At 38.9% G+C, this 267380-nt stretch overlaps 7 protein-coding genes across 13 annotated transcripts in view; 4 read left to right on the top strand and 3 right to left on the bottom strand.

Moving 5' to 3' along the window:
- The first annotated feature begins 3987 nt into the window (after positions 1-3987).
- LOC134535085 (piwi-like protein Siwi) lies at positions 3988-26955 on the top strand. The gene is made up of 15 exons (XM_063373947.1): positions 3988-4056; positions 4336-4461; positions 5691-5902; positions 6130-6315; positions 6396-6566; positions 6971-7126; positions 7213-7464; positions 7871-8033; positions 12017-12158; positions 12389-12671; positions 13168-13336; positions 18166-18287; positions 20767-20912; positions 20997-21144; positions 21325-26955. Exons 1-15 carry the CDS (start codon positions 4035-4037, stop codon positions 21439-21441), a joined length of 2415 nt encoding a protein of 804 aa, XP_063230017.1. The 5' UTR covers positions 3988-4034; the 3' UTR covers positions 21442-26955.
- A 2976-nt stretch (positions 26956-29931) lies between these two features.
- LOC134535087 (carboxypeptidase D-like) lies at positions 29932-60836 on the bottom strand. 3 transcript variants are annotated; one of them, XM_063373950.1, is made up of 10 exons: positions 60674-60831; positions 49901-50112; positions 47211-47341; positions 42274-42410; positions 41564-41751; positions 39752-39856; positions 37609-37794; positions 34636-34751; positions 32685-32864; positions 29932-31076 (listed from the first exon to the last, which is right to left on the bottom strand). In XM_063373950.1, exons 2-10 carry the CDS (start codon positions 50097-50099, stop codon positions 30765-30767), a joined length of 1554 nt encoding a protein of 517 aa, XP_063230020.1. In that variant the 5' UTR covers positions 50100-50112; positions 60674-60831; the 3' UTR covers positions 29932-30764. The 3 variants fall into 3 exon arrangements, with proteins under 3 accessions (XP_063230020.1, XP_063230021.1, XP_063230022.1); XM_063373951.1 differs by having other exon boundaries at positions 39776-39856; XM_063373952.1 differs by lacking the exon at positions 39752-39856 and having other exon boundaries at positions 60674-60836.
- An 8461-nt stretch (positions 60837-69297) lies between these two features.
- Positions 69298-80629, bottom strand: LOC134535086 (uncharacterized). Of its 2 annotated transcripts, none has more exons than XM_063373948.1 (8): positions 80419-80629; positions 78967-79327; positions 77134-77278; positions 76886-77045; positions 76038-76191; positions 75032-75169; positions 73748-74014; positions 69298-70577 (listed from the first exon to the last, which is right to left on the bottom strand). In XM_063373948.1, the coding sequence occupies exons 1-8, from the start codon at positions 80539-80541 to the stop codon at positions 70075-70077; spliced, it is 1851 nt and encodes a 616-aa protein (XP_063230018.1). In that variant the 5' UTR covers positions 80542-80629; the 3' UTR covers positions 69298-70074. The 2 variants fall into 2 exon arrangements, with proteins under 2 accessions (XP_063230018.1, XP_063230019.1); XM_063373949.1 differs by having other exon boundaries at positions 69751-70154.
- Positions 80630-81430: 801 nt separating this feature from the next.
- On the top strand, positions 81431-110349 carry LOC134535082 (uncharacterized). Of its 3 annotated transcripts, XR_010075574.1 has the most exons (14): positions 81431-81626; positions 85026-85152; positions 87095-87192; positions 88958-89095; positions 90707-90828; positions 92751-92822; positions 93506-93648; positions 94031-94377; positions 96352-96480; positions 96691-96756; positions 99104-99166; positions 99440-99511; positions 100884-101005; positions 109978-110349. XR_010075574.1 is itself a non-coding variant. In XM_063373942.1 (13 exons), exons 1-13 carry the CDS (start codon positions 81591-81593, stop codon positions 100908-100910), a joined length of 1440 nt encoding a protein of 479 aa, XP_063230012.1. In that variant the 5' UTR covers positions 81432-81590; the 3' UTR covers positions 100911-102333. The 3 variants fall into 3 exon arrangements, 2 of the variants coding, with proteins under 2 accessions (XP_063230013.1, XP_063230012.1); XM_063373942.1 differs by lacking the exon at positions 109978-110349 and having other exon boundaries at positions 81432-81626; positions 100884-102333; XM_063373943.1 differs by lacking the exons at positions 92751-92822; positions 109978-110349 and having other exon boundaries at positions 100884-102333.
- On the bottom strand, positions 102159-221793 carry LOC134535081 (intermembrane lipid transfer protein Vps13). Of its 2 annotated transcripts, XM_063373940.1 has the most exons (59): positions 219851-221793; positions 219642-219728; positions 219265-219462; positions 217047-217258; positions 212198-212336; positions 210291-210410; positions 208733-208859; positions 206779-207013; positions 204644-204770; positions 203362-203608; positions 200514-200774; positions 198171-198323; positions 195419-195596; positions 193243-193429; positions 192210-192301; positions 190239-190404; positions 189668-189924; positions 188241-188511; positions 185486-185706; positions 184068-184226; positions 182425-182559; positions 180389-180561; positions 179492-179651; positions 178764-178914; positions 177797-177945; positions 176071-176359; positions 173483-173799; positions 171185-171307; positions 170596-170698; positions 169124-169270; positions 167285-167478; positions 166046-166183; positions 163951-164061; positions 162987-163169; positions 161633-161788; positions 160808-160969; positions 158988-159145; positions 155632-155749; positions 152478-152702; positions 150317-150532; positions 146137-146184; positions 141532-141735; positions 139079-139363; positions 137745-137893; positions 136452-136563; positions 135321-135556; positions 134175-134340; positions 132288-132504; positions 131299-131474; positions 130120-130239; positions 124022-124152; positions 122874-123069; positions 122220-122337; positions 121680-121801; positions 119755-119924; positions 113332-113446; positions 110882-111022; positions 110042-110203; positions 102159-108141 (listed from the first exon to the last, which is right to left on the bottom strand). In XM_063373940.1, exons 1-59 carry the CDS (start codon positions 219948-219950, stop codon positions 108103-108105), a joined length of 9852 nt encoding a protein of 3283 aa, XP_063230010.1. In that variant the 5' UTR covers positions 219951-221793; the 3' UTR covers positions 102159-108102. The 2 variants fall into 2 exon arrangements, with proteins under 2 accessions (XP_063230010.1, XP_063230011.1); XM_063373941.1 differs by lacking the exon at positions 146137-146184.
- On the top strand, positions 220074-222819 carry LOC134535083 (crossover junction endonuclease MUS81). Its single transcript, XM_063373944.1, has one exon. It carries the CDS (start codon positions 220535-220537, stop codon positions 222287-222289), a length of 1755 nt encoding a protein of 584 aa, XP_063230014.1. The 5' UTR covers positions 220074-220534; the 3' UTR covers positions 222290-222819.
- A 19650-nt stretch (positions 222820-242469) lies between these two features.
- LOC134535077 (cytochrome P450 4C1-like) overlaps positions 242470-267380 on the top strand; it is a 56050-nt gene continuing 31139 nt past the window's right edge. Inside the window, exons 1-2 of the mRNA XM_063373932.1 lie at positions 242470-242537; positions 264357-264562. Coding sequence (XP_063230002.1) covers positions 264379-264562 — 184 coding nt within the window. The 5' untranslated portion in view covers positions 242470-242537; positions 264357-264378. The remainder of the gene's footprint in view (positions 242538-264356; positions 264563-267380) is intronic.

Here is a 267380-nt window from a genome sequence, read left to right as displayed (position 1 = left end):
ACAAAAGAATGTTCACATTTTAAAAGCTCTCGACAACTTTAATAAACAAAACCTAATACTGGCTGCAACTACTGCAAGCAGACTCACTCTAACCACAGTGACCTTCAGTATGATAATGTGCTAAATAACCAATAATGACAGTAGAGATGATACCTTTTTGCAGTAGGGTGGGTTAGTTGATCATGTATTATGTCTGCATACCTTTTCCTTTAATTTGTTACACAATTATGTTTATAAGGAAAATGTGTTTTTTGGTAAGGTGTGTGACAAATTTTTGTATTGTATGTTTTTAACCACTTTAAAAAGCATGTTTGCATTATAATTGTATTCAAAAGGGTAGAACCAAATGTCGTTTGCCAGCTGCAATTAATCCAGCAGAAGCTACAAGTGTTGGGTTCAGCGGCAGTTTTCACACTGACTGCACCCAAAGGAACAATACTACTGCTCTGTACATACTCAATGTTGAATTATTGTTTTAGAGAGTTCCACTAACTGTCTAAGTGGCTCACTTTTATTTTGAGCTACCCTAATCATTCTGGTCCAAACTCTTGTGTTAACTTTACCTGCACCCATCCATATTTCTGTGCTTCACCTGAAATTATTTTTCATAACTGGCCAGACTATCTACTTTCTCTGTTGTCACTGGCAATTCAGAACCATACAATTATATATTTGTTAGTCTTATCTCTTGTACTTTGTGTTGGGCTATTAAAAATATAATATTCTAGGGAAAAAAGCCAAGAAAATTTTTTGAGGAAGGAATATTCAAAAATAAGTTCCTGTTGTCAAGCACTACATTACATATTTCTGCAGAAACTGTCAAATAATTGTATTTATCTGCCACCATCTTAAGTTTGTTCAGTATTTCAGAGAACATTTTTTACTCAAAAATAATATTTTTTTCTGATTTTTAAACATAACCCATCCCTTGTGATTCATTTCTTGTTGGATATCATTGCTTGTATGGAAACTGTTATAACAATGGGGTCATAGTATTCTCTATTTTTTGTTTGCATTATCTTTCAAGGTGTAAAACATTTTGCTTCAGCAGTTAATAGCTTTTGAAACGTCCATGGATATCATGAAAAGTTACTACAGTGTGGGCAGTAGTTCACCAAGGAGAAAGTACTAACATTTGCATTGCATTACTAAAACAAGTGTAAAATAAACATTTTGCTAAAAATCCTACTGGAAGTAAACAAAGTTAAAGGCCTTAATAAGGTGAAGAATTTCCAAGTACTTTAGTTACTTTGTGCTGAAGTGCTTCATTAAAACATAAGGCGTGAAGGTATCATTAGTGCGTGTTTTGACTAAGGTGAAGTACATTCATAGTTTATTTCTTCTGCTCTTCCAAACGTTAGATGTTTACATAACCTATACATAATCCATACTGATTCTGGATGGGTATATTTTAATTTCCAGGTATTTGAGAGAAGATTTGGTGAGTATATTATTAGTAATTTTATCTCAGGCACAAGAAGACTGCATTTTTAAAAATTATACTTTCTTTTTTTTAGCTGTTCCATAATTTTTGAACAGGAAGGAGGAAGTTCACTGCCCAATCACAGTACAGCTCTAAGAAAGCAAACAATCGCATCACATTTCACTACCAAAAAACTTCAAGAAGGTTTTGCATGTTTCACACACTTTATTATATAATCCCTCTTACTGTGTGTCTCTAATAAAGTGATAAACACTGGAAATGCAAGAGTTAAACTTTTCCATCATAAGAATACATAGAGGAAGCAGCGGAATGTCTGCTACCCTGATGACCTAAAAGTTTGGAGATAAATTATTCAGAATTAAGGTTTCTAAAAAATACAAGCAAAGCTGATTCAGATAATGGTAGTGAGAGTCTGTTAGTTTTAAAATAAAGGATGAAAAATGAAATTACAGGTTCAGGAACAAACGTGTTCTAGAATCGTATAATCTGAGATGCTGTGGAAAGTTAGGTTTGCGTGCTACTGCAAAGCATTTTTCGCTGGAAACAAAAAAAAAAAAAAGACGAAGTCCTGGTGGTCTATAACTCTCCCTTCCAAAAATTAAAAGAAGAAATAATAACCATTAGAAAATAACAGTAGTTTAGCTATATAAATTACAAATATAGGAAACATTATTGTAATCCTTAGTGGCCAACATTAGTGTTTTTCCTCCATACTACATCCCTCATACTCCGAAACGGCAGAAATTATGTTCTCTAGTATATTCTTGTGTTTCATGCCAGTTTGCACATGTGTGTCTTTCTTACAAACTTGACGTGTGTATCATGTATTTATTGACAATACTAATACTGTATGTATGTATTTATGACTGGTCTTAATGTAATTCTACAATTGACCTAAGAAGAATGTGTTAAAAAAAAAATTACTAAAACAAAACTAAATATAAAATGTCCGGTTTTTTTTTCCTCAAGAAAAATCATGTATGTGTAAACCATGGAGTAAACCTACCAAAATTCTACTATTCCCTAATATTTTAGTGCGATAAAAAATTATCATATTAAAATTCCTAAAATTACATTATAAAAATGCTTACTTGTAATAAATTTTATTCACAAAATGCGTGGCTACTGCCTTAATGACTTTATTGTGGATTTTGGTTTCCTGCGCTGGTCAGATGTTTGCAATGGCGTACTAGTGTAGTTACACACCAGACTGCTGACATACCCTCCCACCCCTCATAGTAAGTCACTGCACACACGACACGTGGGTGGATGTTAGGGGTTTGTAAAGTGTGCTGTTGGCCGGCAGCAGTGATGTCTGAACCCGGCCGAGCGAGGGGGCGAGCCCGGGGCAGGGGCCGCCAGTCGCAGACCCCGGGACCCTCCCAGTCCCAGCAGCAGCAGCAGCAGCAGCAGCAGCAGCAGCAGCAGCAGCAGCCGCCCCAGAGGCCCCACGGCCTGCAGCAGGGAGCTGCCCCGCCACAGGCCCCGCCGGTACGTGGCCCCCTAGAGCATCCTGCTTGTGCTCCACCAGTAGACCAGCTTGAAGGACAAGCGTTGACCTAAAACATCCTATGAGGCGATACTTCTGCTTTTGCTCCACCAGTAGACCAGCTCGAAGGACAAGCGCGGACCTAGAATGTCCTATGAGGCGATAATCCTGCTTGTGCTCCACCAGTAGACCAGCTCGAAGGACAAGCGCCGTAATAGAGCGTCCTTGTGGCTAGTTAGAAAAAGGCTTTACTGAATAAGTTAACATCAACAATTTTCTACAAAAATATTTTAGCTATTGAGACGTGGTCAAAACAGCAAATTTTTAATTCCTTGTCTACCGATTAAAGTACTGTGGCCATTTATCCGTGTTACGCTCCTGCACGTTATAATTTAATCTCATTTTTCTATTTTTTTTGACTTGGTTTACAACTTGACTTCCCCAGTCGGTGCTGGTGCCTCAGTGCTTCATGACTTCGGGGTCATTAGGGCGGTTTTTGCATTTGAGCCTGTTATCAGATTCATTTAATTAACATTACTGAAAAAAAAATATTAAGAAACTTATGTACACAACTAAAAGTAATAATGTTCCACTCTTAAAAAAATATAAGCCACTAAGCAGAGCACACACAAAGAGCAATGAACCTCCACAAAAAAAAAAAAAAAAACACACACCCACACACCCCACACACCCCACACACCCCACACACCCCACACACCCCACACACCCCACACACCCCACACACCCCACACACCCCACACACCCCACACACCCCACACACCCCACACACCCCACACCCCCCACACCCCTACCTTTACTGTGATGATACCAAAGTCTAAGTGAAAAAAAAATAAAGCAATTAGTTTTGACTGACTTTGCTACTGTGTGCTCCATCTTCACCAGTTACATCATCCCGCGGTGTTGCCGTGTGTGTGTTTGGGAGCGGTGTTCGCGCCGGGGCTGGTGAGTGCTGGGTTGAGCGGGACCGTGCAGGGCCAGTGTGAGGGCAGCAGCTGTGGTGGCCGGCAGGGGAGGGGTCCCGGGCGGGCGGCCCATAGCGGCTGGCAGCACGAGGGCGCCGGGGACTGCGTCGCTGTGCGCATGCAGAAGATGCAAGTGTCAGGTGCGTGCTGATCTGCCCGGTCTTACCTCCTGTTGACTGCTCGGGGAAACAACTACATAGTTCGTTCCCTTTCGCAGTGACTTTTTTCAAACCGAATGTACAGTACAAAAACTGCTATGATTCAGATTAAACAGACAGTACATGAACCACATACATCATTACTTTATAAAATGCTATTAAGATTTAAGAAAATGTTCAGGCTTTACGGACGTGTCTCTGAGAAGAGTGTAAGTAAAGATTAATGCCAGTTATGAATTGTTTGGTCATCTTGTCGGGCAGGTGCTGACGAGGCTGGCCGCAGCAGTGTCGCTGCGTCGGTGGGGTGTGGCTTCACCCGCGGCAGGCGGCTGCTGGCCCCAGAGGCCGTCATCCGGACCAGGCCCGACAACCTCAACTCCAAACTGGGTAGGTTGCGACGGACATTCGAAGGTCTGTTGATGGGAGAGGGTATCCCCAGTCAAAACACTTCAAAACACTTGAAATAATAACTGCCTCTTCTTTTTCTGAGAAACATGATACTTGTTATTCATAGTTACGTACAATATGTTGTGCTTCTTTGCCGCTTTGCGAAAAGATAGTCCATTATCTACCACATCTTTCAAGGCATCTTCAATTTGCTGTTCAATAAAATTTCCATAGGTCCGACTCCCTGGTTTTCTGATGTAAATCCTTCCCATTTTGTTGTTTAGGAGACTGTATGGCCTACTCAGATTTGACAGATTTGCGTCAGAACTGCATGATCTCCGGTAGGATCAGCTCGGTGCTAACAGGTTTTATGAGCATAGGCGATGCTTAAAGCTCCATTTTGAATTGTTTGATACCGATTTGGAGTCTTATTCTGGGAATCTTTGTAAGCCTGGCACAAACCACAGAAATGTAAACCCTCTAGTAAAGAAGATATTCTTGGTTCCCTCTAGAATAAGAGAATGGATGTTTCAATGAATGAAGGCTATATGCCTCGTCGACATCAATATCATTAGACACACGGGAGTAAAGCGATGTGGATCGAGCAGTGAAGGAATAGGTAAGTAGTTGGTGGAAACTGGAGAACTCAGAGGAAACCAATCAGCTCACAGCAGGGTCCACAATGGTTCTCATTTGTGAAGAATCAAGACCGGATTTCCTGAAAATCCAACCCGGATTGCCTGGCGGGATGTGAGTGTTCTGATCACTCAACTGAAATATTGTCACAGGTTTTCCTTCAGCTATAATAAAAATTAAAAAAAAAATTTATTCTATTTTTACTAAACTATGATGACATAAAAAAGTTTTACCTAGTTGTGTTAAAGCACATAAATTGTTTATACGTATTTTAAGTTAAATAGTATGTCTTGAACTGTATTTAATTTGGACACTTTTTAATGATAAGAGTGTCATTTTACATACTTTCTTTATGTTCATAGCAGATGAGCATGTATACATTAATGACAGCTTTAAGTTTACTTTAGTTATACGCCTTAATTAGATGTTGTTTATGTGTAATAATGGACAATTTATGTTTTTCGAAAATACAATGATACACCCGGTATGTACAAAGTGGTTGGCTTTGCTTTCTCTTGGATTTAACAGATATGATTCTACGGGCCGAACAAAGTTCTTCATTCCCGTTAATCTAACAACCAGTTTGTCCGCAGGCACGTCAGGTCAGCCGATACGTCTGACCGCCAACTACTTCATGCTGGAGACCAGACCTGATTGGGTGTTGTATCAGTACCGCGTGGATTTCTCTCCGGACGAAGATCTCACCGTCATCCGCAAGGGCCTGCTCAGAGACCACAAGGCAAAGTTCGGGGGCTACTTGTTCGACGGCACCATGCTGTTCACCACACTGCGACTCAACCCTGACGTGAGTGACTCGAAACACACTGCCGTGTGCTGCTTGTGTATCAGAGTGCATGATGGTGCTGCCGCTGTGTTTGTGTACAAGAGTGCTTGATGGTGCTGCCTGCTCTGTTTGTGTAGAAGAGTGCTTGATGGTGCTGCCTGCTCTGTTTGTGTATCAGAGTGCTTGATGGTGCTGCCTGCTCTGCTTGTGTAGAAGAGTGCTTGATGGTGCTGCCTGCTCTGTTTCAGCCCATGGAGGTGTTCTCCAAGAGGGAAGGCACGGATGCCCAGGTGCGCATCACCATCCGCCTGGTGGGGGAAGTGGACAGCACGGACTACCAGTACCTGCAGGTGTTCAACATCCTGATGAGGAAGTGTCTGCGTGCCCTCAAGCTGCAGCTGGTGGGGCGTAACTACTTCGACGCCCAGGCCAAGGTGAAGCCCCGTGCAGCGTGCGTGAGTGGCTCGTGCGTGGCGTGGTGCGTGATGTAGGAGTGGTCATGTGTGGCCGGCAGGTGGCGGTGAACGAGTACAAGCTGGAGCTGTGGCCGGGATACGTGACCAGCATCCGGCAGCACGAGCAGAGCATCCTGATGTGCGCGGAGATCACGCACAAGGTCATGCGGCAGGACACGGCCCTGGGCCTGCTGCAGGAGTGCCTCGCCAGGAGCAACCGCGAGTACAAGGTGCGGCCCGGGAGCCTCCGCAACATTTCCGTGTTGTTTGGTTACTGCTAGCGATGGGCCGAACAATGCCTCGAATACATTCAAATCCTTAATAATAATATTAGTCATAATAGAGGTAATATAAAAATTAACAAATGTTCTTTGAAGTTTACGAAGTAATTTTTTTTCTTTTTCCCTATTATGTTTTTATATTCCCCTCTATATTTTACTTTAACCCTTTAATTGCCATATTATAACACATGGTTTCTACCAAATTTGCTTAACATAAAAGTAGGAGTGGCATTATGATCACAAACTTGTATCTTGCTGCTTAAATATGTAAATTTAAATGCGATGGAAAGGCTTATTTAAAAAATCACGCTGCCTTGCAATTGCGTCACATGAGCCACTGCATCTGATTGCAGGAACTATTCATGAAAGCCATCACGGGCAGCATCGTGCTGACGGACTACAACAACCGCACGTACCGGATAGACGATGTGGACTGGCAGGCCACCCCCGCCACGCCCTTCGAGTACGGCCAGGGACAGCAGATAACCTTCATGGACTACTACAAGCAGGTGAGGTTTGCTCAGCTCCTCACGTCACAGCGTGTGGTGAGCCGCGGGCAGTCTGTGGGTTACACCTCCTTGCGTGCGTGTTGCAGAAGTACAACATCAGGATCACAGAGCCCACCCAGCCGCTGCTGGTGTCGCGCGCCAAGATGCGCGAGCGCCGCGCGGGCATGAGCGAGACCATCCAGCTGGTGCCGGAGCTGTGCCGCCTGACGGGGCTCACGGACGACATGCGCGGCAACTTCCACCTGATGAGGGCGCTGGCGGAGCACACGCGCATCGGCCCCGAGGCGCGCATCGAGAAGCTGCTGGTGTTCAGCCGCCGCCTGCTCAACGAGGAGAGCGTGAGTGCAAGGAGAACCCTTCCTTTTGCTTTTGCATGAGGAAATGACATTATTTGTACTATCTGGAATCGTAACTGGAAAATGTTCCACTGCAGCTGCTCCTGAGCGGGTTAAAGCATGCGTACAGAAGCAAAGAGCTGCCCACACTGTCTCTGCTTCGGTTTTACTAGCACTAACAAGGAAAGTGGATAGCTCTCTTTCTTGATGTGTCTCTCCTTGGATACTATAATATGTATGCTGTGAACTGGGGCTAGTTGCAGACTGAGTTGAATCATATCTTTGATTGCACAAAGCTCTTGGAATCATGAGAGCGGAACTAAAATCATTACGTGATTATTTCCCCTAAATTTTGATGCCCTAAAAAGAAGGGTATCCTCTGTTATCAATGTTGATACATGTTGTGCAGGTGCGCAGCGACTTCAAGGAGTGGAACATGACCCTGTCGAACCGACTGGTGGAGTTCAACGGCCGAGTGCTGCCCCCGGAGCGCATCATCCTGGGCAAGGACCGCGGCCAGGATGTCAAGTGCGAGGTGGGGCAGGACGCGGACTGGACCCGGAACCTCAGGAGTGAGTTGCGCTCGTTTCTCTCTCCGTAGAGCTCGTTGATGCTCGTGCAATTGTTTAAACTGGTTTTTGTACATAATTGTGATGAGATTCGTTTGTAAGGACGCCCAACCACGCTTTGTTCATTTTAGTTTTTTATGATTTTGTTTTAGAGGTGGGTGAGAAGCGTGTTTTGTAGTATTTATATGATACTGATACAAGGTTTAAGAGCAAATCAAAAATCTAATCACATTTACAATTACCTATGATTGTTGTGCAAATTTAATATATTTTCAACTCACTACCAAACTCTTCAGAAACCTTCAGCATTGAAATGCTGACTTTACTATTAAAACAAACTCTTCAAAAACAAATTTGTATGCAACCAAAAAATATTTATATATTACTGAAAGAAACACACAGGTATTGTTCAAAAGTATTTACATCATACTATCATACCTTTATACATACTAATACTTTTATATGTCTAACTGGAAGAGAGAGAAAAGATAACCATTATTTGTCTGTTTACAAAAACCAACATAAGCATTTGACCACAATTAACTTCATTCTGTTCTTTGTTCTTTCGTATGGTTGAATAAACTTAAAAATTTATACTATTAGTCATAAAATAAAGAAAAAAAGAGAGAGACACACTGAAGCAAGAGCTGTATTCCAGAAAAAATCTAACAAATATTGCAGGTACACTCAGGAGTTTTTTTAGCTCAATATTGTTAAATTTTCCCCCGAGATGATCAAGCCTGTTAATTTTTGAGTCCAGCTGAATTTAGTAACAATAAAAGTCCAGTGATCATTTATTTTTTGGAGTGTGCAAATCTTATGAATATCGAAGTTGAATCAAAGACTAATTTTCTTCCACTTCGCAACAATTACAATTTTTTTTTTTTTTTTTTATAATTCAGATGTTAGTAAAGAGTAGAAACAGTAAAGGCCTTGACGTCCCTCGGCTTGAGGCCCCAGGTTCCCTGCTTGCGAGACTGTCCAGTTATGCCGTACTGCTCTGTGGGGTGTGGATCCAGGCCAACGTGGCCGGGACCGGGAACTGCGGGACCTGGAGGGAGGAGTTAGGTGGAGAGGAAAATTGGTAAACTGTTCCAATAACGATTCGGTGTTGACGATTTCACGAGCCTCTTTTATTAACGATTTATATCCTGCCGCAGCCTGGCGGAACCGCCGCGGAACAAGCTCCCTTCCCGCGACGACCCAGACTCTCGTAACACCGTACGGCCCGTTATGACGTCCTGGCACAGATTGAGAATGGTTATACGTAATACTGATCCCGTTTAAGGTTGCACCGTGAAGGAGCGCTGTGCGCGCGCGCCCTGTTACGTAACGTTTCGTACGACGATAGAAGTTCTGAGTCCCGTAATTGCATGTCCGCGGTCTAGAACACTCTGCTGGTAACATCACTCGACGACTCGTAAATTCAGTAACGCGGCGAATGACTCGCGGAGGCAGCTTGACTGCCGTATCAACTCGTGAACCGAAAACGAAAGGTTGGCCACGTGCTCTGGGTACGCGCCTCGCGAGCAGCGCGGAGCGGCGTACACGACTGTCCTCGTTCCAGCCCTGAACACGACTGGCTCTCCCCGCCCGCTGCGGGGAGGGGAAATCGGCCGGCGTGGGAGAGATCCGGTCCCGCGGCGTGCCAGGCTGCAATTACATACTAGCATACTTGAGGAAACACAGAATATTCACAGCTAAACGAAACATTAATCACAACAAGTTTACAGAGTTAATAAATTATAATACAATATTTACATACTCGTTGAGGCCCGTGACCATTTGGAAAATATACAAAAACACAGAATTATCTCTTGCACAAAAAGGCTCATTAGCCCGCTAGGGCGCACGCGGGTGCGTCCCTGGCCGTCGCACTTCACTGGGGAAACAAGGGAGGATGTTGATGAGGCATAACGGCCTGAAGGAGCCGAGGAGACACTTGGGTCGACGTCAGCCTAATATAAAAAAAATTTCATTTTCTGTTCAGAACAAATAAATCTAATCTATTAAGCATTTCTGTGTTTGAAAATTGTATTGATTTAGAAATTTAAAATTAAATTGTGGTATAAACTTCATACTAAATAAATTACTTTCTTTAGATATAATGCCTAAAAGGTTACATATTTGTCATTAAAGTTAATTTTTGTATTGATAAAGATCATTAGTTCCATTATTTTAATGGCGTTTTGATGTGTTGTGGTGCGTGAACTTGTATTGCGGTGTATCTGTGTTATTTTGGTGTTATCTGGGCCCACTGTGTAATCATGTCGCTACCCATCGCTAGAGCCCATGAAAAATGGTAAATAAAACTGCCTGATTTCGGTAAATAAACTATAGGATTTCGATGCTATATTTCGGTAAAAAAAAAAGTATTTCGGTGTTATATTTCGGTAAAAAAAATTTTTTTTGTTAAATGAGTGCATTTGTTCTACTAATTATTTAATTTGATGATACACACACAAAGCAGTACATGATACTTAATACAGCAATCACTAGATTCCTGCGTAAGCCTTAAGAGAAGTGGAAATGTTATCTAGTAGATTATATACACATTACTTAAATTTTACATCACAAATAGTGTCTAGAATTTTACAGTCTGTGTTTATGTATTTAAACATTTTGAGTATTAAATTGGCCTATGCTATGTTCCTTCACAAAACTTTATAGAATTAATTTTTTCCTGTCAGGAGAATTGGCCTTTTTGGCCAAATAGTTTGGTAAACATGTAAGAAAGGGTTCCCTAAAAAAATTATTTAATTACAATTATTATAGTACTTACATGAAAAATTTCAGGCTCAAAAGTATTTTTTTTTTTAAATTTACTATAATTTTGTTTTACTACACATTTTCCGGCCTCTTTCCCATCAAATTGTGTTTATTAGGACGTTAGAACCGTAACACATTTCCTTGAATTACCTTTCGTGTATTCATTTAACCATTCCCTCATAGCTGGGTGATCTAGATTCACTAGGGTAATATTTGCAGAAACAAATGAACAAACTGTATCGTTTGCAAATTTGACTTTAATTTCCTTTGCTCGTTTATGGAGAACAATATTATCGTCGAGTGTCACTTGCCTTTGACTCCACAACCTGATGGTGATGTTTGACTTTTTTTCTTCTCTAAATGAGATGCTCGCTGTTTGCAGTGTTTTTCACAAGTATCTTTCCTTTTCCAATCTACTACCGTATTGCAAAATTTACACATCATTATCCGCTTTCCTTTATTAAAAACAATGAATCCTTCATGCTCGTATTCTTTAGCTCGTTCTAACACTGATACAACCTTAGGCATTGTGAAGTATCAAGTAAACTTCAAACAAAACAAACCGCATCTACCTATTTTCGTTCACATTTAACTATTTACATGGAACGTAGGATCTTTTCAAACCTCATTTGGTCATTTCACATGACCGGCATAATGCGACGTTAAAATCCCATAACCTCTCTGTTATTATTTACAAGCAATGCAACAACGGAACAGAGATGAGTATCTCTGCAACGGAAACGAATATGGCCAAACATCTAACTTCATCCACATCCCGCTAGGAACGCTGATAAATGGTTGCCGCTTTCAGGCCGAGTGTTTGGTATTTATTTTGCTTCAACTTATCTATGGCGCTTCTCATAATAAAGATGGCTTACTATGTTTTTGTTTACTAAACGAATACGTTTTGCGGCAAAAGTATTATTGTGAAACTTAATATTCATATCGCGTTAAAATTCTGACATTTCGCCGATATTTCGTGAAATAACAAGAATATCGCGAATAGTAATGAATTTGGCGGCATCGCCAGTTATTTCGTGAAAAGGAAATGCTGTAAAATCAAAATAGGCGTTTGGAAACACATTTGTAAGTGCTTAGAATGTAGTTCGAAAATCGTTAGTAAAATTTTACGATTTGATCATTAACGAAATTCGAGTACCCCTACCCATCGCACGTCGGGCAGAGCAGAGAGGGCTGACCCTGGTGTGTGACCGCAGGCAACTCCATGTGCGCCATGGTGGAGCTGAGCAACTGGGTGCTGGTGGCTCCGAGCAAGTTCCGTCGGGACGCCCAGGGCTTCGCCCAGACCCTGCAGAAGGCAGCCGCCGGGATGCGCTTCATGGTCGCCACCCCCCAGATGTGAGTGGTGTGCCGCACTACGCTTTTCCTTCTTGATAGCCACTGCACGTGTTTAGTACCGTTCTACCTGAATACAATGCGATGGTTTTTTTTTTACCAAAACCGCTAAAGTAAGAGTCACGTTATAGTTGCAAACTTGTATCTTGCTGCTGGAAGTATGAATTACAGGTACGGGAACAGTTAAGGCACGACGCTACAAATGGCAGTATCCACCCTGGGTGTGTTTGCAGCTACGACCTGGACGACTACCGGACGGCCTCGTACACACAGGCGCTGGACCAGATCACGGCCAGCAAGCGCCCGCAGATCATCATGGTGGTGGTGCCCAACAACCGCGTGGACCTGTACGGGGCCATCAAGAAGAAGTGTGCGGTGGAGCGAGCCATCCCCACGCAGGTGATCCTGGCCAAGAACCTGGCCAGCAAGGGAGTCATGTCCATCGCGACCAAGGTGGCCATCCAGCTCAACTGCAAGATCGGCGGCTTCCCCTGGACCGTCGAGATACCCCTCAACGTGAGCATACCTACCCTTATATACCCTTCCGTGTGAGCATGGGACACTTACACCGCCAAGATTCCCCTGGACTGTGGAGATACCCTTCAACTTCAACGTGACCATATCTACCGTGTACCGCCTGCGTAACCTTCAATACCCCTCAGTAGAAGCGTATAGTAACACCTGTACTGGAACAACGATTATACGTGTGCTCAGGGTTACATGGATTTGCTTCAGTAGGTGTATCCGTATTAATTTTATCAGATCTTTCATTATCATAAAACAAAATAATTCAATTGGATTACAAGAATATTTAAATGACAAGTTCGTTAGTCATTCAAAAGCTAAATGGCAAAATTGATGCATGTTGGGTTTATTGTCGGTTATATGAAGTCACATTTCACTGAACAAAGTGCAAATTCAAATCGGTTTATTGAAGTGACTGGAATAATTGAATTTCAAAGCTAGTTATCTATCCTCCCTGCAGTTGCCTGACAGTGGTTGTGTGGTGCAGGGCCTGATGGTGATTGGCTACGACGTGTGCCACGACACGGGCTCCAAGGGCAAGAGCTACGGGGCGCTGGTGGCCTCCCTCGACAAGACCTTCGGCAGGTACTTCTCCACGGTGTCGGCCCACACCAGCGGGGAGGAGCTGTCCGCCCACCTGGCCGTCAACATCACAAGTCAGTGCCCCATGTTCAGTTCTGCTGTAGCCTGTAGATGCCAGTGGCATGTTATTTTCGAGATTATTCTTAAAATTTTGCTTGAAGACATATTAAATATATTTAAATAAACTACTGCAACGAGCAGTGAATGTTACCAGGATCCAACTTTACAAGGTAAGATGTAAGCTTAGATGGTCACTAACTAACCAATGGGTTTGAAGCAAAGTTTATGCTTCGGAAACTTGATCTGGTGCTTGTGTCCATGAGCTGGAGGGTCTGGGGCAGCTTTGGCGGTTACTAATACAGTATTTACCCGCAGAATCTTTCAGTCAACAACTGTCTGTGTTTTGTTTGAAACTGATGGATGCTACAATAGGCATATTCATATCTGTTAGTGCATTAAGAAGTGGATGGTTTTTTTTTTAATCAGCTGAGTAAAGTAATTATAACTTTTAACACACGCCCATTTTTTCACATTTTTAATTTTTTTTTCTTATATTCTTTTCAGAAGTTCAATTGAACAGGTTCAGTTTCCATTTTCTGTTGCTTGTTGAAAAGTATGTAGTCAGTTTAGCACCAGTTTTAATAAAGAGTAATTTTTCCATGGATAGTGTTACATTTAGACACCTGCGAGTACTCGAAATTCGAGTTTCGAGTCGAGTTTTTTAGTAATACTCGAACTCGAGCTCGTGGCTTTTCAACAACTCGAAATTCGAGCGAGCTTTTCTTGCACTCTACCTATAGAAAAAAAAAGACTCTCATTATAAGGGAATAAAAGTCTTACAACACTATTATCCTTTACTTTATAATGTAACATGATCGACCGTATACATGAACACATCATTTTTACGTACCCGGGATTTACGAATTTCCGTGATGAATTTTTTTTACTTCTATAATTTTCCGCATAGTTTTAATGTATCACTTTCCTGCTTTATGCGGAAGTATTTCCCGCTTTATGCGGAAACATTTCCCGCATTTTACTGTAAAAAGCGTTTAAATTGTCCGGGGTCTCATCATTTACGCCATAAAATGTGTGATATAAAGTCCCGTTTAAAATTTTTATGAAAGTTCCTGCCAGTAATGGCGCACGTAAATATAAATATGAAGAAAAGACAAATGAACAACAACTTACGAAGAAATATGGATGATGTACCATAACTACAGTACAATTCCAATAGTTATCTTAAGATAATTACCATAAAAAGAACTAAAGATTCTTTGTGGATACCATAACTACTGCAGAAGCATGATAGTTACCACATTTGCACTATAGTTGCCGTAATAACCGAGATGTGTATTTACCGTGATGGTAATGTATTTATTTAGGACATATTAAAAAAAAAAGGATGTTAAATCTTGATATGTACGGTTGGCACATGTTGCTAAGAAATAATGCGATCTGAAAGAATGCAGTACTACTACGAAAAGTGAAAAGGGTACTCGTGGATTTTTAGGTTATGGCAGTCTCTTTCGTTTTTCAGTAATATCGGCCGAAAATTAACAAGAGTATTGGAAGTTGGCAGAAATGCCGATTCAACTAAATATTGGCAAAATCGGCTTCTTCAGTACAGCTGCTCTACATTTAATGACATGAGTAAACATATTTCAGACTACAGGACATTGAAAAAGACTTTAATTTCCATGTAGGTTTATTGTGCGTAAGTTTTTTTTGCAAGTGTAAATTGAATTAAGTAAAATGCTTCTATTTTTATTACTTTAAATTGATTAAACTTAATGACAAGTTACAGATATTTGACACTAATTTTGAGGTTAAACAATTTGGTAAATATGTAGAGTAACGGTATATGCGAAAAAAAATGCTAAAAATCCGAAAATACTTTTATTCTATGCTCTTTCACTTCCTCTTTTCAAATCAACCGGCGGAGATAAGAAATTCCAAATACTTTAGGAGATATAGAATTTTTTAATTTTGCAATACAACACCTGTACAACCATTAGACCGACGCCATTTTTGTTATTTTGCCGTGTGTTCGTGAATGCGTAATAAATAAAATGGTCGATTAGGTCAGGTCAGTTACATTATTAATACTTTCAAACTAAGCGGACATAAAAAATAATGTGAATTAATTTCAATGGTTCTTTAGTTTTAAAGTATTTATAATGTAACTGACCTGACCTAACAAACCCGGACAATATCCAAATAAAAAATAAGACTTTAAAATTAGAAACGTTAAAAACCCACCTAAGTTGGAGGCGGGTACATTTCCTTTGCCATTAGAAGGAAATGATGTAGTCGTTCACCTACGTCGCGATACCTCCGACGGATTAATAAATAAATAAATAATCACGTATTGGTTCATTTGAATACTGGCCAATCACGGAACTGTCACGTGACAAAATTGTCCAATAAGAAACATAATAGATACTCGTAAACCAGAAACAATGGTGATCGCCGCATGAATACCCAGGTATTGTGATGAAAATTAAAAAATTTGATAATCCTAAAGTATTTGGAATTTCTTATCTCCGCCGGTTGATTCGAAAAGAGGAAGTGAAAGAGCATAGAATAAAAGTATTTTCGGAATTTTAGCATTTTTTTTCCGCATATACCGCGACTCTACATATTTACCAACAATTTTACTAAAGCATTCCAGCCACACAGGTTGCCAGCGAGAGATGCTTCTCATCTGCTGTAAACACCATCTCCAATCGTAGAGCTAATTTAACTCCTGAACGTGCAGAACAAATTATTTTTCTGCATGATAGATTGAAGAACAGAATTTAATACTCTATGACAATCTCTCTCAGAATTTTTGTGCCGAAAAGTGGAAATGTTGAAACAATGTGAATGTACTTTTCAAACAACATGATTTTATGTGTTCAGTTAGTTGAAGCTCAGTAAGGACTCCAGAAAAATTGACAAGGATGAAATTATTCCAAAGTTATGTTACATTTACACAAACATATACGTACTTGTAAACTGTGGTTATGTTAGTTGGATGATATCAGTTACTAATGAACCAATGGAAACAGGTTAGATTCAATGGAAAACATGTTTTTTTTCCTAGCAGTGCAAATTATAAAAGCACTCTGTAAATAGTTACCCAAAATTAATAAGCCCACTTCATTTTAATACTTTATTCAAACATTATACCTACTAAGTTTATGGTAAAAATAATTTCCCAAAAGTGTAACTGTATCACAAAAGCTCAAGCTTCGAGAACTTTTAAGTAGGCTCGCTCGAGCTTGGCTCAAAGTAAAATTCTTAGGCTCGCAGACCTCTAATGTAGGTCTATCTATTTAGTAGGCTAACAATGATAATGGTTTCTTTTTTTATTTCCATATTTTTCTCAAAAGTTCTCACATTTTATTACTCCATCACAGTAAATTTATGTGCAATAAACTGAAAAAAAAAAAAAAACTCGAACTCGACTCGATACTCGCGAGTATTTTAGCAAACTCGCTCGAGCTCGACTCGAAGTGAAAATCTTCTGCTCGCAGAAGCCTAGTTACATTGTACGTAGTTAAACGAGGATGGTAATTATGTAATTTACACAAATTTCATTAAAGGGCTTCCAATTAGTATTGATACATGGCAAACAATATATATGTATATATATATTTATTTCTTAAAAGTTTTTTTTTTTTTAAGTTATAGAGTTTCCATTTATAGTGAAAAAATTTTCATTTCTTCTACAAACTTTATACTTCCCAACCGTAGACGAGCATGGTTGGTTTAATCCCAACCGTCCCCCCCCCCCCCTTCCCGCCAAAAAAAGGCTCAAACTTATGAACAACCAATTCATCATTTGAATAGTTAAAAGTCCACTGTAAGTTTTTTTTTAAAATATAACTGGGTTATCTTTATCTTTGTGCTGACCAATGACTTAGGTGTTGTCAGTGGATAAAGGGAAATAGCGTAGGTATGTGAAATGGTTCGCGAGGAAGAGGAAGGTAACGAGGGAAGTGAGTACGTGGAAGGGGCAGGAGACGAAGGAGGCGGAAGAGTACAAGTAAGAACCTGGGATGGGCAAGCAGGTCCAGAGGGTGGTGAGTGAGGGTAAGGGTAAGGAGTAAGAGTAAGGAGTAAGGTCCCTGCAAGGGACAGGGAGGAGGGTAAGGGAGAAGGCATACTCCATGTCTGTCAGGTACGGGAGCCAGACAAAGTGCAGCGCAGAGCAGCTAGGTGGAGGACAAGAGAAGGGCAGGAGGGGGGAAATGCATAGTCCGCCCGAGATGATTAAGGAGCTAGGGCGGGAAGCATTACAGAGGAGGAGGGTGGAAAGGTTAGTCAGACTGTATAAGGTGATAAAGGGAGATGGTGGACTGGGATACACAGAGGTGGGTATAAAGGGCGGAGAGATCACGGATGAAAAGGGGTAATGTTCAATGACTTCAAAAAGCACTATTTGTATATTTCTCATTTATTGTTTGTGCTTGGAACTTGGACATGTCACAGTGTTTTTTTTCTTCTTTTTCTTTTGTGCAGTGTTGTAGTTTGGATGCGGATGAAACTTTCTCCTAGCTTGAGTGTCCAACAAAAGACAGTAAAATGTAAGATGGCTGTCTAGACACAATTCGGTGCTGGGTGCTGCTGTGCTTGACCAATTTCCGGGTGAATTTTTTAACTTCCGTTGTCACGGAACAGGGTAGGAACGCTTTTCTCCGCAGGACAGGAAGGGAGAGGAATGGGTTGGATGAAGAGATGGTAGGGGTGAAAGATGCAAAGGATCTGAGGAGAATGCTAAGGAAGGATGGGGGAAGTGAGTGAAAAGGGAGGTCTCCTGTGAAAACCCAATGCAAGCGTAATAATCAATTCAATTCCTAACACTTTAAAAAATGTTTTATTATAACAGAAGGTTCACCTACTTATTTGTTCACAGAGGCCCTTCACAAGTACAAGGCCGTGAATCAAGCTTTGCCATCGCGTATTGTCATCTACAGAGATGGAGTTGGGGAAGGTCAGCTCCCGTATGTCGCCCGCAATGAAGTGAACATCCTCCGGGTTAGTATGATAGCACTCATTTATTCATTGTGAATTTTTTTTGAACCTTGTATAGAAGGTGTAACAATTTGGTTTGGTTAAAGTTAGGTTAAACAAGGTGAACTCAGATTTGTTTTTAAAATGTGTTTAGAGTTATTAGCATTCATGTATATTATTTTTGGTCAAATTAAGCTTGAAGTTAATTTTATTCCTGTATCTAATATCTGTTTTTGGTCAAGATATTCATATGAAACTGCTAAAAACCAACCTGGAAACAGTGAACATCCCACCTACCAGATATACTGATCCAAAAATAAACAAACCATTTACAAACCACTTTTATGCCATAAACAGACCAAAGTTGCTGAAAATAAATTTAAAAAGCTATTTCTAAATACATATTTGTAACTGTATAGTTTGTAATATATTAAATTGTTTTTCTTAAATACTAAACAAGATGATCATTTAGTAGTATTGAATGTCTAAAAAAAAAAAAAATATTAAATTTAAGTGTCCTCAAATGTAGGATATCAAATATCAAAAAAAGTTTAAAAAACTGTAACCTGACTACGAAAAAATCACTAAAAGGTAAGAAACAAGGTAGGTGCTGTTTGATATCATCGTCTTATTGAGTAAAACAAGTCATTTGATATGTTAGATATTCCTATTTATTTAGTTATATTGAAATTCTCTTGTCACTTCCACAGTAATAACATTATGATTCATTTCAAATTCAAAAGTCATGCATTGTCAACTACAAAAAGCAAGCATTTTTAATTTTATACACAAGCAACCATTTTAGTTTGATATACAAGAATGGTAAATTAAAATATAATGTTATTATATCAAACTGATAGAAAATTTTAATTATAAAAGATTGATCTTACTTAATAAGACTATAATAGTAATCAACACCTAACTTGTTTCTTACCTTTTGGTGTTTCTCCCGTAGTCGTGTTACAGTTTTGAAAAAAAAATTCAATGGGCAGCCAAAAATCTTTTAAATTAAATAATAGGCTCACTAAGCATATATAGTTTTCTGTTATCACAAAGCACAAAGCCTTTTTAAAAATGATATCAATATTGTGTCCATTTTTAATATATTTTTTTAGATAAAATGTTAGAATCAGATAAAATTTCAGTAAACGTAATACAGCTGGGCAGTTAATTCCAATTGCTGCCATAGAGTAGGTTTGTTAGAACAAAGTGGCACTAAATAATTCACAGAGCAACTAACAGCATGGATGAGGAAGTGAGGAAATGTGGTATGAGGATCAGCACTGAAAAGAGTGAAGTGATTATCATGACGAGGAACAGAAATGGAGTAAGGAGATGCATGGAATTAGATGGTGTTGAGTTGAAGTGGGTGGAAACCTTAAAGTATTTAGGAAGGGTTGTTGGAGGGAGGGGGCAAAAAAAACAAGGTGGATACAGTAAGGAGAGGACAACAGGCGAGTGAGAGAGTTCGTATGGAAGAGGGAGGCACAGACGAGTGTTATACAGTACCTACTGTGTGTCCATAGTCACTTAAGGAACAGAGACTTGGACTGTAGATAAGAAATATGCTGGGAGGATCAGAGCAACAGGCATGAAGTTAAGTTACGAGGCGTGACAGGATCATGGTATGAGATACTGCAAGCAAGAGCAGGAGCACAGGACTAGAATGAGATGTGAGATCATTGATAAGGCAAGAACGAGATGGTATGGCCATGTGCAGAGAATGGGAGAAGAGAGGATGCCCAGGAAAATGATGGAGCTAAAGTACACAGGAAGAAGACCCCAAGGAAGACCGAGGAGGAGGTGGGAAGATCAGGTAATTAAAGGAGTGGGAGAGAGGAGAAGACTGGAACAGAGTGAAGAAGGAGATGAATGGTGGAAGGACAGAGGGAGACGGAAGCAGTTTACTTTGCTGACCTGGTCGCAGACTGGAAGCAGCTGAGGATGATGATGATAATGATGTAATATGTATATGGGTGATGCCTTGCTGTTTCTTACGGGCACATTTATATACAGTACACTCCCGATTATCCGCGAAATTAAGTGGCAGGGCCACCGCGGATAGTGAAAATCGAGGATGATCCGCAAAGAGCCGAAAACGGGAAATAAAAAAAGGAAACATTAATTTCAACTTAAAAATCTAAAAAATGTATGTACAATAAACGTTACAATTAACAGTAAAAAATATTTAATGATGCTTAAATTTTTGTATTTTACAATTTTACTGAATAATTACGCATCTCAGCCTACTGCGCGAGTTCCGAGAAGGCCTGTGGCATTTTACTGTATACTGCACACAATACACTCGTCAGTAGAGTTAAAATTTGCTCACGTGGAATTAAATACAGATTTACATATTTGCTGTATTTTTTCGTAGCATGCGCAGATAATAGGGAGTTTACTGTATTTACAAAAAAAAATTTTTTGAAGGGCTTGTGCATTCAGCTGTGTCACGTTTGTCTGAAAACAAAAGCTACTAGTGAGTAATGACGTGCTTGTGCAGAAGCACCTGGCCAGCGTGTACGGAGACACCCCCGTGATGCTGTGCGTGATCGTGGTCACCAAGAGGATCAACACGCGCCTGTTCTCCAGGGGGGGCAACCCCCCGCCGGGCACCGTGGCCGACGATGTGGTCACCAACCCGGAGAAGTGAGTGTTCAGGTCACGTCCCCCCCGGCCGGTGGGCTGCCGGTGCGAGAGAGACGGAGAGAGGTGACGTGTGTGGTGTCGCAGGTACGACTTCTTCCTGGTGTCCCAGTCGGTGCGCCAGGGCACGGTCAGCCCCACCTCCTACAACGTCATCTTCGACACCCTGGGGCTGCCCCCGGACCGCCTGCAGCGGCTCACCTACAAGTTCTGCCACCTGTACTTCAACTGGAGCGTGAGTGTCGTCAGCACCGTTCCTCTGACGTGATTAGAACTGATGGATGGCATTTGAGAAACAACAATGTTTCTGTGACAGCTGCTAGATAGTATATGATCCGAGGAACGGTTATGGTTGTTAATGCGATGCGTGTGTGGAAGTGTTTGTGTTTGAGGGCGACGGGTGTGCTGTGCGCAGGGCACCGTGCGAGTGCCGGCGCCGTGCCAGTACGCCCACAAGCTGGCGTTCCTGGTGGGACAGGCGCTGCACCGCCCGCCCCACTCCCAGCTCGAGGACTTCCTCTACTTCTTGTGAGTGTTCTGAAGACTGGTCCAGTTCCCATGCACATTACCACTTCGACACTGATGTTAATGGTAGCTTTGGAAATAATTTTTCATAATTGACTGTTTCTCATTGTGAACTTTGTAAAAACTAGCAAAAAAAAGTGGATGGGGGCAGCTTATGTACAATACTTTGTGCAGATTATTTTTTTTTCTTCACTCATGTTAGTGGTTTTTACAAATGATACTCTACAAGGGCAAAGATTTTGTGGTATTGTTTTGAGGATCTGGTGGTTCAAGAAATTTAAATTTTTAGTAGTAATGCAAATTTGTGCATTTATTATTACTTACATTGTTTGTAGTTTAAAATAAGTGCATGATTTGTGTTTAGCATTTTTTTAACTGTAAAATACTTAAGGGATTTTACATTGCAGAAAAGTTGTAAAAATGGTTGTATATCTGTGAAGAATGTTGTGTACTTAAGTTTAGTAAAAAAATTTTTTTATTAATATTATAGTTAGCACCACTAGTTGCTGACCTAAAATAATGTATGTAATTTGTACTGTCTACTCACAAGTCTGTTAAAACATATTTGCACTTAAAATTGTATGCCTTAAAAATTTCCAACTAGATTCTTTTTTTTTTTAATTTCGTAATACCTATTATTCAAGTAAAAATCCATTGCAGCTTAAATATCAAAATTTTTCATGTGTAAAACGGGAGTAGCCACTCTGAGTTTCAAATAAGTTGCATGATAGTGCCTGCCTTTTCCCAGTGCTGCATTTCTGTTGTAAAAAACATTGTTCACAAATAAGTTGCCTAAACGCGAGAATTTCCTTATATTAATTTTAAAAGGTATCCTAAAAAGTTGTATTATAAGTACGTAGTGTGTTTTGGTCTTTACTTTCTTGTAAGGAATCGCCTGCTATGGATTGTCTATGTTTGGAAATGTGTATGTAAACTTCAAATTGTACAAATTTTTAAAATTTTTTTAATATTCTGAAATAACGACAATTTGTAATAACAAATATATTTTTTTCACAGTCAATAAATAACTAAAAACATTTTTAAAAAATAATAAAAAAACCAGTTTGGTGGAGTGGAAGGTCACTTGTTGAACACTAGTGATGCTGATGCTACGTCGTGCAGTGATCACCACATGGTGTGTCGTACCCAAGAAATTTCGCCTCGTGCTAAACAGTTGAATGAAGCCCCTACTACCGCCAGTGTTTTTGTGTGTGGGGTTAAAAAATTTTTTCCCCTTCAAGAACATAGTTGAACAAAACTAGCCATATCCACAATATTAAAATAGTTTTATTAAACTTTCCTTTACCTTCAGATCTGTATGTCTAAACACAAAAAAAAATGTCTTTTCAGAACCATCCATATCTTAAATGCAATCTCTCTCAATTAGAGCTGGGCCGATCACCTATTTTGCCGATCATGCCGATGCCGATCATCTGTTGCCGATCTTGCCGATCTTCTGAGCCGATTAGAGCCTTTCAAGTACCTCTGATTACACGTTGCTTTTGACGGATCACTATAAACGGTGAAATATTCCCAGACAAAACTACTTTTCATTGACATGATTACTTAAAAATCACGACATAATAAATTTCACGGACTAGCGATTATACAGGTAAGCCCGGAAGGTCTTGTCAAGCTTCTCAGACACCAGCGTGCAGCTGGGTTAAGGCCAAGGTCATGTGACGTAACATCTCCCAAGGCTTACTGCGCCTTGGCAGCAGATGGATAAAAATAGTACTCCCCATTATTTGTGTTCATTGGGACCCGCCGATGCCCGGATAATTGAAATTCTGTAAAAATAAATAAATAAATAAACCCGGATAATCGGTTAACGGTAAGGGCCGCCTTCGAATTGTTGTCTCGGCTTAAAAAATTACGGCATTGCCTAGCCATTAGTTCACGGTCATTTACAACAGCCGAAGAGAGAAAGATAAGATCGTGCTGACCTTGTACACATAAATTTTGGGTAGCTCCCCACCCCCCTCCTCCCCATCGACCAGCCGAATGCCAGCCAGACACGTCACTCGCCAGGCGCCTGCCGTGCGTTGGCGGGCGGAAAGTAACTCAGCAGCACGTGAAACAACATTCAAACAAACGGGAGACGGGAAGCAGAAGTCAGGACATCCCCCTCAAGTTTAAAGAGTGACAAATGTGACAGCTGAAAAGGGGGGGGGGGGGGGGGGTGACACAAAGGGTCGGTACAAACAGCGTTGCAGAGTTTGGCGGCCCACGCGATGGCTTGCAGTGTTTGCCGGCCGCCGGCCAGCGTGACGTTAATTTTAAGCGCTGACAATTTTAGCTTCTCTTTTTTTTCTGCACTTTTAAATCGTCCCGGATTATCCGATTCCCGTATTAGCGCGTCACAGGTTCTACTGTGGGAAACAAAACTCTACATCAACCAGGTTTTTATACAAAAAAAAAGTTAAGCTCTATTTCCCGCTAAACAGTATAAGAATATTAATTTCGCTAAACAAAACTTTCAATAGGCCATATTTAGCGAGAAAAAACTAAATAGATGAATTCCCGAAGAGTAGTTGTTTACTAACCACGAGACTACTAGCGCCATTAATCCTACGAATTCCGTCGCGTGACGCGCGTCACTCTAATCTCTGGCGTCATATAACCAACCTAAACAACAGTCGCCACTCGCCATTCCGGTAATATTAACCGTAAATGGTAAACAAATACATAGTTTTCGGTTCGTAAATGATAAATAACTTTACAAATAGTATAATGGAAAATTATTTTACCGAAAGTACCGTAAATATACGTGGAAATTGATACTTAGGTATGTAACTGTTCAATGTTTATAAAACTTACGGTATTTGTTTACTTTATTGGTATTTTTTTTTTTTCGTGTGTGGTTAGTTTTAAATTATTGAATCCTATCATTTTTCGATGAGTAATCAAATTTTCTTCCCGAAAAGTACTGTAAACAAACATGGAAAGTTGTTAGGTATAGGTAATTATTCAATGTTATAAGTTTGCATTAGGAGACCAATGATTGGCTCAAATAATCGGCTACGTTTTGCCGATCATTATGATCGGCAAAATTAACAAAATCGGCCGATTATTACGATCGGGGATCGGCATCGGCCCAGCTCTACTCTCAATGGCTATGTATATCTTTGATTTTTTTTTGCTCAAATCTTCATTTCAACAAAAAAAATCACTTCCAAAACTTTTTATAGCTGTAGTTTTCTATGGAAACTATCTTTATCCTGACTAATTTCAGCTTTAAAACAAGAATCAATTGTGAGAATTATTTTGTTTGCAAAAACAGGTTTTCAATAATAACAGTAGGTAACAAACGATACAATTACTGTTACTTATTTGTACAAAAGTTATGGATTTTTTTTTCTTTCCTATTTCCGTGGATAAGGACGGTTTTGTAATTCATGGATATGTATATACATATTAGTGATGAGATGGTCCCGGTTCTCGGTTCCGTCGTCGGTTCTCGGCAAATTAACTGGTGCAGAGAACCATTAGGATAATCCAGATACCGGTAAAATGCTGTTGTATATTTCCGGTGACCAGAACGCACACGCCTTTCCAACTTTACTTAAGCCAATGGATGGATGCTATCAGCCCCCCCCCCCCCCCCCCCTTTTCCCTTTCTGTGTCACATGAAAGTAAATGAGTGATTGTTGTAGACCGGCGAAATGGAAAGAAACGCAAGAGGTAAACAGAAGAGCTCTTTGTGCAGAGATCCCAATTCTTTTTTTTCTGTCCTTAGTTTCACTAGGACATAGGGAAGATCATTTCAGCTGAAGGTAGACCTATAAAAAAAAACACTGGCTCAGTATACTTTTAAAATTCATCTTATAAATCAACTAGCATGATTTAAAATTGTATGATTAACTGAACGTATTTGCAGCCAATTTTACGGCCCTACGTTACTTAACAAAATATGTATTGTTGATGATAACAGATCTCTATTAGGTAATTAGGGGATTACATCACTCACCCATCATAATACTTACATAACTTGCAACTTTCTGTGAGTTGTTGCCACTACCAAATTAGTTTTTATCATTTGTTTATTATAATTTACTTCATCTAGTGAACAAATGTTAAAAAAATTTTTCAAGCCATTTTTTTTTATACTGAGGAGCCGAAAGTTACTGACAGTGAAAAAAAAGCCAATATGTATTTCTAGCCATCACTGCACCACAGGATCTAGTGAGACATAAAGCAACTACTGTGCTACCTAGGGGGTAGCTGACTTGTTTGTGGTCAGAGTACGGTAAAGGGGGGTACTGAGAAACCATATCAAACAAATAAACATACTACATATTTACCCAGACATAATGTATCTTTTGTTTGACCGGGAATTGCGTGAAGGTTAACCCAGAACCGAGAACCGACACATCACTTTATTTTTTTAAGTATGTGTATAAATATGTGAAGTTCGGTGTTTCTATAACCATACATGAACCAAAGTTGTCACAAAAGTTTGTATATTTAGTTGTGTGTGTTGTTATAAGTTTATTTTGTCAAAACACTTAATGTGTAATTCTACGCTGTTTGTTGATGCTTAGAGGCAGTATAGTTATTGTCACCTGAATAGTAACAATTTTGTTGTGACCATTATGATAATCCTTACATCGAGCACAAATAATGGGGTTTCCTTTGCTGCGGAGTTGACCTGCAGACAGAAAACATTTGTTTTTAAATAGTTAATATATTTAATTAATCATTTCATTGCAATTACACATTATAGCACAGAGCTGACGAAGGTAGAGGCAGAGTTCGTTTGGAAACGTTTATAAATCTTAAGTTTACCATGATAGAAGGACGAATTGACGTATGTCTGAATACTAAGTTTTGCAATATGCTCACATCAAGTTAATAGTTATTGCCACAATATCTTTGAACAAACGAGTCCACCTGGTCAAAATTTAGGGTAACAGACTGCAAGGACAGAGAAGAAGAAAAAAAGTGAGTGAATCTTTCAGTACTTGTCAGTTATGTGTAAACATCTATCTTCGGTAACGAGGAAAATTTGTGTGTTCTCATGTTGTTCATGTCGCAAATAAACTTATTATACAAAACTCGTACACAAAATTTAACGTACAATTATTAAAAAAAAAAATTCTGAACGTGATACAAAAAGTATTCAATTTAGGAAAAAACCAGTAAAACTTTTTGCTCTTTTTAAAACCTAACCATAATTTTGTTTTAACAAGATGCTGCTATTGATTTCTCAGGGCTAGCTGAACATATGAGTACTGAGGGCATGCTGAAAATATGACATCTCGCTTTCTAAACTGGAATTATCATTGCCTTCATTTTTGAGATTATACTTCTTTAGAGATGTTGAGGGTGAAATTTTAGTATGCACCAGAAATGCAATGTAATAAGCACACATTACTCACTGAAATTTAACAGGTTGAAAGTCCAATGCACATGCAGAAACTGTTATAACCACGAGTTGAAGTCGTCAAGGCAGACCCAAGTATGGCAACATGCACCCGTGCATGTTCTGGGAACATGGAGGGATGCACTATGCTTATTGGTGTGCCAAATAAAACTTTATGGAAATGAAACTACAGCAAAACCCCTTATTTGCACTTTTCATGGGGACAAAGTAAAAAAGTGTAAAAAGCGGGAAAGTGTAAATAAAGGGAAAAGTATAAAAAGGAGTACAGTTTACCTTATTTAGAATTTTTTTCCTTTTGTTTAATAGCACATACTACAATGCAGGTACAAACACACTAACAACAAATTTTACTTTAGTATTTAATCAATTATTAATTTACCACATTTGACAAAAATAAAAAAAGAATGAAAGCCAAAATGTTTTTCTGATTACTTCCTAAAAAATAAATTTGAAATTTTCTTCTGCTTGCTTTTTTGGCTGTTCAAGGAGATTATTTGCCTCTCCAAATTATAAATACAGTTGCAACCGGCAGGGTTTATAACAAATACGGGCTACATACACATTGCTCACAGTAAAAAAATTTTTAAGAAAAGGCCGCAAATTGATGAATGTTTACCGTCAATAGCGCGCCAAACGCGGAGAAAGGTCATTGTACTGGGTCAGCTGCTGTAACGACGCGGCGGCGCATGCGCACTCTATGCTCCGCCCAGACTCATGACGCCATCAGCCGCCAACCAATAGATGCGAGCTTAGCGGAAAAAAATATAAGCTCCACCTCCCGTGTACCAATTTTATCCAGTTCTAATACCAGTTTATTGGTATACGCACCAGTTTTCTCGCTGCCGTGACATGTTCAAGTTTATGTTTATATTATCATGATGTCTTGGTACCAATAATTAATTATTTACGATCCCCAGAAATAAATGGTTAGTTTAAAAAATATGGCGTCAACTGTACAATACTTCCCAAATTATAAAAGACGTATAAAACAGTTACCAAGACACCGCTCATTTTATCTTGTGAAGTTTATGTCTCGTACCAGTATTTCGGCTAAGTTGTGACATAAATACAGTATCAGAACTTACAAGCAGCCATGTTTGTACATTCATGAGTTTACGTTTTTCCCTCGTGCATTTTAGATTGTCTCCTGCTATAATTACTCGTACTTTTACACGCCTAGGCTTAAATTATTACATGTTTAGAAATAAAAGCAACTTTTCATGTTATAAAATATGTATATTTTGCTATTTAAAATGTTCATTGCCTACTAGCTCCACGGTATTTTCTGGTTGTTTATGGTTGTTACGTGACGTAAATAGCGGGATTGATTCGATTTTTGAGACGTAATTCGCGGGAAAGTATTGTATTGGACTATATGGGAACCAAACGGGACCTGAAGAATATAGTGCAAATAACGGGAAAACGTAAATAACGGTAACGTAAATAAGGGGTTTCGCTGTATTCTGAAATACATTTTTTAACTTGAATAGTCATTATAAGGTATAATAGCAACTTTAAAAATACCTATAATTTATTAGCCAGGAAAATTGTGCTTGTGATGAATATGGTGACAAAGATAGGCAGGTATTCAACATTGTGTTGGTTCTTTAAAGCATTAATAACATGGTAATATCTTTCAGGTAATTTTCAAACTAAAAGTTGCAGTCCAATAGAATCCTGGTTTGATATCTATTTTCAACAAGGATTTATATTAAAATACTGCCGATCTTGTTGCAATTCATTAAATTTTTAATACTATCTATTTAGTTTTTGCACATTTTAGATGTTAAAACTTCTATGGCATTGCTAAAATATTAACCTGAAACCTTTTGAAACACATAACACTGTATATGCAATCATTTTGTAAATACCGCCTACAAACAAACCTTAACTAACTGATTTAACATTATTATTATATTATGTTATTTAAGAAAAGTGGTGAGATATGAGTCATGTTCCTTCAGGTTAACAATTGCGCATTCTGCCACTAAGTATCAGGACAATTTGATTTTAGGAAGGCGACTAAGTATTATAAGCAATGTACTGCCATTTTTATAACATATTTTGAAACTTGGAATTACTTTTCACTTTAACTTATGTATTGAGACTGTTTGGTTTGAGTGGAGTATTTAGGTAGATTAAGTTGGTAGCTTGGATGTGAATATGTGGCAACGTGGTGAATGACTTGTGTGTGTTGTGTGCGTCCGGGCTGCACGGAAAATGGATACGTGTTAACGGTCACCACTATAAATGGAAATAAAGACCATCTTGAGCATGATTAGGGGTAGAACAAAACAATAACAATCTTAGTTTACCAAACATACTCCAGGATAATTTCACTGTTTCACTTGGCACAACAATACATTTGGTGTGTACCCTAATTTTAAATGATTTTTACATAAGTGACTATATACGGGTTTATGTTGCTACACATGGGGCCACCATCTTTGCCCCACATTTCCGTTCATTTACTTCTGTCCATTTTCATGAAATTCTGTATAGTTTACTGAGAACTAAGATGTTTACACATCAAAAATTATATCCAAGATATATTTTGTTTCACCTTTATGCGTAGTTATCACTTGTGGCGAAATGTCAAAGGCCTGAAGGCAATGAAGATGCTGCCGGTACGATAGTTGGGGGGGAGGGGGGCGCCTGCCACATCAAGATAATGGACACCTAATGTTGCAGCCAGTAACTAGGTTCTAATTGTCATTGTTAGCAAATGACACATGCAAGTGTACATACGTATTTGGGTCAGACTACAGTCCTCAATTTTAAAATAAATTAAATGACTGTTTTAAACTGGGTGAGTGTCATGTCAATCCCAATATTTCAAATGTGCTCACTGTAAATTTAATTATGTTTTATTTAGTTGCGTAAGAAACTGGTAATAAATTTATTTATGAACACTAAAACTACAATAATCCGATTGATAACAATTCTGATTACTGAGACACAGGGTAAATTATTCTACAATAAACGCTTGCGAAGCCTCCCACATGCAATATTGCGGCCTCGACAGAACTACAGGCGGCGAGAAGTCTGAAGTCGAGCAAACTCAGTGCAACACAGACACAAAGTACAGGACTGAACAACATATGACATAAGTACTATTACAAAATAACTTTAATTTGCATGAACACACACGCAACAATACAAGCGTATAAAATTTTTGTTTAAAAAGAGTCACACATTCTTGTAATGTTATCACAAGCGTGCAATTATAGTTCATGGACGTTTAAAGTCTCAATAGTGATGTGCTTCTTCTTCTACTTTACCTCTCAAGTCTGCAGCACGAAATTTGTGCTACCTCGGTAACGAAGTTTATGGAATTATAAATGTCACTGTGGACAATGTGTTATTTTCGGTTAAGAATAATATCTTAAATAAATGGCATTGAACTTTCGAGTCCACTACCTGATATGTTTCGTAACTATCTGCATGTGTTTTTATGAACTGTACAGTTCAGATATTAGCCAGCCGGTGAGAAGTGAACAGTGATGAGGACAGTTTGAAGACATGCACTAAACTTGAAAAACAGTCTACCTCATCTTTAATCTATGGTGAGGAAGAGAGCGGTTACGCCTGACATGTTGCCAGTGTGGTTCACTATTGTGCATAGCTCCCCACGAAGCAGCCGGCTGTAACTTCACGACAAGTGCGATGTTATATATATATATATATATATATATATATATATGTATTCTCTTTGATTAACATTTAAGGTTGTGACAAAAATATGACCCAGAAAAACTTTATGGTGCTTAATATACAACATATTATTAATATGAAAAAAACAATCCTTATCCCTAAATATGTTGGACGGCATGCAAACTTATTCGTGGTGTGGTTGATGGAAAGTGAACAACAAACTGCCTATCGGTCTCGTGAACAGAACACAACGAGTTTCGATCCTGCAACCTGCTGTAGCACGGTGCGCGTCACCAGGTGCAGAGGAGGTGCAGTGCAGGTGCGAGCAACGCCACGGCGCCGTGCAGGGCCCGGGCCAGCACGGCTGTGGCCCGGCTCCGGGCCTGCGCGCTGGGCGGCACAGCGGAGCCGCGAGGCGTGCCAGAGGTGTCCGTGCTAGTGTTGGCGTCCGTGCTGGTGCTGGTGGCGGTCGACGTGGTTGTTACCTCGAAGCCGGCAGGGTACAGGGCGACGTCCAGCCACGTGGCACTGGTCGACCACGGCGTCGCCGGCGCGGCCACGCGAAACGGCACAGTGAGGTTCTCGTAGCCCTCCTTGTGCACCTGCGGCACCAGGCCCGCTAGTCTCGCAGTCCTCGGTTCAAGGATTCAACTAGGGTTGGTTCTACTGCAGATTGGGAAATGTAATGTTATAAGTTTGGCAAACTGAAATGTTTCACCGTGTCTTTTTCTGCGGCATTCATCAATTGCTTGCTGTTGCTGTTTCCATAAGGAGATTTGAATCTTAGGCTTCCCCTACGTGTTTACTGTTAACAACAATATATAATTCTTGCAGAAGTTCTAACAATACTGAAAAAGCAAAATCTTGTCTACAGTTAATCATAATAATAAAATAATACAAACTACAATAAGTTATTTCAATCCCATTGCATTTTTCACATAAGTTTGTAACCGTATGTTGGTGTAGGCTCGGAGGGTGGTTTCGATTCGACAAGTTGTTGAGTGGGCGCCACTGTATGTTTAGGGGCACATGGACCCGGCTGCTGAGAGTTCTCTCAGGGCGTGTTGTCGCCTATGTGGTAGCGAGATTCAACCCCTCTGAATATGAGCTACTTAACAAGATCTGGCTCGCTCTCATCATCGGGCGTGCTATAAGCATAACATGTTACAGTGGGCTCTTGAGGCGTCCCACACGCCTGCTAGGTGTAGATGTCAACATGTGGCCAAGAAATAACACGAGATTCCACAACCCGTATTTTAGTACAGCCCGCCCGCTCTTAAGTTCAAAGTAAGCAGTTAAAAGGCCCTGTGCCTGGAATCAGTTACGGTGAGGTACAGGCCACCCTCGTGGTCGTACCTAAGTACACATCGGTTGGTTTCAAAGTCCCGTCGAGGGGAAGCAAATAATGAATTGAACTAAACAGTCTGCTGCCCGAGGCAGGCCCCAAGGACATTAAGAAAACAATTTGGATTATTAAATTAGAACAGAATTGCCAGTGGTGAAGACAGACTGGATTGGAAGGGCTCTCTCTCCAAGGCATCATGGTGCCAGAAAAAGCTACCGTTATAATTATAATCTGATTACGTGCCACAGGTTGTTGGAGATAAATAAACAAGGCAGTCTCCCCAAGCACTCATTATCAAAAAACAAACAGTAATTTATTATCTAATATGAAAAAAAACGGTGCCAGGTTCGATCAAGTTTGGGTCCGCTCGGGGTCACCCGGCAGTGTCTTTGTGAAGAACATAATTTACTCAAAACAATAAAACACAATAATTTACGTCAGTCAGCTAGACACAAAACACTTGGGGCGAAAAGAAAAGTTTTTCAATATTATTGTTTAAAATAGGGAAACGAGGCACTTTACTCGTCTCTTAGATTGTTGTCCTGTTTTCTTTCAGTAATTCATACGTTTGGTAGTGTTTATGATCTCAATGGGCAGATTGAGAGCATGTGTTTCTACAGTAAATTGTGTGCCAAGTTTCCGAGCGCGTTATTATTCTGTGCGCGGTTGTCCCAGGGACTACAGCTGGGGTTAAGTTCATTGTGCGAGTCCACAAGCCTCTTAGGTGGAACCTGTTTCCAGTGACAGAGCCGGTGCACAGTCATCATTCTATTTATCACACCGACTGGCACTGCCCTAATTACACCTAACTAAAGCCAGGATAGCAGATTTCACGTCCTGCAGATGAAACATAACAAACACCGACCTTGAGGGTGTACGTCCCCGGCAGCAGTATCCGCCAGAACTCCCCCCGCTCCGAGCTCGAGAACGCCACGCTCCTGTTGTCCACCGTCAAGTGGGTGCCAGACAAGGACCGGTTGGTGAGGTAGTCTCTCACCACCCCCTTCACGCCGCGGTGCGCTTGGCTGATGAACTCCAGCAGTGCCTGCAGACAAGTGAAGCACTCAGCGCGGGTGACTCGCTGTCCTCCCGCAGTGCAGGATGTTCGAAACCAGCGCCACGCCAGCCCATAGTAATGTTACATCAACAAAAACCTTGGTTTGCTATTGAAGTTCATTCTAACACAGATAGAACTTCTTTTTAGAAATTCTGCTCAAACCTATTTCTGTGCGGAAAGTTCTTGAAAAAATGTGTGCCTAAAAGTGCTAATGTGCACTTAGGAATAATTTTATAGTTGTGAACCAGAATGCCAAACAAATGAAGAAGCTAAATGATTACAGCTGTCTATTGTATCTAGATATTAAGGTGTTATAACACTTTCATAATTAACTCATTTTCATTTTGGGTATAATTTCCTTACATGGGTTGTTTATATAACTTCGGAACTCAACTTGGAGCGGAGAAGGCGCGTGGTCTGAGCAGCCCCCTCGAATAAGCCAGTTCGCAGTTTGTGCGAATCCACCTTCGTTTTCAAGAAAACTCCAAAATCTGGACTCCAAACATCGCTGTCGGATGATGATATTAGTTTTCAGAGTGTCTAAAGGTAGTTGTCCCATGATTTAAAGCTTACTATGTTACAAATATGTCGAAAAACCTTCAATATTTTCAATATTTTCATCATTATTTAGTGACAGTCTAGATTCTGCTTCCTCAGCTGCAGTCCACAGTTTTATTTGCCACTGCTATTTATTACCACGTGACACACCTTTAACTACTGTAATTAACAAATGGGTGCATGTACTTGTGTATGCACGTTAGAAGTTATATTTACTTGGCGTGATAAAAAACTAACTTCAATTTTGTATGAAAATAATTAATATAAATAAAATGATAAAAGTACTTGAGTGGTTTTTAATACGCGGTTTGATAAAGTATGAATTCAATCAAACTGAAAAAAATTAAATAAACTTAGTATTCAATATTAATATAAACATTTAATTTGTATAAAATTAATTATTTAATTTAATAAAATAATTGAGATAAATTTTAATTAACAATGAATATTAATAAATATGCTAAAAGTTGTTACTAATTAATAAACTTTAATTATTTATTGAATAATAATGTAATTATTTATAATGCAAATAAATCATAGTTGCATGCAGGAACACTCCCATAAAAACGGCCAGGAGACTTCTAAACCTTCCAGACACTCCCTGCTTACAAGCAACACTGACATCATTAAACATTCAAAAACGTAACCTCACTTATGTAAAAACACTTGAAAATATTTATAAACAAAATTTCTATCACTAATATTCACAATAAATAAAGGTTTTTAATGATATTGATCAGTATTGAATGTCAATCACTAAAGTATAAGAATTAACATAATGGTTATTTATATGTAGCCTTTTTCCGTACTGTAAAAATTTTGTTCCCGTGTGCACGTGCATAGTAAAAATTCACTCATCATTTTTTTCGTGACGAGCCTAAAACATCTTTCTTGGCTCAACAGTTTTTTGTAGACATAACGAACTAACTGACTGTCTGTCTATGATGAAGGCTAAATAAATACGTATGCATAGACTTGGAGTTTAGCCTGCTGCTCAGTATTAATGCAAATTGAAAGAATTGTGGCCACGTGCACAGACAGACACAATTGTATACTAAATTTCTTAAAATGTACATGATAAATGGGGCATAACCAAGCAATATTTGCAGATCCACAAAATTATTATTTTTTTCCGGACAAGTCGTCACTCTCCGGTAACACATCTGTCTGTGCTGCCAGTGGGAAGTGATCGACCAATCACCTGCCGGTTTTCGTCCCAGAGCTGTGGCAGCAGCCTCGCGGACGGGTACTTGCAGCAGGACAGCTCGAGCGTGAGCTCCAGGCAGCCCCGCGCGTAGTTGTAGTCCTGCATGCCTCCTGCCAACACGACCACCACCCCGTCAGCCCGCTCGCTCCCGACACAGCGAGCACTTGTCGGAACTCAACCGGCACACAAAAATTTTAAGTTTATTTTCAACACATTTCAATGAGAGCAACTGCAGGGGAGCTGAATTGTTGCCCCTTGGAAGGGCAGCCCATCAGGATTTTTCTGACAGTGGTTAGTTTATATTAGATTAGGTTAGGTTAGGTCACTTTACAAACCAACCACTGTCAGAAAAATCCTGAAGGGCTGCCCATCCAAGGGGCAACAATTCAGACAACCTTTCAAAAACACCACTGTCAGAAAAATCCTGAAGGGCTGCCCTTCTAAGGGGCAAGTTTTCAGGATTATTTAAACACTTAAAGAAACATGTTTTCAGAAATTGCATGGGCTGCCCTTCCAGTCGCTTTACAAACAAACCATTGCTAGAAAAACCCTTTAGGGCTGCCCTTCCAAGGGGCAGCATTTCAGTTGCCCCGAAACTGCTAACGGAATGTCTTCTACAGCTGCACGACATATAATCGAATGCAGCCTGTTTTACCCTTGTTCCGTAATGTCTTACTGACTGAAAGAAAAATAATCTTCGCAAGAAATGAACAGTGCTCAGACTAGCTAGACTACACATCAATATGCTGCATTATTTGTACTTGCTTGAGGGTTTTGCCTACACCAACACCTGTGTGGGATAAGATGTCTACTTGTCCTACTTGCATTTACACTCTGATGCAGAAGGAGAAAACTGCATCCTTTGTTTAGCAGAAGTCATCCCGTTTCTTCTACACACACCAGCTATCTCAGGATAGAACATAAGAGGATATACAGGCCTATGAAAGATGATACTGAGTGCATTATTTTCTTTACTCCATTTCCAAGACTATATTCCACTTAAATCACCTACTTGGAATTGCTAACGATCATCTTTAATTAATGCTGATTCTGGATTTCATAATTATCATAACACTCATACTCACACTTCTTGTCAGTAAAGAAACCTACAATATTGCTGTGGATGCTGTTAATGGGTCGTGAATGCTCAGAACACAGGGTGGAATCTTAGTCCCGACTACTATCTGAGAATTTACAGATTTTTATTTCAGTTTACCACCCGACTGAACATTGGCTAAAAGTGACCACTGAGCCACAAAATATCATTGAGGATCAAAGTATGCAACCTACACTTGTAACAGCTCCGTAACGACAAAGTTATTTTCCTATCGGGATACTCAGATGACAGCCCCAGACCTGCCAACATTCAAATTTAAAAAATCATGAGGTCCTCCATAAAAATTTTCAGGCCGATAAATACAGGTTAGATATAAAAAACAACAAATGAGAATCTTTAAATTTAAGTGACATACCTGGTCATATGTTACATGGTCTCTGCTTCAAAATTTATTTCAACAAATTATAGGTTGCAGATTTAATTTAGTTTAACATAATTTAGCGCCGTCGTGTAGTGATCATGCAGGGCCGCAACTAAAAAAAAATGTAAAATAACATTCTGCTCGTGTAACACTATTATCACTGTTCACAGCAAAATTAATTTTTTTATTGGAAGCAATACACTTCACGTGTTGATTGTGTTTTTTTGTAGCGACATGCTTCACAATGTCTCCTCTTCCACTATGCGAGATAGAAAAATCAGCACGGCACACACTACAAAACGCAAAATTGCTTCCTTTACGTGACTCGAGTATTGATGGAAACTCGTTACTGTAAGCTTTCGTAAAACTTGTTTTGTAACTTTTACAAACAAAATCTTGGGGCCCCAAAAAATCGTGAGTAAACACTATTTTGGCGTGAGGGCGTGAGATGGACCTTAAAATCGTGAGCCTCACACCAAAATCGTGAGAGTTGGCAGGTCTGCAGCCCAGTAACACAAAACCACTTTCTTGTAACCTACGAGAATGAACCCCTCGACTCGTGGCAAACTTGTATCGTGTGAACATCCACCGAGTCTGCTGGAGACTATCAGGTATACAAGGGATTGCATACAAGCTATCTTCCTTACACAAGTCCAAAGAAAACAAACAGAAAATTATACCTAGCATCATTAGAAACTAATATTTACAATTTTTTCCCACTTGCATATTCAGTGGCGGATCCAAGGAGGGGCACCAGGGGCAAGTGCCCCCCCCCCCCCCCCCTCCTTCCCGAAAAACCAGTTTTCTGCTACATTAATATTGCCGACAAAAATGATTGTTTCTGAAACCAATAAAATATTTCAATATAATTAATGAATTTCTTGTAGAATCATAAAGTCTGGTGGTTGGATGTTATGTGTAGTGTGAGTAGATTAAATACAAATTTAGTAATTTTAAGACATTTTTTCTCTGGCTATTCTGAAATCCTAGAGTGCCCCCTTCGAAGTGAACCTCTGGATCCGCCACTGTGCATATTTATCCTAGTACATTGCTGTAAGATTTAAATAATGTTTAGTAAAACGTTTGACACCGCGTTGTCAATAAGCACATAAAATTGTACCATGTGTACTGTAGAGTATTTTCCTTGTGTACTGGCTAAATTTGGAATAAGTGATCACTCCCTTGCTCAAGTTTCACGTCATGTTTCGCTGCCAAGGAAGAGGCCATGTAACTTAGGTTCACACCTCATAAAATTCATCAATACTCCCACAAGGAATATGATCCTGCTCGGGTGTTACCCTGGTTAGGAGAAGAAATATGGGTCTTTTACATGCCTGCCACTGTTACCAGTGCCAGACACGGGTTCCGAGAACCGGGAAACAGATTCGCCATTTCCAATCGCAGCATGTTCCTGGTGAGCGCACGGAAGAGGCCAGCGTGCACAAGGCCCTAGCCGCACGTCAGAGCAGGAGGGAGCAGCCTCACTGACCTGTCAGCGGGTACCACGCCGCGCCGTTGGTGATGCCGTCGCGGAAGGAGTTCTGGCCGCAGGACGCCCCTAGGTGCTCCGTTGGGTTGTCGTGCATGGTGGGGTGCGTCGAGGCGTACCGCCTGGCCAGGTGGACGAACACGTCGTTGTCCGGGGTCAGGAACGGGTCGTTCATGTGGCCCGTCTCTGTCGTGCCACGAGGAGGGGGGGGGGGAAACACGCGTTATTACCGGTGCTGGCACCGAGCTCCCGCTTGGTTATCCGATTATTCCATCAGACACAGACACAGGGGCTTAGCCGAGGGGGTTCTAACACCCCCCTCAGCACCAAATCTTTAATTAAATTTCTTATTCATCACTCAAACAAATTTCATATTAAAAATTAATAAAATTTGTATCATTACAATATTTAAATTTAAGTACCGTAAACTGCTAAAATAGCACTATTTTACACCTTAAAATCCAAATTTTCCCGGGGGAAGACCCCCGGACCCCCCGTTTTAATACGGTGGGGAGGGGGGGAGGGCATGCTTCTTAACATCCCCCATACACAAATCCTGGCTACGCCACTGCACAAACACACCGAGAACCTAGCAGTAATTTCATTACTCTAACTACCAGTCATTGTTTTGCCCCTGTGGGGATTGTTACTAGATTTATGTACCCAAGTGAGAACATATAAACCATTGCCAATTGCAGTAATACATCACCACTACAGCATTATGACCCATCAGCCATCACTTTTAGGTCAGAAGTACTGTATGTCACTTGATAGTTGTCGACACACTACCTTCGCATTTACCCCTTAATACCCAAGTCACAGTGAATAATTTGTTCACATAAAATGCTTCAACCACAAGTCAGGGAAAACTATTCAGTGGCTGGATTTAAAGGAAATTTATCAGAGATTTTAATGACGTCTACAACCTTAATGGCCAATTCACTGTACACAGATTCATGTATCAATAATCAAGCAGAGCAACAGAACTTTATCGCCAAGTTACTTAACATGTTTCGAACATGACCCACACAATCTTGACAGAGAGACTTAACTAGTAATTCTAAGCTATGAAACTTAGAGACTTGACTGTGCAGAGATAAGAATATTTATCTATCTGTACGGGCAAATAATGCTTTTAATATTATAGTACGTATATGATACTCCTTGAAGAAGGTGAAACTTATAACTTAATTCGAAAGCACAGAGTCTATTTCCTTGCATTAAGATCCATTTCCGAGACAAGACCCACAGATACCAAGCATTGCAGAATAGTGAACACCACCTTAAATACAGCTGACGGATAAAACAAGGTAGAAAACTGTGCGATGTGACATTCTAGTGGTTAAAAGTAACGTGGGGTTTTAACACACTAATGACATTTATGGGCTACATAAGTTGGCTCATACATAACAAAAATAACAAGAAATAATTAAGTAAACATTAATTTTTTAGTTGATACAACAGCTAGTTAGTTAATATTTTTTATCACATTTACTTTGTTCAAACTACAAAGCAATTAGTCAGGTAGATGCAAAAAAAAACCTAAGATAGATTATAGAACCTATTATTATTTGGGGGAAAGAAAAAACCATGCCAGGAAATATAGAGTACGTGTAGGCTAAACATTTGCCATGCATTTGTGATACTACAGTGCTTCAGTTGGAGATGTACATTTTGGAATTGCAAGCATTAAGTAGAAGAGGGGGGGAAAACAACAAAACAAATCGGTGCTAGGATGCTGAGAAAAAGCAAAGATGAAAACAAAACCACAAAAAAAATTTTTTTTTTTTTTTTTTTTTTTTTAATTCATTGGCTATTTGACTGCTAGGGTCTCTGTTGAATTACTCTGTGAAATTTTTTGTTTTATCCTATAGGTATTAAATTCAACTGTGTTTTCCTGTTGCTGATTCACATTAGTCAATGGAAAAGCATCCATTCATAGGAACAACTAAATATCAACAAAAATCAGCATGTTGATCCCAATCGAGATATGAATTCACCCCAGTTTAAAGCCACAGTTCAAATTCTTTTTCTCAGCAAGGGGCAACTTCGTGAGCAGGCAGGCAAACTGGATGCGTGCGCGGCGAGACATGCGGAGACCGCCAGTACCAGTGCGTGCAAGCTGTGCGGTCACAACACTAACTAGTGGACAGACTGAGTTGCAGACCGTTGTAGCGCTTCTTCACTCCGAACGGATCCTCCTCATTTATTTCCGAAGAGTCCAACGATTCCAGTACGGTTTTCCACTCTGTGGAATGAAATAACATCTGTGAAGGGTGAACACCTGGGTACCGCAAAAAGGACAGGGATACAAGATTCTTACACAAATTTCACATACATGATGGATAGAGGAAGACCTTCAAAAACTTTTCTAGTAGTATGTGAAAATTCTATTTTCATTATCTTTTTCGTACCTTGACATTAAACAATGTTTCATGAGCCTTGGTGGTAACTGTCTAAGCAACTAAAAAAGCTTGGATTTCACCTTACTTATCAACACCTACAGCAATTTTGCACGTCTGTGGTCACGGATGAAACTATTCAAGCTGTGCAGCAAGACGCACATCCAGGGGCTCAACTTTAAAATTTTTGAACATTTTGTACTTGAAAACTCAGTTCTATGGGTTTCAGTTCTAAGGCTGCAATTTTAATTTCCACAAGCACACAAAATAAACACGTAGTTCTGAAAAGCACACATAATCCAATCAATATATTTGTAAGATTTAGGGTATGGTCCCACTACCCTCTAACAGGACCATCATGTCGGAGGGCCCGGAAGGAAGGGGGAGGGGGGTGGGAATCTCCAGGGAGGCATGGATAAGTCCACTCTGATAAAAGTGCAAAATTACAAGTTAACTGCTAATAGACAAGTTATGAAATATACACAGATCATATTTACAGCTATGGCCATAGAATCGTTTAGTCCTCAATTTTTTTTTTAAATTGCAGATTTAAATATAATTGTACATTAAGGAAGGAGCAACCAAATTATCAGTCCCCCGGCCCTTAGCTTCTCTCGGCGGCCCTGCGCTATGGGATCTCCGCTGTTCCCGTGCATCTCCACACCAGGCGAAGAAACTCAACCTTGACCAGAAACATCGCATTGGGTTTGGCTTGGTGAATACTTTTCATAAGGACGTCTGAGGTGGGGGATTTTCTCAGGGTGTTGCTTCACAGATGGTTGGTACATTGGTTTCTGTGTTTCACCAACCGCAAGGTCATAGTGGGGAACGACTCAGCCACGGCCTGTTGTAGGAACCACCCCAGCATCTGCTCGGAATGAGTAAGGGTAAACGGCTGAAAACCAAAATCAGAACTGACCGGATCACAATTTCGAACCTAGATCCTCTTGAAGGGAAAGTCCGACCTGGCCTAGTGGCGTTGGTTCATCCTCGATCACATCCACTCCGCAGGCTCACAGGAACCAACACTTCCAGCTGTTCCAGAAATATTGTTTGCTTACGCTAGAAAAATGTCTAGGATCGTCCCTGCCAGCACATATGTTTTTGTTAAATTAATTAAACGTAAAGTAGTAATTTGATGCACAGCACTAATACAGTAACGCAGCATCAAACACTTACCGAAATGAAACGCGGACAGGGGCGCAACAACAGGGGGGGCAAGGGTATTTTGCCCCCCCCCCCCCCTAGAAACCTTGAAGTGGGGGCAAACAGGGGCAAAGAAAGTGCTGTGTAATCAATTTTTAGATAATAATACTGCTTTTCCACCTTGAATACAAATTTTCCCGGAGGAGCCCCCGCTTCAATAGGGGGAATCGATGATTCTTTATAAAAATGTATATTGCCCCCCCTCCCCTTGGAAATTTAGTTGTTGCGCCCCTGAACGCGGACATACAAAAAGTAATGAGATTTTGAAAACCCCAGCAACACGCCACGGCGCAAGGTCCCGACAGTTCGTGCCAGGGTCCCGCGCCACTCACAGTCGAGCTACTCACTGTCCGCGGGCGTGTTGTCGTACGGGTAGTTGGCGACGAGCGCGCCACCGTGCAGGCTGGCCGACAGCACGAAGGGCCGCGACGCCAGCCACGCCATCACCGCGTCCCGCTCCGGCTGCACGGGGATGGTGTTGGGACGGAAGCGGTCCGGGAAGTTGCGATTCAGGTCCATGCCCCTAGCGTTGTCCCTGCCGTGCACACACACCCAGCCTTCTTTCTTCCTTCCAACTCAATCTTAATAATCCCTCAGAACTTGTTTACTTTGTAAGATTTCCAGTGGCATTGTTTCCTTTCATTAAAAAATTTAATTTTTTGCATAATTAGCTGTATAACTGACATTTTGCATAATTCCATGACCAACCAAAAAATTCAAACAAATGCATTTAAAAACTCAAATTTTTCAGGTTCATCAGTGTTATTGGCTACTAAATGTATTGTACTTAATTTTGGGTTTGAAATAATATAGGGACATTCATTGACATATCTAACAGCAGGTTATAGAAGTCAGTAGTATTGACATTTCACCAAAGAAAATTTCAGGTTCATCATTCATTTAGTCCTTGTATTTGTTGGTCCCTAAAATGTTAAAAATGTGACTTCAAACAGAGAACTATGAAAACATGAAAGCAATATGTGATACACATTTTCCTAGCTTCATGAGCCTGACATGACTTATTAAGTCCAAAGTAACACCAGGTAGCTGGACTTGCCTGCCCTTGGTGCCGCGGCAGACGCTCTCCTGAGAGTCGTTGAAGCCATCGGGGTTCATGCTGGGCATCAGGTGGATCCTGGTGTTGTCCAACAGCCACCTCACCTCCTCGCTTTGGTCATAATTATTGACGAGGAACTGTACCAAACAATAAACCACCTCAGCCCTAGAACTACAACACGCTTCAGATTCATTGCCTCGGAACTCGGTTTGAGTCCTGGAGGGTTTAGAATTATTTTACACTGGAAACTTGGGCATGTCATAAATTGCATGTTGACGATGAGTCTTTATGCTCACATCTGAGGTTCTAATGGCACAGTTAAGGTTGTTCTGCAGTGACCTTCTAAAGTCAAGGACACAAGATCAAAAATTTCTCACAAGTAAAAAAATCCCAGCCCTGAAAACCTTTGGCCCACGACCCACCAAACACGAGACCAAAAAAACCGGAAGTTAGCTATATACATAATAATGTATTTATTATACCTAAATTAATTGTTGAAATTCCATTTAACATTTGATAAATAAATTTCATTTACTTATGGAGATGGATGTGGGGTGAAAGTATTGAGTGGCACACTGATGGAATGAATTGATAGTGAAAACGGGAGCAAAATATGGAACTCACAGGCTCAAATCACCACATCGCCATCTGCTGCGTTCCCCCCTACTGAAAACTCCGGGATTCCTTCCCGTTGGGAATCAAACCCAGATCGCCTTGATAGGAGATGAGTGCTCCAATCACCATAGCCAATAAATAAACTACTCAATTCGATAACTAACAATTCGACAATGATTTTCATTTGGTGCTCCAAGTGAGAGAACTCACAACTAACTGAGTCAGTTTACAAGAGTCTAGCGGCAGCACCGCTACTTCCTGCAACTGGCTGCAAATGCAAAGCGTTTCCGAAGTTGGCCGATCGGGAGCACCTACTCCCTGGATGTTTTTTATTTTTACGCGTTTGTTTTTTCTCTCCAGTATAAAAAAGCCACACAGACTGTTTAGTGTGCCTCGAACTTAGGTGAGGTTTTAACGTTTCAAATTTGAATGTTTTATTTGTTATTTGGATATTGTTGCGCAAGTAATAAGTAAAAAAAATTTACGTGAGTTCCTACTGTTCATCCTGTCCCGGTTTGTTAGGTCAGGTCAGTTACATTATAAATACTTTAAAGCTAAACAACAATTAAAATTAACACACTTAGTTTTAATGTCCGCTTAGTTTGAAAGTATTTATTTTGTAACTGACCTCACCTAATCGACCATTTTAATTAATTAGGCATTCACGAACACAACAAGAGTCTAGCGGCAGCAATTGAAAAAACTACGTTACCTAATAACATTTCATATGCAAGTTGTTCTCAGTATTGTTTAAAGTTTCAACTTTATTTTAAAGTAATGTTTAAAATATTATTCAATTTATTAAAATAAAACTTTAGAAAACGATATGCTTTATAACGTTTTTTCACCACACTGGTCTGTGTTTGACGAAGCTTAGTAAACTAAATTGAAAATACTTCAGTATAGCGTCAGATCCTGCATTAACATCATTGCGCTCGCTGAACGTCCGAGCACGCCACCGGCCGCGGAACAAGCGTCGGCATTTGCAGCCAGTTGCAGGATCCCGCCGCCGGCCCCAGAACGAGCGTGAGCGGTGCGGCATTTCACAAATGACAGTAGTAAAAAAATAAGTACACTAGGCGCAATATAACTCCGAGCTTGAGCTACGTCACACATGAGGAGTGTTGACTGCAACACGTGTGGGGGGTCGGGTGGATGAGGAGGGGGTATAAGCAGATACGGCGACCTTGCACAGCAGGTAGAGAAAAGCAGAAAACATTAACCACTTACCACTGACGTTCCAAGCACTACCTCAGTTCTTCAACGCCACTGACTGTTCCATCCGAAGAGTCTGATGTGTAAACGTCACTGCTGTCACTGTTTGCATCACCTAACTGAACAATCTCTTTATCAATTTCAATGTCAAAACGCACATCCTTATTCGTTCTCGAGTGTCTTGACGTGATTGCAAATCGGTATCCAATCTTCTGGACCCATTCGGTTAAATATTTCCTCGCAAAGTTTTTTTTAATTTGCCAAATTGCAAGTAACATTTCTTGAAGCGACTTCTCCTTTAACTTTAGCCCATATGCTTTCTATCGGATTCAAATCCGGATGATAAGGGGGCAGACGAAGTAATGTGTGGCCACTATTTACCAATAGTCTGTCTGCCGAGTACTGCACTTGCTAAGGTTTGTGCTTCTTTATGAGGTTATACAAGTTTGGTTTGAGCATGTCGCTAGTAAAGGACATATTCTCCTTACTTAACCACTGCTGCATTTCCAATTTTGTCGAGCTGGAGGTAGGCGTTTTATTTATTTTTACATTGTGATAGGGTGCATTATCTATCACAACAACACTGTTTGGTGGAAGATTTTGTATTAATTGTTCGGTGAGCCATTTTTCATATTGTTTGTACAGTCGTGCGAGACACACCCGTCGCATTAGCGGTTCTCAGCTGTGCTTTCTCTAGTGAAATGGAGGGTTCCTGCAATCGCGCTTCATTTTCCATAAACTGCAGAACGTTATAGACAATTTTCCGCGCCTGCGAGTGCAGTTTTTTACTCTTAACTTTTGACAACACTGGAGGCATTTTATGTATAAAGTTGTACTTTACTAAGTACTGCACTACATATGTAACACTGGCTCTGAACAAAAGTGATACACTACATGCATACAAACCTCAGATCCAAACTGTAAACGAAAACGTTTAGTAAGTACCAACGTATTCGTCGGATTTCACCGAAGGACTAAGTTTTCACTCTGTGCAGTAGCGTGTAGACCCTGTTATCTAGTTACGCATTATCTCTCACTGCCGCGCCACGTCTGCCTTCTCCAGTGTCGGGACTCACATACACACATCCATTTTCTAACCGTCACCCAGGCTCGGAGTTATGTTGCGTCTAGTGTAGGGAAGCCTACGATCATAATATGGTGGTTCACAGTGAAGGGGAACTTGCTTTCATACACTTGAAATATTGGTGTATGTCTAGGCCACACTTGGGTAGCGGAAATTCCCTCTGAAGGGCTGCTTCGCTTACTATATTTTGTGGTTACAAATATGGCCCCACTTCTATGGAGACTAATTGTATAACATGTTGGGCTGTGTTAAACTATGCAAAATCAATATTATTTGTGCGGCTCTCCGATGGTATGTGTTGATGTTATGTAGACCACAGTTAGGTGTTATTTAGTAAAGAAACAAATATACATAAACATACCCTGGGATAAAAGATATTAGAAATAACATAACACAACACTCACAATTAAAATATATAATTATTTATTGGAACGAAAAATGGTTTGAGATTTACTCTTAGTAATAATATTATTTAATTAATTATTATATTCAAATTCCTAACTGGTACTTGACATCACAGATCACACATGAATTCCAATCATCAGGAGTTATGATGTGCACATTTAATTCATGAACAAAAGTCTTTATTTGGGGTTCGTCGAAATTAGTTTTTTTTATTATTCGTTGTTTTAGAGATCTTATTTAATTTTCCTCGGCTAGTAAGGTTCGATATAAAGTCGGTAGAGCTCAGTGTCTCTCTATCTGTAGGACCTCTGAGTTGATGTAATAGTGTGTAAAAATAATTAAATTCGTATCAAAATATAATTTATATCGTAGATAATGTCAAATTACTTTAAAGTATCAATGTTTATAATAGTTTTAGACGGCGATGTGACGAAAAACGGAAGTTACGTGACGATGTGCATATGTGGAGGAAACAAATTTTTGCACTTTTTAATTACTCACGTTTTACACTCCTAGGCCCTTTATCTTTCTAGATAAAGCCTAAATTATGATCTAGACTCCCTAGAATACATAATTACTCATCCTCGGTTCGGGATGCCTACCGCTAATTAGCTAAATTGTAGGATTTATTATCGCCGATGTCACAAGCTTCAGCTTTCTTAGCTGGCCATTATAGAACTCCTAGCTTCAGAAGCCAGTTAACTTAACTTCAAATGGCGGGCCGTGATTGGCCGAAAACCAAAATCAGTTACTTAAAATACTTAATAAAACGTGAAATCCGCACGCAAAAAATAGCGCGGATTACTAAATTTCACGTAAAATTTAAATAAAAAATTATTGAAACAATAATTTATATTACAAAATAACGGCGTTAACATTACCGTTCACCGTCTTAAAGTTCAATTACTCCCTAGAGGGGTCTTAATACCTTCAATTTCAAATTGTCCGAATAAGTCCATAGAGTCATTTTCTCATAGATATACATAAAAATAATTTACCGTTTCTGAAAATAAATCACATACTAGACATAGAGCAAACAATAAATAATTCATAATAAATAATAATAATAATTAATCTGTCAAAACAATAACATGTTGCAGTACAACAGAGATACACCCGAACACTTCCGAGGTTATCCGAAGTTTGCTGATAGTGTGTGAAAAACACAATTTTGTAAGGATTTATATTCTTTATGGCCTTTGCTTATTTAAATAAAGCTAACTTAACCAACCTTTTATTTTAGTTATGATAACCTTACCTAACTTAACATACCCTCCTAGAAAAAATAATAAAAAACTCTTATTTATTACACTGAACGAACATAACCTTTTACTTCGGTTAACCGAGGGTTTGGGTTGTGGCTGTGGCTTTCATCCGAGTGAACTGTAGGCTCAATGACAATTTGCTATTCAAATTGATGTTTATTTATCTATTTTATGTTTATGTATCTTAAAAATTACTAAAAAGTAAACAAAAACACCCGTGTCAACACAGCTCACAGCGCTCTGTGCGGCAAGGCACAGCATTACACAGCATCAAACACCTGTGTTAGGTGGCAACGCCCTCCCCACTGCTATGCTCTACCTTGACAAACCAAACCTTGAAAATGAGAATTCACCTGCGCGAGGTGCAGGATGAGCTCCCTTCCGACCGGCTCGTTGCCGTGTATGTTCCCCACCAGCTTCACGTCCGGCACACCGAGGCGAGATGGACTGGCCGCGCTCAGCGCGAGCACCCACAGCTCCCTCCCTGCATCGGACACCAATCGTACCCATAGACTAACAATTACATAGACGATTCTGAAGATAAACCACGGAAAATCTCAACCAAGGTTTACTCTGATCATTATGAATTCGAGTGGCAAAAAATGCATGCATTGACACTCAAAACATCAAATGTTTTGCACTTGTACCATCCAACAGTATATTAGAACAATAAAGTACTTTCACTGATATCTTAACACTTTTTCCACTAGATAAAATAAAATACAAGAATTAAAATGTTATATTTCCCTGGCATGTACTTTAATTCGTCGCCAGACCAAATATTTTATTATTCGACTTTATGGCCCATCGACAAGGAAGTGTAAATAAACGAAAACGCACAACACATACCGTATAAGATTAATTAGTGCCTGGAGTCACTCCCGGAAACATGGAAAATAGAAATTGGAATTGTGGAATCATAATTCGAACCCAGGTCTTCATGAATACGAGTCTATTGTCTGAGCCTTAACCATCGTCACCCCGCCAGAATGTAGTAATATGCCTTGGATGTTAGTGACGATGTTCTAATTTAGCTATCAGAATGTGGCCTGCACTCTGGAATAAATCTGCAATCTTAAATAAAAATGATGCACAAATCAGCTTTTTTTTTTTAGCTGGGTGCACAATTGAAAAAAATGACAGTAGGGGTCGTATGTTCAAGATACTACCAACAGATGTCAAATTTCAGTAGGTGATATAAACCAAAGATTTATATTGAGAAAATTGATTTCACACAAGTCATGTGCACCCACTTTTTTTTTTTTTTTTTTAATTTTGAACTAGGTTTTGCCCAGAATCGAACAAACTGGAACCTTGAAGTTTTTATATGACATATTTTCGATTTCAATGACAGGAATGATTTGGCAAGTTAGAATTGCAGTTGTAAATTTAATATTTTTATTTTGTTTTTAGTTTACTTCAAAATGATGTACGTATTTGTTTTGATTGTATAATTTGTTCTTTTGTAAGAAAACAGTTCTTAATGAAAGCTATTCGTTGCTGCACATATGCGTTATTGCTGATGCATTTCTAGATGACTTACTTGCAAGTTTACTTGAGAGGTTTAGAGTGTTATTCCTGGAAGCAAAAGCAGATGGTGTGGCCTGGGATTTGTGACCCCAATGCTGGAACTGGACCTACTGATGCCAGCGTAACTGTGCCATCGGTGACTGACGTCACAGGCCACGACATTAATCAAATGCTGCAACGGCGAAAGCATTTCCAGCGAGGACAAACACATCAGCAACAAACCGTACTGGAGTCGCGATGTAACAATATTTTTGAACTAGCTCATAAGCTCAGAACTTTATCCATCCGTACTCCATTTGAAAATTATTCTAAAATATTTTCAGTGTTGAAGTTTGCAGGCCATATTATTGCGAAACTTGGAACTGAATGGCGACTATGTGAAAATGTGATGCAGATATGTAGTAAACTAAAACTTTCAATAAAACCATTTATTTTTAATGTGTTTATATTTTTATGACCAAAGGGTACTTACTTTTTGGACACGCCTCGTATAAACTATCTTGTTGGTAGTAACATGTAGGAAGGGTTATTTAATTTCCACTCGCCAGATTCGAACCAATAACTCCAAACTATACGAGGTTAATTTTTTTATTGAAAATGTATTAAATAATATTTTGGATAATTAAAAAGTTGCTAAATTTTTAGGTGATGATTGCGGATTTTGAAGATGACGGCCAAGATGGTGACTGTGAAATTATCCAAGATGGCGAAACTTTCTAGAATCCAAGATAGAGAAATTAAAAATGGCAAAATGTTCTAAAATCAAAGTTGGCGGACCCAGCACCAAACCTCTCATCCGCTGGTAATACTATTATATACTATTGAAATCCAATGTAAATGTGCTTTCGTTTAGTTTTCTTCAGGTTTAGCTATAATTTATTAGCCGATAAAATCGTAACATGGGTGGCTTGTTAAATAGAGGGAATTTACTGATCGTGATTTCAGAAGCGGTTTTTATTTGACAAGGTGTTGAGACTCGCTTGTTAATGCCAGTTCTGTAGAGCTCTGTGCGTTGGCTGTGAGGCCACTAATAATATGTGTTATGGCATTAAACGTCCGAGACAAAGCATTTTTCCTTAAGGGGCCGAACACGTGAAAAAACACGATAACTTGGGACTGTAGCGAGGGTGGGGCAGCACATCCTAGCCGTAACGTCGGATTGTTGTCAAAGTGGCAGTAAGTGATAACTCAAATAGAGACAAATATAAATCTTTATAAAAATTACCGAAAAGCAAACTTTTAAATCCCTGTTGTAAGTATTTCAAATATTTTGAGATTCATAACAGACATTTTTATTTTGATCGCTGACATTTATAAGAGTCATGCTGCACATATATATATTATTAATTGGTCGTTTTTATTTAAGCTTTTCTGAAAAATCGTAGATATCACGACTCAAAATGGCAACGTGCACATTAGTACGACCAACAAGTGCTGTTAGCAGCAATAAGTATTCGCTAAGGGATGTACACCCCTGCCCAGTGGCGGAGCCGAGGAGGCAGACGGAACTCACCCCGCACGGACATGCCCACAGCGCGCAAGCGTGCCAAGCGCGGGTGTGCGGCGGCCAGCGCGCGCAGGTGGTAGCTCAGCTCGGCGTGGTCGTGGTAGCGGAAGGACAGCGGAACGCGGTCCGCCGACGTGACGATGGCGTCAGTGCGCACGGCCGCCGCAAGCAGCGCCACCAGCAGCCAACAAAGCCGCGCCCACATCGCATCACAGCACCTGCGCATCCATCCATACAGGTGTTACTCTATGGCACAACTAACCAAGGCGGGTCCTTAGTCCACAGGTGATGCTATCTGTCAGGTGGGCCCATAACTACTAGCGAAAACATCTCGGGCGGCATGTTCAAATCCAATTTTTAACTAATTGACGACTAATCGCTTAGTAAAAGAAATTTACGAAAACCAATGCTGTTTGGTAATAAAAAAATCCTATTATATAAATGAGAAGGAGATGCAAATTTTCTGGCATGCCCCACCACAAAATATGTGTATAGTGAATTAATTTTCACTAGTTTGTTTACGGTCCCTGATAATATCTTATGCATTAACTCTCACAATCTATGTTGCCGTGTAAAATACATATTACTAAAGCTACAGAGCGGATCTAGAAATGGAAAATAGGTAAGTACTTTACATATTTACATTGAGTTTGCTAGGATTTGTTTTGTTAATTGAAGACATCGGGTGTAAAAAGTGACAACCCATAATTTAGGCATTGTGTTTAGAAAATGAGTGAAAACATTTTTATTAAGAAGCTTCGTTATAAGTTTTTCTTTTCCAAGAACGTTTAGTCCCTAAACTTATTCAGATTATGTATATATGTATCTCAGGATCAACAATTGAGAAGTCAGAAGATTATCACTATTAACACCAAAAGTCTTCAATTTAATCTGAAGAATGGTGTATATTGTGAAACGTATATGTTGTCGTCCCTCGGATTTAGGTCCCTGGCTCCCCGTTTACGCGATTGTCCTGTTAAGCCCGTACTGCTCTCGTCGGAGAGGTGTGGGTCCAGGCCAACGTGGCCAGGACCTGGAGGGAGAGTTAGATGAAGAGGGATAGTGGTAGGCTGTTCCAAGGATAACTCTGCGTTGACGATTTCACGAGCCTCTTTTATTGACGTTTTAGAGCCTGCCGCAGCCTGGCGGAACCGTCGCGGAACAAGCGCCCTTCCAGTGGCGACCCGGACTCCCGTAAGACCGTACTGTCCGTTAACACGTCCCGTCACGGATTGGGAATTTCCCAACGTAATACTGACCCCGTTTGATGTTACTCTGCGAAGAAGCGCAATACGTGCGCGACCCGTTACGTAATGTTTCGTAAAGACGACGAAGGTTCAGAGACCCGTAATTGCACGTCCGCGTTTTGGAACTCTCGACTGGTAATGTCCCTCGAAAGACTCGTAAATTCAGTAAGATGAATGACTCGCGGAGACAGCTCGGCTGCCGCGACAATCCGTGAGCTAAAACGTAATACTCGCCACGAGCTCAAGGTACGCGCCTCGCGAGCAGCGCGGAGCGGCGTACACGACTGTCTCGGTTCGAGCCCTGAACACGACTGCCCCTCTCAGGGTCTCCAGATTGAGTTTTCAAAATTTCCCCAAAACAGACAAAAAATTTCCCCAAAATGATACAGATTTCCCCAAAAATCTTTAACCTACCTTATCTACCTATTCCTTAAAAATATTATTTATTATCAGTGTTGGCCGCTTAAAGGTGTGGTATTATATGTTCAGAGCTGTAAAACTATCGTACGTATCAAGAATCAAAGTATATAAATTATTTTTTTATATATAAATAAAAAAATTCGTCTAACCAGAAAAATAAAAAAATAATAAAACCTGCTATACGGGCGTCACTTTTAATTTTTTTTATGATTTTTTTTTTCGTTCTATTGATTTACCGATCACGATGGTTTTTTTTAATTGTATACAAGAGAGCTAATTTGTGGTTTAATGACTGACTAAAATAAAATTACAGCAGCATAATTGTATTTATTAATTTTTGATAATATTGAGTACCTATATACCAAAACAAAGATACATTTTCTCTGTCATAAATATTACAGTAGATTGACCTATTATAGTAAAAAGATTGTGTTACATAGTACAATTAACGAATGAAATTAAGTGAAATCTACTATACATAACTATTTTACTAATGTAAACACTATATATCATTTATGCTGGAATAATCAACAATAATGTCAGTACAACCATACTTATGCCAAAAGCAACATGACACCGACATCGTAATTATTATTATATACATCCTCTAACTTAAACTTGGCAAGCCTTTTAGTGCTTAGCTCAAATTTATTACAGCCTTCGTTTCTCAAACTGTACCGCACTCTAATTATGTGATCTGCTGTGCTTGTATGCATTCTATTTCGCAATTTGTTTTTCACCACATTCATTATGGAGAATGCTCTCTCCACACTAGCATTCGAGAACACCAATACCTATCAACTTATTCAAATCAAAAGGCCATCTGTAGCTAGCTGCTTTTTTAATGCATTCAATAAATCAATAAAGTGAGTGTTTAAAAAATTAAACATGTTTTGTTTGAAAAAAAAAAGAATTAGAGATGGCATTAGAAGTAATACTAGGCAGGCAGATTAAATACTTCCCCATTTTTCCCCGTTACCGAAATATTTTTCCCCAAAAATTTCCCCAAGGATCTAGTTTCCCCAAAATTTCCCCCCAAAAAAATAATTTTCCCCAATATGGGGAAAAAAAACCCTATCTGGAGACACTGCCCCCTCCCCGCCCGCCAACGGGCTGGAGCCCGCGGGCTGCGGGGGAGGGGAGGAGAAATCGGCCGGCGTGGGAGAGGTCCCACCCGCGACGCGCCAGGCTGCAATTACATACTAGCATACTTGAGGAAACACAGAATATTCACAGCTAAACGAAACATTAATCAAAAGCAAATTTACAGAATTAATAAATTACGATTACATTGTTTACATACTTGTTGAGGCCCGTGACCATTTGGGAAAATATACAAACACAGAATTATTATTGCACAAAAGAAGCCACTGGCATGCTAGGGCGTCCCTGGCCGATGCACTGCACTGATGGTTCACTGGCGAAACAGACTCCCTCAGGCCCACGTCGGTGGCCAGGTACGGCCTCTGAATCTGGGAGGGTACGACGACTGTCGTCAATGTATGTACAAATCAAAATGTAATAAACTGGCTCACATTTAGTGCGGTTCGGAACAATGACTATTCAGGTTTGTAATAATATTTTAGCTGTTAACTTGTTTCCCCAGCGCTAAACTACAACAGAAATGGCCTACGTAAATAACGTTCAGTTTTCTCTTTTCAAGCAAATTAATTTCTTTAATTTGTATGTGTAAACGTTGGAGTTCTAAAAGTATACTATGCCCTGTGATTTTAGTATGATAATCAATGTTCTTTTAAAATCCAATTACTAAAAACATTAGTCATAAAAAAAATTATGATGGCTATACTGGAACACCCCCCTGATCATCTTTCAAAAATTCTTGGCTACGGCACTCCACCAGGGCAATCTTACTCATGGCTCCAGTCGGACCAGCCATGATAATACGCCAGGGACATTAGGAAACGATTTACAATATCAACCCTTTGCGACGTCAGGCTAGGCCTCGCTCAGTGGCCTGAGCGTCTCTAATCGACGCCAGAGTGCTCTTTCGTGTCGTGATAACACAAGTGAGCGATGCACTGCCAGGGGCGCGTATCTCAGAACTGCACATGGAGCGAGACACAGTTGCACTCAGTTAATCAGAGCAGCACATGACGTCAATCAAGCCACGCCTGATTAGTATTTGTGATTATATAGTCGCAAAAAAAATACCGAACCATTTTGTCTGCAAGTCATTTTTGACGTTACATGTTACAACGTCTAATAAATCGATGAACGCCGGCTGCACGCACGAAAAAGTGTTCCGTAACACACATTGTCCCGTTACGCTGTATCCCGTTACGCTCATTGTACGCTTGCGCCGCATCTATCTCTCTTCCACTCGATTGGAACAACCATCGATTTGACTTTTTTCGAGGCACATTAAACTTGAAACACTCCCATTTGTATCCTACTTTTCCTATCATCGTCCTATCCTTAACAGAATAACACAGATTGGAAGAAGTTAAATAGCAAACATGTATAAAAGTTATAGTTAAAATAATCTCTTCGTTAAAGTAATAAACAAATTTGAATTAATGAGTGCAAATAAAAGTAAATTTATCAATTAAATTGTAAATTTCATTTCACTCCTTCTTTGTATCCATACAAAATAGTGATAATTCAATAAAAATGATTCAATTTTATTCATAAAAGTATGCAATCATTTCATCAATGTTTTGTTACGACGCTGTCACGTTAAACTATTGTCCGTAAACTGACTTTATAGACAACCAATTTTTTTTTGTTTTGTTTTAATTTGCACCACGACTGAGATCTGTTGCGGCAACCAACTGTACCGTAGCTTAGCGCGATGTGTTCATACCAACTGTACGTCGAATTATAACTAGTTTCTCAGAATTAATGTATCAACACAATTATATAATTTTCGAAGCTTGCCATTGTAGACTTTCAAAAAACAAACTTTTTATATTCCTTGTAATTGATTACATGTTTCGTCGTCTGCCCGATGTGTGCGTGCGTGGCGTCACGCGTAGGCGTGGCTTGGGATGCGTCACGCGCTTCTCTGATTGGCTGAGTGCAGCTGTGTCTCTCGCACCACGTGCACTTTTGAAATACGCGCCAGGCGTGCCAGTAAAAAAAGGGTTGGTGCATAGCGGGCAGACGCGCACTATTTAGCCGGGCAACAGTTTGAGCGACTGTTCATCCACGACCTTGCAGACAGCTGGACAGCTGTGCCCATTCCTCGCCGGTCCTCTCGTTGCCCCAGTCTCCCCCAGAGGCGCGCACGCAAGGTCAGAAATTACAGTCAATTAACGGACTTTTCAAACGAAGAATTTAACTCTAACAAATGAAGAATTCTTCATAATTTCAAATAACTGAATCTTCGTAGAAACTACGTCGTATTTTGACTACCCCGGTGTATATTTCGTTCGAAACAAAGATAAACACACACACGTGAACAAAATAAAAGTTTTTGTGCTGTAGACGACCAGTTTTGAATGTTTTTCTGATATTACCAAGAATATTATTTTGGATTCAAAATCAAAGTAAGTGAATTCAAGATCCCTTGATAATTTTTAGCCGGCATTCTTCGTAAATTTAAAGTGAAATTTTTTAACAGTCTGTACACTGGCATTGCAGGAGAACTAAAATTCTCAGAATGCAATTTTGACTTTACTGTTTACAGTAAAAACTATCAATCATTGTTCCATACCTCCGAGCCAAACTAGTCTAAGTCCAGATTTGGCGATATGTGTTTATATACTTGCACATTATGTTTAAAAAGTTGGTTTTCTGTTGAAACAGGATGTTGTAACTCACTCAAAAAGTGTTATAGAACATTTTCCCAAAATTAGTCTTAGTTGAGCTAATCACACTTGAGTCCAGTTGCAATGTTATATTTATGTTACTGTTGGTAAATATCCCCCGTTTGTAAGATTGCTGGCCACACGCATGTGGATGGTGATGGATAAAAACAGTGTCATTGGAGAAGTTTATTAATCTCCTGTTAAGTTGTCAAGTTGTGAATTAAATTCACTTGGTTCTGAGTTGTATAATTGTGTCGGGATATTTCGAAAATTACCGACAAGATTTATTGATCAGTTTAAATAATTTAAACAAAATAGTTATAATCAGCCAACATATTTTTCTTACATAAAGAGAAATTATATATAAAAATTAGAGAGACATACATATAAAAATATTTAATTGATGTCTTTCAAGGACAAAATGTTGTGTGTGAACATTGTAAAATTTATCGTTAGATTGTTACGATCCGTATACTCACAAAACAAGGAAGGTAAAGAGTTGCAACTCAAAGCTATAACTGACGCTCTTATTTTCTTTGTAAATCACGACATGATTGTGCCATATTTATTGGCAACCTAACAAAGTCGTTAACTTTTCGAAAAATAAATGTTGGTTACCTTGATTTTTTTTTTTGGTCGTTTGTTGCTGGGATTACTCGCCATAAATGTTTCAGATTATCTTTTTTTTTCTAATACGGAACAACCAAAACACGATGTTAAAGTACTTTCTTTATCTTTTGTTTCAAAACTACGTGTGATTCGCGTCCAAAAATATAATTGATAGCACAATTTGCGTATATTTATCATCCTCGGCATTATTTTAAATTAAAATTACGTTAAATTTCGTGTCCGAGTTTCGTATTATAAGCAGTGTTGTTAAAAGTACTCGGAAAAAGTAATTGGGCTCAATTACAATTACTGTGGTGACAATGTAACTAATTACAAGTAAAAATTACTTTACATAAAAGTAATCAGTAAAATTACAATTACAATTACTTTCCACTACCATTTTATAACTGACTTACGATTCAATTTTTTTACACACTGTTACATTAATAAACATACATATATGTTTTGTTAAAAAAAATTATTTCATGTAATGATTAAATATATTATCTTTAATTAAATGAATAATATTTGAGGACAAACATGCTTGAATAACATCAAAAGACTTCATACAAGTAGCTACCTGTAATAAAAGTAACACTCTTTAAATTCTGGAATTGACCTTACAAAACAATTGCATTTTAAAGTTCTCATCAAATATATTCCCTCTCTTGATGGCAAAAACATCTTTACCAACAGTAAAAAGACGCTCAACGGGAGCACTTGACGGCAGTGATGTGTTAAATTTTAAAAATGCAGATTTTAGGATAGGGTAAAAGTTGGATACACTGCAAGTCATTAGCACTACAAGCGTAAAATTATAAACTTTACTAATACAAAAATGTATGTTCTTCTTGTTCTTAACTGTATTCATTATACGTTCCGAGAATAAAAGTAACGGCAAGTAAATATAAAGTATCGATTACCTTAATGTAACGATTACAATTAATGTTATGTATTCCGATTACAAGTACGAATTACATTTTTTTAATGTAATTCGTTACAAGTATAAATTACTTGAAAAGTAATCGTTACAAGTAATCCGATTACTTGTAATTCGTTACTTAACAACACTGATTATAAGTATATTTGCAACATGAGAACACAAGAATTTGTTCATTACTAAGGCTAGAAGATAAACATCTCTGGCGAGTACTGAAAGTCTCGCTCACATTATTGTTCTCGAGCAAAATAATTAATTAAATAATACCTATGTGTAAACTTTGGAGTTCTAAAAAACGTACTATTCCCCGAGGCTTTAACGTAATAATCAAATTTCTTTTAAAATTAAATTATTAAGAAAATTTACTGATAAAAATGATATAAAGGTCATACTTAGTGTAAATTTTCGTTCAAATTCTTAAATCCCCGAAAGTTCACCGATTACTTTGAAATTTTTACACGGTGCATTTGAATACGCGTTTTTTTTTATATGTCTGTCACACCTGTGACAGGTAAAACGATAGATAAAAAGTATATAGGTAAAAAAAATATAAAAGAATGTTTGTGTGTTCGACTAATATTTTGCAAAGATATATATATAGACATATTTAGAGATATAGAAAGATAGAGATACATAGATGTATAGAAATAGAGAAAGGGAGATATACAGATGTATAGAGCGACAGATATAGATAGGGAGATATGGATATAAACATATATACATAGAGATATGGATAGAGATACATGGAGGGCGAGATTTAGAGATATAGAAATATAGTGAGATTTATAGTGTGACATACATACAGAGAGATAGAGAGCTTTGTGTTTTTACCTATATGGTGTACCTACATAGTGACGCATGCCTGGCTTTATCTAGGAAATAAACAGCGAGAACAAAAGGCGGATGTTTTACTGCGGAAGCAGGGAATTCCTCTCGCTATCTCGACCTGCGGTCTTGCGGGGTGATAACAGCCGCTGTGCCCCCGGCTGGAGCGAGCTGAGTGGACGAGTGCTATCTCGTGTCTCACAACAGGGGGGGGGGGGGGGGGCAAGGGTATTTTGCCCCTCTTCTGAAACATTGAAACGGGGGCAAAGAAAGTGCTGTGTAATCAATTTTTAGATAATAAAACTGCTTAAATAGCACCATTTTCCACCTTGAAATACAAATTTTCCCGGGGGAGCCCACGCTTCAATAAGGAGGGGGGGGGGGGGGAAATCGATGATTCTTTATAAAAAGGTATATTGCCCCCCCCCCCCCTTTTGGAAATTTAGTTGTTGCGCCCCTGCCTTGAAGCCCTGTCTCTCGCATCGCAGCAGACGTGATGCTAGGGCAACTGACCCTCGGAAACCTCCCTGAGCTCACGGCCACGTACAATAAACACGGGCAGTGTTCCGTGACTACGGAAGTTCAAGAATTCACCCGAAAATTTGTGAATTCTAGCAGCGCCCAGCACCAAATTGTGTCTAGGCGGCCATATTAATTTTTAATGTTTTTTTTTTTTTGGACACACAGTCTAAGAAAAAAGTTTCGCCCGCATTTACCAACAAAAAAAAAACACTGTGACATGCCCAAGCTCCAAGCACAAACAAATGAGAAATATATATAAATGGTCCTTTTTTTTTTAAAAGTCACTGAACAGACAGAACAGACTTGGTGTAAGCATAAGTGTGTGTAAATATAATTATATGCGTGTATAAACATGCAGGATGAAAGTGAGTACGACCGACAACTTTCTGCTGCTGGTTCATCACAAAATAAGTTGTAAAAATCGTTACGACTTATGGTCTAAAGTGCATACAAAGGTTGGTATACGTCTTTCAAGTTGAAGCTGAACAAAATTTATTGTAAATAAATTTTTAAGATGTAACACTTGAGCATCTATCTAGATTTTGTTTAATTGAATTAATTTCTACTGCCACCGCGAATTTTGACGCTGTCACAAAATTATTTCAATGTTGTTGTTGTTGTTGTTGTTGTTGTTGTTAGCCGGGGGAGCTTTCACAATGTTAGTAATCGTTTAAAGGTTTTGTTAAATAAAATTGATGTTTTCACCAACAGCGATTTTCCGAATAAAGTTTAAATTTCTCTCAAACACGTAACATATGAATTAAAAAAAAAATTGTAAACATTGATGGCTGTCGTATGTGTGGCGCATAAGAAATTTCCAGAAACATTTTATATACGAGTATTTATTTTTATCGTAATTATAACCATTTATTTTTGTTTGTCGCACGGGTAGAGATGTAGATTAGAGCGGGGGGGGGGGGGGGGGGGGGGGAGTCGGATAGGGGATACACACACCCTAGAAATTATGAAAATAACAATTTTCCAAATTTCGGTGAAGACAGTAACGTTACTGTGAGAGAAGCCACATCGCTTACGGCTGCTGCCGTAGGCAAATATGTCAGTGTGTTAATGTCAGTAGGAATGAATGTTTTTTTTTTTCCTTCTGAATACACTTCTTTAAATATTAAAATAATGTAATAATTTTTTTAAATATATAATTGCTCTATCCAACCCTGAGCTATACCAGTCAATCCGTTATGCATCACAGCAGTAGAAACTACTCAAGATATCCAAGTGGGGGCTATTTACGAATAGCATTTGAGAGTTCGCTGAGGACCGAAAAGTACTTTTAATTTCGGATTAAGTTTTTAAACTGTATTTTTAGAAGCGTTAAAATGGCTAAAATGCGTGTTTTCAGAGTAATTTTTTATGGCATAAAAACTCAGTACAGATTCTTGAAAGTACTTAAGGGACTTGCATAACACCTTTATCTTCATTTCTCCGCCATATAATGTTACGGTCACCGCTCAAATTTCACAGTTATCCTGTGACAACGAGACGAATGCGCGCCAGTTCAGAGACTTGCGCTTAGAGGCTATACCGCGCTGTAAATAACAGAGAGCGTCGCGCTTATCAACCCACCTCACTAAAAAACATACACCCCTGACGAGGCGGGCCCCTTAAGGGACTCGCATTACACCTTTATCTTCATTTCTCGGCCATATAATGTTACGGTCACCGCTCAAATTTCACAGTTATCCTGTGACGACGAGAAGACTGCGCGCCAATTCAGTCTTGCGCTTAGAGGCTATACCGCGCTGGAAGCACCAGCGAGCGTCGCGCTTATCATCCCGCCTCACTAACACACATACACCCCTGACGAGACCAAGGTCAAGATATTATATTTACAGAAATTACACATAAACTTGTAGACTTTTTCAACTGTTTAACTTTCACGAAATGAAAAATATATACAGCGCATACTTTTGCATAATTAGCTGCCAAAGTTAAATTTTTAACGTTTTTGAGTTGTACAAATAAGGAGAATTTAATTTATTGCAGAACTGAAACTTTTTTAGGTTCAACTGCAAAGTCACTGGCTACTTCAATAAATGGTTTTAATTTCTTTCAACAAATATTAATTAATTTTACCTGGAATTTCAAAAGTCTCAAATTTGTTACGATTTTGACAGCCAAGAAACATTAAATGAGTTTTTGTGATAGAAATGCAAACCATATCATGCAGTAGGCAGTGGCATTGCAGTTAAACCTCAAAAAGTTTCAGTTCTGCAATAAATTAAAATTCACTTATTTGTACAACACAAAAACGTTAAAAAAATGTAACGTTGGCAGCTATTTATGCAAAAAGTATGCGCTGTATATATATTTGATTTCGTGAAAGTTAAACAATTGAAAAAGTCTAGGAGTTGAAAAGTGAGTAATATAAATATAAAATTATAAAATCATGCCCTGAGAAGGAAGGCACCCCCTTAACACGACCACTCACCTTGGCTGACGTGAGGAGCAGACCGCCGGTTGTCATAGGCCCGCCGCCGGAGGACTGGATATCAGTGGACGCCGCGCCGCGCGGGAAAGAGTAAGCGACGGTGGCGCCCCAAGCGGTCGCCGCGACATGCGGGTCTCCCCCTCCTCCTCCCCCGCTCCAGACCTAACTGCAGCACGCCATGTATTAATAACCCGCACTGACCCAGTTCAACAGTGGCCTCGCCCGGCGCAGATACGGGCTATCGCCGGCTGCCTCCCCAATTACCGTCTTCCCTCCCCCTCAGCCGGTCGCGACCCCTACAGCTGGCGCGCTCTCTGACGGACCAGAAACAGATGTTATGAACCCGCCAATAGTTACTTTCTCCCCATAACTTCGCGGGAGGACCGGGTTCGACGCTTCCCCCTCAAAACCAACACATCGAACTAAAAAAAACTTAAGAGGGATATAAGAAAAATTCAACTCCAGGCTGAACCTGTCCTTTCAAATCAGTTAAATATTTTTTATTTTAGCGAAAATTATTATTTTCTAAATAATATTCTACATGTATTGAATTTTTAAACTTTAATACTCTAAAATTAGATAAAATTATAGTTTTGATATTTTTTTTCATGATGTCAGTAAAGAGTTACAATCATGAGCGGGTGGCCATGTCTGCATGATTACGTGTAAGTTTGTGAAGATAATTTTTTTTCTTCATTCGGCTAATTGTTGCGTCATATTGGTTAGATGCCGAAAACATAGGCTGAATTGTAGAGTTTGCATTGTTGGAACAGTGTGACTGTTTTAATCAGAGATTAGAGAAAGTTACTCTAATCTCTGGTTTTAACGGAGATCATAATATACGTTGTTAAGCACCATTTCCGCAATGTTTTGGGCGGAACAATATGTCGTCTGCTGCTGCCCCAATGCACGGAAACGTGAAAATGGCAACAATGGGATTGCATTTCAAGGTTACGAAATATTAAACCAATAAAAATATATTAATTTTCAAGATCGTAGCACGGGCATAATTAACATATATACTAAAAAATAAACGACAAAGCAATAATATAACACGAGATATTCTTGTACTAGAAACAATTTTTAACGTATTTAGAACATAAACAAATATGGCTACCACCGCAGTCAAACACTCAGCTTTTATTGGTCGCGCGGAGCAACGCAACGTAAACGGAACAGCTCAGCACTGCCGAGCTGATCTGTAAGGGTACGTCTCCGTCTGCGTTATGTTTTAAGAGCTATGTTCGGTGAGATCCGTATCCGTTTCCGTGACATTGTAGAAAGGGCCTAACATTGGCCTAACAGCGTAGGATGCGCTTTCGCAGCCACGACACGACGCGCCCAAGCCGCAGTAATGCCAAGTGTGGAGTGCGCGGGAGTCGATGATGACTGCTAGGTAAAACGAAACGTCAGTTTGACTCCATACATATTTACGAGAGATAATTATTTACTGTACGCAATCTGGTTTGAGTGGATGTATTTAGCACAGCTCCCAACAACCTCTCTCGGATCGGCCACCGGAAGCAGAAAATTGTCGGTCAGAATGTCACGGCGCTGGTTGGCTTCTGTCATGTGCAACTAGCCAACACTCCAACGAAACAAGATTTACACTAACCTTGAAAAGGCTGATAATGTCTGTTTTAAAGGAGGTTTTAATTTTTTGCCATGCCACCCTTCATTTTTTTTGGTCATCCCTCGCAGTAAAGGTGCTTCAGACAATATTTCGAAATTTTATAATAAATATAAACGGATTTGAGGAAGTTATGAATATATTTTTGCCCTACTTCCCCCTTCCTCCTCCAACAATTTTTTAGCTGGTTGGTGTCATAAAAAAATTCAAACACAAAAATATTTGACACTACTATTAGGAGGTATAGTGACTATTAAACCGATGTCACTTTTCTACATAAAGTGAATTGTATTGTGTATGTGAAAAAAAAAAGTTTGCCAGTTATTTATCCATTAACGTTCTCGACCGAAATTTGAAACCTCTATATTTTATGTATCACTGTGGAAGCAATTCGTTCAAATGACGGAAGTTATCGCGTCAGTGAACACGAGTTGCTGCATATAAATGTTCCGCAATGTACCGCGGCGGTACAAGTGTCACTTGAGCGCGTGCAGACGCCTGTGACCTTTCAGCTGACGAGGTCAAGGCCAGCCTGCCTCACCGCGCGATAAGGCGGCCCCGCCACTGCACCTCACCTCCCCTCCCCCACCACTGACCCCCCCGGCCGGACACATCGCCCGGGGCAGAAACTGTGATTAGCCCCCCCCCTCCCCCTAACCCATCCTTCCAACAGCAATAAAGATACCATGTATAATTTGTTTCGCATCCATGTGCATTATATGTAACATTTTAAATTACATTATTTTTCAAACCCCGTGTACTTACCACTGTTTGAGTGTACGTTTTACTACATGTTCTATATTCACAGATATAATAAAGTTTTCGAGGTTCAATTGATGAAATACACGCTCTCATAGGTCAACCTGGACAGGCTGACCAACCTCCACCAGATACATCACCCAGAGGGGTACACCAGTGTGCTGTTGTCAGGACACCTGATACTGCACCCATCAGTTCTGATCTGTTAGGGTGTCACGTCGCACAGCCAAGCACATAAGCGTACGGGAAAGACAAGACCTTCGGCATTCCAGTGGGCTCCATCGGAACCACTGTGATACAGACTCAGTGCTCACGGATGCGAGTTGTGTTGAGTGGTCGGGATCAAATCCACTACCTTGGCGGTCATGGCTTTTGGGGAAACCTGCACTAAAGAAAGCATAGGGCTTACGATCACCTCGTTATAACTTGTGTATGTGTGTTTTTTTTTTTAAGTTATGCACAAATGTTGAAATGGCTGAAATTAATATTCACAAAGTGGTTTTCAGATAGTAACTTTTATAATTAGCATTATAAAAATTTCATTTCTAAGCTGGTGGTGGAGGAAACAGAACCTCTTAGCCTGCTGTTTGCTTTCAAATTCTTTCTTTTGTTGGTGGGTATGGTAGATTTTTTTTAATGATTTCTTAGTGCTTCAGGATGTGTATACATAAATATATAAATATATATATGCAGCCCCGATCCCTACGTATGCCCCTGTTTCATGATGAGATGAAAAACTTTGTTCCTTGTACCATGAGATAAAATCAGTTCAGTTAAAAGTGCATGTAGGTGCATGCAGTGTGACGAAAATGAACTGGCCAGTGACTGGGCTAACTTCTGCAAGCAGAATCGTCAGTTTCTAACTGCACTTGCCCTGATATTGATCAGTGTGTCTGCGCTTCTAGCATTTAGCAATTTGTAATCAATTTAAACCAGAGCTGTAACTTTGAGCATTTGAAAGAAATTGCATATTTGTTTTTTTTTTCAAGTGCAAGTAAAATCCACAAACTAAAAACAACGTCGCAGCACTTGACACTGTGATGGTTGCTCAAGAATGTTTGGAGCACACAGATGAACAATGAATTATTTTGTAAGCAGAGAGAGAGAGAGAGACAGAGCAAGCTCTGCATTACAATGAAACAAAAATGAGGGATGTAATACATCACGAACCTGGCTCCATTAACACTCACATCATGATGACTGGATGGGTTCTGTAACTTACTTCATGCGCACCACACATGCACATACAACACACACAAACAACAACACACACACACACACACACCTACACAATGAAGTCCCGTAAATAGATCTTAACATCAATTTACAGCTTACTTAAATATTATCTTGTGCATTAACTGCATGCGTTTTGGAGCACAAGTGATTTATGCTATGATTTGACATCATGTGCTGAAAATTCTCAGTGGATACATGCTTTAAAAAAAGAGATCATGTGCTGAAAAATTCTTGGTGGATACCTGCTTTTAAAAAAATTTAATCTAAAGAAAGTTAATGAGTTAACAGACAGGCAACAGCCACAGGTGAGGGAGGGCCTTCAATGATATAAAAAATGTTGCTGAAATAACATATTTGAAAAGTGTACTTTGCTACACTTTGTTTGCAATAAACAGAAACCAGTGTATTATGTTAGTCGTCCTATTACTTTTAAATCTGCCTATGTAAACATGCAATTTTAGCTAACACAATGACAATATATATACATTTATTTCTTAAACAAATTTTTTTCCAAAAGAATGTCTTGGCATCTTACGATGATACATCTCTTTTAATTATTTAGCAAAATACTTCTGAAAAATTTCAGTTTCACTTAGTTTAGTATTTTTCTAGAATCACTGCATACATATCTTGATCTAATACTGAGTTTAAAACAAATTAAATGTACTTACAAATGAACTGTACCTACCATGCACAAATTATTTTTTAAATTATTTTTGAAAGGCAAATTGGTTGTTCTGGACCCCACAGTGACCACTCCCTAGTTTCCTTAGACTATTATTGGAATACTGCTCATAGCACGATATGACTTGAGTTATCACGCCAAGGGAGTTGCAGATACGGACTAAACCACATGGCCACATCTGCTTCCTGGGAAACAACCAAACTTCTTCGGTATCGTCACTGCGGCCTACCACACAAATACTTTGATAATTTACTGAAGTTAACAACCCACCATCAATTACACAAGCCAATCATAGGTGGATTGCAAACCAGCCGTGTGCTGAATTTTGTAGATTCAAAATAATCAAACAAACAAATACATGAATTGAGAATTTTATAAAAAATTCCTAACATCAAGTTGAATGTTGACATTTCTTTAATAAAACTAAAATTTCACACTGATCGCACGTGCCAGCCAATATTCCAAATTGTCTTCTGCACTTAAATAAAAATTGTAACCATGACAAATTTTAATTTGCTCTATAAAAATGTGGAAATTCACAGTTTCATTGTGTTTGAAGGAGAACGATTGAGAAAATAGAAAAAATAAAATTAAAATGAGGAACAAAGGCACATTGTTCACATTACAAGTTGGACGGACTGGCGGTGAAAGGTCGTCTCTGCCGGCCTGGCCTCCTTGCGGCCGAGGGCCTCCTCCTGGTGTGCCCTCGCCTGCGGTGGGGCGCCCTCCCGGGGGGGCACACCCACCTGATGCCACAGCGGCACATCACGAAGAACAAGACGTGCTGCCCGCAGAGGTGGCATCTCCTGCCCCGGGCACGGCCGGACCTCCCCCGCGTCGCCGGGGGCTGCCTCCCCCTGGGCCGCGACCTCCTGCCGCCCCCGCAGGATCGCCCCTTCCCCTCGCCCCCGGCCGCCGGGTCTCGGCGCCCCCTACGGTACCCCCCGCCCCTCCGCGCCACCGGCACCAGGGCCGACAGCCTCCAGAGCGACCTGCGAACGGTGGCCCGGCTGGCGGGACTGCGCGACATGTTCCAGACGAGGGGGCGGCTGCTGTGCCCACCCAGGCGCCAGACCGCTTCCACGACTTCCTTGTCCACCTCCCTCATGATCTGAACAAGCAGGTACCGCGAGTGTCAGAGTTCCCCCCCACTCTAACCTGTGCGCGTTTTTAAACCATGTGTCTAAAAATGTTGCAAAATGCAGGAAAGCGTAAAATAGGGGAAATACATGAAACATTTTTTTTTTTTTGCTCAGGGAAATATATTATACAACCTTAACATATAATACTCTGATATATAATTATTGAGAGTGTCAAAAGCACATCTAAAAAGAATAACATTAAAGACCTATATTTACATCGGGGACGGGGACACTCGCTGTGGGCGAGTCATGGTTCACACCCTCTCCAGCAATCAAAACTAAGGCCCCCACTTACTTCATCGCCTTCATCACTATCAAGAGGTAAACCATTATTGTAACATCACAAAAGTACCTTGAGAAAATAACAATGTTAAATAGCTACGCACAAAAAAATAATTTATTTGTTTAGATCTATTCTTACAGATAAGCCTCTACTGCCCAGAATTATCTCTGGAGCACATCTAACCCATGTAGTGTCTATCTGAATTTCATTCGTTTACCAATACTATGATCACTAATCAAATTCAAACTAAGACAATAAAACATAACATGTTAATTTAATCACCTGGTCCAAAATTTGTGAATTGTACTGGGCATACACAAAAGTGTTATTTGCTGTCAAGTCGGAAACAAAAGTACATTAAAATACCTACGTTTATCTATTACTTGCAAATTATCAGTCTTTATTAAGTATTTTTTAAGGATACTTAGTGAAATTTAAAGACTTTAAAAGGTCCTTAATCTTTAAGACGAATTAAGGACTTTATAAGGATATTAAGGAGGCATACGAACACTGTGAATGGATACTGAATAATCATCTCTGTTTGTAGTTTGAAGAACAGAATTATTTTGATGAAATAAAAAAAAATAAACTACAGAATTTGATTCAAAGTTCCGAGCTCATGAAATAGTAAACATTCCAAGCTGAATTTTATGAATCCACGTCCTGCAAGCAAAACCACTTTTATTGATAAAAAGGCCTTTTTGCAGCTCTTGTTTTGTTACTTAACCAGGACTTGATGGTGCAGAATTTCAACAATCAAACAAAATCATGTAACCTGAAAACTTCAATATTATAGAAATATATCGTACCAAGTATGGTTAATGCCCATATTTTGCCATGGGTCACTATGCTGTAATGCATCTCCCTTACTTAAATGGTGTATTTATTCTGCAATGCTACACAAACATGTTCAACACTCCTCTACTCTGTAAGTGACTAGGTTCATTTTCATGTGGTGTCTGTTATATTAAATCATACTAAGCCTTTCTCCATGCAAAACCATCTAATATGAAACTGTAACTGGAAAAAATAGTAGTGTCAATCTCTCTTTGGCGATGTCCATACACAACCACTCTAATTCACGTAAATAGAATATTTCTGAACTACTTTCATAGTTATATATATATATAACAAAATAACGAATAAACTATTTTGTTCATCTAACCCAATTCCAAACTTTAAAACTTCAGGGTTCATTACATTATACTTAATTAGACAGGTTTAAAGTTACTTGGTACAAAGAATTAAGTCTCTTGCAAATTAATGAGCCATACATTTTGTGTGAATCCAATAAGTTGAACAAATTGTTCTAATAAAACATACATATTGGAACAACCTTGAATAAGGATTCATACTTTTAAGGCTAAATGAACTAAATTAATTTATGAATTATATATGAACAAAAAATTAAATATTTAGAAGAGTGTAATATTAAACTAAATATATGGAAGAGAGAAAATTAAACATAATTTGTGATCATATACTTACTCCTAATTTGTAAGAACACTAAAATTTTTGCAGTTTCATTTCCAAAAACAAGAAAAAATAAACAAATCATAGGTGGCAGACAAGTTAGAAATAAAAAACCAAATGCCAATGAAAATAATAAATAATATACTTTGTTGCTAATTGTTCTCTATGTTGGCAAAATACACAATGAGCACTATTAATGGATCTAAATTAAGATCAATGATAAATATTTACATTCGGAGAAAGGCGTTGGAAATGGTGTATACTTTTATAGTTTAATGGTAGGTAGATGGACGTTGTAGATATATGTGGCTTGCAATGTTAAAGATAAAAATAATATATTAACAAAATATACCCTCACTTAAATATAATAAGGAAAAATTTCTCTTGAGATAGTCATGGAAAACAAAATAAGTGAATTTATTTTTATATCTTGAATATCCCACGATATTCAAAGAAAATTTGTATCAAAAATTTGGTGCGATAAAAAAAAAGGCATACACTTGATGCAGCATTGCCATTTTCAAGTTTGAAATAAAGTTCATTGAATACAATCAATGTGTTTGCAGACCTATAATTATGATTCTAGAACATTGTGTATTGTGCGTACCACGGGACTGCCAATATTTTAGATATTTTTTTTTACATAGTTATTCTGGTGCAGTCTTCTTATGCAGATGTTCGCTCCCACAGGAGATGGTAAAATTATAATGTTTTTGCACCAGCCAATCAGAAATAACTATGTGGTTTTTCATGCCATATTTATTTTTGAAGAATAGCCTCTTTGCGAGGGTGAGGAAATTTGTATACTGCTGTGTCTTTGTACAGTGTTGTGCTGTGATTGGTCATTGAGGCCACGTGACTGCTTATTCCCTGCGATGTTGTGTGTGGGCTGTCGCGTAGCATCTCTTGTCGTTGTTCGAGCGCTATGCCGAGAGGAAGCGCCATTAGACAGCTCAAGAAATATTTTTTTATGACATTGCAAGGGCAGATAATTTTACGTCCGCGTGCCAGTGCCACGCGGCGATAAGTTACAACCTTAGCGTTTTCTCGTTTCGGACTTTCAATGAGAAATCAGGTCCCAGACGTGCGTTGGTCCATTAAGACACAGTTTCCATGCTATCTGTGTATTTAGTACCAAGCAGGCGAAGAAGTCACTAGGGATATTATTTTGCGAAGGCACAGGACTTTGAAGAGCAATCTACAAAAGTGAGTGTTTTTTTTTCTTCTTCTCAGGCATACCATGTAAAAGACACGTATTTTCATCAGTAGCAGAATAAAATTCCAAATTCAGTTTGAATTATTTTATTTACATTCAAAGAGTAACAGTTTCGAAAAATTAAATAATCACTGGCATAACTTTACATCCAACTACCTAGAAAGGACGACAAGGTAATTTGTAACTGTCCTATATGTGCAAGGAACAGTCATCGACTTAGTCGGGCACGATTTTGACTTGTTACACCTTTGACTCTTGTACCCCTAAGTAAATATGAAGATGCCCTTTCCTCCAGCATTCTTTTTAATGAAAAACACAGTAAGTCTCATTCGGTTCATACAACCAAATAGAAAATACTCTACATGATTCTATATAAATATGTCACAGAGCATAACCATGTAGGTAATAAAAAAAAGGGGGGTTGTCTGTAAAGTCGGTTTACGGACGATAATTTTATGCGATAACGTCATAATCATAAGAAAACATTGATGAAAAATACCATACTTTTTAATTTTAAAACATCATTTACAGTCTTTGCAAATTTAATTTAAATAATAATGTTTAAACATAATCACGAACAATTAGTTATAGAAATAAAATGAAATCAAATCAATGTCAATAAATTGTTAATTTGAAATGATGAAATTGGACAAATAAATCAAATTTTTTAAATTGCTGCTTTTAAAAAGCCCGCCTTAACCTGTTTGATATTATAGAAGATTTTCTCGCACGGTGGTTGACCGGATCTTGTACGCTCGGCTTAGGTGGAACGTGACAATGAGTCATGCTTTTTCGTGCGTGCAGCCGGCGTTCATCGATTTGTAAGATGTTATCAAGTCAAAAAGATGTATAATTATCATAAAAACTTACTTAAAGACACACAAACTGTACATTTTAGACATAAGCAACTTACTGTCCAATCAATGCATCCTGAATACTGGCCTTCTGGTTCTCGGAGCCAGATGTGTTCCAGACACTTAGTGGCTTCTCGAGCGAGCAAAGGTCCGAAGGCCGTCTGCCAGCAGCCGCTGTGTGACGCCTTCAGTCGCGACCTGAACTGTTACAACACGCAACCACTTAGCGTCCCTCAAGTTTCGCCTGTCGTCGTCGAAGAAGAGCATGCTGTCGAAAGGTACGCCGCTCTTGGCACGGATGAAATGGAAGTGTGTCAGTTTTCTCAGCGGGTATATCTCCTTGTAGAGGACGTAGGGCGCCAGTCCGAACAGGTGCAGGAGCTGGTACGCCCCAGTTATGCATTCCGTGCGAGACGCAACCGCCACGTAGAGGCCTTCGTCGTGCAGTCTGCGGAGGATCGCTTTGGCCGCAGGGAAACAACAAACGGGTCTTCCGTCCCTATCTACGATGTCCTCACCGAGGCGAACAAAAGGGCCGAAGAAGTCCTTGTTAACTTTGAAAGGCCACATGGTATGATCAAGGTCAAACACTATCACTTTCGGCATTGCTAGGAGCTTGTGAAACCCTGCAACACAAGATTTTAAAGCTTGTGAATTCTCCGCATCAAAGTTACTATCTGTACTTTGTTACATTCTTTACTACTTTTCTGATGACAGAAGATACATGCAAACTCATACATAATAACATACATGAATAAGTTTGCTCTTACATAAAAACATATATGTTTTATATGGGTGGAGCATATATATCAGTCACTTATCTGGTTTTCCCACTTACATGCTCTTTTCCTGAAGCTATCACAACCTTGACACCCACTATGAGATATAACTTCAAGTTAACTTGGCAGTTTAAAAAAGGAGGCAAGGTGTACACCTTGAAAATACTCGGAATGTGAAACAGCAGAGAGGCATCTTCAGACACTCTACAAAGGTTAGGAAACGTGGGCCGAGCAACTAAAATAAGTGGCTCTGACGTACAAAGAGCTGCTCTAGCCTAGGGCGAGTGATGATTGCGTTGCGACTAATGTAGTGTGCGCTTTCAGGTGAGTTGCGATTGGTCACAATAGGGCGTAGACACATGTAGATTCTACTGACAGACTGAGTGCTCTTACTCGTCGGCATGGTGAATAAAATAAATGAAAGAACAGGGATTCAATGTCTCATCTCTGTCGTTATAAATGGATAAGAGATGAAACAGCGCAATGGAGCAATGCCGGAATGCATATGGCGGGGGAAAACAAGAGCACTCGGAGAAAACTTGCTGGCACAGTCACATCCATGACTCTCTCTTGCAGAAAATATGGGCACGACCCAGCCGGGATTCGAACTTCAATCACCTTGCTGAGGTGAGTAATCTCACTATCATCGTGGTGTAGCAGGTCAACAAGTATCAGCAATAAGTAATTGGGAAGCCCTATGCCTATGCACATGCTCACCGCATTGCCTGTCAATGCCATCTTGTGGCAAGTTCTGAACTACACGACCCACTTTTCCGCTCACCATGACACCATTTGGCACTAATTAAAACTTGCCCAGCAACCTCCATTTTGTTTGTCCTTTCCCGCCCCTGAGTGTGGACATTAAACAAAGCCCGCTTTCCAGGTCTTCGGCATAGTGTTTGTCCGCTTCAGGCCAATTGGTGCATCTCAAAACCAGCCTTTTGCAAGCACAATTTTGGGACTGAAGGCTCAAATTATTTATGGGACATACTCCTGGCACACAGTAACATTTTTTCCTTTCACTTTTTATGTTTTATCTCATCACGTAGGGAAGTGCTAGTAATTTTTTTTTATCCTGGTTGATTGTGCGACCATTCTCCTCATTTGGGGTGATTGCTTTAATGCTCCGATGATGTAGTTTCAGGATTTCTCCCCCAAAATAGTATGTGCAGCCTACTACCAGATTTTTTTTTTTACTCTGTTATTTTCTTAATTTTTTCCATCACTGTTGTTGCTCTTGTCCTTTCCACTTTTTTTTATCACTATGTTACCTTTTGTTCTGCAGTGGGATACAAGCTTCAGGTCCAGTGTTTCACCTATGGATCAGTCACAGCCCCTTCTGTAGTTGTCCTCTTGGCTGTCTTTGCCTTCGTATTCCACTCGACTCGCTACGCACATGGCCTTGCAGGCTACTGGCCTCAGCTCATCCCTGCCGGCTGGGCAAGCAGGCAGGCATGTGCTCGCAAAAAGGAAATGTTAAACTATTTTGTTTAATAAACCTACAGTCAAAATCGGAACATGATTAATGACTAATTTCAGACATACATACATATATAAACTGAATCAAATACATTTAAACACTTATTGTAATTCTTCTTTCGTAAAAGTCTTTGAAGTCAAAGACTTAACTATTATATAAGTGCATCTCCGCTGGCCCTTAAAAACATTTAAAAACGACTGTACTTATTAAAAAAAAAATCTCTGTGACTACCATCCATTGAATTTTTTTTATAATGCCAAAATAACCATAAGACAGCCTCTATTCATGAGAAAATATGAATGTGATTTCTCAAAAATTTTTTTGTTTTAGTTGCGAACATTAAAAATGACTGTAACGAGAAAGTTCCATGCTCTCCCACTCACTCTCAGTTGCAATGTCTGATGTTTTCAACACGGATGTTTACAATTCACGTCAATCCATACTCAAATAATCAGTGCACAATGGGGTACTTCATTTTATAAAAATTTTTAATACTCAAAGCCAAAAACATAAATATGTCCCACACATTTTTAAGGATTAAAAACAGACTAATAAAATAAAAGAGGCACAATTATTTAACAAAAAAAAATTACATCGGAAGTTAAGTAGTTTCAGAAATGCCATTATTACATATTTAAGTTTATTCAGATAAAAAAAAATATTTTTACCAAAATTGTTTGAATTTTAACTGCAAAAATTTATTGAATATTATTAAAAATAGTTACATTTTTAATACTGAAGTGGTAAAATAAGATAGGTTCATAAATAAAATACAGTAAGAGAAGAATCATGTTAACTGAAATATCCAGAAATGTCCCTATTGGGAATGGAGCCTGGGCCGCTGAGATCAAACGAGCGATCTGATCACTCGACCACAACTGGTCACACCGGGCAACAAGTAGGATGACAGTTAAAGGAAAATGTGAACTAACATTGAAATTTTCTTTAGACAAAACATATATTCTGCCAGTGTTTCCATTGTAATGTAGGACCGCAAGGAACCGACATTTTTATTGGTGAGCGATATGCGTCGTAGCTTTCGTAGGATTGTATAGTGTGTGCAACGCTACTTGCCTGTCCATTAAATCCAACAGCGGATCAGAAAAAAAGCCTGTTTCAGTCAGCTTGTAAATAGCAGGTGGGCCTCTTCCTCTTACAGTATCATAATTTTTTTTTATATATATATAAAAAAAATCCTTGTAGCATTATACACAGTTGCAGCAATTTAGCACAAAAAAATAAACATTAAATCAGGTTCAAAATTATTTTCTGCAGTGAACTACATCTGAAAAAATAAATGAACAATTTAGAAACATGTTTAATTATAATATACATAGAAATGATAATAAGCTATTTGGTTGAAATAAAAAAAAGTATGTCCAGTGGAAGCCTGATATTTCCGTATTTCACGACAAGGGAAAGGGTTGAAGACGGTGGAGACGCGATATAACATGTTCACTGCTGAGTACGAGATTACGCGCCGACAGTTTCGCACGGTTGAAATGAAGTCCCGAAGGCACACTTCCCCTTCACTCACCGAGGCTAAAGGACTCGCCGCAAGCCGAGTCGCGCGGTACCACCGGGAGAGCACGCTCGCAAGCGCACGCGCTCGAGTCTTCCGGACCGCACGAGATCACGGACAGCGTGGACCCCAGCAGTGCGACGGTCACCGGTCCGTCCTCGTTGCACGACACGACGACGCCGGACACGGCGCTGTGCCCCACGCGCGACGTCCAGCCGTGCTTCTCCAGATCCAGCGTCAGCAAGTCTTCGTAGCACTCCAGATAGTAAACGTAGACGTTACCTGCAACAACAAGAGCCTGCACTGTGAAAGGACGCGGGACTCCTAAATACTGGACTCTGAATGACAGCCGCCACGCATTAAATAACTCGGAAGATACATACTACAGGAAAAAAGTTCTCATTAAAATTTACATATCTGAGTATATGGTAAAATGGTAATTGAATAAACCAAGCTGTTCTGTTAAAACTGCATGCATTTACATAATGATGGAATTTCAGTAAATATTAATCAATTCTTAAAATAATGAATCAGTAATAAGAGTACAATTTTATCACACACTTTAAAAAAAAAAAATTATAAAAATAACATTTCTTTAAACTAAGTACTGTGGTTTTTTTTTTTTTTTTTTATAGCAAGAACACATGCATAATTCCTGAGTATAATAGTTTTGTAATATATTTCTGACAGTTTCATTAATCTAAGTTTATTTATAACTTGAAAGGTTTTTATTTGAAAAAAAGAACTTAGACAAATAACTGAGGCAATTATGCATGTGAAAACAGTTTGCAACTCTAAACTTAGTAGCATGAATGTGTAAAAGGATAGTTTAAAAGAAATACACAATCAGGAGAATCAATTTACAAAAAACATGGATCAAACCTTATAATGGCTTAAATTACAAAAATAAAACAATTATGTAGTAAATGCATGAGTTTACCTTAAAATATAGAACAATTTTTAACTATACTTTTTGCGGAGACTATGTGAGTTTTCCAGTACGTAGAATACACAAGAAAATTATGTGTTAAGTTTAAGTGTGATTATATATTGAAGTTTGTTTTCATGGGAAAAAACAAAAAAAGGTAGCATATATAAATGTTCATGTAAAAAGGCAATGATAAATATGCAATTTTTATTTTGTTTTGATGATTAACAATGTTCAACTCTGAACACTGTAGGGCAATTTACAGTTTACACGTAGTTTGTTGCTATGCAGGCTTTCATCCTCCCAAATCAAACAAGCTACGGTACGCTTTCCTGGTTGTGAATGTCGCACCAGAACACGAGTGTTCTCACCGGTGTTTGTGCCGATCGCAAAGGTCAGGCCGCACAGGCAGACGGACACAGCGTGGCCGTTGAACGCCATCATCATCTCGCACGACGAATACCGCCTCACTCTGTCGTGGTCCAGAATACAGTACAAGCTGTGCTCCGCTGCAACAGACCACAAACCACCATGAGTCGGTCTTCTATACCTATGGTGGCACATAGTTTCTACGTTACTACACAGATAAAAAAAAAAAGTCCTGGTTTGTTTGATGAAATTCATATTTAGTTATGAATTATTGTATATTGTGAGAATATTCTAATGTTATTAGTAAGATTATAATCACTCATGACCCACGGATGTGACGTCATTGTTAGTCACTGACAATACATTTTTAATGTTAAAATCACTGTAAGTTAAAACACCCAGGTAAGAATATTAATCCCCTAAATTCACTTCTCCATAAATATTTATTTAACCTGTAATGAAAGGGCAGCTTGTCTATTTCCCCTCCCAGAGCATGAAGTCAGGCAGGAGGAGGAGGGGTGCGTGGTCGGGGGGGGGGGGGGGGAGGTACTTGTCCTAGCAACGGCCAGACGAGACGTACGTCAGCCAGGCTGCGGGCTGGCGTACACTGGCGGGCAGCCTTCGGGCACAATGGGATCATGGTTACGGCCACTTTTACGAATTAGCCGACAGTTTAGTAAATGTTCAGAGGAATATTTGTTCAAGATTTTAAACCAAAACGAGCATTAAAAAAAAAAAATTGTGCAGGTACTTTCCAATACCTCCGATATCTGTGCAGATTCCCTGTGAGTCGGCAGAAAGCTTGATACTGGCTGATATTTTGATTACCAGGTATTGGTATCACAACAGACCTAGTTTTGCAATCAACAGGGGGAGGTGATGGGAAAGTGAGATTTTGATTAATTTTTAAACATCAAACACTATTATATTTTAAGTTAAAAAATTTGCACGCTAATTTAAATCACTTCTGTAATAGAAACCGCATCATAACACTTCACCCACACTGACCCGTCAACGTCACGACCACCATTGGTCGCCAGAAGTACATCTGCAACACCAGCTGCACCGGCGAGAAATCCTCATGCATTCTTCTGACAATCGAGAACACAAAGATCTTTTCATCGTCTTTGTACACCCTCAAGAGCGATGCGATTCCAGACACCTGGAAAGTTTTCAAATATTTTCAAGATACAATTCAACCAAATATATGAGAAAGGTTTGCGTGGTTTTCAGTACATTGTGGTAGAAAACATGAATATGGTACAATCTGCAATGTCAACTATTTTGTTTCCCAGGAAGTTAATTTGTGTGACAATTTTCTTTTTATAATGACTAGCATCACAAAACAGTCAGTGATGAGCTAAGGTCTTCCTTCCATACGTTTTTCATGGCCTATTTTTTGTTGCCTTTTGATGTCATCGCTTTGACTTACCTTATTGGCTGTAACTATGTTTCACTTCAAAAGCACTGAATAAAACATCAGAGCAGATGACCTGTGGCATCTTTGAACAATATTTGCACTCCCTGAATGCCAAAATAGGAGTAAAGAACAGGAAGATTATTGTGTTTATGGACCACTGCCCTGCCCATCCGAAGAATGTAGCAAACTTGCTCACAAAAAGTAAAAAAAGAACTAGAATTAATGACATTAATCGAATAACATCTGAGCACATTTGGGCACAAGAAAGTGAATCAGACTTGTAATTGGGAGGTAGCGGGTATGATGCCAGACAACTGCACTGACAGATAGTTTCCTCTTTATGTGATTTGACCTACACTTTTAATAAAAAATAAAAAAATTGAATTTCACGAAGTGTGACTAATATGACAATATCACAAACCTTTAAACAACTTACCAAGCCATGCCAGGTGCAGTATGTTGCCAGTGGGTTTGGATCTGGGAAGTTTTCAGTTAAGTCTCTATTCCTTACAATCTGAAGTCTTCCACTGGACAAGTTAAGCGTGCACGTCTCGCAGCTGCGAGAGGTAACGACACACAAACTGTCCCTGTAGACACTGTGGGAGAAAAAAAAAAAGTGAGCTGTAACGCAGTTTCGTGACTTAAACTCGAATCAAATATGAAGCTGAATGAATAGTTGCATACCAAATATCTATGGGCGGGTCCGGCCAACGAACTTTGTCAACCACAACGAGTGTTTGATCCTCGTTGAACCTGAATAAAACAATGTAGTTGATGGAATACAAGCAAGCGAGGTATTCGTGGTCCACTGATGTGCATTCTGTAGGAACTAAAACATAAAAATAAATAATAAATAAATAAATAAATATGCTGTTACTTATTGATGGGGAAAAAAAAAATCAGTGAATATCAACCTAAAAGTATTTAAGTGAAAAATTACAATAACAGTGCCGAATTTCACTCTGGTAGCGTGAGCAACCACATAAGATGCAATCTAAAATCACTCTATCACTGCTAGCATCTGTAACCAATGAAAGCATGATAATATTCACCATACAGGTAATTATTATTTTACTGTGTCTTTTCACAGTTTGAAACAAGTTTGAAACCTAGTGTATCTACATGGCCATACAGGTCTTTTCCAAAACAAGTAGGAAAATTATTCTCACTTGTAGAGAAAATAAAAAATTTATTTCAATCTTAAATAACTGGTTAGAGTAATGTGAATTATCTTAAAGCAGTCAGGTCTGATGCAAATAGTGTCTCAAAAGAGAGGGTTACAGATTTTTTTATTAACTTTGAGCAGTGGCTTGACCCACATTATAAACGAATGTGAAATGACCAGTGCTGACGTATGCCAATAATGATGGCAAAATCGTGACATGTTACCCATGCAAAGTAAACAATCTGCAGTGCTAACAACACAGAGGCTTACTTCTTTTTTGGAATTAAATTACAAACTAATGAAAAAGGATATTAATTATGGTGAATGCTCAAACAGATTTGAAACTGTATGCAAACAACCTTTTAACTAACACAATTTAATATTTCAATACAATTTCAAATGTTAAGTAAAATTAACAGGATAAAAACTCAAATCAGTTATTATATTTAAAGAAGGCTCATGGTAAAGTCAGCCAACCCCCATTTGAGACAAATCTGGTAAGACTCTGGATATGAATCAAGCCAAGATCGGGTGGGAGATTGATCTGACCACTGAACCCCTATGGAACTTGTAGTTACTAATTCAGTAGTCACAGAAACCTTCATAATTCAATTTGTGTTAGTATCTGTTCATTACGTTTGCGTTGTTGCTGTTATTGTCTTTGTTTTTGAAGTGAAACTTATTATTTGGGCACGATGAGAGTTAAATTTCAAGGCCAAATTTTAATTCAAAGTTTGCGTGAAACATTGTTGTAAAATGTTTCTGACACAAAAAGGCCAGAGAATAGGTACTTGGCCAAAGAGATATTAAGAGAGCACTATGCTATATACATTGCTAGGCTCATTTACCCCCACCCAACAAGAAAAAAAAAAATAGAACCGAGACTGATAGATGAATGAAAGAATAAGACAGAGTGTGTGTGCATGTACTTGTTTCAGAAAATAGATATAGGTATCTTATACATTCAGCTGTGAGTGCCTTGAATTTTTTACATATTAGCTACCAGCACGCTCACGTTCTTCCTTGTTCAAACAGGAGCGTAGAGAGCACTGTTGTGACAGTCCCTGAAATTTTCTGCTTAGACAGCGCTGTAATAAATTTCATATTTCGTTCACGGATTTGGCACGTTTCAAAATCGCAGAATTGTTCGAAGAAGCAGTAACACAGTATACTTACGAGTCTAAGTTTGACTTACCAAAGAAATTTCACTTCTGTCACATGTGTTGAGTTACATGCGTTTTTTTCCCCCAACAACATGTGTATGTATTTATTGTTTGTTTTTATGTGTGCGCACCCCTAAAGTCTTATGCCTGTTTGGTGGCGTTGTAAATGAATGAAACTAAAGAAGGCACCTGGCAGGCCCACCGGCTCCAGCTTGAGCACCGGCCCGTAGGCGAGGTGGCGGGTGTCGGCGCACACGAGGCTCCCGCACAGGCAGTAGACGCTGACCCTGCCCGTACTGTGGCCGCAGTAGAGCGTGCGGCCCGACACGGCCACGCACCGGACCCTCTCGTCGAGCTCGCCCAGCTCCACCCTGTGCGGGGCGCTCCCCCCCGCCGCTGGCGAGGTCGCCAGCGACAGCCACGACTCGTACAGCCGGCGGTAGTCCACGCTCTTCTCCCACAGCCGGCTCCTCGGGTGGACGCTGCGGCAGAACTCCTCGAAGGCATCCCGGGGCGCCTCTCTGCAGCACTTCTGCCACGTCGGGCTGTTCTGTTGCCAAACAAGTACACAGTTTCAAGTGGATGGATCACACCAAAAATAACATAACAGGTAGTATAGAGGATACAGACGGGTGGAAAGTTCTACTACAAAAAAAAAAAAACACAAGACAAGAAGTGAAAAATTATGATTCAAACAAAGTGTTGTATCATCTAATACAAGGTGGCATAGAGATTGTAAAACCTGTCATGGACATAAAGAGGATCGGAGCAGGTTGTCACACAATGCAAGAGGGGTAAAAAAATTTTACAAAAAATTATTGAGTAATTTGTAGGGATACAATTAACTCATTCCCCAAACCAGAGATAGTCCACCAAGTCTCTGGAAATGTCTACATGCCACAACTGGAATTCACTTGAAATAATAATAAAAAAAAACTTTCAATTTGTAAACATTTTTTTTTAATGGTTGTACTAATGCTGTCACTGATGTTTCATAACAATTTGAAATGGCATAAATACATAGAAAAAAATGTAAGGGGGCAAGAATTGTCGTTGGTATACTAAAATAACCACACACGAAAGGTACAAAATGCTTGCTAAATTTTGAACTTTTTTTAAATGACCTTTATTGTATAACACAGCCTTGGCTCTGGCCGTAATGTAACAACATTAAAAATTTTTTTTAAATAGCCTCTGTTACAAAATATTTGTAAGGATCTCTGGAAACCACAGGATAATTTTACAGCTAGTATCTAGTAGTTAGTAGGGCGCCGACAACAGGATCAGGAATATCTCTCATAGAAAACAGTCTCGGCTATGCTATTTATTAAAGCACAAGACAAATTTATGTAACGATATTTATATTATAGGTAATGTTTACAATTATTTTATACCAACCTTAACCCAAAATCACTATTATTGTAATGAACCAAACCACTGAAACTGCCATTTCTGCTAAACTACCTAGTGTTTAGCAATGCCGCTTTTCAGCGTGATTAGGAAGACAGTAAGGATGTAAAAAAATTGCAAATTTTTGTTTGCCAATTTCGATGCACCCCTGTCCACAATATTCACCTCTAAAAGTATATCTATTGTAAGTAAATTAAACTAATTAAAAAAAAAATTAATTTAGCAACTTACATTAGGTATATTATCAACGATATTTTGCCACAGCTTGCAAACTTTACCACAATTTAAAATTGATTTTCCATCTAGAAGTAAAAATATGTTTTCTATAATTTCGGGAAAAAATAATGGGTTCATCTCGCATTACATTACCGGGATGTCGCACATTGTACTGTTTATAAACATTTACGATTGCATAGAGTCGTAGAACATTTAAAAAATGACTTTCTAGGTTAAGATGAAAACGAGTGACCGAAATGAACGTCTGTATAATAAATTTTTTCCATAATTTTATTTAAAATACGGGGTTGAATGAATGTATGATTTAAAATTTATCCCTTTATCATTCCAATAAATGTATATGTTTATGTTATGAGTTAGAATTAAACATAAAATAATACTCCTATTGTCTCGTCAGTTGCTTCTTGACATTTGGCAACATTGGGAGGAAATAAGTAGATTGTGTTTGGTGGGGGACCACGGGATGTGCACTTATTAGAGAGATGCTTGAATAAAGTTTTGTTTGTGTGCACGGCCGTAAGAGCGCTAGTGTGCTCACTGCTCAATGTTTGTTTACGATTCGTTGCCATGGCTCATTTGTAATGGCGGCAATTTTTCTTTCGTATTTTTGTTCAGGACTTTAGGTTATTTGCCTGCTACTTGCTTATTGCTTCGTAGGTGGAAACTGGAAAATATCTGGCGTTTATTTATTAAATTATTTAGTGGTCATATTTTCATTGAGGTAAGATTGTTAAATTGAGTATAAAATTACGTATTAAGTAAAATACAATGCCGCCACGTGTACGAAAATGCTTGTTTGCCTGGTTGCGATGATAAATTTGCTGTTAGACACCGCTTCCCAGTTTACGAAGAAACGGTACACAATGAATGGATACAGAGAATAAACGTCGAGAAGCTGAAAACTCTCCACCCTCTTAATGCTGTAGATGTGATTGCAAACTTCAATAGTAATGCTAGCTTGTGACATAGGTGTTTTTAGCATAAATAGCTACTTAGGTCATTCTTCCACCAATGTTTATACGGTTAGTACTGTGCACGGCCACAACAGCGCTGCAAATAGCGTTCTAGCTGTTATTCAGAGAGTGGCCTTTCTATCCCTCCCTCTCTTTTCTATGTGGGGGACTCTGATTAGTTTGATATTATAATTGATCAATTTATTTGGTAAAATGATTATCAAAGAGTATTCTGGTATCATAATGAAGGTAAAATTGAACAGTTATTGTTTTCTGTATAAATCTGATGTCATGCTTGACGGAAGATTGAAACTTACTATTATGCGCTCAAAGATTCAAAAGTTGATAATGTCCGCATTATAATATTGACGTGAATACGTCTTAAAATTGCTTCCATAGTGGGAGGAAATTCAAAAAACGAATGATAACGAAATAGGGGGGATACAGTTTGGTGTTGCAGCGACATATCTATATATCCATCCAAAATTTATTTACACCACTAAATAGCTAAAGGATCGAAGAATTCATTACGCTAAGTGAGGACTGTGACGCCACGCGCGGTGGAGGGGGAAGCGCCGCCATTTTGAGGTCATTCTGCTGCGTTTATGATTTTCATTTAGTATAACTTTTGACTCGAAGCTACAATGTTCGTTTGAGTTTCAATCTTCAGCTCTTGTCGCCGACCTCCGTAGCGTAGTCAGATGCACACTGGCTTACGGTGTGAGGGGTCCTGGGTTCGAGTCCCGGGTAAGGCATGGGTGTAAAATATCGATTCTCATATTTGATACCGACTGGAAATTGAAGATTCACGCTGCATATAATGACCCGTTGGCAATGGGCGCAAACTGTAGGCCACATAACAATATTAAAAAAAAAAAAAAAATCAGCTCTTGTCAAATCTCTCGATTGTATGTATTATACAATAAAGTAAAATAGATGCAGTGAATACGTTGTTAAAAATAAAAATTATATAATCAAAAATATGTAATGTCGGCGCATACATGTCAAAAAGCCAAACAAAAATACAGCGATCGTATATGGTTGGAAAGGGCTTGCTAAAACTAATCGAATGATTACAATAAAACACCATATATAACCAAGTGAAGCTGCGCCGGGAACATAAAAGAATGAATGCCAGCGAGCAGATAAACGACGGTGACAGCACATACATCTACAGCTGGGATGGTTGAATTTTATGTAAGAGGATGATGACTGTGTTCAGACATGATTATAACTTACATAAAAAAACCATATTTTATATTTTGTATAGAAATTACCTGTTACGTACGTGTAATCACGTAGGTACAACACACTGCCGTATCCATGACAACCCAATCCCCATTGTTCAAAATATATTTTCGATATAACAATAAATCTTATATTCTCTATGTTTTATTATGTTTTAGATGTAAGTACTGAATTACATTTTATAAGTAAAAAATTATCATTAGTTGCTACTAAAATAAATATTCTGTTGACAGATTCCATAAACGTTAACAATAATTTATTGCAGATTTTTAAGTAATTGTTTCTAGGCTGAGTGCAACTAATATGGTATAGTAATATCAGATTCAATATTTTGTGCGGAAACCCTCTTTGTGGTCACGTTCGATCATGGTCACACCAGTCAATTAAAGATGGTATGTTTGTATCTTGTATAAACATTGTATTAGTCTTACCTCCACATTAATTGTTTAATTTTTCAATATTTATATTATGAAAATGAAATAATTTTGTCTTCTCCCTTCAATTTATTTTTTAATTGTTAGGGCATTTTCATGTATATAGTAAAAATAAACAGCCCGTGAAAATAGTAAATACCATTATAATATATCTATTAAAATTATTTTAGTCACAATTTGTCACTAAGATATTTGCCACATACTTTCCTGTGTTGATAGTATATCTATAGCTGTCCATTTTTTGTTTCTAGCATATTTGGTCAAAGGTAGTGCTCTATATATTTTAATAAAAAATTCTTGATTATTGTCATAGAAATATAAATAACTTGATACCATAGGCAGTCAATAGACCATAAATTTTAAATTTAAAAATTATTCATGGCATACTATATTGAATTCATTTGGCTTTTTAAGGAGCAAGGGAGCAAATTCACAATAATGCGAAGGACGTAATGCAACAGCAAAATATTGTGTTATTTTAAAAATGCAGTTTTTACTCATCCAACTACCAAAATTAACTATTATGCATATATAATGTGTTTTTTGCACTTACGTATGTCCCAAACATACGACAACCATCCGTGTGTACAGTTTTTTTTATATCCATATGTTTGAGAGAAATATGTTTAGTATAAATTTTACATTCATTCAGAAAAATAGCTGGGCGCGAACATTTCAAAGATTTCACAAATAAATTTACTAAACAAAACCTTTTAAAAAAAGAAATCTTAGTGTTTTTAATTTAACTACACATCTTTTTTAAAAATAAAATTTTGCAATCAAACATTTAAATATTTATAATTGTAACGTAAAGTCTATTGCGACCACTAATTTAGTCTGACTGTGATTCCAGTATAAGTGTTCTTTGTGGCCATGATCTTTGAAGCATCAAATGAATGTGGCTAGGTTTTGGGTCATGACTCAGTGTGCAGGCACCAAGCCTTTACCCAAGTGGTTTTGTCCTTGTAAGCCTCTTGACACACAATAATCATTGTTGACAAAACATAAACTCCACAACATCTTCCATACTAGACTATATTTCTCCAACCTTCCAATCATACTCTAGAAGAGTCTTGCAAAATATTTTTGAAATAAAATTTATTTTGGTGTGATATGATAGTAAAATATCAGGGCTAAATTTTAATGCAACGTTTTTGTGAAACATTGTTGTGAAACGTTTCTGATGCGAAAAGGACAGAGAATAGGTACTTGGCCAAAGAGGTATAAAGAGAGCACTATACTATATACATTGCTGGGCTCGTTTTCGTTTTCTTTGTGTGTGATTCGTCCCCCGGCCAAAAAAAAAAAAAAAGGAAATTAGAGAAATATATGAAAGAAAGAATAAGATGGGCTCATGAGCTTGTTTCAGAAAAAAATATATAGGTGTCCTATACAGTCAAAGTGAATGCCTTGAATTTTGTATTTTTGCTAACAGCCGCTTGCGTTCCTCCTTGTTCAACCAGCAGTGTAGAGAGCACTGTTGAGACAGTCCATGCATTTCCTGCATAGATAGTGCTACCTGTTATGAATTTCATATTTCGTTTAGATATTTGGCATGTTCTAAATGGAAGAATTGTTTGACAAAACAGTAACACGCCCTTATGGTTTAACTATTTAACAGTGAGTAATATTTATGGTTAAGTAATTATAATTTAGTGATCAATAATTATTGATATCCTGAGCAGTTATTTTAAAGTGAGTAATAATTTTTTTAATTCATGTTTATTTTTAAAATGTCTTCTTTCTCTCTTTCTCTCTCTGCAGTTTTACCATTATGATATAGGTACTTACTAGTCGAGGTTTGAATGTCCAAAGAATTTTTACTAACTCCGTATCATGTGTACAGAGTTACACATGACGAAACTCTCGTACACTACACCTGATGATAAAAACTCGTCTTCTTTATGTTTATTAATTTTTTTTTGTTGGAGTTTCTTTTAAAGATTTTAAAAACTTTTTGTTCCAGGTTCTAGAATATTTTTTTTGTGGGAAATTCGAGCACCAAAGCAAAAGCAAGGAGACAAAATCAAAATCAGTCGATGGTGTTTATGATTTGGATGTTAGTTTCCTTGCAAACAAGAGTGGTGTGGAATGTGAGTAGATATCACACTAGCATGACTATTGTGGCTGAACTACAATTTGGAGAGGTCAAACTTGTTTTTAAAATACACTCGGGCATATGTATGGCTTCAGTTGTAAGTTCGACCTGTTAGCCAAGCATGGCTCCAGAGGGTAGTAGCTCTTCCCGAACCTAAAACATTTTTTGGAGGGTATGTTTAACTTGACTTAGATACTGAAATTAATGTGTTGAACTTTTCTTTCACTAAACACAGTATTAAACATTCAAGGTTCAGTATTTGAGACCATTATTTTGTAAATATTTCAAGGGCCATCTCGGACTTATTTATTTATTTATGTTTGTAACTTGCCCACTAACATCCTAGGGCTTTAGCGGTGGGCACAACACGTACAGATAGGTACAACACAGAAAATAAAAGACAAAACTAAAACAATAAAAAGATCGAAGATGGTCTTTGCGAGTACCTAGTTGGCACCAAAGCAGGCAAGCTGTACCTGAGATGGAACCACGTCAGGTAGGTACATCCACAGTTGGCCAACACAAAAAGTCCAGCATACCAGATACCTAGTGACCAAAACAAAAACAAATGACTGGTACAACAGAAACACAAAACATACACAATGGAACGTAATAAATTAAATATTAATGTCGTGTTTTGCAACCGCATCCTATCGATCTTTGTACAAAAGCCCCTCCGAAAAGTTTTCCCGGAGCGGCCCATGCTGTTAGCTCGGTCGTTAAGAGCTCCTGGCTGGTGAGACAAAGTTGGTGGGTTTGAATCCTAGTTGGTGTGTGTTGTCCTTTCATCTCCGTTCTAAGAAAGGCAATGTCGAACCTCCACAGAATGCCAGGTTCGCCGATGCTCCCACCACTCCCGTGTGCCGGAGGTTGCAGTGTGGTACAGGAATATCAAGGAATCAATAAAGTGTTACATATGTGTGATTTTATTCCTCTGTTAATACACTATCCTTTTTGTTACTGACTTGATAGCTTTGCACACTAAGGCTTGGTGCTGAGAGAACAAGGAGTTCAGATTGTAGGTAGTCCAACTGCCACCTCCAGCATTGCTCCAGATACAAGCACATCATCACCCCTCATTGTGTCTAGTGACCTTGATGTAGACGAGATGTTAAGCCCGTTAATTCATTGTTTAATTTGTTCAGTTCACTGTAATCACGGCGTGGACTTTCTCGCAAGCCATTTGGCGTGTAATTGGACGAAAAAAATTCTTACTTTAACTTTGTAATAGGAATTGGGTCCAAGGTAAATTTTTGGTCTAAGATTTTTTCAGAAGTACAGTAGAGTCTCGCTAATCCGGATCCCGCTTGTCCTTACAATGGGTTAATCTGGATGGAAAAGATGTTTTGTTTCATTAATCCCACATTGATTAATAGGTAAAATCTTACAACTTATGTCTACGCATGCAGTAGTATTAAAGGTAAAATTAAGTGTAGGAAAAGTTGCATATAAGAAAGAATAAAACAATTTTTACAGTTTAACCATATAAAACTTGTATTATGTACATTTTCATGAAAATTAGGTTTAAACCGAACTTTCAATGATCCATACAGGGTCTGGTAGCATCTAGTTCGGATTAGCGGTACTACTGTTTTATTAGAATCGTAGATGGAGCAAGATGGTGCACCGGTTGATTGTTGGAGCACATTCGAGAGAACCTGGCAACCTGGAAACCGGATTCATCCATGTGGATTTTCATTTTCAAAGGTTTCCGGAAACCATTCAGCAAATGCTGAGACGGTCCTTACAATAGGAGACGTCTGATGCCGTCCCGACTTGCGTAGTGTTTTCTCCGTTTCTTATGACCCTGTCTTCGGTGAAACGCAACACCAATTAATAAATAAAAAATAGTGGCAGTGAATTAGGCCCTTAAATGATGACATCAATGCACAGGATTTTTAGTGAATGGTGTCCAGTGTTGTTTTGTTTTGATTCAGGCACTTTAGGACCTTTTTGGGCTGAGGTGTTCAGCATCCGCCAGTTCGTCAGAGTCTTCTCTGGATCAGAGCAGACAATGACTGCTTTCCAAGACCAGGTTGGTGGGGATTCCAATGTCATGCTTTGCAAGCATATTTTAGAAGGGAACGATGTTAAATCTTTTTAACTATTTCTGAGTTAGTGTATTATTGCATACTTCTTGGGGACACTTGTAAATCACAAAATACTCTGGAACAATTGAGTAATAATTGTTTAATTTTTTTTAGCAGTAATTTAAATATTAAATTGTTAATGTTTACTTAGCAAAGTCGTAGTTGGCCAGCAATAAGTTTTGTGCTGATGAAAGTGGAATTGTAGGTGCTAACAAATGTAATGAATAACTGATAGTTTTTTTTTGAGCCGGAGTTTTACTTAAATTTAACAGGGAATATGTGAAATGGCAGGACACTCACTCTTGCAACTTAAATAAGTATTTTTTTCTGTTTGAAAGGAATAAAATGATATATATTTTTTTGTAACTGTGGTAAATTAGCTGACTATAAAAGTTCACTGGTGCCCTAGTTTACTAAATTAAATTTAACATGTAATATTTTATGTAATGTTAGTACTTATGTTTTTAATGTTGTAGAAACCTTAAAAATTGTTACTACATTAACATGGTGTGAAGGTAAAATTTAGTTGTATGCTCTGTATCAACTGCATTCCAGAATGAATGTATGTGTATGACTACCAATTTTAGTAAGATTTCTGGAATGTTTGGCTAGCGCAGAGAGAATTTTCACTGATGCACATTTTTTTTTGCGCACACATTTTTACTGGAATAGTTGTCTGTGAATTCTAGCCAGTAGTCACATAGGTCAGAAAATACACTGTAGAATATTACTAAAGAAGCTATTTCGACATCCATATAAGGTCTTGTTTGTTCTGATTTGTTGTTTGGGTCGGGTGACGTCCCTTTTGTTTAGGGATGTTCAGGTGGTTCAGCCAGTCCGCCGCTAGATGCTGCCCTGGCCTATCGCGTCTTCTGGCGACTCGCAAAAAATAATGAAGTGTTTTCGGGAGAGACAATTTTACTTTCGGGTCCGAAAGGTTCGCAGCTAAACCCTTTTTAATCATTTAACTGGACAATTGTTTTGGCCGTGAGCATCGGCATTTAAGATCCACGACATTAGTGAACCTTCCATGCAGCAATTGCCCCAGTGGCCTTGTGCCCTGGTTTGTACCCGCTATGAAGGAATTTATCGGAACATTTATTTTTTTTGTTCAAAAAAATCGCTTGGACAGGAAAATTTCCTATGGTGAACCAAAAGTGTCAGCATGTGCTGCTGTGTTTTGGACTGCAAAAAGGGTATGTATTTGTTCAAGTAAAAAAAAGTAATCAACACGCGGGTAGAGTCTACATGGACGGAATGGGGCTGGCACTCGTAAGAGCTGGCTGGACTACCTGTGGGACAGACCTGTCGTTCCGGCCAGCGTGGAGGATGCGTGACCATTGATGGGGGGGGGGGGGGGGAGGGAGTGCCCTGAGAAAACTTACAGGCCACGGTAACGTCCCCCACATTTCACACTTGCGTCTTTTCTTTGATTGATAATCAAAAATTCAAACAAAAAAAAATTGACTTCAAAAATAATATAGTGAAAGTTTATTTTTCTATCTACCACAGTAAAATTTTGCAAGTGTGTTAGGAATTGGAATTATTCTGGGTTGTCTGGCCGAGCCAATCTGGAATTTAAGGAATATTTTTATGAAAGAATTTAAGATTTAGAAGTTAACTCGTAGTTAATCATGGTTGCCTGTGGCTGCCTTTATGTTCGTTGTCATCCGTGAGAAATACGGCTGATGTGTTCCTTGTGTGCTGTAGGCGAGCAACAGGCCTGTCGTCTTTGTCAGCACCGGGGGAGCGGGAGCATATGCCGTACGATGGCGCTCTGGGAAGATGTGTTTGGAGCCGCTCGTCTGCTCCGCGGGCGAAGTCCATCGACTCACCGTCACGCTGAAGGTGCTGAGTCGAGGAACGTTGCTGTTATCACAAGCTAGGGTCTTCTGTAGCTGTGCGGGCTGCATTTTGTTAGTTTGACAGGTGTCGAAAGTCATGAAAAAGTAATGAAACTATAAAGGACTAGACAAAAAAAAATGACTAAAATGTTGTGAAACAAACAGTTTCGAAACACTGCAGTGCTGAAAGTCAGTAAACCTTTTTTCTAGCAGCCTTTTGCTAACATGCATTTTGTTTCTTTTACACCTCACTTGCACATTAAATTGAAACAGTTGGTGACTATCCACTTAAATTTGATCCCGTGTAAGAAAATCTAATTAAAATTCCTGGAAAATTGGTAAGAGGTGGGGGGGCCTTTCTAACTGTTGAGGGAGGCCAGAACCTGGCATGGACTGGGGTATGCGTGAATGGAATAGATCAGTTATGCAAGGTAAATGGTTTCAGGTACACAGAGATTTTATTCAAATTCAAAATTAATTCAAAAAACACTACGTTAACATTTCTGATAATGTTAAGTGAAAACAATGCAAAGCTGAATACATAAATTGAGAACAATTTCTGACAAAGTGAGTTAGTTGACAATTATAATTTTAATGGGTAAACCGGCTACACTGTAAGCGATGCATACAACGGATCGTCAAAAAGAGACAATGCGCAGTTAACTCGAAACACAAGCATTCCCACGAATGAAGTTAAATTCATTTTAGGTAGAATTACAAAACTACTGCAAAGTGCAGGTACAAGAAAGAAAGAATTTACATTATTCTTTAAGAAACTTTAACAAACAAATACGTGCGACGACGTCTCAGGGGGAGACAGTTACAAACAAGAAAAAACGGAAGCGAAGATGAAGTTAAATTTAATGCAAAAATCCAAACATGTTTTTCAAGGTGGCGGCCGAAAAGGAATTTAGACAGAACAAATTCAAGAATAAATGACTCTACATTAGGGTGAGGGCCACCACCTCACTGACGACTCAAACCAACTTACATTTCTCCCCTGAGGTCGCACACGCACAAAGTTCAACTAGAACCTCTCGGACTACATGCTAGTAGAATTACAACAGATCAGCTACTGCTGACAACAGAGCCTGACTAAGTAAACCAGTAGAAGAAGGCCCTCAACATGGTTGCAGCTGAATTTATAAGCTCGCGCTGCAGCGCACGCATGCGCCGATCAAGTGGAGGGGGAAACGAGTAAAAATTGATCACTAGGAAGGGGAAAGGGAGGGAGAAGGAGGAGGGGAACGGAGTGCCGGAGGCCCGCGACGGCGCGCGCAGTTTGAATCTAGCGGACCCAACCGCTACAACCGGTTACTTGTAGACATCCTGTTCAAGTAAAATTTGCAACACACTCTTGTTACGAGGGTCGGGTCAGATTGGTGATTACTTGCACGCGCTATAATCTTAGAGTTCAAGCATTTTTTTACACTTCTGTGCAAAATCAGTATTATTAAAAGTTAATCTATTACTTTATTGTTTTTTATCCTGTTCAAAGAGTCGAGTAAATGGAGAATGCAAAAGAGTGTTAAAACAGTAATTCATACCGTGTCACCCTGATAGGGAGCTAAAGGAATGTTGGGATCAGCGAAGGGCGCATTTGCCCTTGTCGCAGGTACGCTGCTCGGAGGAGGAGGCTGAAGGGGTGAGCCTGGTTGTCAGGGGCTTCCTACAGAGAGCAGCACTGCTCCACCCGGACGCCAGCATCTCGCTGAACCACAGCCGCGTGAACCACAGGTGCGAAGAGTGATAATGAGCTCCGAGTTACCCACTTCAGAGGTTCTGTAGACGGGATCGGTCGATAATCTCGCCTCTTGCCGAACACACATTCAGGGTTCTTACGCCTCCTTAATATCCTTAGTAAACCCTTTATTTGTCTTGAATTCAATAAGGGCCCTTCAAAGTCCTTAAATTTCACTAAGAATCCTTAAAAACTCCCTAATAAATACTGGTAATTTAATGGATAAATGTGAGTGTTTTAATTTTATTTTGTTTCCAACTTGCCAGCAAACAACGCTTTGTGCATGTGTAGTACATTTGGTGAATTATGGGCCACATAATTAAATTTTTTTATATACAAAAACTTTTTCAATTCATTTTTTTTAAATTTTGTAACTCACTTTTAAACAAAAGAAAGTTGATTTTACTGTCTTTCTTTGAACTTAAATGTAATTAGTTATCAAATTAAATGTTAGGGCATACAAATTTTGGACACTTTGCTTGAGTTAGATATGTGTTCCAGCATTAATTGTGGACAATAGGGGAGTATGTGTTAAGAATTGAACAAAACGACGACATCATTTTTTTTTTGTGCAATAACCAATAAACTTTGTTATTTTCTTGAGTGATTTTGTGATATTACAAATAGTTTTCTACCTCTTGATAGAGTGGTAAAGGCAATGAAGTAAATGGGTCTTTAAAGTCTCTTTAAATTTTGTTTGCACAAGAGGGTACAAACCCTGACATCGGCTGAGTATCACGAGCAGTTCTCTTGGAACGCCAGTGCTTGTAGTCTTGCAGTGTTGAATGATGTATTGTGTATTTCTTCCCCTTCATCATGGCTTTGTCTGTAACGAACCCTGTGCGTGCTCAGAGTCCCTTATGTCCACGGAGAAGCTTACGTGCAATGCCTTAGACAGAGGGTCAACCGGGCTAAAACCTAGGAAGTGGAAAAATTTTAGTAAATAAATTACACAATCACCACAATTTCAGAATAAAGCAAGCATATTTGAATGATGTATTTAGTTAGTCTGCAACTATAAATCTGTAAGATTTTGAGCCAACTGAAGGTCGTTTAAGAAGATGAAAAAGGTTGGTTAACTTTTGTCATTTAGAGATCAGAGCAAAGCAAATTACCAATGTCTGAAACTGTTAAACATTAGTAGGTACCGTCTTGCTTGTCATTGGATATACTTTCTGGAGAAATTAGGAATACATGGCATGTAGATATTTGCATTTATTATGATAGTGTTTAGGTACTGTGTGAAATAGTCCAAATTGTAGGTAACAATCTCCCCTTTCTCTTAATCTTGCCTTCAAGCCTCCCTGCCTCTGCGTGGCACACATTTGCAGTTATCCGGTGAAGTTATTTGTAATTTGTTCCAAAGAGAATGCGAAGTAAAAAAAAATCTTTTTAGCAGTATGTATGTTAAAAATATTAATTTATTTGGGATTATCTAGCTATGTTTACAACACCTATTAGAAACACTGATGCAGAATGAAAGAAAATAAAGTATTTGTCAGCCATCTAACAATATAAATTGCAATATCAGAATCACACTTAGCATAATCACTGTAATTACTACATACGTAAACACGAACTGTTTGCGTGGGATTCAAATCAGAAGTCAAGCCATTGCAGCCCTGGGCAGGTATTTTCATTCTTACACATAAACGGCTCCATGCCAGGAAAAAATATAAATATTTTTAAAGTGCTTCTTAGTGCTCATACTTCAAAATTCTGTCTCAAGTAGTTTAGTTATCTTGAATAGTTAAGGTCTTGTAAAGAAAAAAAATCATCATTCACATATGCTTAGCCTTTAGTATTATATTGATGCAATATCTCATGTGCTTCTAATTATTATAAGATTGTGAATTACAAAGTTTTTTTCTTAATTATGTATGGTTTTATATACCACTTTATTACAGTTTTTTTTCAGATTGGAACAGCAGTCGGACTGCTTGTTAAGCAGTTGTTCCAGATTATATGACAAGCTGAGATTAAGCTTGTGGTAAGCTATCACCTTTCCTCCATGTCATTGCTTCTGATTGAACATGTTTGTATCGTGTTCTAAGCGTAAAGCAGGGAAGAGAATTTTGTAGAAGGTACAGTTATGGCTTTTCTTAGGGATGTTAGTGTCCGCTAGGATATACCTATCCTAAACTTGGCGAGTGGAAAAAAGACGTGAACATGTTTTGTCAAATTAATTCACAAAATGTTTCTGTTCCTAGTGAATCAGTGATGTGATTTGAGGGCTGATGGTCCGATAGTCGGGACATTTATTGGCTGGTCAAAAGTCTCAGGTTCGAATCCAGGACGGCACTTTCTTTTGAGTAATTCTCCTCAGAATCAAGACTGATGAAGCGGTGCGCTTCTACCACTATTGTAATTAGCCATCATAGAATCACCTTTTCTGGCTCATCCCAGTCATGCAATCAGGGCATTTGTTGCTTGAGGTTGTCCTTCGGATAACTTGAATACGAGCCATTTCAGCAGTCAGGCCTGTGGCCTCCCGCCAGTGCCACCCAGGTTCGATTCCCAGTGAAGGTCAAACTGGGAGTTTTTGCAAGTGGGAACTACGGCAGGCATTGCAGTGAGCCGGTAGGTTTTCTCGTTGGTGATCGGCGACACGGCGTGTTCCGAACCCGGCGTCCTGTGTCGGAGAGAGTGCAGAAGGCTCTGTGGTTGCACCAGGCATGCCGGCATGGAGCCGGAGAGCGATGCCGTGAGCGAGAGCAGAGTGAGCGACCTGCATTTGCATCTCGCCGGCGCACAGCAGCCGCTCATCACCACGGACCTCACCATCACCACCTGCGAGATCCCTTGTCCGAGCGAAGGTATTACAGCACTCTTCCGACTCACACGGCCCCTCCTGGTAAGATATCAGGGCCCCTCAGAAGTAAATGGCCCAGGGAACGCTAAGTCTAGGACCACCACTGGGTGTCGTGATGTTTGACATGTTCTGTGTGTAACGAGCAGAAAATTATTTGAAGCCAGGAACTTTTGGACATTAGTTCGGCCATTAGTGATGAATGCCAATCTTGGTCTTTAACAGAGGTGTATTCACAACAAGTTCAGATTAGGAAGATAAATCATTATTCATGGATAGTGAAATTACTTTGACAGAGATAAATGTTCTAAAGCTGGGCTTCGTTTCTTGCCAGTTCTGCGAGCGTGTGCTCTCTTGTGCAGCTTCGCGCGTGCTGTGTGTGAGCGCAGGTTCGTTGGGCCACCTGCACGTGTCCGTGCTGGGGACGACCGGCTGTCCTCTGGCCGCGGTGGGGCCGGACCTGGCGCGCCGGGTGTTTGTCCCCTTGGCACGCCTCGAGCCCGGCCCGACGGGGTGCGCCGCCCCCTCACCCCTGCCCCCGCCGGACGCCTGCTACCAGGCCGGTGAGCCCGGCACCTCGTGTGTCGTCCTGCTGGTGTTCGCGGCGTCCCCGCATGACGAGTCGCTGTGGGCGTGCCACCGGCGGCTGGGCGCGCATCTGCACGCGCTCTTGGCGGCCAACAGGCACGCCATCTCCAACGCTGTTCAGCAGCAGTTGGGCCGCATCCCATCCCAGGTAGAGCGTGCTCTGCAAAAATATTTATCATGCATGAATAACTCGAGTAGCTTGGCCTCTGGGTTGTAGTCGCGTCCTTGGAGCAGGGGTGCAACTGGTGGGGGGGGGGGGGGGGGGGGGGGAAGCGGTGGCATACGCCCCGGGCGCAAAGCTGTGGGGGCGCCGAAATCGCCGGCTTGCATTGTAATTCCTACTACAACTGGTAACTGGTAAAAAGTTTTTTAACTCGCATGCCAGGAGTGTCTAATCTGATTTACAATATGACGTCTCAACATACTTAATGAACAAGTCTAGTGATTATACAGACTACTTTATGGACATGGTGGGTTCATGCGTGGAAGTTACAGTAGCACAGAAACTGTTACATATAGGTATTGAAAATGCTTAAATAGCACCATTTTTCCGTGGGAGGGCCCCCGGACCCCCCGCTTTATTGGTGTGGTATGTGCAAAAAAAGAGGAGGGGGGGGGGGGCGCATGAATCCATTCATGCCCCGGGTGCCAGAGACTCTAGTTGCGGCCCTGCCTTGAGGAATAATTCACTGACGTTTCGCTCGACATTGCAGTCGCCATCGTCAGTAACTACTCCCCGATGATGGCGACTGCAATGTCGACCGAAACATCAGTGGATTATTCGCCAAGGACACGGCTACAACCCAGAGGCCAAGCTACTTCAGACAATGGCCGTGAAAGCCCGCAAACATTATGCATGAATAACTCACTTTTATTTAAGTTGTTGTTGAACTTCTCTGAAGAAGATGCCTTAGTGTGGAAACATGTACATGTATTTGGGAGGATCAAGATGTTTATTTTTTTTATGATAGCAAGTATTATGTAGTAACTAAACATATGTTAGTTACCAGTTTCATTTTTAAAAAAAATCCAATTATATTAATCACTCTCATGAACATCGATTCAAAATTTTTTTTCCATACATTATTCACATGTTTAGAGTTTACAGTATTTTGTATACTTGTGTTTGTTTATTTTTCTCTCCATGTTGTGATAAATTGTATCTATAAATAATTATAACTCATAAGATCACTATCGTGTGACGCTGTACGTGTGGTTATCAGGCGAGGCCCTTCACGCTCGACAACATTTTTGGGCTCGTCCGTATGCTTGGCTGTTAAAGGTGGGTTTGCCTGACTTAGAGTAGGTTCCTGGGAGGGGCCTTATGAATTCAGGAAGGTATCCCTCATGGGGAATGTCAAGAAAATGACTAATGGAAATCCCTGATCTTCCCTGAGAAGGAGTTGGTCCAGGACGTTAGTTCTCCTCAAGTATTTTCTTGGCTGAGGGTGTTGGAGCCGGCCTAAGCTTGATTGACTCTGAGAAGAAGACTCCAAGCCGGCTAGCCGTGTGGTCTTGAGCCTTGGCATAGACCCGCGGAGCTTCAAAAGATGAGTCTCTCTCCCAGAATGGTTCGTGGTTTAGAAAGGGGATGGCTTTCAGGGATGGTCACTAACAAACAGCTGGTGGCTATAGAGGCTACTGGATGGTTGCTCCTTCTCTGGAGTTCATGTGCTGGCTGGTCTCGCAGTAGATGATGTGTAGGGGGTTTCCTGTGATTCTCCCCTCCAGCAGCAGTATTTAGTTGCGACCCAGAGTCCACCAGTTCACTGTTTGATACTTTCTTTTTATGCCCGTTGGCTTTTTGTTGTATTTATTTTCCTGAGTTTCACGTAATTTTATATTCATATTTTTGTGTATAGTTTTTATCAAAATTTTTTTGTCTTGGGTATTTGCATTTTGCCTGGGTGATTTGTTGTTTAAGTTGGTACTTCTGGCAAGAAGGTTTCGGGAACGATCCAGTAGGTTATTTAAATGAAAGTAGTGTAATTTATATTTTAGAATTATGAACTTTTAGAAACTGTTAGTATTTTTGTAAATAATCTGGAAAATCACGTTTTAACTTCAAAACAGAACAATTCATGTCATTTTTTTGAGTTTATTGTGATTGTGATTTTTACAGCTCCCTACTTGTTGGATGAAACCGTTCACGGAGGAGCCGTGCTGCCAGCAAGTTTCCACCGCAGCCTACAGAGTGTTGCGCAGTTCGACCAACTCGAGGTTCCGAGAGCGGTGCTTCCGTCTGATGGGGGTGAGCTTCCACAATCAGTACTGCATCGTCAACCAGATAACGTGCTGGTTTTCATGAATCGGTAAAATAGGTACTGCTGTTCTAGATGGCTTGATTGAGAGAACCATGTAACGATGTAACCTGCATGATAGGTCTCTTGAAGAAAGAATGGGTTTAATGGTAACATTATTATCCGTGATCTGAACTGATGTTGAACGTATGTTTTCGCAGGTGAACAATGTTCATGATGCTGGGAAGAAGCTGGAGAAGTGTCTCATGGAGTGCCTAACACCTGTGGTTAGTAAGGCTTTGTCGGTGGGGCATGGAGCGAGTGGTGCAGTGGTCAGGGCCCCCACATGGCCGGTGCTATCGTTGCTATGGCAACGGGGCCCATGGGTCTAGTGGGCCTGCAAAGGAAAGAAAAAAAAACTTAAAGAAAAAGTAGACAATTTTAAATAAATCATAAAAAACAATTAAACAGTAAGGCCTAAATTTAGTTACCGATGAAATATTACACCAGAGTAATATTATTCGGAATATGCTGTGCGTACAGAACGTGTCTGAATCTACAACTGTGAGTATCAAAACCACCCCCAATTGACGTGACGCCATGTTGACAGTGCAGAACACTTACACTCATTTATTTGCCATTATTCAAAATAAATTTGCGTTGACAATCGAAACACTGACTTAAAACTAGTTTTAATGTGTTCTAAAAATAATGGTGAAAAGGTTAAAAAAATATAACTAAAAATGAACATAAAGGAAAAAAACATATTTTATTTCTGTTAGAAACTTCTAGCAACGGGGCCCACAGAATGATGTGGGGGGCCTGGCAGTGGTAACACACTATATTCTCGTACCAGAGGAGCAGATGACATTTGACGTCCGCAGACATGCCACTGCTGATTCCTTTCGTATCATCAGTGGTCTGTGTCGGGTGCGGCCATCTGTAATGAACTCTGTAGGTTTATTCGAGTGAGTACGTAGTAGTACCTGCGTGACCCGTGCACCGCGCGAGACCGGATAACAAGCCACGTGTGCGAGTGGCAGAAGTAAACATGCGTGCTGAGACAAGCATGACGCCCAAACTTGTGCCAGTGCACATGTTGAGAATTTTCATAGCTGTAGTTTTTAGTAAGCTACCAAGTTGAGTGTTTCATAATACGTTGGTGATGTCACAACCAGTGACAATATTTTGTGGCATTTAAGACAAAAATTTAATGCATATTTGAAGAGAGTAGAGCAGCTACTATTCTTATGTGACGGTGTTTTAAGTCACGGTTACAAGGTATCGTAGAGCTGTTTTTGGATGAATGAATTATTATTTTAGCTTGATCCCGTTTTTTTTTTTTTTACACATGTATCCATACTTACAACATACAACCTTGACCAGAGGTGCTGATGCTGTGTTCCTGTCAAACTGTACTTTTTGACATGGTCTCTTTTTCTGTGCTGCTGCATTTAAAAGCAAGGTAGTTAAATTTGATGCTCCTTTTTTTTGTCTGTACGACTGCAGGTTGAATGTTGAAGACACACACACATGAACACAGTATGCAAATGTTATGTCTTGCTCTCTCATTCCTCTCTGCCCCCCCCCCCCCCCCCTACCTTCTGTCCATCCCTATAGCTTCTTTAAAATCACAGACATTCCTCCAAAAAATTATATGCTAAAATATTCAGATTGCATGCTATACTTCCATTTCCAAGACCAACTGGCACAATGTTTTATATTGAAGGTGCAAATTGGTTTTATAAAATTTTACTATTGACATAAGCAGATTTCATTTTTTTTTTGGTCATGTGTCGTCTTATTCTGCCTGAAAGTATAGTCACGGACGTAACTAGGGGGAAGCAGACGGAACATGTGCCCTGGATGCCGTGTTTGGGGGGTGGGGGAGCTTAACTGGCAGAGTAATGTTAACTAGATGTTTATTTGAATATTGTAGTGTTGGAACACAAAAATGTTGAAGGGCAGATGAAATGAATTGTTTATATTGAAAGATACTTACATGTATGTAGTTGAGTATTTAAAAAGATGGTATTTTTCACATCCTATCCATCTTGCGATGGTATGGTCTGCCATGGTCCTGTGGGGACCAGGGAGAGAACTTATAACTGACCTTGGACAGTCGCTACAGTTCTCTCTCCCCTGCCCCGGCCGGGCACCACGAGCTGATCACGACCACAGCCCAGTAGGGTCATTCACCCGGGAATGTCTTCACAAGTTGGTAGCGTTTCTGTTGGTAGTTTTGCTGTTTGCGATTATACAGCCCCAAGAACTTTTTAAATTGTGTTTGATATTAGTTTTTAATCATAAATATTACAAAAAATCTGGTTCAGGATTCGAAAGAGAAACTCACAAGTATTTGTCCTTGTTATCATCTTAGCTTAATTTCAAAGACGTTGAAGAAAGAAGGTAATCTATTGATTAACTAATTTGAATACCTAATGTAACAATCATTTGTTAAATGTTATTTTCTTATTTTATTCATTGTTATAGAAAAGTATTGTACTAGAACTTAACTAGGGTCAGCAGGCAACGTCTGTTGACATTTTGTGTGTACAATCATCATACTATTTATCGTATTATCGATTTGTGGATCGGTGGTGGTGCTTGTTTCCACAGTCAGTGTTGTTTCAGAATGCTGCATCTGGGGACTCACAGGCAACAGAGACTACGTGTGGATCTCAGAGTGCGTCACAGGTAACCACAAAATGAATGAATAATGCAATGGGGAATTTTGATTTAGTAAATTTCTTGGACATACGCCATTACAGTTTTACACGGTTTGAAATGGAAAATAATTCTAGAATCCAAATTAAGAATTAAAACTGGTTAATTAATTGCTGGTTCTAATTTAAAATGTATTTGTTTCTAATGTAATTAATAATTAATATGATGACAAATCAAGGCAAGGGTCTAGCTTATGACTTTGTGATTGTAGTTTCAGTGTTAAGTTGCATTTCCTTTTCACAGGGAGAGGAACCCACGCAGCCTACAAGTTTTGATGCGACCGTACAAGGCAACGAGGACTGCAATGAATTTGAGGTATGGGCATTTGGGTATATATTTGCAGTCTGTTATTGGCTGGGACAAGATGTTATGGTTTTAAAAAAAGGATATTTTGGTGTTGCAAAAAATCTGTTTATTGAAAAAGATAGCATATTACTGGACAAATATGATACTTAAGGGGCCCGCCTACCTGGGCACACATACGGTGTGCAGAGCTTCAGGAAAAACAACGCGATTTCAAAACTACTCAAGATATCAGAGTGGGGCCTATTTACGAATAGCATTTAAGAGTTCGCTGAGGACCGAAAAGTACTTTTAATTTCGGATTAAGTTTTTAAACTGTATTTTTAGAAGCGTTAAAATGCCTAAAACGCGTGTTTTAAGAGTAATTTTTAGGTATAAAACAATGAGTACAGATTCTTGAAAGCACTTAAGGGGCTTGCATAACACCTTTATCTTCATTTCTCCGCCATATAATGTTACGGTCACCGCTCAAATTTCACAGTTATGCTGTGATGACGAGACAAATGCGCGCCAGTTCAGAGACTTGCGCTTAGAGGCTATACCGCGCTGGAAGCACCAGCGAGCATCGTGCTTATCATCCCGCCTCACTGACACACACACACCCCTGACGAGGCGGGCCCCTTAAATGTTCCATAATACTAATTTCTCCAAAACAACATAACTTTGACCAATACATGATGTACTTATTCAATATAATGATTTGCCAAACATCTCGGAACAAATAAAATTAATCTGTTTACTACAGCATGAATGAGTTTTGATAAAAATATTCAAAGGCTGTAATAAAAAATGAGTTACTCATAACAGTTGCAAAATTAAAAAAAGTAAACTTTTTCCAATCTTTTTTATTTAATTGTGATACAATCATCATTCTAAATAAATTAGTTTAGTTAAATATTTAAATTATAAGGTATTTGTCACTAGATTAAAGTTTAGATTGGAAACACTGATTAGTTTCATGATTTTAATTGCATTTTGGTGCTTTGTGTTGTATTAACTCGAAGTTCTGTGTTATATGGTATAGTGATATGCGTTTTGGTGTTGTGGCTTTATCACTATTCACCATCTAGTCTTGTCCCTAGTTATTGGCTTCGAAGAGGGGACAGGCGGGAAGAGAGGTAACGTGCGCATGGAGACACTATGGTGTCTGATAATTGGGTGAACAGCTCGGAGACTGGTCCTAGTCCCTCACTATTAGCCAATCGCGTGAGAGGGTGAACTACACACTGCCAGCTGTGTAGTGTGGGGTTGGAGGCTAACAGGCTGGGCGTTATTTTCACTGTTCCAAAATTTGGTCTCGAGGGGGGGGGGGGGGGGGGAAGGGTAAATTATTTTGTAGTTATGGTAATAATAGTTACTGATGCTTTAATATGCCCTCTTTCAGAATATGTGGATTCAGAGAGTAATTTGAGTCCTCCTCATCGCTTCAAACATTTTTTTGTCGAGAAGATACAGCAGTAATGAACTACAAACAAGTTATGCTTCTATTGACAAGATCTTCCCATAGTAAGTTTCAAAAAATTTGACCTTTCTCTAGAAACATGATTTTTCATTCTTTTATGAAATTACACCCATAAAATAAGTTTCAAAAGTTCCGTGAAAAAGATCTTAAAGTAGATGCTAACTGTAGTCAGCTGTAGATTGTAGATATGGACAGACACTTGAAAACTCAAGTGTAAAATCACATACCGCTGCTTTGCAAACACTTCACAATAAAACATAGATTTACAAAATTACTATTTATGCAGTTTTCCCAAGTATTTCTTACACTGTTAAGAGAAATTGTATATCCCAGTATTTATGCCTAAAACATGACACAGCAAATGATGTTTAAAAAGAAAATATTTTAATGTCTCAAACGTATGTACTATTTTTTATTACAGCATTGATGCTCTGCTTAAACTTAGTGATAAAAAAGTAATAGAAATTGTATTTTTGTATCTATGATTATCTAATCAATATGTGGGTTTGTTTCTTATTTATTTATGAAAGACACTAGTACGAATTTTACATCTGGTTCAGTGCACTTTCTCAAAAAAATTGTTGTGTAAATTTTGAACATTTTTAAGAATTGTAGTTTTTGAATTAATGCTAACATGGTGGAAGAAAAAGTAAAATTAATAGAGTTTACATTTCTCCCAGTTGTGATCTCTGTTTTTGTAAATTCATAGTTTATGCAGTTTTGGAACCCATCCATTGAAAAGCTATACAAAAAAATAATAAAAAAAAAACAAGTGAAATTTGGTTGTATAATTAATGAAAAAAATTACAAATTTTAAAATATATGGTTTAATAATTTTGAATAACATAAAAATTATTCTGTTTTTGTAAGTTTCCACATGTATTTTTTATGAATACCTTTCAAATACGTAGTTTTATTACATGTCAAAGAAAAACTTCTGTAACTACTTGAGGTCGTCTTGATTTCATTCATCTTGAAAATTGTAGACACACAACAAGCTAGCGTTAGGAAGTTGTTGAGGAAAGAGGTAGAATGGTGGTTTGAATGAGGTCATTTTCTGCTGTAGTCAATATTAATTTAATTAATTGTGTTTGTGCTCAGATAATTTTTTTATCAGATTTTTATGCCTATACAAATGCCTTTTGGCAGAGTTCATGGCAAAATACAAATTAGTATAAAGAAATTATCACACTGATATAATCTGTTTTTTGAAAAAATTTATTTTACTGCAACAAAAGTACATTTTCAACATATTTTTTTGGTAACATAACTGTTATTACAAAGAAATAATTTTGTAACTGTGGATAAACACCAGCAATTTTTTTTTGTTGCAATATAAAAAATTCTCTTGTGAAAGCATTAGAATGGTCCTTTACTAATAAGCAATGTCTAATCACTTTGTCAAATCATACACTATGAGGTGCAAAAATAAAATATATTATCAAATATTGACTTTGATATAAAAACCTAACTACAAAATAGTGCATTTGAACATGGTTCTTTGTGGTGTAACTTGTGTTATAGTGTTACATAGCATTTTATTTAAATTATCAGTTTATTGATTTGATTGTTTAGAGACCCAACTTTGGCCAATGACAGTTATCTGACGAATATTTTAACGTTTTATGATTAACTAGCCAGAGGTTTTGGCAGCATCAATGCATACATTTTAAAAGGTTAGAGACATTATGCATCAAGACCTGGCCTCAGAAACAATTCAAATAGTTACTATTTAAATTAAAGCAAAATGGGACATGGGCGTCTTTCGTAAAAACTTCTTCCCACCATAACAAGTGACATATTATTAACACATCCTTAGGGGTTTGAGCAAGTAAACAACTGTTTGAAGGCACTGAATTTAATGAAATCCATTTGGGATTTCTGTAATGTTTTAGTAAATTCCATGGATGATTTTTATTTTAAAAATATATAAATCATAATTATTATCCGAAAGAAAGCACAGCAAGTTTTTGAGAAATAGTCTTAATATCACTTTCCTTTTATGAAATGTCATATTGATCCAATTGTATGTAATGACTGAATACAAGAAGCCTTTGAGTGAGGATGCTCTAAGAAATTAGATTCTCTTCAATGTAGGGCAACCTTGACTGTAAGACCACCTCCAGTTAACATAGGCTAAAATATCAAACAAATAAAAATTATTAAAATTAATTGAAATATCTCTCTGGCCAGGCTTATGTATTAAACCTTTACTTGTTTTATTAGTCTTGTGAAATTTCATAGTATATATATTTTTAATTTTAAATGCTGAAAGAACCTAATTCAGAGACAGGTACCGTTAATTTATATTTTACCCATCCGATACCAGCGAAATCCAATATTTTTAATGATCTTGAAAAAATTAGTGCTAGGAAATTTCTTTTAGATAGGTATACTGAAGTCTATTTTCAACATTTTAATATTTTCATTGAAAGCTATCAAACTCAAAAATTTACGCAACTGCACATATGCCTGGTAAATAGCGACTACAGACAAGAGTTTACCATTAGTACTGATTATCATTTTTCACCACACAGTATTTGTTCACATGAAAAACTGAATGAATGAAAGAGATAAAGCTAAGTAATAATTAATGGGAACACTGTGTTAAGTATGTTGAGAATACTTGGATGATCAGAACTTATTAGAACGAATAAAATTCACAATGCAATAAACAAAACCTTTTACACATGCACCTTAATAACTTCATAACAAAAAGGGTATTTTCAAAACCACGCTGTGTGTTGTTTCAGAGGCACGTTTTAAGTCTCATTGTCGTGCTAATATATTTTCGACTGGTTATCTTCCTGTAAAATGCAAATATTTTTGCCGATAGCGTGAGTGTTAGTTATGTCCCGTGGACAACTGCTTTTGTTTGTAGTGCCTGAACATGAGTGGACACACTGCCACTGCAATAAAGTAGGACCGGAAGCAGACAGGGAAGGATCACACAGTGAAAGTACTAGGTACATTGCTTACGCACCACTAACACTTTCACTTGTAATCTTCCAAGCAGTTAAAAAATTTGTCAACCTATAATGTCTGTTTTTCTTTACTGATGGACAAACGTTGGAAAAAGTACTGATATAACTGATAATGGTTATGCTTATGAGACATCTGGCCATCATTAAATTGAACTGCTAATTAAAATGCTATGTAATATTTGCTACTTTATATACATTTATAACTCCACATGTATTTGAGGGTTAACTGAGTAAATTAAAATTCATTAATGTATTTTTCTCGTGTTCATGATCCAAAAAAAAAAAAAAAAATCAGCAAGAGTTTAACCTTAGCAAGTAAGTTTTGTTTTAAATTCGAAAAAGTTCTCTGATTATTGTTAAGGAATAGTAGTATACTGTAAATATGGTATCTTTGGAAGCATTTTTGCAAACAACACTGCACTCAGCTCTGGAAGGCAATAATGAAAAGAGACAAGGTTTTATGGTTCAATTTTTTGCTCATTAACTTTCTTAAAATTTGTGGGCACTGATATTTGTATCGCTATTAGCTTATTGTTTGAATTTAAGAACACAATTTTTTATTTCTAAATACATCTTGCTATGTAATGGTCGAGTAATTTTAACAATGATACTCGTGTATTTATTAAATGAATTAGTAGCTAATATTCATGTTTCAGGCATATTTCTTGGAGTAATTAAAACTAGCATACTAAAGTAATGATTTTTAATTAAGTTTATTGTGTTATATAAGTTTTTAAAAATTTATTTCTTTAATCCTTGAGAACTTCTTTCAAACTAACATGTTTTATCATGCCATACATTTAGGTGTAGTTTTGATTAAGTTCATTTAGGTGTAGTTTTGATTAAGTTACAACAATTCACCATGAAATCTTGTCCTTAGTAATGAGACTGAGTGATACCCAATATAGACACTTGCAACCACGAGCAACAAAATATATATCCAACAATTCATTCAACAGGCTTAGTTTAACAGCACAATATACACTATAACTAGAGCTTAACAGTAAATATTAATCACCTTTGTATGAAAAATAAATTTAAGATTACACTACCTGCTCAACCAAATACCACCTACACAATGCACTATTCTCAAGATCCTACACTTTTAGGAACAGCGTGAAAAAAATCAAACCTCACAATGAACATGGTCAACTAGCAAAGCAGTGCATAGCTCGCATGAGATGTAAGGCAACTATGTGAGAAATGTTTCACTAACTGCAGTGGTACTGATACGTGCTAAATGGTCTGCGAGTGAGTGGTATTTGGCAAACAAGAGTCTATTTTCATAATGTGAGCCACACTGCAATATACACAATATTTAACTACCAAAAGCCCCAGTGTCAAAACACTGACTTGATGAAATTATTCATATTGTTTGAAGACGTCACAAATGAATACCTTACTTCAATTTAATTTTCACTTGGTGCAACAATTTCAAGTAGTCTGCCTATAAAAATACACATCAAAATAACAATCAAGCAAAATCACGTGTTGAAGTTAACATTGCATGTACGTAATGGCCACGTACACAAATGGAAGTACTCAACACAGACACACAAGATAATACCAAACAGTTTAAATATAACAATATAGGTCATAAAGACTAATTACACCCAGTAAGCATGGACAGTCACACTCATACCATTACCTACACACATACAAGAATTATTGGGCCACTTGTATATATCCTTGAAAATGAAAACACATTAACGTTACCAGAAAATGGTATATTCAGCATAGACATTTAATTAGCTTAAAATGAAAAGAAAGCATGATTTGGGGTGGTTTTACCTCTACGGCATAAAGGTCATTAGAAATGGACGAGGAATGAGGCAAGAAACAATGGCCAGAGCAGCAATGGAACACACTGGTTGAAATGGGAGCACCCAGAGAAAACCTGCTAACATGGTGCATCACCTGCCACAGAAAGGAAATCATGTTTTGTTTGTGTGCACGGGAAGGAACCAGAGGAAGAAGTGAGTGATCTCAAAACACTCAAACCCTTACAGCCCCTTCACTTGGAACAAACATACAGTATTCACCTGGAAATAACATGAGAGTTTTTCATTGAAAGACCACCGAATAAATCAGGAGTTGTCTTATAAACGAGAGCAAACTACTTATGTAAAAAAAAAAGTTTAAATTGTTTAGTTGAAAAAAATTGCCTACTATTAAAGAAACTAGATGTTATTTTTAATATTGAATAGAAGCATTACTAAACATTAAATATTAGTTATGCATTCTAATACTCACAGATATATGAGTTCTTTTCTTCTGTCCAGTGACTTCCTACTAAAATAGGAAAAGAACTGGTGAGATAATTTTTCTTGTAACCTAGATTTACATAGTTAGGGATTGTATTATTTTCGGGAGAATATGGTAGTTGTACATAAAACAATATAAAAAAAACTTTGAAGCCATTGCTGCTATAAAATAAATTACAGAAATATTTAAGCAGTTTCCAGGGAGGAAGTTAACCAAGAAGAATTGTACAGCACAACTTGCCTAACTAACTTGTTAGTCAAGAGGTATGAAACACTGTAAAATAAAAAGCCCTGTGCAAAGTTTACAATGTACAAGTACAATAATTTTTTCCCCCCCATAGCTATGATTTTTATTCTGAGGCCCTTGTAATGAAGCACATTTCAACAAACACTCATCACAGCAAGCACTTATAAATAACAAGAAACAACTTCACAATGGAGAACTAAGTACAAAGCTAGCTGTACAAGTAAGAGAGCATGAACAGTCATCGCTGATCGAGAAATTGCAATGATTGTAATTGTCAATAACAATCACTGCAGGAACAGCACACAAAAGGAACACAAAGTAAACTTCTAGCCAGTCTCGTATATGAACCAATTAAACCCGGTACAACTGAAAGACTCAGCACTAAGTGAAGCTTTACACAAGATTACAAAATATTTTAAAGTGGCAGAAGGGGAAGAAATGAATATTCCAAGAACTCAGTTCAAATAAAACATGAATAGTATCAAAACTACAGTAGTGTCTCTCACTTATCCGACATACTGGCTGGCAGATTGTTGGGCAAGCGAAAGTGTAGGCTAACAGGAGGAAGTTAGTAAAAAAAAAATCCTATTTAACATCCATGTTATAATTTTACACAATATGAGCCCAACTATTTTTTAAAACAAAACAGAAATAATTAACTGGGAAAAAAAAAAAAAATAGAACTCACAGTTATAGTTGCGGTAACATTGGGAGCGACAAAAATAATGTTCTTGCTGTTTGTGTTGGAGCATTATTTTCTGTGTGTTGGGACGTACGATTACACTGAATGACGGATGAAGTTATCGTGTTTATACAAATTTTTAAATTAATCACTGGGTATTTATTTACTTAATTTTTGTTAAAGCAAATTTCAAAATAGTTCAGTGCAAGAAAAAAATATACATAAATTTTTATGTACAATAATACAGTATTAAAGTATATTTTTTCCCCAAAAAATTCATAGCAAATTAGTCAAAAAAATGTTTTCAAAGCCCTCATGACAACAGGTTTGTAACCAAATCATCTCCAGTATCTTTGACTAACATGTGTAATTTTTCTAAACAAAAATAACTGCAAAAGACCCATTAGAAGCAAGCTGTTATTACTGACATTTAAACTAGTTCAACATCCAGTACAAGACTAATTAGACACACAATGTGCTCCCTTCTGAAAGCCATGTAGTTTGGTTCATACAGTTATCTTTGTGATAAGACTACTCTTACATGAAGACATGTTTACGACAGGAAAGCAAATAAGACTGCAGTATATCAAATGCAAACAAAATCATAACAAGCTACACAAGTACAGAATTTCGAGACATCAACTTCCTTTTATACATTTCACTGCTGATGGTAAACTTGATCCACCTCATTTCTGCAATTATTAAATGTGATGCTTATACTTTGTACAGCCTTATAAATTAAAAAAAGGTTTTTTTTTCTTCAAAATTTATAGAAAGTAACAAAAATAAAATGCATCAATATGCACTAAAATAAAAATGTGAAGAGTAAGCATCAGTGATCTTTAGAAGTATCCTGCAATTTACTTGGACGTGAACCAACTGTCTCTGCACTTGTGTGCGCATGCACTTGATTCGACCAGATTCTCTCCGAGCCGCTGACGTCCATGTGGCGTAAGCAGCCTGCTCACTTCCCGATCAACTGCTCCATTTTCTCCACCAAGTCCTGCAACAGAACACAGGACACCCTGATCAGCTCACATATGCCAACCTTCCCGCTGTCATGACAACCAGAACAGCAGACAAGATGAACTGTGAAATAGAAAAACCTCAGGAAGCCAGACTTTAATAGAAGAGTGGAGTAGGGTTTAAAGCACACAGGGGAAAAAAAGTAATATTTTAAACAGTACAAAATATTGTAAATTAAGAGATTTCAATACTCGTTTGAGTAAAACGTGCCGACAGAGTGTGTAAATATTGTGACCCGTTTTCATTTTCCCCCACCATTTTAAAAACAATTAAAACACTGTGGTTTTTTTGTTATTTACTTAAAGGGTTTGGTTTTGCTGTGAATAAGTCATGATTAGATGGTTTTGCAATTGTGTAATGCTGTTTTTATGTGTTACATCGAATTGAATTAAACTCTCGCTAAACCACAGTATGGATTCTGTGCTTTGTTCTTCATTAACACTGTTGTAGACTTCCAGGTCAGTTTTTTTTTTAGTTTGAATCGAATCCAATACAAATACCATGTTATTAATTTCATGAAGAAAAAAAAAAGTGACATTCATTATTCTCGTGTTTTTGTTGTTAATGGCAGCCCCAGGTAAACTGCATTTTAGTTTAAAATTATTTCACTACATATATTTTCAGCCATTTTCCTCTAGAACTACATTATTTACTTTTTTTTTTAGTTGCAACCTCTGTTTTATCATGAAAGATGTCAATTACAGAAATAAAAGTTTTATAAAAGGTACCACACTAAGGTAATATAAAATGTTAAGTACGTGACTTGTTTTGTTAGCTTTTGTTTCTCATATCGTCGCTTAATAAACAACACCGCCTACGTTACAAAAAGCAAATTTTTCAGGAGAGGTTAATAACTTTATGCTCCATGCTGAAACTGAATGATAGCCAGGGTTAGATTTTAGAAAAAAAGACCATAGTACCTTTTCTGTTGGATTTTTGGGGAATTCACTTAGTGAGAATATGCTAAATGCTTACATTTCCTTGGAGAAAAAAAAACCTAATTAAAAAATTACCTTGGCAGTATTGTTTCTTAAGTGACAATACATTTGTTAGTTACTTCTAAATGTGCTTGCTCTATGTGGGTTGTGCAATGTAACAGGCCGTGTCAGCTTTGGCCTCTGCCTTTTGTCCTAGCAAACTGCCACGGTGCATCTCACTGCCTGCAGATGTTGGGCTAACTCGGAGCCAACCTATTTATTTAGTGCTCTTCCAACATTTGAACATAAAAGAAAAGACTGCTTCAATAATTTACTAGAGACCAGATTTTATGGTTTTATTTTTAGACCAATGCAGTTTTTAAAAACAGATTTCAGTGTGTGTTTTTTTTATGAACTTTGTTTCTTAATAAAGATTGCACCATTTTCAACAAATACACCACTTACTTGTTCAAAGATACTTATTTTACCAAAACAAGTGTCATTTTGACCGAAACATGATGCACTTTTACATGCTTATTATGTACAAATTATTATATTGCAAAAGTACTGGGAACAATACAAGCGAGTTAACAGATATACATATATATATACACACACACACACATTCAAAAAAAATGTACCAATGTTGTTAGGAAAATATCAGTTACTAACAGTTGCCAATTAAAAAAAAAATAATTCCCAATCTATTTAGTACATTCATTTTGGTACTAACTCCATGCATTCATTGAATTAAAAATATTAAAAGATTTACTTTTTTTTTTGTTGAGTATTGATGAAGTATGCTGATTAATTTCATTATTTTTGTTGCATTTTAGTGCTTTATAGTGTATTAACTTGCATTTTGGTGTTACATTGTACATGAAAATACTTTTCAGTGGTGTTTCAGTTTCATCAAAAATCCGCCACACAATCTTGTCCCTGTACTTGAATGCAACTTACCACCCGCACTTCAGGATCTTTGATGAGGACCACTTTGCCAGTGTCCGACGAGCCGAAGAGCCCCAGCACCTTCTTCTTGGGCTCGCCGGTCGGGATGAACACGCCCCTGTCCACGATGCGCGGCGGAGTCTCCATCGAGTCCCACGTCACCCCCCACTCCACCTGCTCGCACACCATCACACACGCGACTCCTCAATTATAACTTACTCACCGCTGCACTTTGCTATCGACACTAACACACTGACATATGGACCTACAGTAGTTTGTAGGCGACTTGGCTTCTCACCCAGTAACTTACTATCTTCACCGATATTTCGCAAAATCTTTCATAACTTCTGGAAGGGGGGGAGGGGGGGGGGTTGTACATTACACCCTATCTGGCCTCCTGCGACCGCCATTGACTGTACCGAACTACAACTCCCACTGCGACAACTGTGGCCGAGTTGAGTCCGAGCGGGAGTAAGCACAAATTAGTCTCGACTTACCCCAAATGAACGACAGTTGTAAACACAAATATTCACGAGCAGAAACAAAAACATATTATTTATGATTTAAAACCTTGCATCCAAAATAGGTAAAAACTCATATAACTTAATAGAATATATTTTTGTTACAAAAGAACAGTGAAGTGAATAAACAACTTTGTTACGACTCTAATGCTAATGGGAATGTACAGCATAACAGCCTCAAAATGCCCAATATCCCACCATCTGAATGTATCAATAACTCACAAAAGACTATACACATTTTCACATGTAGGTACTAAATTACTTTTAAAAAAGGCCTTAGTTCTGAACTGTTTTTTAACGAAAGAATTTCCAAGTCACCACGGCTGCTCACCTGCCAGTTTCCAAATATGTCGTTATGGATGATGTACATGACTCGCTTGTTAGTCAACATGAGCATTTCCTTCCCGCCGTCCATGACTTTGACGTGATAGACGTAGACATCCGTGGACGCATAGCGACCTTTGTTCAGCTCCTGCGAAGACAAACCAACATGTTAGCCACTGACTCTCACATGTCTGGAGTGATGACATCGACATGAACTCACAGACAAGTTCTTAAACACTGACTGACAGACAGACAGTACAACTCCATCAGAGGAAAAAACATTTCTGCATTTCCCCGTCTGTCCTTTCACTCAGATGCTCAAATTCTTGCCACTTACCGGAATGCAATATGGCCACTTGGTTCACCACAAAATTTGTAATCTTACTCCCCCACTGTTCACTGAATATGACTTGGAAACTATTCGCTACACAATTGTTTCACAGCTCCTAAATGTTTAATTAACAAGTGAGCCACATAGCACACCTGACTGACATGGCACTGCAATTATTGTATGAAAATTGTAATGAGTAACCATCATCGCTAAGCTATAGTAACTACAGTAGACTCCCGATTATCCGGGTGCGGATTATCCGGTTTGCGGATTAACCGTGCCATATTTCACTTCCATAAACCATAAAAACGAAAATAACTTTTTGACTTTTTTTTTATATTTGTAATCTATTGATGTGACTGAGCATTTTATGCTGTGGTTCTCGACGAATAATGCTGCCAAACACGTTACATGCATAGTTGGTAAGTATTAATATGCGTCATGAACTTCAAAACAGCAGGAGCAATCATAAACGCACCCCTGTTAACCATGCGCGCTTGTGTTCCACGCGACCTTGTGAACCGGGCTCAGGTTAGCGCAGACGCGGCACCGCTGCTGCATGACTCACGCGACTGATACTGGCTCGCGTAGATTTAAGTCAGCATTTGCTTTGTGTGGTATTGTTTTCTGTAGGAATATTTTGACAGTAATGTCTAATAAACGCAAACGAGTGGTACTCGACATTTAAACAGGCTGCACTAGTGGCTTATCAAGGCAGTAACGCACTTTGTAAACAGAGTCGGGAATTACGTTAACAGGTTAAATAATTTTTTGTTATAATACAACACACTCAAGTTTTTATGTTATTTTGAAATCCTATTAGAAATCAAATATATCTTGTATATTAAAAGCATTATTATTTTGTAACTGAAATGTTTTTAGCGCCTACTTAGGAATGCCTAGCCATATTATGTAAACAAAGCGTTTCATGATTTTTTAAATTTTAAATTTAGACTGTTCAATATTTTTTTGTAATTTAAATATACATTGTTTAATCGCTGTTTTATTATTAGTCTAGTGCAATGTTTTACTGAAACAAATTTGGACGTTGCTATGAGGGGCGGGTGTTAAAGTGTTTGTATCGACACTCGGGATAAAAAAAATTTAATTAAATCATTTTTCCCCCCGTCATCGCTTTAACCGTGTTTTTCGATTATCCGTGGGCCCCTTGCCAGTCATTACCCCGGATAATCGGGAGTCTACTGTATATAAGTCACTCAGTTTATTACCTGTAGAGCAAGTGTACTGAATGTACACTTTGTAACAGTTTTAGTAATATTGCATAAAACAGATATTTTTTTTCTTATGGCAGCCCTTAAAAACCTTATTCAATAAGACAACTAAGAAAGAATGAAGACACCATCCACTAATCTTGTTTCTTCCATGTTCAAAATATTATTATTATTATTATTATTATTATTATTATTATTATTATTATTATTATTATTATTATTATTATAGTTTTATTCTGCAATAGAGCCTGTCAAGTAACAGTTCCGCAATATGTAGTACAAAAGAAACTAGGTGCAAAATGGTATGTAGTTTTTTTTTTTTTTTCCAAAATAAACATCAAGAATTGCAACTTGGGATGGCTGGTTGAATCATTGAACCCTCAAATGTTATAAAAAAAATTCAAGTATATGAAGATTTGTGAATTGAGAAAAATGATTTGTAGAAAAATAATGGATAAAATTTAGTACATTAAAAAATTATACACCAACAATTTTGAAATATATTTTACATTTAATGAATATTTATTTAAATAATTTATAATAAGTCGTTAGTAACTTAATTTGTAAAATGAACGTTTTACAGGCAGAATGTTAACACCTTAGTTTATATTTTTATATTTTAATTCTTATGCATTATTTTATTTTTGACCCTTGAGATCTACATTAGGATTTAAGCGAAAGATTCGTGGCACTCTTCGTGATTAAAATTTGGTGTGTATTTGGACTCTAGGAATTTAGGAATTTGAACCACCACTACTGTAAGGAAAGTTTTAAGAGAATTTTTAATTTTATACTGTACCCAAGGGTACTTGAACTGGGAAACTTGGCGGTTGTTAAAAGTACAAACTCCAGATTGAACACTGATCAGAGTCAAGGCCACGACACACTGCTTGCCTGCAATAACTTGTTTCCTTCAGCTTCTCGCCTGAAATACGGCCGAACCAGTCCGTCCAGCTGTAGAAACCTGGGCGGTCGCAGCCGGCTCACTTCTTCACTCACCTCCGCAACTCTGGCAGAGAGAGCAGAAAAAAGTTATCAGTGTGCTGCTTGCTTTTGTGTCAGGCAATCAATGCATTAAAAAAAAATATATATATGTATATATATAAGTTCACGTGTGCTAATGTACGCACAATAGGAGTTAAACTTCTTTGACATTTAACTTCCAATGTAAGATACAGCACAGCGTTCATTATATTAAAGAGAACCAACAAAGTGGCAAATACCATCGAACACATGTATGTTCCAACACAACTTTTGAAGCTAATTATTTATAAGAATACCTGAAGGTAAAAAAATTGCATAAAGAGTGTTTGCTGGTTTCCATATTTTAAAAAATAGGAACTAGTATTTGTAGCTATTAGTTCAGTATGTTAAAAATATGTGACCAACTTTTTTCCTCTACAATTTGTTTGTAAAATGAACTATTTTTAAGTCATTTGAAAATAAACCACATGCTACATCTGTATCTTGTGTTTGAACACAGTTGGAACGAACCATGCATGCTTACTGGACTTCATTCTGTTCAATTTCCATTGTTTGGTGCCCGCACATTTTCTGCACACCACAATTTCACCCCCAAAATGCTTAAAACTAAAAGTAAACATCTTTCTAAAGCATCTTTCTTCGCACAGGTAAGTTAAATATTCTAATTCTAGCCAGTTTTCAATGTACAAAGTTTTATCACTTAATTGTTGCACATTTTATACTAAAATCAAGTTTAAAAAGTAGGGGTGTGATTTTTATGTAAGAAAAGCATATTTGTTGAGGTAAAATTTATTCATACAAAGAATAACCTATTGCATGGAATGTATATTTTATTAAAAAGAGTATACAAAAGCATTCCAAACAACTTAAATCCAGCACCCCATTACAAATTTTAAGTTCATTATTGTTATTAAGTTCATATATTCATTTTTGTAATGACTACATCCTAAAATTAGTGATAGAAAATCTATTACTAATCATTTTGTTATTACTGATATATAGACAGTCAACCCTGGAACAAATTCCTACTATGTTCTGACATGGATACAAAAAAAGCATGGATTTTTTTATCCTCTGACCCTCCCACTCCCCTTAAAACTAAGGTCTTAAGTTATCAAAATATATTATTGTCAGAGGTTCTTTATACATATGCAAAATTTCAACACATTCGGACATCAAAAAATGGGTAAAAATTGATTGAAAGATTTTATTACCTAGTCCATTCATACCTACAGGTCAAGCTAATAGAAGTTTGGTAAAATTGTGAACAGTGACCTGAAAATAAGCTGGAACTAACGCATTACTATCATCATAGTACACACTAACCACGGAAGAGTGCAGGCTAACAAATTTAGTTTACTCGGCCCTAGACAGAGCGTGTGTGTTGCATACAATCGGCAAGCTATCAATATTAGACTGTGCACGCACTCAATGTGGGCATCAACGTAACCAAACATGAATGATGCTAACTAGCGCTACATTTTTATATGTGGTACATGTTATATCTTTATTATATGACGTTGTAGTCACTGTTACAAAATACATCAATATGACACCATCTTACATCACACACTTTCTAACTGTCATGGGTGCCAACTACCACACCCATAACACCTCCCCCTTTTTCATCACCTCAGGTTTCCTTATACATGTTACATGTTACCCTTCATACATTTGTTTCACTTTGACCCTCCTACCACTCCTGGTCACGTAATGGTCTTTGCTTCTGCTGTCTGGCAAGTCCCTACCGTTGTTTATTCCTGGATCATCACTTGTTACCCTCTCACTGTCATTATTAAATCCCTTAAAACCTTCTATGTCTGTATCAGTACTTCTTCTTCCACCCTGCACTGTAGGACTTGTTTGACCTCCTTCATCAATTTCTTGGTATGGCACCCAATCTATCTGTCTGTTTCCTCTGAACCGTGAAGGGCGCAAATGACACGTGTTTCTTCGGACCACTCTGCCACTCCTGTCTTTCCTGATGAGGTATGACCGTGGTTCACGGCTTTGTGAGATAACTACAGCTGGCTCCCAGACACTGTCACTTTCTATCTTCGTGACTACCCGCTCGCCTTCCTGAAATTTGACGTCTTTCTTCTGAGCTGACCTGTTGTAGTACTGCTTGAACTTAGCCTGCCTGGCTTGCAAGGCTTCATAGATCCCCTCTTGAACAACTGGTTGCAACATGGCTGTGGTTATGGGCATGGTGGTTCTAACACATCTACTGAATAAGATTTGTGCTGGAGATGCCTGCAGCCCAGTGATAGGGGTGTTATTATACTCACGCAGGAGGTCCCTGTGGTCAGTACCTTCTGATTTGCTCTTGCGTAGGATCTGTTTACTGATTCCCACAGCTTTTTCTGCCATCCCATTGCTTCGATGGTAGTGTGGACTACAAGTAGTTAGTGTGATGCCATATTTTTTGTAATACTGCTGGCACTCATAAGATTTGAAGGGTACATTATCTGAAATGAGGACTCTGGGAAACCCATGAACATTAAAGACATCTTGCATTGCATTTATGGTGCATGCAGAAGATTTTGCAGCCAATGGTCGAATATCAATCCAGTGGGAATAGTAATCAATCAGTATCAGGAAAGCCTTCCCGGCTACTTCAAGGATATCTGTACCGACTTGGAAATATGGCAGTTTAGGAACTTCATGTGGTATAAGAGGTTCCCTGCACTTAGCCCTCTTAAATTTTTCACATATCCCGCACCTTGACACATGTTCCTCTATATCTTTCGCCATTCGGGGCCAATAGAATAATTGCCGTGCTCTAGCCTTAGTTTTCTCAACTGCCGAATGCCCTTCATGCACCAGGTGCAGGACATATTGCCGCAATGTATGGGGTACCACAATTTTGTGTCCAAGAAATATTATTCCATCTTCTATGTGTAGGTTATCTTGAACCTTGCAGTATTCACCATATTTCCCTAGCATCTTACTGGTATGGGGCCAGCCCTCCTGGTGCATTTTGGCCACCTTACAAAGGATGGAATCCTGCTTAGTTTCTCTTTGAAACATCACTTTCCTACTGTCACTCATTGGTAAATGTGCACTCAACGAATGTACCACCTCCAACATTTCAGGATCATGTTCAGTCTCCAGGAGTGGCATTCTCGACATTGTATCAGCCAAGTGCAGATCTTTTCCCGGTACATAGTACACCTTCAGTGAGTACTTAAGGAGTTTGAGCCTGAGGCGCTGTAGTCTAGGGGAACCTATCTTCCCTATGTTTTTGTTCATAACTGCCACCAATGGCTTGTGGTCTGTTTGAACATTTACCGTCCGACCATAAACAAAGTCATGAAACTTTGTTGCTGCAAAGTATATGGCTAGAAGTTCCTTTTCTGATTGAGAGTAGTTCTTTTCACGGTCTGATAGGCTTCTTGAAGCAGTTGTGACAAGCTGAAGGTTACCGGAACTGGATTGTTGCAACAAACAGCACCCTAGCCCATACTGTGATGCATCACACTGTAAGGTGATTTCTTTCTCTGGGTCAAATAATGCAAGGACAGGTGCATCAGCGACTTTCTGCTTCAGCTCATCAAATACTTTCTGATGTAAGGGTAGCCACTGCCAATCGACTCCCCCTTTCAGTAGTTCGTATAGGGGTGCTGTAAGTGTTGCCATTTGCGGTAAGAAACTACGAACGTAATTGAACATCCCCAGTATTTGTTGCAATTCCTTTTTGTTTGAGGGTGTTCTTAAATTAATTAGTGTCCTCGCTCTCTCTGGATCTACTTTCATACCTGCTGCAGAGAAAACATGGCCAATGTACTTAACTTCCATAGCTTTGTACTGAAGTTTATCCACATTAAATTTTATATTTCGAGCCCTAGCCCTTTCCACCACTCGTTGAACAGCTTCATCATGTTCTACCTCGGTGTTTCCCATACAGAGTAGATCATCAAAGTATATTACTGTGTTAGGTATGTCTGCAAAATTACTTTCAACCAGATGTTGAAAAAGTTCTGGTGCACTGGCTATTCCATAAGGTAGTCGCAGATATCGGTAGATCCCAAATGGGCTGGAAAAGCAACATTTCAGTGATGCCTCCTCCCCTAATTCAATTTGATGAAAACCTTCCCTTAGATCAAATACGGAGAAGTATTTTTTCCCTGCCAGCTGCTCACTGATGTCACTGAGTTTGGGAACCATGTGATAATGTCGTTTGATTTGTTTATTTAGGTCCGTTGGATCAAGGCACACTCTAAGCTTACCATTGGGTTTTTCAGTGACAACTAGGTTGCTTACGCATGCCCTGGCATCAACCTCATCAACCTTTTGAATAACCCCCTTTGTCTCTAGTCTATCAAGTTCAGCTTTGAGTGCCCCTCTCAAGGCCTGAGGTACTCGTCTAGGAGGGCAACATACAGGATCAGCTCCTACTTTAGTAATGATTTTACCTTCTTGAGGAAAGCAACCCAGGCCATGAAACACATCTTCATTTTGTCGCACAAAACTGTCTTTCGCCGTCCTGTTGTCAACAGAGTGCACCCGCTGCACTAAGTTCAGTTGTATGCATCCTGGTAACCCGAGCAATGGCACAACATCCAAGTCCACTACCATAAAGTCTATATAAGCTTCAGCTCTCGTAGCTTGGCAGTTCAAGGTTACTTTACCCACAGGTGTGATAACACCATCCAAAGTCTTTAATTTCACGTTCGTAGGCTCAACCCTAAACTGCTTGTCCACTTTTTTAAAAACCTGAAGTGGAAGTACACTAACCTGTGCGCCGGTGTCTAGCTTCACCATCATTTTTACGCCTTCAATGCTTACTTTTTCTTGCCACTCATTGGGGTAGGAAGCACTACTGCTGTCTCTGTGGCTTTTTATGCGACCCCTAATATCAACAGGACATACACTGACACTATCACAATAAAGACTCTCTTGCGAGCTGGACAATTCAATTCGCTCCACAACTTGTACCTTACGAACTCTACATGACCTTGCAAAGTGATTCAGGACTCCGCATTTAGCACATTTCTTTCCATATGCTGGGCATGCTTTGGGTCCGTGCACTGACTGGCATCGCCTGCACTGAAATTCTCCCTTTGTTTCCCCATCTTTCACCGGCCTCTGACGCTGTTCACTTGAGCTTTTACTAACCGCACTAATTAAAACAGTGTCAGACTCACTATCACCATTCTTGCTGTGTATTAGATGTGCTTGTTGCTTGCTCTGCTCACACGCTCTGCAATGTGCTGCCGCTTTTTCCAATGTGAGGTTATCAACTCGTAGTAAAGCTTCTTGGACGGCCTTGTCTAGTACACCATGAACTATACGATCCCGCAGCATCTTGTTTTCCGCACTCTCACCGGTGGTGTTATTATAATTACAGTTCTTCACGAGATGTCGTAGGGCAGTGAAAAAATGCTCAAAACTTTCCCCTTCTTCTTGGCACCTCTGAGCAAACACATATCGTTCAAAGACCTCATTGATCCTGGGTCGGACATACCTTTCTATGGCCTGCTTCCACTTAACATAACTTTTCTTATCCTCTTCCACCATGTCAACAGTTTGCAAAATGCGAGAGGAATCACTGCCCATGATGTTTCGCAAAAGTGAAATTTTAACCTTGTCTGGGGCATTGTCTTGTCCAGTACTCACAAGGTAGTCTTCAAATTCTGACTCCCAAAACATCCAGTCCACGTATGCATTTTTGCTATGTAAGTCCAAATCAGGTGGCAACTTAACTCCGCCACCCACGGCCATTGTTTACATACGAATATTTTACTTAGCACCTACTTTCACTGTGGTTACTGGCCCGGTCTTGTTACTTAGTATAATCATTTAAGGTAAACACAAAATCCTGTCGACTGCGCCATGTTATATCTTTATTATATGACGTTGTAGTCACTGTTACAAAATACATCAATATGACACCATCTTACATCACGCACTTTCTAACTGTCATGGGTGCCAACTACCACACCCATAACAGTACATAGCTGCGACAAAGATGAACAGATAAAGGTTATAACATTTGATAATGTCTTTAAAAAAATCTTTACAACACACAACTTCACATTTACGATTTTTCTTTAGGAATCGCAGATTAAGAAAAAAAATACTGCACTGCTCAGTTATTTTTTTAAGGTAATTGTTTTCATGAACAACTGCTTCATACTTCTCTAGTTTTTTCAGCTAGTATTTTACATGGAAACAGAACTATGTTTCATTCTTTCGAACTAAACTCTTGCCATTTGAATTTTAGATTTAAATTCAAAAATTTTATGGTACTAAGTGGTATTCAAATAATTTAAGGAAGGAAACTAATATTTGCACAATTTGCGAGCGACAGACCAGCTGGAGCAGACTCACCTCTTGACTGCCTCCAGAGAGCCGCTGGCAAAGTCGATGACTCCAGCCGTGGGGCGCGTCACCAGCCCGACCACGCCCTTGCCGACGCCCTTGAAGAAGCCCTCCACCCCCTCCTCCTTGGCCCCGGCGATGGGCTTGGTAAACACCCCCGACACGCCGTCCACCACCCCCTGCCAACACCACCACTCATCACTCACCACTTGTGCGTCTCTTGGATGGCCTTCACGTACAAGTGAAAGAGTACATTTTTATAATGTGAAGATTTCATTTATTATATAACCAGCTATTTTAACCAACATTATATAGGTACAAGCGGTGGCGTAGCCAGGATTTGTGTATGGGGGGTGTTAAGAAGCATTCCTCCCCCCCCCCCCCGTACTAAAGCGGGGGGTCCGGGGGTGCTCCCCTGAGAAAATTTGGATTTTATGGTGTAAAATAGTGCTATTTTAGCAGTTTTCGGTACTTAAATTTAAATATTGTAATGGTAAAATTTTTTATTAATCTTAATATGAAATTTGTTGGAGTGATGAATAAGAAATTAATTAAGATTTGGTGCAAAGGGGGGGGGGGGAGGTTGAACCCCTAACCCCCCCCCCCCCCCTGGATTCGCCCCTGGGTACAAGACATAATAAAAATATAAAGAAAAATAATTACTGATTTTCTTACAAACATTAGCATTACATTAACGGAATGGAGCCCTGGTGCAAAAAAAAATTTAAAAAATGTACGTTTACTTATGTACATGCCTTAGTAAGTATATACTTGGCACAATAAAAAAAATTAACTTTAAATTTTGCATGCAAATAATAGGAATAAAATAATAAAAGGTCTGGAGTGATATTATAAATCCAGTTTTTAAAAGGTTAATTCAATCAAATTCAAAAAATTTCAATTAATGGGTACTCAAATTTCAAAATTAATAAAAATCATTCAATAAGCTGAACAATTTTTCTAACTGATTAATTTTAATTATTTATAGAAATGAATATAATTTATAACACAAATAAATCATACATACAGGAACATGACCTTGCAAACACAACCATGAAAAGGGCCAGACTACCAAACCTTCCACAGACACTCCCTACCAGCGACAATGGAAGCTTACAAGCAACCTGACATCATTATACATACGGAAACATAACCTCACTTATATAAATACACTTGGTAAAATTGATAAAAACAATTTCTCTCACTAATATTCATAGCAAATGTTTTTAATGATAAGGACCAGTATTCAATATCAATAATTAAGTATAAGATTTAAAAGCACATATATAATTTTTACTTGCATGTAGCTTTTATTTTGTATGTAGCCTTTTTTTCATTCTGTGAAAGTTTCATTGCATGGTGTGCGCGCATAGTGAAAATTCTCCCTTGTTTTTCCATAGCGTGCCTAAAGAAGTGTAACTTAAAAAAGACGACTCTTGATCCACGACCAGGGACATGCACTTAGTATCTCATTTGCGATAACACAAATTGTTATGTGTATTTCAAAGTATTTTGGGAGAAAAGTGAATTTTTTTTATAACATACTGAGAGTTCACCTCCAAGCGTCAGAATGCTGCGAAATATAAGATTAAAAACTAACTTACATTGAATTAAACTATACCTGCTCTTGGTGATGATGGGTGGGGAAACGTTTCCACATATTTGTAGAGATGATTTTTTTTGTGGTTATTTTTATTTTTATAAAAAGCTGGCTTGTAACACTTATTCCACCAAAATAGTGGTAAAATTGATACGCTGCACTCGTATTGAATCAGTCAAAAACAAATACTTTCAGAACAATGAAAATAAATTAGCAAGCAATTGAGGTTTAGTGACGATAAAGACGAAATCCACTATTTTTAATGACGAAATATGCATTTTTATAACTCCGTACAATCTGGGCTCTGAACATCACAAGCAGACTACACACGTACCATGACCAGGCCGCGGCCGCTGCGAGCCAGCCCCATCTGGACGTTGGCCGGTCGCTGCAGCATCGCCTCGCGTCTCTTGCGCTGGTAGTCCTTGTCGAACGTCAGCGCCGCCACGCCCTTCCCTGCACACACACATTCCTACATGGCCGACCATCACTTCCGTGGCCTCGTTTAGTGTAAATCTCTCTCATCGGCGTTGGTATATTTATGTGGTTTTATGGTCCTGGACGTAAAGATTTTTTTATGACAAGAAAATGATACTGTCATTTTTTATAACAATTTGATACCACTATTTTTTTTAAGATGTCAGGTATTATAGAGTTATTTTATAAGTATCCTTTACAAAGTGGCAAAATTAAAAAAAAAAAAAAAAAAAAAAAAAAAAAAAAAAACACACTTAACCAGACCAAATGCTACGTGCTAAGAATGGAATGAAATGTATTTCATGTCCAAACGATGTTGAAACATGACCCAGAGATCACAGTGTGTGTGGTTATATTTGAAGCCTCCGTCCCTGGGATACAGCTGCTCAGTGCTCACCCATGGCTCCTGTGATGCGAGACACAGCCCCGGCTGCTCCGCCCAGCGTGTGGCCAAACAGGCTCCTCACACCAATCAGCAGACCCTCCGCGAACTCCTCCGGACCCTCTATGGCTCCCTGTAACCGCGACAACCACCTTCAAGTCTAATGTACTTTCACCCGGGATAAAGAGGGGAAGAAGTGAGAAGGCTTAATTTCCATGGTACGGGCATCATGATTATTTTTTATATTTAAAGTTCTCGGTACCGGCTAATGTGCCGAAAACCAGCGGAACAGAGAACCAGGACACACACTTCACTACTATGCATTAATTTGTAATACAATTGTAAATTTATTTTGATAACTTTCTAGCACTTGTTAGCTCACAAATTTTCTTGCTAAATATTCACTAAACTTTATTTTACAGCTCTAAAATATTATAATTAATCATAACTATGAAAAATTTTTGACTTATTACTGCTGTTCGATAATCTTTAGTAAATTATCTGTCGGGGAAATTTGGGACGAAGCATAATACACAAGAGCGCTAAAGTCAAATATTCATAGAAAAATCCCTCTGTCATATCAACAGGCAAAAAATGAGGAACGTGGCGAGTGGTACTCAGAGGCCAGACAGGCTGTCGCGTGGCCCAACACGAGGCAGCGGCACCGACCTGGAAGGGCTCGTAGAACAGGTCCTCGACGCCCTGCGTCAGCCCCAGCACCAGGCCGTAGGGGTTGCCGATCACGTCCAGCCCCAGGACGAGCACGTACAGCTGCTTGACCCCCTGGCCCACGTAGTGCATGGTGGCCTCCGACACCAGCTGGCGCTGCGTCAGGAACGTGTACTGTCGCTCGAAGAACGCCAGCCTGCGAGCGCAACACCACGCTCCGTCACGCACTTCATCCTGCTCTTCAGCTCCTGCACTTTTCAAGTCATGTCTCTGTTGAAATTTTACAAATAATAATACACCTTACACACACACACATACATATATATATTTTAAAAGTTTGGTATACGTCATATGTCTTATCAGTTAAAACAATCACTCTACAAATAAAGGAAAATAGTAAGGAATTGGCCATCGCCTGTAAATACTAGTGATGTGTCACTTCTACCTTTTCTTTCAGATTCTCAGTTTGGTTCCGGTTCTTAAAAACCGGTTCTCGGTTAGCTTCCAGAGCTCTTGGTACTGGTTAATTTGCTAAGAACCAGCGGAACCAAGAACCGGGACTGACATCACTAGTAAATACCAACCTAGCATTGTCTGGAAAGAAATTGAAAAACATTTTAAAGCCGAATTCAGGATGGATGCTCCAGGTTTAGAACCTCGGTCATCCCAATTCAAGGCCCAAATTTTACAGTATTTTATTTTTATTTTTATACTCAGCCGTAATAAATGACTTCCCACATTGAAGGTCAACACTAATGGCTACTTAATGACATAATTATTATTCCTCTGATAAATTAAATTTACTTCCTTTACATGCTAAAACTCAACACATTTTTTAAGGAATCAGACGCAAAAATTAAGTTTTACGAATTTTTCTTTGAGTTTAACTTGGGATCAGAATAAAACTGGAGTTGAGAGAAAAAAAAGAAAAAAAACTTGAAATCAAAATCGGAATTGAATGATCACAGAATCGACACATTCCCGCTATTTTTCTTGACACACCAAAGATTATTCCCCTTCAAACGTCGCCGACAGTAATTCTGTAAAATAGAGTATTTTAGGTAACGAAATTTCTTGAGACGTATTTGTGGGTTTGAAGGGGCACTCCCGTGCGCTAGTCGCCCCTGACAACAGCAGGGGCCACGTACTTGAACACCACGTCGTGGATGTCCGTGAGGGTGACGCCCAGGCTCTGCGTGAGGACGCTGAGGAAGCGCGGTGCCTCCTGGCTCTTCTGCCCGGACGTGCTGCCTCCGCTCAGCGAGAAGCTCAGGTGGATCTGCAGCAGGCGGTCGGCAAGCACGCCTCAGTCACTTCACTCACACGCCACTTCAAGGAAAGAGCTTTCACGAGCCGACTACTGACATTTTTACAGTAATTTACAGTCATGGTTCGAATCATTATTTAAATAAAGCCTGAAGTAACAACGAATTTCTAAATTTCTGAAATTCCTATAAAGAATTAATTTAGTATCTTACCCAAAAATTCCCACAGTTAAATCAAACATCAGCCATCATCTAGTTTAGTCAATCTATTAAGTTATGTACTTATATCTCCAAAGTGATCAACATTTGATAATGAATCTTCAATAATGATAACAAAAAAATTTAATCCCTCCCCTGCTTTGATGTACCAGAGTAAAAGTTTTCGGGGAAAAAAAGGAAATGAATTTTTTTACACAGATTTAGCAAGTATACAATATTATTACTTAAGTTGGAAATGTTTCTCGGAGAGACTTGAGAATATGAACTACCTAAATCAATTCAAGTAGGGAGTCAAGTAAAGTGTAATCAATGCTGATCTGTTTTTTTGTTACTTGCCCAAATTCCATAGTTTACCAATGAAAAACTATTAGAACTGCATAAATGTATTTCCTATTTAATAATTACCTCTTCACTGATTTTAGCAGTCATTGATTAAATTTAGTGCCAAACATACCTAAAAATTTAATTTGAAATTTAATTTATTCCAGAATCCTGGAAATTAAATGGTTATGTACCGTACCTGTATTTTCCCACCACATGTATGTCGTAATTTTCAATTAATGATGTAGCCAACCTTTTGCATTTTTAACTCACTCTCTGTTTACTAGTATTGCACAATACACACATAGCCGACATGGCTGCAACAATAACATTCATACACATACAAAAACAAAATGGCACCTAAACAAAGGAGGTCAAATCAAAGTCTATGTAGCAAATACAAATAAAACATTATCACTTTCGTGACTTGTGTGTCTCACAAAACATATCCAACACTTTCCCTTGAGACACTTAAGGTTAGAGAAACTAAGATTTCCTTCAGCACAGTATGTGTTCATTGAATAAAACCTTCGGTGTGAATTTACAAAAAAAACCCATCAAACAATATTTGACTCAACTTCAGAACATATCCCAGTTCACATCATTCATAACTCCTAGTTAAATCTCAAAACTTAACAAGCATGACAATGTGTAAGACACTCAAGGAACACGTGCAAGATTCAGTTTTTCACACAGGTACTTGATGCGCGCACCGTTCACTGCCTTGGTGAACAAATCAGCAGGGTTCTCCCTGCCAGTGATGTGCTTAACCTGTATCTTCCCCTTTTCCGTCATGTCCCTCACAAAATGATATTTGATTTCGTCCTTTCAGACACTTCCATGTCTTACACATGGCTATGGCCGTCTCGTCAGAGAAGATCACGGCAGGGCTGGGCGCAGAGCCATCTTGCCCCAATTCAGACATGAACTGTGATAACCATCTTGCTTCCTTCGTTGCTTCGTAGATTGCATAATATTCCGCAACTGCAGTGGAATCAGCAACACAGGTCTGTTTTCTCGAAACCCAGATAACAGGGCCTCCCGCTAAGGTTGCCACAACTCCTGTTATAGATTTTCTGTCACGCCTATCGTTGGCTAGGTCTGCATCATAGTAGAATACGGCAGCACCATTTTATTTAGTAAATTTCAACCTCCAGTCTTTGGTTTGTCTCAGGTATCTGAGCACATGCACAATATCTTGCCAGTCCCGAAGGGTTGGGGTCTCACATTTTTGACTAGACCTGCACACTGCAAAGCTAATGTCCGGTCTTGTTGTTTGCGACAAATGTAGTAGGCTCCCAATCGCTTTGCGGTATAAGTGCTTATCAAAAGCTTTGATTCCAGCATCTGTCCCATCATCATGGTTGATCTCTATGGGGAACGCTTTTCCTCTTGCATTTGTCATTTGAAAAGTACGCAGCAGTTGCTCGATGTAGTGAGACTGATCCAGTAATACAGAGTCACCTGTGGAAATGATGTTCACTGAAAGAAAATTGGTCATCTCCCCCATGGCTCTCACTTCGATAGTCCCAGACAGCTTCTTTTTATGTACTCCACTTTCTCACGCGTCCCGAATATGCCTAGGTAATCAACGTAGACAAATATCACTAGTTCCTTGTGGTCATCTATATATACGCAAGGGTCTTTCTTCAACATTCTCAAATTCCAGCCAGTTAGGATACCGTCAAGGGTGTCATGCCACTCCTTACCACTCTGTTTCAGGCCGTAAATACTTTTTAGCAGTTTACAGACCTTGTCACTACCTTTTTGGTACATCGGCGGTTGCTCCATGTAGATTTCCTTGGTGAGGACCCCGTTCAGATACGCAGCCACGACGTCCAGGTATTCCCTGACCCAGCCCAACTTCACTGACAAAGCTAGGAGGACACGAACTGTCTTTTTCTTCACCACTGGAGAGTAAGTTTCAGTAAAATCTATTCCTGGTATTTGGGAAAACCCACGTGCTACTAGTCTTGCTCTGTACCGTACGGAGCTTCCATCTGAGCTCTCCTTTAATTTTAAGACCCACTTGCACCCTAAAACATTTTTTTCTTTGGGCCTGTCAACAATTTCATAAGTGTTTTTGCTTGTAAAATTTTCAATTTCTTCATCCATCGCTCTTTTCCAATTTATTGCATCACTGCCTCCTAGAGCTTCTTCAACACTCTTTGGTTCATGGGAGCAAGACTCTGTAGACATAGTTATGCACCCGTATGGACAAGAAGGTGCTTCCGAGTGTCTTGACAGGAGTCGAGCAGACCTCCTGATTTCCACTACCGATTCCTCTTCCCATCCCAAGAAGGGTTCTTCGTCTTCCGACAGGGTGTCATTGGAGTTTGGCTCAACGTTTGTTCTTGGTTCAGTGCCTTCTCTTACCTCCTCGTTCTCATGATGTTTCTCAGTTTCCAGCATGCCCTCACAGTTTTCTTCCAGTACCACAATGGTTTTGTTCTCTGTTGACATACCACACGCATTGTATGGAAATTTGCTCTCCTGGAAAATAACATTGTGGGCAATTTTGACCTTCTTAGCTTCTAATTGCCACAGTCGGTAACCCTTAATGTTTGTTTCATAACCTATGAAAACGCACTTGACACCTTTGCTATCCAACTTATCTCTCCCATTCACATACATCCAGGCTCTGCAACCGAATACCCTCAGAAAATCGAATGTCTTCAGTTTCACCTTTTCCCCTCACCAGAACTCCAAGCGTATCTGAAAATTTATGGCACGGGAAGGGCTTAGATTTTTCACGAATGCCACAGTATTTGCCGCCTCAACCCAAAATTCCTTTGGTAGGCCTGATTCTGCAAGCATACACCTGGTGGAATTTACAATTGTTCTATTCGCTCTTTCTGCGACACCGTTTTGTTGCGGTGACTCAGCAACGGTTTTCCTGTGCACTATCCCACATTTTTTGAGATGCGCCTCAAATTCCTTGTTGCAATACTCTCCTCCTCCATCTGTCTGAAGCCCCTTTATCCGGATATCATGCTGCAGTTCAACTTCATTTTGGTATTCCTTGAATGCAGCAAACACATCACTCTTCTTCGCCAAGAATTTTACGGTAAGGTGCCTAGAGTAGTCATCTATGAAGGTTAGTAAATATTGAGCCTTTCCCAAGGACATAGGCAGTTTTCCCATTATGTCAGAGTGTATTAGCTCCAGTGGTCCTTTAGATTTCCTTTCGCTCATTTGGGGAAAACCCATTATTGTAATTTTTCCTTTTATGCAAGTGTCACAAGCATTAAGCATCTTCCCCTCAATCTCCAGTTCGGGTATTTTTCTGATACTTTCTTCATTTAGGTGGCCAAGCCTTTGGTGCCACACCATTACACTCTTCAACGCTGTAGCATCCCTAATTTCACAGTCATGGTTTGGCATATTTACTACATTTGCGATACTGTCCAATTTCTTTTCAGAGTGTAGAACATATAAGCCATTTGAGACTGGAGCCTTGAAAAACATTTCGTCATGATCGTAAGCTATGGCTTCTCTGACATTCATTTCCAGACGAATACCCTTTTTTGCCATCTTGCTTACCGAGAGCAGATTGAAGTTAAATTCTGGCACGTGCAGTACATCTGATACGGTGAGAGTCCACCCCCCACATTCATCAGTGATTTTTATCTCTACCATACCAAATCCATTGACCTTCGCTGTACCTTTACCCATCGTTATTTCCCCTTTGCAGTCTTTCATGTTGAGGAACAGTTCCCTTTGATTTGATATGTGGTCAGTTGCAGCAGAATCTACAACCCAGTCCACAGTGTTTTTCATGGGTGAAACCAAGCCACAAGCACTCACTAATGCCTTGTGTTTTAGCTTCCTATCCTGTTCCTTGCCAGTTGTGTCATTATAAGGCTTTGAATGGTCATCCTCATTGCAGTCACTTGCCCAATGTCCATTATTTCCGCATCTGTAGCACTTCACTTTGTCACAAGTCTTAGCCATGTGAATCCACTCGTTACACCTGTAGCACTTTATATCACTTCCTTGAGTATTTCTTTCAACATACCTATTCTTCCAATACTCAGTTCCTTCATTTCCTTGTCTTCCTCCTCTTCCACGCCCTCTGAACGCTTGAGCACCTCTTAGATGACCATCGCCTTTTGCTGCAAGTGCTGAAACTTCATTTTCTTCCCGATCTTCATTACCTTCTTCTAAAAGTTTTGCTTTTACCAACCTGATCGATAGGTTAGGTTCCTTTCCCAACTCTTCCACCAGTCCACCATATTTATCCCACTGGAGTCCAAGGAGGATGATTCCCGCAATCTGTTTGTCTGTGTATACCCAACCGGCCGATTTTACTTTCTGGTATTGTGTTTGCACACGAGCCACATATTCATGCAATTCCTCCCCTTCACCTTTAGAGATCAAAAACATAGCTTTTAGTGATCTCAATCCTTGCAAAAAACTAACCTTCGTATGTTTGTCCGCCAGTATTTCCCACGCTTCTTTCGCTAGTACACATTCCGCAATATCGTTAAGATACGAGTCGGACACGTTTTTGTACATAAATGCCAAAGCCTTCCTGTTAACCCTTTCTTGATCTGCATTCATTGGTGGCACAAATCCTTGTTCTATAGCATTCCAACAGTTAATTTGTATAAGTTCGGCCTTAGCCCGTAACTTCCATGCAAAGTAATTTTTGGAATCCAGCCGCGGGATGTTGCTTCTATATTCTGTAGTTTCGTGCAAAGCCATCTTGAACCACTGTTTGCCACGTGCGCCGATCGGCAACTTTACCGACTCACTGCCAATCACAGTCACAATCTCATCACTCGCAAAAGACGTCCTGGGCCCATAACCTGTTGTAATTTTCAATTAATGATGTAGCCAACCTTTTGCATTTTTAACTCTCTCTCTGTTTACTAGTATTGCACAGTACACACATAGCCGACATGGCTGCAACGATAACATTCATACACATACAAAAACAAGATGGCACCTAAACAAAGGAGGTCAAATCAAAGTCTATGTAGCAAATACAAATAAAACATTATCACTTTCGTGACTTATGTGTCTCACAAAACATATCCAAGAATGTATAGGTGATGAAACAAACACAAATAATATTTGGTTTTCAAACTTCAAATGCCCCAAATAGTCCACATTTTGAATCATTGCACAATTTATCCTGCTATTGTTTGAAACTGAATACTTTTTGCCTATTCATGTTTTTAATTACACAGTCTCGTTAGAACATTTAACTGGATATTTACATCACACAAATAACTTAACCTCAACAGTGATTGTTGTAAACGACAAACTCATGAGGTATGCTATGTCTAAAGTTCATTATCAATTGAATATTCGTTATTTCGAAGTGTCAATATTTGAAGTTGAATCAAATACTACTGGTAAAATATTCCTATTTGTTTTCGAAAATCCACACAGGCCTAGAGATTAACCACAAGATTAGTATGTTTGAAAGCTACCTTGAGAGGTGAGAAGTGAAGCAAGTCATAGAAATTTTTCTGCTCCTGGGACGAATGCACGGTCACATGGGCAAGAAGTGGTTTGTCTGCCAACTCCTTGTCCGTGTGGAAATTTTTCACCTGAAACAACACAAAGAACCATGCTTAGATATTGACCTAACTACCACCACGTCGAACAGATCAACGAACATTTTCGGTAGAATTAAATCACGTTTCGAAATCTGCCGTCAGATCGTGTTTTGATGGCTGGCTTACCCCAAATTTCTGCTGTGTGTGTCTAGTCAAGTCAGTTACTGGCATGCAATATTTCCAACCACAGATAAGGAGAGACATATGTTTATTAGATAAACCATCTAAAAGACAAATAAATCTACATGGCTTTATTAGATGTAAGAGTTTACAAAAATCTAGAATTTATTTGTTTTGCAAGTCCGAAAATTATTGATAAGGAGCTCCTACTTTAAAGTATAAGTTCATTTAAATCTATGGTAAAGAAGTGCTGAAAGTTTTGTTGAAAGAAAATAATTTAAAATTAATTGAAGAAATAATTAGGTATCCATTTTATTGTTTATTTTTGAAATGTTCTAATTAATGTAAAGATTTTAGAAAAATAAGTAAACAAATATATCTTCCAGGGAATACCTCTTTTAATTAAAGTTCCCTAGTAATAGTAAGATGGTCCACAAAAGGTGTTTCTGCTCTTGTTAATAGGTAGTTTTGAAAGAACAGGCTTTAAAATCTTTCATAATTCATGAGACATACTTCCACTCTCTGTGGCCTCTGAATTATACACTTCAGTGGTAAATCTTTCTATTTCAGCACGCAAATTCCTTCTACAAACTAGAAAATAAGAATAGAAAATGTTGCACATTTTATATATCTGAATTACACGAGGTATGAAGTCTAAATAGCCACATTGGTTATAACTTATAAGTAAGGCTATTTATTGTCTCTTCACAAACACAATAGAGATGTCGAAACGTGCCAGATTAAATACCTTTCACTGTATCTTACATTTCTATTCCTGCACAAGACCATACTTCTTAAGTCCCAAGAAATGCTCATAGGCGTGACGTTTCTTTGCTTTATTTACTCTCCCTTGTAATTTGCCACACATTTCTCTAGCCCACGGAAGCTTCACCGTCAAGGGCGCCGAGGCGTGGGACAGTGTGCGCTCACCTCCTCCTCCTCCGACACCTCGTCGGCAGCGAACATCTCCAGGACGGCGTTGATGAAGCCCATGTCCACCTTGATGTGGAACTCCTGGATGAGCACCTTGAAGTACTTGAACTGCGTGATGGTGCTGTACGGCTGCACTCGCTGCACGACGCTCATCTCCGCGAACGGCTTCAGCACTGCCGGGGCACAGAGCACACAACACCCTCGACTGCTCAGCCGCACCCTTCAGACGTCCTAGACGCAAAGCCAGCCTTCCATGTCGCGGGCACACTAACACAAAAACTTCTGGAACTAACGTTTCGAAAAGAAATCTCTGGTCAGTAGAGACAAGAGTAGTCCAATTTTGTTTTTAAAACAGAAGATTTTTGTGTTTTTGTTTAAATTTTTATAAATGCTGTTTCGTAATACTTACTCCACAAAATAGTGGCAATAATTAATTATACGTTGAATTTTTATAATTAAAATTTTTTTGTAAGAAACTGGTCTAAAACAGATACATTCCAAAACAGGAATAAATTGGTGAACATTTGTGGTTTAAAAGTGATTCAATTTTAGAGGCACAATAAAATAATTATTTTTTTTTGATCTTTGCAATCTTTTGTCACAAAATAACGAGATTCCTTGAATTTCAAACATTTTTAAAAATTAATTTTTTTTTACAAGTTGAATCAAATTTTTGTTAAATGCTGCTTAATTTCATGACATAACTTGCATTTGGGTGCTATATGGTGCATTAACTCGCATTTTGGTGCTATGCAGAGTTACTTCGGTTTTATCGTAAATCACCATATAATCTCGTCTCTCCTAATCAGTAATATTCTAGTTTTAAGGAAATGAAAATAAGAATAGGTGAAATGATAAAGTGACACATGAGTAACTTGTCCTGACGAACGACTGCACCACCGGCTGCTCTGAAAAGCTGCGCGAAGACAGAGAGAGAGAGAGAGAGAGAGAGAGAGAGAGAGAGAGAGAGAGAGAGAGAGACTGACCACTGTCGGCGGCCACGCTCTTGGGCGGGGGGACGGGCGCGAGGATCACCGGGAACACGCAGTCGTACATCTGGTTGTCGATCTGCAGGCGGTTGAGCTTGGCGTGCAGCTGCAGCGTGTGGGGCGACGTCTTCATCTGGAACCACACGCCCGCCTGGAACGAGCGCCTCAGGACCCGCTTGTGGGGGCGCAGCATCTCGTTCGTGTCGAAGTTCACCTGCGGAACACACCACCATACACTCTCCACAGCCCTTCCCCCCACCGCGACTGCACCGCGGTCGTGCGAGTGGAGTAGTGACGGATAGAGACAAGACTTTGTGGTTTTATTTTTAGTCCAGTTTTGTTTTTATTTTAAAAAAAGCTGTTTTGTAATACTCACTCCACCAAAAGAGCGATAAAATTAATATTGTGCATTTAATGATAAAATAATTTGTAATCAATTGGTCTAAAACAGATGAATTCACAACAATAAAAATAATATGGCGAGCATTTGTGGTTTGAAAGTGATTCAATAAGAGATGCACAATAAAAAAATTAAGATTAATTTTTCTGATCCATGCACTTTGGTACAATTTTTTTTGCCCAGAAATATTGACATTCCTTGAATTTCAAACATTAAAAGATTACTTTTTTATGATTTGAATTAAGCTACTTTATTCCAAGATGCAACTTAAATTTCGGAGCTACATGGTGTGTTAACTTGCATTTCAGTGTTAGGCGGTGTTTCGACATTCTTTTCTGTGTTATTTCGGTTTAATTGCAATCCACCATATAATCTTGTCCCTAGTGAGGGAATGAATGAGCAGGGAAAACAGAAGCACCTCTAGAAAACCCACCAACCATGTTGCCCAATGAAAAGCCCAGGTTTGGCCCTACATCCACTCCGTGGGAGGCAACTGACCGGACCAGTCAGCCACCTTTTCCCCGCGAAAAAAATGTAATTTTCATATTGCTATCATACACATGGGTCCCAGCAAGCAATATTACAGACACCAAACCATCACACCAATGCAACAGACCTGAAAATTTCATGACTAGTTTGTCTTAGATATTTTTTGGGGGAAGGAGGTGAAACTAATCCTCAAAATTGGAAAATTGTACAAGACACAAATCTTTATTGGAAAAGAAAAGATTAGAATTCTACAAAGTGCAATACGGGATACAAAAATGTGTTATATACTGATTTTCTGTACATAAAAAATAAATTCTGAAAAGCTAACAGAACTCAACCTATCCATTTTTAAGTTTTTTTTTATTATCCCTTACCAAATGCTTCGTACAATATTTTCTCGCTTCTTAATTTTTTTTTGTGACTTCAACATAAACTTATTTCAACGTGTTTGATGCTATCATGTTTCTCATACTAATGTTTTGAAGAAAAATTACTACATAGTGATAATCCTAATCCATCCAAACTTCTTCAGTAAACTGCACTGCTATTTAATTCACTCTAATTGTCAGCAACAGATCAATCTGCAAGCATAGTTAATTTTCATGCTGCATTCACACCTCTGTTTTATAATTTTTCAAACGTGTGAATAAATAACTAAAAATTAGATAATGTTCTTATTAAGTACAATTGTTTCAAACAATTGAAAAGTATCAACTTTTTTTAAAAATTTATCAGTTATTAACTTATCAAGTTTGTAATCATGGGTTTGAGTGCTCGCAAATGCAGATGTTTCAAAATTTCTCACCTGGATTGAAACAAACATGCAAATTAAAAATTCGAAGTTCTTGCTGTATTAATATTACACAAGCAAAACCTTAAAACACTTGTTATTATTTAAATGACATTTCAAGTGTTTTTTTTTCAAGAGATTCCACAGATTAAAACTCAGGCACCAGATAGAGTGAAAAGTAGGAATAAAATCTACTTGTACTTACTTCCATGTTGTTCTCAAGAGTAACGTTGGACACTGAAGCCCCTCCAGCAACTTGTTTTTCCGACAAGTACCGCTGATATGCTTCTTCGATCACGTCGACATCCTTAGACACCATTGGCCTGAAGCGCCTGCCATTCAGCTTCCGAGTTTCCCATATGATACCAGAGCTGGAAAACGTTTGGCAGAATCACACAATGCACCTTGAGGACATAAGAGGAAGTACGAATGGAGGAAGTATGAATGAATGAACCAACATCAAGGCCATTAACTCCGAAGTTTGCCGAAGGAGAATTGTTCGGGTGTAATCGGGAATGGCAGAACTTTATGTGCATCTTAGGCTTCCCGAAACACTGTATCCACATGCCGAGAAAACCTTGCTCCAGAGCACATTGAACAGCTCGTGTTTCTCCATGAAAGACTTCTACAAAAATGTTGATTATGATCATTCCTATAGTAATATGTTTTTTTTTTTTTTTTTTATATATTGAGTTATGTTTAGGCTTAGGCATGAATATTAAAATATATACAGTATTACTATTCTAAAAAAAAAAGTTGATATTTATTGTATGGCTACAAAAATTTCCTGGAATAGTGACAAATACTTTTCCACTTATGCTATGGTTTTGAATAAAATTTTGCTCGGTGTCGGTGATTAAAAAATGCCTTTATACTTTTTTTTTTGGTTAAGAAGTAAATTTTAATAATACTCTGCATTTTCAAAAGAAACAAAATTATTAAAGACCATGAAAATATTTGCAGCAATGAGAATCCTCACACCCGAGATTTATATAGGGCCTTGATATTTGCTGGTCTTTAAACATTACAGTTATATATAAATAATGGATATTTATGGATTTTACTACTCGACTCGAATTTAACTCGAACTCGAAACATTTCTTGAATACTCGCTCGAACTCGACTCGACCTATAAAGCCTATACTCGCATGACTAATTATGCGAATATTAAATGGTTTGTAATGATCATAATTTTTCAACGGCACCCTACAACCAACTAGTAATTCTATATTGAAATTACACAACACTAATTTGTGCAGTGTGCTTTTCACGGCAAAAGTACAATATAAAATTAAGGAACTCGCAGTTGAAACATGTCGGTGCAATAAGGAGACACAGGCCCCGTCCTCACCTGGCGATGCCGATGTACAGCAGCTCGGTGCGCACCAGGTTGTTCACCACGGACAGCCCCATGCCGTGCACGCACACGGTCAGCTCCTGAGCCGTGGCCTCGAACTCCCCGGCCAGCTGCGCGTTGTGGGCGATGGCTATCTCCGGCGTGAACAACAGAACCCGCTGCAAGCCGTCCAGGAACGACACCCAGAACGCACTTTCGTCACAAACCACTTTCAGTTCACCGATTCCATCCTGAAATGAAAACCAAAACGGTTCGCCATTAGCGAGTATTGTGAATTCCTTCTTTTGACCAACCAACAAACTTTCATCAGCATATAGTTAAAAAGGTACAATTTTTTTTTTTAGGGCATTTAAGATTTAATATAATTTTACAGTAGTTCTATGAACTTAAAACTAGTACTTGACAGATGAGAATATCTTAAGTAACTGCTCTCATGTCAGTGTTACAAGATGTTCACACACCCGATAGTATTCATGCTGCTGTTACACAAAAACCAGATAAGAAGTAAATAAATAGTTTTTTAAAGTTATGTTATATTTTGGTTGAACGTGTTGACGGCTGCGAGGTCGCCAGGAACCTGCCACGGCCCATCACGCAGAGCCGGCACGGCATCTGCACGGAGCGCTCTCCGACCGGCCGGACCGCGATTCCAGCCCGGGTGCTCCCGAATGGCCCAACGCTGGTCCGACGTTTACAACTGCCTCACCTCGTGAGATAGAGTAACAAGCTTTGGAAGGAGTAGTTGGACAATGGAAAACTTTACAAAATGAAATTGCTACGTCAGCCAGCAGTCTATGTTCAGTTAGTTGATGACATTACAAGAAAATATATTATAGCCTGTTAGGCAGTTAATATGTTTCTAGTATAAGATATTTGATGAAGTTAATACCATGTTATAATCTTACAATAAAATTAAATAAAATTTATGACAAAAAAAAATGTACATTCACAAGGCATATTTTCCAAGAGATACTAATTTTCAATTAAAGAAAATGTTGATAGCAGGAAACTAAGTTTCCAAGACCAGGAATTGGAAAACAGCAGGGTCTGAACTTTATGAGTTCAGTGAATCCAATATTCATGTTGCAAACCACATTCAAGGGGAAAACAAAAATTCTGACAGACCTTTCTCAATTCATCAGTGAATTCTTTCTTCTTCTCGTCATTCCAAATGATTTGCCGTGATCCTGTGGGTTTCGCCCAAGTGAACATCATCATGTGCTTTGGCTGGAGTGTTCTGTGGAAGAAGAAAAAAGGTGCATGTACTTATGTAGGCATATTAGAAGTTATACATCTTTGGCATGATAATTACAAATTATGAGTCACGGTATCACAATACATGTGGCCATTGGCTTGCATCCTTAGTTTGTTAATTAAACTAGAGCACATAGCGACAGCACAGCGCTCATCATATTTAAGACAACAAATACAATTTTCTGAGATGATATATTTTTTCTCTGCAAAAATATTTTTCCTCAGCTAAAATATTTTTTCTCGGTTAATGTATTTTTTCTTGGCTAATATTGTAAGTATACACAAAGAAAACCAAATTTCAGAAAATGTTAGCTAGTTTCGGGATTAAAACTTTGGTACTAGCAGTTGTAGCTATTACTCAAATATAAAAAATACATATGAGCATAGATTTTCCAATTTATTTGTTACTGAACTATTTTTCCAGTAATTTTAAAATAAACCATGTGATATGTTGTGTCTCTTGCATTTGAACACAACTTGAAACGCTTATGCACATTGGACTTCATTCTGTTAAATTTTTTTGCATGGTGCACACACATTTCGTTGCATCCTACACTTAACCTTCAAGAGGCCTAAGGAAGTGTAACTTCAAGAATCTTCAGTTTCTCATTTTTAAAAATAAAATAATTTATAGTACCATATACAATTAGTACCAAGTATTTATCACATATTTCCAGTTGACCAAATTCAATAATGTACAAAACAAGCTTGCATTTTTGATTCAGCCATTTTGTCTTAAATACATATTAAAATAAATTGCTGCATACTCAAATTCAACAATAATAAAAATTAAATATTTAGATCTATAGTCAGAATGGCTTCAATTAATAACAAGATTACCCAAGTATGTTGTTTTTTTTATTTTTTTTATAATTACAATAATAAAACTTAAACCTGGAGGTAAATTTTAACAAATTAAAATCCCCTTATGATTTCCAACCTGGACAATGTACAGTAAATCCTGTTACGAAGTTTCTCAATGCACTTAAAAATTTAGAATTATTAACAGAGAAATTTTATAAAAAGGTGCAGTGCTTAATTTTTATAATTTATAATGCAGGAAATTTTTTTAGATGTTATTTTCTTAATAGAGTTTTACTGTACTTACAAAGCCTGCAAAAAACATTCTTACGACGTTAGGAGTTGTAACTCTCTACCACTTACATGTTGTTGTCCAATCCTTTCTCACAGAAGGTGATGGGACAGTTTGTGTGGTTGATGATCAGTGCCGGGGCTAGGCCGGGCTCGTACGAAGTGAAGGCCACGTACACAGCACCCTCCGTCACCTGGACGTCTACGTTCAGCCCGCCGAACTGGAACAACATAGACAGCCGATGACGTTCAAGATTATATCGTCAATGAACAAGGCATGGAACTGCAACATACTCAAACCCACCAATTTATTCAATCTGTAATAGAATGAATAGCTTTAGAACGTGCTAGCTTTCACCAGGAGTGTTGAGGAAATATTGTGACAAAGGAGTAGGCCAACAACAGTTCTGTTATTCTTCACTTTCCCCCTTTCCACTACCGCAGTGCTAACCAACTTGCAGTTAGTCAAGTCTCTGGCTTGTACGTCTTTCTCCCACACCAACTGGAAGAGCACGTCACCTCAGGAGCCATCACCACCACTGAAGTCACCACAATCCAATGAGAATGAAGGGAATGCAGCTATGCTTATTGAGGGAAGAGACTAAGATGTAGTTAAATATAGGGGAGCAAGACAGATATTAAGTCACAGCACCTGATGTAAAAAAAAAAACTGTTTACACTACCAACTAACTGCAATGACCTAAAATAATCAACAAAGTCCAAGAAATGGGTCCAAAGCTTTTCTTAATTTACTCAACTACTTACCTACATTCTCTGTATAAAAAAAAAAAAAAATATATACACAATACCTTAGTTATGTATCAGGGAGCGTTCAAGTATTACGTAATGCAATTTTTGAAGATTTTTTACCATTCCTCCCCTCCCATGTAACGCGCAGTAACAGTATTCTGTACCCCCTCCCCCTCCTTAAACGTTACGTAACACCCAAGTGACCATTTTTACCTAAAAGTCCTAATTATGTTGCGCAAAGTACCGGAAAGTCGCTAAAATACCTTTGTTATTGTTTTAATCGCGTTTGCGGTAATAATAAATAAAACAAGCAATTTCTAACTCGCAATACATGCGTATATTGTTTATTTTATTTTATATATTGTTATTTCATAAAAAAAATGACGTACAATATAATCGAGGGATTCCCCGTAAAACATAAATGGAAAAGGGTTGCAAACTTGGAAAATTGTAATTGCCTAATTTTTTTATTTAAATAAAAAAAAAACAATAATACGTAACGCGTTGTTCGAACCCCCCCCTTCCGCCCTTGTAACACATCGTAACATTTTACAAGACCCCCCTCCCCCCAAATTGCGTTACGTAATACTTGAACACCCCCTCACCTAAATTCGGTTTATTAAAATTTTTGGTTCAACAGAAGACTGCGTTCGTACCTTGTTGTCGAGCCGGAGCAGGGTCGTGTGCACCGTCTCGTAGCTGAAGGGCGGCGTCGCCTCCTGGGTGCCGCACACACGCACTCGCATCTCCTTGCTGCCCTTGCTGCTGCGCGGCCAGAACGGGGAGCACTCCCCGGGCCCCACGTGCGTCCACGGGCTCTCGGGCAGGTCCGCTTCCTGGCACTCGACCGGGGCGCGCGCATTGTTGATGAGCACGAAGTAGGGCGTGAATATCACCTGCTTGGTGAGCGTCGAGTACGTCAGCTGGATCTGCACGCCTATCTGTGACAGGACGCGCGCGACCGGATCTTAGAGACGGGCGGCCGGGAGCTACGACCACCACACAACGTCTACACACTGCTCCACATCTCCACGCGACGAACAATCAGTCTGGCCGGGAGCTACGACCACCACACAACGTCTACACGCTGCTCCACATCTCCACGCGACAAACAATCAGTCTGGCCGGGAGCTACGACAACCACACACCGTCTACACACTGCTCCACATCTCCACGCGACAAACAATCAGTCTGGCCAGGAGCTACGACCACCACACAACGTCTACACACTGCTCCACATCTCCACGCGACAAACAATCAATCTGGCCAGGAGCTACGACCACCACACAACGTCTACACGCTGCTCCACATCTCCACGCGACAAACAATCAGTCTGGCCGGGAGCTACGACCACCACACAACGTCTACACACTGCTCCACATCTCCACGCAATGAACAATCACTCTGGCCGGGAGCTACGACCACCACACAACGTCTACACGCTGCTCCACATCTCCACGCGACAAACAATCAGTCTGGAATGATGCTACTGTCCTCACATTACTAGAACTGAGCAAATATTTGTCCTGACAATTTGTGAACGTGAATTTTTAATAACTATGAAAAAACTTGCAAGATTTAAAAAACAAACAAACGTGGAGTGCATGCAACTGATAACAGTAAGGAGTGTAGTGAGTAGCTGTTGAGAAAACTCACACATCATTTCATATAAATAAAATTAATGGTGCCTTTGGTGAACTATTCATGCAACTTGTGTTTCACGTTTCTTTGTTTTAAATCTTAGAAGTATTTTCATAGCTATTAAAAATTCACAATCATTAATTTTTAGTACAATCTGTAATGGGGTTATAAATAAGAGAAATTATTTTATACTTTTTAGTCAGTTTTAACAATGTTGCATATTAATTTTTGACGTGAAAACTTCTTATAAATCGATGAACGCCAGCTGCACGCACGAAAAAGCATGACTCATTGTCACATTCCGCCTGAGCCAAGCGTGCAAGAACCGGCAAAACACCATGCGAGAAAATCTTCTAGAATATCAAACAGGTTAAGGCAGGCTTTTTAACTAATTGTTCTTGATTATATTTGAACAAATTATTTAAATTAAATTTGCAAAAACTGTAAATAATATTTGAAAATTAAAAAGTATGCAATTTTTCATCAATGTTTTCTTATGACGTTATCACGTAAAATTATCGTCCGTAAACCGACTTTACAGACCCCCCCTTTAATTTTATTATTATTTGAGGAAAAATATTTTGGTACAATAATCAAGAAAGTAGCACACACATATGCATTTCACGTTCATCTCTATTTCCAAGCCGTATAAAGACAGGGAAACTGTTTTAAGCCCTATGAAAGCAGCTACCAACAGAAAGACGTCACACCACACTGTGCCTCGCGCACAAGGAGCTTCTGAGCTTTCAGCCCTCCGAAACGCTCGATGCTTCCGGCCAAATGACACCCTTTACAAAGAACTCTGAATTTTGTAGAGTACTCTAACTCTAACTCACAGAGTTCACAGTACTCATGCAAACAAAATTACAGCTATGAAAATTATTAATGGCATGCCCATGGACGCTGTACCCCTTTCTCACTAGCCATAACTTTTACAGATTTACACTGTCTGTGTGTTATTCTTGTCTCATACAAACTAATTTTCACTTACCATCCAAGCAAATAGTAAGCAACAGAAATAAAAGTTAAAAAAAAAAAAAATTTTTGCACATTTAGATTGTGCAGTACATTTTCATGGACGCACACCATTGCTGGTTTTCACCGTATGTCATAGAGAAACCACAAAAAAAAAAAAAAGAAATAATTTTGCTTGTATTTCTGTGTGTTTGTGAATTTATCTTTTCGTCCTTTCTTGTGGTTTCTCTACAACATACAGTGAAAACCAGCAATGACGTAAAAAAATGTTTTAAATCCATCGTCCCAGTCGCAAGAATATCGTTCAAACAAGTTTTTCCTCGGTGATTCCGATGGTAACCTTTTACTGGACTTTTTAAGTATGCACTGCAAGGTGAAAACGAAGGAATATCGAGTTATTTTTGCCAAGCTGCCACGACCTCCGGGGGGGGCCCGGGACTACTCCGATCAGGCGATCACAGCGAGTGGACGCACGCCGGTCGTGCAGAGTCACCTGGTACACGAGCTCCGGGGACTTGCAGGTGATGACGCCGGAGCTGCCCGCCACGTCCAGGGAGAACCTGTCCGACCACTCCTCCCAGCCCACGCGCACGGCCGCCTTCTTCTTGCCGAAGAACGACTTGGCCTTGAAGGAGAAGAGCACCGGGCCCTTGTACTCGGGCGGGTGGAACAGCACGTTCACCGACTCGTCCCCTTGCTGGAACAACCGCCGGTCGCGCTCGCATCGCCCAGCTAGGACACTCGTCGACAACCTCAACAGGATAACATGCAGGGGCGCAACAACTAAATTTCCAAAAGGAGGGGGGCAATATACCTTTTTATAAATAATCATCGATCCCCCCCTATTGAAGCAGGGGGTCCGGGAGTCCTCCCCCGGGGAAATTTAGTATTTCAAGGTGGAAAATGGTGCTATTTAAGCAGTTTATTATCTAAAAATTGATTACACAGCACCGTGTTTGCCCCCGTTTGCCCCCACTTCAAGGTTTCAGAGAGGGGGGGGGGGGGGGGGGGCAAAATAACCTTGCCACCCCCCTCCTCCCTGTTTTTGCACCCCTGATAACATGTGCATGCAGTTTGCAACCTGCATACACCCGTCGTCAAAGATAGTTCGACAAATGCAAAAGACTGCCAGGACATGCAAGTGCAAAAGTTCCAAAAAGAACACATGCATACAAACTGGATAATAAAAATGGTTTCACAAATACTACATTAATATGAAGTTTAAAAAGCTATGTATTGCTGTAAGATTTTCAAATTTCTTGAATATGAAATGGGTTCTTTGTCTTAACAAAAAAAAATTACTGCAATCTTATATGTAAATATTTTACAAAACAGAGACACACCTTTTTTTTTTTTTTTTTTTTAAATTTTGATAATCTTTAAACAAAAGGGTTATAAAAAAATGGGTTGGTTCTCAAACTAATTTTTATTTCGTACATTTATTCAGTTTGTGTTTATTTAGCATTATCAGGAATAGTGTAAATACAGCTATAATTGAAAAAATTTCAGTTACCCATATATGTAAGGTAACAATATTAAATCCCCAAGTTCAATGTAGAAGTACAATTTAAAATGTACAAAAATACAAAATGAAAGCTATGCTAATAATATATGTAATATTAGACAAACAGTAAACACCACACTGAAAGCACTGCAGTTGCTTAATGAGTCCTAAATTAATCACTACATATTAATAACACACACAATAGGAAACAAAACCTGTTTCAGTATATATATCGGAAAGTGATTGAAATACAGCTTTTTTTGTTTAATGGTGTTAGCACAATTAACTAGACCATGTCAAACGCACTCACTGAAACAGAACTGCTTGCCAGGCTAAGAGTGGACATCCAGCGCTGAAACCAACCACAACTTACAACTAGCAAACTACTACTAGTGCAATCTATATCAATTAAATTGCATATATGCAAAGCAGTAAGCCATTTCAGTGCAAAGAGCAGGCTTCATTATCAATCATATCTGATGAGTAATTATGACCACTTGTATGAAGGCACATTAAATTTTAACAACATTCTGTACACTTCTAAAGTAATCACACTTAGAATGACACCTAGAAGTAAAACAAAACCAAATATTTGTTGGTGGATTTGTCTGGATAACACCGGTGATAAGTTGCAGCCGCAAATCGATAAAAAAATAATAAATAACTTTTTTGTGCTTCAGATTTCTCCAAGCCAAAATAGGAGCTAATAATATTAAACTACCCTCGTATTTTTTTTTTTTAAATAATCTAAAGTCTAAAGCATATAATTTAACAAGCATAGCTTGATGGGTTGGACCTACACACAGAGCCATTAACAAAACAAACATCACAAAAGGAATTAATAAATAAATGGCTAGTGATGGGGTTACTGACCAATTCCAAGTTCAAGGTTCAATTCCCAGCCACGACAGAAGTTTCATTCCTACGTTTAGCTTGGAAGCGCTGTAATTTCATTCTCGACGTAGCCTAGGCCCTTAAAACAAACCTATATACAACTGTAACCAAGTTTCATACAATATGATTACCACAACCTAGCCATAACTTGTTAACTTGTTTGAATCATGGTTTATAAATAGAGAAAAGATTTAATGGTTTTATTTTTTGGGCTGATTTTTGGTTTTTTAAACAGGTGTTTTCAGATTTACTGTTTTTATATTTTATGAATTATTTTTATCTAAAAAAAACTCTTTACTGAACAAATATGACAATTGTTTCACAATACTTATACTTACAGAACAGTGTCATTTTGAACAATATATGATTCAATTGTAGAATGATAATTATGTCTAGGACTACTTGAAACAATAAAAATAAACCTGCAAGTATTTGTGTGTTTAAAAAAATGTACCAACATTGTAATATAAAAAATTAGTTACAAATAACAGTTGCAAGATAAAAATTTTGAATTTTTTTTCCAGTCTTTTTAGTACAAATATTTTGGTACAAACTACATCCTGAATAAATTACATTCACTGAATTTAATATATTAAAATATTACATTATTGTGACTTGAATTAATTTTAGATTAAATATACTGATTAATTTAATGATTTTAGTTGCATTTTGTTACTATATGGTGTATTAACTTGCATTTTGGGTGTTACATGGTATACTAGCTGCCCGACCCGGCTTCGCACGGTTGTATTAATGAGGGAAAAATGAGACCAAATCTCTTATTTACAGTTATAATAAATGAAATTAAATGAAAATTAATTAATTTTGACAAAAACTTAATACAATGCTTTGTAATGTACCGAAGAAAAAACGAATAGCACCGATGGTTTCCCGACTCTCGAGCACGCAACGTTGTCATGGAGACCAAGTACCCACTGTTTCCCGGGCTTAAACACCAATCAACATTGATAATCAGTTTATTATTAATTATAAATTATTAAGACCATTAATCGAAATAAGAACTATCCTATCTCTCAAGTTGGAAAAAATTACACATAAATGCCAATTTTCATCGAAATTGGTTGACTTGGTGAAGAGTTCACTGAAAACAAACATCAGGACACTGGATTTATATATATTAAGATTAACATGCTTTTCAGTGCCTTTCTGTTTTATCACATTTCTTCATTATTCTTAATTATTTAAAGACAGAAATGAGTGAACACTTGAACATGGCTTTACTCAAGAATGTACTGTTACATAAAACATCTAACAAAATATATATAATTTGAAATGAACAATTATAATTAGTGTGGGTTACAATTCCGACTGTACACTTAACATTAAAAAACAATTACACACACACACAACACACACACTCCCAATGCATGAAGTCTATATCCAACCAAAGCATTTTGGGGTGTAACAAAATTCTTATTTTGTTATTTTAGAATAGGAAATACATCAACAACATTTAATAACTATGGAAACACACAAAGATTGAATAGAACCAAGATTAAACGTGTACAAAAAGAAGAGAATATACGTTTTCAAGAATGTCACAAGGTTAATGAAAACACCCTCACTATATCATTGATTAAAATTTGGCATACCAAAAAATATTTCCTCAAACATTTTTGATAGAAAAAATTTACAGACCGATAAGGATTGAAAGAGTTTAAAATAGGAGATGGAGTTAAGTTTTGTGTTGCTTAACTTATGCTTATAAAAAATAAAAATATATTACCTTGTTATTAAAATTTTTTTTAAGGTTTCCAATAAAAGAACATACTGATCCAATCATATCTAAATACCTCAAAACACAATTTAACTGTACACTTTGATTTACTATGAACACCTAAAAGTTTTAATTCTTGCAAGGTAAAGAGCTAAATGATACGAAAACAAATAAATGACTCTTAATATCAAGGAGTTCCAAAACAAGCCACGTAAACTAAAGTGCACACATACAGCACTACAAGGCAACTCACGATAGCACATTTAAAAACAACACAAAGAGAACGTTTAGTAGTGCTCGAGGAACACATCATACAACTAACTCGTTACAAGCATCTGCTACATTCTGAATGCACAATCAAAGGAAACTGGAGGCGGGACTATCACTACTTTGATACCTCAATACCCACTGACACTAAGCTGCATCATCAGTAGGTAAGCGCGTTGATCCGAACCTCCGATACTCAGGTAACAAGGAAGGATGAACATGCATTTCCTTACCTACGCCAGCTAGCAAGCAAGTCCTGAACGTTCCACCGATTATTGTCAAGTCAGAACGGTCGATCAGTGCAGCTGGACTTAATACCGACAAGCAGAAAGCAGACTTGGTCCAGAAAGAGTTCGGATGCTCATTACTTTTAATGTACACATCCTTTTTTTGTGAAAATAATTGCTACCTAATTTGAGTGATTCTATATTATGTTTTATTAAGTAAACATTTTGTTTTAATGTCTTCAGTGACATATGAAATTGTTCATTAATTAAAGTTTGAATGTAAAATAATTAATGATTAAACAACTTTTTACTGAAAGTGAAGAACTGAGGGTATCGAGTCTCAAAACTTTGGTATCGTTCCAACTTGGAGAAGAGACAAGTAGAAATAATCCTGTCACTTGCCATGCAGAAAGCTGGCAGAGAGAAAGAGAAACACAACACAAAGTCGACAAACACAGCAGGGAGTACCTTCACTGGGCTTCCAGAGGCCTCCAATTTCTCCACTCTACGAGACTTCTGCAAACAACATGCACACTGTAGAGCTACGCAACAGGACAACGGCACGTGACAACAGTGTGAGGTATTCACTTGCGTAGATCTTCAGCTCGTGATTGCAATGCATTTGTAAGTTAACTTAAAACTTTAACACCATATATGTATCAGGAAAAGTATACATATTTCCATTTTAAGAGCAATGTATGTAAAGCAACCAGAGCAATTTAATTTTTATTTTATTAGTAACGAGCAAGGTTAAAACATTGAACTGAAACCAGTCATTGTACTTCTAGTCACAATTTCATTCTTAATTAAATTTCAGACATGCTTTAGTATCTTAATTTTATTTTCATAATGCATACTTCATTCAAGCAAAAATAAAATGTGTATTTCATTTTAATCATGGGAACTGATGCATCATTAGTCCTTAATGGTATTTTCATATCATGCTCAAATTTTCTCAACAATTGTGTAAAATATTTTACATGTATTAAGAATAATTAAAATTGCACAATAAAAAGAATGCAGTACCACATTCCTTAATTTGTAAAAATAAATAATTGACTGGTATAAAACTAAATTTAGTATCATAAGTTTTGTGCAATATATATCTACAGTCACAAAATCAAATACTAATTTATATCTAATAAAGCTTCTAACTATATGGAAATTCTCTCACTCCTTACCTACATCAACAATGATTTTGGATAACAAATAAAGCCACCTAACTTCATAACATTTTGTTTTGCTACATATTGGCCATTACATTACCATACATTTTCTATACATACATCAATAAACAATAGTAATAGTTAGGGTTTTGCGAATATTCAGTAGAGGTAACAATAACAATAATAAAAAAGTCAGATTTACAAATTTTAACATTAAATAATTATTTGATGACTAAAAAATGATTATTAATAGTATAATAGTTAATACAGGGTCATAGAGAATTATTGCAAGGATTCTAAACAGTTGTTATAAAAAATATTCAACGGATATCTACGTGCGGCATCTTAAATGTTCAGAAATGTTTAAAGTTTTATAACCAGGATACAATTTTTCCTTTTTATTTACACGCAATTGCCACTGATTATGAATTGTTAAATGTTTCCTAAATTGTTCGTTTTCAGTTTGTTGTATGCAAAATATGCTGATTAAACATATTACTCGAGCATTCAAAGTTGTAGCTATGGATTTTTCTTAATGTAGTAAAATATTTAAATGATAATAGACTGATTTGAATTGAAAAAAAAAAAAAAAAAAGTCTTCGTAGACCCCTAATATTCGCAAAACCCTTGTAATAACACAGCTGCAGCAACCACGTACCGGCATACTTCGACACACAATACCTACATGCGGCAACAGAAACCTTGCAAGAACGACGGTCGATGCAAAGAAAGAACAAAAATAATGTATGCTGCTACTTCCACACTGAACAGCAGGCTCAGCATCACTTGGATTCTTACAGCATTCACAGTTTAACGCCCCACTGACTGTCCAAAAAGCTTGAAAGCCTGGTGGGACGAACCCAAGCGTAATGTTTCCCAAAGGGAAGCATGATATGTACTCTGATACATGACTGTGAAGTAGTCACCTACAATAAACTGTACAATCGCTGGTTAGCAGACCAGTGCATCACTGCGCATTTACCAAACACCATGGGAAGATAGTTCACAATACTCAAAACAATCCTCTAAACTCAATTCTTTGTGTAACTATATAAAATTTAGGAGTGCATTCCTTAGCAATAATAATGTGATTGTATTATTCAGAAGTACAAATTAAGGACGTTGATTTACAGGACTGGTCAAATCAACATTATTCAATTTAATATGCCTCAGATTCGATTCTGACTTAAAAAATTCTAAATAATAATAATTTTTATTATAATAAACATTGTTTACAATGACCAAAAAATTAATAGTAGGAATACTATACTAGTTTACGAAATCATTTGAATTTTATAAAATTACAAATAAATTAATTTAGATAAATTAGATTTTGCTTTGGCACTGTACGTTTGATTATTTAAAAGTTAAGAGAGAAATCTATACTGTCGAAGTAACCATTGATTACTTTGGAAAAAAACTGGATTGAAGTGGACAAAACTCAAATAATCAGAAAAATAAAATAAATAGTAACAAAATCCCAAATCATTACACACACACATCCACACACACACACACACTAATTATTTGTGGAAGACTTGGATAATCGCAAAAAATAAATTGTAACTGATGTGATCATTTTATTAATGTGACCCATATTTTTAATTCATGTAACTGGTAAAGATATAAACTGTAATAAAACCTGAACATTACTGAAGAATCTTAATACCTTAAGAAAATAAAATTTCTAAGTGAAAGACAATAAGATTGAAAAAACACCAGAAGTAAACCTTCTGCAAACAAAATTTCCAAACTAAAAAAAAAATTGGAAACTGATGCTGGTAAAAAAAAATACACAGAGTAGGAAAAAAATTTCTGTACAGCTGCATACTTGCAACATTTCACTGGTTGGACCATTTCTTGGGCATCTTTAAGAACTTCTACTTGTGCTGCAATATCAGAGCGGCAAGTCATGGCAACATTCGAACAATAACTATATCGTCACACCCAAATCTATGCAGTCTCCAGGGCTCAACTTCATCCTCCACATCTGCTATTGTACTTACTTCCTTTCCTCAGGTTTTCTTCCCCATACCACCTCGTAGTCTTCTACTCACACACCCACACTAACACGTGTTTCCTAACTGTGTGGGTCTCTTTGAAAACAGCAGTCCATATTTAACCACTAGTTAGTTGTAAGGCACCTAATATATGTAGAATTATAAAAAAATATTTTACAATAAATTTGGCAAACTAAATTGCGTGTGAATTATCTCATTCAATAATATTTAATGAATTATAACGACGTGCTCACGTATTAAAATATATTTTCAGTGCTAAATTGAATATTTACTTACTTTGCAAAATTACTGAATTTAATCGCATAATGTCCGCCATCGCATAATGTCCGCAAATTTCTTTTTAAATACTTGAAATGGAATTTTTTAAAATCCGCATAAAGTCCGCACCAGACAAAGCAACCTTGGCCACCCCTGAAAGGCACAGTAATGGGATGGAAAATTACAGATGCTGTCAACAATGCTTTGACCTTGAGTTGTTCATTTCACCGGAGTGGTCGCTGAGAGGGTTTGTAGCGTGGTGAAACCATCTGGACTCAGAAACTCGCACTCCACTGCGCAGCTGCCTGCACTGTCACGCGAGTTGCAAGGGGATGGGCTATATATAGCACAAGCCAGTACACGTCAACTCATACTACGTCACAAAGTAGGGGAGGTAGCGGAGAAGTGGTGGGGGTACATGCGCACGGTTTTTTTATACACACAGTTGTCAAGGGACAGGGAGGGAGGCTCGCCGGCGCCGGCTAATGCAGACATTAGACATCTGCCCCATGCTGTCAGTGGCCAACTCAATGTAAGATTAAAAAAATATCTTTTCACGCAAAGCGTTTATTTTGTGTAGGCTGGCTGCGGCTTCTGAACGTAAGAGCGCACACGCGAGAGAAGAAAAAAAAAAAGAGTGGCGTCTTCCACTAATCGCCGGCACCCAATTATCTCGACACCTGTTACATTTCTCACGTCCGCTGCGGAGGGTCGCCAGTCACCAGCGCTCTGCTAGTAAACTAATTATGACAGAACAATTTTTTTACTCTACACAAAACGTAAAATTTTGAGGAAAATTTTTTTTTTCGGACTTCCGCTCATAATGTCTGCACCCCATTTTTTTTTGTCAAAAATTTAGCCAAATTACTGCGGATATTATGCGAGTAAATACGGTAGTTAATGGAATTCAAAAGGTGATAAATTCAAATGTACTTAACACACACAAAAAAACCGTATGTAAGTGTTGCTGTGTGTAAAACTGCTGCAAGTGTGGCTACCTGTAGTGCCGGTCTCAAACTCCTGGTGGGCGACTTCCTATCGCACGCTGGCATTCTGCAGGCAGGCGCTATCTTATAGTGTTGCAGAGTCAGTCAGTGATGGGCGTCAATATATTATATATTGCATAAACACACACAAAATATGAGTGAAAGCCTGCACATTTCACCTCTCACACTCGCAAAATGCAAATTACCCGCGACTCACCCTGTACGAGAGCATGAGGCCTGTCTTGTTCAGCATCCAGAACGGGCAGTAGAGCGTGAAGACGTTGGAGCCGTTTTTGCAGACCACGTTCATGCCTAGGTCCAGGGACATCTTCTGGGCGCTGTCGTACGAGTCGAAGGTCCACACGGAGAACTCGGCCGGGCTCTCCTCTATCTCGCGCTTGCACGCCCACTGCTTGTCCAAGTAGTCGGGGATCTGCGGGCACCGAGGGTCGTTGCGTTACGTTAGCCTCACAGGGTTTCGCTCGGTGATCCTCTCGCTCAGAGTTGCCGCTAAACCCAACCCTTCATACTACAGTGACAGGTCTGCATGCAGGCACCCTGTGGTTTGACACATTCCGTAACACGCACGGACAAGACTATATGGTGAATTGCGATAAAACTGAAATAACACCAGAAAGCATGTCAACCGACACTTTTAATTGCATTTTGGTGCTTTGTGGTGTATTAATGTGAATTTCAATCATGAAACCTATCAGCATTTTCAATCAGAGCTTAAATCTAATTATAAGTAACTATTCTTTTAAATCAAAATCTAATGAAAGTTAATTCAGTATGATATTTGTACCGCAGTTTAATATAAAAACATTAGAAAAAGTTTACTTTTTTAATCTTGAAACTGTTCTTAGTTACTCATTTTTACGTTGAGACCTTATAACATTTTCCAAACACAGAATGGCATCATGGATTTATTTTATTTGTTTCAAAATGTTAGATACGCTTATTACAATTCATAATATTGGAAAAGTGCAGTTTGTATCTGTCATTATGACACTGTTTTAAAGAAATTAGCATCATGGAACATTTAATTATATTTGTTCAGTATAATATCTTTTGCAATAAATCAATTGTATAAAAGAAAGGCGGCGTTCATCGAATTATAAGACGTTATTACGTCAAAAATTTAATATAACAACACTGAAATCTTTTTTTTTCAAAACTAAATTGGATTTAAAATAAAACCATAATATCTCTAGTTAATATGGCACTATGTTCATGCACAGTGCAGCTCGGAGCTCATGCGCCGCGAGCGGACGGAACCCACGAAGCCCCAGTGGCGTAGCCAGTATTTGTGTATGGGGGGGTGTTAAGAAGCATGCCCCCCCCCCCCCTTAATAAAGCGGGGGGGGGGAGGGGGGTCTGGGGGATCCTCCTACAGGAAAATTTGGATATTCAAGGTGTAAAATAGTGCTATTTTAGCAGTTTTCGGTTCTCAAATTTAAATATTGAAATGGTAAAATTTTTATTAATTTTAATGGGAAAATTTGGATTTTAAGGTGTAAAATAGTGCTATTTTAGCAGTTTTCAGTTCTCAAATTTAAATATTGTAATGGTAAAATTTTTATTAATTTTAATGGGAAAATTTGGATTTTAAGGTGTAAAATAGTGCTATTTTAGCAGTTTTCGGTTCTCAAATTTAAATATTGTGATGGTAAAATTTTTATTAATTTTAATGGGAAAATTTGGATTTTAAGGTGTAAAATAGTGCTATTTTAGCAGTTTTCAGTTCTCAAATTTAAATATTGTAATGGTAAAATTTTTATTAAATTTTAATGGGAAAATTTGGATTTTAAGGTGTAAAATAGTGCTATTTTAGCAGTTTTCAGTTCTCAAATTTAAATATTGTAATGGTAAATTTTTTTTATTAATTTTAATGGGAAAATTTGGATTTTAAGGAGTAAAAATAGTGCTAATTTGGCAGTTTTCGGTTCTCAAATTTAAATATTGTAATGGTAAATTTTTTTATTAATTTTAATGGGAAAATTTGGATTTTTAAGGTGTAAAATAGTGATATTTTTAGCAGTTTTCGGTTCTCAAATTTAAATGTTGTAATGGTAAAAAATCTTTTTATTGATTTTAATATGAAATTTGTTTGAGTGATGAAAAAGAAATAAATTAAAGATTTGGTGCTTCGGTGTAATCTCTGTAGCTTGTCGATGGTCAACAGGCGATCTGGAAACTACGTTATGTCCTTATAAATGTGTGGCCTGCCATCTGCATTTGGTACGAGGACTGGTAGTTGGGTCGACATGAAAGCCAACAAACTCCTCGTCAGAAATTGTGATATCAAGGTACCGGGTTTTTCTCACGCATGGAGGAAATGTGTGCCCCCCCCCCCCCCCCCCTCCCCGGCTACGTACCCGCAGCACGACGGTGGTGCGGCCTGGCTCGGCCGTCGGCATCTGCATGCTACCGCCCGCGCCCACGTGCCGCTCCGTGGCGACGCCCTGAACGCAGCACACCAGCTCCACGGGCAGGCAGTTCTTCAGCACCACGGCCGGCCGCAGGCGGATGTTGTAGCACGTGCTGGCCATGGTGTGCCGCTTGGAGTTCTCGAAGTACACCTGCTCCATCTCCCCCACCACCTGCACCGCGCCGACACACACTCGTGGTAGCGCTTGCACACCTGGGACCTCTAGTTCACACCACCTGCACCGCGCCGACACACACACTCGTGGTAGCACTTGCACACCTGGGACCACTAGTTCGCACTTCTCTGTAACAGAGCACTTACACACCTGGGACCTCTAGTTCACACTTCTCTGCACACCTGACACCCTCCACAGCCGTTCACACTTCTCTGTAACAGAGTCTGCTCACCGACTTAAAAAAAAAATTGGTTGTCTGTAAAGTCGGTTTACGGACGATAGTTTAACGTGACAACGTCATAACAAAAACATTGACGAAATGATTGCTTACCTTTTACGAATAAAAATTGAATCATTTTTTATTGAATTATCATCTATTTCGTATGGATGCAAAAGAAGTGTAATGAAATCTACAATTCAATTGATAAATTTACTTTTATTTCGCACTCATTAATTCAGATATATTTGTTACTTTAACGAAGAGATTATTTTTAACTATAACTTTTATACATGTTTGCTATTTTAACTTCTTCCAATCTGTGTTATTCTGGTTAAGGATAGGACGGTGATAGGAAAAGTAGGAAACGAATGGGAGTGTTTCAAGTTTAATGTGCCTCGAAAAAGTCAAATCGATGGTTGTTCCAATTGAGTGGAAGAGAGATAGATGCGGCGCAAGCGTACAATGAGCGTTAACGGGACACAGCGTAACGGGACAATGTGTGTAACAGGACACTTTTTCGTGCATGCAGCCGGCGTTCATCGATTTATTAGACGTTGTCACGTCAAAAGGACCATTTGTATATATTTCTCATTTATTTGTCCTTCGAGCGAAACTTTCTCCTAGCTTGTGTGTCCAACAAAAGACAGTAAAATTGATGATGGCCGCCTAGACACAATTTGGTGCTGGGCGCTGCTAGAATTCACAAATTTTCAGGTGAATTCTTTAAGTTCCGTCGTGAAGGAACAGAGTCGTCATTATACATGGAATTAATTTTCAGAATATTGGTAGATTTGGTAACAAGTAAGAGTTAAAAATAAAATTTTATTTAAATTTTTTGTCTACATAAATTTTTGGTACAGAATCACATAAAAACCTTACAATGGAATTTTATGTATTTTAGCATGATGCTAATACCATAAATAAAAAAGTATCATAAAATAAATTTTTCTTATCCTGATAATGTTTGAAAACCTGTAAAAGGGGAGGGTTTTTCTTCTTCTTACATGCAGCATTATTTTTTGATTCACTTCACAGCAAATAGAGTGGTTATTTAAATTTTGGCTTTTATTTGAAAATTTAAAAATTAAAAAATCAAACCATAACCTAATGCTTATAAATAATTTTAAAGAAATTGTTTCATGGATTACTTATTTTATTTAATATTAAAAATGCAGAAATATTGAAAATGGTAATTAGGTCAACATAATTCAACATAAATAATTACCACTTCAACATTAGCTTCTTTCTGATTTAGCAGCATTTAATACAGCTTTCCTGATGCCACTTTCGTCAGTACAATTAAACTATATGGACTTTTTTAAAACAGCATGCATTCAAAAATGTTATCCTGTCTCATGTCAAATGCAACTCCCTAGGAAACACTGTACTGAAATGAAATTCGACATGTAGTAACCATGAACTAAAAATGCTGGCAGTGCGGTAATGCAACCTGGTGGCCAGGATCAACAGCCTGTATAATTATATTTTATCAACATATCCAAGTTTATCCCTCGATTCTGATGGCATGATCTTGCACGAGGTTTTTCCGGAAAGTTGGTATGAAAGTGAAACTAAAAAAAAATATTTGTCCCCTTCAAAATACTCCCCCTGGGACCTACACTTGCACCATCTCCGTTTCTAATGATGGAAGGCTCTTTGGAAGGCCTCCGTTTTGAGGCAGGTTAGGCCGAGGCCAACCTACAGTAACCCCAACGGGCAGACTTAAATTTGTACTTGTAGCTATTGTGGGAATATAATCATGATACAACATGATGCTTGCCGTTTTTAATTCAGTACGTCGAAAAAGATCCTGGACATAAAAACTTGAACATCACGATACAAACCAATTATGTATTTTCGATTTTTCTTTTGTACACACAGTACAATCATAATTCATTGTTATACCACAAGTTTTCAATATGTCCATGATCTTTACAGATACAAAATTAAAACAGAAAAAAACCATGTGCACAGGATTAAGGTATGAACATGGATACACTGAGGAGTAATTCCCACAGACATGTGACTGTAGTTAATATTAAGTGTTTATAAAATATAATGTTTTGTTACAAAAAGTGCTATGCTAGTTAAATGCAAGTTTTCTAAGCACAACGGCCATTTCTGTATTCATATAGTTTTATTGTATGTTAGTCTTTGGATTCTTTTGTCAAAATAATCTGTTTTATTAACATCTGATTTGGCACAACTTTTCGTTAGATGGTTCTAGAAAATTTGTTTTATGAAGAACATTTAGAATTTTTTGAACATTAATGGACACTAGATGTGTTCTAGAGACAGTCCAATTTTATTCTATTAAATCAACATCAATACACGACACTCAAATAGTATACGGGACAAGCATAAAGAATATTATCAAATTACTACGTTAAGCCAGACCAATTATTTTACAAAGTTATAAAAAGGAGTTGGAAATGGTCTTTCAGCAAAATACTTGAAGGATTTTTGAACTTGATTTCTGCGACGATCAAAGTTATATCCAGTGATGGAAGATACTACAAATTCAATCTTTCATTTCCTGTATTTTGTGCATCGTGAAACTGTTCGATAGATGCTATGCACAGGGACTGTAGAATGATTATAGCAAGAATCCACAACAAAAGTGTCATAGGTTCAAGTAAATACGTACGTTCTGCATTAATAAATGCAGCGCCACGGAAGTGGCAAGCAAGACTAGACAGTACTCACGCGCATGAAGAACGGCTCCTTGTCTTCCCTGTTCTGGGGGTCGCACTGCAACAGCTTGGACAACACGAGAGAGTTCTGCAGTTGTTTCCAGACGAACGGAACCACAGACACCGTGTACCTGCATTGCAGAGAACACACTTCTCTAAATATCGCATTACATCCCTTAGATACAAGATTAGCATGAATTACTTAAACAGAACAAAAAAAAAAGACACCTTTACTACCTTGACCTACATTCAAGACACTTAAAATTAAAGAGATTAAGACGAGGCTTTAAAATTACACAGTCAATGGCAGGAACACGAACTCCACGTTCAATTGAACTCTAAACCACAATGCCCATGGGTGCCCCTTGAATGGATAAAATGATTTTTTACTTTTTCCATTGCTATCAGATATTTTAAGTAAACATTTATATCGGAAATCCAGAAAAATGGGAATATCTGCCAATACCGATACTAAAATGATTACATCGGTACATCAATAGTTTGAAACAGGGCTCACCCTTCTGCAACATTTAATTATGACTTTAAAACAATGATTCATTAATATTGTAATAACCTCGGTTACCACCCCACCCACCTCTGCATGAAACACAGTTTAATTAACAAATTATTATTGAGACTCATCATGTTCACTACATGGGTTAGGTTTTCTGATATCACTTAAATAACAGCTGTTTATTCCTTTTAAGTATTTGTGTGTTTGCATAAATTTTATGATCATAATTTACATTGTTTCAGTTTTTTAAAGTGTTCTGACAATTTGCTTGCTTTATGGTGAATAAGACCATAGGCCTCGTTTTTACCAGTTTGTGAATATACGTTTTTGTATGCTTTCAAGTATTTTTTAAGGATTGCTTGTTTTTCCTTTGTTCAAAATGACATGTTAACATAATTTTATTTTGTATTTTTCTTATTCTTGTTATGATTCCACGCCTGAAGGCGAACTATCTTACAATATTCATCCTTTGGTACATGCGAACAGTCGATGTGTTGGTTTTTAGAGTTTGTGAAAATGTTATACGTGAAAATTTGTATATTCTGCCTTGTACTGGCTTTCGTGGTCGGAAGATGGTCGCCAAATAGACTGTAAATTTTCCACAGTACAGTAAACTCTCGCCAGTCCGTGGCCCGAGAATCCGAAGTTCTCAGAAATCCGGGGTATTTCCGAAGTGACATGATCGTTACTGTTTAGATGTATGTATCACTATTCTCAGTGGATGATAAGAGCGACGCTCACTGATATTTATAGCGCGGTAAAAGGCTCTGAACTGGCGCGCAGTCATCTCGTTCCTGTCAGATAACTGTGAAATTTGAGCGGTGACCGTAACATTATATGGCGGGAAAATAAAGATAAAGGTGTAATGCCTTTTCCTCTGGTGCTTTCAAGAAATTTTTTAACGGTTTTTTACACCTAAAACTTCAAAACCATGCCTTTTAGCCATTTTAACTCCTCTTAATCCGATATAAAAAAAACAGTTGGGCATTAGCAAATTCTTAAATGCTTTTCGTAAACAGACTCCAGTCGGATATTTAGAGTAGGTTGGAAATCGCGTAGGTTTTCCTGAAGCTCTGGGCACCGTGTGTCAGTGTGTGAAACATGTTGCCAGTGACAAGTTTCCTAGCTGTGCGCGGCACACGACTGTAGTTGTCATGCGTCACACGCCGGGAATGCTGGCCGGAGGGAAGGTGAGTATAGTTCATTTGCGGTAAAAATAAATACTCTAACCGCCCTGCTAAATTTTTCCATTAAAGAAATTTTGAAGTTTCAGAGATTTTCCAGCAGAAATAATGTTCTGTAACTAACAAACAAATTGTATCAAAAAATTAACGGTAAATGGCTGCCGTGGGGGGCCTTAAAAAATGTTCATTTTACCGGGAATGGACTATACAACCTGGCTTTCGTCGCATGCAGTGTGGAGTAGGGGAGGAAGGATGTTGACAGTTTCACACGCAGAAAATGGCTAGAGGGCTGGAGAGAGGGAGAGAGATGGTTTGTTGTCTGGGAGGGAGAGGTAAGCCGTATGACGTCATGCATCCGCTGCCTTTGCAGCCGCCAGCCTGTCTAGACGAGATTCTCGCACTCCCACTTACGTCGCACAAGCTACTGCTGCCGTGTTTTTAAACGGACTGTCCAATTTTTTTTCTCTTCTTATACGAACATTAGTAAGTGCACTATAAACCAACACAAAATATATGCTGCATGTTAAATAATAGCTTTGTATAAGCTTTTATTGTGAGTTTTACCATTTTTTCCCCGATTATTTTTGTTTTGTGCCAAAATTTCAGATTTTTTGATGGTTCTAGTGTACAATTAACTAATGATTTTTTTTTTATTTCTCCCGTTTCTCTTTAGTTTAACTGGACTGGCCGTGTGTCTGTGAGGGAGTGGCCTTGAGTCTCTTGCCAGCTACGTATCGCTTCTCTCTCCCGCCCCTCCTAAATTCACTTCCCCTTATCAAGGGGCTTCCCGTTTCAGCGCACGCCACATTGCTACGCCTAGCTCTTTCACATCAAAGTGCGACTTCGGGTGCCATTAATTTAATTTAAGATGACTTTAAATTACTTTTTACACAATTTACTACGAACTTGAACAAATGGGTGTGTTAAATTTAATCAGGCCAGGCTGTAAATTTTCAGGAAAAAAAATTTCTCGGGTGCTTCATTTACTATGAATGGACTATACTGGTATTGCTTACGTACCATTCTGTTAACTTCTCAAGTGTCTTGTTTATTATGACGTCCTGTGGTAGTATTACATGTTCATTGACTACCATCTTATCTTTTAGAATTTTTTTTTGTATTTTAATGAAAATTTTTCAAAAATCCGAAGTTTTCAAAAATCCGAAGGTCATAAATCCCCGACACCCACGGATTTGCGAGAGTTTACTGTATTAACAAAAATATCAGTTTGTGTCAGAGATATTATTCCTGTATCCAGTCACGTGCAGTATTCTTCCGTGTTTTCGGTGCCCAAAATGATTTATGCAAGTATTTATGAATGTCCACTCCAGGCCAAATATTTTGAGCTAGCTGAGGTGGTCTTGGGGTGCGACAATATAAGTCACATTTTGCTGTAATGAAAAATGAGTATTGAGCTGGATGCTGGGACCAAGCATTGGTGATCATAGCCACTGGGGGTTTTCGTACTCCCGAACATTAAGCCGTTAACTAGGCTACTGCGTTGTGTGTTCACAATTTATCGTATTCAAATTTTCTGATGTTTCACGAGTTTTTTTTTTCTTCAGGGTCTTCGGAAAGCGGTGTGTTATGACCGCCGACCAACCCATCAACTACCAAAACGTTGAAACAAAAAGGGCTGGAAACATGTCTGCGCGGAATGCGCTCATTTACCCGTTCACGTTGAAGAACAGCTCGTTGGTGGGCGTGTAGACGGCACGGAACGGCAGGTTGATGGCCTTGCCCGGCTCGACGATCCCGGCCAGCTTCACCTCGTTGCCTTGCTTCATCATGAAGTACACGTTCACTGGCTCCTGCAGGTGGTTGTGAACCTGCGAGAGAACCCACCGTGCGGTCGGTCGATGGTTCAGGGCGCGGCAAGACACAAACCTTGTTCCACAAGAGTACGAGCACGGCTTTGGCCAAATCTGCACTAGTTCAGTTGAGAAGTGTGTTTGCTGATTATAAAAATCCCACCAAATTGGCCATTAAGCCTGCTGAAAACTGTTTTTTTTTTTATGCAAGGCATGTATCAAATTGGATGTTTAAAATATTCGCGAAGTTGAATCGAATCGTGAATATTGTTCTCAGTGAGGTTAAATTACACTTATTCTATAAAATACCATATTGAAGTAAAAGAATAATAATTTAAAGTTTGTAACTGTTCACAAAAATGAATTGAAACTAATAGTTTAGCTGCATGACGCCCAGCAACGCGGAGAAACGGTAAAAGACTGACGAAACTATTTACAGATGGCACTGCTTAACACGATGGCCGCCACAGTGGCGCACTCACGATCGATGGCGCCAAATTCAAATATCCAAACCACCACACATTCTAGCACTATGCCCAAACAGTAACGTTTTAACTTAATAAGTGACTAACAAATTGGGCTCTAAATATAACACCGATTCTAAAATGATTACTTCGGTATATTAATAGTTTGAAACAGGCTCGCCATTTTGTAACATTTAATTATGACTTTAAAACGATGATTCATCAATATAAGTAATATATTATTGCAATGAAAAATGAGCATTACTCAATGACCAGCAAACAACAAACATAATGTTTCCCAATGGTATACTAAATAGTCTGCGCTTTTTAATCTAGCATTCCTATGTTTGGCACATTCCGTAATCCGGCACTGATAAGCCTGGCCATGTTCAAGTTTTTTTTGATGGATTAGGGTGTTTATTGACCTTGAACCCCAAATCACTCCACTGCGCTGCCCATATTTTGGGTTTGCTTGACGTTTGCTTAATGATTATTTGAAGTACACATCCCAATCACATACGCAATGTGTAAAAGATTTAATTATGCATGCTTCCTTATCTTACTTGATTTATTTGCTTTGCAAAATTATTTTGAATTATCCAAATTGGCAATAAAATCAATTTGACTGCAATTTTTACCTAATTGTACATGACACCGGGTCGAAGGTTTATGATTTGACTACGAATACTGCCCAATTTCACTCAATTTATTTGTTTTACAAAATTTTTTTTGAACTATCCAATATGTATCTAAGACTTTCTTAAACAGTAATTCTAAAGTTTTTAGTCTAGTGTTGCAGCAGCTTATCACATATTTTTTGACGTGATAACGTCTTATAAATCAATGAACGCCGGCTGCATGCACGAAAAAGCATGACTCATTGCCACGTTCCGCCCGAGCCAAGCGTGCGAGAACCGGCCAACCACCGTGCGAGAAAATCTTCTATAATATCAAACAGGTTAAAGGCAGGCTTTTTAAAAACAGAAATTTAAAAAAATTTGATATGACGTTATCACGTAAAATTATCGTCCGTAAACCGACTTTACAGACGACCACCCCCCCTTTTTTTTTAAGTATTACTGAACCTTACTTTATAAATCTCTGGCATTTCTGGTAAAGCTACATTCTAGCTCGATACCCCCAGCCAACTCGCTGCCTGCATAATGCCAGATCATTTACGGGAATCCCAGTGACACCCGAGGTCGCCACACCGCACCTGTATGATGCTGCGCAGGGTGATGATGGTGCCTCCGTCCTGCACCTTCACGTCCGACACCAGCCCCCAGGGGTCGTTGCCCTCGCCCCGGTGGTGCAGGTCGAAGTAGCGCTTGTCGGCCCGCACCACCGGCAGGTCCACGTCCACGTTGCGCTCGTCCACCTGCGCAGCCGCTCTCGTCACTCTCGCCACACTCGTCACTGCGCGAACAAGCCTTCACTGCGATCACGCGCCTACTTGTCGGTAGTTGAAAGTCCGCTTTATTCAAATAGGTTAATATATTTCTACAAGAAATTGTAAATTACACCAAAAATACTATTGTGGTCAAGCAATCAATGCCTATCTAAATTAATTTCTAAATCAATACTTTTGTTGAAGTCCAAAATTCAGTCACAGATATATGAAATCATTCTGAATGGAATTTTTAGATTTTGAATTAAACTACTAAAATATATTGGGAAATCATTATTTCATAATAATGTTAAAAAAAAAAAACGAGTCAGCAGTATTCCCATTAATGCATGAAACAAAAATTGCTGCAGTTTACACTAAAAAAAACATAAAAAACTATTTTCAGCATGTTTCATTAAGTTTTTTTCCCATTTCGGTTATACCCAGAAAATGAATAATACCCCAAGATTATTTCATTTTTACATAAAGTTTTCAAGGATTCAGTAGTGAAATAATTTTAAAAAAATTCCCGCTTGTGAAACACAGGTACTTCAATGGCTGAAACTACTTTCCTTGGTCTGATTAGTAAAAGGAAAGGGAGTAAAGAGCCGCGGGCTCGGGTACACGCAAGCCGAGCTGCACTCGTGCACCCACCCGTATGCTGAGGAACTTGTCCTGCGCCTGGTGTCCCAGGGCTATGTCCGTGGCTTCCTGCTCCGGCACGGCCATGCGCAGCCCCACCTTCGCCCGGTCCTGCAGGATCACCTGCTCCGGGTCCTGCCCCTTCCCGGACTCGTCCCGCTGCTGCAGCTGCAACACCATCACCTTGCCTGCCGCTCTCGGCTCACGCGTACCCCCGTCGTTTATCACCCCGCGACACCTTCCCGCATTTCTTTCACACTTCCTGCTTATGTGTTTCGGAGCTTGGACATGCCAAAGGCAAAGGCATTGTTTATTATTTGTGCGGACAATGCTTTATCAACAAACATTTTATGAAGAATTTATTTGCGTAAGTACGGTATTCAATGAACCAAATATTAAAAAAAAAAAAAAGTACAAAATTGTGTGTTACACACAAATCTTATAAAATATGCATGCCGACCTAGACTAGATACTGGTAATGTTGCCATTTCTGTTGGCATGTTCTCATACTTGCCCCAGTGAAGATGCATGACATGCGTTAAGGGTTACAGGTTCTTGATTAACTTATCTCTAGGTTGACTGCTGAACTATGGTATGTATTTTTGGTGATTTTTAACAGATAATACAGTCACGCTATTTAATCAATCAGACCTACTTCGGTTTAGCATATTTAATCCGGTGCCGATCCAGCCACTCACATTCAGATTTTTTTGGGTGGATTCGAGTGCTCGATCTTGACCACCAGGTCGCGCTACTGTGTACTACTCATGAACTTGTGTATAACCCATGTTGTTTTGAAGAAATTATCCGAATCATAAGACATATATGATATCACAAACGTTATCAAATTGTAATGTTTGTCTGTATTTTCTTGCCAATGGGCAGCTTATTAAAACTTTTTTTAAATGTCATTGTATATATAAACACTTTAAGCAAGTTAATTAAAAAAATGACTCCGTCACGATACATTTCTTTGCTCTAAATAAAGCAAGTATTTTTGTTTTATCTAACTTTACCATGCTCATCATATATATATATATATATTATGATGTATTAGATTCATAAACATCATAAAAAAAAAAAAAGGTTGTTTAATTTTGATATCTATAGCTGGCACACGTAGCAAAAATTGAAATTCCTTGAATTTCAAACATTAAAATATTACTTTTTTGGATTTTATAACTAACATTTAGTTAGATGCTGCTCAAGTCTATTCTATATCTTGCATGTCGGTTCATTTTGGTGCTATACAGTGTATTGACAGGCTTCATCATGTTAATTTTGATTTTATTGGTATCCACCATATAGGTAATCTTGTCCCCTAACGAGTACATAAAGTGCAACCGAACCAGATCCTTGCACCCACCTTGAAGGGACTGTCCTTGAGCTTCAAGGTGACCGTCAGCCCCGTGTCGTTCTCCACCACGTACGGCGCCATCAGCTCGATGCGCGTCGCCAAGCCTCCCTCCGTCATCGCCGTCTTGAACGCGTTGCTCAGGTTCGAGAACACATCCAGGCACGTCTTGGACAGCGTCACTTCCAGGTTCTCCTGCAACACAAACACCAACGTGACAACCAGGGACGGGTCTAATTGCCTTTTCCTCGAGACTAAATATCAAATTTGATTCTTAAACAGTGCCTCGATTCCGAATCTAGTGTTCAAGAGTCAGAAATATAATATTATTATGAGCATAAACATAGAAATTGAGTTTTGAAAAAAACATTTAAACAATAAAAACTTTTATTCATAAGTACCGTGTTTTATCGCATAATCGTCGCACATTTTACACTAAAATCAAGTTTGAAAAGTAAGTGTGCGACGTTTATGCAAGAAATTCTTTTCTCCAAAATTTTATGTCCTAAAATAATGGTGTGACGATTATGCGCGTGCGACAATTATGTGATAAAACATGGTACAAAAACCATATTTACTTTGACATATTTAGGAAAAAATTTCAGGGTATAACTTTTCCACCATAGGAGAATTTTTATTTTCTACTACTTTTGGTGATGTAATCTGAGATAAAACTAACAGAGAACAAGACTGACTCAACATGGTTGGTCAGAGACATACCTTAACGACTGCTGTAGGGTACAAAACCCTATCAGCTAGTAGGATAACGGTGTGTATGAACTAAGACTTTTGAGTTGTTGGTTGCAATGACTGTTTAAAAAAACCATTGCTAGTAATTACTACTTTATGAGAGAGAGTCACATGCAGAACACAGGTGAGTGGGTCGCAAAGCTCTGAAGGACGATGGCTGTGGGATGCAAGGCTGGTGTTCTCCCCACTTCACTAAATCGTGACAATGTTTTAATTCCTGATTTACCTTGGAGCTTATCTCGATCGACATGGCTGGGGGCTTGTGTACCACCTCTTCAACCTCCTCGTTCACTGGGGACATCGGCGAGAGGACGGGTTCCTGTTTGTTCATGCGCACCTGCAACGCACCGTCAACCAAACTGTTACAATCACATTCACCATTCAAGCATGTGTCTCTTATAAAACATATTCAAACCATTAAAACTGATACATGTGTACTTATAACACACAATTTTTTTGCCAAATATAAGTCAATACAAATAAAGCTCTGTTAATTTTTCTCAAGGACCTTTGAAATTTAGAATTAACTAGACTAAATTCTAAAGGTTCAAATATTATGCATCAAGAGTAAAATAATTCAAACTAATTAAACCAGAAAACTCCTAAGCTTGAAACTTCAAAGGATATTGCATTAACCTGTAATACATAGAACACTAGAGGCTATACTCCCGGATTTTATTTTTGAATTAATAAATGGAACTAGGGATATAAAATCTTGTCGACACTGAGGTTGTTAGTGACAACGGGTGGATTGGAAGGATGGAGCAGTGACGTAATGCGTAACTGGGGGGAATAGGGAGTCACCTGAGAAAAACCACCCTCCCCCAAGGAAATGTTTTCTAAGGTTTTCACTTCCGGAATCTGGGATCAACACAAGGAATCACACCTGGACCACTTTGGTGGGAGTCAAGCGACTTGACAACTCAACCAATACGACACACTGGTAATGTAATCTGCCAAAATTATACTTAAATACAGGAGAAATATAAAGTTTCTATTTCAACAAATAAATCCTTTCACAATTTATCCTGTTTGAAGCTAAAATATAAACATTTACTAGTGTTAAATTAATATCCAAAATAACAGTGATAAAAAAAATAAGATGCTACATACTTAAGTTATCATAAGCCAGTTTTTTCCTCAACAAATACAGGTCAAAAACATGATCTTGCAAAACTAAAAGTGTTCAAACCCTCTGCTGTCCTTAAAAAGAGAAATTTCTGTACTTAACATTGTTTGAATCTGCTGAACTGAGTAAACTGCATAAAAAGCTTAATAAAATATTTTATTTGGTGGTGAGCCAAATCCAAATTTTCTCGATTATGAATATTAAATTTGAATTCCAAAGTACCTCGAATATACCCCTTGATATAAATCTAAGTCTTAAGGGTCTAAAATAAAATAATGCAAAAGAAATTAAAATGTTAAATATGGTGTTGAAACATTTAACCCTTTAAATGTTTGTTTCACAAACTAGGTTTCCAGAATAGATACATATTATTATTTTATTTATATACAGTAATTACACGTTAAATTAAAATATCTTGGGGAATGGTAACAGACCACCAGGTATGAAGAAAAAAAAAGACTAGTAAACTTCACAGGTTATCAGTGTTGAATTTTATAATTTACTTATATTTTCTCTAATATATTTCTTGAAAACCTTTTCCTAGAAAACTGAATCCTTTGAATACTAAGGACTTAATGGTATTTGAGGATTTGATTAGCCCATCCATAATTCTATTTCATAAAAATTATACTCATTACACCGTAATCTTGTACATATAAACTAAACCAAGTTGGACACAAAAGCACGTGAGGTTCATAGAACAAGCAGAAAGATTTAGAAGTCCAACTCTTACAGTGTGGAAACTGAGACCATGTTCTGCGCGAAATGTGACGCCATCCATAGGGTAAGGCGTAAATACTCAAAAAATAAAATTAAAAAAAATAAAAAATCGGACGGGAGGTTTAAATCCCAAGTTTTAGGTTTTGCAATGTTAATTTAGCTACTTGACGACTAATTGCTTAGTAACAGAGATTTAAACTGCACAAGAAATACCAAATGCTGTTTTGTAGTTATGTTCTATATAAATTAGTGGGAGGTGCAAAATTTCTGGTGTGGCACACCACAAAATTTGTGGCTTACCAAAATGAAGGGAATTAATTTTTACTGGTTTGTTTGCCTGATAATAGCTAATGCATTACTACTCACTATCAGCATGGCTATGCCGGTAAAACATTATGAAAGCTACTGTCTGGCGGGTGGGCCCAAAGATACTTCAGAAACTATGTTACGAGGGCGGGAGACTGCGACTGACCACGGCCCGGAGCTCCCAGGGCGAGTGCACCACGCAGCCATCATGCATCTCCTCCACGGGCTCCACCAGGGGCTCCCACATGGCCAGCGTGCTGTTGTAGTAGGCCGTCTGCAGCGTCATGCCGCTGTCCACGCTCATCTGCACACATCCCTCACAGCTCTTCTGCCGGTTCCCTCCAGTACAGTCTTTGACCCTTCCCGCGCCTTCTCGAAGCCACAAGTACAAGTATTTTTCCCCCCTCCCTTCTGAAACCTTGAAGTGGGCACAAAACGGGGGCAAAGAAAGTGCTGTGTAATCAATTTTTAGATAATAAAACTGCTCAAATAGCACCATTTTCCACCTCGAAATACAAATTTTTCCCGGGGGGGAGGACCCCCCGGACTTCCACGCTTCAATAGGCAGGGATCGATGATTCTTTTTAAAAAGGTATATTGCCCCCCCCCCCCCCCCCCCCCCCTTTGGAAATTTACTTGTTGTGCGCCTGCCCTCCGGTACAGTCTTTAACCTTTTCCCGTGCCTTCTTGAAAACCAAAAAGTACACAAGGCGCAAACGTAACGAATACCTTATGTCGACACCACTACTGTCCGGTACTCAGCGTGAACTCTTGTATACAGAACTGTGTCGTTGAGTTGACTTTGTGGCACTCGTACCGGGGCCAAGGGACAAGACACAGTTTAAATATCCCCGCGCCCAAGCTTTTTTACAGTTGGCACCATGTTGGAACGCTGCAAGTGTCGGCGTCCGTAAACCGCGAGGGGTGGCATCCCTGCGGTGAGAAACAAAAAAACAGTCTTCGTCCCGATCGGCACGATGGCGGTAGGTTGCAACGGTGCGGGCGAATGCTATCGTGTAATTTATGTTGCATCGTCGGTTAAAAACTTTTCGATACAGTCCACATATATTTATCAACATTAACAACTACGCTTCCTTGGCCAAATACATAGTTTTTTTTTCTTCCCCAGATAAAACCACAGTTACTAAAACTGCTTTCTATATTGTATAAGCATTGGAATTTGTATTTTGTAGCAAAATTTTGTCGCTAGATACATGCATGCTATGCTACATTTTATCGGCTATTTGTAAAAAATAATAAAAAAAATTTTGTCTAACATATTGTGTCGTGGTATCTCACTAGAAGTTAAATTTTCTGAGTTTCCACAGATTGGTAAAGTGTTTTCGAAATGTTTATCCCTGCAAATGAGGGAAAGTGAACAAGACGGGTGAAGCAGATTGCGCACCTGCGAGCTCCAGTTGTTGATGGAGCCCTCGAAGCTGAGCTGCAGCATGATCATGGGCAGGGTCTTGGTGCCGACGCCCGCCTCCATGGTGACCACGACGCTGGGGGCGGACACGATGCAGACCTCCTGCTTGGCCGGCGGGGCGGCTGCCTCCAGGGCTCCTGGGGCCGCCTCCACCGCCTCCACGCCCATCTCTGGCGAGAACATGTCGCATCCTCCTTTACGCCCCGTTGCTAGAAGTCATGATGCCCCCCCCCCCCTCCCTCCCCCTTATGTTTCTAACAGCGATAAAAAAATGTATATTTTTCCCTTTATGTACATTGATGTTTAGTTATATATATATTTTTAAACCTTTTCTCAATTATTTTTAAAACACATTAAAACCAGTTTTAAGTCAAGTGTTTCGATTGTCAACGTAAAATTTATTTTGAATAAAGGCAAATAAATGAGTGTTAAGTGTTCTGCACTGTCAACATTGTGTCACGTCAATTGGTGGTGGTTTTGTTACTCGCAGTTGTTGTATATCCAGACACGTTCTGTACGCAAAGCATATTCCGAATAATATTACTCTGGTGTGATATTTCATCGGTGACTGCGTTTGGGCCTTAACTGTTTAATTGTTTTCTAGGGCCCCGTTGCCGTAGCAACTGTAGCACCGGCCATGTGGGGGGGCCCTGCTAGCGAGAACATGTCGCATCCTTCACGCACCCTGATCGCACATGCCGGTGCAGGGACGGACGCGCACACACATACAGTGCAATCTCACATACCTACCTGGAGAACCACCAGTTTTGACACTGATGACGGAAGCTCAGTACAATCACACCTATTCACAGTGCTCGGGACAAAAATTTAAATTTAGAATTGCTTACGTGATTTCGAAATAGCCCAATAAATTTTTATTTTTATAATTTTTTGAATGTTTTCAACTTTGATTGTATTCTTTAAAATTACTAAAAACTTTTCATGTTAATATGGCAGTCTTGTAAAAATATTATTTATTTGTAGAAAAATTTTAAGACAGATAAAAACATATACATAATCAATAGACAAACACACATATAAATGGTCCAAAAATATACTAACACTTATTATTTTAACACAGTACAAATTATTTATAAAACCTATATAAAAAATACAAAATTATAAGTTATAAAATTGTAGAAAAGCACTAAATTGTCTGACTACCAAACACAGCAGTAACAATCTTAATTCTTAAATAAATGTCTATAATTTATAATAGACTGCCTTCATCAATGCTTGCACCTCTTTTTATTATGAATTTGAGGGATCATAAAAAAGGAAAAAGAAGGGGGGAAGAGAGAGAAAAAGAGAAAGAAGTGGGCCGCCTCACACCCACCCGTAATAAAAATACAAAGAAGAAATAAGGATTAACACCAATGCTGTATTTCTTACGCTCCAATAAGCTGAGACACGGAATGGAACACAAAGACTTCACTTATATCCATAAAACTCTAGTGAAGACAGATACATCAGATATATGGTGCTACCCTTATTCGAGGGGAACGCTTACAGTGAAAATGTAAGATTTTTTGCCCAAAATTAAATGTGTGATCTTTACAGTGGCAAACCCTCCTGTGGGTTTTAGGATTGTACTCAAAAATTCTTGTTAAGTACAGTTATTGCAAAACTATGATATCAATTAAAAAGCCAAATTACTTTTCAAGCACAATGGTACTTTCTTTCTCTAGTTATATTTGCTTTACACTTCACTGCATTCTAAGAACACTTCAATATAACACATACACTTAAAAGTGAGACTATAAATTACTTACAGGTTGACGTGGACTAGGATCTACGCCTTATGTCTGAACTAACCTGTTTTGAGAAACCAGAAGTTGGCATCTTCGAATTTCTTTTGGGTCCAGATGTTTTGGTAGTCAACTTCCTCTACCACTTTCTCTTCTTCTTCCTCAGTCGACTTCACCATCGCACTTTGCACTCTGGCGAGCAGCTCTATGGTGCCTGTTTACACACAATGCCCTTACATATCTATTTGGTAACAGATCACTGCAAGTATAATCACTTAGCATTTTGACTATCTTAACAGTCCCAAGCATGTATAAAATCCAAATATGTACCATATGATCATAGGTTGTTAGTTTTATGAAACTGATTTAGAATGAAAAATTGGCACTAAGAAAAATTCTCTCAGACTTGTTCTTCTAGAAACAGACACGTAGAAAAACAGAACAAAAACACGTATTTGCATGGTCAACTGTTTGCGACATTTCACTGTTCGGACAGTCTTCCTAGATGACAAACAATACAAGTTTGTAACTTCTCTTGTAGCTTAGATAACATATATTTATATTTCTCCCTTCTCACAACCACGTTCAGTGATTGGCCAAGGTGATGGAGTGGTACGACACTGGACTTCCATTCCAGAGGATTTGGGGTCTAGGCCCGGTCTTGCCATCAACTGTTTTTTATCACTCCAGGTAAACGACAGGGTATGGTACATTCTTTCACTAATGTTTCTGATATGTATCCTTGAGAGTTACAGTTTCTAATGGCGTGTCTACAGCTATGTCAGGACTTCCTCAGAACCTTTTAGTAACATTATTTTTGAGTTTTTTATATTACAGGTTGTTTAAAAATACACACAGTATGTACAATAAATTTAAAAATGTGAAAATGTACAATGAAATAGATCTACTATCCCCAGGGATGTGCTGATTTTTAATTTAGAGCACTTAAAACATTTTTTCAAAAATTATTTCCACATGTTTTAAATGGACAGTTTTCAACTACTCAAATTAAATGTGCGACTATAAACTGAAGGGAGGCAGAAAACAAAATATAATAAGCAAAGACTTCTGAAAATACAAGTTTCGTGACTTACAGCAAAATCATACTTTTTATTTCCGAGCTTTTTCATGATTTCCGTGAGCTGTGGACCTGGGCGCAAACCTGAAGGATTCACAAGGCGGGCCCGCGGAAATTACCAATGAGGGGTCTCCACAGCCCAAAAGGTTTGCAGGTGGGGTTAACCATCACGTCTTCTCTAGATATGGTGCTTGTATGTTGCATACTGCCATTATTTTGGCCTACATGCGTGTGATAAGCAAAAATTTTTTTTAAATATACAGAGTGCTTTGACATAAAACCCGTTTCACAGTCAGGCTTTAGCAAGTGCAGGCAGGGCCCACCCAGTGAGGGTCCTCTTAGTTCCAGGTGGAGACGGGGCCCCCCTGAACCCCCCGGGATCTACATCCTTGGCTGTGGACACCCCGGCTAACGACCGACACGCCAGGCCGACAACTCTCGCACGCAGACGGAGGAGGTACCTGGGGAGACCCCGAGCCTGATGCTGGTGATCTGTATGTCGATGTGCAGTCCCTCCCCCTCGGGCGTGGACCCCGCCAGGCTGATGCTGCACGGCCGCAAGATCTGCAGGAAGAAACAACACACAGGTCCTGTTCCTTCCTACACAAGCACATCAAGAACAACTAACGAGTGTTTAAGGATGCCTTTACGAATTTTAATGACTTCAGATACACAGCAGAACCCTGTTATAACATTTTTCAAGAGGGCATAAGGGGAAAAAAAAAAATCATTATAACCAGGAAAAAATTACAAGCATTACATTTTGGTAGATTGTAATTTATTTTATTTTATTATTTATTAGTTTTTTATTTTGGTATATATTTTTTTTCTTTTTTGGTTAAGACGCTTATATTTTTTCTTCATTTATGATTACCTAAGGCTCATTTCCCTAGACAAAACGATGAACTACTCAAATTTTTCGAGCTTTAAAATTAGGCTGCGAAATTCTGAGTGCTCGCGCACTCCTGTTTATTTTAAGAAATTGCTGTTTGACTTCGGTGACCCACGAACGTGTGTGCTGGCCGAACTGCAGGGAGGGGGGCCACGCACCTGGGCCATGGTGTCTCTCCTGCGCTGGGGGTTGAAGCAGCACGAGTACAGCTGCAGGTCCTGGATGCTGCCACTCATCACCTGGTGCTCCCCCGACACGCGCAGCTTGAACATCACCTCCGTCTGGACAAGCACACACACACACTGTTCCCACTTTCCGTGTACATAGTTTGAGCATGTTTAGTGTAGCGCATATAGACTTTGAACATTTTAAACTTCCCACCCCTGCAGGGCATATTGTGGTTGGTCACCCTGGAGTGGCCCGGGAAGTAGGTTGGTTGCACCCGCGCACAGGAAGAGGACCAGTCTGATAACCAACATGGTGGTGAGTGGACGTTAGTTACTATCGCGACTCGTTTTCAATCGAACTACAGTTGCTTACAAATGTTGCATCCGCTAGTTATTTCAGTCCACATCTCTTCGTGCAACACACACGCATCGACACTCCCGTCATGCTGCAGGCGGCACAGGTCGTGCGTCACACACACACCTCTTGTGTGAAGTTGGCTCGCTACGTAACACAACAATGACCATGGAGGCATGTACATATCTGAGCTGCATTCAGAACGAGAGACCAAAACTGAAGGACACCATCTTGGTTTCAAAGTTTTTTTTTAGTTTTTTTTTTTTAGCCCCTAACAATTAAGTTTTTTTTTTTGATCATCAAAATTTGGTTTTTTAAAAACATAATTAGCTATGTACATAACAGTGGAATGCCTGAAGTTAAAGAGTGACTGGCTGCTACAAATTGTTTCTCCTGTGAGGTCACTTGTATTTAGTATCCAATTCATTTTTGGGAATAACTAAAACTGTAATATGCAATAATACATTTTACGTTAAAATGTTATGCTCTTTGGAATTCTCTGCCTTTTAATGAAAATAAATTTTTGACATAAAGTGTTTAAAAAAAATTTATGACTTAAAAATTAATGAACCTCATATGGCGGCTTATTTTTTTATCTTTTCCCCTTATGTGTTGCATACTTTTAATTTCAACTATGTTGCTAAAGTCAGATAGTTAAAATAATGTACGGGTAAAAAATGCATTTAAAAAAACAATAAAACAGTTTTATCTGCAATTCTCACATCTGGTATCTTAGTGCTTGAGAACATAACAGTAACTGAGATTAGTTTTTCCACAACTACCCATTCTGAGAAGACTACCAGTTTTCCTAACCAAACACTTTGTTAATTTGAAATAATAAATTTTAACTTGATTCACTAAAGCATACTTGAACGAATTAATACTTAAGATGCGCACGCGGGTCGGACTACGCTATTGACTGTTGTACAAACATCAGCTATGGCAAGTTCAGTTGCTGCTATTGGGTCTAAAGGACCATATGTTTTTATGTCCGCGCGTATACAGCCGGGCCGTACTGTTGCCTTGTCACGGACCAGGCCGTGATGAACTTCAGTATAGCCAGTGGCAGGGAACTTGAGAGATTAATGCATCATGTTCAAGTATTTGAGACTAAACTGTAAGTACTACAGCGTGCCGAATGTCATAAAGGCCACAGTTATGTTGGTCACTCTTTAGTTTTAAGCAAGTTAACTGTGAGCACAATAGTACATATCATAAATATGAACTCTTATCAAAAGTTAATATAAGTCTGATGCTGTAGGTTGTGCTAGCGGGAATATATTTGACATTAGATACCGGAAAAGAAATGAATAGATGATTTACATAGAAAAATTTGTTAAATGAATGGTGTAATGAAAAAAAAAATCATGCCCTTACAGACTTGGTGGGAACCAAGTGGTGATATACGAATAATCACTTTAATTTTGAAGAACAAAACCACTTATCTCCCGTTACACGGTTTTATATTTTTCGTACATAGGATTCAATGGTAGGCTTATAAAGACAAATGATGTGACATATTTATAGTGTGAAAGTTATTCTACGCATTTATACTACATGAAGAATATTTCCCCACACATTTTGGAACATAACTCCCATAAATTTAGAAGGAAAAATTTTTCACCGTTTGTTAAAAGTTGATTACAAAAATATTTGTTTATCGTGAATATATTTGATATTCCATTTGAACAAAAGATCAGTATTCGCATAAGTGTACTAGCCGACAGTGGCGGATCCAGGATTTTGGTTTGGAAGGGGCTTGACCCAGCTGAGGCTAGTATTTATCAAGGCAAACACTAAAACAATAGTGGACCCAGATGCTTTTGGAGGGGGCTTGAGCCCCTTAGCCCCCCCTCTGAATCCGCTACTGCTAGCCAATATTAATGAAGAAACTTGCGCGGCGTGAAAGCTGTAACGAGACTTGCTGTACTGACGTTGAGGATGATGGCGTTGGTGTTCAGGTCGTCCATGGTCTCGACAAGGATGATGTCCGGGCGCTCGACACGCACGTTGACCGTCATCATGGACGGCACCTCGGACGCCTGCTTGGTGTGGCTGGCGCGGGACTGCGCGGACGTACGGGACTGCGTGGATGAGGCGGGGCGGGCCTTGATCGAGCCCGAGGCGCGCTGATCCAGCTGCGCCGGAGCCGCCTGGGGCGGCTTGGCCAGGCCGCTCGTGAAGAAGTCGGCTATCTTCATCATGTAGTCCAAGTTCAGGATCAGGGTGAATCCGAACACGCGCATGTCCACTGCGAACGACACAAGGGCATTTAAACAACTAAACACGCACTCGTTTCTGCCCTAGGATTCAGTTTGATAAAAGCATGACAAGTCACTGTGAAGGCAAATTAACGACGACGTGTAAATATTCATTTTGTCATCACATTGGAACATCTGTCCAGAACTCTTGAATATCATGCTATCTTAACTTTTTTTTCAACGTTGATTATGCAGAGAGATAAACAAACAGTAGAATAGCAAAAAAAAACAAAGGTATTTATGAATGGTTCAGTTAATTTATAATTCATGCAAACCAAAACACCTCATGTTCAACTAATAATTTCCACATCGCCCAGACAGTATTATAGTTGAGATTCAAACGTAAATATGTTTGTCCGTATGAGCAAAACTATATCAATGCACATACAGTAAAACCTTTTTGTTGCGACCCCATTTATTGCGACCACCTCTCTATTACAACCCGATTTCGAGGAACCATGAAAAAATTGCCAAAAATCCGAAGAAAATTGGACAGAAAATAAGTTTCTTGTGGTGAGTAGCGTGTTACTGCGTTTCTCTTGCCGAGTGCTGTACTGCTGTAAGCAGCGCATATCTAAAAATAGATACCACTTCCTGTCGACCGCTGTCAGCGCTTAACAACCCCCATTCCACGTCCCTTTACCGGCAGGGTGCAGATAAAGGTTTTTGTGGCAATGTGTTTATATTGACAGCTCAAGCAATTATCTTTTCCCGTGGGTTGATTGAAAAAGGTCGCTTCACCCAGCATAAAAAAAAGGCCTACGCCACTTATTCCCCACGCAAGAAACACACTAGCTGTCGTCTGTCTCCCCCGCATTTATCTTTCTTCTAAAATTCCACGTCTCGCCTCTCGCGCGAGCAATAACGAAGCGACCACGCATTGGGCCATTTTATGCTTTGTTTGGTGACAGCAGCTTGATTTTATTCTGTATATTCCTTTTCATAGGACCCTTGCTATTAAATACATTTATATTTAAGTTTGAAAGCTTGTAAATTCCTTGCCAGAGATGACTGAACTCGAACTTGGTGTGAAAAGGACCTATATTTTGACATACTTTTTTTTGGCCGTGTTTGGTGAGAAGGGAGGGGTCCAAAAATATTTACAACGATCTTACCCCTCCCTCACCGCTTTAGTACCCCATTCATAATAGCTCAATTTTACGGGTGAAGGGAGGGTGAAATGAGCATTTTCTCACTGAAGGTTTTTCAAAGGAGAGCTAAGTTGGGGTGTTATAAGGGAGGACACTAGGTGGTTTGTGTGTCTGGGAGGGATGAGCTAGCCTTGAAGAATGTTACCGAGGGGAGGGAGGGGTGAGCTTATGCGTCATGAAGCCGCTACCGCCAGCCAGCCGGGCGAGCTTAGCGTGCGCCCACTCACGTTGCAGAACCTACCGCTGCCATATTTTTAAAGGAAATGTCCTATTATTTTTGTTATTCTTACATGAACATTATTGGAAGTATTAAAGCCGACACAAAAATACGCTGTGTTAAAATTAACAGATTTTAATGATCTTTCATTTCGTTTTTTTTTCCTTCTGATTTTCACATTTTGGTCAAAATGTCCAATTTTTTGACGGTTCCCGAGAATGTATTCGTAAAATCACTGCTTCGTTAAATCCGGGGTTTGTGACATCAGGGTTCTAGTGTATTTAACTACGGCAAGCAGAAAACGTACATGTAAACTAACCAGTAAAAATAAACTGTCTTTTGACATATTTTCTTTAGAGGTGGCCTGTAGGGCGACGGACTTGTCATGAAGGTTAAAGTGGGTTTAAAGCAAAGCCGTCTAGCATTGTGAGTGACAGCATCCTGCCATTGTACGGCTAGTTTCTTAGCGAGTAGCGGTTTGGGAAGGGGGGGGGGGCGCCTTGATATCAACTGAAAATTTCAGAAAACATCTATTACGACCCCCCCTCTATTACGACCCTATTCCTGGGAACCGTGAGGGGTCGTTTCAGAGAGGTTTGTCTGTACACTGTTTGGACTTCATGATAAAGACTGACCATCACAATTCATGACTCCCTTTAAGTCTGAAAAGAATAAAATCACAAGAGTAGCAAAAAAAAAAATTTAATGACAAATTTGTCTTTAATTATTGATATTAAGTTCAAATATACCAACTATGCATGTGAACTTAATTTAAGAACACACTATAAATGCAGTTATGTGATGACAAACGAGACCCTCGCTGCAACCGTGTTGTGGGTTATCTTACGAACGAAACACGGCAGGGCTGGCTCACAAGCCAGGGGCATGCTTACCGAACATGTCGCTGCCCTTCTGCTTGAAGGTTATGTCGACCATGCTGCGCACCGCCGGGTGATCGTCCGCCCTGCCCGGGGAGCCGCGGAGGGACGGGGACTCCGACTTGCGCTCCATCAGCCGCTTGATGACGGCGTCCCGGTCGAAGCGGGTGTCGTCCAGCAGGCAGTCGACCAGGAGGATGGACGTGGAGAGCGCCCCGTCGGACAGCATGGAGCCCTTCAGCGAGAGCACGTGCAGCGTGATGCGGGCCAGGCCCTTGCCGGCGTGCGCGTCCGCGTCCGACGACTGCGCAGAACACGTCGTATTTGTTCAACTATACACCATTTTTATGCATTAACACACTGTACAAAAATAAAAACAACAACATTGAAATCTCTTATTTTACAAATGAAATTGACCTGAAAAGAATCTTGTCCCTAATGATCCCCCCTTTGATGCCTGCAACAAGGCACACTAAAACGCTTGGGCATATCAAAAACTACAAGAACGTGGTCGCAACACAGAAGCCGAAAAGTAGTTTGTAATATACTTAAAACGCTGTAAATAAGTTCCTCAAGGAACATACAGTGTTTTCTCGCATAATCGTCGCACATATTATACCAAAATCAAGTTTGAAAAGTAGGGGTGTGACGATTATGCAGAAAAAAATTTTTTTGTTAGGTAAAGTTATTCATAAAAACAAAACCAGTTCGTGGAAAGTAAGTTTATTGAAAAAAAGGTTGAGTATATACGAGCACGCAAAACAATTTATATTAATAATACATGCAACAAAAACCTTTATCAAACTTTAAATAGAAAAGGCAAAATCTGTGACCCGAATGCAAGCCACCTGTATATTTGACGTGAACTAACTCGTAACTATCGTCATAGTTCACACTTACCACGGAAGAGTGCGGACCATCCAATGTAGTTAACTCGGCACTCGACAGATAGCGCGCGTTGAATGCACTCTGCGAGATATCGATATTCGACTTAAGTGTGTGCGCTTTATACAGGAAGCAACATAACCAAACATAAATGATGCCAACTAGCACTGGCTACAGTTTTATAAGCAGTACACCGCGGCGACGCAGATGAATAGATAAAGGTTATAATGTTCAAAAACGTATTTAAAAGAAAATTTACAATCAGACAGCCTCGTATTTCAGTTAATTAAATAAGTAAAATAGTAAATTTCCAAATAAATATTAGATATCTACTTTAAAATACACCGTTTTATACGGAAAAGATACCTACACAAAGCGCTCGGAATCTAATAGCGGAACCAAAAAAATCATGTGACGTTTACGCGAGAAATTTTTTATCCAAATTTTGATGCCCTAAAATATGGGTGCGACGATTATGCAATAAAAGAGGGTACTTAGAAATTTAGACTTAATTACTAGTAACTTATTAAGCAGGAAATTTTCTTAAGTAGGATTTTCTTAAGAGTGTTTTGCTGTAATTCTGAAAGTCAAAATATGGGATGAGACAGAGATCATGATTAAAATAACTTTTATGTGTAACTAATTACTCTAAAAAAACAATTTGGTCAGTTAATCAGTATACAAGGAAGAAAAATTTCTCAAAAATACAGATTTAAATACAAACCAAGTATCCATGCATGTCTCAGGAATGCATAGACCCACATACAGTTAAAACTAATCTGAGATCACTAAACATTAACTGCAACCAGCGACCACTGAAGCAGAGACGGTACTGGCCGCTCGGCTAGGCACTTGCCGTGGGCGAACCTCCTCGGAACAACTCGACAATGAGGTTGTCCATGGTGAAGGCGAACTTCACGAAGGTGCTGACAGGGGGCGACTCCTTCCCAGCCTGCGACGGTTCAACCTGTACTTGCTCCACCACCGCGGTCTCCTTGCTGGCCACTGAAGCAGAAAAGCTGCATTAGCGAAGAACCAAACTTCGCCGTCATAGCCAATGGTTTTTGTGAAACTATCAGAGGAAACAGAAGATTTTAAAACACCAATGTTGTATATACTTTTTTTTATACAGCATATGGAATGAACGGGCAGCAATGTCCAACTATGTTTCAGCTCCAATAACGACCACTAATAAATAACATACCATCTTCCCAAAAATCATGAAACAGTCATATGCAGTGAAATCTCATTACACCATACCTAAACAACACAGTGCAATTTATACTGAACTGTTACTAAGTGGAAAAACCTTACAAGGATCTTGACCTCTCTGGCAAGGTGTAAAATTATGGCCCACATCTAATAAATTATCACTTTAAATAAATAAAAAATCCTTTCTTTTTCCTATTAAAATGAGTGTCATATTTAATTTTGAGCTTGCAGATGCACCGCGCGTTTCACCGTATTTACACCCATTTTGGTGACAGTAGGTGGTCAAATATGCTTTTCTTGGGTATCTTGGTTTATTCGGAAGGCATACGTTATTAAAATTAATTAATGTTTGTTTCAGAAAACTTGTAAATTTCTTGCCAGAGACGACTTAACACAGACACTTGGTGTGGTGTAAAAATGGTATAGTTTGATGTACAGGGTTCACATGGAGGGAAGGAGGTTAATCAGTAAAAAATATTTATTATTACTCCCATCTCATTTCCACCTGTTATGACCCAATTCCCAACAACCAAGATGGGTCGTAACAACGGGATTGTACGCTTAGCTACCCCAAGTTTATTGTCACAAAGTTCGGGAACACGCGAGCTCACCTTCCAGAGAGGATGGCCTCTCCGCGGTCTCCGTGGCCAGGCGATGTTCCGACTTCTCTGGAACGATCTCGGCCGACTGCTTCTGACCCTCCGCTAGGTTCTCGGTGAGCACCTGCATCGCCATCTTGTAGTCGTCGTGGTTCAGGGTTATCTGGTTGCGGCACTCACAACGCGTCAGTACTAACGAACACGCGAACCAAACCAACACACACACACACCTTTCTTGAGAGCATTCATTCCTAAACTAGTTGAAGAAATAACATGTGCAAGACCATAGGAAAAATGAATTGAATTTAACGTCTCCAGTGATGATGTCACCAGAGACAAGGAATAAATATTCGATTTATACTTTAAAATACACAGTTTTATACGGAAAAGATACCTACACAAAGTACTCCGAATCTAATAGCAGGACCAAAAACATCATGCAATGTTTACGCAAAAAATGTTTTTTTATCCAAAATTTTGACGTACTAAAATTTGGGTGTGATGATTATGCGCGTGTGACAATTATGTGATAAAAGAGGGTAAGTCCTTTTTGTCATTTTTTTTTTTGTAAAAGATTGTTATTTGTTTTATTATTTTATTGTTGTATTTGTTTGTAATTGTATGGTGTCTACCACTTTTACCCTCAGCTGTTGATTGACATCTCACAACTTTAAATAAATATAATAAAAATGTCTAAGGTGTTCTGGTAAGTATGTAAATAACACTGAGCCGATACTAACCGAAACGGTCTGAAGTCGACCAGATATCTCTATGTCCGGGATGCCTTTGTACCAGCCGGCGGACAGGTTTCGCTGGATCAGGAGCCTCGACGAGATTGGCTGGAGGATGGCACTCTCGTGCTCCGCCTTCACCTCCGCCTTGTCCACGATCCCCTTCACCCTGCAACATCGACACCTCGTGTTCCACGCGTGCGCCAAGGAGAGCGGGCGGTGACTGCTCACTTGCGCTTGCAGGAAGATACGAGCGACAGATTACAACGCCGTTTCAAAAGTACATACCTACTTAACAGCCCGTACAACTTCGCACATAATCAAGTCGTCATGAGACTTTCGCCTATGCATAATTAGATATTCCAGAAACACTTTAGGAACTCATTTTACGAACATAACCAAGCAATGACACTAAAATCTGAAAAGAAACTTTGCCTGCAAATTAAATTTGTTTTTATCTAGGACCAATGAATTGTGTTATCCTTTTAACCAAGAAAATTTAAGGTGATATGACCTTGTGATGAGAATTTCAGGCACAAGTTTCTCACACCACTGTGATGAACGAAGGAAAGCTTTTATTAATTAATATTAATTATGATTTATAAAAAAAATTAACTACCTACCGTATCATTTTATATTTCCACTGCCATTTAATGACAAAAAACCCATACTCATTCGAAAACTTATTACAGTTAAACTAAAGTCATTAACACTGCTGCACAGAAACTTGCCACAAAAGTTGGCAGACTAATTAATAAATTACATATATTACTTTTGGGAGTGACTTGGCCATGGCTACAAGTAAGGACCATCCCAGCTCTCGCCAGAGTGATCTCGGGAAACTACGGATGGACGGACTGGGCCAGGACAAGGGTCCAGCGCTCGGTCGGGTCGGCGGATGCTCACGTGACGAGCTTGAGGTTGGTGAGGCCGAGGTCCATCTCGTCCACCACGGCGGGATGGCCCTTCTCGTTCTTCACCTGCAGCGTGGTGAACTTGTTGCTGATCCTCAGGTCCCCGAAGTCCAGCATGATGCCGACCGTGCTCCTCGAGTTGGCCGGCACGATCACGACCGGGGCCTGGAACAGCCACCGTCGCAGCCCGGTTGGACGCCCGCAAACCCTCAACTCCACCAACACTACCCTCTCCACCAGGGACAAGATTATACGGTTTTATTTATACGCTAATTTAGTTTTCAAAAACAGGACACTTCTGTATCATTGTTCCGAAATATAAACAAATGGTCCTTTTTTAAAGTCACTGAACAATCATTAAATATTTATATTTTGTTAATTCTGTCAATTCATAACTATAGCACATAATTTAACAATTGTGGCACTTAAATGATTTTGACTAATGATTATATATTGCACTTTTAAGATACAATAATTTTTAAAAAGCTTGTTTAACTATTCGGAACAAATAAAATAAATAGGCAAGTATTTGTGTGTCATAAATGTAAGACTGAGTTACTAATAACAGTTGCAATATATAAAAAAATTTCAAATATTTTAGTACTTACATTTTGGTACAGATTTTGTAATGAATAAATTACATTTATTAATGTTCAGTATTAAAGGATTGTGTTTTTGTGATTTGAGTTAATTTTTGGTTATAAATGCTGGTTAGTTTCATGATTTTAGTTTTATTTCAGTGCTTTATGGTGTATTAACTTGCAATTCGGTGTTATTTTGGTTTTATGGCAATTCACCATATAATCTTGTCCTTAGTTATATATAGTTATAAGAACGTTATAACCCAGTTGAGAGTTGTCAACCACAACCAATAAGTAGGCTGGAGCTAATTCAGACATGACTGTCATCTTTACATTTGTTCACAATTTTTTGTTAAATAATTCCACCTTCCATACATTTTTTTTACGCAAAACTAAAATACATAATTTTCTTCTTCTTTTTGTTCACACACACACACACACACACACAAAATATTTCTAACTTAATCATGTGGAAAATGAGGTTTGTATTTATTTTGTGCTTATAAGTTCTCCCCTCTGCATTTACAGATAGAAAATAAATCTATGTTTAATGCAGATTGTTAAGAGAGAGATATATATTGAACAGTAGCAATTGGACATGCTATCAATGATTTTAATGGAATCAGCTAACAATTATCTCAAGGTATGTAACACTTCAGTGTTAAAGGTTACATCCTGGTCGGTGAAATATTATCCTTGCATTCGTGCCTGTTAAAGAAATAATCCAAAATGGGACATCATTTCGGTTGCAAACATATTGTATACTTTTTCACAGCATTGCCATTTTAATGTTTTCATCAACACTTATTCTGCAATTTCCAAAGAAAATATAAGGTTAGTGAATACAGCGGCAATAATTTTGTGTGTTGCGAAAGTTTCTGACTTTTCAGGCTGGAGAGTTTTTGCCATTTTACTAACCAGATCTCACGCACTTTGTTTGTGCAAGGAGAGTAGTGTACGAAAGAAAACACGGAATCAGACGGAAGAGTCAGCCACATTATTCGAGATTCAAAATTTGTTGCTAATTATTTATATCTACTACAGAGCATACTTAAAATTCCAGAAATCGAAGAAAATTTTTTCTTTATTAATTAGACACTACTACTCTTAACAAAAAAAATTTTTGAAAATAAAAAAAAACTTTCACATACGTAAAAAGCATTACAATTACTAGACCAAATGGCAAACCTTATCGAAAATGGTAAAAGTCAAAGGCAACGAGAGAGAATGTAGAAAGATAAAAGAGTAGTTATGCCCAAATCCTGTTCACGCATAAATAAAAAAAAGCACCGAAAGTTTCTGCGACCAGCCAAACCCATTTTCCGAAACGCAGAAAAAACGCGAGAGCGAGCGACGGGAATTTGCGGACTTGCGACTCGTATTCTGAGGTAAAAGACAGGAGGTAAGCCGTCGGTTCTAGCTTGGGCGGCACGGTGAAGTGACCGACCTTCACTTTGATGTCCAGCTTCATGCGCACGGCCTTACTGTACATGTCGCGCACGTTGTGCTTCGCGGCCTCCGCCGCGTGGGCGGCCGCGCCGGCTATCATGTCCTGCGCCGTCTGGAACGTGTTCAGGAACTCCTGAAAACCACAAAGAAGTACATACAACTAACTGACGAACCAATCAGCGTATCTTCTCCTCCTGCTGCCGCGCAAGAGCACAGAGAGAACGGCATTTCTGAAACTGCGTGCGACACACACACACAATTACCCATGTCAAAACATTGCAACTTGGGTAAAGTAAAGTATGTTTTATTTAATGAGAAAAATAAAAACTGCTTAAAACACCTTTGAAATTGTATATTCTCACAAGCATTAACATTTATGGGATATGGTGCCTCGTTAAAAAAATTTAACGGTAACGAAGTTCATAAATCTGCGTGTTTTTTTTAATACCAAAACGTAAATGGTATTCGCAAACAGAACCCTGTATCATGTTTTGATATTTATTGCTTTCATTTAGCAAATGCTTTAGATTTTGCTATTTATATCACACAATAACTCACAAATCGTGAATATGATTGCACAATTTACAACAATTCAGAAAACTATAAACAAAATTAAAAAAAAAAAAGTTTTCTGTTGAAGGAAAGGATATAGTTTACGTTAATAAATTAAACAGTAGGAGAGAACTGAAGATCAGAGAGTTTATTTAGCAATAAGTCTGTGAAGGCCATCTTGAATGTGTGCAATTGTAGACGCAGCACCCAGGTTGCTGTATACCCCCCTTCCCCAAAACAACGCCACGCAGAACTTGCAACACAAAATGCATTGTCTCTCGCCATGCTTGGGTGAGCGTCGATCTGAAAAGTAGTTTGGCGCCGCAAAGCTCCGGGGATGGCTGTTTCCGGACCAATGTTAGGCCAGTAATTAGTAGTCACTCAAAGGTAATGTTTTGTCGCTAAGAGACCAGCAGGAGTAAAGTCCAGCAGGCCACAAGCCTCACCTGGTCACGCACCAGGTGGTGGGTAATCGTGACCGAGGTCCGATATTCCGAGCCTCAGAGCCTCTGCTAGAGTACCAGCAACACATCCACGTACAGGGTTCAGCGAACAAACAGCGTTAATTAAATGGCAAGTGCGAGAATTAACGAACTCGTAGCCAAATCCAATCCTGAACCCCTCCCCTACCACATCCCAACTTCTACCCTAGCCTTCCCCTCCCAGTGGTGACAAAGGTAGTGTCATAACAAAGAACGGCCCCCTTTACATTCAGTGCCATCACAACTGTATTTGATGTAAATTCAAGCAACATGCTGAAAGGTACCAAATGTTGTCTGATGGTGAACTGTTTATGAGGCTTGAATCCTTCTCTTAAAAGCAATAAAATGTATTGAAAACATATTGAATAAAAACTGCATGATTAAAGAAGGTAATAAAAAATATTATTTACTTGAAAATAATATATTTTAATTTCGAAATCCACTAAAATATTTTTAAAAAAGAAAGTAGCAGACCTTATGATGTTACGATGCAATACAAATGGTTCCTGCACAGATCAGCCAATAAAAAACAGACAATGAGGTAGGACTGCAACACCGAGATCCATCGAGAATGCTACGAACGCAGTACGACGCTCGCGGGACTCACCACGAGAGAGGAGACGAACCAGTTCAGGAAGATGATCCTGATCCCGGCCATGTCCACCCTGATGGACATGTCCAGCTTGTCGGAGTTATCGTCCTCTTCGTCCAGGTTGTACATCACCACTTGCACCGCCATGGCCTCCGACCCCATCACCGTCACTATCTGCAAGCGATAACTCAGCATTATTTCCTCTGTAGACTTTTTATAACGAGGCATCTTCACGTATGAATTGATCTTCACTAAAAAGATAGAACTATTTTCTTTGATGAATTTAACGCTGTTTTTAAACTCATGTATGAACTAATCTTCACTAAAAAGATAAAAACTATTTTCTTTGATGAATTTAAAGCTGTTTTGAACCAAGAATAAATTTTAAAAAAAACTACAAAAAAAAACATTAAATTAATACTAAACAAACAAATAAATAACATTATAAAACTTTATCCTTAATTTTTCAAATATATTCAGGACATACATTTTGGTACTGATTACATGTTAAATAATTTAATTCAATAAATTTAATACATAAAAAAAATTAAATTTTTGTTAACAGAGTTAAGTTTTGATTAAAAAAGCTTATTAATTTCATGATTTACTGTTGCATTTTGGTGCTTTATGAAATATTGATCCTCAAAAATTACTCAAAATTACTCAATTCCCGTTTTGAGGAAAAGTTTCTCATTTTATTGATATGCTTTTCGGTGTTATTTAGGTTTTATCGCAATTCACCATATAATCTTGTCCCTAAATATGGAACACGGTCGATTTAATTCTCTAAATATCTTAATCATATCATTAGAGTATCCCATCTTTGATGACTGTTGACAAGACGTAAGGCCATTATACACACACACACACATACATATACATACATATATACATGTATATATATACATTTATATATATACATGCATATATACATTTATATATATATATATATGTATATGTATATATATATATATGTATATGTATATATATATATATATATATGTATATATATACATACATATATATATATATGTGTATATATATATGTATATATATATATATATATATATATATATGTATATATATATACATATATATACATATATATACATATATATACATATATATACATATATATACATATATATACATATATATACATATATATACATATATATACATATATATACATATATATACATATATATACATATATATACATATATATACATATATATATATATATATATATACACATTTATATATACATACAAATATACATATATATATAATATATATACATACATATATCCATACATACATGTACATATATATGTATATATATAAATATATATAAAAAAAGCAACATAACACGTTCGAGAGAGAGAGAGAGAGAGAGTGAGCCAAACACCCCAAACTGACAGGAAGCTTACGGTGTGGTGGACGGTGGCGCTCTTGGGGTCGAGCACCAGGACCTTGGTGAGGCGGGCGTCCACCTCGGTGTGGGACTTCTTCACCACGACCGTCGCCACCAGGCCGGACAGCGCCAGGTCCGCCACGCGCCCGTCCGTGTTCGCCGCGTAGATGTTCAGGTCGCTCAGCTGGGCCTTCAGCTTGAAGTCCACCGTCTCCACCACACTCTTCCTCCTGGGCTCTGCAGCAGAACATCATCCATGATCACACACCTTTCAAAGAGTCTCGAAACAAGGAGCAAAACCCCAGGTACCAGTCTTGACAGCATACTTTTAAAAAAATACTACCTACTTGCACAATGAAGTTTAACGAGATGGGACCCCCGAAAACATCGTAACTAATGACCCCAATGTTGAAAATTTGTTTAACACAAATATTAATTTGTCAATTCTGTTTAGACATGTAAATTATGTGTATCAATTTTAGTTTCCAGTAGGGGGTGTGCGAATAGTGGATTTTGATGGTACCTGAATATTTTTGAATCCATTCGTGAAAATTTTTAACTGAATGTGAATAATTCTTAAGTCGAATGATTGTCGTATTTTCCTTTTGGTTACCGTACGGAACCAAACTATCAACACCATAAATGAACAAATAATTTATGTTTTAATATTCTCAGAACAGTTTTAGGGTATCACTGCTGAATCATTTATACACCATTTGCTGTTCTTCAGACTTAATTTGAAAGAAAATTTACACCACAGAAACCATTTGTTATCCTTTAATGTAGTTTAAGAAATTTTTAAATGCTATTGAATTATAATTAATTAAACAAATTAACAATGTTTACATAAATGGTAAAACATTTTTCTCAATTTTTTTTTATATCAAGTTATGTATCATGAGTAGAAATGAGTTTTTGTTTTATCTTCTTATATGCAAAATTAGCAGTTCTAAAATTAAAAAAAAATTAACAAACATTACAAATAGAGTATTTCAATGATCTTCAAATTATTTTTAAAAATCATTATTTCGTAAAAAAAATTTAAATTATTTTCCACTTCAAATAGAAACTAAACTTCTTTTGAAAACTCTAAAAGGATATATTTTGAAAAGAAGAAAAATACTGTTTCATTGATTATAAGTTCAGATTAAGTAGTACATTTCACACACTTCAGTTCACTTGAGTTCACTATTTTTTTAAATCTTTATTTTGTCTATATTATTAATTATTATTGTTGTTCCATTCGGTTACCAAAATGGAAAAAATATGCACAGCATGGGAAATTAATTGCAATATACTACTTCAACAGTGGTGACCGACAAAGCTCTGTGATTAACTTTATAACTCAAAATGAGCACAAAAAAGGTTATAATTAAATAACATTTTTGAAACATTTATTTTTAATGGTTTATAAATGATAGTGAACATTAAATGAAAATATGGTAGATGATAGCATTCCTGCTAAGTTAAATCATGTGGAAATGACATCGTGTTTACTTTTATCATCTCGCTACTGGGATGATGAGTTGATTTAATCATGGCCAATTTTTATTTTTTAAAAATAAACTTTTTAAAATACACTCATATATTAAAAAGGACAACATTAGAAGCTGGTGAAAAACTAAGCACTTGGAACAATCACGAAAACGAAACAGTCATTCGTGTAAATGTTTGCAATTTTTATTTTTTGATATTTGACCTCCGAATGTGAATGATTTGGTAATTGCTATTCTCAACTATTTGTGTCTAGGAATATTCGCACACCCCTAGTTTTCAGTGTTGGTGTTAGAGACGAGTGGTTTTGTAACTTCCCGCGCTGCTGGCCCGTAGCACCAGGTTTTCAAACTGACAGCATGCAAGGGTGGGCAGCCAGAGGTGAAAAAGCGGTAGTTGTTTATCGGCCGTCACGGCAGTAAGTTGTGCACAATGGCGCATGCTTGCTGCCGACTGAAATGTTTGGCAGGTGGTAGGGATGTGCGAGTACCCAATATTTTTGGGTACGGTCGAATCCACAATTACCCGTACCTGGAATCGTTGTACATACATGAATTCGAACAGTATTACGAATATTCACAAAAGTAATAAATTAATTTAATACAGCTCAAAAATACTAGCAGTGAAAAATAAAATTAGGCTACTATTACAAAAGTATTCATAATATGATGCATCAAAGAAAGATATGTAAATTAAATAATTAACACAGTGACATTAAAGAATTTCGAGATTTCGAGAGCTTAAACTATAACTACGAATTTCGTCGTATAGTAAACTATAAACTAAAAACAATTACATACCTACAAGAAAAAAAGTCTTGGCTATTTATTGGAGAAAAAATTGTTTCGTTTGCTGAAACGTTTATAAAACTGAGATTTCCCTGTGGCGTGCAGTTTATAACGATTGAGTTGGAGAATCGAATATGTTTTGGTTTTCTAATTTTAAGTGTTTATTATTAATTAAGTTTAAATAATTATAAACATTTTAATCTCAGTGTAATAAACAATTGCCAGTAGTTACAGTTAGAAAAAAGAGAACACACATTATTTTTAAATTAATCGGTTGTTTTTAATTATTCTGTGCTTAATATTCGGAATCGGATTCATATCTCAAATATTGCCAGAGATTCGAATCGGATTCATATCTCAAATATTGCCAGAGATTCGAATCGGATTCGAACCAAACTGAAAATCAAGGATTCGCACATCCCTAGCAGGTGGTAATTTTTCAGTTTTGGAAGTATGTATTTCACAGCCCGGGCGGGGGAAGGGACTCACTCCTGCGGGGCTGCAGGGCGCCCTCGGGACCCTCCTCGGCGATGGGCGCGAGCGGCGGCCGCGCCTGGCCGTGCGAGGGCGCGGGCCGGGGCGGCGGCGCGGGGCTCTCCCCCAGGACAGCGGCCAGCCGCGCCCGCAGGCCGCCCGCGAACTCCATCACGGACAGCAGCGCCTGCTGGTGCAGCAGGATCTCCAGGTAGCTGAACCGCAGGTCCACCAGCTGCAGCACGGAGCCGTGCACCGTGTGGAAGTCGGGCCCCTTCTTGTGCGCCTGCCACACAAGACACACACGTCCGTCACGGTTGTCAGGGACGTAGCGGGGGGTGGGGGGTGGGGGGGTTAGGGGTTCAACCCCCCCCCCCCACCCCCTTAGCACCAAATATTTAATTAATTTTCTTATTCATCACTTAAACAAATTTCATATTAAAATTAATAAAAAAATTTTCCGTTACAATATTTAAATTTAAGTACCGAAAACTACTAAAATAGCACTATTTTACACCTTAAAATCCCAATTTTCCCGGGGGATGACCCCCGGAACCCCCCCGCTTTAATATGGGGGGGGGGGGGCATGCTTCTTAACACCCCCCATACACAAATCTTGGCTACGCCACTGGTGGTTGTTACCGGGACTGTACCGCCTTCGGGCTGGCATCTGTTTCGAGCTGTACAAGTACATAACGTATGTAGCCTTGAGAACGTTTTACGAAAATTAAACTTGGGATTCACCCATAACTGAGGGGGTGAGAAGCCAAGAAGTACTGATGAATTTTTTTTTTAAATAATAAGAGTTAAGTGCTGTCATGAACAGTTAATACATACAAAATGTTGGTGACAAAGGGATACAAATAAATGTCTGTCATGTGCTGAGATCTGGAGACTTAGGAATCGACTGCTTAAAGGTTTCCAATAATTTTAAATTTAATGATTACGATTACTATTTTAACCAAAATACAAAAATTGTAGCTATTTTCTTTATTTCATTGAATTCTAATTCCTTGCATATTGTTTTTTACACCAATGATCAATGAATATTGTTTTTGCAGATAGAAAATTTTAACGTTGTTAAAACGCTAGTTATGTTTATTTGACTGTGGCCGTGATAAAAGTTTATCCCCCCCTCACTTTCAAGTTCCTCGAGTCTACCAAAATTTTAGCTTAAATTATAGCTTAAATGATATAACAAACATAAATTTTGAACTGCATGCAATTCAAAGGCATTTCAACAGTACAGGCATTGACACACATTGTACTTTGCCTGTCGGAACACCTTGAAATAGAGGTCAATGAAGTGTGTGTGTGCAATAACAGAAGAATAACTGTGAACTAGACACTCACGTACTTTGCCTGTCGAGACACCTTGAAATAGAGGTCAATGGAGTGTGTGTGTGCAATAACAGAAGAATAACCGTGAACTAGACACTCACATTCACATACTTGATGGTCAGCAAGTACGGCCCGCCGCTCCCATCCGTCATAGGCGTGTCAAGAAACAATGTTTTGTCCGGTAGGCCGATGTACTCGAGGCCTATGCCACCCAGGCGGATGTAAACGTTCATGTTGAACGTCTGCTGTTTCATTTCCAGCTCGAGTTTACTCAGCCGCAACTCCAGTAGCTTCTTGGCAACGCCTGCAGAAGTCCCCGCAGCCGGCGGCTGATACTTCAGAATACTCATCACGAAGTCTGTGAAACAAAGAAACACTAAGAGCCCTGAAAAAACAATCAAGTAATAAAAAACACTGGTGACTGCGTACTAAATGATCTCGCATCAACAGAATTCTCTTTCAAATCCATTTCAGGTAGTAACCGTCAGACCACCAGCTCAGGTATTTGGAGACAGAAGAATGAACAGAAATAGATAATACAAATTACCTGAGATAATAAGAGTCTAGGTCATCTTAGATACCAAAAAACTTGTCTAATGTAAACTCTGGTTTCTATTAAAGATTAAAAAACTCTGCAGAGAAAAAAAAAGGCATGAATCATCAAGACCATACCTCCCATTTCGAAGAAGATATCCAGCTCAGTGAACTGCACCGATTCCTTCAACTCTTGTCCCGTCTCCTTGCGTGTTCCAATGTCCTTCTTTAAAAGATCAGACGTTATGTCCCGTTCCTTTGAACGGTTCAGCATTGACAGACTGGAAGCCAATGAAATTGTATCCTGCAATACAACAAAATAAGTCAAACCTGCATTATTTTTTCTAGTTTGTTAATATTACAGCACTATCCGGAGAGAAAAAAAAAAAGACAACTTTTAATGTCGTAAGCTGCCAAGAAATTTTTTTTATAATTTTAAAACTAGGGTAACTTTTTTCACCTTTTACCTAACAAACAATAAACAAGGGAAGTGAGTTAGATTTAATTATTTAACAAAGAGCTCTAAATTAAATAAATACATCTCATTCAAACATATCTTATTCCTAACTAACAGAAATCATATAAAATAATTAAATAACATAGTACACAGAAATAAAAATAAATAAATATTTGGCTTTATTATGAAAATGGTTCTATCTCAAATTACTTACTTTATTCTTCATTGCATTTTAACTAGGGATAGGCCAAACAAATTTGCGAATACAATAAATGTTTAACATTCTAAATATTTAATGTTCAAATAAATGTTTCAATGAGAAATATTTAAGAAAAGTACAATCAGTACCAAAACTTGCATCTGTGTAATTGACAAGCACTACAGGCCCTATCAAAGAAAGGTATCTGCCATGAGCTACAGTGGTCTGGGAATGTTTGTTTAGCACTTCTGAGAACATTTGATACAAAATGAAACTAATTACGCCTATATCATATAAACCCATAAATATACTTTTATTTTATGAATAAAAATTTAATTTATTAAATATTTCATTAAAACTTAAATATCCCTGTTTTCGCTTTTACACCATGTTTTATCACATAATCGTCACACATTTTATATTAAAATAAAGTTTTAAAAGGAGGTGTACGATATTTAAGCAAGAAAAGAATTGTTTTTGAGGATAACTTTTTCATAAAAACAAAACATGTTGCATGAAAAGTATGTTTAATTAAAAAGTAGAGTATACAAAAGCACACCAAACTATTTAATTAATTATTCATGCAACTTAAAATAGAAGAACGAAAACAGTAACTCATGACGTTTGAAAAGTCTTTAAAAGAAAATTCACACATCGGACAACTTCTTGATTATGTTAATTAAATACTGTAAGTGGTGATATCCTAACGAATAATGGACTTAAACTTTAAATAAAATACATTTTTTATACGGGAAAAGAAGTTATGAGCAACATCCTACATGAGAAAAAATAACGTACATCTTATGGAGAAAATAGCGGGCGAAACATTTGACCACACTGGACAGGAAAACGTACTGTACGTGTACATCCTAAAACGGGTTTTGCTGCAATTGTAATGACTGTATTTTCCCATTATAACTACCGCACTGCCTGACAGCAACGTGAAAACCAATCGCTGTTGCACAATCATCTTTGGCAAGGCCATGTTTACTACCCACAAAAAAGTGTTTGGAATCTAATAGCGGGAGCAAAAACATGATGCAATTTTATACAAGAATTTTTTTTCCTCTGAATTTTGACGCCCTAAAATAAAAGTGTGACGATTATAAGAGTGCAAAGATTATGCGGAAAAAATACCACTATTATTATATTCCTCTCTATTGAGAACTAGATTTGATTTTGAGAAATAGTGAAGACACATGATGGACATGACTATTTTCAACAAGTGACTGTAGATAGAATAGTTTTTCACGTAATAAATCCTCTCAGCCCATGGATATGCGATAAAACACTTTAATTATATTCCTTGCTATTAAGAACTAGATTTGGGTTTGAGAAAAAAAGTGGTGACCCACGACGGACATGACTAGTTTCAACAAATGACTGTAGATATAGTTTTCCCAGTGATAAATCCTCCCCGAACGTGGAAGGAACGCCAACTGCGCTATCGTACCGGGTGCAGCACAGTCTGCAAGTCCTCTTCGGAGCTGGCTTCGGACCACGGGACGCTCGTCACGAGCACCACCAGTCTGAACATGCGCTCGTCTGAAACACACCCGCGACACGGTGAGCAGTCACGAAGGCCTTCTCTTTCGTGCGCGTCAATCCACTACTTTTTTGAGAATACGTCCACACGCAACATCCACTTTGTGCTCTGAATTATGAAAAAAATATTTTACGATAATTAAAACTACTAAAATTAGAATTCACATGAGAAACTAGACGCTTCCCTTCAGATACTACTGTTCGATCAAATTAAAATAAACAATGTACAATTTTAACATGCAATAGGTATAACTCCAAGCATTCAAACATAAATTTTACTTGTTTTAGATGATTAACCAAAAAAAGGTTTCTTCCATACACAATAAATTAGTATTATAACTTCTTACGACCAGGCTTATTTACGATACATAATGGGTTTTGAAAAATGTACTAACATCGTAATGTAAAAACGAGTAACTAATAACAGTTGCAAAAGTAAAAAAAAAAAGAAAACTTTTTAAAAATCTTTTTGCATAAAATGTGGTACAAATCCATGCTAAATAAATTAATTTCATTTAATTTGATAACTAAAAAAAATAACTTATTCATCGTTATAGTTAAGTTTTGACTGAAAATGCTGATTAGTTTGTATTATATATATATATATTTTTTAATAATATGCTATCTATTAATATAGACAGATTTCATTTAAAAAAAATGAAATGAAAACACCAGCAAAAGTTCCTGTTTCAAAAACAAAATTGGCCTGAAAATAAAACCCATGAAATGTTTCTCCAGTAGCCAAGGGCGTCGCCAGCCGATGGCCTGGGGGAGGGGGGGGGGAGGGGGAAAGTTGTGGGAAAAGTATGTATTTTTTTGCATTTGGCTACATTATTTTATATCTCTAATGCCCCCACCCCCCCCACCCCCCACCAGGCAGAGTCCCTTGTCAGTGGCGGGTGAAGGCCTCGACTGGCCCGGGAACCGGGAAGGAGCCTCACCGGAGATGCTGAGCGAGATGCTGGGCAGCCGGCACAGCAGCTTGAGCCTGGGCAGGCGGGGGTCGTCCGGCACGAGGCACTTGCGGAAGTCCAGCTGCAGCAGCGAGGGCTGCAGCAGGTGCAAGGGCGTGACCTCCTTGCTCGCGAGGGCGGCCTGCCAGTCCTCGCCCGACAGGCTCAGCAGCACCTGAGCCACACACACACACACACACACCGCACCGTGAGCGCAACGCTGCACTATCGCTTCATGCGTAACAACACAATACATAACCTCCAAATACTGAGCGCAACGCTGCACTATCGTCAAGTAGGTTCGCTTCATGCGTAACAACACAGTACATAACCTCCAAATACTACAAGTTGGATAGTGAAAATCATCAATGCTTCAATGTGTAACGTATAAATCCAATAAATGCCACTGTTTTACTATGCGAGTTGTACCAATTAACAAGTAAAAATTAATATTAATCATTTAACAACACACGGGCACCGTGAACATAACCCTGCAGGAACGTCACGTAGGTTCGCTTTATGCGTAAGAACACAGTATGTCTATAACCTCCAAATACAAGTTAGATACTGAAAAATAATCAATGATTCAATATTTAACGTCTAAATTCAATAATGCCATTGATTTTCTATGCGAGTTGTACCAAGTAACAAGTTAAAAATTAATCTTAATCGTGTAACAAAACACGTCGTATTCTTTAGTTTTACATTTCAGATACTGATGTGTGCTTAAAATACATAATTATATTTGCAGACATTTACACTAACAATAATTGTTTTCTAAGAGTGCAGCGTGTACCGAACTCAAAATGATACTATTTCGTAAATAGTAATAGCAAAAAATTGTATAGCCTCACATGTTTAATATTAAACCAGGATGGCCACTGGCTAATTCCCGTCAACCCATGATGTTATCTTGTTCTTCGCTTCCGCTGCCTAAACTCACCTGTACGCATATTCAAGATGGCACTGGCAGCATAAACGAAAATTTAAACATTCTAGAATCCCATATGCGCTCAAAAATGGTATTACTGATGTAGTCTGTAGCCTCAATAAGTTTTTCAACTAAGCTCTTTTTAACTTGCTTGATAAACAGATCATTCCAGAGGACTTTCAAAAATGGTTTCTCACCAATTTCACAGCAACAAAAAAATTCACTGCTAATTCAAGGTTTCCTGTTTTTCCAACTTGGGTGGCCATCCTGTGCACCGCGTTCATAAATAAAGAGCATTTACATATTAAAAAGATAATTCAAAATCTTTCATTTGAAAATTGAAATTTAGCTAAAAATACGATCACATAATCTCGTCTCTACTGATAGGGTTTTACGTCACATGATTATGCTTGAAGCTTACGGTGACAGAACCTCAGAGAACAAAGTGGACTCTGAACCAATCGGTGTTCATTCAGACGGGTCTGCCGGGGCTCTGGGATCAAACTCTCGATCTCGCCACACGAGCGCAACGAGTTGGCAATTACGGCCACCCAGGACCATGCAGGTATGAGCATTAGTAATTTACTACCACCCATTCCACGAAGGTATTTAGTTTCGTGACACACGGGTCATTGGTCAATTCTCGCCTCTCACCTCGGCAATCTTATCGATTTCTGGCAGAGACCAACCTTGATTTTTTTTTTTTTTTTTTTTTTTTGAGAGCAGGAGCAAAACACGGTGGTAGTTTCCTTAAGCCTGTGTGTTTTGATTTCTTGGGGTGCTCCGAGTTTTCCCAACCATTTTCATTCCAGTCACATCATTGCACTAAATGGACATCATTAAGCCCTAATTCATTTCCATGGCAAGTAACCATGAAGCATACGTCATGAATATCTGCCACTCATTTATATCCACTTTTTCAGCTATATTTTAGATTCACAAGCCCATGTACAAATGAGCATTGTCAAAAAAAAGGGATTCGAACCCCTCGTATGACTGCACGGCCTCAATCCGTCTGCTTCCTAGGACAGTGCAAGAAGCACAGCATGGCAACGTGATGAATCCGTTTCGCGCGCGTCATGAATATCTGCCACTCATTTATATCCACTTTTTCAGCTATATTTTGGTTTCACAAGCCCGTGTACAAATAAGGATTGTCAAAAAGGGATTCAAATACGACTGCACGGCCTCAATCCATCTGCTTCCTGGGACAGTGCAAGAATGGCCTCGCACCTGGATGTCGCACAGCTCGATCTGGAACTGGTCGTAGCTCCTGGATATCATCTGCTCCAGGATCTGCTCCTCGGTGCGGCCCCGCACGAACTGCTCGTGCACGGCGTCCTCCACACGCTCGCGCGGCATGGACCACATCCTCAGGCTGCCCAGGTTCACCACGACGATGTCCTCCACACTGGAACCACACCCGCCGCTCAACGCGCTGCGACACTGCGCCCCCTTGCCCTCCCCGGCTTCCGATAGTGTTCTGTTCAGTCATTCAGGAGGATCACCACGACTATGTCCTCCACCCTGGAACCACACCCGCCGCTCAACCTGCTGCAACACAACGCCCCCTTGCCCTCCCCGGCTTTCGATAATGTTCTGTTCTGTTGTTCAGGAGGATCACGACTATGTCCTCCACCCTGGAACCACACCCGCCGCTCAACCTGCTGCAACACAACGCCCCCTTGCCCTCCCCGGCTTTCGATAATGTTCTGTTCTGTTGTTCAGGAGGATCACGACTATGTCCTCCACACTGGAACCACACCCGCCGCTCAACGCGCTGCGACACTGCGCCCCCTTGCCCTCCCCGGCTTCCGATAGTGTTCTGTTCAGTCGTTCTGGAGGATCACCACGACTATGTCCTCTACACTGGAACCACACCCGCCGCTCAACGCGCTGCGACACCGGGACACCTTGCCCTCCCCGGCTTCCGATAGTGTTCTGTTCAGTCGTTCAGGAGGATCACCACGACTATGTCCTCCACCCTGGAACCACACCCGCCGCTCAACCTGCTGCAACACAACGCCCCCTTGCCCTCCCCGGCTTCCGATAGTGTTCTGTTCAGTCGTTCAGGAGGATCACCACGACTATGTCCTCCACCCTGGAACCACACCCGCCGCTCAACCTGCTGCAACACAACGTCCCCTTGCCCTCCCCGGCTTTCGATAATGTTCTGTTCTGTTGTTCAGGAGGATCACGACTATGTCCTCCACACTGGAACCACACCCGCCGCTCAACGCGCTGCGACACTGCGCCCCCTTGCCCTCCCCGGCTTCCGATAGTGTTCTGTTCAGTCGTTCAGGAGGATCACCACGACTATGTCCTCTACACTGGAACCACACCCGCCGCTCAACGCGCTGCGACACCGGGACACCTTGCCCTCCCCGGCTTTCGATGGTGTTCTGTTCTGTCTTTCAGGAGGATCACCACGACTATGTCTTCCACACTGGAACCACACCCGCCGCTCAACGCGCTGCGACACCGGGACACCTTGCCCTCCCCGGCCTTCAATAATGTTCTGTTCAGTCGTCCAGGTGGATCAGCCGACTACATAATGAACGTAGTTATGCAAAAAGGAACCAACCCACATGAAACCTATTCTGAGTATTTTGAAGTTAAAGTTAATTATAAATTGTAATTTTCCTATTGATAATATAATGTGGGTATAATTTTAATGGTCTAGTATAAATACTGACATAATAATAGCAACGACGGTACGATCAACCTTGTACTATTTCAATTTATTTTCAAATAAAATATAACAAAATTGTGGGTTGATTCCTTTTTGCATAACTACGTCCATATATAGTTTCAAGATTATAGTTCACTAGCATTTACACTTGTATTCTCTTAAGTAATTTTTGTCTTAAGATGTTTTAACTAGAAAAGTTTTAACTATATTCTTATTGGTTTTCATTTTTCTCACTAAATTATTGAGTATGTAAATGCAATTTTTTTCAGATTTTATTTACTTTAAAAATTGTTCTAATGCCTACAGTTTACGTTTGGTGTTATTCAAGAGCTTTCATGGTGATTCTAAAACATTTGGTACTGTCTCGAGTGGAAGAAAGGATGAGAAACTGGAAACTGGTGCACGACTCGGCGGCGTCAATTATTTTTCAGACTTGTCTCAGTGCCGAGGCTTTCACGTGCTTTCTGTAGGTATTCTTAGGATGGGAAAGTTTAACTCATGCATTTCCACAACATTTAAAATTTGACTAGAGAAACAGCAAAACATGCACGGACTTCTGGAAGTTAAGGATTTCTACGGGTAAATACGGTACTCATACAGTAAACAAAATTCAAGAAGTCAGAATGGTGACAAAATATCACATAGGCTACTTAGCAACAAATGTAAGAGAAACATTGACAGAAACACAAGACAAGTGCTCACAGCTGATACTTTAATACAAACACAGGGAAAAAACTTTTTTTTCTCCTTTTTCTCACAACTGTGCATTCAGGGTGAAATGAGTTTTATTTCTGTGTGTGTGTAGACAAGAAACTAACCTGTGAGTTTGTCCAGTTTTTCCTGTTAAGATTAGGCCTCTATTTCAGTTATCTAGCGCTCTGGGCCGATAATATTTAGTCGCCACCCTTCCTTTTCCAGTGCCCCCCAAACATCATAAAATGTTTAAAATTCAAGCTTATTTATTATTATTTTTAAAACAGCACATAATGCAATTAAATACTATGAGTTTACGTATACTGTATATAGTTAAATGAGTTTTGAATCTATTTCTAAAGTAGTTTGTTAAAGGCCTACAATGGTTGGTATGAACTAAAATTTCCCCTTGACAAGTGTATTTTAAAATCAAATCATTACAATACGTTAAAAAACTTATTTTCCCCATCCCTCAAATATTTTTGTCCAATGTTTTTCGCACTTCAAATCCTCCCACCCCTCAAAAAACTGTCGCTCTTGGCAAATGACCCAGTTGGCCCGATTTAGATGCGACGTAGTCAAGAGTATATATATACTTGCCCAGTGTAGAAGCCGTTCCTGGGTACGATGATGTACGGGGCCTGCAGGTCGATCTTCAGGTCCATTATCGGCGACTTGGCGATGACGTGCTGCAGACCCGTGGCGGACATCTCGCGGAAGTCCGCGAGCTTGGACTGCGCGGCGGCCTGGAGCCTGCAACGACCAGCGCGCTCAGCGCGTCTCTCACGCCCCCCGTCTCCCCCAACGACAACACTGCTCTGCCAACGTTCTGCAGTGCCACTCGTACCCGGTCAATTTCAACCAGCTGAAGCAGTGCGGGCACTGCTCAGCATTCCTTCCCCTCCTTTCCTATCCCCCTCTCCACCTTTCCCCTTCTTCTCCAACTTCCCCTTCCTACCCCCTACCCCCTCTTCCACCCTTCCCCGCCGCGCCACCAGCGCACTCTGACGTGTGTAGTTCCTGGCCTATGTAACCCGGCACCCAGGCTTATTTGCCGCAGTCTATCGGTCCTCTGAGCGAAAGTCAATAAAACTAAAACTTCCAAACGCCGAACATACATTCATATTTCGTTAGTATGAAATTAATGTACTAGTTAAAACATATGTATTCAACTATAAGGAAGGGTGGAAAATCCCTTACGGCACAGCCTCCATGCGAAGGGAGATTTAGAAGCACCTATTTATCCTGGAAATGTTTTTGGAAACTTCTATGAACTCCTGGAACATTTTAAGAACTTATGTTCTCAAATATTCTAAAATGATCGATTAAACATTTTTCTCATATTCCATGCAGCGAAAATATTTTGAATGTGTTTTAAATCAACGCATTCAGCAATGAATTACTTAGAATAAAATTCATATTATGCCTATTAAAGTATATATAAAAAAATTTTTTTAACCTTCGAACACACACTATTTTTATCCCTTGCACTAATACGTGGTTGATAAAAAATATTTCTTTGAAACAAGGTTATGATAATATTAAGGTGGTTTTAAATCAATTTGAATAACTATGATAATAAAGAAGTTTTGAATTTTTTTTCTTCTTTCAGTCTATTTATTTAATTTAAAACATTCTAAATGTTTTAAAAAGCTGTTTTCTTAAACTTAAATATGAAGGCAAAGATATAATAATAATTAAAGAATCAATCAATGTTATATAAATACAACAAATGAATCTACTAACAAATTGAAAATTGTATTAACATAATTAATTACAACAAATTGTTTTGAAGCACGAAAATAATTTACTTCGGTCAGTAAAAATCAGTACAACCAACATGTGAACGGCATTGACAAAGATAGCGGTGAAACAATAAAATCACAATAACTGTAGTGTCTAAAAATAACACCAGTTACGCTAAAACTAATGTAAACGTATATTAAAAAAATTAAGATAGATTTTTTTTAACATTATATAACATAAAGAAGAAATTTAACAAAATTTCTCGCAAATGTGTCAAAGGCATGATAGTTAGCCATTTTCCATCTAAAATGCTGAAATAAGCATTTTACATTTGGAATTGCTGAAATAAGCATTATTATTAGCGTTATAGCATTGCTATTTTTAAACATTGCTATTTTTAAGCATTTTACATTGAGAATAGCTGAAATTAGCATTATTATTAGCGTTATAGCATTGCTATTTTTAAGCATTGCTATTTCTAAGCATTTTACATTTGGAATAGCTGAAATTAGCATTATTATTAGCGTTATAGCATTGCTATTTTTAAGCATTGCTATTTCTAAGCATTTTACATTTGGAATAGCTGAAATTAGCATTATTTTTAGCGTTATAGCATTGCTATTTTTAAGCATTGCTATTTCTAAGCATTTTACATTTGGAATTTTTTAAATTAGCATTATTATTAGCGTTATAGCATTGCTATTTTTAAGCATTTTACATTCGGAATAGCTGAAATTAGCATTATTACTAGCGTTATAGCATTGCTATTTTTAAGCACTGCTATTTTTAAGCATTTTACATTTGGAAATGCTGAAATTAGCATTATTATTAGCGTTATAGCATTGTTATTTTTAGGCATTGCTATTTATAAGATAAGCATTTTACATTTGGAATTTTTTAAATTAACATTATTATTAGCATTATAGCATTGCTATTTTTAAGCCTCGCTATTTTTAAGCATTTTACATTTGGAATTGCTGAAATTAGCAATATTATTAGCGTTATAGCATTGTTATTTTTAAGCATTGCTATTTTTAAGCATTTTACATTTGGAAATGCTGAAATTAGCATTATTATTAGCGTTATAGCATTGTTATTTTTAAGCATTGCTATTTTTAAGCATTTTACACTTGTAATTGCTGAAATGATCATCATAAAGTGTTAAGAGCAGGTCTCCAACAACAGCGGGTCACTCACTGGTGCAGCGAGGCGGTCTCCGGCTTCCTGAACACGTCGACCAGCTTGTTGACGGTCTGGGCGTCGTACACGACCCGCACCGGCTGCGAGGACACCCTCACCCGCTGGTCGCAGCCCCCGTCCAGGGGGTTCGTCTCGAACATCACGTCCAGCAGCACTCCCCGTTCCGCCCCCGCGCTCGTCTGCGTGGCCACCAGCTGCGGCTCCACGGGGCCTTGCTTGATGCCCAGCATCGAGAACTCCTGCACCTTCACGCCCACCCTGGAAGTCCACACGCATCGCCGTCAGGGGCGCAACAACAGGGGGCAAGGGGGGGCAAAGAAAGTGCTGTGTAATCAATTTTTTAGATAATAAAACTGCTTAAATAGCACCATCTTCCACCTTGAAATACAAATTTTCCCGGGGGAGGATCCCGCCAGGCACCCCCCCCCTCCCCCCGCTTCAATAGGGGAGGATAGATGATTCTTTATAAAAAGGTATATTTCCCCCCCTTAGAAAATTTAGTTGTTGCGCCCCTGATCGCTGTGGTTGTCTCGTGCTACCCTCGGTGGGAACAATTACCTGTAACATCACTGCAGATACGTAAGGAACACAAAACTCAAATCACTCCATTCTCATTTCAAAATGATGCAGGGAAATAACAGGTTTAATGTTTTAATCATGCAAAGTTATACAAGGTTTTACCCGCTGTCCCGGCGCAAAAATTTAAATTAAAGTTGTTGAGAATATTGCAAAGTAGCGTTAACAATTACGTACAGGGAATAGTGATTTTTTGCATCTGCGTATGGTAAGTTAGGGCATTGATCGGTCTCAGTTTCCAGTTCCTTGGCAAACAATCCCTCTGGCTCGAATGTGCGAAAGCAAAGTATGTTATTGTGTTCGGTAATTAGTGAAATAGAATTTTTTTGTTGTAAATGATACTTGTCCAAATTCAATTTTTTTCGATTTCCCCCTCCCTGCCTCATAACGCCACACCGCCGGGCCCAGTGGTTTAACGTAACCGGCCCAGTGTATAAACACTGGGCACAACAAAAATTGTTTAAAGATTCATCCAATGTTCCCCTCCAAGGAAATATGGATCGAACCAAGTGAAATATAATTTTTGAAGCAAAGGCCTGTCAACAACAATGTTGTTAGAGAATAAAAAAAGAAAAGAAAAAATGGCTGTGTGTACATGCATTAAAAGTTATAGTTACTTGACATAATAAATAAACCCTGCCCTTAAGAATATGAAATTATTATAGTCATCGAGTATTTGGCTTGGAAATCTCTGGATGGGAAAAATGTAAAAATGTAGTTGACTGGGTTGGAAGTGCTAAGGCTGGCATGATAATTAAATAAATACTCAGTACTATTCAATATTATTGTAAACACATGCATAAAATTAATTATTTAGTGTAGCAAAATAATTGAGATGAATGTACATGAATACATGTGTCAAATGCATCTGATTAGAGAAAGGGCGTAGTACATTTTGATCCCCTTTAAAAATCTCTAGTGTATCCCAACAGATTTTAATGACTATAACTAGCTTTAGTTTTGCATGACAATAATTAATAGAAATAAAATAAAAGAACAGGAGTGATGTTATGAATGTGTTTGGTAAAGTATAAATTCAATCAAACTAAAAAAAACACTGTGAACAAGTGATATTACATTTTTCAAATGCTAGTTGTCTGAAAATGAGATTATTACATCACATCTCCCTCTCACTGTCGCTCAAGTTCAACAAAAAAAAAATCTTCTGCAATTACATACCATAATTTTGGTTATAGCCTAAGATAAATTTATCATTTTATTTCATGTACTGTACAGTCTGACACAATTCACTTTATACATGGTTCGATGTGCCAAAACTATTGTAGTATGTTCATGCCAATCTGTATTATGATTAAAGAAAAAAATACAATTTAAAAAAAATTTGTATACAACTTTGAATAGATACAAAAATTCTAGAATAAAATAATTTTCAAAGAAAACTGTGCATTATTAGTGAGTCAAAAACACTTGAAAACACATTCAACTGTCATTAAAAGACAAATCCCTTTGTTTGATAGAGTTTGGTAATTTTTAGGGATGTGCGAGTACCTGATATTTTCGGGTAAGGTTCGAATCCACAATTACCCGAACCCGGAATCGTTGTACACACATGGATTCAAACAGTATTACGAATATTCACAAAAGTTATTAATTAATTTAATACGGCTAAAAATACTAGCAGTGAAAAATAAAATTAGGCTACTATTACGTAAGTATTTAAAATATGATGTATCCAAGAAAGATATGTAAATTAAATAATCAACACAGTGACATTAAAAGAATTTCGAGATTTCGAGAGCTTAAACTATAATTACGAATTTCCTCGTATAGCAAAGTATAAACTAAAAACAATTACATACCTACAAGAAAAAAAGTCTTGGCTATTTATTGGAGAAAAAATGGTTTAGTTTGCTGAAACGTTTATAAAACTAAGATTTCCCTGTGGCGTGCAATTTATTAAGATTGAGTTGGAGAATCGAATATGTTTTGGTATTCATATTTTAAAGTGTTTATTAATTAAGTTTACATAATTATAAATGTTTCAATCTCAGTGTAATAAACAATTGCCAGTAGTTACAGTTAGAAAAAAGAGAACGCAAATTATTTTTAAATTATTCAGTTATTTTTAATTATTCTGTGCTTAATATTCGGAATCGGATTCATATCTCAAATATTGCCAGGGATTCGAATCGGATTCGAACCGAACTGAAAATCAAGGATTCGCACATCCCTGGTAATTTTCCGTGATTTTCCCCAGGTCGGATCACGGACCGGCCGAGGAAGGACAGGGGCGCTGCGAGCGACTCACTTGACGGCGGACGCCGAGGGCCGCTGCTGCGCCTCCAGCCACATGCCCTTCACCTCGGCCAGCAGGATCTTGGGGTCCGTGTAGCTGTCGTCGCGCACCGTCACGGCCAGCGCCTTCAGGTCGAAGGTCACGAGCACCGCAATGAACGTGTCGGGGTACGAGGTGGGCACCACGCCCTCGTGGTAGTCGATGGCCCGGAACAGCTTGCTCTTCTCCTCGGGCGTCATGGCCTCCTCGAACTGCTTCGCTGCGTTTGGCAAACGTGACACGTCCTGTAGCACGGCGGGGAACGACCGATTTCCAGTGCTTCTGTGGGGCACGTCGACACTGAAATCGGTGGGCTCGCTGGCATCCCGGCGGGAAGTGACAAAAAGTCACCCCCGAAAAAACCAGTACCTCCCAAACCAATGCGAACAGCAATGTAAAAACCCCCAACCCCACCGCATGGTAGACTCTTTTCTACTCTGTCCAACTCTTCTTTCAGAACCATCCTTCTGTTTCCCGTAAGCATCCTGCTTGATATTAATGCATGAAATTTTTGCAGGGTTTTCCCTGTGTCTATGCAGGTTTTACCTGGGCTCAAAGTCTAGAATAGTCAGCGAGGGGAGTAAGTCATGGCACCAATCGCTGCCATGGCTGGCCAATCCCCCTCCTGGCACATGGTGCATGCTACCCCTCCTGCATGGCTAATACCCTGCGTGTTTAGAGCGTATAGGCTTCGGCCTGAGACGCACTTAGTCTCCCTCCCTAACCCGGAACCCTCTCCAACACTCTCAGTTTTTAGTTAGGTTAGTAAAAAACATTTAAAAAACACTGTAATTGTTATTGCTCCGATGGACTGGGCAAGGTGGTGCATTACACTCATACTTGGCAGGACCCGCATTTCTATGCCAATGGTTTCTCATAATCACTCTCGACAAACAATAGGACGATTTCCTTAAGACCATGCCATTTTGGTCTAGTACATAAAATATTATTTTATAAATAAAATTCATAGTTTACTGGCCAGAAACACAAAAACATACAAATACGACTTTCTCTAGCCAAATACCACAAAACAAAAATTTTTTAATTCACCCCTTTCAGGAGCTCCACGAAATTAGGTTTCATGAGGTTGTACAGAAAACTTGGCCATATCTACCAATTCTGGGGAATCTAACAGATCATTAAAAAGAAAATAAAGTTTAAAATTTAAAGTTTTTTTTTTATATATATTTATCGGTGAATCAAACACAGTTGTGATGAGAGTCTTCCATAGAGAAGCAGTTGCATGTGTATGTACCTATAGCAGCTGCTGAGAGTGCGCTGTCGTCTTCCTGCTTCTTGCTGGTACCCCACCACCCACTGAACCAACCAGTCGTCGCCGCTGCCGCCTTCTTCTCCGCTGTCACACGGCCCTCCCTTTCCACCTGCCAACAGGAGCCAAGTAGGAAATGTATTTGTTTTTAAAACAAAAACAAATAAAAGAGGAAAATACAACCGAATCAGGTAGTTTCAAATGGTAAATGGGCAATAACTTAGTACTAGTGGTGCAGTCTAGTTGGTCATAAGTAGTGACACCTGTATTTCACGATTTTCATTTCATGTAAAGGTATTTCACAAAACACTGTAGCTTTTTCTAAGAGTCATGGTAAATAGTGAGGGTGCAGCAGTACGGTGACCACAATCTCATTGGCCCCGTCAAGAGCGCACTGTATAAATAATATGTGGAAAAGGATAGTCGAAGCACATTTTAAGAAACAGTTGTTACTGCAGCGAATTCAATCAAATTTTGAGTATGGTGCTTGTATAGAAATTATATTTTTTTTAGTATAGAATAACAAACAAAATTGTGATGATGCGCAAATACATCTAAAAAAAAAACAAATCATAAATACAGTATGAGATTATGTAAAATCAGCCACCATTGATAGCAAATTCAATACTCATCTATAATGTTCATAATAATGAACTGGTGGGACAATGTAACCATTATATGCTGAAGTACATACTCAAATTGTAAAAAATACCTTTTTAATCAATTCTGCATCAACTAATCATGTCTCCTACTGTACGAGCTTCACAATTACATACTAGATTTATAATCCTAGATTACTCCAGGTTTGTATTAATGATGTTTCATGAATGTTTTATCACGTCCCTAGAGCAAACAGTTAACTAATTGAATTTTTTGAGCTTTAGGCTCGAGTAGAGTACTTAAAACTCGACTCCACTCTAAATTTCGAGTATTCATGCACCCTACCATTTATTGTGTCCAACGAACAAAAGTAAGCACATCTGACCTCCTTGACACACACTGACGGCTACCCCTAGTAAGTCAACTGATATAAGGACACGAGGCAGGATGGGAGGTGAAAAGCTTGCGACAATATTGCAGTATTCCAGTCACACAATGTCGCAGAAAGGCATCCGTAAACAGACGGACGGGACACGTCTGTAAATGAACGGTGAAGTGGCAGTTCCTAAAACCAACGTCTGAATCGGAAGCAGGCTTTTAGCAGCGGCGGCAGGCGGGCAGGCTCTTGTAGCTGAAAGTCGCAGGTATCGAAGTGACAAAAGGCCTATGTGAATATTCAAAGTTTCAAAAATATTGAAACAAATAATTTATTATTTGTATTTGATTCAGTTTCTAATACTTACACACTCTGAAATAATGAATATTCGACTATATTTGAAGTGCAATCGTACGTGATTTAGTGTCTGTTCCTCACTAGTCAAAAATTTATCCAGTTTAAAAAAAAAAAATACTGTTGAGTCTCTTCCGGTCGAGTACAATCAACCCTAGACTTTCAAGCCGCATCAAACTTAAGCTTTTTTCTTGACCCGGCTTGAGTTTTCAAGGCTAAGTTCATTTATACACAAAACCATATACAGATATTTAATTAATATTACTTACCATTTATAAAAAAATGTTACAAAAAAAATTTTTCTTCCCAATCTTGTTATTTGAATATAATAAGAGATTAAAAACTAATACGTACTTGCACAAGCCTACTGTTCACGGTACACAGGGCCGCAACTAGGGGGGGGGGGGGGGGGGGGGGGGAAGGGGAGGGGAGGGGGGGGGGGGGGGCAAGCGGGGCTATACGCCCCGGGCGCAAAGCTGTGGGGGCGCCGAAATCGCTTGCATTGTAATTCCTTCCTACTACAACTGGTAACTGGTAAAATGTTTTTTAACTTGCATGCCAGGAATGTCTAATCTGATTTACAATATAACGTCTCAACATAGCACCGTTTTTCCGTGGGAGGGCCCCCGGACCCCCCCGCTTTATTGGTGTGGTATGTGCAGATAAAGTGGAGAGGGGGGGGGGGAGGCATGAATCCATTCATGCCCCGGGTGCCAGAGACTCTAGTTGCGGCCCTGACGGTACATCAAGGTGTCAACGTGAACAGTTAGAGGGAGAGGGGACCGCTCACCTCGCTCTCGACGATCTGCCGCGCCAGGACGATGTTGAAGATGTCCAGCTGCCTCTCCAGGTCCTCGAGCTGCGCCTGCACCTCCCCGGGGACCCGGCGCGCCGTCAGCTTGGTCTTGTAGGCGGCGGCGTACTCCTTGCAGCGTCGCCGGTGCTCCATGATGCGCCTCAGGTCCCAGTTCTGGTGGCGACGCCGGATCTCCTGCTCCAGCACGCTGCGTATGGCGAACAGCCACCTGCGGGACCGCCACGCCACGTCTCCCGTGCGTCTCCCGGGCGTCTGCCCCCGCCCGAGGCACCGACCACTGCCCCTCCACGACACTCTTGTGAATACTTCACAACCCGGCATGCTCGGGAAAACCACCACGCCAAATTGTTTTAGTACTTAACGTGACATTTGAAAATGCCTAAGCATCGTTATATTTGAAATGAGCAAAATAATTGTTAAGTCACTATTTTTTATGTAATGACAATAATTCTTTTTTGTGTGTTATATTTTTTTGTGGTGGCACTCATGTCTACTTTTATGAATGCACTAATTCATTTTATTTGTAGTTATTTTATAATTTCTATTGAATGTTATTTAACATAGGGCTTTATTGGTTTTATAAGCATTACAAACATTAAAATATATACATTTTTTTTTAGTTCGTTCCAATATTTTTTTTTTATATATATGTACTTGTACGTAATTCAGCCTTGCTGAGAAAAATATTCACAATTCGATTCAATTTTGCAAGTATTTTACACATTTAATTTGATGTTTGCTTCGCAACAAAAACCTGTTTTCAATACACGTAGCGACCTTGCACACATATTTTTACTCATGTGAGAAAATTTATGTCGCAACAATAAATTATAAAACATAAGAGTAAATTACAAAATTCATACAAATGTCTCTTGAGATTGCAGTTATCTAAACTGTGAGGTCCATTCGTTAAAAAGAGGTGTTAGACGAAACGTGCCCACCTACGAAATATTGAACCTTCTACTTCCCCTCTTTCCAAGTGCCTTAGGCTCTTGCAATGCTATCAACCGTTGGTATGCAAGGCAGAGACAAGGAGTGTGCAACATGTTCCTCACCAAGATCTGCTAGGCAACAACACCGGCCAAAACTGAGGTCAAGATTAAATGGTGAATTGTGATAAAACAGATAATCACTGAAAAGCATGTCATAACACCAAAATGCAAGTTAATACACCATAAGCACCGAAATGCAACTGAAATCGCAAAATAATCAGCATTTTTAATCAAAACTTTAACTCCAATCGCAAAAAAAAAAAACAATTTCTTTTAATAACATTAAACTCTAGGGATGTAACATATTTTACATAAAGGATGAACCAAATTAATGTACTAAATAGATTAAATTTTTTTGTACCTTTTATTGATCTTTTAACTGTTATTAGTAACCCATTTTTACATTACACCATTGGTAAATTTTTCAAGCACACAATTATTTGCAGATTTATTTTTATTGTTCCGAGTAGTTAGAAACGATTTGTTTAAAAATACACTATAGGAATAATGAGTTCATAAAAAAAATTTAAACAACACCGAAATAATCTGTTTTAAAAACAAAATTAGCTTAAACACAAAACCATAACATTTTGTCCCTAGCTAAAAACAGAAATAATAGTCGCTACCTGGATTGGTTTTCCCGTTAAAACCAGAAGTTTGACTTCTAGCCAGGGTGTTGTAGGGCATTAGTTGATGAGACACATTCAAAACATTCATTGATGAGACACATTCAAAACGTTCATGAAGTTCTTCCATGAAGCAGTTAAAATTCTGGCTTCATCAAATGACAGCACACCTTCATTCACAAACAAAGAGTTCTACCAGCACATTCCTCGACATTTTATTTTGCCAAAGTTAAATTTGCATCATACGATTGTCAGCATTACGAAAAACCTAAGCTAATCACACACGCTACGATGTTCACGAAGCCCTACCATTCCTTGTAGTGACCCCTGTAAGACTTGACGGCGGGCCGATACTTCCTGTAAGGAGCACCCAGAGTCATCTGCTCCAGAGAATCCAGCAGGTTTATGACGGACAAGAACTGCATTTTGCTCACACCTTGAACACACAACAAAACATGTATTTATTAGCACGGTGCACTGAACTGTCCTGTGGAATGTGTTTAAAACTGAGGAACTCGGTGCAAAGGAACCAGCACATAGGTTTCTTTGGCACTTAGCACCTCAATTCTTAGGACGAGGGTGTCATCCCATGTATTCTGTTAAATACAATTTTCCGTTGAATACAGCGGTGGAAAACAGTTTGAATTTGGATGAGGATTTCCAACTTATTGCACCACTTTCTCAATAACACATAAAAAGACTAAAAAGCTTAACACAGTAGTTCAAAGATTCTTAGTACCTAACATATGTTTCATTTATTGCTATTAGGTCATAAATTTTTACTACACACACAACAAAATTGTAAAATATTTACATACATTCAATGACACTTATAATATAGACTATTATATTAAAGACTTGTACAATTAAAACAGTTTTTACCTCCTTTACCAAAATGTTAGAATCTAAAATGCAAATAACTAGAGTTATGATCACCAGATAAGAAATAAACACTAAACTGTGTATGTTGTGTCATTATTATTAGTACATGCACCAGTTTGCATTTGTTGTTGTCGCTGTTGCTGTGTGGCACTCAGGGCCTTGTGTGTTTCCTGCCGTGCTACCGACCAGGGTGGGAGTCCATGTATCAACTGCGGTAATTGTGTTTTGTCTCCGTGTCGTGCCCACCAGTAAAGCCTAATATGACTGTCGGTGGGCATGATAAAATTTTTAAATAAATAAAATAAACTGAACTGCCTTGCTGGATTTGTAGCAGCAGAGTTCTGTTCTGTCAGTATCAGACCGAGCACCCACAATTCCACCGAAATAAGTGTTCCAGCTGACAGTAACATATAGTGATAATTATGATACTGGATGACCGATAAGATTTTATCTATGATTGAGATAAAACCAAAAACAATGCCGAAAAGCATTTTAATAAACCACATGACACCGAAACTTAAGTTAATACAACACATGTAACCAAAAAGTAATGTCAATATTTAAATACACAAAATTTTAAAAAATGTTGAATTTATAAATAATTTTATTTACATAAATACAACTTAATATATATTGCAACATATATTTTCATATATATATTTAATATATATAATATATATTTAATAGATATAACATATATATTTAATAAATATTTTTACCAAATTGCATAGACCAAATAGATAAAAAAATTAAAAATTACTGTTATTCTTGTTTGATAATTCATACTTCACTAGTTAATTTTTTTTATTAATGATTGTTAACTATTTTTCAAACACAAAAATATTTGTGGTTTAAAAATTACAACATTCTGTTACAATACAAACCAGGAAACATTTTATGGTCATATTTAAAAAATAAAAATACATTATTTAAAAAATGACTGTTAAGCATAAAATCTTACATGCAAGGATAACCAACTACTCACCAACATTAAGATTCTCCAAGCTCACGGTGAGATGCACTTTGGGAATGGTGAAGTTTGAGCCATCCGTCTCTGGTTTGGGATTCAATTTCAGCCGAGCTGATAAATTTATGGGTCCAAGCACTGAAAAAAGAAATTTCATTTACAAAATCTTGTAAAAGATTTACTTTGTATGTAAATGCTAACTAGTAACTCTTACTTTCTGAATCCACCCACATTCTATTCAACAATTGGAAAAGGAGGCACCAACGTACAATTTTTAATCAAACCAGCGAAAACATCCAACTGTAGCAAGCCAGAAGCAGGGACTGTTGCTCACCTGCGTTAATATACACATGAAGGTGGGTTAGTGTTGCACACTGCACGGTCCTGTATTTACCTGAATATGATGCTATGATTTTTACCAAAATCGTGGAAACTAAAAGTGAGGGTATGCATTATAATCCCAAACTTGTATCTTGCCACTGGGAACAGCTTAGTTGATAAAACTACAGGCTCTGCCTCATAAATGTGTCACTCATGCCGCTTCAGACCGCTGTTAATTAATGCCTCCTGAACCTCCTCCACTCAGTTGAAAAACTACAAGCTCTGCCTGTAAACTGCAGCACTTATGCCACTTTAGCCCGGGGCTTCCTGGACCTCTACACAGTCTTGGAAGATGAGAGATGAGGATGAAGGATAGGGTGTACATGGAGTGTGTCACTGGGTTCTCTCTGCCTCTTCACTGTGGCTGCTGGAGAAGGCACCTCCTCCCACACCACTGTATATCACCAAATTCTCTGCTTTCTGAACAGCCACCGCTTTTGAACTACTGTCATAAAACACATTTTTTTTTTTTTTCCAACTGCGGCTTGGTGTTTCAAAAGAGACCATGTAAATCACTACTAACAAAAGTGGCACCAGAAAGGGTCTACTAAATACAGAATAAATTTAATAATTTGTTTCCAAGTGCTATGTACAGTACTTGAATTGAGAATTTCCAATCAATAAAGTCTTATTCATAAACTCATAATCAAAACGCCCGGGTTTCCAATATATTCAGATTCGAATTATTTTCGGGTAAATACGGTATACACAGAGGCTCAAGGCAATGGGACCTATCGCATGTGGTGGGACCAGTCAGCTCAGCTTATAAACCGAGGTCACGCAGAGATCTGGCATCGAACCTATAACAATCGCCACATGAGTCACTGAAGAGCACCTTGGTTTACTACTTTCGGCACTTCGCACTAAACCACTAAAACTTTTGAGCGTCAGTACAATTTTTTTTAACTCCTAACCAGCGAAAGCATAATAAATGGTTGTGCTGCAATTTTTTTTCCCTCAAAATTTCTCAGTAATTAATCAGCAAGTCTATGTTCATTTGCACAATTATCGCCAAAGTAAAATTTTTCTTGTCTTACTTTCTGCTTTGCATGCTGTCGACGAGGTCAATAGGGATGCACTCACAAAACAGGAGACTGAAACAGGCGAATCGAGGGCAGAATCGGGGAAACTGTAAGGAACTGTTCCGACATTTGTACAGGGTGACTCCGGGAAACACACGGAGAATCACAGTCGCATCGGCAGTGTTGAGTGTTAAATATTGTTGTTTAAGTGTTTGTGGCAGTCATTTAAATTGGTATGTTTAGTTTTTTAAGGTTGGTAACATGTTAAAACAATTGTTGAATACTTAGTTCTTTGTAGTATTGTTTGATGTGACCATGTTTAAGTTGTGATGTGTGTAAAGAATTTTAGAAGAAGTAAAATTAGTGAATTTCAAAGCATGTGTTATTATTTGCAGTATTAATTCCACGAAATTGAAATCTTCTAACAGGCAGGACCGGGACTCCAACCTGGGAGCTCCGGAAAGAGAGTCCCACCTCGCCGTTTGCCGAGCAGCAGCCAGCCGCCCAGGCAGACAACTTAACTGTACACGTAGTCGTCGGGCCGCCGGACGTCCGAGTACACCCCGGCCTTGAGCAGGCTCAGCAGCTCGGAGCGCGGGGAGCCCGCGTACAGCTTGGTGTCGCAGTTCCAGTACACGGCCAGGTGGTTCTGGCTCAGGATCTGCGTGCCGGGGCGAGGCAATCCAGAACACACACCACAATTACCGTCGGGTCACTCTTTCAAAAGTTACCACACTTACGGCAAGATATTATGTTGTCTGGCGATGGAACCAAAACAGCGAAATTTAACTCAATACATCGCATAACACTGAAATGCAAGAAAGCAATAAAATTCACTAGGGATGTGCCAGTACCCGATATTTTCGGGTACGGTTCGAATCCACAATTACCCGAACCCGGAATCGTTGTACGAGGGTTTTTTTTTTTCAACCTCCGATCGGCTGTAATAAAAAAACGGGAATGAATTGGGAAATTATTTTCATGTCAAAAGAAACGTACATCTTTACTCTTATTTCCACATAATCACAGTGCAGATTGAGGTATTTCTTGTACCGATGCACCAGCTTTCCAATACCCTCTGCATAAAATGATGCCTCCTGCCTATTCAGCCACGTTTTAACAGTGCCCTGCAGTGTGATTACAGTTTCATTTCTCCATGGCATGCCCATTAATCGATACCCTAATCGCTCGTACACGAATAGACACGTCTCGTAGTGTTTACCCCCTTCAACCAACCATGTGGAGCGGCCAACTCGCACCTCAGTTGAAGCTTGGTTATGGGAATGTCAACATGGCTGCACGGATAAACTGTACGGCGAAATGCGAGCTGCGTGGAGTCATCCGTTTCTTACAGGCACACTGCAGCAGAAATCCATCGCCGAATGAGTGTTGTATACGGTGAAAACTTTATGAGCGATGGCGTTGTGCGAGAGTGGTGTCGGATATTCCGCGAAGGCCGTATTGATGTTCATGATGAAGGTGGCCAAGGAAGGAAGTCGGTAGCAACAGATGAAACAGTTCAGAGAGTTGATGCATGCAGTTGTTCGTGAGAGACGTCGATTCACGATTTCAGAACTGTCTGAACAATTTCCGCTCATTTCAAGGTCAGCCCTATACGCCATTGTTACAGACAATCTCGGATACAGGAAAATCTGTGCCCGATGGGTACCCAAGATGTTGACTCACATCAACAAGGAGCGGCGAATGGCATCAGCCTTGTCGTTTTTGCTGCGTTACGCAGACGATGGTGAACACTTTTTGACTCAAATTGTGACAGGTGATGAAACATGGATTCATTTCGATAATGAAGAAACAAAACTTCAATCACAACAGTGGATGCACACCTATTCTACAAACAAGCCGAAAAAGTTCAAACGGACATTCAGCACCAAGAAACAGATGGCTACAGTGTTCTGGGATCACCAAGGTGTGCTACTGGTTGATTTCATGGAGCCAGGGACAACAATCAATGCTGCTGCATACTGCGCGACACTACGACGGCTAAGACAGTCGATACGCAACACGCGGAGAGGAATGCTGACATCTGGTGTTGTCTTGCTTCATGACAACGCCCGACCGCATAGTGCCGCCGTAACACAACAACTCCTTGCAAGATTTCGATAGGAAGTGTTTGATGACCCTCCTTACAGTCCGGATTTGGCACCGAGTGACTATCACCTTTTCCCCACGTTGAAAAAGTGGCTTGGAGGACGACGCTTCAACACCAATGATGAACTGCAGAGCACTGTTAAAACGTGGCTGAATAGGCAGGAGGCATCATTTTATGCAGAGGGTATTGGATAGCTGGTGCATCGGTACGACAAATGCCTCAATCTTCACGGTGATTATGTGGAAAAATAGAGTAAAGATGTACGTTTCTTTTGACATTAAAATCATTTCCCAATTCATTCCCATTTTTTTATTACAGCCAATCGGAGGTTGAAAAAAAAATAACCCTCGTACGTACATGGATTCAAACAGTATTACGAATATTCACAAAAGTTATAAATTAATTTAATATGGCTCAAAAATACTAGCAGTGAAAAATAAAATTATGCTACTATTACGTAAGTATTTATAATATGATGTATCTAAGAAAGATACGTAAATTAAATAATTAACAGTGACATTAAAAGAATTTCGAGATTTCGAGAGCTTAAACTATAATTACGAATTTCGTCGTATAGCAAACTATAAACTAAAAACAATTACATACCTACAAGAAAAAAAGTCTTGGTTATTTATTGGAGAAAAAATGGTTTCGTTTGCTGAAACGTATATAAAACTGAGATTTCTCTGTGGCGTGCAGTTTATTACGATTGAGTTGGAGAATCAAATATGATTTGGTTTTCATATTTTAAAGTGTTTATTATTAATTAAGTTTACATAATTATAAACATTTCAATCTCAAGGTAATAAATAATTGCCAGTAGTTACAGTTAGAAAATAAAAGAACACACATTATTTATAAAATAATCAGTTATTTTTAATTATTCTGTACTTGATATTCGGAATCGGATTCATATCTCAAATATTGCCAGGGATTCAAATCGGATTCAAACCGAACTGAAAATCAAGGATTCGCACATCCCTAAAATTCACCTCAAATACCTCTTTCAAAAGTTACCATACTTATGGCAAGATATTATGTTGTTTAGCGATAAAACCAAAACAGCGAAATTTAAGTCAATACATCGCACAACGCTGAAATGCAAGGCAAAAAAACAGAATGCAGCAAAATTCACCTCAAATACCCCAGTTTATTTATTAAAGTATAGAATTAATTTCATAAATCTCTAGTTTAGGCTTTTAATTACAGACCTAAAATATAATTTACAAAGTAAAAATATTTATTTAGCTCCTATGTATGTTTCTTTCAAAGTAAAGTAAATTAAATTAAAGCAGTCTACTGCTGATACCCTATATAAGTGGCTAATGTCCTACAGAGAAAAAATAACAAGGAAATGTATGTGTAATGATTTTGGATTTTTAACATTGCAGATGGATTTCTTTTTATTGAAATTAATAGTATTGAAATAATAAGATGGTGAAAAAATTAAAATTTAATTTTGAAAATAGGCTTGCACCAGATATAACTTAAATCACAATTAAATATATTTTTCTACTGCTTAAAAAAGTTATGCAGGTTTAGCAATTCCAATAACACCGTTTCTAGTTTTTAAATTTCATTAATTTTATACATTGGAAATACTTTAAAAAGAAAACCATAACATTAAACCTTTCAAAACATTCAAAATATAATTTCTTAAAATCTTGACTAAGACACTGTATTTAAAAAAAAAAATACAGCTGTACATTTTATTTTCATACTTTTAAATTTCTCATGAATTAAAGAACATTATCAAAAACTATTGAATATTTTAGTTGCAGTTTATTTTTTAACTTCCTCTCATCAATATAAGTAGTAATGTTTTATGTACATACATTTTTAAGTCTTTACCACAAATTTTTGAAGCGGTTGATCAACATATTTTATATTTATGGTCGATATGTAATTTTAATATTTAATGAAAATAAAAAATCCAGCAGCTTTTTATAGCACCATACATTCTTGGTTCTACATTACTAGTGTTTTTAAAGTTCTCTTACACAGCTACAAAAAACTTTTTCTATGACAGAGTAGCAAAACATATCTAGTATTAGCTATCAGTAGCATCATGTCCTGTTCCACCTGAAACTAATTAAAGATCTATGTATACTCTGTATATGTCTGATTTTAGAATACCTCTAGGTATGGTGTCTTTAGAATCATTCTGTATTATGAAAACTTAATCTAATACATATAAATATAGTTTTAACACCGCCTAAACTGTAAAAAAGGATAATTCTGATAAACATAAAAATTGTTTTTCAAAACAATATTCAGACCAGATTTACACATGGGTAGTGACACCACAGAATTCTAGTTTTTTTCAACATTCCACCATTCTTCTAAATTTCATTTCTCTGCTACTCCACACCACCAATCTCTGATGTGGTACTCCCTTACGAAGACTTTACAATATAAAATTCTGAAACTACAATAATATTATATTAACTGACCAGGAACTCAAAGAAAAAGGTTAATTTTCATGTAATTATTTAAATAATGTGCAAAATTATTTATGTTATTACAACAGAAAACTTATTAAGAGAGTTTAACTGTATCCGGGTGTTTGCTAGATGTGTTAAATGAACTAACGCAAATGTGAAAAGCTAGCCATTAATATTAAATAATTTATTCAATACCACTAATCTCTTACATCAAGAATCTGAATAGATTAGAATATTAGATATATGAATATATTAAGCAGTGGTACCAATTACCCCCCCCCCCCCCCCCACAAAAAATAATAATTTGGAGCATTCATTTCAAATTTATATAAAGAATCATCTTAATAAAAGTCAATGAAAATAAAATTTTAAAGTTACATTAATATTTGAGTACTCAACCAAAATTTGTTTTTTTATTACTGAGGAGTCAAATTTTTTTACTATGAAAAAATTCTAATATTTAAAATATTTATTTCAATTCTTAAATGTTAAGCATCATATCCCATCTATTTATATATAAGATGCCCTTGATTTTAGGATGTCCTTAAATTTTATATTCTCTCAAATGTAGGGTTGGCTGAAATATACGACAACCTTGATTATAAATTGACCTTGAAAAAAATGACCTAAAATGTAAGAGAAACCTGTAATGCGAGGGAGATTACGAAACATCAAATCTAATACTACTTTGAATGGAAGAGACACAACGCGAGTCAATCTCGACTGCGATGTTACCTCAAAAATCTCTCTCAAACATCAAAAAAAAAGTTAAGCATGCAGGTGTTCCTAAGCAAACGGACACTCCGGGGAGGGTGACCTTGTGGAAGATGGACTCGGCATCCGTCATGATGCGGGGCGTGCCGTGCTCGTCCGTCGTCTGCAGCGACAGGTTGTTGAGGGTCAGCCCCATGGCCACGCGCCGGTCCCTGTCCTCGTAGCGGATGTGGATCTTGCTGATCCTCACTTGCACGTTCTTGATTATCTGGGTGGCCAGTTTCTCGACAAACGTGTCATCACGTTTCGGTTTGTCTGGAACAAGGAAGAAAAATAATAATAGCCTGTCATGGGGACAGTCAACTGAAGTGAAAACTTAAAACTTCAAGAAAGAGTATTTATATCGCACAAATGACTATCTCACAAGTGAACGTTGGTGTATGACAAACTCATGAGGTATACTATGTCCAGTATTCGTAAGCAAACAAATATTCGTTATTTCGAAGTGTTAGTGTTTGAGGTCGAATTGAATTCGAATAGTTTACTATTCGTATTCTTATCCGAAAATTCGAATATTCGGTGAGGCCTACCATCCAGGGAACGGTTTACAAATAACTAACTATTGGAGGTACTGGGGCAACACAAAGCCATAAATGTCCGGGTGAAAATCCGAACCTAGTATCACTGCGAACACTATTTTGCAGTGACACGTATTTTTTCATGTAAATGTACGTATTTACGAGAAAAAAAATAGCCAGTCATGGGGACTGTCAACAGAAGTGAAAACTTAAAACTTTTGTTTTTAAATGTGTAATATTACATCATTTCTACGTCAAATGTACGAAAGAAAATTATTTTGGTATTATATCAGTACGATGTCAGCATGATATCATTTATACTTGCATCATTTTTTTAGTCACTACAGATGTCAGTGGTATGTCAAAATTCCGTAAAAATTCATTACCTAGCTATGACTTACCAGTGATATCAGACCTAGGTCATGTATTCACGTGGTCAAATTAACTTCACTTACTGCTACTACAGCATGTCGGAGATGCGAACTCACGAGATTTTACTCATACAAATAAATAAGTCCAACACACACATGTTACAGACAAGTATATGCAATGTATTAGTGTATATATGCGTGTACATGTACACAGACCGCTGTGCGTCGCCAGTCTGGCGCAACACGTCACTAGCATGTCGGTGACGCGAACCCATAAGTTTTGCCCCTACCAAAATTCGCTCAACGCGGCTAAAGAAGATTTCACTTCAAAAAAGTTCTGATGAAACAAGATAACTCATTTGCAATGAAACTGCATAAAAACTATCCCCAAATGAAAACTGATAAAATTACGGTGTGCAAATACTAAGAATAAAACATTTTGAACCAAACACAACTACAAAAATTACATATAAATTCATTTGAAAAGACATGCACTAAAAGGATACATTAATAAAATAAAAAAAATTGTAAAAGGTTTTCTGCATAGTTGGCATATGAAAAATAAATGCTAGACTGACAAAACTAACAATGCTCTGACCATCATTGATATAAAAGATGCCTTGGTGCAAACCCATTACCTAAAGATACAGGTTTTATAAACTACAATTGGAAATGGTAAATCAAACATTTATTGACCTTCACAACAACAAAATAAGCTTCACGCATGAATAACTACATGCAGGTTGCCATAGTAGTCGCAGTTCTCCTCTGTCTTAAAAAATATTGCTCTTTCACAAACTAATTGCATATAATTTTTATCTGTGAGAATACCAACTTTAAAAAAAAAGTTATATAGGGTAAAGAGTTGCAAATTCATAGTTTACAAATATAATAGATAGTAAATAGTTATTAATATATATCATTATATAGTAAATAAATATAATAAGTTATATAATAATAAAATTATAAAAAAATGGTAGGTATTACAAACTATACTAACCTGGGCAGGTTTGTAGTAAGGGCTATACAATAAGAAACCATGGGTAATATATCTTCAGTATCTGTTCTACACTAGACTAGGGAAGGCTGTAATATATAATAAAAAAAAAAACCCTGACAGTTTCATAATGAAACACAAGCTATTTTGTGCAAAACAAATATGTGAATGTTCCCCGCCCAAAACCAACATACTCCCATACGAATGTTGGGGTGGTATTGACGTCAGCACCGCTATGTTGGTTACATCAATATTGTTATGGTATTGCGTTGTAAACTACTCACTATCCTGGTTTCGTGCTAAGGTATGTTACTGTTCCTAAAGACCGAGATGCTGACGAGCCAAAAACCAAAAATTAACGAGGATCAAAATCACCTTTCTCTTTCTCCCGCTTCTTGGCCTCCTCAACACTGCGCAGCTGAGCCTGCTTAGCACTCTGGAGTGCCTTCTCCTCCTTGGCGGCATCGTACTTTATGTCCCTGTTGGGCACCACGAGCAGGTACAGGTCTTCGATGGCCGCCTCCACTGGGGCTCCGTACAGGTTCTTCCACGGGATCTTCAGAACCAGCTTGCCTGCGGGAACAAGCCGTGTCACCTAACTACAGACGCGACCGGGCTAGGAGAGCCATCTACCTCTAGTTTAGTCTTTTAAATTTGAAATATGGTACGCTGAAATGTTAATATTAGGTACCTACATGAAATATGAGTTCCATATGTAATGCAATAATTATAATACCAGCAAACATACGAACCTAGCTGACCGAAGGCAATTTTAATAGGGAGGTCCAAGTCATCTAGTACAGTTTCCTTCAGGAACAACTCTTCCAGTTTAACATCACCTGGAAAAAAAAATCAACATTCCAAAAACATTTAAGCTCGTTTCATTGCAACCGATCGTGAAAGTAAATGTCACCGGTCATTACGGGTCACGTATTTCTGACGCGAATAAATCGCAACTTGCCTCCAAATATCCCTATCTGCAGCTTCTTTCGATCGAAGCTCTCGACGTAATCGCCCAAAAATTTATTCAGCAACTCGGCCACAATACTTTCGAAAACCATGGCGGGCGGGGCACTTTTGAAGTGCTGTCATCGGCTGGGGTTCGGGTCCTCACCACACCCACCGACAGGCCAGCAACCACCGACGGCAACGTAGCGTAACCGTGCCACAAGGCCCCCTATTCACGACCGACCCGCCGATGCCGACACATCCATCACTCGGCTATTAACGGCGATGACGTCATTCGCATTGCAGGTGCCAGTACAGACCAGCGCCGACTAAAACTCCATTTGATTCCAGACGCGCTGGTGGAAAAGATCCTGTCAGTCTGCGGCTCGATATTGCTCCACGAGTATTGCAGCAGGCAGCAGAAGGAAAATATCCGCAGTGCGGCCAATGGCAGAATACGTATCTTGATTCTTGCGGTGCGCGACAGGTAAAAAAATTCTGTCGTGTTTTGGTTCGTGAAACAAAAGACTGAAGACGTTCGTTTTCGTTTCGCAATGCTGCCACTTCGGAATCAAGGAAAATATTATTGTTGTGATAATTGTTTTGACAATGTTTTATATTAATGTATCTCGCCATTTCAGTCAGCGTGAGATAAGATGTGTTTTTTATGTAAAGAAATTTTTAGCATAAACGAAAGATGACATCGCCAGGTGGGTCAAATCAAGTTAGAAAACGCATAACTTTAAAAAACAAGGCATGTCCTAACCCTTTATTCGAAATGTGGCTTCAGGAATGGAAGGAATCCGCAGATAAAAAGGGATCGGACATGAAATATTGTTTTGGGAAAGCCCTAGCTTCTCTTAGGAAATTCCCATTGAGGTTAAAAAGTGGCAAGGAATGTGGGATTCTACAAAACTTTGGCAATCGAATATGTGTAATGTTGGATCGTAAACTAGCAGAGTACAAGAAAGAACACCCAGAACTTGACTTAAATTCACCATCATCATCTGGTGAAAGCCCACCTAAGTTACCTTCACATCAAAAAGCCAAAGAGAGAGTCAGGTCAACAGTTCAGGCAAATGGTCGCCATAAAACGCAGCGAGATTCCGAGTATGTACCAGCTTATAGATCAGGGCCATATGCTCTGTTGCTGACTCTGTTGAAAAATTCAGAACGCCATGACTATAAGGGTTACATGACGAAGTCAGAGTTGCAAACCCAAGCTCAGGACCTTTCCGATACATCGTTCACGAAACCTTTACCGGAATCGCGATACACAGCGTGGTCCTCTATGGCGACACTGGTGCGGAAAGGACTCGTGGTCCGAAACAGCAACCCTGCAAAGTTTTCTCTCTCTGACAAAGGCAAAGAATTAACCATCAAACTTAGAAGTTGTGTTGGGACTGTAAATGATGCTATGAATGGTACCCATTCAACAAATGAAATTTCTTCGCAGGAATCAGTTTTCACAGCAGTTTCTACATTATCACGTGCGAGCAGTGCGAGTGAGCCGAGTGAACAGATGGAACAGTGCTGTAGGACGACAGTATCGCCAACTAGTAAACAAGTGCGTGGTGACAGGCGGGATGTGTGTTCAGAATCCAGCTGCATCATCTTCGAGCCGGGCTCTTTCGACGTGGTGTTGCTGGTGGACAAGCACGAAACGGCGGGCGGAGCCAGCTCGAAGGAGAGCGATGCGACGGTGTCGGAGCTCACGAGCCGCGGCGCGAGGTTCGAGCTGCGGCACCTGAAGGTCGGGGACTTCGCGTGGGTGTGTCGCCACGGGACCACGGGCGAGGAGCTGGTGCTGCCGTACATCGTGGAGCGGAAGCGCACGGACGACCTGGGGAAGAGCATCAAGGACGGGCGCTTCCACGAGCAGAAGTTCCGGCTGAAGCAGTGCGGGGTGCAGAACGTGATCTACCTGGTGGAGAGCCACGGCACGGACCAGCACACGGGCCTCCCGCTGCCCACGCTGCAGCAGGCGGTGGTGAACACACAGGTGGTGGACGGCTTCACCGTCAAGAGGACGGCGAGCCACCGCGAGTCCATGTCGTACCTCGCCACCCTCACCCGGCTCTTCCGCGCCTCGTTCCGCCGCAAGACCCTGGCCGGCTGCCCCAAGCGGGACCTGCCGCCCTTCGCGCTGGAGGGGGACTTTGCCTCGCTGCTCGTGTTCTCCGAGTTCAGCAAGCTGTCTGGGAAGGCGAAGAACTACTCTGTGAGGGAGATGTTCGTGAAGCACCTGCTGCAGCTGCGGGGCCTGTCGGTGGAGAAGGCCCTGGCGATAGTGGGGTGCTACGAGTCGCCCCGCGCGTTGCTGCGTGCCTACGAGCAGGGAGGGGGCGAGAAGCTGCTCGCGGAGATTCGGTACGGTGCGTCCAACAGACTGATCGGCCCTGTGATAAGCCGAGCCATCTACTACCTGTACACCAACGACACCTTGAAGTAGAGATTCGCAACATTTATCTGCTGCTGTATGGTTGAAATTATTTACAAAGTTAGTTAGTTCCTCTCTGATCATTAAGTATGTACAAATTTGTAGCTTAAACTTGTGTTATTATTTGTTGTGTGTGTAGAGCTGGTTCCGGCAATAAATACTAATAGTGTCAATCTGTTTTATGTTATAAATCATCGTTTATATTGTTAATAGTAAGTTATTGATTGAAACTGAATAACACTTCTTATTCATACAAACTACTATTTAATTGAGGTATGCATGTGCAGGCCTAATCCGGACTGTGTTCCAAGTCTCATGCTAAGGTAATGCTGGAACCACGCAATGCGAGATGCAGGCAGTCTGACTCTTGTGGGAGGATCTCGTGCACACACACACACACACACACACACACACGCGCAAGTTTACGCTAGCAAGTTGCTGTTTGTAAAGAGGGGCTCGGCAGAATGTGATCCTGCCATAAGTTTGTGCTATGTTTGTAACATTCATGTTGACTATATTTAAAAGAAAATTATTTCATCCAACTTCACAGCTTTTTATTCACTTTTAGAAGAATTTTTTTAGTCTCCATATAATTACTTTTCTGTTCTCGAATTAGTTTTTTTTTTGTTAGTGCTGAGGTAGTTTTTTTCACTGGAATTAAATGTTTTAGGATTAGTAGTATATGTGGCAGATAATAGAGAGAAAAAAATTTAATCTTAAAAATATTCTTAATTTGTGCCCTTAACAAAAAATTACATCTGTTTTTAGTGGGATACACATTTTCATACTGAAAAGTCAAAGTTGTTACCAACTTAAAAATAAAGTTTTATGCTTATGTTAAATACAAATGTGATTTAAAATGTTTTTCTTTCAGTCAGTACGTTTGTTGATATAGATTCATTCCTATCTTAGTCTAAGAGGTTTGTGTTAGCTTGCGTCACAAGTCAGAAATGCTGTACAGTGCTTGCAGAAGTTGGCTCAGGCCACAAAGTAATGGTCTCTTTGAAATCATGCTGAGGCAGTATTTTCACATGTGAATTCGAGCTGGTATCTGTGTTTCCTGCAGCTACGAAGCTTTTCAGAGGCGCTCTACTGTGTCAGCTAGGGTGGTGTGCAGGTACATAACCAGACTAGTTTCCACCCAGGGCCAGAACTCATCTTGATGCCCCCTTTTTTAAAAAAAACCAACCAAATCAAAACCTTTACACCAAACACACCTCATATCACCACCACACATTAATTCAGCTGTTCCAAATATATTTGATTCAACTTAGATGGTAAATAAAATAGATTCATTTTTTTGCAGTGATTTCATTTTAATACACCACAAGTTGTATAGTGTGCGAAAAATAGCAATTTTTTTAAATATTTGACAATATATGTGTATGTATCTTTCAGTACAAGTAAGTAATTCAGTTCATCTGCCCTCCATAATTTTTTTGTGTTCTAACACTACAATATCTATAGTAAAAATTATTCTGCCAGTTTTGCCCCTCCCCCCCCCCCCCCCCCCCCAATTATGGTTCCCGAGTCACAAACCCCGACTACCCCCCTCTAGTTACAACCCTGGCGGTGTGCGCCTCAACCAATGGCATGCAGTCTTCCTTTGCTTGCTGGACAGCTGGGATGCCTTGAGTTACTCTTATCATTTTTTAGATAAATTATTACTTAATCTTTTTTTATATCATTTTGCAGATTGCATTAATGTGTATTTAGTGCGGAATAGTAATTTTTTATACTCGCATATTATGTAATCAATTTACATGAGTTTTACTGTAATTTTAATTTCAGTTTAGGAAAAATAATTGTACTTGGATTTAACACTTGAAATATTTTTTTTTGTGATTTTAGCTTTTTTTTTGTTTTTCTCGCTTGTACTGTTCCTTAATGCACATTTTATCAGTTCCAACTGTGCTTATAAACACCTTATTTTAATAGCGTTAAGTTAATGTGTTAAGTTTTTAATAGGTAGGCCAACTTTGTTCTGTTCAGCTTTATCTTACTTGTGACAACTTTGAATAATTGTTGTGTTTCATGTTATTACTATCATCATCATTGCTATTTTTATAATATTTTACATTTTGTGCAGACCTGTATGAAGAGTTCATTATTTGTAATATTGTGAGTGAAGAGTTATGTTAAATACATAACTATGTGGAGAAAAATAAACGGTCTTTTGGCTACCACCATTTCAATAGAATCCTACATCAGTAGTAATATTTTTTTTTTACTTTGATTTGTCATATAATTGTTCCTATACATCAGAATAAGATTGTGGTGATTTTATAAATACATACATGGTAAGTAATTTATTTTTGACTGTGAATTTCGAAACAGCAAAAGGGACCTATAGGGCTCGCACACATGAGATTACCTGCCTTTCTTTGTCTCTGTCTAACAGTCATGTGTTAGAATAATTATTTATTGTTTTTACACTTGAGTGTGTTGTTTTTTTTCTTGATATAGAAATATTTTGTAAGCCATGTTTAATGTAACAAAAACATTTACTTTTTAAACCAGTATTTGTTTTGTGTGTATATAGCACCTAACTTAGTTATTTTTTTTTTTTTAACAGTAAAAAATGCTACAAATAATTTGCTGCTTTTCGTAGGACCAAAGAAAATTTATGCATATTGAAGTAAAATTTGATTGTACCCAAGCATTTACCATATATTTTAATAGTTGAATAAGTTCTTATGTTAATCAGTACTCGATATAAATAATGTTATCTTTTCAAATGTCTCCACTAAGTTAAGATTTGTGTTAATGTGCAAAAACCATTCTAACTTGGGTACATACACCCTTACCAAGTAATATTCTGTACACTGTCATAGTCTCCAACCATACTTAAGTTAGACACTTTTGCATTTATTTAATCTGTATTTTATCTTAAGATTTATAAAGGCCTCGAGCAATATTCTAAATCAAAATTAAAAAGTGGCTCGCCATATAATTTGTAGAAGTGGGATTTGGTGTAAATTTCACTCAAATCTGAGAATATCAGTACAAGAAACATTAATTTTGTAATCTACTCCATTCCCAATTAGTACATATTAAAACATTCTTTTACAAGTCCATACCTACATAATATCACTTTGAATTCTAGTGTGTGTTCTTTTGTTAGTGTATTAGGCACATGAACTTAATTGATTGGGTGGTACACAGTTTCAGTTTACTTCGAAGTTGGTTGCTGTAGAAAGACAGTCTACATGGTTAGGTGCCTGTCTAACACAGCCACTCCAAGGATTATTGCACAAGTGACGGTTGTTAACCTATGACCTTGGAAGCTGACGAGGCAGTTCCAGGCATTCACTAAAGGCTAATGTCATTGTTAATCATCGAATCCTTGGTCGGCCTTTGATCTCGCAGGCTTTGTGGAGTCACTGTCCAAATGCTATCTTCCAACATCTCTGGCCAATAGATGGATGTGGTTCTGTGCTTTCCATTTTTTTGTAAGAGCTCATCTAGAACTAGTGTAACATGGACGTGTATTGTATTGATACATAATTTGTTTCACATGAAGTTGTAATAATATAGCTAACACTTTTTTTTTTATTAATTTTTACTGTTGATCATACAGCTGTTCATTTCCTTAAAGGCACGTCACACAATCGTCAGTGAATGTACAGGATGTTTGTGAACAACGCGGGCAATGCTTGGCAGGTGATTCCTTTCAATAAAATGTGTCAAATACCTATTTCAAGCCATGTTATTTCCTAAAGTGTTTATTTAGAAGTTAATGTGTGCTTGAAAATATAATGATATACCTTATTAAGAAAATATAGTTAGCAAATCAGCGGATAATATCTCTGATCTAATGGAGATGTTCAATCCTGTAGAAATATGGTTGGGAATGTCATTTCCCTTCATTAATGAGACGGCTGTTGCCACCTTTCTTTTACCATATTTTTTTGTGATACTAAGCTATAATAGATTTTCAGTTGAATACTGCTAACTGGTACATCAAAATTAACAAACGAAAGTTGTTTTTTTTTTATAGAGATGCTCTTAGATTTGTCAGTAGTTTTCATGAATTGCCAAATGGGAGGTCAACATGCACTAACAGAAATATGCAAGTAAGTGGCATTTGACTAAATGCTGAATGAATTTTCAGTTAGTATCGTCTACTTTAGCAGCTTGCAGTCTGCCTTATGTCCAGGGCTACCAGGAAAATTGTTTCGAGAGGGGGATTTGAAAAATCTAAATATTATGAATTTTTGTATTAAAAAAACTTACAGCAGCATCAAGAGGTTTGGACAGTTATTTACATTAATACTCTCATCGTGCATTACTCCCTTTGTTTTTTATGATATTAGGTGTTGAAACGGCAACATAACTGCCTTCACCGAGATCTCACTTATTTTCCCCCCCTCCTTCCATCTCCTATGTCCACCACTGCTTTTTTCAGTGCCTTTGAATAGTTCTTATTACACAACAGCAAACACTAATTACCAACACATTAATTATGTTATAATATTATAAGTTGTGCAAAAGCTTCAGTTAAAAATTATTTCATAAATTTTAAACTTTTTTTTTTTCACTTTTTTTAATGTATATTCGTAGTCTCACACTCATATCTAGTTAATTAAAATTATTTATTTTAAACCGAATGGCCTGAGCAATGTAACACCTCAACAATGTTTGCTGCCATATGATGTATGAAATGCCACCGTACTCGTTTCTCATCTGGTGTTGTGCCTCACGTCTGAAACATAAATAAAACATGTTATTTTCCCTCGTACGCCCACAGACTCTCGCCCGCCCACACAACTGTATCATGGTTGTAGTGGATCAGTAAATAATGAATTGTGGATATATATATATATAATTTTAGGTGGCAAGGGAAAACGAGTGTAAGTCAAGTTTTGACTTGTTCTTTTCCCTTTGTGTAATGTAATACAATGATATTGTTAGGAGGATGCTAGCGATGAGGTCGGCCAGACAGCCCGCGCGCCTACTCGCGGAAAGGGCGCGATGCAGCGTGTAGCGCCCGTCCCTCCAGCGCCGCTGCACGCCTGATCCGATCAGCAGCTCGAGGGCCCGGCGCGTTCTCCCGGAGCCCCGTCTGCTAGGGTGGGGGGGAGGGGGGTGGTGCATGGCGCAACTAGGACGCCATCGTTCTAGAAGTTTCGAGTGTTAAGTCGGGGATTCTGATGCGACACTTCGTGGTGGTTCGGGGAGGTGGGGGGTTGCTACGAGACCTTTCCAGGGCGGGACCGAGAGGTAATGTGTACGGCGGGGCCTTGAGGTAATGCACACGGCGGGGCCTTGAGGTAATGCACACGACGGGGCAGGTCTGCGAGGCAGTGAAGAGAAGAGGAAGAGAGATAAGCTGGTCGGGCGACACCGCCGCACAACTGAGCTGTCCTCGGGGCGTCAGGGCCGACCGCCAGACCGCGGACCCGCGAGGAGTCCCAGGCCGCGGATCACCGCCCCCAAGGGCGTCGCCGGGGGGGGGGGGGGGGCAGGAGGGCAGTTGCCACCTCCACCCCCCACAAGACCCTAGAGATTCAAAAAAATATAGCCAAATGCAAAAAAAAATGCATACTTTTCCCACAACTTCCACACACCCCCCCCCCCCCCCCCCCCAGGCAATCGGCTGGCGACGCCCTTGCCACCCGCTGCCTCTGCTTGTGGTGATAGCTGTCATGTTTTAATGGTGATCAGGCACGGCGCGTCCATATAGGCGAACTAGGCAACCGCCCAGGGCGCCAAGTAGCTGGGGGCGGTGCAGCACGACACATAACAGCTGATACAATATGTTTAACGATTATTGAAACTAGATGAAAATGGATTTTTGTAACTGTTTGGAATGTTTATATTGATATAAGCAATTATTTAAAGTCCACGGTGACCTGTTTATGATTTGTAATAAGTAAAAAAAGTAAAAAAAACAAAACACAAGCCTGCTTACATTTGATTGTTGACAAAATCTTAGGCTTACGTGATGTATTTTGAGGCAAGGAAATTTCTTTTTCGGGTGTCCGGTGGGTGGGGGGGGGGGGGGTAGGGCATTAAGGATTTTCGCCTAGGGCGCCAATTTACCTTGCACCGGCCCTGGTGGTGATATTATTAACGGATATTTGTTAACTTCGAGGCGTGCGTGAGTTGAATAATCAGGCGGGGTTGCATTCAGTACCCAAAACCGCGCTGAGCCGAGGACGATTCCAAAAGAGCATGGTGGGAGAAGACAGGTGAATGAGATTCGAGTTCTTGGGTTCGAATCCCAGCGGAAGCAATTTTAGTGGATCGGCCTGCCCCGCGCTCTGGGCGCTAGGTGCGTGGGTTGATCGCTAGCTTCGGTTTCCATTCGTTTCACACGCCAACTCCCAACTGGTTTGGTGTGCGTGAGCTGATCGGTGAGTTCTGCGAGAGAGCGGATTGTATCATTGGGGACCGGAGCATCTGGCGCGGAGGCCGAGGGAGAGGGGCGCAGCCAGCGGAGGGGGAGGGGGGGGGGGGTTAGGGGTTCAACCCCCCCCCCCTTCCCTTAGCACCAAATCTTTAATTAATTTCTTATTCATCACTCAAACAAATTTCATATTAATATTAATAAAAAATTTACCATTACAATATTCAAATTTAAGTACCGAAATATGCTAAAATAGCACTATTTTACACCTTAAAATCCAAATTTTACCGGGGGAGGACCACCCCACCCCCCGCTTTAATACGGGGAGGGGCCATGCTTCTTAACACCCCCCCCCCCCCCCATACACAAATCCTGGCTACGCCACTGGGGCGAGGCAGTGTGTTGGAGCCGTGGTGCGCGGTAAGAGACGAGCGGTAGGAAGAGTAAATACCAGACTTGCGAAATCGCTAGTACTTTATGGACATACATCTGTATTGATATATATTTTTGACGAGACAACGTCTAATAAATTGATGAACGCCGGCTACACGTACGAAAAAGTGTCCCCTTACGCACTATATTCCGTTACGCTGTGTCCCGTTACGCTCATTGTTCCGTTACGCTGTCGGCGAGTGCAGTAATAATAGGTTATGCTATAATTGACTAAAAAATTATGGTGATTCATATAATTGATGATAGATATTTGATTACAGTTTATTTATATGAAAACTTGTTCATAATTATATTTAAACTTTATAGCTAAACGCCAGTTTTTAAAATTAATTACAAGTCACCTACACGTGAACTGTTTCGTCGACTGTTTATGAAGTGAAGTGAAAAGTTAATGTGGTTTTCATTGCTTATTACAACAACAATTTCGGCTATAAATGTTAATTATTCTTGCATTTTAAAAATTCTGATTACTAGTATAATTTCAAGTACCTATTTATTCTTTTATTATTAAAATAAAAATGATTCAATTTTATTCATAAGTATGCAATCATTTCATCAATGTTTTGTTATGACGTTGTCACGTTAAACTATCGTCCGTAAACCGACTTTACAGACAAACATTTTTTTTACTAATATTGTAGGTATTATGTAGTAAATAAAACCGCAATTAATTAATTGAACTATCCTTTCCGGAACTTTATTGACGTGTGTGGGAGGCAATTGAAAAAAACGAATGATAACAAAATCGGGGGATACAGTTTGTTGTTGAAGCTACATATCTATCATCTCCATCCGAAATTTGATTACACGACTGGATCAAAGAATTTGTTACGCTAAGTGAGGACTGTGACCCATCGCGCGCGGTGGAGGGGGAAGCGCCGCCATTTTGAGGTCATTTTTCTGCGTTTCGACATTTCCATTTTAGTATAACTTTTGACTCGGAGAAGCAATGACGTTCGTTTAGGTTTCAATCGTCAGCTCTCATCAAAATCTATCGATTGCATACATAAAATATTAGTGTAAAGTAGTTACAGTGAATATATATATGGTGTTAAAATAAAAAAAATAGCGTATTTTGTATAGAAAATATTACCTGTTACGTACACGTATTCACGGAACACACTGCCGTGTCCATGACACAGACACGCCCCATTTTTGTTCCGTTCGTAACAATATATTATATCAAACCCAATTTTAATGTTGTAAAAACTGTTAACTGCTGATTTGTAGTAGTAGGGCCACGTGGATAAGCTCTTCCCGTTAGCAGACGGTTGACCAATTTCCGTCATTCTGTTACTTAAAATCCTTCTTCCTGGTAGCCTAGCATTGAGAACCCACCTTGGCATGTTTGCTTTGTTGCCAGGTGTCTCCTACAAGCACCGCTACCCGAGACAACTGCGTGCAGTGCGTGCTGCCTGCTCTCCAGGCAGTTACAGTACCGCGTCCTACACGCGCTCAGCTGAGACACCACCACCATGTCGGTTGATCTCATGTATCGCTTAAAAATTTGGTTGTCTGTAAAGTCGGTTTATAGACGATAGTTTAACGTGACAACGTCATAACAAAACATTGATGAAATGATTGCATACTTTTATGAATAAAATTGAATCATTTTTATTGAATTATTAATATTTTGTATGGATACAAAGAAGGAGTGAAATTAAATCCACAATTTAATTGATAAATTTACTTTTATTTGCACTCATTAATTCAAATATGTTTAATACTTTAACGAAGAGATTATTTTAACTTTAATTTTATACATGTTTGCTATTTAACTTCTTCCAATCTGTGTTATTCTGTTAAGGATAGGACGATGATAGGAAAAGTAGGAAACGAATGGGAGTTTTTCAAGTTTAATGTGCCTCGAAAAAGTCAAATCGATGGTTGTTCCAATCGAGTGGAAGAGAGATAGATGCGGCGCAAGCGTACAATGAGCGTAACGGGACACTTTTTCGTGCGTGCAGCTGGCGTTAATCGATTTATAAGACGTTATCACGTCAACATGTTATCAGTTTTTTTTGGGGGGGAGCTATAGAACCGGTTAGTCGGGCAACAATTGGGCAGGAAGTCGTTATACATAAGAAATTCTCTGTAGAGGACTGTAGGTGTGGCGATGGATATGAACACGTGGCATGTGCATGTTTCAGTAAAGGCTGTTTTGCAAGTGTTGATTATAACTCTGACCATGAGTGCGGTTCGCCCAGGGCCGCATGACCAGGAACATGCCTGCCTGGGAAATGCAGGCGGCGTGTTCTGGTCGAGCCAGACATGGACATTGCTTCGTCCACGCCTCGTTCGAGACGCGGAAGGCCGTCCGGTCTGGACCTCCTGTGTCTGCCGCGTGGAGCCTCGAGCCGCCGGAGCGACAAGGGCGACAGTCGCAGGCGCGCCAGACGTCGCGACGCCTCTGCGCGCCGGAGCGACGGACAGTTGCGCGGTGATGAAGATACACTCGCTGTCGTGTAACTCTTGACGGTTCTCGAGAGTAACACCAGTTGCCCCCATCTCCGAATGTCACTTGCAAGGCAAACAACGATGTTTGTTGGATGAACATTTTTTTTTTATTTTTTTAATTAGAAACTGTGAGGTGAGTACACGCAGACCATTTGTGGTGCTTCCGATAACTGTCGAATTTGACAGAAGTTCCTACAAGGAAGCATCCTACCAATCTTCTAGAACTATTTCAGGAATCAGCAGGGGAAAAAACCGGTGGGGCTGTATCGGGACTCGCGGCCGTTTGTTTCGCGTGAAACGTCTATGTCAGCGAGTCGCTTTTAGTGTCATGGTTTAGAATAAAAATCATAAAAACGAGACAGTGGCTACGTACTAAAATTTTTAATTCAAAACAGGCACTAAATGGAAGCTTACTTTTCATTTCAATTAATATTCAACGAAAATTTTATTTCACATTGGCCTGTGGTATGAGATATCGAAGGCATAATATCAATATTAATGTTTTTTTTTTTTGTGAACATACAATAGGTACTGCCCAGTGTTGTCAGTTCTCTATGCACAAACACACAAATCATCGCGCTATCACGTCTGAGTCGTGAGCTACACTGAACAGAATTTTTTTCCTAACCTAAATTAAAACTAAGTGTACCTATTTGGGAGGTCTAGGTAAGGAAGACTCTTAAGTGCGTCTCACGCTGAAGCCTATATAGTTAGGAAAATATTAAAGGAATATGATACAGACCTTTTCGCCTGTTCTGGTACCTATATGTTTCGCTGTTAATTTTAAGACTGTAAGACGATATGACAATGGCCAGCCGGGATTCGAACCCGTGTTCTGTGGAATATGAATCTAGCGTCTTACAACTCGTTCAATAAACTTCGATAGTGTATCTTTTCTCATCTCCAGATTGCCTTGTATTGATGCCCCATGCTACAGGCGTAAATGTACGATCGTTGCATAACAGTACAAATACGTAGTTTCAGACTAGAGTACTCCATGTAGGCTATCATCATATGTATTGAAAAATTATTGACATCTAATATTATAAATACAAGAAATATTTTTTTTTCTTTCAAAAATTACGGTCACCAAAATTGTAATTCACGTGTTTTGAATATATCGTTTACTAGTGCGTGTAACTACATGTGATTTTGTTTACATATTTACCAAGGATGTAGTCAGTATTTGTGGAAGGGGATGACAGAAGCCAGTCCCTCCTCCGGAAACTCTTTTACGAAGATAATGCTTGAAAATACATTTTTTAAGCTAGTTGACGATCCCTTAAGTGCTTTTTGAAATTCCTGCCATTTTTGTAACATAAAATTATTTGTCTAAATAAATCTGGCAACCCTACCCCCCCGACCTTTTTTTTACTACGCTCATGATACTTATTGTTACAGAAACAAGTTCCTTTTTTGAGTAAGCTTCTCTGCACTAATACATGTGCCTTGTTAACAGAAATGTAAACAAATATACACATAAAACAAACAAAACACAAATCTGTTTAAAGAAAGTCAGTTTCTATAAATTCAGTGTAGTTCATTAAATAAAATTTCAACCGACAAACAACTATTTAAATAATAGGTAAATTAATTCAAGATGTAGTTTCGGACATACGCCATTACTCAATAAACTGTATGTCATGACAAACCTCCGTCTGTTGTGCCTTAAGTAGGGAATAGTTCTCTTTCCCGAAACGTCGCAAATGTTCTCTTAGGAATCATATACTGTGTTAGTCTGCGCTATCATCGTTGTGGTTTTCGAAACATCTGTTTTCTCGCTCAACTGTTGCTTACAGTGTTCGTATGTGCTGTCGTCACTGTTTATTCACATCGCTGGGTTCACCTGTGCATCTCTGTATAATCATTGTTTTTTAATTTTAACTGTTAAGTTTCATTGTTAAGTTATTCTGTTTGCCGTTATGCACCGTAAATTTTCTTTGTAAATGGAACACAAATATTCATGTAAACTTACATATTTGTTAATTTGTAAATTTACATGAAAATAACTGTATCACTACAAAATTAGTGTTACCATTTATTATTTGTGTTGCCCCAGTACATCCAATATTTAAAAGTTATTTGAATAGCTTTCCGGTATAAGCTGCGCATATTAAAAACAGTAAAACAAAAGGAAGCCAAAAGTGATTTTAAAAAAAATAACTTTTCTGTAGCTTTAAAACCAAATAAATAAAATGTTTATACAATAACTTCATGCTTGTAAGCACACACATATTTTAACTAAACACGCTCTTTTAATATCTAGCATTTATTTCAAAATAACTTTACCATCTTACATATTTTTTTACTAGTCTATATTTCTACATAATTATTGTACAGAGGGACTGTACGTTTTTTTTTTTGGAAAGGAAAACAACTAAAAAATTGCCAGACTAGTTATAAAAATTATATTTCACTGTTAAGAAAACACATAATTCATGCTGAACGAACAATATAAGAACAAATAAATTTGTTCGTTACCGAGGTTAGATGTTACTGCACGTGTTAATGACACACGAAACTACTGTAAACTCGTGGAATAACATCATGTCAGTGTTAAGAAGACTGCAAGTATCAGCTCTACCACTCTGGTTCTGGGGTAGAGCGCCTGCCTTGTGACTTGTAGGACCCGGGTTCGCGCCCCGGCTCCTCCAAGGCGGATTGCCCAGACAAAATGGTGGCATTTTTCTGGTATGAATACAATCCCTTGCAACAAGTCAGGCTACCAAAAGAAACGGTGGGTGGAACAGAAAAAAACCTTCCAGGTGGCTTCCAAATGGGGAGCCCGTTTCTTTTCTTGGGCTCCCCATGCGGTGGCCATTCCGGGGGTTTCTCCGGGGGAACGGAGTTTTGCAAAAATATTTTTTTTTTTAGTTTTGTAGCGTTTTAGTTTTTAGTAACGTGTTATAAATAAAGCTCAAACAATCTTTTAATACATTTTTTTAATTTTGCTTTTGACCATAAAATATTTGAATTACGTGTGTATCAGTCAGAGTGTGGTTGTATACCGATGCTGTGTGTTCAACCATTTATCGGTATATATTTTCTTAAAGTATTATTGATAGTTAAATTTTAGTCACAAACTATTGACCAATACCACCTCTGTTATTTAGTATTTTAGCAGTTTTCTACGAAAAAATATTTATAGGCACTTGAAATTTATTCTTCAAAATATTATTTCTGAAAAACCACATCAGGAAGATCGTCTTTAGCACACACACACACGTATTATATACTAGTATAACATCCAGACATAAATAAAATATTCTATTTATTTCAACATGAGCAAAGCCTTTAATACTTTCCAACACAATCTTATGATTAAAAAATTATCAATTTTAGGCCTCGTTAAGCAATGCGTAGTGTATATATATGTTTTAATTATCTCATAAATATAAGCTTTTCAGTCGAATTATTAGGTGTTCCGCAAAGTAGTAGTTTATCTCAACTACTCTTTAATATTTAATAAATTATATTCTATTTGTAATCAGATCTAGAAAAAATAATATACTATAATATAATTGGGAAATATGTTTGTGAAACTATTGAGCAAGATATTTCAGCTGTCCGGATTTCATTTTCAAGTTAACAAACGTCTCTGAATAACGATAACATTTATTGTATAACCTTTAGTAAAAAAACCAATTCAATTAATCAGAATTATCACATAGTAAGTATATTGGATGCCAAGTTTTTTTTTCACCTACACATGAAAATCTTTAGGTCTTATTAAATTTATAACTTTCTCTGCATCAACTAATTGTAATTAGAAAAGCATTGACAGTATGCACAAAAAGGTTCTTAAAATAATATTTAAAAATATCAGGAAATTAAATTATTTGGAAATAAGAATTCCAACTTGCAATTACAGAATTAGTGACACTTTTAAAACAATTAGTAACTATTAAAAGTGTCAAAAATTATAACTCTTTTTGAATAATCTAGAAACATTCATTGGTAAAAAAAACTTAAGCAAAATATTATTTTTAACTTTTGTCATTTACATATCTATTTTGTATACACCATTTTAGTTTCTGTTTAAGATTTTTGTGAAAACCAAAGTAACCAATTAGTTAACATTAACTTTGGCAATCTTTATCTATCTGTGTGTTGTGTTGTTTCGTATTTTGTCGCAGTTAATTATATATTTTAAAGGTGCTGAAAGGCACCAAAAATTGAATTTTAACTTTATCTGACAGTTTTTATGAAGCAGAATAATATGATATGCATAGTAATATTTTGTATTTCCTAACATACAAAAAACTTAAATTTTAGCAGAGTTTATTTTTGAAAGACTGCAAGCCTGTGCAAAGCCCACCAACATTCGATGTACGAGCCTGTCTCCCCTATAGCGCCTGTGCTGCTTGACCTGTGCCTTCTACACTACACAATAAAATTTTCCTCGCATTTCAGCATCTTGAAAATACATTATGTAGCCTTTAAATAATTTAATAGAGGTATTTTTTTGTGTTCTATCACCGTAATAATGAAAACATTACATAAGAAAACCCTTGAATATTTGCGTTGGATTTGCTCTCATTAAATAATGATCTACAATTATTTTAATAATTCCAGTGTGGAAAAATGTAAATTCTATGAAGCTAGTTGCATTAATAATTTACGAGTAAGGCCGTTTTCATCATACCGTAGAATATAAAATAAATTTTTGCAGACTTCCCCTTTGTAGATAATACTATTAGCAACACATGAAAATCTTTAGGTCTTTTTAAATTTTTAACTTTCTATGCAACAACAAATTTTAATTAGAAAAGCATTGAAAGTATGCAGACAAATTTTCAATTATTTTAAATATGCTATAATCCTATATAAACTATTTGCATTTTATATTTATTAGACGTTCAATCAGTAATGCACTTTTTATTATATACATTTTATTACCATCTTTGTTGGTTCAGACATAATATCTCGGTTTCGATTAATAATTCCAACTTGCAATTACAGAAATAGTGACACTTTTAAAACCATTAACTATAAAAAGTGTCAAAAATTATAACTCTTTTTGAATAATCTAGAAACATTCATTGGTAAAAAACTTACGCTAAAAATTATTTTAAAATTTTGTCATCTACATATCTATTTTGTATACACCATTTTAGTTTCTGTTTGAGATTTTTGTGAAGACCCAAAGTAACCAATTAGTTAACATGAACTTTATCAATCCGTGTGTTGTGTTGTTTGGTGTTTTGTCGCAAAGTTATTGATATGTATCAGTGTATGTCTTGTGTTAATGTGGGATTCGCTCGAGCGTCTTGGGGACCTCTTGGATTTTGAAGATTAGATGATAGGAAGAATGAAAGGTTAAATAATGTTTTCTCGTCCGAGAAATTATCGTCGTACTGATTCAATTGGGTCGTCGATATTAACTGCGGTTTCCAAATTTGTAACAATATATCGTTATAACGCTTAACAATATTTTATTTATTCCATGAAAAGCGTGTTATTAAAGTATCGAAAAGAAATATAACTAAATCAGAAGTATCTCCTAGAATATTTGGTGTTATGACAACATCTTCACAGGCTTCTGGTAGGTGATTAACAACGAACCAGGAGCGAGGGAGTCAGAGGTAGGGAAAAGGTAAAAGAGAGGCGTGGAGTGGGGAATAAATGCATGCTTTTACCCCAGCTGCGCGCACTAAATTTTTTAGACGATTTTTGTTACTTTGGCTTGTGGAAATCGGCAGATTATATTTTCCCCGTTATTTTCGCATTGTTTCCTTCAAATAAAATAAAATGAACCACGCTCGAGAATGTCAAGATGACTTTTTTTTATTTGCAAGTTTGGGACCCTCCCACTTCCTTGCGTTACGCTCAAATCTTCAGATTATTGAAATGCATATTTTTCACCTTACCTTAATTTGATGCGCTGGAGTATTTCTGACGATCGATTTTTTTGTTTTACTATTCTGATTGGTTGTCCTAGACGTACGTTCCTACATCTAGGGCTTATATATGGTGGAGGTACTCAACAAAATGCAAGGTATCCTCCCTTATGTTCATCTGCCGCGCTAGAGTACATAAATCCCTAAATCCCCCATTGGGCTGCCATACTATGTCGCATATAGCGGCGCCGTCGAACAAACAACAGCGTCTCTCCAAGTCTAGACAATGTTTTGACTTCTTCTCCAGCTTTTCCGGGGAGTTGCTATCAGCTGCACGGCGTGCAGTCAGCCACCAAGCCCTCGACGCACGTTTTATGATATCGCCTGTTTGAAATCTGTACTGGAATGCTGGGGTTTTCGCCGCTCGTTGAAGTTGACAGCAGTTCACGGAAGCGTTGGCATGACCAGCCGACATATGCGGAGATAAGCACATCTTACGCTACAGATATCTTCTAACGGAAACAATGGATCAAGTCAGAGCTGCGCGTCTGAGAATTGTGTGTCTGCCATTAAATTAGCAGCCAATGACACTGTTAAATATTTTCTCCTTAAATTTACGGAGAACGCTAGTTACAAAATTATCCAGGTTATCTTCGTGAATTTTCGGGTGTTCTTCGTTAAATTACGGGTGCTATGTTTACTTACTTCGAACATGAATCCGCATGAATAATCTCGGTATAGTAGCAAAACATTCCAAAAAATACTTCGTAAGACTCCAGCTAAATCACTCTTATTTCTTCTAAGTGTGTTCTTACCACAGAACTCAAAAGTATAAATACGGCGTAGTTTTTTTTATGAAGATCCAGTTTTCTGAAATTACGAAGAACTCTTGGTCGGAAGGTCCGTAAATCTACTGTAATTTCTGAGAGTGTGTAGGAAGTTTCTTACTAGTGAATATTTCTTGATTCTCAGCCATTTTAACGTACTGGAGCGCATTGGTACGGATGAAGAGGATCCCCAAAGGCCTTCGAGTCCAGCTCCGAGTGGTCGAGAGAGCTGCAGGATGATCAGCGGTGGATAACAATTCCCAGCGGCCAGCCCGGGCCGGCGACCAGCAGGGGAGCTTCAGTTCCAGCGGGTGTCGAGGCCACCCACGTGCGATCAGTCCAGGTACCCAGTTCGGACTGAAGTCTTCCCCACACTGCTGTTACTGTTGGATGAATCGTTTCATCGTGGAATGTGGATGAAACTTCCGGGCGCTGCAATTGCATTTGCACTTATAACCAGAAAAATAAAAATGAAACAAAGCAACCCAAGTGTGTGATCAAAGATGTCTGACACTCAGCTGATGGACTGGCAGTTTGGACTGGCGAGCCTCTGTTCCCACACGCGGCAGTTCGGACTGAGGGCTCTCGAGCCCACGGTCCGATCTGATGGCAAGTCCATAATTTCCGACTGATCATTCCACCGTCCTTGGCTCAGACTGTTAGGTTCCAACTGTAGGGTACGAACGGTCAGTTCGGACTGAACATGTGCGGGGGGGTGGCCTCTATAGTGGCAAGCCTTCAGAGGAGGGTTTCAGCACGGGGAGTTACAGCCCGCCATAAAACCATCTCGGCGACAATAAAGCCCCGTCTACAACAGTCCGGACCTGTGGACGGTCCGTGTCCGTATCCGAATGTGAATGACGTCACATTTTCGCACGGAAAAATGCTCAGTGCGATGTCCAATGTCGGAATGTACTGTTTTCTAAAGTAGTCACCAAAATAATTGTTTTTTTTTTCGATTGTTTTTGGTTATTGTTTTCAGGCATTGTAAATGAGTACACAGCTAAGTTTTGAATATTCATTCAACTTGTGAAAGTTGTAGGAGTTCAATAATGTTCGTTTATTTATTCTGTGAGACGAAAGTAAACTCACTGATAAAACATTTGTGTGTGTTCTTGGTATCCTACCACACCGTCTCTTATTTGTATCTTTTTGAAACGGGAACAAGAAACAGCAAATATCACAAGTGTTCTTCTTCTGTGCTACCAAAAGGCACATTTTGAGAGAAAAAGTTAAATTGACCAATGTATTCGGACCAGGGAAAAACGGACCATCACCCACACCACCTATGTCATCATAAGGTCACGTGGACCAATCAGCGATCAGTGTACGTCGGACAGAATTCAGGACATTGAAATTATAGACGGGCCTTCAAGGCCCTCGGGACCTGGGCACACGTGCGGTGTTCAGAGCTTCAGGAAAAACCACGCGACGCGATTCAACAATCGCTCAATCTAGCCGAGTGGTCTTTTTACGAAAAACATTTAAGAATATGCTGAGGGCCAATAAGTAGTTTTTTTATCCGAATAAAATGTGTTTTTAGAAGAGTTGAAATCGGTAAAAGGCGTGTATTCAGAGTTAATTTCAGGCATAAACCAACCGGTACAGATACTCGAAAGCACTTAAGGGACTTGCATCACGCCTTTATCCTCGTTTCTGCGCCGTATAATGTTACGGTCACCGCTCTAGTTTCACACGACGAGAATACTGCGCGCCAGTCCAGAGGAGACACCGCGCTAGAAGCACCAGCGAGCGTCGCGCCTATCATCCCGCCTCGCCGACACACACACGCCCTTGATTGGGCGGCGAGACGTTCGACTTCGACCAAAATACCTCAAAGTAATCGAAGGTCGTCATGTTTTCGCGCAAAAACACACGGGTCGGGCAGGATCGGTCCCGAGCCGGTTTTCCCTGAATGTGTTTCCTTTTTTCATGTGCGTCATAGAAGCTGTTGGGATGGAGAGAGAGAGAGAGACTGAGTTGTTCACTTACTAACGTGAAGTGTACAAAGAGAAAGAGGGAGTCACGAATCTAACGTATGTTACCGCAACATACTGGTTAGATCACCGGACCAAGGGTTAGCACTGGGACGCTGTGTGTTAGTGAAGACTACGTCATCCTACATATTGAATTTTAACGGAGTAGATAAATATCATTGTTTTTATATATTGTTATTGGCAAAATATAATTGCGACCAGAGTATTAGAACGAGGACGACTTCGTGTGATTCGCGTCAAGAAAAATAGTTGAAAAAACCATTTGTGTACGTTTATCACGCCGGGCTTTATTTCAAATAAATATTAAGTTAAATTTCGTGCCCAATTTTCGTATTATAAGTTCAAGTGCACGAATTTGCCCGGAAAAAAGAAAAAGAAAAAAGAAATTCCTATATCTGCCGCTGTTGCCTATTAATTCACAATTACATATTCATATTTTAAAAAAAGGTCGATGTTGCACAGCCGTTTTGCAGGGGAAAAAATAACCTTGACCGGACTAGCATTTGTACTCGTTCAAGAACAAGTTGCCAGACACCCCGCGCCTGATACATTACAGGCCGCGCCTTCCCCGCGCTTGGTGATTGGGAGGGGATGGGGGCAGTGCCGTAGCCAGGATTTAGTGAAGGAGGAGGTCCAGTATAGCCATCAGATAATTTTTCATGACTTAAGTATTCTTTGTAACTGAATTTTAAAAGAATATTGATTATCATACTTAAATAACAGGGAATAATAAAACTTTCATAAATTCAACGTTTACACATAAGAAATAAGTAATGCATTTTGGTTTTTCACGTGACAAAGTCTAATAAATCGATGAACGCCGGCTGCACGCACGAAAAAGTGTCCCGTTAAGCACATTGTTCCGTTACGCTGTGTCCCGTTTCGCTCATTGTACGCTTGCGCCGCACCTATCTCTCTTCCACTCGACTGTTTATAAAGTGAAGTGAAAAGTTAATGTGGTTTTCATTGTTTATTACAACAACAATTTCGGCAATAAAGGTTAATTATTCTTGCATTTTAAAAATCTGATTGTTAGTATAATTTCAAGTATTTATTCTTTTATTATTAAAATAAAAATGATTCAATTTTATTCATAAAGTATGCAATCATTTCATCAATGTTTTTTTATGACGCTGTCACGTTAAACTATCGTCCGTAAACCGGCTTTACAGACAACCAATTTTTTTTTTTTATTCAATTGTTTGATTCTTAAGTCAAATATTTTAATGGTTTTGTTAAAAACAGGTTTGTGTGAAAAGACGCGCTTAACGTCAAACACCCGTGCAAAGCGGTGCTGAATGTAGACTGCGTGGGAACACAATTCCATGCCGCTCCAGTGAGTGAGGCGTGTAGGGCTATGATGGAGAGGAAATGCGTATTGCAGTCCACTAATGCGGACTATGTCCTCCCAAACCAATCGCTCTGTAACACAATGTAGCTAAATTGCTGTAATTTTCTTATAATGTGTTTCGGTAATTATTTTTTATGTAAAAAAAAAAGTGGTTGTCCGGAAAGTCGGTTTACGGACGATAATTTTACGTGATAACGTCATAAGAAAACATTAATGAAAAATTGCGTACTTTTATGAATTGAATTGAATTATTATCGCTAACTATCGTTATTTTGTATAAAACAAAGAAGGAGTTAATTGAACATTACAAATTTTTTCATTGAATGCTAAATAAAAGCAGTTGACTTTTTATACGATAGTTTATATGAGATAATAATTATTTTAGTCAAAATTGTTACATAACCTATTATTACTTCAGTCGCCGACCGATGCTACTTTTTTTTTAATAATCAAAGAACAAATATGTGAGATTATATCGCTAATAAAATTCACAAAATACAAGAATTAATTACCGATTGTTGTTGTAATAAACAATGGAAACCACATTAACTTTCAACTTCACTTTATAAGCGGTTGACAAAAACAGTTCGCATGTGGGTTGTGTGCCGCCGCTGTCTCTCTTCCACTCGGACGCATCGGCCGATATGGAGTGGAAGAGAGAGATAGATGGCGTCACAAGCCCGATCGTGCCTCTATCTATCGCTTGTTCCGCGCTCTACCTCCGCTTGCACGCTCGGCTCAGGGTAGAACGTGACAATGAGTGCGTGCAGCCGGCGTTCGTCGATTCATAAGACTGTTATCACGTCAACACTTGAGAGGGAGGGGCCCCCTGGGTGGGGGTGAAGGGGGGAGGGGGAGGGGGCAGGAGGAGGGACCTCGAGCGCGAAGCGGCCGGGTTTATCCTGACCTGCGGCGCGGCGCGGGGCGCAGTCGCTCCGTGTGCGGGGACCGCGGCGTGTGGGAGCGCCGAGACAAGACACCCCGTGAGTACCAGTCTCCCTCCGCGCGTCTGAAGGCAGAGGTGCCCACCCCACCCCTCCTAAACACTATGACTCACCCCCCCCCCCCCCCCAAACGGAATTTTTTTTTGCCATTTTCTCAATTATTTACTCAATTATTTTATAATATTATACTTTTTTAGTATTATATTTTTATCACATTTTGCATTAATTAAACCTGGTTTTCTAATAATAATTTTGGTCGTGTATCAGGTAATATTTCCATCCTGAACCGACAGATGCCAAACTGCTTTTGTTGAGGAAAGTGCGGGGGGTTGCCAATTTGATTTACAAGATCCCTTTCAGTTATCAAAGGACCAGAAACGTATTTTCACATTAGAAGCTATAATTATGTAAATAATATTTACATTTTTCTCGTCTTTTAACTACCCCCCCCCCCCCGGAAATTTTAATGACGCAGTCTGCGTCGTTACCCCTCCGTTGTGGGCACCCCTGCTGAAGGGACCGCGAGGTTATGCGTCGCGAGTGAAGCTGTGTCGTGTCGCCTCGTGACCTCCGGGGAGGAATGTGCTCTGCCTGCTTCACGTTGTCGCGGCCCGACGCGGAGTCGACGTGGTGAGCGACGACACAGCTCCGGTGCTCGCCCGGACAGCTGGGACCTTCTACCGGACCGCGGGTTCACTGGGGTAGGCCCTAGCAGTGCTGGTAGAGTCTCAGGGCTCAGGACACAGCCAACTGTCTGGTCAGCTGAGCGAGGTTATTACAAGGGCTGAGGCGGCGACTAAAACCCTCCCGATCAAACAACAGGGAGCGATCCCTAACAGTTATGTTTAAATTATATACCTCTGGAATGTATATAAAACGAACGGGAAGTTTCTCCCACCCTCCCCTGATAGAGCGCATATGTGGGAGGGGAACGTGAGAATGCCCGCCGTAGGTCGGAATAATCTGTACCCAACTCCAAGGGTCATGTGTGTAGTAGCCGTGGTGAGCGACGACACAGCTGCGGCTACTAGCCTGGACAGCTGGCAGAGGTTGGATAGGCCTCCACCGGACCACGGGTTCACTGGGTGCTTTGAGTGTTCCCAGGGGTAGGCGCCAGCAGTGCTGACAACGAAACGTTACACACGAATACATTTCGTTACTCGCATTTTTCGTATGTTTTACGCATGCGCGCTCTTATTCGATGAATTTTAAAACGTACGTTACAAAGAACGATGTTTGTTTTATTAAGTAAAGTATGCTTTGGAAATTCGTCGTCCAAGTTTTTTACTGTTTATTAAAAGTATTGTGTGTGTAGACAAAGTTGGAGATTGGAACAGAAACAACGTAAGAAAGTATTTTTTACAAATTAGAAATATGTATGTTTTTTGTTTTTTACTATCGCGTATATTCACGTTTTTTTGTTCTTATCTTAAAAGAGATAATATAATAAAGCCGCTCTAATGAGATTTAATTGTTTCTTGGTTAACAAAAGCTGTTTATTATCAAATATTGTTAATTGTTTATATTCGATTTATTATTATTTACGCGACGTCATACTGTACGCGTACGCAATACGACTCGATTCGTTGCTGTAACATAAAATAGCATGTTATGCGGTATCAGAAGTAACGAGTAACGTAACGATACGATAGTAACGAGTACTAATTGTTATAGTAACGAATACATACGGGTACGCTTTTTTTCGTTACTTTTACACCTCTAGTGGTGTCTATGCCGGGACGGGTAGCCTCGGCCTCTGGACATAGCTGGATCTCCAACACCTCTCCTGTTTCGCGTATACGGCGTGTTCCGTATCCACGCCCGTGGGGGCCCCAGGTCGGCAGGGCTTATGCCTGAGAGAGCCGGGTTGAAAAAGAAAAAAGAAAACAGGGGTAAAACCCTGAGGTACTTTTATGCTCACTTTGTCACACATTGAACTACCGCTGCACCTCTTTCGCTCCGACATCAACACCTTTAGGGAATCTTCGAAGGGATCATTGTCTATGTAGATTTACTTTCTTTCTTTGAACAAAGTAACGTTAACAATGTACTTTCATAAAATCTTCATAATTTTATTTTTTGCAAGTGTCAAAGTTTGTTGCATAACGATTTATCAAGGACAAAATTTATTTTTATGGCGAAATAACACCAAAATGTGAGTCTATACACAGTACGTCACCAATATTTAATTTAATTAATAAAATAAACTTTATTCATAAAGCTAAAATTTTTCATAGTTCAATGCCGAAGTCAGGTTTTTGTGAACGAGTTGGTCATGTTTAACCATTTTATCAAATGCGTGTGTAAGTTTTCTTTATTATTGCATATTAATAGAAAATTGATTGCCACACTAAAATCCCGGCGGACAGTGGACCGTAAGAACTCAAAGTTACACACATAAATTTAAGTAATAATTTATTTTGAGAAAAGAAATCTAAACATTTTATACTTGGGTTTTTATTTAATTGTTTCAATACTTTGTTTTTAAATCTGTTATTTGAAGAATTCGTTAAATCAAGTCATAAATACATACAAATTAATGTTATTAAATACACAAAACACTCATGTCAAGTATTTGTGAAAGTAATGCTTTCAAAAACACGTGCATTAAATTTAGAGTACTTGGAAAACAATTCCTGTCGATTTTGTGTGTGTGTGAGAGAGAAAAAGAGAGGGGCATAGGCATAGGCATGTCGGGCTATAATGAGGAGATTATGCGTTATTGTAGCCAACTAAAGATTAAAATAATCCTTCCAAAATAATATACATATCAGTAACATTATGTAGCTAGGCTGGTTCAGTTGTGTTATTCTGTCTTAGCTATTTTTTTTTCTACAAGAATTTCTGACAAGAATATGAATGTCTTTAATCTCTTTAATTGAAAAAAAAAACTTGATCGAAAACAGATTATTATGGAGAAAAGAAAGAAAACAAGCTAAATCGCCCGAGTATTTCCCTTCTATTTTAAACGTTAAGGGTGTAAAATTTCATAAAGAAATACCCAAATTATTCTTCAGGTGGTAGTAAAGACGGATAGGAGCGGTTTTGCGCAACTTCCTCTTGTTTCGAAGGACAAGTCTGCAAATCTTCGTCAATTCCGAGCAAACCTGTTTAGTGCATAAAAAAGAACTCTCACAGGCTCTTAAAGATACGTAGATTGCGCAAAAACCGGTCTAGCAGCTAACATGTACCACATACTTGCAGAATAGGAAAAACCGAATGCAAATTGGGTTTAACCCACTTTGTGACGTCATTAAAACGAAGGTCAGCGAAATGTGTTAACTTCAGTTTTCCTAATGCATTTCAATGTCATAGATGAAGCTGGGAATATTGTTTCGTTTCTCCCAGGTGAACTTGAGCAGTACTTTACGTAGAAATCATGCATTTTTAAGACAAGTATACCAGCGGTTTTTAATTTGCCTTTTTTTTTTCGAAAAAAAAATAAAGCTTTCGTTATGTGTTTTCATGAGGCTTAGGATTTTATAAATTTTTTCGTATTGTCTTTGAATATTTTGTGAATATGCGGTGAAGTGCGAGTCATGTGATCTATGGTGTTATACACATGTATTGACTCGTAGAGACCTGCAAAATTCGCGGATTCATTGACCTCTAGGATAGACTCCACAGTCCTTTAAATACTCGCGGAAATGACACCTGTTCATTGGCTACTGACGCGTGAGACGTCTCAACTAGGCTGTCCGTAATTCGGCACTTTCTTGGTTTAGTGTTTCCCATTTGGCTCACAGTTCCCCGGATAAAATGTGGGCCAATCGCAGAAGGTATAGTTGTTTTGATGCTAGCCTATCGCGAAATGAATACGTGAATTTTGCATGTCTCTATAGGCCCGTTCTACAATGGAACGGAAATGGAGACGGATCACGTAAACGGAGAGAGCCTACAACGGCACGCTGAAGGAGACGGATCCGTACGGATCAGCTCGGCAGTGCTGAAGTCTTCCGTTTACGTTGCTCCGTGCGACCAATAGAAGCCGAGTACTTGGCTCCGGTGGTAGCCATGTTTGTTTATGTTCTAAATACGTTAAGAATAGTTTCAAGTGCAAGAATATCTGTTGTTCTACTATTAATTTGTCGTTTATGTTTATAACTTGTGTAAATTCTGCCCGTGCTATGATTTCGAAAAAAAAAACATATTTTATTAAAATAATGTTTCGTAACCTAGAAATGCAATATCAATGGTTGAAATTTCATATTAAATATGATATTCCTAATTCCGTCTCAATATTTTTTCCCAGATTAATATTTCACAGAATTTAAATATGTTCAAACAGTTAAATTGCATAAGTACGTGAGGTTTTGAATTAAATTAAAAAAAACACTTTCTTCAGTAAATGAAATTCAAAACTGTATCATTTTATACAGTTCCTTTTTAAACATATCAATTAACTAATTTACAGTAAACTGTACTGTGTTGAATATTTTAATTTTAAATATATACATTTAATGTTTTAAACATAGTTAGAAATTGATTGTTTAATATTGTGAGAATTAAAATAAGATGAAAATGTAGAAAATGTAGCAGATTGGCATATTCCTGAAACATCTCTTCAACTTAACTAACAAATTCGTAAACAAATACATATTACGCATTTACCGAGCAGCCAAAAGACATTAATTTTTTTTTTTTTAAAATAACAGAGAACATTTGCGTTGAAGTCACTTAATCGAAGCCAACAACAGACTGCAAAAGTGTGCAGAGAATTAGGTACTTTTTTTCTTTTTTGCCATTCAATCAAATGCGTGTTCTCACGCTTGTATTGTCATTAAAGATGCAAACGAATTCAAGTCGGTCGACTTAGCAACGGCTACAGCAGCGGCGGTGGTGTGACTTGCGCACTAGAACGCTACACAAGCCTTCACCGAGCGCAGTGGCGGACAAGGGCGTAGGAACTGGGGGGGACAGGGGGGACGTGTCCCCCTGAACTTTTTGGGTGTAGTGGACTGTCCCCCCCAACTTTCTAGACCGTGATAATTTTATTTTATAATATTATTCTGCCTAACTTTATTTGTAATATCTTCACTCATCAAATTTTATCTTAAGGAAACAATAATAATTTTAACATCGACGTATCAAATGGTTAGATACAAAAACTGCTTAAAAAGCGCTATTTTGCACTTTTAAAATCAAAATTTTCCTGTGGAGGACCCCCGGACCCCCCGTCTTAGTAAGAGGGGAATGGGTTTACATGACATCAAAATCATTATTTGTCCCCCCCAACATTATGAACACAGCTACGCCAATGGTGGCGGATCTACCAGCAGGCTGAGCAGGCTTGAGCCTAGGGCGGCAGATTTTTGGGGCCGCAAATATGGGGAACGATTTTTTTTTCTCGTTACCTCATAGAAATTAAAAAAAGATTTATGCATGACGGTTTTCTGTCTTCTGATGTTTTACAGGTAGACGTCTGCAACCAATTTCGCCGATTGACTTTCCCCTCTCCCTTGTCATTCCGTGAATCCGTGTAGCAAACATCCATATTCTAGAGTAAAACCGCTAGTTCGTCCCCCCCCCCCAAAAAAAAAAACAGTAATCGGCCTCTGCGCCCTCTGCCCACATGATTGAGCTTTGATTAGCTCAAGAATATACCCAAAAATTATTTTACGTGCAATTTCAAAGAAATTGTTGGATTATGAAAATAATCTAGGACATGAAAATTGTAGAAGCAAGGGCGGCAAAAACTTTACAGCCTATACGTTGAAGATTTTTAAATCCGCCACTGACCGAGCCACGGTGCCCTACAGGCCACAGACAGCACATACCGCAGACAGCACACAGCGCAGACAGCACACAGCGCAGACAGCACACAGCGCAGACACAGTGCAGACACAGCGCCACTGTGCAGAGAAACCTCGTCCCTCTGCAGACCGGACCTAGCGCGCCACTTCCTTGGATTCATTGGGCATTTACTCCGTCTTCCCAATGCATGCCATCAAGGTGGCTTTGCGACTGAATATTATGAATTAGTCGGGTACTTAACTGGGCCCGCCTCGTCAGGGGCGTATCTGTGTTTCGGCGAGGCGGGATGATAAGCGCGACGCTCGCTGGTGCTTCTAGCGCGGTGTCTCCTCTGGACTGGCGCGCAGTCTTCTCGTCGTGCATATGAGCGGTGACCGTAACATTACATGGCAGAGAAATGAAGATAAAGGTTGTAATGCAAGTTCCTCAAGTGCTTTCAAGAATCTGTACCGGCTGTGCTTTACGCCTAAAGATTACTATGAAAACATGCGTTTTAGCGATTTCAGCTCTTCTAAAAGTACAGTTTAAAAGATTAATCTGAAATAAAAAAAAGTACTTTTCGGCCCTCAGCGAACCCTTTTCCGTAAGCAGACCCCACTCGGATGGCTTGTGTGGTTTTGAATTCGCGTTGATTTTCCTTGACTCTTAGACTCTAAGTATAATAGTGGAATGGTTTGTGATTGTCTTGTAGGAATCTTGACGGGTCTTGTGCGGACAATATGATGACTTAGGACTTAAAAGAGATAGTTATGTTTTATATTTTTCCTTAAGAGTTAAGGGAGGCGCCAATCAGAGCACGGTGGAATGTGTTTTGTGGGCGCGAAATAATGTTTCGTTGAGAAAGCAGGCAGTCTAAGCTTGAGACAGACTATAGATGCGGCTGTTGCAATGCTCTCTTCAGTCCAACACTGACCTGAAATGCCTCGACGGTGTGAAGGTACACTGGAGAAGGTGAAAGTGTTCAGCGATAACGGTAACATTATACAGCGGAGGAGTGGAGTTGAAGATGTAATGCAAGTCCCTCGAGTGTGCTTTCAAGAACGTCTACCGAGTGCCTCATGCCTGCACGGGTTTCAGTCACTTCTCACACTTCCGAAAACGAAATACGTGTCCTCGAATGATTTTCGTGAACATACATCACGAGCAGTTACGAGATCTGGAGCCCTGCACAGCACCCTTGTGTCCAGAACCACAGTGGGTTCCGAACCACTGGACGCAGACTCTGTGCCGGGTTGCGATCTAAACCAAGAATCTGCTTCGCGAACGAAACGCCTTAGCAACCACTGTCTGCCTAGGACTCGACTAAGCTGTTTTCAAACCGTCAGCTACCCAAAATACAACATTGGCTTTACCGGGGAATAAGTACTTACATAGCGTTGCGATAAAATAAATCGTCGTGTGGGAAATCGCTGGGTACGTAAAGGATAGCCCTTTTAAAGATGGTATCACTACACAGTTTTGTTTATCCCTAATATTTACATCAATAACAAATAATCTTCTAAAATGCCTAATGATTAACTACACTTAAATAAATGTCTATTCCCCAGTCACTCGGTTCTTGCACACCACACACCTCGCTGGGCCGCACCTCTGGCGCAACTCTCGCCGCAGCACCCCTCGTGGACCTCCGTCGCGGTACTCCGTCGCCGCACTCCGCCGCCGCCGACGCAATTGCCTTTGCCGAGGATCCACTCACTGCTTCGCTCGGAACTTCGCTCGGAACTCCGCCGCGCCCACGACACTTTCGCCCGGAACTGAACTCTCCTCTCTGGAACCTTCGTCCAGGGACTTCACCGCTCTATCACCCGGAAACTCCGCCGCGGGAAAACTCCCGATTCTACTCACTCACTCACTCACTCCCTGCCCTGAAACCTTCGTCCAATGAATTCACACCTCTGCCGCACCCGCGGCACTATCGCCCCGAGAACTCCGCCGCAGGAGAACTCCCTACTCCACTGATCTCACTCCCCGCCCTGAAACCTTCGTCCAAGGACTTCGCCGCTCTGCCGCACCCGCGGCACTATCGCCCCGGAAACTCCGCCGCGGGAAAACTCCCAGCTCCCAGCTGAACTCTCTTTGAGGTCGGCGTCCTCGGCTTATATATAGGCCCAGGTGCCCTTCTAGAATTCACGAGCGCGGCTGGGGCCAGTCGCGTCATTCCACGCCGACCCGATGGCAGAAATCTCGCGTAACTTCGCAGCTGTCAGGTTTTGGATGTCAAGCTAACAGCGCCGCGCGGGGAGCGGAGGGCTGGAGGGAGAGGAAGTGGCGACCCAGGTGCGCGCGGCACGTCTCATGTTGCGGCGGCCACCTGATGTCAGCCAGCTAGCTCTGCACCTGCGCGCCGCAGCCCTGCTTACGTTCATAACAATAGTTTAACTTTACACAGCGAATACACTTAAATAATAATTTGCGGGTTTTTCACTAAACTATTAGGAGTTTTCTGTATTTTCCTGGCGCGCACTACAATATGTTGACCGTGCAGTGTTCAGCAAACGATATGTAGATACAGGCACCAGAGTCATTAAGATGACTGATGTTTTTAGAACAGTTGAAGTGTAACCGGGCCGTGCTGGTATCCCTAGGGTGGCAGCGATTTTTTTTTTTTTTTTTTTTTTTGGCCAGGGAAACCTACGATCGACTTTTCTTTTGGCGGAACCCCAACTCCTTCAAAGAAAGGTTATTTGACAGTCATTGTGCCTCCTTTATGTGGCATTCGTCCTGTCTCTCGGGACCACAGGGTTCCGCGGAACATCTTTTCGGAAACCGCTGCCTACTAGTCGGCTCTGCCGGTTTCCGTTACAAGCAACGCGTTTCCGTTCCAAGTACAGAGCCCGGCTCGAAAGACTTTCTGTCTGCACTAATATGTGTCGTTTGTTACAAACATCAGGATGTGATTTGTTATTCACCCACATTGTTCGTCAAACGAATTGTTTCTCATCTCTCGAAAAGTGACACAGTTTCGTATGGGCCTAACTGTAGCAAGATATGAGAACCCGACATCGTTCTCTGAAGACCTTTGCACCCGTGTTCTTGTTTCAAAACTTCTCGAGTAGATAAGTGTGGAAACTAGGTCTCTTTGATAAACACCCAGGAACTCGGTCGATTCATGCTAAATCTGTCACGAATTGGCCTGTTCAAACCCCAACTTTTTTTTAAAGTAATTACTGTAAAACTTAGCTTGAGAAAACACGAAAAAAATGTTCATTATGATAATTATTTGATTTATCTACAACTGAATTAAACGTACCTACTTTAGTATTTAGTTTCATATGTTTCATATTTTTAATATTCAATATTGTTGAAACAGATATCAGACAGGCACTGTTTGTTTCGTCGTAAAAGCGACAGGGCTCTAACACGTAGCACGTACAGCCATCAACGTTATAGCGTAGGTGGCACCATGTATCGTATCATATCTGCAAGTATTTCAATAGATACACATTTGCATTTTTCACTTTCAGACTTAGAATCGATAAATCTGAGATGGTATTTTTTACAAAATAGTATTTTCGTATGAAATTAAAAAAAAAAATTCTGAAAGATTCTCGAATTATTTTTCGCTCATTTTGATATCATCTGACGTGAAATGTTAAATGAGTTAAGAACTAAGAGATACGTTTGTAGATCTGTATAATTTCATTCAGAGTTAGTAAAAATATAAACCTTAGCTATTAAATTCATATAAACTATCCCCTATCTCTTTCCAAAATAACGCAATTATTTTATTTCCGCACTTTTTTTTTCAAATAGTACCTCAATTACACAAGGAGGAATTATGCCCCGCAATATTGGAATCCTCCAGTTGTTTTGCTATAGTTCTAATTTTTGGAATGTCAAGAAATAAATCATATAGCTATCAGTATACTTTATACCTCCCAGACCTTCTATACCTTGTTTTAACCAAAACGCCGCAATTTTAGTTCTTGAGCTATTTGTTGTATAGTATGATAAGTTTATGAAGTACGATTTTTGTGCAGTACTGTGGTTTCATAAGTGTAAGAGATGGCTAAAGCCTTAACTTTGCCATCAAGTCGTTAAAATAATAATAATAATAATAATAATAATAATAATAATAAGAAGGTAGCCAGTAACGAACGTAGATAAACAATAATCATAGTTTTATGTTTTGTCGTGTTTCTCAGTGGTCGTTTATCGGAGGAAACGTCCCATGCGCTCGTTCGGAAAGCGGTTTTAAAACCGCGCGAGAAAACCCCTGGCCGGGAGAAGCTAATTAGGTTCGCACCTGCCACTATATCCCCCCTCCTCCCCCCCTCCACCACCCCCTCCCCCAAGCACAATCACCACATCCTCCTACGACGCAGCGAGGCGTGGTGCCTCCGTGTGCACTGACTCGTCATCCAGGAGTTGACTTTTGGTTCGCTTGGTTCACGGGCCTGCGCAACGGTTAATGAGAACTTTCACTCGCTCTTCGGGGCAGGTCTCTTGCAGTCACGAACACCCCTCCCCCCCCCCCCCCCCCCCACCCTCCCCGTGTGTTGAACTTCGTAACCAGCAGTGGTTATACTGGACCGATAATAACCTCTTTAAGACTTAATTCTAGAGCGCAGTCTTTTTCTTGGCTACCGGGTTAAGGCCAAGTCCTCGTGTGTGAAAATGGGCGCAACGTTTAGGATTGACTTTTTGCAGCCATCGGCTAGGACGAGTGTTGGTTCAAGATCACAATTAAAGAGAAACTCAGACTCTTTTAGATTTCCCAAGTGCCCCAAAAATAAATTAATATAATAAAATAAATAGCAATAAATAATAAAATTAATCAAATGTAAAGGAACGTCGACCTTATGTGCATAAGACAAAGCGATATTGGCGCTCTCTAGGAACAAACACCAAAAACAAATATGACAGAAACCAAGATGGCCGACGACAACAATATAGTGGCTGTGTGGTCAGAATATTAAAAAAAACGTTTTGACATCAGATCCAAGATGGCAGCCGTAACGAAAATTGCAACATTCGGAGATTGGAACGCTCGATGACAAGATGGCAGAATCCAAGATGGCGACTGAGGTTTAGTATTTTATCTTAATACGTTTCTTATTAGCTTCACTTGTAACTAGCTATATAATAAAATTTTTAACCTACTTCTAACTATTGTATCGATTTGTAACTTTGCAATAACCACTAACTACTTTCGCGATATGGACCGGTGGGTACTGCCCTCCCCTTTATTTCAAGAGGTCAACCCCCAAAATTTCGTAAATTTAAAAAATCGACTCTCATTTTATTTGGAATGTTTCCGATCCATAAGGCTGGGGATTCGAATCCCCCCCCCCCCCCCGGGCCCCTTTTTTTCGGAAGTCAGGAAAATTTAAATAAGTTGATTTTGACTTGCTTCTGAGGTCGAAGGGCACCTGGAGGGCATATAATTTTTAAATTTTAATAATTTGTTCAACAGCCATAGAATTGAGATGAATATTGTTATATTATTAGTTTTTAAAATTTTATAATAAGAATTAAGTTATAAACAAAACAATTGACATCTACCACTAATGACTGTTTGTTAGGACAGTCGTTACGAAAAACTAATTATATCATTAATATTTTAAAAATAAAGTGTCCACTCTTACCATTCGAAAAATAACAAAAATAAATGTTCTGAGCTGTTTATTAAGAGAAGCAAATGCATAATATCATTTTGCATTTTCATAAATTTATTGTTAATCTTTTACTGGACTAACACGCAAATAGCCATTGACAAGATGTTAAGTTGCGGGTATTTCTTTTCGTGACTATAGTTTGCTGTGGCAAATATTTATTTGGCTCACCAGTATTTCGGGTACGCCGTTGGCTTGTGAGTACGGAAGAAACAGCGCGTTCAACTTCCGAGCAAATCTAAAATTCCACCCGCAAAGCGCCTAACGAAGTATAAATAAAAACGAACCTAATAATCTCCACGTGCGACCCACTCACTGACTGATAATTCAAACGCGTGTTTTTTTGTGTGATTTAAAGAGATAAAAAAAAGTTAAATAACTAAAATTATGGTAATTTTAATGTCTTATGCGAAAACATTTTATGCGTATAAATAAAATTGTTTCTATAACATTAAAAAAAAATATTTAGGACAGAGTTATAATGAAAATTAAAGTATGGCCATTAATAGTAGAAAATTTAAGACAGCCCACGCTTTTTTTTTCTTTCATTAAAATTGTTTTGTTTATTACTCATTAAAAAATACATTATACGGAATTGTTGTTTCTTTCTATCACTGTTGAACAAATTACTTAAATTTAAATTGTATTTTTATTAATTAGTTCATAAAACAATAAAAACCTGTTTTATGTAGTTTTTAAAATATAATTTTATTTCAAGTCGCAGCCGTTTCATTATACAGTTTAAAATTTCGGTCTGCAAACTGAATGATTCTATAGTCGATGTTGCTGCTCCGGCAGCGAATTCTAGCGGCGGGTGCGAAAATCAAGTCTGATTCGAGTCCATAAATGTAGTTGAAAACACGGTTTACGTATATTTATCATGTTCGGCGTTATTCAAAGGAATTATACGTAAAATTTCGTGTCCGAGAATTAATTCATTATATAACTAATACCTACTTACTATTGTGATTAAAATTTATTCATGTTCAAAATAATGTACAAAAAAAATGGGAAAAATCCCGTCAAGCACTCTGATGCATTATTCATTTTCAAAGTTTGAGATAGCTCAGACTAAAAATTAACTTCGATAGTGTGACCTGATTTAAATAAAAGGAGAAAATTGGAATACATTTTCAGTCCATGTTGGGCCCATAACGGTACGTTCAAATCCAAACGTTTTAGTTTCATAATATTTATTTAGTTACTTGACGATTAATTGCTTAGTAACCGAGATTTAAAATGTGTGGGGGAAAAAAACAAATAGGTCATATGTAAATTAGTAGGCGATGCAAAATTTCTAGTATGCCACACCACAAAAATAAAGTGAACTAATTTCCACTGGTCTGTTTGCCTGATATATGATCATGCGTTACTTCTCACAATTACGAAACTACTTTTAAAAAAATGGGGTGTAGCTGTGTCATGGACAGGAGCGTAGCCGGGGGGGGGGTTAGGGGTTCAATCCCCCCCCTTTTAGCACCAAATCTTTAATTAATTTCTTATTCATCACTTGAACAAATTTCATATTAAAACTAATACAATTTTTACCATTACAATATTTAAATATAAGTACCGAAAGCTGCTAAAATAGCACTATTTTACACCTTAAAATCCATATTTTCCCGGGGGAGGACCCCCGGACCCCCCGCTTTAATACGGGGGGGGGGGGGAGCATGCTTCTTAACACCCCCCATACACAAATCCTGGCTACGCCACTGGTCACGGACACGGTCGTGTGTTGTACGTGAATACGTGTACGTAACAGGTGTGTGTGTGTGTATATATATAGTAATTTTTTATATATGCAATCTGACGCCAGCCGCCGGTGCTCCCTCTGGGCCGCACAGGCCGTTACGTCCCGACAACACTTACTCGAATTGCGTGCGCAACGAACAGCAAGCCGACCACAGCGCCCGGCCGGGTGTGGCAATGCGCTAGTGTGTAGGTAATTAAATAAGTAATTCCTCTTTTCAAAACCAAAATAATAAAAAATTAAAAGATACTGAAATAATGTGAAAATTGTGTCCAGTTGTAAAATAATCATGGAATATCAAATTTAACATGGAAGTCCAAAACTGGTCGTGGCTGTTTGCCCGCGCTACACGCGTCTAGCGCCAGTTGCCGTCGGGAGCTCACAGGGGTCGGTCGCTCTGCGAACGCAGAGCCTACAGTTTTCGCGCCACTTTTCCAGTTCAGAGCCATAGTCGTAAGTTTACCTAATCTTTTACAATTAGCTCTGCGCCCGACCCCACTCACCCGTACGTTCTTACGTGCGGCTCTTCGCTTAATCATTTAAATCCCAACAGGGATATTTCGGCATATTACGTAAATTTTATGTTCAAAGTACTCGGACAGCGGACTTGAGCCTTATGCATTTTTCCAGGCTTCGACGCCAGTCAATCGTTTTTTGATAAGGGCTTCTGGCAAGCCTTTAGTGTCATGGTGTACTAACACTTTAATAAACGGGTTTTCGATTTAGCTAATTTTGACTGTGTAATATATGTAATTGAAATCTAACCTAATAATAACTTTGTCAACCTTTAAGACGCTACTGTGACACTAGTATAATTTTCATCTAGCCAAGCTTATGCAAAATCTGAAACATTCGTATTGTAGTAGGTTAAGACTGCAATCATGTTTAAGAACGTTTGCTCGTATACTTTTGCCATTGTATGTTTAACTTCAATTACCATATAAACATGTATAGTTGCAACTTATCAGTTCTACAATAATTTGCTACAGCCTTCGTTTTGTCAGTATCGGTCTCAGGATAGAACTTTATACACGCGTTTGCAGCCTATCCTGTTCGCGCGCAACGTCAATGTGTCCAACCGATCGTGAAGCGACGGTCTGACGACAGACTCTGCCAGGCGTTGGACAAGCAAGTGTATCAAGCAGTAATAAATTACAGTGTTTTCTCAGTCTTTTCCCTTTTATTTCAAGACGTCCTGGGTGGCCTAAACAGCCTAGGTAGTTTAAACTAACGACGCAATCCTGCCTGCAGCCACGAGGTCATTTTCAATTCAATATTTATTCTAAAACTAATCAGGCAGCGGGAGTGGCGTTGATGAGAGCTAACCATTGAAACTCGAACGTTGTAGCTTCTCCGAGTCAAAAGTTACGCTAAATGGAAATCTCGAAACGCAGCAAAATGGCCTCAAAATGGCGGCGCTTCCCCCCTCCACCGCGCGTGATGCCGTCACAGTCCTCACTTGGCGTAACGAATTATTTGATCCTTTAGCTATCCAGTGGCGTAATTGAATTTCGGATGGAGATGATAGTTATGTAGCTCCAACACCAAACTGTATCCCCCGAATTTTGTTATCATTAGTTTTTTGACGTGACAACGTTTAATAAATGCGATGAACGCCGGCTGCACGCACAAAAAATTGTCCCGTAACGCTCATTGTACCGTTACGCTGTGTCCCGTTACGCTCATTGTACGCTTGCGCCGCATCTATCTCTCTTCCACTCGATTGGAACAACCATCGATTTGACTTTTTCGAGGCACATTAAACTTAAAACACTCCCATTCGTTTCCTACTTTTCCTATCATCGTCCTATCCTTAACAGAATAACACAGATTGGGAGAAGTTAAATAGCAAACATGTATAAAACGTTATAGTTAAAATAATCTCTTCGTTAAAGTAATAAACATATTTGAATTAATGAGTGCAAATAAAAGTAAATTTATCAATTAAATTGTAGATTTCATTTCACTCCTTCTTTGTATCCATACAAAATAGTGATAATTCAATAAAAATGATTCAATTTGATTCGTAAAAGTATGCAATCATTTCATCAATGTTTTGTTATGACGTTGTCACGTTAAACTTTCGTCCGTAAACCGACTTTACAGACAACCAATTTTTTTTTTTTTTTTCCCCACTATGGAAGCAATTTTAAAGGCGTATTTACGTAAAAAAAAAAAAATATATAGGTCTCGGTCTCGGCAGTTAGAGTTCCCCTCCCCTTCAATGGCGGGAGACAGCCTTCACCGGGACCACGCAGCAGCGCTGGTGTTGCTGCTCTCCTTGGCCGAGTTGTCTGCGCCCGCGCAGGGGCGCTCGGCTGGCCGCAGTCTGGGTGCCCTCGCCACGGCTCTTCTTGAGTGGGGGGAGGAGGGGGAAGCCTACAACTCACGTAGTTTCGGTTCCCTACCACCTTTGAATATATATACTGTATAGAAGTCGCGAGTGGATAGGATTTACTCTACGTCTTTCAGAAGCGTATGATGAGCAGCTTGGGAACTTCACCGCTGCAGTGCGCTGCCGTAACGCCCTGTATCGTCTTAGTTATTATTTACACGTTAGAGAGCAGCACTGTCGCCCGCTGTCATTCCCCGCACCCCCCATCAATCATTCACTGCAGCTCAAGGTCGGTCAACGGGAGGGGGAAGGGGTGTTTGAAGAGTTCGACACTTGTCCGCTAGGGACCACCACAAGTCGATGCCCTAGAGATGGTGGCGATTGCGGCGGTGAATTAACCAACTACCTACAAAACGGTATTAGAAATTTTAACCTGGGCTGGCGACTTCTATACAGTATATATATTCAAAGCTACCACGTTCGTGCAACTTCGGATTTCTCTCAAAAATTGAAATTTAAAAAAAAAATCGAAGGGTTAGGTTAGGTTAGGTCAGTCACAACATGCTTGTTTTCGTTTGGAAACTTCTGATTTAGCGGCTGAAGTGGCGTTAATGCCAAAACGCAAAACTTCGGATATCTTCGGAAATTCTTGCAGGGAACCGAAACTACGTGAGTTGTTGGCTTCCCGGGGGAGGAGGGGCGGGCCAGTCACAGAACAAGGAGGGAGATACAGAAGTGCGACTCTTACAGCAGAAACTGAAACCATGTTTCGCGCGACATGTGACGCTATCTGTCGGTTGGGCCCACAACTACCAGCAAAACAAACTCGGGATAAAGGTTCTAGTATAAAGTTGTCTGTTAGTAATGTTAATTTATCTACTGGAAGACTAATTACTTAGTAAAAAAAATGATTTCGTTTTATTTTTTTTCCTAACCTAACTAAAAACTAAGTGTATGTGGGAGGGGTCTGGGTTATGGAGAGACTCTAAGTGCGTCTCAGTCCGAAGCCTATACGCTCTAATCATGCAGGGTTTAAGCCATGCAGGGGAGGAAGCATGCATCATGAGCTAGGAGGGAATTGGCCAGCCATGGCAACGTTTTAGCCATGACTATATCTATTTTTTTTATTTTTTTTCCTAACCTAACTTAAAGCTATGAGTGTTCGGGAGAGGTCTGGGTAGGGAAGACTCTATTTGCGTCTCTGGCCGACAACTGTGCGAAAAACACTTAAGGCTGTTTTGTAATAAAAAAAGATCATGTTACGTATAAATGAGTACGAAATGGAAACATTTCTGGTTTGCCATACCTCAAAATATGTAACTACCAAAATTGAGTAAATTAATTTTCACTGGTTTGTTTGCCTGATAATAGCTTATTCATTATTTCTCAAAATAAATGTAGCTTATGTTTGCAATACATTATGAAAGCCACCATCTAGCGGACAAACCCAAAACTGCTTCAAAAAACTAGGTCTCAGTTTCTGCAGTTACAGTTTCTCCCCCCACGGGACCAGCTATGTTCTGTCGGGCTGCAGTTCTGGCGACCCTCCCATTTCAGGTCATGATTTTATATTTGTATTAATCGCTGATCAACTTTTAGACTTTTTCAAATGTTTAACTTTCACGAAATTAAAATATATATACAGCGCATACGTTTTGCACAATAATCTGCCAGCTGCCAAAATTACATTTTTTAACGTTTTTGGGTTGTACAAATAAGGGGCATTTAATTTATTGCAGAACTGAAACTTTTTAGGTTTAACTGCAATGCCACTGACTATTTCATGATATGGTTTGCATTTCTATCACATAAACTCATTTCATGTTTTTTGGCTGTCAAAATCGTAACAAAATTTTAGAATTTTGAAATGCCAGGTAAAATGAATTAATATTTTCTGAAAGAAATTCAAACCATTTCTTGAAATAGCCAGTGGCATTGCAGTTAAAACTAAAAAGTTTCAGTTCTGCAATAAATTAAATTTTCCTTATTTGTACAACCTAAAAATTAAAAATTAAATTTTGGCAGTTAATTATGCAAAAACGTATGCGCTGTATATGTTTTTCATTTCGTGAAAGTTCAACAATTGAAAAAGTCTATAAGTTTATACGTAATTACTGTAAATATAAAATTTTGACCTGAAATGGGAGGCACCCCCTTAACCAAAAAACCCAAGTTACGTAAAAGATCGCTCTTGGACACGGCTGCAAACGAGTTGGTGTAAAATGTCACTCGTCCTTGAAGACGGCTGTTAACAATTAGTGTTGAAACGTCGGGCGCACCATCAGGGACCTGTCACTAGGTACTAGGTACTAGATACCGCCCGTACCAACATCAGAATGTCATTCACATTCAGAGCTGAATTATAAATGATCATTAATTATGTGACTTGTGGACAATCTGTGATTTTACTTAATATAATTATTTTAACTCGTACAATATTTCATTGTTCAGTTAATAAAGGCGCGAATCAACAAATTTTACACCGTCAGGTTGGAGTTTTTTTTAATCGCGCTCGTTAATAGATCGTTGTGTTTTGCATATGCCTGTCTAATACATATATATTTAAATAATAAAATATTTTCATAGCTATTAAATAATGTGTAGCGCCTAGGTGTAAAAGAATGGGGAGACCTCGGAAAACATTTATGTTTAAATACCAATTTTTATGTTGATTTTTTTTTGTGTGGACTATGTGTGTTTGAATCTAACGGTGATTCTTGAAGGCACTTATTAATGGGTTTTGCAGTGTTTGTAGCTACCACTTCAAATAAAGTCAGTTTGCGTGTATTGCATTAGATGGGCATTTATGTAAATTAATATTGTGATTTTACGAGCCAAAGATGGTTATGTATTTTGGGACAACTAGGTTAGCCTTACATTGTTTTAGACCACCAATGAACACCACCTTCCATCTCTAATATAATCTTATAAAAATCCTTAATTATATAATTTTTAATTAAAATTTGTATCTGTATTAAAGAAACCGAGATGCTGAACCCGAAGAATTCTAATAATATCCAAGATCCTGATGATTCGGGACAAAACTAAATTTATTTAGTTTCATGCTGTGTGGTTGGTAGTGTGAGAATCATTGGCGACAGATTTCAGAGGAAATAAATGAGGGATTGTGTCTAACCTGTTTGCTTCTATGTACACTCCTTGGTCGTGGCCCCAGCCCAGTGACGGGATTCCCCGCCCGGCCGGGTGACGGCGGTCAGACAGCGGCGGTGTCGGCCCGGCTGTGTCCCGTGTGTTTCCTCGGGGTGCTCCACACCTCACCCCACGTGTCCGCCGCTGTCCCTGTCCGTGGTCGCCAGCACACATGAACAAACACCGCGTGGTGCTCCGCAAATGAAAGTTGAAAAAGGGGCACCACTGGTACTTATTTTGGCAACTGTCAGAATAAATGCCCAGTTACGTGGCACAGACTATACTTCCAGTACAATCAGCGGGGACCCTGCCAAGTTGCAGAAGTCGTAAACGGTACCTACAGCCCATAGTACATTAATATAGGGGGGGGGGGAGAGTAAACCTCGGAACGAAAGGTAGTAAGCTACAAACTTATACATTGTTACGAACGCGGACAGGACCGCGACACGCGCCAGGTTCGTAGGTGGCTGGCGGCCTTGCAGAGCCACTGGCGTCACGCGCCGTCCACTGACTTAAGGCATTCCACGCATGTCAACGGTCCTCGTTAACCCCCCTTCCCACCCCATTCCGCTCCCCTCGCACCGTCCCGCCTCAGGCCATTGTCTGTGACCCTTTTGGTGGCCTGGGAATTCTGCGGGTTTCCCCGGGGCCGCCGCGCGGAGTGACGCGAATAAACACCGCCTTTCTGGACTTTTCGGGCGTCGGGGCGTTCCACGGTGACGCGACACTTCCAACCCCCCCCCCCCCCCCTCCCCACAAGTCGGTTCCAGAAAGTCAGCCAAGAGTATAAAAGCAGCGACGTCGGCCTCCGCGGTCTCCCACTCGGGGAGTGATACCGGCGATACCCGTGCTATCAGCGAGAGCGCTGTGAAAAGGGAAAGTGACCCTTGCCGAGCGAACCCGACCTTTCGGAAGGCGATACCTGCGAGAAGGCCTGGCGAGCCAGTCGGGTGCGACGAGCGATAGTTGATGACTGTGCTGCGGCGCGGTGTGGGTGAGAAGTCTCATAGAATCTCGTATTCCACGCGGGACAAGACATTCAAGGTCACAAAAACATTTTTTTTTTTTGTATATCATGATCCTTGCTCTTAATGAATTTTAAAGTCACGAGAAAAGTCGTAGGACATAAAGTTCTCTACAAATTTTACTTTTTATACAATTAACCCTTCTTGAGATAGAGATCGTACAATGAGCGATCATCCGCATGTACAACAACGCAAGGTTCAACTGTAGATATAGTGCTTAGTACAATTAATAAAGTTAATTACTCACTTAAATTGTATAATTATTAACAAACGTTAATTATTTACTAATAAATAAATAATTTTCCTACATATTATTTGTAAACAAAATATCTTCTTTGCCAAGATGAAGTTTGTAACTGGTGAAAACCCCTTGTAAACTGAACCGGTCTCAACTATGGAACATCTGATACTTATAATAGAAAAGGACATATTAGGGGGCCTTCGTTTTAAAAATAATATACTTACTAATATGTGTGTGTGAAGAATTTACGCATTTGAAAGAAAGATACTTAATTTATATCCTACTTAAAATTTAATTATGATAGATTAAAACATAATTTAAATGTGTTTAAGCTATTTCATTTTAATACCTTACATTTAATATAAATTATCTAAATATAATAAAAAAATATTTTAATTATAAATATTTATAAAAATTATATATTATTAAGTAAAGAATTAAGGTATTTTAATAATTATAATATTTTAAGTGAGTAATTAACTTATGAAATTCGTACTAAGTACTTGATTCTACAGTTGACCTTGCGTTATCTACAAACGGCTAAGCGCTCCCCTCTCCTCACGCTCTATCTCAAGATGGATTAGATGTATAAATTATTTCCTAGGATCTAATTTATAGAAAGTTTTATGTTATAAAACTTTTCTAATAACTTTAAAAGTCATTTAGAGAATATAAAACAAAATATTAAAAAAAAAAATGTTTTTCGGACCTCGATGTCAAAACAAAAATTTCGTACAGGTTTGTAGCTCATTAACTTTCATTCCGTGATTGAATCCTTATTTGATTGGTCTGCCACGTGTACACGGCCGGTGCCTCTAAGTGCAGCGTTTTAAAGAACTGTATTTTTTGGAAGTGACAGTGTCTGGGAGGGTTAGGTATCGCCATCTTGCATTTTGATACCGCTTGCAATAAAGCTTCCGTGATTTATTTTTATTTTTATTTGACACGGCACAGGAATTAGCTGTAGCTATTTGTTGAAGTCAACACTTGTGAACTTGTGTGATCACCATAATAGTTGTGGTCGCTCAAGTGAAACAATAAGTTATTTCTACTTGGAGCTTATAGACTACATCCTATTAGTAGGGGCATGCATATTTCGCGAAAAGATTCCTCGATTAGCTGAAAGTTAAAACACTGTCACATCGTCAGTGTTTCGTGATTGGGTGTCTTTCTTTCAGGTTAATGATGATTTTTTACAACACCAATCACAGTGATTCAGTGCGAAAGCAAACTCGTCCTGAGTGGCTCGGTCAAATAAGGCAACGACTTCTCTCGCAGACGGCCGCCAAACAAAAGGTAGAAGCCGCTGGTGCGGGTATACCTTGTTGCAGTCTAACAGGGGTTCAGATTTATTCGCGAAAAATGCCTGCCCCTACCTATTAGTAAATATGTGGTTGCAACAAGGTATAGAAATTCCTTCAAATTCCAAGAAATAAGGTAAAGAGTTCTGAATTATAATCACAGCAAAAAAGAGGAAGAAATCCAAGATGGCGGCGGATAAATTCCTTTAATCCCGAGTCGTGCTTGTTGACCATCCAGATGTTCAGGTGTCGTGTCGCCGTGTTGCAGGAGTGCCGCGAGCTGCGACAAGATGGCGGCGGATAAATTCCTTTAATCCCGAGTCGTGCTTGTTGACCATCCAGATGTTCAAGTGTCGTGTCGCCGTGTTGCAGGAGTGCCGCGAGCTGCGACAAGATGGCGGCGGATAAATTCCTTTAATCCCGAGTCGTGCTTGTTGACCATGCAGATGTTCAGGTGTCGTGTCGCCGTGTTGCAGGAGTGCCGCGAGCTGCGACAAGATGGCGGCGGATAAATTCCTTTAATCCCGAGTCGTGCTTGTTGACCATCCAGATGTTCAGGTGTCGTGTCGCCGTGTTGCAGGAGTGCCGCGAGCTGCGACAAGATGGCGGCGGATAAATTCCTTTAATCCCGAGTCGTGCTTGTTGACCATCCAGATGTTCAGGTGTCGTGTCGCCGTGTTGCAGGAGTGCCGCGAGCTGCGACAAGATGGCGGCGTGGGCGGCCGCGTGCGTGCTGCTACTGGTGCTGCTCCTGGCGGCGTGCCTGTGGACGAGGGCGCGCTCTGCGCATGCGCGGCGGCTGGCGGCGCAGCTGCCCGGACCCCGCGCCCTCCCGCTGCTCGGCAACCTGCGTGACGTGGGCATGCTGACCCTCCGGCCGAGCCTAGAAGGTTTGCAGTGTAGTTGGCGGGGAACAAGTATCGGACTCAAAATATCTTCCGATTAACTCCATCGAATGTTTTTAATCAGGTCACTCTATCAAAGTTCATTTTCGGTCTGAGCTACCATGGCCCCCACATTCGATTACGGGCCCTGGACACAGGATCGGAGACATTCCCCCCACCCCCTTCCCGCTAACACCTCAATTTTACAGTCACGGGCTACATTATGATTGCATGGTTATTTCTTACCTACACTCTTTTTAGAATGTTATTTAACCTGAAAATACAGGGTATAATTATTACCATTTTGTAAGTCCAAACTAAACTTTATTTATAAAATATTCAATAGGTTTTTTTAATTGGTCTGATGGCTGGCGTGTCTGGCTGGCGGTAGATTGGGAGTGTGTGTCAGCGGCGACGCCACTACAATGGATGGGAAGCCTTCATTTCACAGACGAGAGAGCCACACCCGAAGTTCCCCGAAGTTCATGCTCGCTTTTTTTTTTTTTTTTTCGTTCTATCTCATTGTATAAACCGGTGTGGCATTCAATTTTGCGGTCGATTAGGATAGGTCAACTACATTATAAATACTTTAAAACATTGTGGATAGTTGGTTATTTTAGGTAAGTATAGCTACGTTAAAAAATACTGTAAAATCATTTTATGGTTGCTTAGCAAATAACTTTTTAATATGTAGATCTATCAAGGGCTAGGAAACCGTTTACATTATTTCACAGTATCTTTAATGTAGTTACCCTAACCTAATCAACCGTCCACAATGTTTTAAAGTATTTATAATGTAGCTAACCTAACCTAATTGACCATTAGTTATCATGAGTTACAATGACCAAAAAAAAACCGAAGATGCACGATCGCGCGTTTGGCTCTCTCGTCTGTGAAAAGAAGGCTTCCCCCAATGCATGCATTAGCTGTAGAATGGGATGACGTCAAAAGGGGAGGGAGATGTGTACATAGAGTAGCATGCTGTATGCCAGTTGTAACGGCCAGAAGGGGAGACGGCAGGGGAGAGGTAGAAATGTCGCAGCAGTGATTCTATGGAATCCTCGTAATGCTGATCGTGTTTGTCTATCCCTCAGTTTTCGTAACAGCTGCCATATTTATTTTATTTTATTTAAAGTATGTACATACATTTTATTGATTCATGTGGTAAAGAGTTGAAGATGTATGCAATTAACTTTATAAGTATCATTCATTTTTATGTGTATAGGTTGATTGAAAATTAAAAAAAAAAAAGACGTAAAGACTTAAGAGGATAGCTTTATAAGTTTAATTTATTTTTGGTAGATATGTGAACACTGTGATTTGAAATGTCAAAGGACTTGTGAGATTGACTTTATAAGTATGATTTATATTCGCCTGGAGTCTTTTTTTTGTTGTTTTTTCTTTTAATTTTATTCAGCTGGAGATTGTGATTTAACATCGTGCCTCAAAATAATTAAAAGGCAGGAGTAGAGAAGATGTGTTCTCAAACGTCACATGGGAATAAACCGCCAAGAGAGGCGTCAAAAGAATGCCAGTGAACGGATGCGATATTACAGAGTGCGGAAAAAAAGGCATATTTTTAATTAGATATTGTTCTCAATATTATTATATCTTGTTAAATAAAAAAAATACTGATAATTTATCTTTATCTATACCTAACAAACAAGTAGTTTCACTTTTGTGATGCATGGGATCCACGCACACATTATTTCTGCAATGTTTAGCTATCTCTCATGATAAGACCACCGGACAAAGTGCAGGGGTTGTCCAGTTCTCCGCGGAGTGAAAACATGCCAGTTCAGTGCCCTGCTCAAAAAAAATTGGTTGTCTGTAAAGTCGGTTTACGGACGATAGTTTAACGTGACAACGTCATAACAAAACATTGATGAAATGATTGCATACTTTTATGAATAAAATTGAATCATTTTTATTGAATTATCACTATTTTGTATGGATACAAAGAAGGAGTGAAATGAAATATACAATTTAATTGATAAATTTACTTTTATTTGCACTCATTAATTCAAATATGTTTATTACTTTAACGAACAGATTATTTTAACTATAACTTTTGTACATGTTTGCTATTTAACTTCTTCCAATCTGTGTTATTCTGTTAAGGATAGGACGATGATAGGAAAAGTAGGAAACGAATGGGAGTGTTTCAAGTTTAATGTGCCTCGAAAAAGTCCAATCGATGGTTGTTCCAATTGAGTGGAAGAGAGATAGATGCGGCGCAAGCGTACAATGAGCGTAACGGGATAAAGCGTAACGGGACAATGAGTCATCCTTTTTCGTGCCTGCAGCCAGCGTTCATCGATTTATTAGACGTTGTCACGTCAAAAACAGCACTATTAAAGATGCAGCACAGCCCTGCTCAGAAAATGACATCATCATATGAGTAACCACTAATTACAAGTGTATGCGCATGCTTTGGTTCATGTTATGTATAAATTAGTTTTCTGTTTAGCGTTTCATCATTTAGATAGCATTCAAGTTCACTTACTAACATCTTACCTACCTTATCAACAAGTTTATTTTTGCTATGGTTTTTATGTGTGATGTTAATGTAGATAATCTTTTGGTGAGGCTAAGTGTAAAAAAAAACCTTTCTGCTATCAATAAAGATAATAAATAAATAAACAAACAAACACTTTTTTTAAGATCGCGTCTTAAACATGACAGTAATAACTATGCAATCCACAAGCCATCGGTTTCTGTCTATATATTTTTTTTTGTTCAAAACATTAGCTACAATACCACTTAAAGAACATCGAATACATTATCCAGAACGAAAGAATGTCATGCCATAGGGTATTAAAGT

This window comes from Bacillus rossius, chromosome 8, assembly GCF_032445375.1.
Source record: "Bacillus rossius redtenbacheri isolate Brsri chromosome 8, Brsri_v3, whole genome shotgun sequence".
In the NCBI taxonomy this organism is placed as follows: Eukaryota; Metazoa; Arthropoda; class Insecta; order Phasmatodea; family Bacillidae; genus Bacillus; species Bacillus rossius.
The sequence above is the reverse complement of the archived record's forward strand: the minus strand, read 5'-3'. Positions and strand labels throughout refer to the sequence as shown.

Excerpts from the sequence above, each read along its gene's own strand:
- LOC134535085 (XM_063373947.1), top strand. The coding sequence starts at position 4,035 with ATGCAGAAGATGCAAGTGTCAG. Across the intron at positions 8,034-12,016 it reads CTGGACCCGGAACCTCAGGA|GCAACTCCATGTGCGCCATG; the intron begins GTGAGTTGCGCT and ends GTGTGACCGCAG. Across the intron at positions 12,159-12,388 it reads ATGGTCGCCACCCCCCAGAT|CTACGACCTGGACGACTACC; the intron begins GTGAGTGGTGTG and ends GTGTGTTTGCAG.
- LOC134535087 (XM_063373950.1), bottom strand. The coding sequence starts at position 50,099 with ATGTGGGCGCGGCTTTGTTGGCTGCTGGTGGCGCTGCTTGCGGCGGCC. Across the intron at positions 47,342-49,900 it reads TGTGGGCATGTCCGTGCGGG|GGAGGGAGCTGTGGGTGCTC; the intron begins GTGAGTTCCGTC and ends TGTCCGATGCAG. Across the intron at positions 37,795-39,751 it reads GCAACTCAGTCTGTCCACTA|AGACGGGCCACATGAACGAC; the intron begins GTTAGTGTTGTG and ends GTGGCACGACAG.
- LOC134535086 (XM_063373948.1), bottom strand. The coding sequence starts at position 80,541 with ATGAACCCATTATTTTTTCCCGAAATTATAGAAAACATATTTTTACTT. Across the intron at positions 75,170-76,037 it reads GGTGGTCGTGACGTTGACGG|CGGAGCACAGCTTGTACTGT; the intron begins GTCAGTGTGGGT and ends GGTCTGTTGCAG. Across the intron at positions 70,578-73,747 it reads CGGCGAGTCCTTTAGCCTCG|GGTTTCACAAGCTCCTAGCA; the intron begins GTGAGTGAAGGG and ends CTTGTGTTGCAG.
- LOC134535082 (XM_063373942.1), top strand. The coding sequence starts at position 81,591 with ATGATTATCAAAGAGTATTCTGGTATCATAATGAAG. Across the intron at positions 89,096-90,706 it reads GACTCACCGTCACGCTGAAG|GTACGCTGCTCGGAGGAGGA; the intron begins GTGCTGAGTCGA and ends CCCTTGTCGCAG. Across the intron at positions 99,512-100,883 it reads AGGACTGCAATGAATTTGAG|AATATGTGGATTCAGAGAGT; the intron begins GTATGGGCATTT and ends GCCCTCTTTCAG.
- LOC134535081 (XM_063373940.1), bottom strand. The coding sequence starts at position 219,950 with ATGGTTTTCGAAAGTATTGTGGCCGAGTTGCTGAATAAATTTTTGGGC. Across the intron at positions 204,771-206,778 it reads GGCAGATCGTCGAGAGCGAG|GTGGAAAGGGAGGGCCGTGT; the intron begins GTGAGCGGTCCC and ends TCCTGTTGGCAG. Across the intron at positions 200,775-203,361 it reads CCCTCGGCGTCCGCCGTCAA|GGTGGGCGTGAAGGTGCAGG; the intron begins GTGAGTCGCTCG and ends GTGGACTTCCAG.
- LOC134535083 (XM_063373944.1), top strand. The coding sequence starts at position 220,535 with ATGACATCGCCAGGTGGGTCAAATCAAGTTAGAAAACGCATAACTTTA.